The sequence below is a fragment of the Malaclemys terrapin genome, chromosome 9, assembly GCF_027887155.1.
Source record: "Malaclemys terrapin pileata isolate rMalTer1 chromosome 9, rMalTer1.hap1, whole genome shotgun sequence".
In the NCBI taxonomy this organism is placed as follows: Eukaryota; Metazoa; Chordata; order Testudines; family Emydidae; genus Malaclemys; species Malaclemys terrapin.
In genome coordinates this window covers 98623936-98852329 of record NC_071513.1, presented here as the reverse complement: position 1 = coordinate 98852329, position 228394 = coordinate 98623936, and the positions used below count along the sequence as shown (strand labels likewise).

General features: G+C 54.9%; 8 protein-coding genes across 10 annotated transcripts; 3 read left to right on the top strand and 5 right to left on the bottom strand.

Annotated features, from left to right (window-relative positions):
- Window positions 1-2057: 2057 nt before the first annotated feature.
- On the bottom strand, window positions 2058-6297 carry LOC128843269 (uncharacterized). Its single transcript, XM_054039969.1, has 3 exons — window positions 6216-6297; window positions 4459-4511; window positions 2058-3587 (listed from the first exon to the last, which is right to left on the bottom strand). Exon 3 carries the CDS (start codon window positions 3564-3566, stop codon window positions 2382-2384), a length of 1185 nt encoding a protein of 394 aa, XP_053895944.1. The 5' UTR covers window positions 3567-3587; window positions 4459-4511; window positions 6216-6297; the 3' UTR covers window positions 2058-2381.
- A 964-nt stretch (window positions 6298-7261) lies between these two features.
- Window positions 7262-62767, top strand: VWA5B2 (von Willebrand factor A domain containing 5B2). Of its 3 annotated transcripts, XM_054040746.1 has the most exons (23): window positions 7262-7296; window positions 11585-11669; window positions 23483-23659; window positions 24989-25150; window positions 35523-35754; window positions 36392-36546; window positions 42840-42971; window positions 43518-43642; window positions 43852-44028; window positions 48047-48157; window positions 48599-48801; window positions 50498-50612; window positions 52387-52569; window positions 52816-53014; window positions 53348-53637; window positions 56730-56955; window positions 57149-57490; window positions 57575-57712; window positions 58201-58320; window positions 58903-58980; window positions 59776-59845; window positions 60375-60483; window positions 62044-62767. In XM_054040746.1, exons 3-23 carry the CDS (start codon window positions 23521-23523, stop codon window positions 62710-62712), a joined length of 3975 nt encoding a protein of 1324 aa, XP_053896721.1. In that variant the 5' UTR covers window positions 7262-7296; window positions 11585-11669; window positions 23483-23520; the 3' UTR covers window positions 62713-62767. The 3 variants fall into 3 exon arrangements, with proteins under 3 accessions (XP_053896721.1, XP_053896722.1, XP_053896720.1); XM_054040747.1 differs by lacking the exons at window positions 7262-7296; window positions 11585-11669 and adding an exon at window positions 14532-14754 and having other exon boundaries at window positions 35523-35742; XM_054040745.1 differs by lacking the exons at window positions 7262-7296; window positions 11585-11669 and adding an exon at window positions 14532-14754.
- A 786-nt stretch (window positions 62768-63553) lies between these two features.
- On the bottom strand, window positions 63554-70702 carry ALG3 (ALG3 alpha-1,3- mannosyltransferase). The gene is made up of 9 exons (XM_054039510.1): window positions 70451-70702; window positions 69350-69449; window positions 68984-69131; window positions 67979-68139; window positions 66725-66845; window positions 65985-66190; window positions 65592-65667; window positions 65143-65288; window positions 63554-63977 (listed from the first exon to the last, which is right to left on the bottom strand). The coding sequence occupies exons 1-9, from the start codon at window positions 70641-70643 to the stop codon at window positions 63788-63790; spliced, it is 1341 nt and encodes a 446-aa protein (XP_053895485.1). The 5' UTR covers window positions 70644-70702; the 3' UTR covers window positions 63554-63787.
- A 1083-nt stretch (window positions 70703-71785) lies between these two features.
- On the top strand, window positions 71786-97875 carry EEF1AKMT4 (EEF1A lysine methyltransferase 4). The gene is made up of 3 exons (XM_054039923.1): window positions 71786-72009; window positions 85329-85612; window positions 97339-97875. Exons 1-3 carry the CDS (start codon window positions 71838-71840, stop codon window positions 97624-97626), a joined length of 744 nt encoding a protein of 247 aa, XP_053895898.1. The 5' UTR covers window positions 71786-71837; the 3' UTR covers window positions 97627-97875.
- A 9811-nt stretch (window positions 97876-107686) lies between these two features.
- On the bottom strand, window positions 107687-110654 carry CAMK2N2 (calcium/calmodulin dependent protein kinase II inhibitor 2). The gene is made up of 2 exons (XM_054039787.1): window positions 110320-110654; window positions 107687-109819 (listed from the first exon to the last, which is right to left on the bottom strand). Exons 1-2 carry the CDS (start codon window positions 110486-110488, stop codon window positions 109749-109751), a joined length of 240 nt encoding a protein of 79 aa, XP_053895762.1. The 5' UTR covers window positions 110489-110654; the 3' UTR covers window positions 107687-109748.
- Window positions 110655-146841: 36187 nt separating this feature from the next.
- Window positions 146842-151097, bottom strand: LOC128842963 (mitochondrial ubiquitin ligase activator of nfkb 1-A-like). The gene is made up of 5 exons (XM_054039355.1): window positions 150995-151097; window positions 150753-150892; window positions 149660-149747; window positions 149126-149246; window positions 146842-148752 (listed from the first exon to the last, which is right to left on the bottom strand). The coding sequence occupies exons 2-5, from the start codon at window positions 150867-150869 to the stop codon at window positions 148026-148028; spliced, it is 1053 nt and encodes a 350-aa protein (XP_053895330.1). The 5' UTR covers window positions 150870-150892; window positions 150995-151097; the 3' UTR covers window positions 146842-148025.
- A 5318-nt stretch (window positions 151098-156415) lies between these two features.
- ECE2 (endothelin converting enzyme 2) lies at window positions 156416-180925 on the bottom strand. The gene is made up of 19 exons (XM_054040502.1): window positions 180459-180925; window positions 175898-175984; window positions 174631-174775; window positions 173855-174070; window positions 172594-172718; window positions 171492-171638; window positions 170813-170878; window positions 169959-170147; window positions 166669-166811; window positions 166261-166375; window positions 165250-165360; window positions 164663-164761; window positions 163388-163465; window positions 162869-162972; window positions 161923-162033; window positions 160744-160811; window positions 158894-159084; window positions 158647-158742; window positions 156416-158052 (listed from the first exon to the last, which is right to left on the bottom strand). The coding sequence occupies exons 1-19, from the start codon at window positions 180501-180503 to the stop codon at window positions 157876-157878; spliced, it is 2313 nt and encodes a 770-aa protein (XP_053896477.1). The 5' UTR covers window positions 180504-180925; the 3' UTR covers window positions 156416-157875.
- A 21953-nt stretch (window positions 180926-202878) lies between these two features.
- PSMD2 (proteasome 26S subunit ubiquitin receptor, non-ATPase 2) lies at window positions 202879-222337 on the top strand. The gene is made up of 21 exons (XM_054039679.1): window positions 202879-202992; window positions 208958-209014; window positions 210036-210200; window positions 210676-210797; window positions 212509-212733; window positions 213058-213216; window positions 214521-214665; window positions 215024-215084; window positions 215462-215608; window positions 216499-216605; window positions 217154-217281; window positions 217357-217444; window positions 217950-218112; window positions 218739-218840; window positions 218917-219062; window positions 219515-219598; window positions 220090-220258; window positions 220822-220916; window positions 221139-221265; window positions 221618-221736; window positions 222029-222337. Exons 2-21 carry the CDS (start codon window positions 208994-208996, stop codon window positions 222209-222211), a joined length of 2556 nt encoding a protein of 851 aa, XP_053895654.1. The 5' UTR covers window positions 202879-202992; window positions 208958-208993; the 3' UTR covers window positions 222212-222337.
- Window positions 222338-228394: the final 6057 nt, after the last annotated feature.

Below are 228394 nucleotides of genomic sequence, written 5' to 3'. Positions count from 1 at the left end.
AGCTCAAATGGGTGTGCTGTCCTTGTGTGTGTGAGCAGACACCCACTCCTGGTACTGAGCCCCTCTGCTGCAGTACCCTATCCAGTCCCCCTGCGTTAATTATAGCTCCACAACTGGTTTCCTCTACAAATCACAAGAGAATCACCCAAAGTGATTATTTTATTTAGACACTTTAGGAGCAACTGAAATTAACCAAAACAGTGATTTCAAAGGCATAGGCTGCTCTACCTGTTGCTGGGACACACATGGCAGAGTCAGCTATTGAAGAAATAAGCTTTCATTTAAAAAAAAAAAAGTCTCTGGGGAATCTCATGGTTGTGTAGTTATACTTGGTTCACATTTGAAAGGTTAATTCAGGGGTAGGCAGCCTGCAGCACACGAGCCGATTTTCAGTGGCACTCACTCACACTGCCCGGGTCCTGGCCACCGCTCCGGGGAGGCTCTGAATTTTAATTTAATTTTAAATGAAGCTTCTTAAACATTTTAAAAACCTTATTTACTTTACATACAATAGTTTATATTTTATAGACTTCTAGAAAGAGACCTTCTAAAAACGTTAAAATGTATTACTAGCACGCAAAACCTTAAATTAGAGGGAATACATGAAGACTTGGCACATCACTTCTGAAAGGCTGCTGACCCCTGAGTTAATTGATGGATGCAGTGTTGTCTTCCTGCATCTGCAGACAGCCTGAAAGAGTAGCTCTGACATGTAAGCCTTTCCCCCAAATTCTCATGGGGTCCTATTGGGTTCGGGGGAAGTGGGTGGGCATAAGCCCACCCATGGCTGAAGACCCCTCAGAGAATGGAACAGAAATAGGCCCCACAGTCGCAGAGAACCCCCTCAGCCAACATACTCTCCCTGGAGATATAGATGGCCACTTTGGCCATCACTAGGAGGTCCCACGACTTTGTGGGGCCACAGATGGGGTGTGCGTATATGAGAAGGTGTGGGGAGAAAATGCAAAAGTGGGTCCAGGAGGAGCCAGAAAAGGGGCTGCAACCTGGTGCACACAAGCCGGGGTCTCCCTCATGCCGCAAAACGGACAGGCATCAGGGACAGGGGTGAACCACACCAGGTACATGCCTGTGCTCATGGTTCACATTATCATGGGGCGAGGGGTGGACTCCAAATCCTACTAACACTTTAAATGTAAGCAGTTAACGAGTTAATTGCTGATCATTTTAACAGACTGGGAAAGAGGTTGTGAGGGAAGATGGCAAGAGAAGAAACAGCAGTCCATCTAAAGCAGAACACATTATCCCTTTGTGTGATGCTGAATTGACAATACAGCCCATAATTATAAGTTCAGTTACCCCTTAAAGTCCATACCTTGTGTTTGATCTTTGGCAAACCTGCCCTTGACAGCAGCAAGGATTCCTTGGTGGACTAAAATTCAAGTTTAGTCCTGAACTTACACCCCAGACCATTAAATGGAATCCAGCCCTCTCCCCAGACAACCTTGAACTATGCAGTTTTGTTGTAACTGTGTTGGCCTCAGGATATGTGAGACACAAGATGGGTGAGATCACCTTTCTCTCAACAGCTGCCCTCTTTTGAGCTTCTTATTCCAGTGCCTGGCAGCTGCTGCAAAGTATGCCATCTCTGGGGAAATAAGTTGGTCTGCCTGTGAAATGGTCTAGTTCAGGGTTTAGAGAAGAAGGTGGGTGAGGTAAAGTTGTCTACACAGACAGGCAATCAGTTCAATCCCAGAGCACTAAATGCCAAGGGTTGGGACAGAAGCATTAAATCATTCCCTGTGTTTCCACTCCTGTAGAAGAGGTTTCAGAGTAGCAGCCGTGTTAGTCTGTATCCGCAAAAAGAAGAACAGGAGTACTTGTGGCACCTTAGAGACTAACAAATTTATTAGAGCATAAGCTTTCGTGGACTACAGCCGAAGAAGTGGGCTGTAGTCCACGAAAGCTTATGCTCTAATAAATTTGTTAGTCTCTAAGGTGCCACAAGTACTCCTGTTCTTCTTCCTGTAGGAGAGACAGGCAGATACAATCCTTGCCCCATGGCGCTTACAATCTAAATAGGAAAGAAGAGTCCAGGCTCAAGCAATATCTACATTACAGCCACTACCGCAGCAGTGCTGCAGCTGTACTGGAGATAGTTACTGCTCAGTGTAGGAACTAGTTCATTAGAAGACCTAGCCATGTCTACACTGGAGATTAGGTAGACATAACTAAAGCATTTAGGGAACAAATGTAACTAGTTAGCACTAATTTTTAAAACATAGACCAGGACTCAGCAGGTATCATATTCCAGATCCCATAGTTCTGCTGTGGCAGAATCAGAAATAGTCCATTAATCTATAATGGCATCTGGTGAAGACAGAAGCACCCTGGTGGGGTAGTGGCCAGATGTCCCAATTACATTATTCTTCCTTAACCCAAACTGAGTTGCCTCTCTTCTCCTCCAGGTGGGGAATCACAGCCTCAATGTAGAACTTCTCCAGCTTGGGCTCAGTTCTCTCCCAGAACCCTGCATCAAAGTCCACTGAGGCGATGACTGTATCTTTGTTGGTGTGAACCACAAAGTCAGCCCTGTCGAAGCCCGTTGTTGCCAGCTGGCACTGCACCTGAGTGTAGTAGGGATGGTTTCTCTTCAAGGAGTAGAGCTCACCATCCACTTCCAGGCAGAAGGCTGTGTCCTTACAGGCCTCTTTCACTGTCTTGTCTCTGTGCTTATAGGGACACTTGACCTCCAGTAGCCCCAGTAGCTTCCCTGTATCTGCTTCTCTGACAATTCCATCTGGGCTGGCTGCGAGCCACTCCTTCCCTGGGTGAATGAAGAGGCCACACTCCTCCACCTTCACAGGTCTACCTGTCCTCCTGGACTGGAGCTGCTCATATGCCTGCACTGCCTTTTTCTCATTTCGGATGCCCCAGGACATGGCTGGTGTCTGCATTTTGGACCCGGAGCTCACCACAGCCTTGAGATAAGACTGGGGCACCTCTGAGCTCCTGCCATTGACAAACTTGCTGTTAGCGATCCTGGGTGCAACTGAGGCCGTGATGCGGTTTTTCCGCCACTCATACCACTTGGGATTGTCCCTCTGGCCCCGGGTTTCCCTCTCCACTTTCACCACATCTTCTCTTGTCAGCAGGGAGGGAAATTTGCTTGCTTTGCCCTGGTCAGTGGTATTGGCCCGAGAGCGGCTGGATTGACTCCCTCCCAGGCAGGGGTCGGCACCGGCAGGTACTTTAGGTGTTGTGGAGCAAGGTTTCCCTCCACTAGTTACTGTGAGGTTCTTAGCTGTCACTCTGTAGCTTATCTTGGTGTCTCCTTGATCACTGCCATGTGCTGCAGTGGCCCTTGATTGGGAAGAGCTTTGCCCGGCTCTTCTGGCAGTGGTGCTGCTGGTTGGCTTGTCTGTCTGTGCCCTGCTGGTGCCTGAACTCCCAGCAGCCTGAGTGCTCGTAGGTCGGCTGGCTGTGGGTGTTGTCTTGGCCTGGGTAGAGGAGGCAGAGGAACGGGGTGCTGCTGGGGTGACTTTGGGCACAGTTGCAGCTTGACGAGGTGAGGCTGTGCTGTCAGGGTTTTTCCTGGGTCTCCCCATTGTTCAGTGTCAGGGGTCACGCTGTGTGGGCACAAGAGAAAGATGAATGTACATCCCTAGACCAGGTTGGTTTCCTGGGTCTGGCTGTGGCCTCTATGCTTGAGGCTTCAGGAGGGTTACGTCCCTTCTCTCCCCATGTAGGCAGGACTCCCTACTGCCCTCTGCAAGAATTTGTCTGTATCTCCATATTAAGCTGTTATGACACCTTTGTCTCTGTGCTGTCCCTATGCAAATCCCTTCCCCAGGCTGTGGTGTCTGCCAGGCAAGCCAGGAAAAAGGGCATGCAAATACATCAATGCCCCACCCATCCCTTTATCCCTCTTCTTTAAGGCTGTATGATGTCTAACCTCCCTGCAGCGAGCTGATTCTTGCATCCTGCAACTCCACAGTATGCATGGCTCTGACCCAATGAAGCCAGCCCAGAACTGAACTGGAGCTGACCCAGAGAGGGGTCAGAGAAGGGCTGGGTATCAAGCTAGGACTGTCTCATGAGAGCTGGAGCTGTGATGGATGGGAGGGGATGTAATGTAATAATAGCTGGTGTGAACATTTAGGGAGATGTCTGAGTCATTATGAATCCCATTTTGTTTTGTGACACCACTGGTGAATGTAACTTTGACTAGAGTTTAGAGCATCCATTTTGTAGCACAGCCTTGACACCTAGTGGACAGACTGTATCTGAAAAGCTGAGAGAGCAATTGAGGACAATCAACATTGACTGTTTTATATGGGGTGCGTCTCTAAGCAAGGGAGGCCATTCTATTGAAATTGCTGCCCAAATACTAAAGAGAGAAACGCCAACTGCTTGGTCCCACACTCAAGATTTTTGTAAAAACTCTTTAAAATCTCAATAGTAACATTTCCCTACATTTTTAAACCAACCAATCTTTACCTGTAGCTTGTGCAACTCTAACACAGCAGCACCACGGAGATTCACTGTCCGACCTGCAAGAAATGCAAAAGAGAAACAGCAGGAATTAGGGTCGAGTTAGCTCCTTTTACTAGTCCAAGCTGCCTCTGACCACATGCATCTTTCAACCAGCTTAAAGGAAGTGTCCACTGGATTGTTCATTAGGTAAAAAAGCTCCAGAGAATATATTAGAGGCTCCCGGGGTAGAGACTCCCTCTCTGCTGGCTTATGAAGGGTCATGCTGTGTACATAGAGATAAAGGGGATTAGAGTGCTTCAGAGCCCCAAGGTAACAAACAGAGCCCTGGCAAATGCCCAATCTCCTCCTGTGTGTGTCCCCCCCCCCGCCCCACGAAAGGCCCACTTGCTACATGACTCTTTTCAGAAATCAAAGCACTGAAATCATGAGTGCTCTAGGATTTCACTTCCCTTTTTGGCAGGAACAGTTATTAAAAGCCAACAGCAGAATCCCAGTCAGCAAACATGCCCCAGCTTGCTCTCTTCCATGCTGGGAAACCTTAGATTTGTAAGGACTAATAGTCAATTTCACCAGTTCTGGGGCTGAGGGTTAGCTTAAGGGGTGGCATGAACACTCTTGACATGGTGATAATGAACTTTTAAAAGATTGTAATTAAAGAACTGAAAAATTGTAACCACTATTTTGACTTTTGACATGTACCCGATCCCCCTGAGTAACCCTCCAGCCATTATCCTGTCCTCCGCCCTGATTTGAAAACCTTATATCCTGGCTCTCCAGTTTAGTGGCTCAATTGGGCTTTTGGATGCCAGTGTCATTTTGCAAACAGGCCCAGCTGTTTATTTCATGATAATCTTTAGAAGGGTGAAATTTTCTTGGGATGAAATGGTGACACCACTCTTTTTTATAGCCCTAAAACTGGCTTCCCCCTCAATGTTTCTCACTGGTTCCACCCTGTCTTTCCAGCTGCAATGCCAGGATTATGACAAGACAAAATGTTCAGATTCCAGTGACTCAAATAGTTCCTTCTGCCAACAAGTCCAGGCATATCTGTCAGGATGACTTGAACTGCTCTAGTCTGCATCCATGTGTGTGACTGTCGGGGAAGGGGATTTATTTACGCCTCACTCTGCAGTTGTAATTCACAGAGCATCCAAATATGAATTTTTCATGATTACACTCTACCATTCTCACCCCATAGACTCTTCAAAACAAGCCCCCGTTAGATTAAAAGTGAAATTTGTTCCCTTCTTGAAATACAGTCCCCAAGCAGGCTTATTCCTAATGCTGCGCAAGTTAGTTGGTTGGCAGAGGTTTGCTCAGTTATCTGTGGGTTTCGGTAAAACCACCCCTGAAGGATAGAAGGGTTGTAGTGATAAGTTAGGTTTCATTTTAGGCTGAGCACCATCCCGGTCTGTGAATTATAATTATCATTCATAAAGTGCTAGAGCCAAGGAGTGGCCATGAACAGGTCAGGGAGTGGAGCCTTTGACCTGTAGGTCATCACTGATCTCAGACCCACAGGCACCTATAGCGTACCCACAACATACCCCCCCCCCGGCAGGGGATTCAGCCCCTACTCCACTCCGCCCCGCAGCAGGGAACTCACCCCACCCCCCAATATGCCTCCCAGCAGGGAACCCAGCTCCTACCCCACTCCCCGATATGGGATTCAGCCCCTACCCCCCGCGCCCCCACCATGCCCCCCGGCAAGGAACCCAGCCCCTACCCCACTCCGCCCCCCGGCAGGGAAGGGAACTCACCCCCAGCTTGGCCCCCCGGGACTGCACCGCGACACTTCCTCACCCACTGCCCTCGGTTTCTCTTGAGATCTTGTTTGCTCCGCCCCAGGGGCGGGAAAGCCGGGCGTTGGCCGGAGGGGGCGCGGCATGGGGATGGAGGGCGGTGGAGAGAGGGAGGGGCCATGGCGTGGGGCATTGGCAGAGGAAAGAGCTGTGGCGCGTGGAGGGAAGGGGGAGGGGCAGTTGGTAGCGAGAAGGGCTATGGCAGGAGGATGGGGGGGGGCGCTGGCAGTGGGAGGAGCTGTGGCACAAGGGGATGGGGGTGGGGCGGGGGAGTTGGGGGAGGGATGGGGGGGTTGGGAGAAGGAGGGAGGAAGGAGCAGTTGAGAAGATTGTGGCACAGTGTTGGGAGAGGGGAGGGGCAGTTGGCAGTGGGAGGAGCTGTGGCACAAGGGGGTGGGGGAGTTGGGGGAGGGATGGGGGGGGGTTGGGAGGAGCATGTCACAGGGAAGGGGCAGTTGAGAAGACTGGCACAGTGTTGGCAGAGGGGAGGGGCAGTTGGCAGTGGGAGGAGCTGTGGCACAAGGGGCTGGGGGTGGGGCGGGGGAGTTGGGGGAGGGATGGGGGGTTGGGAGAAGGAGGGAGGAAGGAGCAGTTGAGAAGATTGTGGCACAGTGTTGGGAGAGGGGAGGGGCAGTTGGCAGTGAGAGGAGCTGTGGCACAAGGGGGTGGGGAAGTTGGGAGAGGGATGGGGGGGGTTGGGAGAAGGAGGGAGGAGCATGTCACAGGGAAGGGGCAGTTGAGAAGACTGCCACAGTGTTGGCAGAGGGGGGAACCCTGATGGCCCAGGGAAGGGGGAAGGGCAGTTGGGAGAGGGAAGGGCTATGGCACCACACAGGGATGGGAGCCGGGGTAGCCAGGATATCAACTGTGGGATGAAATCTCTCCAAAGCAGATGGGCCCCATTGCATACATATCCAGAGGGAGCAGAGTGATGGTGCTGAGACTGGAGCAAAGGGAGGTGGGCAATGTGATGGGGGAGCTGATGAGGAGAGAGACTGATGGAGCGGCAGGAGACAAATTCCTCACACAGCACGATAAGGTCAGCAATGCCTGGTAATACAGTAGTGCTTCAAGGGAAGGGTGCTTGTGGAGAGGAGTTCTTTGTCTCTGATGGAGCTCACCCCTACCTATGGTTAATGCTAAATCATCACCAGCTGTGAGTTATCATTTCTTAAGTTGAACAGCAAGGGATGAAACTGAAAACATTTACAGGGTGCTAGAGCCTTTTTAATGGGCATAGTTGGATTTTCCCACTAGAGGGAGTCATTCACTCAAATATACAGAAAACAGCACAGCATTTGGCAAAATAGGCAGACACAAGCCCTTTAAGGCTAGCCCTGACATGTGTTTTACAGAGACAGGTGACTGGGCCCTGTTGAATGTACAGCTGCAGCACAAAGAGGCTCATCTCTTAAATGAGCCTGCTGCTCCTAGTCACTGGCAAGCAGAAGGAAGAGTGAAATCTTTGCTGTTTGTGGAAGTCTTGCCACCAATGAGAAATCAGTCTGTCTCCTTGCTCACCAAAAATGAAAATGTTTATGTGGACAAAGTGACTTAGTGAGGACCTTCTACGTGGGGAAAATTCTAGGAACATTCGTTGTTTCCTTGGAGGGTTGGGGGTTAGAATGTGTCAAATTTTGTTGCATAAAACCAGGCTTGAAAAAGTAAAATTTCACTCTGGACAAATGTATTGACAATGTCACATTTGCACGGCCCTGCTCTCAAATTCAACAGTAGAAAATCCATCATTTCAAAACATTCCAACCCCCTCCCCCCCCTTTTTTTGAGGCTGTTTGTACCCTGCAGGGGTGGTGGTAGAAAGTTGACCAGTAAAATGAAGGATGTTCTGTATCTCAGAGTAGGGCTAGGGAAAGCCTGTTTTATAGACACCAGCTGTTGCAGGATCACCTTGATGTGCTCCACTCCTCTGGATCCCAATAGGTACAGCAGCCATATGAGCTCTGTGGAACACCTTATTCCTTTCAGGCAAGCGGCAGATTAACAGATCCTTGTCAATTGCGCTTTCTGCTGCTTAATATCAAAAGGCAAAATAACAGTTGTCATGGGAGCAGAGTAGCAGCTGTGTGGGATTTGCTTCCCTGATTAAAAATCTGTGGAGTAGAGGGATGTCCTGCCACCCTAGAGGGCATGTTCCTACTCTCGCTGCTGAGCACACGACATCTCCTTCATTCTGTCTTTGGCACAATTCAGATGGGAAAGTAAGGGGACATCCCACTTCAGCACAATCCAGATAGGAGAGGGGAAGTTCAATAATTTAGCACAATGGAGAGTGGGAGGGGAGGAGCCATCCCATTCCAACAGAAGGCTTATGACTGAAATTTGTAACCCACTAACCCCCTCTTTTTGTCCTATGACTGTGGAGGCATTAATGGGCCATTCTACCTTGGTCCCTTAGAATACGTGCTGTCTACTTGTGCTAAACAATCCACCTTGCATTGGCTGTGACTCTGGGAGTACTTTTCTCAAACTTGAAGAAGAGCTCTGTGTGGCTTGAAAGCTTGTCTCTCTCACCAACAGAAGTTGGTCTGATAAAAGATATTACCTCACCCACCATGTGTCGCTAAGATCCTGGGGCCGACATGGCTACAACTACACTGCATACAGAAATGGAGTGGCAGTTTCACAGTAGCATGATACAGATGGCGAGATATGATCATCCAACTCCATTCCTTGCATCTCTCCTCATGTTCTCCTTCCTCCCATTCCCTCTCTTCTCCTCCCAGCACCTTCATATCTCTTTCCTGCTGAATTTTCCCTCTCCTCCCATTGTCTTTTTGTCCCTCAGCCCTCTTTTCTGGTCTTTCCCCTCTTCTTTTTTGTGCTACCAGACAAACACACCTGTCAGTTGAAATCAGAATGAGAGCCACTTTTGTGGATAGATACGCCTTTTGGCCTAATACTGGACTGGTTCTGCAAACTGTATCGCAGATGGCCTAATCGAACTGTTCAAGCATCTAGCACATTTTTTGGTAATTATGTAAATAATTACACACACAAAACTACTTTAAAAGAACATTATTAAGGTGGTAAAGTCAAGCACTTAAAAATTAGGAGGTGCTAGAATTAAAGTTGCCTGTGCAACCTTAGTTCAGCCCTCTTGTGTGTACGCATTATGGTAGTCTTTCATTACATGATCACATTCTGTTTTTTTCTATAAGCAGTGTTCCCCTCACTTCCTTATGCTGCTCTACTGGTTCTTAGTACCAGTCTTCTTGCTCAGCCAGTTGCTACCTCCTGGCTCCCACTCCCCCACTCCTTGTTTCCCTTCCTGGCTCCCGGCCCCAGGTTCTTACCCAACCAGACCCAGATTCTTTGACCAGTTTGGTCCAGTCTCTGCTATAGGTCCCAGTTTCAGTCTCCTTTCCCGGCCAGTCCTTCTCTTCCTACCGTGAACTACCAGTTCCAGATTCCCTATCTCCCACACCAGCTTCCAATTCCAGTCTCACCCTCCCCAGGCTCCTTATCCCAATCTACTCCCACATCCACCTGCAGGTATGGCTCTTGTCCTCTCTGCCTTTGTCTCAGGCAGCTTCCTCTTCCATGCTGCCTGGACAAGGAGAGGAGGTACTGAGAGCACAGAAGAGACACTCTTCCTGCTCTCAGTTCAGGTGCCCAAACCCAGCACAGCTCAGAGCTGCAATTGCAGGGAAAATCCTGTTCAGCCCTAGGCTGGAGTATGCTCAGTGTGGTTGGACTCTCTGGGGACTTTAGCTGCTAAAATCTAAGAAGCCTTGACTGAGCATACGTGAACTGTGATTTATTTTAAGGCTTCTAACTTGGTAAAATTTGGGTCGAGTCAAGTGTCACAGGGATGGCAAAAGATCCATCCCTGACAAAAGGCCACTCCCATCTACCAAACTTCAAGTCCCTGCTCCAAAACATGGGGGTGCTGTTCAAAGAAAAGGTTGCCAGCATTTTTTTATATGGGCAAAACAGCGTATTTTTCCCCAACCTCGTTCTCAGAAACAGCTCAACCATTTTGAGGCAGACACGTGGCATGGAAAATTTCACTGTGAATGTTAAAGTTTAGCAAAATGATAACTATAAACAGGGTTTTATAATGGGAAGTGTCGGGCAACTTTAATAATAGGTAGTGCTACCAGCCCTGCCTATGATAAATTATATACCCCACATATCCAGACAGTGGTGTAGATGCTGTTTGTCTATGCCCTCCAGGTGTGTATTTGGTACACCTCTGCCTTTGCTGGGAGTCATTTGGTGGCATATTGCAATGTAGATACTGTAGGGTTAGCAAACATAACTATGAGTGTTAACTTGCTGCAATATATACATATGCAAACAGTGCAGGAGATTAAATACTGCAGTATATAATTGTAGGAAGTGGTATGCTGCAGTACATACACTGTGTAGGGTAGCCTACAGAAGTATGTGTACTCTCCAGGATGACATACTGCAGTATATGAACTGTAGAGAATTAGCACACAGGAGAGCCAACTCATGCTGATGACTGCTAGATTGGTCACCAACAAAACCAGCACCATCTGTGATCTGGTTTTGGATGGGACACCAGATCTTGCATGCACCAGTAACATCTGTTTAAAATGATCTGTTGTCCCATTGTAGTTCCCCTAATTCCCTCAAAATACTCAGTACAAACTGAGACGGTTCCCAGGAAAGGGTGAAAAGGAAAGAGAAGGCAGAATAGCAGTCTTGTTCCCCTTCAGCCTCAAATACAGAAGATACAGAAGATACCCCATCCTAGAAACCAAAAGCTGGTTTGGCTGACCAGGCCAATTTAATCAGGGTGGATATGGTCCACTCCAAATAATTGATGAGGAGGTGTCAATACCAAGAGAGGGAAAATTGCTTTTGTAGTGAGCCAGCCACTCCCAGTCCCTATTCAAGCCCAAGTTAATGGTGTTAAGTTTGCAAATGAACTGTAGCTCTGCAGTTTCTCTTTGAAGTCTGTTTTTGAAGTTTTGTTGTTGCAGGATGGCTACTTTTATATCTGTTGTTGAATGTCCAGGGAGATTGAAGTGTTCTCCTACTGGCTTTTGTATGTTACTATTCCTGATGTCTGATTTGTGTCCATTTGTTCTTTTACATAGAGACTGTCCGGTTTGGCCAATGTACATGGCAGAGGGGCAACGCCGGCATATGATGGCATATATCACATTAGTAGATGTGCAGGTGAATGAGCCCCTGATGGCGTGGCTGATGTGGTTGGGTCCTATGATGGTGTCACTAGAGTAGATATGGGGACAGAGTAGGCAATGGGGGTTGTTACAGGGATTGGTTCCTGTAATATACCAGTGACACTCAGCTTTACATTTCATTTTCCACAGATACTGTCAGTGCCATCACAAGGATGTTGTGATGTCTACAGGAGATTAGTAACTGGATGAAGAACAGTTGGTTCAAACTATCCAGGTGAGACCAAAGTAATGTAGTCTGAAAAGGAAAAATGCTTAGAGGAACAAGCAGGGACCCTGTCCTCCTCTTCGATAGAAGGTTTCTCTACACTATTTGCCAAGTACAACAAATCCTCAGGATCATATTCAACTCATTAACACAATGAGGCAGCTTGCTAGAAAGTTTTGTCTCTTCCTCCCTATCCTGATTAGGACGTTGTCATTTCTGGGTTGGATTAGCATAATTTCGTATCTTTGGGGCTGAAAATGAAAGCCACACTGAGAACTCCAGCTTGTGCAGAATATGGCCACTAGGCTACTTAACTTGATGGATTGCCATGAGCACATGATCCTCATCCTCTGTTTCCTCTGCATCCCAGTCTGCTTCCAATGATAGTTCAGTTAAAAGTACTGGTGAAGATCTTTTGGGCCATCAGTGGATGAGGACTCAACTACATCTATGACCACCTCCCCATCTGTGACCCACTAAGTCAGGCATGTTCCTCTGGGACAATTCAGTTCACAAAGCCCAGGACAAAAGATGTGAGAGCCAGGGATAAAGGCCCAGATCCTGACTCCCATCCATCTTGATTTGCACAGTTTAGGCCTTACAAAGCTGATGGAAAACCAGGTTAACTGGCCAATTGGGGATTCCACCAGTTTAAGGGAATCCAAAGGTTGCATTGAACTGGTGTAGTTACACCTGAGGATATTGGCAGGATTGGCTGGAAATCAGTCTGCTCTCTTGCTTCCCACCAGGAAATCCCCAAATCACCAGACCAGGGCTGAGCATAAGGTCATTGACGACAGGGTCAAACCAACCCTCACGTGTGCAACACAACACTTTGAGGAAAAACAAGGACAAGCGTGAATGTGCAGATGGCTGTGGGTGAACACACAAAATTGCCAGAGCTCCGGCTGATTTAAAGGGCCCGGGGCTCCCTGCAGCAGCTGGAGCCCTGGGCCCTTTAAATCACCCCTGGAGAAGCCGGTCCAGTCTGGCATGGCATACTGGCTCTTGCCGGTACGCCGTACCGTACCGTACCGTACCAGCTTACTTTCACCTCTGCCTTTTGTGCCCGGAGAGGAAATCTGAGCTCCGCCCATATGAGTTGCCATTCACCTATGTGTTCCGTTTCTTTCCCAGTATCTACATGTTTATATCTGTTCAGCTCTGGATAAATGATGACGACAATAGTGGATTCAGTGTTATGAAAAAGGATAGTGGTTATTATGTATAAGCAGCTCTACAAAGAGGAGGTAACCGCATAGGCAGGGCTATAACACAGTGACAGAGAAGCCCATAAAATGGGAGTTCAGTATAGAAAACTATCCAAAACTTTGCCTGTTTTAACTGATCCTGGTTGGAATGGAAATTTCCAGACCTTCCTGGCTGCTCTCTTCTAGGCTGGAATCTCAGACTGGGTCCTTTTCCACAAGATTTGTCCTTCTTCCCCTCCTGGGTGAACTTGCATCTCCTGAGATGATTAAGGGGGCAGGTGGTATGATTTAAGTCTATAAAGTCATGAATAGTGTGGAGAAAGTGAATAGGGAAGTGTTATTTTCCCCTTCACATAGCACAAGAACTAGGGATCACCCAAAGAAATTAATAGGCAGCAGGTTTAAAACAAACAAAAAAAAGTACTTCTTCATACAATACGCAGTGTGGAACTTGTTGCCATGGGATGTTGTGAAGGCCAAAAGTATAACTGGGTTAAAAAAAGAATTAGACAAATTAATGAAGGATAGGTTCATCAATGGCTATTAGCCAAGATGGTCACGGACACCACCCCATGCTCTGGGAGTCCCTAAATCTCGTACTGCCGGAAGCTGGGACTGGATGACAGGTGATGGATCACTCAAAATTGCCCTGGTCTGTTCATTCCCTCTGAAGCATCTGGCACTAGCCACTGTCAGAAGACAGGCCACTGGGCTAGATGGACCATTGGTCTGACCCAGCACAGGCATTCTTATGTTCTTATGAGATTGGGCTCTCCCTAGAGATTCTGCTATCCTGCTTCCTGCTTGCCTCTGGGCTGGCATTTCACTCTGATGAAAGCAGGAAGTGCAGAGGCTCACAATAAATGCTTTAAAATGTTGAACTGAACCTCCAAATAGCTTTTGGAGTTTGAGTTTTGGGACAGTCTATGGAGTCTGTTGTCATTCTTTGCAATCCTTTCCTAGTGCTGATGGTTAGTTGCGGTGCAGTTTTGCTATAATGAGGATCTCCGTGGGAACTGAGACCTACTTCTGGTATTGTGACACAAGGCTGTGTGTTAATACTTCAATAGGGCTTGTCTGGATTCTTGCCTCTATGAAGTTTGGGGCTAGTATAATTAAGTGAGAGAGTTCAGTCAGTTGAGGTGAGGGATTTGATCTGGGTAGTGGGTTGCAGTGTAATGCTGGGATTATGGGCAGGGAAAGTTGGTAAATGAGTCCTGGGTGGGACTGGGTACTCTGGTGTCTGAGGTAGATAAGAGCCAGGGTTGTGCACACCATGAGCAATATGTTGGGATTTCACCTCTTCCGCCTAACAGGCATTTGTCCTGACACCTCTGAGCTGGGCCTGCAGACGGGGATCAAAAGGATCAGACTTGTCTCTGCTGTAATCTGCTTGTTGTGTGTGTAAGTCTGTAACTCCCTACTGCTTTTCTGCCTGTCCCTCAAGTACCTCTGACAAGGTTCACCATCCCCCTGAGAAACAAGACAGCACATGCAGAGCAGGCTCCATCCCCTCCCAGTTGCTGCCAGACCAATGCGTATGGCCCTTTAATTAGTCTGGGCTTGGAGCTGCTCAGCTCCCTTACTTCTGGCACTGAGGAGGGAGAGATGTAGTACAGTACTGAGGAAGCCAATGCCAGAGAGAGAGGGAGTCTGCAGCAGAGAGAGAGAGAGAGAGAGAGAGCAGGCTGGGGAGGGAACACATCATTTTCCTCTTGAGAGGAGAAAGAAGAGCCTGCGGGGCAGGAAAGACCAGGCTTCTGGTGAGTGTCCCGGGCAGGGCACCATCCAGAACGGGGCTGATTTCATTCCCCCTTCTTATGTGTTTCTAATTCATCTGAAGCTGGGCGAGTTGGGACTGCAGACTCTGTGTCATCCTCCAGGTAAGTGCTTAACACTCAGTCCTGCCTGGCAACTTTGCAGGGCAGAAAATGGGAGGTTTGAACAAGGTCTAGTGGTGGGGGAACAGATATGAGACCTTCGCTTTCTCAGGCTCCCCCCCAACCCTTGGGGGTAAATTGTGGCCAGCGACCCCCTAAACGGGACACGTGTGTGAATGACTTCTGCTTGCTTATGTTTTTCATGGCTGACTGGGAGACTCATTGCAGACTGGTAATAAATTTTCTGAATTAGCAAGAAAGCAAATGAACACCATGAAATAACCCTCCAGTCAAGGCCGCAGCATCGCAGACTGCCCTGCCCTTAAGTATTTGACAAGTGTAGTTTTAATTATGTATGATAATATGTCATAGTATATTAGCACATGTTCCCTGGTCTATACTCTATAAGTCCCCGATATCTGAGGAGGGTGGAGCCTGCCCCCCAGCCCTGCTTTGGCTCATCAGGCTTTGCTGAGAAGTGGGGAGAGTGCGCTTGGGTGTCTTTGTGGGGTTTTTTTGGTAAGAGTTACTGGGCTTGGGGATCGATGGCATGAGAATTAGCAGGTTTGATGGTACGCTGAAAAGAAAGTTATCTCTGTTTCCTGGCATTGGATTATTGTTGTAAAGATTTCTATTTGATGAATGGCTTCAGGGAAGGCAGGGATTCCCCTGACCTATTATACCCACCGCCCATGCAGGGATGGAGACCTTTAGCTTGTCTGGGATCAGTACACATGAAAAAGGTGCTCAAGTGAGTTTCTTCTTGATGTCAAACTCCCCTAAGATTCAGTGGCTTGGACATGAAGGGGCATCATGAGCCAAAGAGACTTTGAGGTATTTCCTTGGTTTCTGTCTGACACTTTGTTCACGTGACACTTTTCCCTGCCCACCTGAGCAAGGTGGTTGGGAACAGATGGGGGCTCCCATCAGGAGGCCCCGTTTTTTAATGTCCGATATGTGTATTAACTTGTGGGTGGCTCTGTCTCAATGGACTCAGGGCTGCGTTTCTTATTTCACCTTTTGTGACAGCTTCCCTCTTTGCCAGTCGGAAGCGGGAACTGCTTCTCTGAGATCTGGTGACTGTTGTCCCAGTGCAGCCCATAAAGGGTCAGGATAATCCCTACTTAGCCTAATGTCCTTATCACAGAGTCTCCAGGAAAATTCTCTTCCCCCTGCTACCCCACTGTGCCTGACTCCTCCCCCTCGTTCAGCCCTCAGCAAGGTGAGCTAGGAGGCATATGCTCACTACTTGTGGGTGCCTTGTAAGTGTGGGTACATGGCAATTTTGTGTGTTCACCCACAGCTATCTGCACATTCACGCTTGTCCTTGTTTTTCCTCAAAGTATTGTGTTGCATACGTGAGGGTTGGTTTGACCCTGTCGTCAATGACTTTATGCTCAGCCCTGGTCTGGTGATTTGGGGATTTCCTGGTGGGAAGCAAGAGAGAGGACTGATTTCCAGCACTACTAGGGAAGGCAAGTCCTCCTTTATTTTCAGGTGGGTCTGTGAGACCTACAGTGCAGAGACAACTAGAGACAAGAACACAAAGGTGAGCACTTTGGTCCAAATCCTCAAAGATATTTAGGTGCCTGACTCCCATTGATACCAATGGAAATTAGGCACCTAAATACCTTTGAGGATATGGGTCGTTGTGCAAACATCTGAAATTGGGCTGGGTGGCAACTGTGTTCATTAGGGACAAGAGAATCCACTGCGCCCATGCTAGACCTGGGGGCCCCCTATTCTGAGCTTTGAAGGAAATTCACTCTCCACGTGCACCCCAATATTGGCACACATGCTCAGAACTGTAGGATCCCCTCTGGTGGGTCAGCATAGCTTTTAACCTTCTGGATCTTGAGTAAGAGACAACACCAATAAAAAGGAGACAGCAAACTAGTAGTAGAAAGTTGACAGGAGGGAACAATCTGGAGTTGTTTCTTCAGGCAAAGTTAATGGCAGTAGGTGCGGTGCTGCTGGAGGTTCTGTCTTTTGGCTGAGGAGTAAAACCAAAGTCCTAGCCACTTGTGTTCAATAAGGAGCCCGTGGCTGGTTTTACATGAGTTGGGGTTTGACTGGCTAACTTCCAGCATGGATGATTACATTCTGTCTCCCCACATTGCCCCTGCAGAGGCAGTTGGACACAACATTCTGTTCATGTCCTGCCCTAAACTACTCTGCATTGCCACAGGACACTGTTAAACAGTGGTTACATTCCACCCCAGGGTTGGGACTGTTATCACAGCTGAGTTTAGGACTTTTTATATATCCCATAGGTGCGGGAACTAGGGGTGCTGCCGCACCTCCTGGCTTGAAGTGGTTTCCATCATATTCAGGGTTTACAGTTTGGTTCAATGGCTCTCAGCACCCCCACAATACACATTGTTCCAGCACCTGATGTATCCTAAAGTGTGTTAAGGTTGCAAAGTGAAGCATTCAAAGTCTGGCTGCCTGCACAACTTTAGCCCTGCTTCTTTGTGTCTGTGCCTAATGATAATCTGTAATTATACATATAGCTTTTCTGCAGGATCCCTGCCTCACACCGTGTGCTAGATGGCTGTTGCTCAGTGAACGAGGCAGCTGTGCAATATTTATTCTTATCCTCTTCATTCAGTTTATGGCCTCTGGGCCCATACACTACTCATCCTCCAACTCCGACAATGAGTTAGGCAGTGGCCTTGAATTAATTTGTTACATGCTATAAAACTTCAGCAGCGAATGAAGTTTGGGTCCTCTTTACTCCTGCCTCATTCCATGTCCAGCCTGGTCATTAAATGTGGCTAGGTCTGTGGGGAAGTAATCATGATCATGTAATTAAAGAGTATGGTAAATTGGCATGCTGACGTAAATTGGCATGCTGCCCTGATTTTCACCAGCTTAAGATCAAACCCTTTTGTTTGAAATTTCCTACTCTTTTACAATGAACAAACCCCCTGTATTGTGTACAGTGTTAGAAAGCTCTGTCCTGTCTAATATGTGCAATCAATGAGATAGAAGCCCTGGCTTCACTCTACATGCACCATCACAGACAATATCCCCCACACACCATGGCCTTAACATTGATTTCCTGCTTTACTTTCTTACTTTCTTACACATGCATGTGCAAGTCCACTGTAATGTTATGACATCACCTTTTCAGTGGAAGTTTCCACTGGGTTTGCCTATGTACCTGTGTGTAGTGCAAATGAAGCACGGCAGATTGTTAGCTTTATCATATTAAAAAGAAACCCATTGCATATGCAAAACCATTATAACTTGGGAAAATTAGACAGAAATATACATGCTGAATTTCAGCAGAACACGCACAAGTTTGACACAGTTACAAGCTTCTGAAAATGACCCTTCAGACTCTAAGCACTTGAGCATCCTTAACTATTCCCATCACTCCAGCTAGAATACAGTCAGGCAAGTGCTTTGGGATTCATTAAGGTGAAAGGGAGCAACAGAAATCCCGCCTCACCACAGAACAAATTCTGTACAACATAAAACAGGAGTACAAACGCATGCAGAAGAGGAGACATTTAGAAAATAGCTTCCAGCAGACAGATCCATGTTGTTCTACTGATGCACAGCCACATGCATTTCTCCTTACTGGACCAGCTTTGCCAGCATCATCACCATTGAAAAAAGAACAGCCCCTGTTTACTCTCAGACAAGTTGGAATGATCTGTGAACGTTTGCTGAAAGAACGTGAAGAGAAAATCCGTGAAGAGTATGAAGAAATTTTGACCACAAAACTTGCAGAACAATACGACGCATTTGTGAAGTTCACGCATGATCAGATCATGCGACGATATGGAGAACAGCCTGCTAGTTATGTTTCATGAATCATGTTTTCTGCATATGTGGGCTGCCCTATACCCCCTAATTGTTGCAAGCTGTCCCAGTAAAAGACTTGCAGCAATGCCATATTTCCCCCCTTCCCTCACCCTCCCTACCCCCGTGAACACAGGTTATTTCAAGCTTTTGTCAGTGGCAACCACTCTTATGCAGCAACTGGTTTTGGAGTGCTCCCTGATGTCAGTACCACCTGGATGTGGACCTTTGCTACCTGTAATAATACCAGTGGCCTCATTGCTGTATCATTACAATTTGGCTTCTTATGTTAATAAGTTTGAAAAAGTAAAGGATTAAAGCTGGTGTTCTAGAACTTGCCCTTCACTGGTTGTGTAAAAAAAAAAAGGGGGGGAGGGATAGCTCAGTGGTTTAAGCATTGGCCTGCTAAACCCAGGGTTGTGAGTTCAATCCTTGAGGGGGCCACTTGGGGATCTGGGGCAAAATCAGTACTTGGTCCTGCTAAGGAAGGCAGGGGGCTGGACTCGATGACCTTTCAAGGTCCCTTCCAGTTCTAGGAGATGGGATATCTCCATTATATTATATTATTATATTATATTAAATGTCAGGTTATTATTTATTTTTTTAAAATACAGTAGGAATAAACTCTCAGGAATATTGTGAGTCTTAATCAATGTTTAAATGAAAGTTCTGAGATCCGTGGATGAAAGAAGCTAGAGTATCTTATACTTCATTATCATTGCCTGATCTCACAGACACTCTGGGCCAAATTCAGATCTGGTTTAAGTAGATTTAACTCTTATTGTCTTCAGTGGATTTCCACTTCCTTACACTAGGCCTGGATTTGACCCTTCTCTCAATATCTACTACAGATGCTGTCAACCACTCACCTTCCCTGGCTGTTTCCCAACACACAGCTTATTCCTCTGGATTCTGAATCAGTTGATCCATAGGAGGGATGCTGGCTCTTTAAATTACGATTCTCTTTCCCCAGCCAGCTGAAATAGTTATTAACAATAGCTCCCTTAGGTAGAAGTGACAAGCAGGAGTGGGGTAGGAGACAGAAAGAGCTAGCAAGTTATGCTTCCCTCTGTACCGTTTGATAGGCAATCCAGAATAAGAGAAAGGGGCTGGCACCTTGCTCAGGTGAGGGGACCTGACCTGTCTTGCAGGAGTTGCTGTGGGGAGAGCAGTAGGAACCCACAGTCTTTGCAGTCACTGCCACAGACCATTTGCTTCCCAATGGGGGAAGAGGAGGAGGAGGGGCACAGAGTGAGGACCTGTGGATCTGTTTTTATTCATTACCAACTGGCTCACTGCAACCTACATAAAACATGAGAGGGCCAGATGGGACTTGTTTACTTTGGTAGAATAAACGTAAAGACTGTGATAAAAAGCAGCCAGTACAGCCTCTGTGGTGAGTCCCTGGTAAACAGCGAAATGAAGCTCTGGCCAATCAGGGGCCTGGCAAATAGCGGGCTCACTGGTGGCGCATTAAGCACACTGTCTTGGGAACTCGTGGAGTGGCTCTGAGGTCTGAGCCCCCCACAGCTTCCTATGGTTTGCTTGATGCCTTCTTTTCCCTTTGCTTATGCTCAAGGGGTCCTAGTGAGGGCATGATCAGAACAGATGTACATGAGCTTGGCTTCCCAATGCCAGCTGGCACTTTGAGCAGTGGGAGTGTCCCTCTGGCAGTTCCCTATTAGGACGACTGTGCTCTAGAACCCCACCAGAGCTCTAATGCTAACCTGCTGTGATCATCCTCAGAGCAGTTTTAATGACACCCAGAACTACAGCACCACAATAGTGTCAGGACTCAAACTCCCAGCTCCTGAGCCCAAGAGGACCTGTACATCAGGGTGAAATCCTGGCTCTGTTCAAGTTAATAGGACTTTTGATATTGACTTGAACAGAGCCAGGATTTCACCCCAGGACTCTAGTGTTAGGAATCACACTCCAGTTCCTAAATGCAGCAGGGTCCACGCCCAGGCCTGGATTACTACCAAGATTCACACTCCCCAGCCTCCTAGGATCTGTGCACTAATCTAAGTTGTCTGGTAATTACATTTTATGGGATGTGTAGGTGGATGGCATGGTAATGGCAATCTGAGATAATCTATGTTTTCCTGGGTTGTACGTACTTTCTAATGCTCGTCTGTAAAGTTCCGGGACATCGTCCCCATCCGTTGTAGCCACTGCTCTCTTAACAGTGATTGATTTGATCACAGCTCTGTCTCCTCAGACTTGTTTTGGGTTTATCACTCCTCCACTTCAGTGTCTCCATTTTCCAAGTGGCGTAAGTTGCTCCAAACAGATGCATCCTTGACCCATAAATTGTGGGTACATGGAATCTTAAATTACAGTCTGTCTCATAAGCCTGCTATTCCTGAGATGAAGGACACTGGAGTGAGATGAAACCAGCTGCTTTGTTTCCATCTGGCCTTGCCCTTTTCTCTTAGCCTATTGCACTCAGAGCAGCTAAATCTATAGCACACGTTAGTGATGCTGGGATGTCTCTATCCATTATGCATCCGGGTGAATCAAGAGTGGGAGTTGAGGTGAGGTATGTAGTAAGCTGGCTGGGCACAGACTAAATACTGCATGTGTCTGGAGAAGAAGGATCTAAGGAATCTCTCTGCAGGGAAGATGCATTACGGGATATCCGAATGTTTTATGGAAATACGTTGAGTTGACCAGTTTGGGGATCCATTCACTTACCACTGCAAAGAAGCTCAGCTCTGGCTGGACACTGAGCCAGAGTCCTTTTCTTATTCCAGGATTATGCAGTCTCTTCCTGTGAAGGGGTGAGGGATATTGGTGGAAGAGGGGCCAAACAGCCCCTTCACATAAGCAGTGAGGCCTGTTGGTTCAGGCAGACCCTCCATGTGAGTCTTGAGGCACGTTGTGGAAATAACGTTACATTTCACTTCTCGATCAGGAATATCCTTTGAGCAATAGTTTTGGAAAAGTCTCTGAGTCGATATGGGGAACTGGAAGTAGGAATGGGGTGGGAAAGTTTGATGGCCTCAGGGATGGGCTGGTGTCCTGACCTTTTGGGATCATTCATGGACTTTTCTCAGGATAAGTGACCACAGGTAGAAGGTAGGCATAGCCTGGGAGCTACTGTGGCCAGAAGTGGACTCTGCATGATCTGCCTGAGGGCATTGCCGAGATCCCAGCTGTCGGAGGGATGCATCCTCCCACAATTCCTTCCCCGCTATGTTGTCTCAGATTTAGTGTTGACTTTGTTGTTAATTATTAATCCCCCAACAAACAGAGACTCCAGTCTCTGTTTTGTCCTAGCTACTCTGTGTTTTTTCCCTTCACTTGTTTATCAATTACCCTGGTAACCTTTGTGGGTGGCTGACAGGGATGGGAACAGCAGATACGGCCTGTGCTTTGAGGCTGAAGCAGGGTTTGGTGTCTCCTGATGTCCGGTCCCTAAAGACAGCAGAAGAGAGCATGGAGCATAGTCTGGGACAAATCTTCTTTTGCCTTCAGTGTCCATATAGGTCCCCTCTGGAGATCTTAGCAGCTAGTACTGGTTTCACTGGAAAGTGTAGGCTGAGTGCTCAGCTGCTGCTGACATGGAAAAATAAACAGAGAGCAAGCGCATGGCTGTTTGATCCCAACCATGCTTAGAATCAGTCCTTGTGTTGCTCTTTTCCTCCCAGTCAAATCCATTCCAAAGGGCCACAGAAACGGGGATTTTTCTCTTAAATTCCATTAAATACAGGGGCTGAGGAAGTCCTTGCCCTGCTTAGCTTGTGGGCTCATTTAATTCTGCTGCTGTTGTGGCCAGTGAGCACTCCCGGAGTGGCTGCCCAGCCTGGCAGCATGATGCTACCTTCCTCGGGTCCCTACCAAGGATTGGTTTTTGAGACCCAGCTGTATGCTCAGCCCTATACAAAACATAAGAAGGCCCATCTTGCAATGAAGTCTAGATGCAGAGTTCAGAGATCCCACTCTAGTGAGTGCTGGTGTGAGCTTGAGGTGCTGGAGGAATTGTGCAATACTCATTATTGGAAGGCTTGCCAGAAAAAATGTTGTGAAGAGGGATTTGAAAGCAGAGAAGGAGGTGGTTTGGTGCATCAGCAGAGCGAGCTTGTTCCAAGTATAAGAGCGTAATGGCATGGAGAAGGCATGAAGGTGGGCATGGAGGAAGGATACAGAGAGGGAAATTAGGGTAGTGCCGTAGCAGGAGCAAAGGAGAGAGCAGGAGAAATGAAGGCAGAAACATATACCTGATCCTAAACGTGAGGATGATGGATGAGACGTATGTAATACAGCAGGCTAGGGGAAGTCAGGGAGGGAGCTCAGAGGTGGAGTGGAATGGTCAGAGAAGTGTGATAGGAGAATTTGGTATTGCACTTTAGATAGATTGGAGGGGAGCAAGATGAGATTCAGGGAAGCTGGAGAGGAGAAGATTGAATAGCTGAGGTGAGAGAGGACCAAGGCCCAGGTGAGGGTTTTAGATGAAGGTTGGGATGGAGATGAAAGGACAGTAGAGAAGTTGCAGAGTACAAAGTAACAAGACCTGATTAGAACGGAGATGTGAGGAGAGAAGGGGAGAAAGGAGTTGAATGGTACCCCGAGGCTGTACACTTGAGTGATTGGGAAGATAGTGGAATTGTCAAGCGTGACGGAGAAAGGGGGCAGAGGAGAGAGTTTGAGAGGAAAGATGAGAAGATCCAGGAGAGCAAAGCATCATGGAAACCCAAGGAGCAGAGAGAGGGAGGGTGGAGGAATTGAGGAAGGAAGAATATTGTAAAATCACCAGCTTCATTGTGCAATATTCTAATCTTGCGGTTGACTTATTAATCCCACTTCTTTACAGACTTCAGAACCTCTCTTGGTAGTTAAAGACAGCATTCAGTCTGACCTCTCCTTGCCTCCAAACTTCAATGCTTGCTTGTGTTGTTTCACCTTCTTTCTATAGCCCCAGCTGGCAGGACTTGGTAGCTGTGCCTAGAGACCATGCCAGGCTTGTATTCTCTAGCTACCTGGACAGCTCTCCCTCTGAAGAGCTCATGCGTAAAGGCCTGTGCCAACGGGTACTCCCTGGGAGTCACTGCTCACCTCACTTACATCAACTCAGGGGAGGATCCTGTAGAAGGTAAGATGCATCTATCTAGAGCTAAAGAATAAGTTGCACCTACTTAACTAGCAGATTGCTGGGATATAGGAGCAGGTCTGGCCTATCTTGGTGTGGAGCCGTGCTGCACCCATCCTCCTCTACCTGTTCATCCTTGGTCTCTTGAACTCTTGCCTCTACTTAGTGACCTAAAGGAGGAGACCCACTAGGATAGTCAGTATAGGGAACTGATATAGGTAGAACCAAACCCAGCATGTTCCCGTAGGAGGCAGCGGAATACACATGCTTGAGCCAGGACATGAATGCTAGATTGGCAGAAGGATCCTTCCCAAATCCAGTACAGCCCATGAGTAAGAAGAGGTGGAAGCACTGGGCTTTCCTTCTCCCTGATCATATCATAGGTGAATCTGGGGTGGTTTGCACCAGGAGGCACTGATCCAGTCACCTTTCAGCAAGGCGACAAATAGCCAGGCTGTTGTGCATTTAAATAGCTAGGCACCCTCTGGTGCATTAAGTAGATACTAAAATGGATCTAGAGCAGTTTCCTAGTTGCCTTAGTGCATCCTGAAGGTTAAAAATCCCTTGTTGGAGGACTGGCTCGCTCAGAGGGGACTGGAACTGGGATACAAAACCTTGCATCACTAGGTCAACTGCTCTATTCTGTCCACGTTGGGAGTAGTGACCAAAAGTCGTTTCCATGTGATGGCTGTTCAGTGGTTTAGGAGGTGAAGTGAGTTAGTGAGTCTCAGTCCGATTACCACATCACAAAAGCCACCATCAGATTTGCCCCCCTTGCTGGGAGTCTCAACAGAGAAGCTATGGACCGAATAAACAAACTGAGTCTGAATTCTTCTCTCCAACATAGAGGGGTTGCCTTCAGGGCAGAGATAAGACATGTTAGGGGATGTGGAACATGGGAGAAGCTGATGTTGCAATTGCCTGTTCTGTAGTTGCACTGAGGATAAATGGGGGTGCATGCTCTCCAGGACCTTTTACCAGCACTAAAGCAGAATTTGTGGTGAAGAGCTAATACACCTCTACCCTGATATAACGCTGTCCTCGGGAGCCAAAAAATCTTACCGCGTTATAGGTGAAACTGCGTTGTATCGAACTTGCTTTGATCCGCCAGAGTGCGCAGCCTCCCCCTCCCCCCCCGAACACTGCTTTACCGCATTATATCCGAATTCGTGTTATATCGGGTCGCGTTATATCGGGGTAGAGGTGTACATCACGTAGTGCAGGCTGGGAATGTTGAGCCTAAGGTTGGAATCTATTCTGAGTCAGGCTGGTTTCCGTCTGGTAGCTCTTCAGGTCTCAGCCTCAGAATTCTTTTTCCGCTGCCCCCTATAGGTGTGTTCATCTACCCGCTGGAGGAGTCTGAGGTGGTAGCAGGTTTTGAAGCTGTGACAGGAAGCAGAAGCATCACCTTCCAGATCCAGAATCGACACCGAGCAGAGGACTGCTGTGTTGACTGCAGCCCCAGTTTGGGCCAGCCATTGCTCTGTGCCAACGGTAAGTATGCTGGGTGGTGACACATCACCTAGCTATATTAGGACAAGGGTGTGGCTAAAATTATGTCAAAGCCAAGGGTTACTCAAATAAGCACAGATAGAATCCAAGAGCCTCCTGAGGGCTGAGAAGTTACGTTTAGCATAAGTGCTGACTTTTATTTTTCCTGGTAGGTGCTCCGCTCGAAGGCCCCACCCCACTCCATCTCTTCCCTCGAGGCCCCACCCTCACTCCACCTCTTCCTGTCCCTGCTCCGCCCCCTCCCTCGAGGCCCCGCCCTCATACCACCTTTTCCTGCCCTTGCTCTGTCCTCTCCCCCCAAGCCTCATGCCAGCTCGCTGCCGAACAGCTGTGGTTGGTGGGTGCTGAACCATCCCTACTATTTTTTTCCCATGGGTGCTTGAGCCCTAGAGCACCCATGGAGTCGGTGTCTATGCCTGATTCTGTCCTCACTTGTAGTATTGTAAATCAGGAACAACCCCAATGGAATCAGTGGAGTTACACTGGTATAAAATGAATGAAGCACAGGTGGTTCACCAGCCTGGAAAGCAGTCTGAGTGGCGCTGTGGTTCTCCAGCGGATATAAACCCAATCTGACAAGCCAGAGAAGGCACGTCAGACTGGCAGTGCCAGCAAGAATCTAAAACACACTTCTTGAGTTGAAGAAGGTACTAAGCAGGGGTGAGTCTAGCTGGCATAGCTATACTGGCAAAGGCGCTTTAGTGTAAACAAGGCCTGAATTAACCATATTTTTGGGAAGTTATTTTCCTTGTTTCTTGAGGAAGAGGTGTTAGTGAGGGGGCATGATAGGAGGGCACCTGTGGGCAGGGAATGATCTGCCACTTTAGAAACACATCTACCAGCTGGAGGCAGCAAGAGGAATAGCAGGGAGCCCCAGACTTCGTATTTACTTCAGGGAGCTAGTGTAAAGGAATGGGCTCTGCACAGCCCTCTGCAGTTCCGGAGTGCTGTTGATGTGTGGAATGGCCCATTCACCTCAGTGGGGTGTGCTCAGATGAATTAGGGTGCTCCAAAGAGATGAATAGTCTAACACAGGGGTAGGCAACCTATGGCATGCGTGCCAAAGGCAGCACGTGAGCTGATTTTCAGTGGCGCTCACGCTGGCCAGGTCCTGGCCACCCATCCGGGGGGCTCTGCATTTTAATTTAATTTTAAATTAAGCTTCTTAAACATTTTAAAAACTGTATTTACTTTACATACAACAAAAGTTTAGTTATATATTATAGACTTATAGAAAGAGACCTTCTAAAAATGTTAAAATGTATTACTGGCACGCGAAACCTTAAATTAGAGTGAATAAATGAAGACTCGGCACACCACTTCTGAAAGGTTGCCGACCCCTGGTCTAACACAATAGCTCTGGGTGGTGTGAAATGACCCATTCATCTCAATGGGACTTCCCTTCTACCTCAGTTTCAGTTGTGGAATACCATTGTTCAAGGTAATCTCACTCTGCTTGTCAGTTTTAGAGCAACTGGAATATTAAAATCTTCTTCTTATTGGGGCGGACAGTATCTGCGGAATGCCTGAACCAAATCACTCCAAATTTGCGCCATTGCCCCTGTTGTGGCAAACCAATATCCTAGATAATCTCATTATGCATGTGGATTTTAGAGTACTTTGAAAATTAAAAGAAGCTCATAATGCAGGAGGAGGACATATATTGGGAACCTCTTGATCAAATAACTTAAATTTGCACCATAAATTCTACCCCAGCCCCTGAATAGCTTTTTAATTATTGCTTCCCCAAAAGGGAAGTGGGTGGTGAAATTATCCACGATTGATCCTGAGAGAATACCAGGTTTCAGAGTAGCAGCCGTGTTAGTCTGTATCCGCAAAAAGAAGAACAGGAGAACTTGTGGCACCTTAGAGACTAACAGATTTATTAGAGCATAAGGTTTCGTGGACTACAGCCCACTTCTTCGGATGCATATGCATCCGAAGTCCACGAAAGCTTATGCTCTAATAAATCTGTTAGTCTCTAAGGTGCCACAAGTACTCCTGTTCTTCTTTTTGAGAGAATACCAGCATCAGAGCCATAATTTGAGCCCCAAGTATTGTTTAAAAAAAAAAAGTTATAAGAAGTGTAAATTTGGATATTATATGATTTTTTTTAGTGGGACTGTATCTCACTTAAACGACCTCAGAAATCTTGACTACTAAACCAATCCTGTCGCTATTTTCAAGGCAAGGTTTTTTTGAGGGCTTTTTCCCCCAAATCAGCTTTCTCTTACCCTAACCCATTCTGCTCCCAGCATTGTTCTATATGTACATGCAACGGTGGAAAGGAACAAATATTCACACCCGGATCCAGTCTTTCAGCTCCACAAGGTCGGCAGTTCCCTGATTTGGGGGAATTAGGAATGTAAAGGATCATTTCATTTTTAAAGGTGATCTGTAAAGGGGCGATAACTGAGACTGTGCCTTTGTTTGATTTTCTTCTGATGTGTAAAGAAGACATGAAGATTTGTGGTGCTAGGTGTTTTTTGTTTTGTTGATACGTTTGTTTGTTTTGGGGACTACAATACATTTATATTGCCTCCTTTTATATTAAAAATCCAGGTCCTGTCTAGCCTGGGGGACTCATGCTTTGGCTTTATCTAGACTAGAGTTGGTGGTCCTGTTATAATTTGAACCAATTGATTGTAAATGTTAATTGTGTTAATAACTGAGGCTCTCCACAAATGTTTGTTCTCTAGCACAAAGTTTTGTGGTTTGCCCAGGCTGATACTCTGCAAATGTTTGCACCTAGATTAGCATTTACAGTCACTTAACAAGCAATTGGCAATCAATTACAACAGGAGGACAAATGCTAGTCCAGACAAAGCCTATGATAACAGGAGAACTAGTGAAATGATAACATCACAAGAGTCAAGTATCAGTGGGTAGCCGTGTTAGTCTGTATCCACAAAAACAACAAGGAGTCCGGTGGCACCTTAAAGACTAACAGATTTATTTGGGCATAAGGTTTTTTGGGTAAAAAAAACACTTCTTCAGATGCATGGAGTCACAAGAGTCAAGAGACAGAAAATTGAGCAATGGAGAGGGGAAAGGATTTTAAATCACACTTTGAAAAACTCTGTTTGGTCTGATTTTGTTAACACCTATTTAACTTCAGTGCCAAATGAGCCTTTTGGATAAATGATGCATGGGTAGAAGGGAGGGATGAGAGAGACAGATTTGCCCCCAGATTTTTACTATCCCGGGGGGGCCAGGATAGTCCCCCCACCCAATGGCACCCCTGAGAACAGACCCTTCCCCAAGCTTGGCACTGGCAGAAATGTGGGAAGGCAGTGGCAGTGATTCTGCATGCCCCATCACCCCCAAATTGTGCCCATGGTGGCCTCCCCTCTCCCGCCACTGCAGTGGGCCCTACCCATCCCCAGCCAGGCTCCCTCTGCCTGGACGCACCTAGTGCTGCCTGCAGTTGGAGCCGACTGGGAGCTGGAGCCTGCCCAGGAGATCTACGTAGGAGCCGGGGCCAACCCAGGTAAGCAAGATCTCACTGCTGCTGCTGAGGCTGGGCTTCTGCAGAGCAGAGGGAGCCCTATGCTTCTCCCTAACCCTGGCTGGAGCAGCTCTCTGAGGCTGCTGGAGGAGGGTCCCCACCCCCCACTGAGGGCTGAAGTTAGGACTGGGTCAGCCTCTGCTGCAGCCAGCCCAGAAGGCGCAGAACAGCTGATAGGCAGAGTGGGGCTGCATTCAGGGGAGCCCACCAAACAGCTGATTAGTGCAGTAGCCTACCAGCCGATTGGTCTAGGCGGGGCTGCTCAGGAACTGCTGATCCCTGACTGGAGCTGCAGCACCACTATTGCCGGTGGGTGCTAAGCACCCACTGATTTTTTCCCTTGGGAGTCGGTGCCTATGATGTGTAGCTTTCAAGGCTGTCTTTGTGCTTTTGGGTGTTAGCTGGGGTGGGGGATCCCAACCTCCCCTGGAAAGGTGATTCCCAAAGCAATGCTAACATAGCTGGAACCAAGAGGTGCTGGGAGTCCGGCCAGAAACCCCACTCATGAGTTCAGCCAACAAAGTTTGGAGAAGCAGCATGTGAATTTCCGGATGGTGCCAAAGGAACTGAAATACTGAATCCTTTGAGGTTTGTCCAGGACAAATTAAAACTGACTCTTCTCCCTGTCAGGGCAGGTACTGAGGTGAGAGCTGTCCTACCTGCGGGTAGGAGGAGTGATGGGGTATGGGAGTTCTCTGAAATAAACTGTTCCTCCTCCCTGAATCCACTGTCCCATAGTTGGACAGTCTGTAATTTGGGGTTGATCCCTCCAGTACCAGCATCCCAGTGCCAGCTGGTTTGTCAGTGAGTGAGGGCTGATTCTCATGAACCTGCGGTCCTGGGCCAGGCTGTCTTTGAAAAAGGGACAGTTCTCATCCCCATTAACATTTAATTGCTTTCCCTCAGCTTTTGAATATGAGCCTATAGAAACCTCTCTGTGACTCTGTCTCACTTCTATCCTTTGCCTCCAAGCAACTTGAATGTGCCACCAGTTCCAGCTGCCTTGACGTCATCTGCTCTAATTCTCTTGTATGCCATGCAAGCCAGCTTCTGGCCTGTCTCCTCCATTGAAACTGCTGATTTAGCTCTTTTAATAATCTTTAGGCTCTCCTTTCTTTTCTCCTCCTCTGTCTTCTGCTGCTTGTAACAGTCAATCACTACTGCTTCTTCCTCTGGGACATCTGCTTCTCAGTTCAGTCCTACTGCTCCTCCTATCTCTGTGCACTCCCTCAGTGTCTCCCCTAGTAGCTTCTTTTCCTCTTCTCTCCCTCTGTTTATTGACATCCCTGAAGATTCAGGCTCTGTTCTCATTCCCCTTCTCTTCTGCCTCTTTGCTTTTTCTTTGAGTGACCTCATCTGTCCCAATAGTTTCAGCTACTATCTCTTTGCCAGTGACTCCCAAGTCTAACTCTCCACTACCACCATCACCCACTCTGCCCCATCTCATATCTGCAATCTTTCCTCCTGGATATGTCACATCTCCAATATTTCATTCTGAAAGTTTAGTTCTACATCTCTGGTTGCCCAAATATCCCCTACATAGCCTATCTCAAACTCAATATGTTTGAACCTGAACTCCATGTATTCCCCTAAAACCATCCCTCTCCTTTTGCAGTGATGAAGTCATCTTTCTCCTCTGGGAACATCCTCCGTTTCCTTCTCTCTTTCTCTCGCTCCCCACCATTCAATGTTAAAAGATCCCTTCAGTTCCTGATCTATAAGATCTCAAAGATCCATCCCTGGCTCTCCATTCCCCCACCAAAACCTGCTCTTTGTCATCTCCTGCCATGATTGCAACCTTCTCCTCTCCTCTGGCCTCCCAGATTCTCCCTTCTACTCCACCGTGAACACTGAAGCTGACATCCATCCTCTTTTCCTGACCTCTCCACTCCACTGATTGAATTCCTTCATTTGGCTGCCCCTCACCTTCCACATCCAGTTCGGCATGAAGCTCTTGCAGTTAGTATATCGCTTGTGCCCGTGCATACTAGGCTCCCTGCGTTGGCGTACTCACCAGGCATGCTTTTGTCGATGCACAGTGTGGTCGCACCACTGGTAGGTATCCCAGTGTGCAATTTGCCGCCATCCAGCGCATTGGGAAATGTTAGCAATGCATGGTGGGGCAAAAAGGAGCCGCGCAGGGTCACCGGGAGTAAGGGGTCAACTTCCCAGTGTGCAACTGTCTTCATCCCATAATGTCATCTGTATCCCATAATTTTTGCACCTTTTTAAAAAATCCCATGAACCCTTCTCACAGTCTGCCATCTCTGACATAAGCATGAAACCCACATAGCTCTGCACTATTCTCATGAGCGTTGCAAGCACAGGAGGCATGATCCTCTGGTATTTGCAGAACTGTAAGAAGAATGGAATCTGTGGGGAATGTGACGATTTATTGGAGGACAAAGATTGCTGTGGGACATAGTGAGAACCAATTAAAGCGTGTAGGTGGTGTTCACGGAGCAGTTGCAGATGATGGAGAGCCACTTATGGCATGAGAAAGGAGCACTGACAGGTGGGAACACATCATAATGCAGGTTGGGACGAGGACCAGCAGCTGCAGAATTTTCAGATGCACCAGGCCACATTCCGGGATCTGTGTGCCAACCTCGCCCCAGCTCTCTGCGCAGGGACACCAAAGTGAGAGTTGCACTGAGAGTGGAGAGGCAAGTGGCAATCGCACTCTGGAGACTTACAACTCCAGATTACGACCGGTCAGTGGTAAATCATTTTGGAATTGGGAAATGCACTGTGGGGGCTGTTGTCATGCAAGTGTGCAGGGGCATTAATTGTTTCCTGCTACACAGGACTGTGACTCTTGGCAGCTTGTAGGACATAGTGGAGAAATGGGGTTCCTGAACTGGCGTGGAGCGATAGACGGCACGCATCTCACTATTTAGGCACCAGAGCACCTTGCCACAGAGCCATCAACACAAATGGCTACTTGTCTAGGATTATACAAGCATTGATGGATCACCAGGGATGCTTCATGACATCAGTGTTGGCTGGTTAGGGAAGCTGCATGACACTGGCATCTTTAAGAACATAGGACTGTTCAGAAAGCTACAAGCAGGTACTTTCTTTCCCGACCAGTGGATTGCCATTGGCAATGCTGAAATGCCAATAGTGATCCTGGGGGACCCAGCCTACCACTTGTCCTCTGGCTCATGAAGCCATACACCAGGCATCTCAACAGCACCAAGGAAAGATTTAACTACTGGCTCAGCGTGTGCAGAATGACAGTTGAATGTGCTCTTGGTAGATTGAAGGGATGCTGGTGCTGTTTATGCACAAGATTAGATCTCAGTGACAAAAATCCCAATGATTATAGTTGTCAGCTGTGTCCTGCATAATATCTGTGAAGCAAAGGGGGAAAAGTTGCAGCTGGGGTGGAGGTAGAGTGGCTTTCTCCTGAGTTTGAACAGCCACATGCAAGGGCTATTAGAAGAGCTCAGTGCAGAGCCATACGGTTCAGAGAGGCTTTGAAGGAGCACTTGAACAGTGAATCACAGTACAGTAATGCATTGTGGTGTATTGTGCTGTACCTCACCCTGCTATTTGTGGGCCTGTTAGAAATTGTGTGGTGCTTGGTGTACATCTATGAATATAACACTGTCAATGCACCTAATAATTTTGCAGTGCTTGCTGTACATTTATGGTTATCACACTTGTGTGTCATTGATCCTATGAGTTATGTCACACTGTACAGTAGTTAGCAAGTAGGTGCTTTCAGAACTGCTAGGCACTCTGCAGCATATGTTGGGAGCTAATACAGATGAACTAGTTTCCAAATAATATAATTTTATTCAGTAGCAAAACTAGTACAAAGAAAAATCTGTGCAATTTAAAAGCAAATACATTAAAAACTTAATAAATTAATGGAACAGAACTTAATAAAGGGAAAGAACATTTGTGTCCTACCTACACACATTTACCTACGCATTCAGCAACTGTGGCTTTCACAGGTCAGTGTATGTGAAGCTGTGGTTGTCCTTTATGTCCCCTGGGGTGGAGTGGTAAGGTAGGGATGTGCCCCCTGATGCCAGGTGGAATGTTAGGGGTGTGTGTAGACGGGGCGGCTCTATGTATTTTGCCAGCCCAAGCACTGCAGTCAGGCAGCTTTTGGTGGCGCACCTGTGGGCAGTCTGCTGGTAACGTGGATTCGGTGGCATGCGTGCGGGAGGTCCACCGGTTCCACGCCTTCAACGTACCTACCGCCGAATTGCCACCGAAACCGCGGGACCAGCGGACCTCCCGCAGGCATGCCGCCAAAGGCTGCCTGACTGCCACCCTCACAGTGACTGGCAGGCCACCCCCCACGGCTTGCCGCCCCAGGCACGCGCTTGGTGCGCTGGTGCCTGGAGCTGCCCCTGGTGTAGAGAGGTGTAATGGAGTTCTCCAGGGATAGCAAAGGGAGGCATGCCTGTGATTGTTGACCCTGAAGGTCCACAAGAGTCTGCGGCATCTGTATTTGCTGCCGGAGAAGCCTTATTATATCTTGATGCATCCCGAGTCGTTTTCTTTCTCCTCATCATCTGGCTCAGGCATTCTGAAGGTGTAGAGGGAGAACCTGCAGGTAAAACACACAGCGGTACCATTGTCAGTATAGTCACAACAGAAAGGGAAAGTTAAGATTCACAGCTCCCTTCTCTTTCTCCATTAAAGTTTTAAACAAGGCCTTGGAGAGCTTGTGCCCGGTGTCACTACAGCACCAGCCATGGTGAGTACGGCCCACCAGGGGCGAGGAAAAGGAGGAGGAATTGCTCAGTTGCATAAAACTCTGAGTATAGGCCAGTGGTTTTCAACCTTTTCTCATTTGCAAACCCGTAAAAAATTTCAAATGGAGGTTGGACCCCTTTGGAAATCTTAGACAAGTTGAAAACCACTGTTCTGTGGTAACAACAACCTTTCGTGGACCCTTACATGTCGTCTGCAGAGCCTGAGGGGTCTGCAGACCACAGGTTGAAAACCACTGGGATAGGCCAGTGTCACTGAATACTGGCACCATTTTCCATAGGTGGTGGTGGTTTAACTGATATTTCATTCCTGAGGGTAACAAAGGCAGAGAGAGCACAGCTGCTGCTGATGTCCTGAAGCTTCCCGAACCTGTATGCTGCTAGCCTGTGTATTGCAATGGTGCCTGCCATAGGCACCGACTTCCCCTCTTTCCTGTGGGTGCTCGACCCCACCTCTGCCCCTGGCCCCGCCCCTGCTCCACTCCTTCCATGAGGCCCCGCTCCACATCTTCCCACCCCTTCTCCGCCCCCATTACAACCCGTTTCCCAAAGTCCCCGCCCCAACTCTGCTCCCTCCCTGCCAATATTCCAACTCCTTCCCCAAATCCCCACCCCAGCCCCGCCTCCTCCCCTGAACATGCCACATTCCTGCTCCTCCTCCGCCCCCCGAGCTTGCTAACGCTGCCAAACAGCTGTTTGGCGGCAGCTGGGCAGGAAATGCTGGGAGGTAGGCAGAGGAGCAGGGACGCGGCACGCTCAGGGGATGGGGAGGAGGAGGTGGGATGGGAGGTGAGGGGAGCTTGGCTGCCAATGGGTGCAGAGCACCCACTAATTTTTCCCCGTGGGTGCTCCAGCCCCGGAGCCTACGGTGCCTGCTGAAGTTAACGCTGATTGGTGTGGGAAAGTGTCGTACCACGGAGGAAGAAATAAGGCTGCCTCCCTAGAAACCTTCAGGAGAGGATTGCAGAGTACCTCCATGAAAGTTTTATCGAGCTCTCTCAAGAGGATTCAAGCGACACCCCTATGTACATAACCCCACTGCTCCACACGGCTCCTCTTGCCTAACTCGCTTTTCACGACAGAGGCTTGTGGCTTGGGCTCCTCGGCGGTATCCATGGTGGTGTGCAGGACAGTGTTGGGATCTCCACCAAGTAAGATATGCAGCTCTTTGTAAAAGTGGCAGGTCTGTGGCTCGGCACCGGATCAACTGTTGACCTCCCTGGCCTTTGATATGTCTGCCGCAATTTCTTTGCTTTCAGATGACACTGCTGCTGGTCCCTATTGTACCCCTTCTGCATCCCCCAGGCAATCTGCTCATAGATGTCCATGTTTCTATGGCTGGTCCAGAGCTGTGCTTGTACAGTGTCTTTTCCCCACGGCCAAGGAGATCCAGTACCTCCTTTCTGTTCCAAGCTGGAGTGCATCTGGAGCATGTAGACAGCATGATCAGCTGGGGAGCTGCACACAACAAAAGAGAGCTGCTAGGTGTGCTTGCCAAGCTGGACAATCAGGAAAAGACATTTCAAAAATTCATGGAGCGTTAAAGTGGAGAGGAGCCTTCCAGTCTCTGTGACCCCTGGGCAGTGGAATTCACAATTGTGACCAGAACTGTCAGTGTCGGGTATTATGGGACAGCTGCTGGAGGACTGTTAGGGTCGACATAAGTAACACAGTATCTGCACTCGCATTGTATTGACCTCAGTACATCAACCATGGCTCAGTGCCGCTCAGGGAGATGGTGTTACTGCATCACTGTAATGGGGCACTTACACTGATGGGAGACAAGCTCAAGTGTAGACACATACGCAAATAGGTCAATGCAAGATGGCTTACGTCAGCTTCACTTTGTAGTTAGACCAGACTTTAGACTGTAAACTTCTAGGGCAAGGACTGTGTCTTTTTATATGTTTGTACATTGCTAAGCATACTGATAATACTTAATGTATAATGAATAATAATCCCCTTGGCCTCACTATTCCAGTCTGAGACTGTCCATGGCTGTGAGGCTGATCCCCCGTCCTGGTGCTGGTCTGTAACTGCGAACACCAGCTCGATGCTCGAAACGCCCGTCCTGTGGAAACTGCCTGCTGACTGTTCCTTTCCTGCCCAGGTCACCTCATCCTTGATGAAGATTTAGAGCGTTCTACCTTCATCCTCAGCACGGGCCCCATTGGGCCCTCAGAAATCCTGACGGTTGTCTTCAGCAGCAGCCAGGAGCTGTCGACCCTGCCAGACGGTGCACTCCACATCACGTTCCCCTCCGTCCTCACGCCCCTCGTGGTGGCCCTCCCGGAAAGTGCGAGTGAGCCGGGAGGCTTGTGTGACGACAGGTTGGCCCTATGGTGATTTTCATGGCTTTCTCGGAGTCTATGCCATAAGAGGGTCTGAGGAGGTTATAGAAGGGGAGGGAAAGCAGAGGGGCTATAGGGAGGGGATAAGGAGCAGAGGGATGGTTCTGTGGTCACCTCATCCCTGAGAAGATTCCCAGAATGCACCTTAACTTTACCAAATACAGAGTCTCACGCTAGAGGTGTGAGGTCCCCAGGTCTCCCCAGTTGTGGATTCCCACATTCTCCTGCTGCGTCCTCATGGGGGGGGGGGAGGGAGCTGACAGGTAAATGCGGGAGGATGTTGGGGTTCAGGAAGATGCTTCATGTTCCCTCCCTGATGAACTGTGGCTCTCCACTGGCCTGAGGTGGCAGTAAAGTCCCTGTGGCCTGCCTGAGATACCCAGGTGTGAACTAAAGTCTGGTGCACATCCCAGGGTATCATCAGAGGAGCCTGTTAATCTCCCAGCTGCTGGAATGCCCAGGAGTGCCTGGCAAGAGCTCGCTGCGCTGATAGGGAGCGAGGCTGCTCTGGATAAGGGGACACTGCAGGCTGCTCAGCATTGCAGAGGCTAACGGTCCCCAGCAGGCCAAGCCCACCCCTAGCGGGTACTTTGCGGTCAGCTCGTGATTGACTTGTCTTTTGTTTCAGTCCCACTAGCTGCTTTGGAGCTACTGGCCTGCGAAGTGAACAGTCGTTCATCGTGCCTCCCGAGAGCACAGACATCTTCAGGGGCCAGGCCTACAATCCCTTCCCCTATGAATTCTCCTTTGAGCTGCTGGTCAAGGGGCCCTGCTTGCTGGCAGGTATGAGGATGATGTTTCTCCGTCGGCTTATTTTTCTCTCTCTTTTGGTGGGTCATCAGTGCTCATGGAAGTGAAGTGTCAATAGAGCTGGACAGTGTGTGGGCAACAGCTGGCCAAGCCTCCCCCTGACAGCCCATCTAGTGTCCCTCAATCCCCATCCGCAGTCCCCCCCGCCCCCGCTATTCCAGCCCTGGCATAACAGAAACATGCAGCTCATTTCATGTCCCTTTATCCTGACCCACCACAGCCTGCTATTCCAGCCCTCAGCTCCTTAGATCCATAGCTTACTGATCCTACCCGGCAGCTACCAAGGCTCAAACAGGGGTTGCAGAGTGTGACAAAGGCCCAAAATGAAGGGCACCGAATAATTACTGTTCCACTGCAGTTATGGGATTCATTCCCTTTGTGAAAATGGCTCTCTCTGTTAACTCAGATTCATGAGTCTGTTTCTGATAGAAAGTTTCCAACAATAAAAGCTAGGGGGGAACATGCGGGTAACTTTGGGACTAAAATGAGAGATGTCCCATGAAACAAAGGATATTTGATGATGCACCTCATTCCTGAAGACATTTCCTTTTGGTATTTAAGGAAAAAAGCTACTTCCTGTCCCTCCGTCCAATCCCTTCTCCAAACCTGCTCCTTCTGCCTCCCTCCATCATTGAGCCTCATTCCTGCTCCAGCCTATGAACAATAAAACTAAAGGGTTGGGGAGCTGAACTAACTTGATGTGATCCCACCATAGCCAAGGAACCTCCTGACCTTCTCTCATGTTAACCTGGTCCGTCCGACCCTCCCCAATGTCCTTGTCTGATGTTATCTCTCCCCGGGACATGTCATCTCTGATAAAGCTCCTCAAGGCAGAGAGCAGATTTTGACTATAAATGCCAAGCTGTGAACCAGTGGCATTTTTGCCGTGCTCCAATACACTCACCACAGACTTGAGAGAGGCAAAACCCATCCACTTCTTTGCTGACTTTATTACCACAAAACTCCAACCCAAGCTGCCTCCCCAGGGCACTCACTTAAGACAAAAGCACCCATAGATACCTCTAGTCAAAGGGCTACTGCCACTTCCATTATATCCAGCAGGAATCAATTAACATTTCCTAGTGGTGTCCCAGTACCTTATAACCAGGAGGGTCCACACTGTTATATAAGTACACCATTAATAATAGAATGAGAGCTCTTGAGTGAGTCAGGGAATGCAGGAAGAATCAAAGGGCATCTGAGGCAGGTCAGTGGATGAGCCAGTCCACTTACTCCTGCCCCCAAATGCCATTGCACATCATGGATTTATGGGCTAGCTGGCTGAGACCAGTCAACTCACTTCACCTGGGGTGGAGTCTTAGCCGCTACCACTTAGACCCAGCAGTAAAAACCTAGCTCTTTATTGCTTAGCCAATATCCTCCTTCACTCAGAGAAATGAAAGTGAGGAATGGCTGTGGGGAGAAGGGACGTGATGGGGATGAATTGCACAGAGACTGGAGTGTGTGCCTGAGAGGTTAGGGGAATTGATCCCATTAACGTTGGCTCAAGGCCCATCTGCCTCTGAAGTGCTGCACTACGGCCTCACTGTGCATCAATCTGGAGAAAATGTCTGTTGGTGCTGAGTGGTTTATAGGGCCCTCTCTGGTAGGAGGGGGAGGTACGCCAGGAAGAGAAATGTCAAGGGGTCCCAGCTGCACTGTGAGCATACCCACAGTCCTTTTTAGACCTTGAAGAGGTTCTTCTCTGCCTCCCCTGAGTTACTGAGTCTGGGGGCGGGGATGTTGGCACTGAGCACTGGTGTGAATATTACACTGGGTGGTGACTAGCCTCAGTGGAGGCCACGCTCAGGTGAGTGTCTGTGTGTGGGGTAGAATAAGGGTGAGCAAGGAGGGGTGCTCAGGGAAGATTCTGGCCAAGTGGGATGGGCAGAGGGTTCTCAGCATATAGCTTGTGGCTTTCTTCTATACTGTCCCTTATGCACAGAGCCCCTTTCCTTCCACTTCCACCCTCTCCTCCTTCAATCTCTCCTCAAAACATGCTTCCTCCTTCTGCGAGGCCTCCAAACCTTAACCTTCCCTCTTAGCAAATGTGTTTAAACCCGTACCCCTGTGTGAGCGTAAGTGCTTGTGCTCATGGCTGTGTGTGTTTGCATGCACTTGTGTAAGCAGGCATGTGTGTGAGTGCACATCTGTGTGCATGCACGAGTGCTTGTCTCTGTGCGTGAGCACATGTGCATGCATGGCTCTATGTGTGCATATGCACCTGTGTTTGAATGTGCCTGTGTGTGTGTGTATGTGTTGGTATAAATACTCCTGTGTATGGAAGCATGGGTGTGTGCACATTTGTGTGTGAGTACTTGCATGTGAATGAAGTTCTGGAACAGCCGTCCATGGGGAGCAGTGGAGGCAACAAACCTAACTGGTTTCAAGACTGAGCTTGATGGGTTTATGGAGGGGATGGTATAATGAGATTGCCTACCATGGCATATGGCCCCTCCGCGACTGCTAGAAGCAAATAATCCCAGTGGCCGGAGATGGACCCTAGATGGGGAGGGCTCTGAGTTACTACAGAGAATTCTTTCCCAGGTGTCTGGCTGGTGGATCTTGCCCACATGGTCAAGTTCTAACTGATTGGCAGATTTGCGGCTGCAAAGGAATTTCCCCCCAGGTCAGACTGGCAGAGACCTTGGGGTTTTTTTGCCTTCCTTTGTAGTGTAGGGCACGGGTCCCTTGCTGATTTGAACTAGAGTAAATGGTGGATTCTCTATAACTTGAAGTCCTTAAATCATGAGTTGAGGACTTCAATAACTCAGCCAGAGGTTATGGGTCTAGTATAGACAGGGGCGTGCACAAGAGGGGGCAAGCAGGGGCACATGTGTCCCCAATAATCAGCAGGGGCACAGAACTCCTCTGGGGTTAGGGTGGGGAGAGCCAGCTCCTCTGGCTCTGGGGTGGCAGACTCGAGGAGAGAGCTAGCTCCTCCAGTTCCAGAGCCATGGGGGCAGGGAGAGACAGAACGTGGCCCTCCAAAAGTGGTCAAACTTTTATTCCTGCGCACACCCCTGAGTACAGGAGTGGGTGGGTGAGGTTCTGTGGCCAGCAATGTACAGGAGGTCAGACTAGATGATCACAATGGTCCCTTTTGGCCTTAAAGTCTATGAGCAAGCAATACCAGATTTTCAGAGCCTTGCACAATGATGTTAGCCAAACATAACCCCCAAGTTTGAATGTGCCTCAGTGTGTGTGTGTATGTGCTGGAGGCAGGTAAATGAGAAAATTCTGTCCATTTCAGTTTGACAGACCCTTCCTCCCTCTCATGGGATGGATCTGTTTTATTTTAGCAGAGCTGGTAGTGTGGCCTGCAGTTAAGGTTGCATAAACTTTCCATTATCAGACCTTGTTTTCAGTTGCTTATAACTTTGCCAAACTTTAAGTATTTGGGCTGAAATTTTCCATGCCAGATGTCTGCCTCAGCCTGAGTTGTTTTGAAACATTTCCGCTGAAATGGTTTGGCTGTTTCCAGGAGCAATATTAGGGAAAAATACATTGTTCGTCCAGACCAAAAATGCAACTTTAATTTGGCCCCTTTTGTATATGCATGGTGGTACAGTCTTTAATCACATGATCACATACTACAGCTTTGTTCACTGCCACAGAGTGGACGGTGCTTTGGGAAGGAATCAGGGTTGGCTGTAGTTTGTCGGACCCCTGCCTCATTTGTTGCTGAAGTAGGAAGTTGAGTCGTGGATGAGGCAGGGGATTCCAGGACAAGAAAGGATGATCTCATGGTTAAGACAACTGAATGTCTCCCTGGAGAACTGGATTCTATCCCGGTCTCTGTCCCCGAGTTCCTAGGTGATTCTGGGAAAGTCACTTAAATCAAAATGTTCATGGCTGGCCACTAATTATGTGTTACTCCTTTTCTGGATGCCCAGCGTGAGATACCTATGGCTAGATGAGCAGAGTGCTCAGAATGGCAGCTGCAGACTGTTGGAACTGTGCTTTGAACATATAAAGTCCTGGTACTGTGGAAAATCAGGCCCCAGGTGTCTCACATTGGGCCCCCCAAATTAGTGGACACTTGACAATTTTAGCCTTAATCGTTCCATGCTTCAATTCTCCATCTGTAAAATGGGCGTGATAATAGCACCTATTCCCACAGGAGTGCTGTGAAGATAAATTAAAGATTGTGAAGCCCTAAGTACAAAGGTGAGAGCATCATAAAAACACTCAGGAGAGAATGAACAGTTTTGAATTCAGGGCAGGGTTTCCATGGTATGGAGTAAATAAAGTCTGGGGCAATGCATTGAATGGTGGGATAAAAAATATTGACTAATTTCTCATTTACTCAATGAGGCAGGGGTCCTGTGGAAAAAATAATATGTGATCATGCAATTAAAGATTGTATCATAATGCATGTGCACAAGGGGGCTGAATTCAGATTGCAAAGGTTTCAGAGTAGCAGCCGTGTTCGTCTGTATCCGCAAAAAGAACAGGAGTACTTGTGGCACCTTAGAGACTAACAAATTTATTAGAGCATAAGCTTTCGTGGACTACAGCCCACTTCTTTGGATGCATATTTTATTTATTAGAGCATAAGCTTTCGTGGACTACAGCCCACTTCTTCGGATGCATATGCATCCGAAGAAGTGGGCTGTAGTCCACGAAAGCTTATGCTCTAATAAATTTGTTATTCAGATTGCAAAGGCAACCTGAGTTCTGACACTTCCTAACTTTTCAGTGCTTGACTTCGCAACCTTAGTGCGAAGTTTAGCATAGCTTTTTGGATGTAATTATTATCTATTTGCAGTCACTCCAAATATCTCTGTACGTCTTCTGCGGGGGAGGAACAGCAGGGTCTAGGGGAGAGAAAGAATTGTCATAACAGGCCACAAGCATTTAAAAAAGGCACCCAGCTGATGCAGCAGGAACTTAGATTATGTCTGCCCTGCAAAAAAAATCTGCAGCAGCGATTCTGAGTTGCAGCCTGCAGACTCAGGCTCACTAGTATGGTGCTAAAAACAGTAGTGTAGACGTTCCCACTTGGCTGGAACTTGGGCGCTGAAACCTAGTGAGGGAGATGCGTCTTAGAGCCTGAGCTCCAGCCCAAGTGGCAACATCTATGCTAAGCTGCTATTTTTAGCACCGTAGCTCAAGCCCGAGTCTGTATACCCAGGTTCTGAGACTCTGCAGGGTTGTCAAGGTTCCCTCCCCACTTTGAACTCTGGGGTACAGCTGTGGGGACCCACATGAAAGACACCCAAGCTTATTTCTACCAGCTTAGGTTAAAACTTCCCCAAGGCACAAATCCTTTCTTTGTCCTTGGACAGTATTGCTGCCACCACCAAGTGATTTAGACAAACATCCAGGGAAAAGGGCTACTTGGAGTCTCTGTTTCTCCAAACCCCTTCACCCCCTTTCCTGGGGAGGCTTGAGAATAACACACTAACCAATTGCCTTTAATGAAAGTACAGACCAGACCCTTTATCTTTAGGACACTAAAATCAATCAGGTTCTTTAAAAAATAACTTTATTATAAAGAAAAAGGTAAAAAGAAGCACCTCTGTAAAATCAGAATGGAAGGTAATTTTACAGGGTAATAAAAAGATTTAAAACACAGAGGATTCCCCTCTAGGCTCAACTTCAAAGTTCCAAAAACAGGAATAAAACTCCCTCTTAGCATAGGGAAAATTCACAAGCTAAAACAAAAGATAATCTAACGCATTTCCTTGCTTTACTTACAATTTTTGTAATCTTAGATGCTTATTTCAGGTAGGGTTTTAGGAGACGTTTTTTTCCTGCCTCCCCCCCCCCCCCAATTTGAAAGTATCTTCTTTTCTTATTGGTCCTTTTGGTCAGGTGCCAACCAAGTTATTTGAGCTTCTTAACCCCTTACAGGGAAAGGAGGGATTTTATGCTACCCTTAACTGTATGTTTATGACAAGGGTTGACATACCCTAAGTGCCCTGGGATGATGTCTGGATATAAAAGCTACAATGATGAACCAGAGCTGAGACTAGATGATTTAGGCCCAGATTTTTAAAGGTATTTAGGTGTTTCTGTGTATCAGTGTTGCAACATCTACCTGATTTAGGTGCCTAAGTCCCATCAACAATCAATGGGATTTTGTCTCCTAAATGCCTTTTGAAAATGAGATTTAGGCTCCTAAATTGGTTAGGCATTACAACACTGAGTGCAGCAATGCCTGAGTACCTTTAAAAACAACAAATCATGGGCCTTACCCTACCTCCCGTACCCCCTTAGTAATTGTAATTTCTGCTTCTTATTCCTCCTCTGCCCTGCAGGCATGGAGAGCCCATCGCATGCCCTACGGGCTGATGCAAACCCCTATGCCAACTCTGCCTCCACCATTTGTGTTACCTTGGCAGAGGGTCACCAATGTGACAGGAGTCTGGAGATTATCTTGTACCCCTGTGGTAAGAGGAACAAGTGAACCAACATTACACTGGGAGCCTGCTTTTAACTTGGAGTCCACAGCTAGGGTAAATTCAGGCGGCACTGGCTCTGGGAGCTCAAGGCCTCTCCTAACAGGGGTGCTGGTTGTGGGAAGCTCCTGGTTATTACAGTTCAAGACTCTTCCAGCTGGTGGTGCTGTGGAGAAGGGAGCAGGCATGCTAAGCATGGGGAAGCTCTCCGTTGCTTAATTCTCTGCCTCTCCTAGCGGGGGGTGCTGCCAGTAGAGTAAACCCCAATTCTCTTACATGGAGACATATTTAGTATTTCAGAGGCATTTTCCATCTGGATTGATTTACAGTCCTAGAAGAGCTGCCTGTGTCAGGGGCCCATTCTGTTCTGCAGCCCACTTCATAAGGGAGAGGGCCTTTCATAGACCCAGCTCCCTTCCCAGACCCTCACTTCCTAACTGCCGGGTCCTCATGATTCTAAATTCTGCGGAGCACCAGGAAGTGCAGGGCCATAGGGTGGGAGCCACTGACTTCTCTGATGTTTGTCCTTTTGCCCAGAGCCCCATTGCCCTCACCTGGTCATTGAGGCGGGTGCCATGACGTACCAGGAGTATGAGGCGCACATCAGGAGTCGTCGGGATTACGTGCGAATCGCCAAGAAGGACAGTGATGGGGAGAGACAGGTGACCAACCCTGGAGGGTCTTTAACAGGGTGGTCCTGGAGGGGGAGGTGTCACAGCCAGTTAGAGGACTGGGACGGGAGAAGTCTGAGACTTGAGGGAAACAGCTATCCTGGGCAAGGATGTGTGAGGCTCAAGGGGAAGTGCCTGTGGAAGGGGGATGTGAGGCTTGAGGATCCCACCCCACTCCTGTCTCTCTCTCATGCTCACAGGTGGCCTTCGTTCAAAAGCGATTCCACAAAGACATCTTCCACAACCCGGTCCTGATGCTGAACTTCTGTCCTGAGGTGGGCAGTGTGCCTACTGACCTCCAGACGGTCACCCGGGAAATCCTCTTCCTCATCGACCAGAGTGGCAGCATGAGTGGCCCCAACATCATCAGGATCAAGGTCAGGGGGAAAAGGGCCCAGCTTGGGGGCAGGCGGCATAAAATCCACCTAGGGGAAGAAAGCCAGGAACAAGCAGTGGCCAGGATGGCTCCAAGTCCTCAGGGTGAATCACTGACTTGTCTCAAATCATCCCATTATGGGTGAGGTGAGAGGGAGGAAACATTAGGTCGCCCAGTGCTCTCAGATTCCTTTCCTCCTTATCAGTGGGGCCTGATGGCACAGACACTTTGTTAATCCCCTTGGTTGATCAGCTACTTAACAGGCAGGCTGGCTACCTCTATTCCCCCTGCAGCTGTGCTGCATTTGAGGTCAGCTGAGGGACTTGCTAACAATCCCTGGATTTGAATGTTGTGGGGAGGGGCCAGGTCATGCCATTTTCCTTGGAGGAGACAGACTGCAATTTGCTTCCCCACTGAGGTCTGCTGACCATCTGGGCAGGGTGTAAGACCCATCTCTCTTCTCGAGCTTTTGCTTGGGGTGGCAGGGAGGGACATGATATCCTGGAGGGGCAAGACTCCTTAGTTACTTCTGAAAACACTTTGGTCAAAGCGGAGAAACTTTAGAGATTAGAATGGAAGGAAGACAGACAGACATCACAGACTGATCTGTATTAGAAACAGAGAAGGGAGGAGGTAACGGAACAATATGCAGGGTCAGTCCGTGCTGCAGGGAAAAGACAAGGCAGATTGAGGCTGTTAATAAGAATGGCTTTTAAAGAAACGGTTGGGGGAAGGGAAGGATAGAGACATTAGAAAATGAGGAGGAGATGACATCAATGCTGACTCAGCTGTTCAAGGTTCTGAGCTGCTCAAAAAAAATTGTCTTAAATGAATAAAGCAAAAAGGTATGGGACACTCAGGGCCAAATCCATCTCCCTCCTCCGAGAGCCCCTGGGCCACGGAACCAATATGATTTTGCACAGTATGAGCAGGTGTAGGGGCAGAGGACCTGCAGTAGGCGAGTGAAGTCCTCTGCACAGCAGAGGAGTGGGGGGGGAGATGTGGATGAGCCGGAGGTGGGACCAGCGGATCTGCCGCTGTGTGGATCTTCTCATCTCCTTCCTCCCTGTGGGGGTGAGGCTGTGTAAATGCCCTGCATAGGCTACTGCAGCAACTGAACTGAAAGGTCTTTGCAGAATGGCTCCACAGCTGCTCTGCAGCCTAAGGAAATACTCCTTCACACCTTCCCTACACATCTCCACAGCCCAGCTATTCAGGCTGGATTTGCTGCATAGGGAACAGTGAAGACCTGTTGATAAAACCAGATGAGGGAATACTTGGAAAATGTGACCATATAAAGATTAGCCAGTCTGGATGGCCCTGACCCCAGGGCATTAGGGGAATAAACTGACAAATCCATTTGATTGCTGAACTATTTCTATAAAGTCTTGGAGAACTGGAAAGATATGTCTAACTTCTATCCCTGCTAGAATAATGGGACAGGTACTCTGAGAACACTGTTTATAGAGTAAGAGGACCATGAGCAATAAGTGGCTGTACAGAATAAATCACGTCAAGCACATTTGATTGCTCTTTCTAACAGAACAGTAGAATTAGTGAATGAAAGGAACATGGCAGTTCGAGAGAGACTTCAGGAAAGAAAACACTTGATTGTGCCCCATGAAATCGTACTTGAAACATTGTCAAGGTTCCTTACCCATTCTGAACTCTAGGGACAGATGTGGGGACCTGCATGAAAACCTCTAAGTTTAACTACCAGCTTAGATCTGCTTTTGCTACCATCACCCAAATTATTTATGAGTTATTTGGGAAACTCTGTCTACCTCCCCCCCCCCACCCAAATATCTCCCTCCCAAGTACTATAACCCTTCCCTGGGTTGCCTTGAGAGACTTCTCCACCAATTTCCTGCTGAGTCCAGATCCAACCCCCTTGGATCTTAAATCAAGGAAAAATCAATCAGGTTCCTAAAAAGAAGGCTTTTAATTAAAGAAAGAAAGGTAAAAATAATCTCTGTAAAATCAGGATGGAAAATAACTTTACAGGGTAATCAGATTTAAAGAGCCCAGACAAACCCCCTCTAGCCTTAGGTTCAAAGTTACAGCAAACAGAGGTAAACTCTCTAGCAAAAGGAACATTTACACGTTGAGAAAAAAAAGATAAACCTAACATGCCTTGCCTGGCTGTTACTTACAAGTTTGAAATATGAGAGACTTGTTCAGGAAGATTTGGAGAGCATGGATTGATGTTCCCTCTTAGTCCCAAGAGTGAACAACCCCCAAAACAAAGAGCACAAACAAAAGCCTTCCCCCCACCAAGATTTGAAAGTATCTTATCCCCTTATTGGTCCTTTGGGTCAGGTGTCAGCCAGGTTACCTGAGCTTCTTAACCCTTTACAGGTAAAAGGATTTTGGTGTCTCTGGCCAGGAGGGATTTTATTGTATTGTACCCAGGAGGGCTGTTACCCTTCCCTTTATAGTTATGACAAACATTAATTCTAATTGGCTTGTATAGAAGCACTGGTACCTGGGTTGAAAACTGACTGAAGGCCTGAACAAAGGGTCCTGACAAATGGCAACAGGTAGAGCTGTGAGGAGGTTTCTAGTGGGGACTGTAGTGATTGTTGTCAGGACCTGTCTGAGTTCACTTGTGAATAGTGATACTTGTATGCAGCAGTGTTGTAGCCGTTGGTCCCAGGATATTCAAGAGACAAGGTGGATGAGGTAATAACTTTTATTGGACCAATTTCAATTGGTGAGAGAGAGAGAGGCTTTTGAGCTTACACAGAGCTCTCACTAACAGAAGTTGGTCCAATAAAAGATATTACCTCCCCCACCTTGTCTCTCTAATAGTGGTACTTAGCATTTACATAGTGTTTCACATATTTAAGGTGCGGTGTAAACATGAGCTAATTAATCCTCATTATAATTTTCATGTAATGATCTGAAAGCATGTTAATGAAGTTCACAGATGAGAGTAACTGAAGAGGTGATACAAGCACCAGTGAGGGCAGGAAGATGATACAAAGAAACCTAAAGAGATTAGAAAAATGGGCTGCAAATAAACTGAGATTCATCATGGGAAAATGCTGCTATCCCATCTGGGGAGAGGGACTGAAACAGGAACAGGATGTGATCGCCTTGTCCAGGACATCCTGGAATCCTTGGCCTGTATCGATTGTGTCTATAAATATATAGGGGCAGATCGACTCCCTCAGTCCATAGCTCCACAGTAACTCAGTGGCTGAAGTAGCCTGTGCAGGGCACTTAAGCAGCTGAGGATATGCCCTGTAGGCTCTAACCAGAAATACGCCCACGTCGTCCCCCTCTAGCCCATTCCAAAGACTAGGATCAGCGTCATTGCCTGACCCTCTGAGCCCAGCACACCCCCACAGCCTTCCAGTGGCTCCCCTTCTCCACGGCATCAAATCCAAGCTTCTAGTCCTCCCTTTCAAGGCCCCTCACAGCTCAGCTTCTTCCTGCTGCTCCCCCTTGTCACATTGCCTCCGGCCTCCTTCCCCGCAGTGAGTCCAGCCTCAGCTGTGCGTTTGTCTGCTTCTCCCCCAACAGTCTCCACACCTCCTTCCGCGCTGGCCCTTGTGCATGGAGCATCCGTATTCAACTGACCCAGAAAGGCCAGGGGGGCATCTGAGACTGAGAGGAGGGAAGTGACTTGGCTCAGTTGCCCAGTGAGTGCCAGTGCTGGGAAGTGACTCCACAGAGAGGTGCTCTAGCCTTGTGCCACAGAGGGAGGGGTCCCAGAGGCCATGCTTGTTGAGAGGTGTCAGAAACTGAACGGACCCACAGAGGGAATGCAGGAGTGTTCTCTCTAGCCCATGCACCAAGACTTTGTCCAGTCCAGTTCCGAACGTTCCCAGCAGTGGGGCTCTCAATCCTTCCCCTGGAAGATGGTTCTCCAGCCTGGTAGATCTCCTTGGTAGGGAGTAGTGCATATTCATGGACAGGGTGTGTCCCCCTTACAGCTGATCAGCCTCGCTCTCCGCCCTCCCCATCATCACTGGCCTCACCTGCCCTATGTGTTATATTTCATTTCTTCCCAGGAGGCCTTGCTGGTGGCAGTGAAGAGCCTCCCTTCAGGCACCTTGCTGAACATTGCTGGATTCGGCTCCCACATCAAACCCCTCTTCCCAGCAAGCAAGCCCTGCAGCAATGTGAGTGTGGTGCATGTGAGGATTCCTGGCCCTCGTGACCCAGATGCCATCACAACCAGTCTCCCTCGCTCATCCCGGTCTGAAGCCTTCACTACACTTCCCCACCTCATGTTGACCCCCCATGACCAGCCCCTCCAATAATCAAGGCCCCCTGGTCCATGTCCCTGACTCTTCATGGGCCATGGCTCAGCTGCTTGGTGCGCTCTCATCATGGGCTTGTTAAACACCTAAGTCTTTTTCTCTGGCTCCTGTGATTGAAAGTTAGCTGCTCCCATGGTGGGAGCAGCGCTGGCCAACAGATCGGTGCTCGGCATCAGGCTCCTTGCTTCAACATGACCGTAGTGTGGTGGGATTGTAGACAAGAGGGGAGAGGAGTGAGAATTTGGGGGTGATTCTGTGGGCTTGGGGTGCCCCTGTAATCCACACTGTTTGTGTCAGCAGGAGAACCTCAGGCTGGCCTGTGAGCACATACAGAAGCTCCGGGCCGATATGCATGGGACCAACCTCCTGGCTGCTCTGACCTGGATCCTGGGGCAGCCTCTTCACCGTGGTTACCCGCGCCAGCTGTTCATCTTCACGGATGCCAACGTCAGCAATGCAGGCAAGATCATTGAGCTGATTCGGAGGCAGGCCAGCACTGTCAGGTACGGAGTGAGTGTGTGTGGGGAGGGGAGGGAAACAAACCCAGGGGAGGGACGGGGCAAGAATCTTCCTGCTGCGGGGAGGATGGCTGAGGGGATGGGGAACTAGTCTGCAGCCCCTGGTGCCAGAGGGGAGCAGAGGGCCCTGCATTGGTACTGTTATACCCAGGGCCTCTCACAATCTCTCCCCCACCGAGGGCTCCCTATGAAACCCCCCAGGGTTCTGTGCTTCAGCTGTGGGGCAAGGGGGGCTCAGGGATGAAGCCCCACAGGGTGCACTATGGCTTGGAGCTTCAGCCCCATGGGTTTGAAAATATTTGCCGGAATTTAAGCCCTGGTCAGAGCCGTCCCTAGGGTACAGCAAATCGGGGTGGCCGGGACGGCTCTGTGTGCATGTCATGCGGGGGGCAGTAGGCCAGCCCGGGGAGGTGAGATTAGGGTGCGGGGGGGCCAGGCTGGCCTGTGGGGTTAGTGAGAGGCCTGGCTCCGGCAGCGGGGGTCGGGCCTGCACTCACCGGCGAGAGGGGGCAGCAGCGACCCCAGCCCTCCCCGCTGGTTCCCAGTGTTGCTCGCGGGAGGGGGCGGAAGCTGGAAAGAGGCAGCGCGGGGGCTTGGGGGAAGAGGTGGAGTGGGGGCAGGGCCTGGGGCAGAGAGGGGGGAATTGTTGCGGGCCCTGCACCCCCGTAGGGAAGGCCCTGGCCCTGGTTATACCAAAGTTCACTCCTGAGAGAATAACTCCCGCCCCTCACCACACACACCTCAGATAGAGCAGTCCAAACTCAGATTTCCCATTTCACAGGACATTTTGACATTCTGAAATTTGTTTTTGTTCTTGTGAATTTCTCATGAAACAGAATTTCGGAAAAGCTTTTGGATCTGGAAAATGTTTGTTCCAGAATTTCAAATTTTTGTTTGGGGATTTTGAAATGTTATCTTGATTTTTAATTGTAATCTTCATGTCGTTTTTATTATTTTTACATTACTTCAAATGTCAGCATGTCAGCCTGTTTAATTAAAACACAAACAGGAGACTAAGATCTAGAAAAGAAGATGCGATGTTTCAATCAGTGCTAAGTAGCAGCTGCCCTCTAATGATTTTAACATAAAATAAAACAATAATAAAATATTGTAACTATTATATTATGTCGTAGTATTGCAGATCTATAGCAGAGGTGCATATTGTGCATTATTGCTACGGACATGTCACGAAATAATATAAAGAATAATACAAATATACATATTAAAAATTAAAAAGAAAAGCCCCCAAATTTTGATTTTTCAAAATGAAAATTCAAAATGTTCTTTGTTTTGAGTTTTTGTTTTCAATTGACGTGTTTCTACAAAGGTATTACCTCACCTGCCTTATCCTCTCATCCCGGGACCAAGACAGCTATGCCAGCCCTGCAAACGCCGTATTTCTAAATGTTTTGATTTTGACAACAGTGGCATTTTTCATCAAAAAACTTTTCAATGGAACATTTCCGACCAGCTCTAACCTCAACCCCAAGAGAGGGGTCTCGGAGCCTTCTCTGCCAAATACCCCCGTGCAGACCTGGTCCCAGAAAACCTACAAATATCCCAGCCCGAGTGGGGTGGCTCAGTGCCTCCTCCTTTCAGGCTGGAGCCATCCCTGTCTAGGCCAGTGGGTCTCAGAGTAGGCCCCAGGGTTGCTTTTAAGCAGTTCGGCTTATTCCTGCAGGTGTTTCAGCTTTGGCCTGGGCTCCGGAGCCTGCCGGAGGCTCCTGAGAGGCCTGGCCAAGATGAGCAAAGGTCGGGCTGAGTTCCTGAGCCCTGAGGAGAGGCTGCAGCCCAAGGTAAGTGTCCTCCATCTGCACTGGTATTTTGGACTCAGTTGTGAGGGTGAGAGCACTGAGGTCTCTATTAACCAAGGATGCCTAAAGCTCACCCAGCACACCTAATGGGCATAAACGACACTGGCTTCAGCTGCCCTCTTTCTGTTACAGAGGGGCAGTCTACAGAGGGCACCCACCGGTGCAGCCTGCAGTCAGACCAGGGGACTTGGCATGTCACACAGCTTGTGGCGTGTGCTGTGTGGCTCATGGCAGGGACCATGGGTCTCCAACACAGAGCGCACCACTTTGATCTAGGCGGCATGGCTGCTGGGAATGCCCATCTACATGGCCCTGGCTGTGATGGGTTCCGTTGTGCTGGGCACTGCTCAGACACATAGTGATGTGCAATGGCCAGTGGCCAAGTGTGACGAACTGGGACTGTTCTTACTGTGGTCTTTGAATGCTGACAGGGGAGTGTGGCTAGGATGGTCTGTGTTGGGGGATGGGAGACTGACCAAGGGAAAATACCCGAGCATGTAATGTGAGAACCCAGGAAGGGGTTAGAGGCCAGGTGACACCTTTGCCCGGGAAACTGAACAAAGGCTGTGGGAGGGGTCGCTGAAGGGAGAGTTTCAGGAGCTGGCTGGTGATATGGCTGGGAGGCAGATGGGGCTCTGTCCTCCCAAGGGGGCTAGGGCACCCTGGGACCCCAAGATGGACCTAACTGGCGGGGGGGGGAGATCCTGTTGTCTGTGCCTGCAAGACCTGTCTTGGACTGTGTTCCTGTCGCCTAAATAAACCTTCTGCTTTACTGGCTGGCTGAGAGTCATGGTGAATCGCAGGAAGCCGGGGGTGCAGGGCCTTGTGTCCCCACCACACGCCGTGACACCAAGATGCTATGTTAATAAACTGCAAACACACACTGAGAGATGGTCCCTGCCTCAAACGGCTTACAACCTGAATAGACAAAGGAAGTAGTGGTATACTCGTGATACGGATGGGAGAGAGATTAGGGCCCAGATCCTCAAAGGTGTTTTAGGCTCCTAGCTTCCATTGAAATCAAGGCTCCGAGGATTTGAGGATCTGGGCCTGGGTGACTTGCCCAAGATCACGCAGAATGAGTGGCAGAGCCAAAAATCAAACCCAGCTCTCCTGAGTCCCACCTATCCCTTCCACCATTCCCCTGCTCTTTGTCACTTAGTCCCTGGGGGTGAAGGGCCTTGTGTCTGCTCTTGTGGCTCCTAGGACCTAGGCTGGAGCTCAGAGTGGTATCCTGGGCTCTGGAGAGAACTGCATCCATCTCCCGTCGGTGGGAGGGAACTCAGTGCAATGGGAGCTCTGAGAGGGTAAGTGTAGGGAGAGAAGAATTAAGGTTCCCCATCCCCGAATGACTTTGAAAGATGTTTTAGTGCCCAGATCAGGCTTTGCTTGTGGACTCACTCCCCTAGGACCCACCGAGCCAGCTCTGTGCCAGTGTTCAGCAAGGCATTGGCCACCAGCATTTAACAGGGCCCCTGTAGCCCCAGATCTACCCTCATCCCCTTCTCCAGCTTGGTTCCTGCTGTCAGTGTTTCTGTGCCATCTTGTGACCCAGAGCCACTCGCAGTGTCTGGGAGGCCCAGTCTGTGCTCTGGGTGGCTCAGTGTTCGGTGTCAGTCATCTGCTTCTCGGGCCAACAGCTGGTTGGTAATTCAAAGGGCTGGAGCCCCCGGAGTGCATGTGGCAGTGGAACATATAGGTGGGGAGGCTGTGAGCCTCTGAGGGCTGATGGGTCTGGTTTCTGCCCCCTCCTCAGCTGATAAAGTCTCTGAAGAAGGCAATTGAGCCTGCCGTGAGTGACATCACCATAGACTGGTATGTGCCCGACACCATGGAGGCTCTGCTGTCACCCAATGAAATTGCAGCCTTGTATCCAGGAGACCGGCTCATCAGCTATTGCACCCTCTACAACATCGCCAGCTTCCGGGACAAGAAGACAGTAAGAACCCTCTGTGTAGTGGGGGTGAGGCTTTTCCACCAGGCCGTGCTCACCATTGGGGATTGGACGATAGCTGCAAAGCGTCAGGCGCTGTGGTGAGGAAGGTTGCTGCTGGAGCCCCGGATGGCTGGGCCCTGTGGCGCGGAAACTCACATGCTGGTGTATTTCTTCCCCTCCCACGATCTGATGCCAACAGGAGGGCCTCTCTGTGGCTGTGGCAACTACCTTGTCCTCTTGTTTTGCCAGGGTAGAGAACGGGTGTGTAGAAGCCTTTCGCGGGGCTCTGTGGGGTCAGCATTCCAGTCCCAGGATGAGGCATTTAGCCTGGACGTGGCTCACCCGTACCCAGCTGGCGAGAGCCAGGACATCAGTCAAGCCCTGCAGGAGATTTCCCGTGAGATTTCCCTGGAGTTTTCCGCTGGGGGCGTCGAGGAGTCTGAGAAGAGTGAGTGGAGCAGCGAGTGAGCACTTAGTGAGGGAGTGGGGCTGGCTGTGCCTGGGGAGGTTGGCCAATGAGATGGACGTTCATCCACAGAGGAGCTGCAGAGGCAGGATGCTGACGCCTGGCCTGTCTGGTCTCTTACTGCAGGGATGTTAATGCTGGGTACATAACCCTCCAGGCTTTGCAGCACCCACCCCTCTTGTCTGGAGACAGCTGGCCAAAGGATGAGTCCCTGCCAGGCAGGGTCAGAGGGCTGTAAAGGGGGTGGTCAGGGGTGACGGGGAGAGTCTCTTTCCCCAGTAGAACAGGGTTGCTGCTTGTGTCTCTCCTTGGCAGGTGTGGATCCTGTTTCTGACATCTGGAAGAGGATTTACCAGGCCTCCTACATCCAGGAGCAGTATGTCCTCACTCACTGCTCCATCAGCACCGACCGGAGCCAGGGCCTGCTCTCCCACGGCTCCACCAGCAGCGAGTCCACTGGCTCCAGGGACATAGCTCCTGAGAGTGGCTCGCTGGCCTGCACCCTTGAATCCAACTCTCAGCAGGGACAGAAGAGCGTTTCTGTGTGCGACTCCTCCACCAAATCTGCTCCATTCCCGCAGGCCGGGCTGACTGCTGGCACCAAGGTGAGGTGTGGCCGAGCCCCTGGCTGGCCACGGCTGGGACTGCCATAAGTAGAGAAGGCTGGGGTTGGTCATCTCCTCTTGTCTCATGTACCTGCCCCCGCCCACAAATGGGTGTGAATTTCTTCTAAATCTCCTGCTCTGTCCCCACCGGAGACAAAATCCTCTATCGTGGTGACTGAGGCAGTCTCCCAGGTTCCTCCATGTTGGACCCTGTGTTCCCTGGAGTTCAGGCAGGTCTTGGAGGGATCCCCTAGAAGGGCTGGGCTGGTTAGTGCCCTGCAATGGCACTTCATTCACGGTAGGGATTGGGCAGCTTTGAATGCATTGGTCATATTAGTGCTGCCCAGCGGGTAGGCAATGGGGCTGGAGGAGCGATTTGCTGATCAGAGGCACAGGTGAGTTATAGGGTTAGCCAGAGATGGATACAGGGCAGTGGTACTCCCCAGTCGGCCCGCTTGCCAGACAGCAGAGTAACACGTAACATGAGTGTGGTGTGACGACTGTCAGGATAGGTTCTATAGACCACTGCTAGATCATGTATTGAGCTATGTCTGTTATCTGCCCCCCGGGTTCTTGCAGTTCTAGGCCCTGACATCTGGAAAAAGAACATCCGATGGGCACAACTTCCCAGTCAAATGGAATTTAAAATGTGATTAATTAATTAAAAACCCCAATACAATTAAAATCACTTAAAATTAGTCTTAATTTAACATGAAACAAACAAAATTAAAATAAAGTGGGCTAATCTCGTACCATGTATTTAATCTTCTTATCAAATTAAGGAATACCAAATACACCACCAGTTTCTCATCAGCTTGATCTAATCATTGAGGAAGTGAGCAGTCTTTGTTTAGCCTTCAGCCCCAGAATTACAGCGCATTATCTGTCTCCATCCCAAGTGAATCTCTCCTGTCCTCAACACAAATGGCTACTTCCCCAAATCAACTGTCTCCTGCCATCTGTGGGACCTAGCACTGAATGTTGATGGATGTCATTGCCTCAGTTTGGCTGATGGCTGCTGACCTCTGTATCACATTCCATGCTTTAATGTGGCAGGCGTCATCTCAAGATGATACTGCTTGAGAGCTGGGTCGGCCCAGAGCAGTGCAAAAGGTACCTGTTATCTCATACGGGGCTCTAGGGCTGGTCTTGCAAAACATTATCTTAAATGCACAAGCCATGGGAAAGCCTACCTGTGCATCACCCATAGTTTATAATTCTTTGCCTTTAACTGTCACCACTGTCATCCTCTCAGTCCCAACTTGAGCTCTGGCTTTCAGAGTCTAAGCAGATCCCCAGATCTCCTGCTTTGTCAAATTAAATCCATCTAGTTAATTTCTTCCGTGAAACACAACTACATCCTCACACCTTCCATGACATACAGGCCCATTCATGATTCAAAGACAGCTAATAAAAATAAACAAACCATTAGTGTCAAATTTAAGGCATCCATTTTGGCTCATGTGTTGGATGTGTGTGTTGTACTTTGGTTTATTTTGGAGAAAGGGTCAAAACACTGGGCTACAGTCTCCAGCATCTCAAAGTGGACTTTAAGCAATTTTTTGTTGAATCCACGGGACGATGACCTCTTCCTGATAAAGGCAAGATAGCAACATCCTCTCCTTGAGACAGACTCTCGGTGACTCTCCATGATTGCTTTTCTGAGATGAAACGAGAAATATGTACGTGACAGATTTAAATTACAACACTATTCAAATCTATTTTAATTTGAGAAGGTGACTCTGAAACAAACCAAATATATGGGCCCTTAAAATACTGATCTGCCAGTTACACGAGGGACTTGTCCACTAAATCCTCTAGATCATTCAAAAGCAGAATAGGAAAGAAAATATAATCCATCTTTCAGAGCCATCCCCCTACAGCCCAGCCAATGTGAATATTAAACACTACCTCCAGCTTACATAAACGCTCTCTGCTAACTGCACAGGGGTAGTTCCGCTCTGCTGAGCAAGCAGAGTTTCACAACAGTCCGTGGATGTCACTTCTGTTTTTCCCCAAAAACCTTGTTTCTGCTTTTCTGGCCACCAGCTCTCTGGAGCAAAGACAGAACTTTACAAACCCCAAGATTTTAAAGGGAATCAACATCTCAATCCATACAACAGATTTAATATTTCTTTCTAAAAGGGCCCATCCAGGGAAGCCCGAGTGTGAGGACTACAGGAGGCAGGTCATATGGATCACCACTAGGTGGCTTATTGAGTCATCTCTGGCTTCTGCCCCAGGGTCCTACAGTTCTGGGCTCTGACATCTGGGAGAAAAGTGTCTGGTTCTCAGAGTTTTATATTATTTAGTAACTAAACTAACAAAAAAAAAAAAACCCTCACTGGAAATATACTTGTGGTTTAATGTTAACCAAATCACACTACAATAAAAGGGGTTAGTATCAAATCATCAAATTAATCTCATCAGATTAATATCAAATAAACCAACAATTCCTCATCAGCTTTATCTAATAACTTGGGAATGCAGCAGTCTTTGCTTAGCTACCACTCCCAAAATAACAGGGAATGATCAACCTTTCTCATTGATAGATGTATTTATATTCTGGTCAAATGGCTGATAAAGAGAGGGGCAGATCACAGCCAGGTTGAAATGAATATTTGGCCTGCAGCTCTAAAACTAGTTACGGGCACCTGCCCTGAAAATCTTGTGTTACAATTGTGGGTTGAGGCTCAGTTTGCACACAGGGTCTAGCTCCAACCTGGACACTGCTGTGACACCACCATTGCCAGCAGTCAGAACATGTCCGACTCCAGGGAACCCGAGGGAGGGAGGTACCACTTCAGACTATGCCAGCTACTGGGCTGCCTCAAAGCCCTCTCTGAGCTCCATTGGTTTGGCTGGGGCTGAGACTGCAACTGCCCCAGCCTTGGGGGCAGCTTTCCCATCAGCCAGCACTTTACCTGTCAGGTCTTGAGTCCTTGCAGAGAGATGGGTGGGCTCAGCGCTCGGCCTGTGTAGAGAGATGAGCCAGCTGATCACCTGCAGTGGCCCCAGGGGGTCTCATCTGCAAGCCTGCCCAAAGCAGGGCCCCAACTCCCCAGACTGACCCCTGAATCTCTCCTGCTCAGGCGTGCGTGGCACTGAGCTCCGAGGAGCTGGCGCGGCGGAAGAAGGCGCTGGCACGAGCTGCCTTATCTGGACGCAGCTTTTCGTCCCCGCACGGAGAGCTGGATGCCCATCGGCTGCGCAGGGCCCTGGAGAAGGTGTCCCAGAAGCGGAACCAGTCCTTGGAAGGGAAGCTGGATGAGATTGGGCCAGAGCTGCAGAGGCTGCGAAGGAGCCTGGCAGATTCCAGTGAGTGGTGTTACAGCAGGAGGGAGGCGCTGTGGGGCTGGAGCCCAAATTAGCTCAGGCCTCAGGGCAGCCCCCTCAGGATGGTGCAGGGGACTCAGGGCAGTCCCGTCCCCAGGGTGGAGCAAGGGACTGTACAAGCCCTGGGGGGCTGTCTCCCACTCTGCCCCCGGACTTCACTCTTGCTGTCTCCTAGGTAACTTGCTCTCGCCATCCCATCTGGACTGGGACATGTTGGTGGAGCCCCCGTATCTTTTCAGCGCGTCGCCCGCGGCTGAGCGCGGTGAGTGTGAGGGGGGTGCCTGTCTGCCCCTGCGATGCCAGGTGGTGATCCATGCCCTCAGTGCTGGGAAGCCCGTCTCCTGGGAAGTGACAGCCACCCTGGAGCCTCTGCTCCAAGCCAGGGACGGGGAGGGCAAAGAGGAGCTGCCACAAGAGTCATGTAAGGCCTGGGACAAACTGCTGCACCATCTGACTGCCAGCTCCGTCATCCGGGACCACGAGAATGTGGCACAGAGGGAAGCTGAGGTGGAGCACAGTGAGTATGTGCTTACCTGCATGCCCCCCCCACCCCGTTGGCTCCCCCCTCCCCGCCCAGCCTCACCCTGTGACTCTCTCTCAGGTTTCTCCCGGAGGCTCCGCCTGAAGGCCATTCAGTCCAGCAAGGCTTGCAACACGCCCTCCATCTACACCTGCCTGGTGCCTGTGGACTCCTCCACCCAGGAGGCCCTGCCCAGGGCCCTTGAGGTTCGCAATGCAGGTACGGCTCCCAGGATGGCACTGAGCTCCCCCCTGGTCCCCCAGCTCACCTCTAGGGACCCATGGGACTCTGTATGCACATGTGGATCTGCATGTGTCTGGGTCTGCCCGGCTCCATCCATGGGCCTGTCCGTGTGGCTGGGTCTGTCTGGGTTTGTCTCCCTGTCGGCACATGCTCAGGCATACATCTGTGTGTTCAGGTGTGTCTGGGGTCCAGGTGCAGAGATGTTTCAGGAAGGCAGCTGGCTATGCCGAGGACGGAGCTAGATTAGACTCCAAAGAACTGCCCAGAGAGTGGGAAAGCCGAGTGTGAGAGGACACATTAAAGGAACTGAGGCCCAGATCCTCAGAAGCACTTCATAGAGGATGTGGGCCTGAGCTCCTTGGGCTCAAAGCAGCAGTGGCCGGGGGGCCTGGGGACCCTCTGCAGGCTCTGAGCCCTGCTCTGTGGTGCAGCTTCCAGCTGATGGTGAGTGTGATTCCTTCCAGGGGGCCCTTCCAGCCATCCCCGAGGGTCCCAGGCTGGGATCCGGCGCCAACGCAGTCACTCAGTGGGCCTGGGACGACGGCGTGACTCAGAGGAGCTGGACGATGCTGTCATCTCTGCAGGTACCAGCCCAGCCCTGCATTGATAACCTGCCCCCGGCACGCTGTCCCACGCCCCTGAAACCCCAACACCGCCTCTCTAGAACCAGCCCTCTCGGGAAGGAACTGCCGCAAACCAGTGAGGCTTGTCCAGGCTCCTAGGGCAATGGCAGGCTCGCATCAGAGGGCTGTCAGCTCAAGGGGGCACTGATTTCAGCCACCCAGGATGGGAAACTAGGAGAGTCTGAGTAGCCTGGATCAAAGCATCAGGGGTTCTCTGGGCCACACCCAGCACCTTGAATTGGGAGCCAGGGCAGCTTACAGGGCCCTGGGGTGAGGTGCTCTCTGGAAGCCCACAGATGGCACTCCCAAGTGCATCCCTGTGCAGGTGCTGGGATCCTGGGGGTGGGCACAGCCTGTACATCAAATGGAGATGGAGACAGGGACAGCACTTCAGGCCACTGCTGCTGCACTGGGGACCAAGCCGGAGCCCTAGAGCCTGTGTGAACTAGGGAGGTTGTGGGTTCATGTCCTCAGTGGGCTGCAGGGGGGAGTTGGAGGGTCCCAGCACCCAGCGTAGTCTCTGAATTCTTGATTCTGTTTCAGAGCGAGACGAGACACCCGCTTCTCCCATCAGCGTCTCCTCTGCTGCCGGTGTCTGGGAAAAGCAAAGCTGCCCCGATGGTAAGTCCCATGCACAGCCCAGAGCTGTTGGGGGATCTGGGAAAGCAGGCTCTTTGAGGGTTAGACACTGCGCTGCTCCGCCCTATAGGAAAATCTTAGAGAGAGAGATGGGGCCCACGGCTGCTGCCAAGCCCCCAGGAGGTTGGAGCCTTAGTGTGAATCATCTCACAGCCCATTTGGATGTGTACTGTCCAACCCTCAGTCCCTTGTTGGGGTGTAACCTCTCGTGAGGGTCCCCTAACCCGTGTGGTTACGTTATCAGACTGCCTGCTGCCCTCGTCTGTTGTCCTGGGACTGGCCGGAACGGGCTGCTCTCCAACCTTGCTGCTCCAGCCAGTGCACAGATGCTGGCTCTCTTGTGGAGATAAAGGGTCTGATGAGAGGGTGGCTCCCATTTCCAGGAACGTAGGAGAACCTTGGGCGGGAGCCATAACCTCTCCACACTCCTGACCTGCCTGCAGTACCCTGGGGGAGTGCTGGGTTTGGGAAAGCAGCCCCTGCTGGGGACAAAAACTTCCCATCCTGCCCCGTATTGCACTTGGCAGGGGATGGAGTAATGTTCAGGTGGGGCATAGGCTGGGGAGAGGCACCAGCCTGCTGAGGCCTTGTGGATGGGGGCCCTCCACCTGTCCAGTTACCTCCTAGCGTGGCTGAGCTCTTCCCCCACAGGACAGGACGCGTTGGGGTCCTCTGTGGAGCTGTGCCGTGGTAGCAGGCAATTGTGGTGGGGATGGAGAAAGTAGGGGAGCCCAGGGGAGTGCAGCCCTATGGAGTGACCTTCTCTCCCCATGCCAGGTCCTGTGGCCAGTCCCTCTGCCACCTCCATGGGATCCCAGAAATCCATGGAGAACTTTGCTGGCTCCAGGTAGGCTTTCTAGACTGACTCTCTGGGGTGGGGGGGCTAGATGAGGGCCCCTTCCATGCAGAGGGGACCCTGCATTCAGCAGGAAAGGCCCCAGTCTGTTAGGGGGAGACCCCACCACTTCTTCACTGAGGGTCCCTCCCCCAAAACCTCCAATGCTTGAGCCCTGACCCTGCAGCACAGCAGGGGTTAATCTCGCCCCGTGCTGCTGCCAGTCCACCCTGCACTGCAGCGCGCATTGGCCTGGGGCCCAGCAGCCTCCTGGAGAGAGGCCAGCGTCGCCCTGCAGCTTGGTCACCTCGTCTCTTCAGCAGGAAGGAGCTGGAGAGGAACTGCTCCTGGCTAGGGCTGCTGCACCACGGAGGGGAGTTGGGTGTGTGTTCACTCAGTGTGGGGGGCTCACAGCCCTCCCAATGGACCTCCTGGGATGTCAGGTTCCAGCCACCTCCTCCCAGCAGGAGCTGATGAGCACAGCTCTCCCAACGCCAGCAGGATCCAGGCCATGCTGCTCACTGGTCTCTTCTCCTGGCAGGTTCAGTCTCAGCAGGATCAGGGGCCACGGCCTAGCGCTGCGGCCACAGTGCCTGACCCCAGCAAGTGAGCTCTCCAAGGACAGTGCCATCCATGACTACCTCCCACTGGTAAGGACCCTGCACTGCCATCCCAGCTCCTCCCCTAGGGTACTCCACTCCCAGCCATCCCACCCCGGACCTGCAATCAAACCTGCGTCTCCTACATGATGGAGCAGACTAGTAATGACAAGGCCAGGATCCACCCCAATCCCAACCCCAGTCTCATGGGAGCCAGGGCTCCTGCAGAGCTGCCCCCACCACTGCGTGGTATTGCCAGAGGTTAGGCTCCAAAGCACGGAGTCAACACTGTGTGCACGCCCCATGGCAGGCCTCACCGCTGTACAGGGGAAACTGCTGCTGCCACAGCCTTCCCTACCTGCTCCACCCCAGCTCAGACCCAGAGCGTCCGTGTGACGGGGACAGACCTATGTTAGCTGTTACCACTCGCGAAAGAGAACTCGGAGCATTGTCAGTGCTCTGAAAACATCCGCTCAATGTGCAGCGGCAGTCCAAAAAGCTACCGGTGGTAGGAACCATTAGGCAAAGGAGAGAGAATAAAACTGAAAATATCACAATGCCACTCTATAAATCCATGGTGCGCCCACCCCTGGAATCCTGCCTGCAGCTCTGGTCTCCCCATCTCAGCAAAGTGATATTAGCATTGGAAAAGGTACAGAGAAGGGCAACAAAAATGATTAAGGGTTCAGAACAGCTTCCATAGGAGGAGAGATTAAAAAGACTGGGACTTCTCAGCTTGGAAAAGAGACGACTAAGAGGGGATATGACTGAGGTCTATAAAATCATGACTGGTGTGGAGACAGTGAATAACAAAGTGTTATTTACAGTCCCAGTTCGTCGCATCTCTCCCTCACTTTGAGACCGAACTGAGCGGGGTCACTTTAGCCAGTGACCCGGGGAAGTTCGAACCTACCCCCATTATTTACTTCTTCACATAACACAAGAACCAGGGGATACCCAATGAAATTAACAGGCAGCAGGTTTAAAACAAGCAAAGGAAGTATTTCTTCCAACGCACAGTCAGCCTGTGGAACTTGTTGCCAGGGATGTTGTGGCGGCCAAAACTATAATGGGATTAAAAAAGGAATTTGATAAGTTCACAGAGGATGGGTCCATCAATGGCTATTAGCCAGGATGGGCAGCGATGCAACCCCCTGCTCTGGGTGGCCCTAGCCTCTGTTTGCCTGAAGCTGGGAGTGAATGACTCAATGATGCCTGTTCTGTTCATTCCCTCTGAAGCACCTGTCACAGGACACTGGGCTGGACGGACCATTGGTCTGACCCAGCCTGGCCATTCTTACGTTCGTACATAAAGAGCCTGGGCCCAGCGCTGGGCTTCCCCAACACTGCTGCTTTTGACAGGATGGCTGGCACAGTGCCAGCGTCAGCAAAAGGGCTGCCTGGTTCACAAGCACTGCCTCTCAGACTGCCCTACTGCAGCCAGGAGACCCCCCCCCACACACACACACACACCCTGGGGCTCTGGAGTGAGTGCAGGACCCCTCCTCTACACCCGAGGCACCATGCAGTGTCTCAGACGCTGGCCCTGTGCAGTGAATGTGAGATGCTCCCCCCAGCCAGCGCGCTGTAACGCCCTCTCCTCCCCCCCAGGTGCGGCTGCAGCAGGCCCTGGGCACCTTCCAGCTGACGGAAAGCTTCTCCGAAGTGGTGCAGATCCCGCTGGACCGGCTGCGCCGTGCCTCGCCGTATGCCTCGCACCGCGCCAGCCTCAGCCCTGGCTCCTGCACCTCCCCCTGGGCACTCGTTGCCAAGGGCAGCCCTGACGGCGGCCCAAAGCAAGTGGCCAGCCAGCCCTCTCCAGAGGGCGTGGAGCCTGCCAGAGGCAGCCAGGAGGGGGCGCCAGAACCAGGCTCGCCCCATTCGCACAGCACCTGCTCTGAGGTCCTAAGCACCACCATCTGGCCGCAGGCAGACAGCGGGCGCGGCTCCGAGACCGACGCCTGCGACCACTCGCCTGTCACCTCCGAAGCCGTCAGCCTGCAGGAGGTGGTGCTCGAGGCCGACGAGGGGGACCTGGAGAGTGCCAGCTGGGCCACGGCGGTGGCACTGGCCTGGCTGGAGCACCGCTGCGCCGGCTTCTTTGTAGAATGGGAGCTGCTGGCCGCCAAGGCAGACGCCTGGCTCCGGGCGCAGCAGCTGCCGGAGAGCGTGGATGTGGGCTCCCTGAAAGGAGCAGCGCGTCACCTCTTCCTGCTGCTGCGCCACTGGGACGAGAATATCAAGCTGAACATGCTGTGCTACAACCCCAGCAACATGTGAGGGGAGGGGCAGGGCCAGGGCGCCACGTGGTGCCAATAAAGAGGTTTGGTTCAGACCTGCTGTGCCCACAGCTCCTTCCCCTCCTGAGCTGCCCCTGGGGGGCGCTTCCCTCTGAGATGGGCAGGCCCCATCCGCTCCGGCAGCCAGCTCCCTCCCCCCATCAGTACTGCTCCTGGGACCGGGAGCCGCACTCGGCCTCCTGCTGGGGGGCTGGGGTAGCCCAACGAGCAGCAGAAGGGTTTGGAAGCAAGTGAGGTGCAGGCAGCGCTGGGAGAAAAGGAGGCATATGATGCCCCCCCCCTCGCTCTCTGCTCACGTAGGCCCAGGCCCCTAGCACACTGCACCCCCAGCGGGTGGGGCAGTCCCCTTACCCCCATTCTGAAGGTGGGGAAACAAACAGCGGAGGCAAAAGGCCCTTGTGCTCTGTAAAAGCAACTCCAGGCTGCTAGGGGACCAGGTTCCCGAATGATTCCGTGGTGTAGGGGCAATGGGACTGAGCACGGGCCGGGGGGGCGATGCTTATCCCCACGTGTGGTCCTAGCTCCTCTAAGACTGACCGAGTTTTAAGCACATCGAGGGCCAGCCACATTGTTCCCTGAAATGGGTGTCGTTGCAGGTACCCCTCAGGGACTTGCCCCAGGAGGCCTCCCTCCCAGAGCTGCCCTCTGCCACCCAGCACTAACCATACTCCCGCCCAAGGCTGAGAATGGAACCCAGGAGTCCTGGATCCCAGGCCACTGCTCTAGCCATTACACCCCCCTCCCCCCCAAAAGCAGGGCAGCTGCTCCATCCTGTGAAATGGTGCCCCCGGCCCAGCAGCAGCAAGAGCCAGACAGATCAGTGCAGGCCGGGGGCAGGAGAGCCCACGGGGGCGTTGCCACGTTTATTGAGGAAATCCCATATAACAGGTGTCCCGGGGGGGCCTGCTCCACTCGGCCGCTGGGTAGGACAGGCAGTGCCACCAGCTGAGCGGCACCTGCGGAACAGCCTGGGGCATCGTCCCACCCAGGCTGAATCTCCAGTTCCAGCTCCTGGGGGAGGGGCTGCAGGTCCCAGCGTCCAGCTGCCCATGGTCTTACTCTGTCTTTTTCAGGGAGGGGGTCGTTTTCTGGGCAGCGGGAGGGCCCTGTGGCTCCAGGGGGGCAGTGGTGCCGTACCAGAGCTGCAGAAGGATGATCCCGTGACAGAGGTGCAGGGAGGCTGAGCTGCAAAGCGTGGAGGGGTACGTGTTCCACGAGAGCTCGATGAGGCCCAGGATGAGAACCCTACAATGGGAGAGAACTGGGTCAGCGCTGGGAGTCAGACTCCCTCCCTCCCCCACAGGAGAGAGAACACCCTTCAGCTCCTCACCCTGCTATCCCAGCCCTGAGGGGCTCCCCTGTCACACAGATCTGCCAATACCCCTCACTCCCGACCCGCAGCCCCCTGCTAGCCCAGTCCTGGGCTCCCCCGTCGCACAGAGCGGCCGATACCCCTCACTCCCAACCCGCAGCCCCTGCTAGCCCAGCCCTGAGGGGCTCCCCTGTCACACAGATCTGCCGATAACCCTCACTCCCGACCCACAGCCCGCTGCTAGCCCAGCCCTGAGGGGCTCCCCTGTCACACAGAGTGGCCGATACCCCTCACTCCTGACCCGCAGCCCTCTGCTATCCCAGCCCTGGGCTCCCCCCGTCATACGATCTGCCGATACCCCTCACTCCCGACCCGCAGCCCCCTGCTATCCCAGCCCTGAGGGGCTCCCCCGTCATACGGATCTGCCGATACCCCTCACTCCTGACCCGCAGCCCCCTGCTATCCCAGCCCTGGGGTCCCCCTTCACACGGATCTGCTGGTGCCCCTCAATCCCGACCCACAGCCCGCTGCTAGCCCAGCCCTGAGGGGCTCCCCTGTCACAGAGATCTGCCGATACCCCTCACTCTCAACCCGCAGCCCCCTGCTACACAGAGCGGCCGATACCCCTCACTCCTGACCCGCAGCCCCCTGCTATCCCAGTCCTGGGCTCCCCCTGTCATACGGATCTGCTGATACCCCTCACTCCTGACCCGCAGCCTCCTGCTAGCCCAGCCCTGGGCTCCCCCCATCACGTGGATCAGCTGGTGCCCCTCAATCCCGACCCACAGTCCCCTGCTATCCCAGCCCTGGGGTTCCCCGTCACACGGATCTGCCGATACCCCTCACTCCCAACCCACAGCCCCTGCGACCCTGGCCCTTGCCCTTTCCTCAGCAGAGATGACTAATCAAGCAGAGTTGCGATGTGGATAATTACCCGGGAGGAACCCACACAGCCCCTCGTTTGCTCCGGTTTATGGCACCAGTGAAGGCCAGGGCCTGCCCTGTGCAGCACCAGCAGCGGGCGGGATTCCCAGGAGCTGGGGGCAGGACACTGGGGCACAAAGGGAGGTCGGCCCCACTTCCCTCCCAGGCACGTACCTCAGCAGGTGGCTGAGCTTCCCAGCGGGCGTGCACCACAGCAGGTAGGGGAGCGTGTGGAAATACCACACATAGAACTGGTAGTGCAGGGACCGGCTGCAGCAAACGCCGATGAAGTTGGAGGTGAAGAGAACGAAGACGACCTGTGCACTGCCGTTAAGGAGGGAACGGAGCTGCCGGCTCCAAGGCCTGTCCTCCCACCCCAGGCTGGGGCTCCAGGCATGTGACCAAATCCCAGAGACACAAGGCTGCATCGGGAGCGGCTGCTTCCCCGCTCCTAACCCAGTGTGGGGGAAGCTCCCAAACAGCCCCCAGGACGCCTGGGTCTACCCAGCGTGGCACGGCTAAGAACCCAGAGATGCTCGCATCAAGGCCTCCTCAAGCCCATGGCCTTTGGGCGCTCCCTGCCCTGCCCTAGCCTCCATCGCCAGCTCCAGGGTAAGGATATGGTTGGCCGTCAGGGGCTGGGGCGGACTCTTCCTCTCTGCTGGATCCTTCAGCAGTGACAGGAGACTCCGCTCAGACCTGCAGGGGAGAAGGACAAGCACAGGACCCCTCAGGCCCAGCCTTGGCACAGAGGCCACAGACACCCCCTCCTCCCCGCCATGAACTGGCCACTCCGAGACAATACAGCCAGCAATGGCTTCACGGAGCCGGGGGCCCAGGTCTGAATGGGGGAGACCCCAAAAATGCACTAAAGTTCTCCTCCCCCCAGGCAGGGATCCCTGTGGGTGGGCTGCCCCAGCCTCCTCTCCAAATCACCTTGCGGCGTAGCGCCTGCAGGGAAACCTCAGGGATCCGGTGCTCTGTACCCAGCGCCCCGTTCCCTGCCGGGATCTCACCTGTGCCACCGGTGCAGGGCAAAGAGTCCCAGGGCGCCCAGGTGGGCCGCGAGCAGCGCCAGATGGAAGGCCCGATGCTGGAAAACCTCCTCCGGCAGGAACCGCCAGTTCACCGTCCACTTGAAAAGGAACTGGCGGCCCAGGTCAAAAGAGCGGGTCATGTATCCAACGGGGTTCTCCAGCAGGAAGGGCAGCCCCAGGACCACCTGCAAGTGAGATCCCCGAACCATGAGAGCAGCTCCCCAGCCAGGACCCTCCCAGGTATCTCGCCGGAAGCCCCTAAGTGCTGGGGGTCGGGATTGATGGGCAGGGGAGCAGCAGGGGGCTGTGGATCGGGGTTGAGGGGCATTGGCAGAGGTGTGGTGGGAGCAGGGGCATTGGCAGAGCTGTGGCAAGAAGCTCACACAGCTTTCTCCAGGCGTGTTCTGTGTGATTTTGGGTCTCTTGCCTGGGGAGACACTGAATGGCTGAGGATACTAAGTGCGAGTTTGTGAGGGGGCTCTGGGTGGAGATGGTCTTCCCCCGAATCTCCCTCTCTACCCCCCCATCCACCTTCCTGATTTGCCCCGTCCCCCACGCGTCTCTGGGTGCTGGGCCTCTTGGGCTCAGCCTGGCAGAGTCAGGCGCGTCCGTGCAGGAGGCATCAGAGACCCACGGACCGGTCTGGCCAAGCAGCTGGCCCCAGCTGTGCAGAGCCCCAGCGTTCGCCTGGGCTGGGCCAGTCCCACGGGGCGGGTTACCTGCAGCAGTGCGCAGATGGAGAGCTTGGGGATGGTGCCCAGGAGGCCAAAGCGCCAGAGGAGCAGGAAGAGGAGCCCTGGAGCGAAGAGCAGGACGTTCATCTTCACCGACACGGCCAGGCTGAGGGGAGGGAGAGAGTCATTGCAGCTCACCAGGGCCCTGCCTGCAGGCTGCCCCCCACACAGGTTCCACAGCTCCAGTGCCCTAACGGACCCTATTCCAGCGCTGTGACGGTGCTGAGGCTGGTGGGGGAGGGCCCTGGATGAAAGACGGGGCAGTGAGAGGAGAAAGGCAGCTGCCCATCCTGAGGGGAACGGAGCCAGGGGAACGTGGGCTGAGGGGGTACATGCTGCGTCTCCTGAAACGCAGGCCGAGCGGCTCAGGTAGGTGCTACTGGGGGCATGAGGACCCGGCCCAACTGCAGCGCGACTGGCTCAGACAGGCGCTGTCGGGGGCATGTCCTCCCTCGCCCGTGGCTTATGCATCTGGGCCGTTTCCAAATCCTGCTGCTTCTCCATGCTCAGCATCTCCAAAATCCATCCTTTCCTCTTCATCCCCACGGCCAAATGTCCTGCTCGAGCGATCGCTGCCGCCTCCTCTCTGGCCTCCCAAATGCCCCCACCACCCTCTCTCCAGCCCGCACAAAGTGCTTCTCCGAGAGGCCTCGTCCTGGCCCAGGGGTTTGATCAGGTCAGTCCCAGTAGAGGATCCCACCACTGGCTCCTCCAACATCACAGCCACCCAAGCTCTGGGGAAGTGCCCGTCCCTGCTCATCCTCCCTCATCTGCTTGGCGCTGCCCCTCCCCATCCCCTCTGCTCTGCTAAGACTCCCAATGCGGATTCCTGTGTGCAGTGACTTAAGGGACCCTGCCCTACCCATGTCTCACTCCCCCTGAGGGCACATCCACGCTGCCAGCTGACTCGGGCCAGCCGCGGGTATCTAGCTGCAGGGTAGATGGACCCTTAGAGCCCCACCTCTGTCAGGCTGCTGGAGTCAATCTTGCTGATCTGAGCAGAAGTTACCTATGCTCGTTCCCCTTCCCCAAGCTCTATCCGTGACCGGGAGCTCATGGGAGCAGTGACCGCCTCCAGTGTGGACTTGCTGCGCTCCTCAGCTCCAGAGGCCTCGTGTCCTGGAGCAGGGAGGGGTCAGTCCTGACCCAGAACAACCCACGAGAATCCGACACTCCCCAGCCAAAGGAAGGGGTCCAGAGGCTCACGCCTTGTGGTTTGGGGGAGCAGGGGGGACCCACCTGAAGAAGCAGCAGCCCCAGGACCAGCGCTCTTCCAGGAAGAGGTTGACCGCGAGGAAGAGGATGGCCATGGCGACGGGGTCGTTAAAGAGTCGCAGGATGTAGATGGAGTGGATGCGGTAAGAGGCGCAGCACATGAAGAAGAAAACATAGGGGGGAACCTACGAGCAGAGACAGAGGCGGCCATTACTGCAGCCCAGCCCCCACTGATACTCGTCAGTCCTGACCCACCACCCCCTGGTATCCCAGCCCTGCCAATGCCCCTCAACGCCGACCCGCAGCCCCCGCTATCCCAGCCCTGGGTTCCACCCACCTCTGCCAATGCCCCGCACTCCCGACCTGCAGCCCCCTGCTATCCCAGCCTTGCTCCCTCCCCCCCAGCTCTGCCAATGCCCCTGTCCCAACCTGCAGCCCCCTGCTATCCCAGCCCTGTCCCCTCCCCCCCAGCTCTGCCAATGCCCCTCAATCCTGATCTGCAGCCCCCTGCTATCCCAGCCCTGCCCCCCCCAGCTCTGCCAATGCCCCTGTCCCAACCTGCAGCCCGCTGCTATCCCAGCCCTGCCCACCCCCCACAGCCCTGCCAATGCCCCGCACTCCCGACCTGCAGCCCCCTGCTATCCCAGCCTTGCTCCCTCCCCCCCAGCTCTGCCAATGCCCCTGTCCCAACCTGCAGCCCCCTGCTATCCCAGCCCTGCCCCCTCCCCCCCAGCTCTGCCAATGCCCCTCAATCCTGATCTGCAGCCCCCTGCTATCCCAGCCCTGCCCCCCCCAGCTCTGCCAATGCCCCGTCCCAACCTGCAGCAGTCTCTCATCCCTACCACCAGCTCTGTCAATGCCCTTCTCCTCAGATACGTCGCTCCTTTGCTACTCCAGTCTTGCCCCCCACCCCTGCTGATCCTCCGCACACAGCCAGAGCTCTGCACAGTGCGGATGTGCTCAGAGGCTGCAGCTGTGATTGTTCCGTTGGGCCCCGTGTGGCTTTGGCCCTGGCAGGTGGCGTCTCACCTTCCTGGTCCGGCTGTAGATGCGGAAGACGAGCAGCAGCGTCACGAGATAGAGCGCGCCAAAGAGATACTGCGCCAGACGGATGTTGGTGCCGCGGTTGGTGATGTAGTAGAGACCCAGGAAGATGTAAACAAACCCGGCGGGGTAACTACAGAGAGAGACGGGAGTGAGGGGCCGGGGCAGCCTGGGTAGGTGGGAAGGGGACCTGGCCAATGGACAGCTCCCTCCCAAGAGCCCCCTCCCTAAAGACTCAGGCCCAATCCACCTCTTTGACACACACTTCCCTTCCTTAGCCAGCAGGAAGCCCCTGCCCCCAGGATTGGTCCCTCAAGTCCCCAGCTCCCTCCCATCCCTTCCCGTACTCACACCAGGGGCCCGGTATCTCCCTTCAGCTGGGTGTAGTCCAAGGTCCCGTTAACGACTCCCTCCACCTCATCCATGTAGGCTTTCCAGTCGATCTCTGTGTCTGTGGGGAAAGCAAGCGGCTCAGCAGCGTCTCATCACAGACAGGTGCTAGGAGGGGGCTGGGAAAACGTGATCATTCCCCAGCCCTACGGGGTGGGAGACCGACACCAAGCCAGGTCCTTGCCCCATGGGACTTCCCAACTAGGTAACACCAGAGGAGCAGCCCAGGCAGAGAGCTGGAGACAGGCACTACGGGGTTAAGTAAGGAGCGATCACAGGGAGGGCCAGTGAGAGGAGCTGGGGGGTGGGGTGGGGCAGGACACTGAGGGCCAGAAGCTTGAATTTGACATAACAATGAAAAACTAGCCCACAGCAGCCTCAAGGGTCCCCCCCACAGCTCTGCCGATGCCCCTCGGCCTCGACCCGCAGCCCCTGTTACCCCAGCCCTGAGCTCCCCGCCCACAGCTCTGCCAATGCCCCTCAATCCCGACCTGCAGCCCCCTGCTACCCCAGCCCTGGGCTCCCCCACACACAGCTCTGCCAGTGCCCCTCAAGCCCGACCCGCAGCCCCCTGCTACCCGAGCCCTGAGCTCCCCGCCCACAGCTCTGCTGATGCCCCTCAGCCCCGACCCGCAGCCCCCTGCCACCCCAGCCCTGAGCTCCCCGCCCACAGCTCTGCCAGTGCCCCTCAAGCCCGACCCACAGCCCCCTGCTGTCCCATCCCTGAGCTCCCCCCCACAGCTCTGCCAGTGCCCCTCAACCCCGACCCGCAGCCCCCTGCTACTCCAGCCCTGAGTTCCCCACACACAGCTCTGCCGGTGCCCCTCAAGCCCGACCCACAGCCCCCTGCTACCCCAGCCCTGAGTTCCCCACACACAGCTCTGCTGGTGCCCCTCAACCCCAATCCACAGCCCCTATTATCCCAGCCCTGGGCTCCCCCACACACAGCTCTGCCGGTGCCCCTCAGCTCTGACCCGCAGCCCTGGTCGCGGGTCCCGGTCCGGTCCCGGGCCGGCCCAGCTCCCCCTCGCCGCCCTGTAGGAAACGCGCCGGGCCACTCACATGCCACCCTCTGTATGACCCAGTGCGTGACCCCCACCTCCGCCAGGCAGAGCCAGGCGGCCACCAGCCCCGTGTACTGGGGCGCCAGGAGCACCCGGTGCTTCTCCTGCCAGGCTCGCCGCAGGCCCTGGCGCAGCGAGCCCGGCCCCGCCGCCCCTTTCCGCCGGAGCCCTGAGCCGGGAGCGGGAGCCATCGTCCGCCCTGCCCGGGCCAGGCTGCCAACTCCCGGCCCCGGTGTCACCGGCTAAGGGCTCCCCCACTTCGGGAGGAAACACGCAGCCGTCCCAGGGAGGCCGGTCCCCCAGGCCCTCGGGCGGGGCTGGGATGGGGCCGTGTCAGGAGTTTGCCCTGGGCCCAGCCACGTGTTGCTTGGGGCTGCCCAGAGACAGGCAAAGCCGGCAGGGTCAGGCCACCCCGCCCCTGTGCTATGGGGCCATGGCCAAGAGCCATCCCCGTCCCTGGCTGTGATTCGTTCCCGTGCCCATAGCGAACGCGGGGGCGGCACATAGGCGGGGCTGGCTCCGGGCTGTTCCAGGCTGGTGAGAGCACCGGGGCTGGCTCAGCTGTTGGCTCAGTTGCCACATTTTTAAATGTCCCGACCAAGCTGGGCCTCCTAAATCCCCAGTGGCTGGTGTTGGCAACATTGGAATCACCCTGCTCAGTGGTTTGAGCATTGGCTGCTAAACCCAGGGTTGTGAGTTCAATCCCTGAGGGGGGTATTTAATGAACTGGGGTTTAAAAAAAAAACACAACTGTGTTGGACTATATGATCTCCTGAGGTCCCTTCCAACCCTGATAGTCTATGATCTTCCCTCGCAGCCTGGCTTGGCAGGGTGTGGGGAAGCAGCTGATGCACCTCCACCCAGAGGCAGCTGCATTTCACTGCCGGGGGGGGGGGGGTGTCGCTGTATCAATAGGTGTCCTGCCCCATCCCCGACCCCGAGGGGCTGCATTCTGGGCTGGGATCCTGGTACCTGTGGCGTGAAAGGCACCATGATTCATCAGTGCCCCTGACCCCAGCGTCCAAGGGGTGGGTTAAGTAGTGCATGGGGGTGACAGAAGGGACGGGGGATGCTGACATAGGGCACGGAGGGGGGCTCTGGAGGGGGTCCCCGGGGGAAACATCGCCTCCTTCTGTCCCCTGGGAGTCGTCACACAGGGTCCACTCCCAAGGGCTCGTCCTGCCCACTGGGGCGGGGGCGGGAGGGGGTTAGTTTCCGGACGGAATGTTTTCAGCATTGCACCAAACCCGGCCCGGAAGTTCCACGTGGTTTGTGGGGAAACACGTGGCAGGCGGCAGGTTTGGTTTCAGCGACCAGTTGCGGATCGGCCACGCCCCCTTATCGATGGCCCCGCCCTCATATAGGCACCACCGCGCTCCCGGGGCATGGACCTTCCGTGGCTGCCGGACTCTAATGCCCGGTACCGGGACCGGCGCTTCTGGGACTCGCGGTACCGGGAGGTGGGGGCTGCTCCGGCTGAGTGGTTTGGGGGCTTATCCTGCTTCCGCGAGCAGCTGGAGGCGGAGCTGCGCCCGGGGGACCGAATCCTGGTGCTGGGTAAGTGAAACCCCCTGGGGAATCCCCCTCAGCCTCACCGGAGCCTGGTGCTGGGTTAGGGGCACCCCGGGCTCTTTCCCCCTACGGGGCTGGATCTTGGTGGTGGACTTGTGCTGGGGGTCCCCGCCTGGGATGACGTGTTTCCACTATCCAGCACTAGCAGTGTCTTCCCTAGGAATTGAAATGGGGGTCAGGGCCGATGGGGCTGAGACCGTGAGGGTGAAGGTGGGCTGTATGGCACCATAATAAAAACTGAAAAAATGTTTTGTGACCATTTTATTAGATTTAACTTGTGTTTTAAAACCATCACACAAATTAAAGTTGGCTACTCAAGCCTTCTATGAAGCACGACATCTGCATCCTTGGTTTCTTGTTATAATTTTGCACCACTCTATTAATGAACTTCTTGAATGCAACATGTTCATCTTTGGCTTCTCGTGTGTCTGGTACTTCTATTCCTTCAATTGATATGTGCATTAGTTCATTCACATGCTCAGGCAGAAGGTGACTTCTTTCACAACTCAAAATTTTATTAAATGATGAAAAAACGCTCAACTGTAGCTGTTGTGACTGGGAGTAGCAAGAGATGACTTCCTACTTCTTTCATCCCAGGAAACATAACATAAAGGTCCGGTCGAGCCACTAGGGATGATAAAAAGAAGTTGAAGTCAAATCTTCATTAATTTGTCGTATGATAATCCACTCTGTGTTCAAATTCTCTATTCTGACCTGAGCACATGGGAGCCCTATTGCTGGTAGTGCCTCACTCCACTCAACTGTCGGTGTTTTATAAGACAGGGCTCTGCAAAAGCTACAGAGAGGTTGAATAGAATCTTGAAGTCGCTGTTGCAGATTTTTAAGAATCAAGTCTGTGCTTTTTCAGTTGTCTTAACAAACCCTTCTTGTCTTCTTCACTTAAGGCATTTATATTGAATCCTTCATTAGTCAACTTCGGGACTGAAACTTTGCTTCTTGCAGTACTTTTTCAATGGATATCTCTCTGATTGATCCAAATGTAGCTTCTATTGCTGGACAAAGATCTACTACTGTTGTAGCAGATGCCTGGATGGCCTTGTGTAATGATCCAAGTGGTTTCAACAGTAGACTTACGAGAGAGAGAGAATGACAATAGTCTCTCTGAACATAGTAGCAAAAGTAATCCACCAGCCTCACTGCTTAGATCCATCCCATCTTGGTAGATACTTTCCAAAGCCAGTAATAACAGCTGGAGTAATTTTAAGAGAGCAGCCAAGGATCGCTCATGAGAAAGCCAGAGGGTTTTCCCAGGTTGGACTAATTTGAACTTCAGTCCCAGTGTATCTTCTATATTTTCCAATATAGAGTCTCTTTTTGGACTGTTGCTGAAAAAAGAATATAAAGAAGACATTAAATGTATAGTTTTTTTTTTTAAATGTCTTTTGAAGAGTCTGCAGCTCATACTAGTGCTAGTTGGAGTAGATGGCCTCTGCAGTGTGTATAGGAGAGATTAGGGTTACACTTTTCTCTGAGCAAAGCTTGTGCTCCACCATGTCTTCCAGAGAAGTTTGCAGCGCCATCAAATGCACAAGGAGCCGTCTGTTTGGCGTCCAGTTGACAAGCATTTAACTCTTCTAAGATGTGGGTTGTCACAGATGCAGCTGATGTGTCTTCTATAACTTGAACATCTAGAAATGCATCTGCTGGCTTACCACTGACCTCAAGATAACGTACACAATGGCTTAATACTTGATGCCCATTTGCATCAGCCGTGTATGCAAATTTTTTGAATGTGGTGAGAGAATTCTTCACTTTTTCAACTGTTGAGTCTTTCACTGTTGTACCATATGCTTCTAGCCAGTCATTTGAGTTTCTTGCAGAAAGATAGTGAGCATTTGCTGGTCTTGTTCGGAACCAATGTTCAACTTCAGGATGAACAAGTGACAATGCACTTACCACACACTACAAACTGAAGGCCAGTGTTATCTCTTGCTTAAATAGAAAGCATGATGCCACAGCCATGTTTGTTCGCACGAACTGTGTTGTGTCTCCAGCATTCTTAACAGCCTCATTAACACTCACCAGTGTTGTCCTTGGTCAGTGGAGACTCAAGAGTTCAGAGATGCTTTCACATGAGTTCACCTCCCAGGTGGGGGGCAAGAAGGCACCTTGCTTGTTCCTCCAGCTGGTCACTGTTCGCTCTGGCCACTGTTGTCCATTGTGCCACCGTTCACTCCATTGCTCTGTTGCCAATGGCCCTGTGCCGTCATTTTCTGCTGCCACCTGCCACTGTGACCTCTGAGTTGGTTTCTTGAGGTTCCACCCAGCTCTCAGTGATTTCAGCTCTAAGTGGGGAAACCTCACTGCTAGTGCAGTCTGGGCTGTCTCTTCCACAGAAACACTGTCCCACAGCAGGTCTAAGCGCTGAGACCTGATTATCAGTGATTTCAGCTGCAGTGGTCACTTCACAAAACAAAAGACTATCCATGGAGCCTAATCAGCTCTGTAACAGTGGAGAGGGGCAGGTCAAATAGTACTTGTGACTCAGGCAGACCATCAAGCAAAACACCTGTCCCCACCCTCTCTTGATGCCCTCAATCAGCACAGGTTAAGGACAGTTCTACGGCCCTTTACTCCTACAATAAGAACAACAACAACAACATTTCATTTACCCTCCCGCCCCCGCATTCAAGTGATTTGTAACCCAAGCCAAAATCTATCACTTGGGCAACACAGCTCTGTTTGCTGGATACCTAGGTAGATTAGGTGTGAATGTAAATACAATCTGGTCCTGAAGCCTTTCCCCCCAGCCCCAGCTCATCACTAGCTGTCAGAGACAGATCATTTAGACTTTGCTTACAAATCATCATTTGAAATGACTAGGTTGGCCAACATCACCAAAATGAATGCACCAACATTGCCATAAAAATTACAGCTGTAGAAGGAAGCTAGTCTATGTTCACACTTTTCAAATCTATTCTACTTTTTCAGATACACACTTTATCATACACTGTCTATGCTTTTAAAGTGTGTATGAATGTTTCAATTTCAATTCAAATTTCCAAACAATCACTAAATTGGCAACACTGCATGTAACTAGTTCACAAAACTGGGGGGGGGGTGTTGGGAAAATTCAGGGGCGGTGTAGGGAAATCCCTGGGCACTAGGATGCCTTCCCTCCCCTCCCCCTCCCCCCCCCCCCCCCCCCCGCCCTGCGCTTTTGGTTTATTGGAGGTTCTCCATAAACAAAACCCTGACCGTGCCTTCCTTCTCTGCAAAGCGTGCCTCCCTGAGTCGCAGTAACGTGGGGCTTATACTCTCGGTGAGCTGCAGGCTCCAGGGGCGCCTTGGGAGACTGGTCTGCCCTTGGAGAGGCTCCCTTAGTGGGGGACCTGGATCTAGCTCTGTAGAGTGGATGTTCCTGGAGAGTGCTGCACCCTTGGACTGTGCTGGGCCCTGGGACTCGGATGTGGCTAAAACATGGCTCAGACATGCCTGTGCCATGAGACTGAAGCATGTTTTAACCATGTCGGGCTCTGGCATGTCCCCGGGCCCCCGGCTGAGGAGCTGGATTGGTGTCGTTGGGGCAGACACAGTGCGGCCAGAGGAGGACAGTGGTGACACGCTTGCCGGTGTGATCCTGCAGCTGATGCCCAGTGACAGGGCTGGGATGGAGACACCTGTAGACTGAGGTAGTGCCTAGAGGCCCCAGCCCCACTGAGCTCGGTGCCGGGGGAAGTTAGACCTATCTTCCTGGGAAGTCGCCTTGAGAACCTGGCACTGGGGTCGCCTCATCTACCTGAGCGTGCTGGCAGTTAGGAAGGAAAGTGCTGAGACCCCTGACCTGCCCCCTCTCCTCGCCAGGATTGTTACCTCTGGAGCCTAATGATGTGCTGAGTGTTAATGTTGTTAACTGTTTCATTGCTGATCCTTGCAGTAGAGAAATCCAGTGGCTCTGGGATTGTAGGGGGAGCGTGAGCAGAGCATCCGCCCTTTACCCCATGCACATCTCCACCCTGGGCTGGGCATGTCAAGGCGCGGAGGGGGAAGGTACTGGAGAGTGAGCAGCTGCTGTTGTCAGGGATAGGCGGCAGCTGCGCCGAGGGGCTGGGGACACAGGATCAATGGCAGGTTTCATCTGGATTCCCTCCCAGCAGCTGTAGGGAAGGCCTGGGCTGTGTGCGGTGACCTCTGCCTGGGCCATGTGTGAAGGTCTCTTTGAGTCGGTGGGCCTTGAAGGTGGCCTTTCTGGGGCTGAGTGCTGCAGGATGGGCAGGGGAGAACGTGGATCGGTCTTTCCCTCTGTCTGGGGAAGTAACTGGCTGCTTCTGGGGGGGGGTTGCAGTGAACTCAGTGAGGAGGCATAGCGGGGTCTGCACTTACCCGGAGAGGAGAGTGCCCCCTACTGACTCAAATGTGCCTCCCTCTCTGGTTAGCTGCTGAGAGCTGACCCCACTGCAGCCTGTTGGAAATATCCCTGGTAAATTTATTAAGGTTTTACCACCACTCGGTTTCCACACAAGTATTCCTTTATTCGTCCAAAGGCCACTTGTCACTGGTTACATCCAAAATATCAACAGAATCAGATTCACCCTTGTATTCTACCACCGGCAACATAAGAACGGCCGTAGTGGGTCAGACCAAAGGTCCATCCAGCCCAGTATCCTGTCTTCCAACAGTAGGTGATCCCAGGTGCCCCAGCGGGAATGAATAGAACAGGTAATCAAGTGATCCATCCCTTGTTGCCCATTCCCAGCTTCTGACAAAAAGACTACGGACGCCATCCCTGCCCATCCTGGCTAATAGCCATTGATGGACCTATCCTCCATGGACTTACCTAGTTCTTTTTTGATCCCTGTGATAGTTTTCGCCTTCACAACATTCTCTGGCAAGGAGTTCTACAGTTTGACTGTGCGTGTGTGAAGAAATACTTCCTCTTTGTTTGTTTTTAAACCTGTTGCCTCTTAATTTCATTTGGTGACCCCTAGTTCTTGTGTTATGAGAAGGAGTAAATAACACTTCTATTTACTTTCTCCACGTAATCGCTCCTCCTTCACCTGGAGAAATTCCTCACAAAACTCCCGTTAGCCCCTCTGATACATATGATACAGTGATAAGCGTCCGCCCAACTACTCCAACCAGGTCAGGCCCAGGAGACATCTTCCCCCAGAGGGGCAAGGAAAAGCTCTGACTGCTCGAAAAGCTTGCTAACAAATGAGCGATGTCTTTGCTGGTGGTCGGACCTTAGCTAAGGGCAGTTGAAGCAGTTTAGGGCTGCACTCTGCTCGTCAAGGGTTTTCCCCTTCTCTCACTTTGCCATGTTTTGTTCCTGATTACTGCACTAAGCATTTCTAGCCAATTCATTCACTGTGCCTGGTGCCCAATTAGCCATGTTTTCTTTAAGGTTTGGGCTAAGCAACAGGACTAAATAGGGGAATGCTGCTATTCCAAAGGGTCCCTATGCATTTAACACAAACAGTCCTTCTTTCTCACAATTTCTTTCTTTTTGGTCACATGCTTTGGGCCTGTCACTCATGCTAAGATCCAAACTCCATTTAAAACCATAGCTCGCCTAGGGCTAATGTGGCCTATGTTCCTACATGTCCTGAGATGGTGTGGGTGTGTTCTAACCCCCCCACTCGTCCCCCATCCCTGGGTTTTCCACAGCCCCTGCTCTATCTGGCTAGTCAGTCCCTGATCTATGCTACAGGAAATGCCCCTTGCTGCCAGTGGGTGTCAGTAACGCCTGCAGGAGGGCGGTGTGGCTCCAAGTGTAGCCAAGGACATGCCGTGCCCAGCTCTGGCTCAGCCGCACCCGTTGCTGATGTCCATTGTTGGGGCCAGGCAGGTCCTGAGCCTGGCCACTGGCCCAGCAGGGTGAGTGAGTGGTTTGGGGCTAGTGCGGATCCTAGTCCCAGGGAGGAAGCAGTTTGTGGAGCAAAGGGGCTGTAAGATGCCAGCTCGGCTTTGTAGCTTATCCCTCCAAGGTGACGTCCATATGTGCCAGCCCACCCCTTATTCCCCTGTCCCCCCCGCCCCCCAGACTTGATGGGGAGAGCACCTCTGGCCTGCAGCCTAAGCACCCCATTCCACAGAGCTGCAGCCTGTGTGTGTACACCGTATCTGTCTGCGAGGCCATCGAGGGCCCCCTTATTCCAGGGTGACCTTGGCAGCAGGGGGTGCATTGGAGACCCCTGAATTTCTGCTGAAGAGGGAACCTCTAGAAAACTAGTAACTGCCGATTCCTCCTGAGCGCCACCAGGGGGCAGCATGGCCCTTTCAAGCAGCACTGAGGGTGCTGGACGCTGCCAGCCTCTCACTTCCGGGCCCTGTTGCTAGCGAGTGCCAGGCTCGGGGTGGGGGAGGCCCTGGGCTATTGGGGCTGCCCCTGTGAGCTGGCTTAGGGCCAGGGCTGCATCCCAGGGCAAAGCCCGCTGGGCTCACTGCAGCAGTGGGTCTGTTTGGGGCTCCAAGCCCTTCTGCAAATCCACCCTAGGGGGACCCACTGCTCTGCTGGGGGTGTCTGGGATTGTGATCCCTCTGCTGGTCTCCTTGTGCGGCGTGGCATGTCCTCCTCGGTCTCTGGCCCCTCTTCCCTGCCTCCCCTTGAGCATCTCTGGGGGAAAACCCGCTGCTCTTTCCCAGCATGCTTTGCTAATGAGACTCCTGTCTGTTGCACCCAAGAGCTGTGGGGATGCCTGGGAGTTTCTGCCTGAGATCCCCAGCCAGGTCCCGGTGGGTGCTGTGCGTAGCCGGGCTTCACACTCATCCCTCTGGTCCCCTCTGAGGCCTCACTGCATCAGAAGAGCTCACGCTGCCCTCCTCCGCCTGCAGCAGGCCCAGGGCCCACAGGGAGAACTGAGGCAGAGAGGAAATGGGAGCGAACCCAGGAGTTCTGACTCTGCCCACGGCATGCGGGACGGGAACCTCCATGGGAGGGAAGTTCACTGCTCTTGTGGCCCCCGGGTATTGTCACTGCGCTAGAGCTGCCACACCTGTGCCTGGTGTGAGCGGGGCCTGGCAGCGGGGATCCGAGGGCTCACTTAGCCCAAGCCAAGCTGGGATTGCTCTGCGGGGGCTGGGCTCCACCTGGGCTGCGTGGTGGGAGCTGTCTCCTGCTGCTGGCTAGGTCTGAGCTTACTGCAGGCAGGGCCGGGACTGAGCAGCGCCTCTCCCTTGTGGGCTCTCTGCTCAAGGGAGGAATGGGGTTTTGCAGAGGCCCTGAAGCCCTGCATGAGGGATGGGTCTCCCCAGCCTAGGATCACTTACCCAGGGCTGGTCCCCAATCTGTCCTGTGGCCCCTCCAACCAATGTGCTCAGGGTCTGCTGCAGTTCCCACCATCTTCCTCCTCCCCCTCCGGGAGACGTGTCCAGCACCACCCCTAGCAGCTGGGGGCTCGGACCTCCTCCAGGGTCCCTCTTCTCAGTGCGCTGGAAACGTTGGCTCCCAGCTCACCCCACTTTAATTGTCCCCCCCCCCCCCCCCCCCGTTCTCTGAGGTGACAGGATGAAGGCCAGGGCCAGGCGCTCCCTTGGGCGCTCTTCCCTGCACTTCCTAGAGCCCTGGCATTTGGAGCAGACCAGCGCCAGGCTGAGCTGCGAGGAAGTCCCTAGAGACACTCATCAGTCTGGCTTTATATGGGGCCGTCCCCTCCCCCATCACTCCAATGGGACGGACCAGGCAGAGCGTCCGAAACCTCCCCACCTTCCTGGGTGGTCAGGGTGGAAGATGGGGCTAAGGGCTTGTGACACTTCAGTGACTCTGTCCCTGTTTCCCCCCCCCCCCCCCCCCCCCAAATGATACTGGCCTCCTTTGTGAAGGGCTTGGAGCTCTGCCAAGGGCAATGGAAAAGCAAAGCCCTGGTAAGGGTGAGCTCTGGGTTCCCATCCAGAGGCTTCTGTGCAGTACCAATCAAGGCATTTTCTGGTGGCGACTGAGGAACCGTCTCCCCTGCAAGTGGGAAGAATTCCTCCTGTGGCCCCTCCGAGTACGTCTACACGGCAGCATGAGCCCAGGGTTTGAACTCCGGCTCAAGCCTAAGCCCCCTTCCGTTTACATGCAAATCGCACCAATCCAGGGTCCCAGGACCCCACGGGGGTGGAGGGTTTGTGCCTGACTCAAACTGGGACCTGGGTTTCAAGCCCTATTTTATTTATTTTACAGCGTCGATGCAGCCGCACTGAACTCATGCTCTGGGGGTCTGCTAAAAAAAATACCACAGGGTTATAAAATTGCCTCGTGGGGTCCCAGTGCCCAAGCCCCAGTGTCCACACTGCAGTTGTATAGCCCCGCAGCCCCAGCTCAAGTCAGCTGACACGGGCTGTTTTATTGCAGTGTAGACAGACCCCGAGGGAACCAGCCTGGCCCGTATCTCGCATCTAGAGGGAATGCTATGCTTCAGGGGGAGCTACGAAAGCTCGGCTGGCCTTTGGGGAGCTGAGAGGCGACTGCACCGTCTCTAATGGGGGGAGAACGTTGGTGGCCTGCAGCGCCTACGACGAGGATGCACCATCGGGACGTCCGGTTCTGTGCTGGCTCAGGCAGAGCCCTGGAAGTGTTCTGTGGTGTCGGAGCCAGTTTCCGGCAGCCCTTGGCTTTGACAGGTTGGTAGAGCTGCAGCTTCTCCTTCCAATTAAAGGGGCCGCCTCATTCATGAGGATCCAAGTGGTTTTGTTAGCATCTTTGGAGGTAGCGTAGTCGCAGGGCTTTCATCCCCTCGTTGCAGTCTGGGAATTGAGACGGGGCCAAAGGCCCACAAGACGTCTGGAAGAGCAGGGTCTAGAACCCAGGTCTCCTAGGTTCCGGGCTGGTGCTCTGACCACTGGGCCAGCCTCCCTCATCCGGCCCAAGCTGCAGGTGGCGGAATGGAGAAAAAGTGGAACAGAAGATCGGTGCTGCCGTTCATGCAGGATGGCTGAGCACTTGGGAATGACCCAGCAGTGGGGGTGACCTACTGCCTAGCTGAGCGGCGACCCACCAAGCATCGGGGCCCGGGTGCTGGGCATGCCTAGCAAGGGGGTCTTTGCTGCTTGGCTGGGCAGTGCAGGAGGTGAGACCTGAGTGGGGGCAGCCCTTGCAGGCTTGTGACTCAGGGATGTCTGGGGCACGACTGAACCCGATGCAGCAAACCGCTGACTCCTGCTGTGAACGTCGAATTCTCCCACAACTGCCGTGGGCTGGCTGGAAGAGGGACGACTGATTTCCCAGCCGCACCTGGTGGCGCTTGGGCCAGCTGTTGAGATGAGCACAAGGGCTCTGACCAGAACATGTCTCAGCCAGCAAGGCCCCTTGCAAACAAGGGGCGAGGGCTCAGGAGGGATTTGCTGGCTGATAACTGATCTGGGTGGAAACCTTGGCTTGATCCAGTTAACAACAAGGAGCTGTTGGGACACCTGGACAAAGGGCTGAGAAGCCAGGGAGTCTTGGCCAACACAACATCTGCTAATCCCGAGTACAAAGCACAGAGCCTGGAAGAGGAGGCTGGAACCCCCCAGATTTCCCTGGTGAAGGCAGTTGTGTGGAAGAGGGTGCGACCCGCATGACATGACAATGCACAGGGCGGGATGGTTGAATGTTTTTAAAGCCCGGCCCTGGCATCTGGGCATGAATTTCCAACGCATCCTTATTTTTCTAACCCCAGCACCTTGGAGCCCTGGTCACGCACCAAGCCTCTGTGGCAATAGGAACTGTACCAACGATGGCCCCTGCCCCAAAGAGCTTTCGATTGAAGTAGAAGACGAGGGATGACGAGTGGACACGGATAGATGGGGGAGCACAAGGAAAGACTGAGACACTTTGTTGCTGCCTATCACAATAGTATCAGCAGCCTGGCTTTGGTCGGCACTTCCTAAGGCTAAGTGCTAACGTTAGCTAACCGGGAGGGGCGAAGTCGGGGGGGGGGGGGAGGGAATTCTCCATCACTTGAAGCCTTCGCCCCAAGACCAAGTGTCTCTGTCTAGAAGAGATGGGTGGGTTGGGTGTGGGGAGCGCTGGGTGCACTCTGGCCCGTCTCTCTGCGGGAGGGTGGCCGGAGGTGATTCCCTTCTGGCCTCGCTGTCCAATAGCAGGAGAGCGCAGCCTCATCTAGGGTGGGGAACCTGGTCATTTTGGCCAATCCATGCCTCTGTCTGGGGAATCAATGCACTATTCACCTGTGGAACTCCTTGCCAGAGGATGTTGTGAAGGCCAACAGTAGAACTGGGTTCAAAAAACCTAGACAAGTTCATGGAGGATAAGCCCGTCAATGGCTGCTAGCCAAGGTTCAGGGTTGCCATCCAATGCCCGGGGCACCCCTAAACCTCTGACTGCCAGGAAGGGAAGACATGTTCTGTCCAGTCCCCCTGCATCTCTGATACTGGCTGTGGATGGAGATAGGAAGCAGGGCAAGATGGCCCATGGTCTGACCCAGTGTGGCAGCTCCTGTTCTTATAAGCATGCTCCCCGGGAGTGACATAGGGCATTTGTCTTGGTTTGTAAAGCCTCTGGGGGTGATGGCGGGGGCTGGACAATGCCCACTGCATCCGGCCTCTCTAGCCCGACCCCCTCGCTGTCCTGAGCATGGTTCTTCTCCGCAAATTAACCAGATCCCCCAGCAGGCCGCAAGGGAAGTCCATCTGGGGGATTTAGCAGGGAGGAGAGGAGTCAAAGCTTCATTTAATTCCACCTGGTGCTTTATCCATCTCTGATCTGGCTGCTGCTGCAGCTTTTAACCTGGTGCCTCCTTAATCCGGAGTTTTCCCCGAGTTTCCGAGCAGGTTCGGATTAACCGGGTCTAATCGCCTGATCCCCTAACAGGATCAATCTATGCGATCTGTGATTAATAGCAGCCAAATCCCCCCTGGGGCTGAGGGCTGCTCAGGAAAGGTAGGAGGGGAGCCCACAGGTGTGGGGTGGGGGCCAGGGCCAAGCCTGGGGGTGGGGTTGAGTGTGCTAGGCCAGGCCCCATCTGGATGGGGAAGGGAGTGCCTCACCCGGTCTGGAGCAGGCAGGGAGCCTTGGGGAGGGGGGTTCTACGGTGGGGAGACACCCAGGGATACACCTGCCATGGCCTAGCTGCCACCCCTGCATGAGGCTTGGCTTGGGAGCTTCCCCAGCCCCTGGTCTGAGGGCACTTGGCCAAGGCTTGGCTGTCCCAGTTGCCTTTGCTGCAGGGCGGTGCCAGGCTCTCCCCTCGCAGCCCCCCATGTACCCCTGTGGGGCTGGCTGGGGAGCTCCCGTGGGAGTGTGGACAGCCCGTTCCCTTCCCTGCTCTGCCTCGCATGCTCTAGAGATTCGCAGATGCTCCTTCCCCTCCCCCCCCCCCATCGGTTAAGCCCTGCCAGATGGTGCCAGGCTGCAGTAATCTGCTCGCTGGCCAGTGGCCCTCTGCATCCCAGCCGCATCCCTCCCTGGTGGGTGGCTCCCCACACAGCTCAAGGGGCGGGCAGGGGGGCAGGAACGGGGAGCCTGGGAGGGGTGTAGGGACCCACTGACTGGCCACACGCAGCACTGGGACTCGGCTGTCAGAGAAACCATGTAAAGACCTTGGCGGCTGGGGGGTGCCCCATCTCTGCACCCCCGCCTGGCTTTGGGGGAGTGCTGGGCCACCGGGAGAACTGCCCTGTGTCTGCACCCTAGACCGGTATGGGGCCTGGGGGGAGCTGCCCTGTGTCTGCACCCCAGCCTGGTATTGGGAGGGAGCAGTACGGTGCTGTGGGGAGAGTTGCCCTTAATACCCTGCTCATGCCCCAACTCCCTGTGAGTAGCACACTCAGAACCTGTGTTACTAGTGCTGGTGTCTGAAGCCCAGGGCGTGGCAGGGACGGGCGAGTCCCTTCCATGTCACCAGAGGATCCCGTTCTGCTGTTTGTGCTGCCCCGAGTGCCCTCCTTGCCCCAGACCACTCTGACATGGGCTGGTCCCCGTAAATCCCAAACCGGAGTCTCTCACCTGCCCAACCCGGAGTGGGGCAGGGCAGAATCTTGCTCCCTCTTCCGTGGTTCTCTGGTGCTGGGTTCCTGGCCAAACCCCTCTAGTCCAGGGTGAAACTGGCCAGGCTGCCCGTGGAGAACAGAGTTCAGCAGGGCTGGGATCTGTGTCCCCAGTTGCCATGTGGGATGGAGCACAGGGCCCCTCTGCCCGGGCACACCTGCCCACGCGTGTGGGCGCACGGGAGAGGCGGCGCCCATGACATTAAAATGGAATTTGCAAACTGCTCATTAAGTGCAGCTTTGTCTCTATAAGTTAATATGACCCCACTGCACCCGTCCCCTTCCCTCCCCGTCCCAGAACTGACTGCTCTTGGAGTCGCAAAGCAGAACTGGAGGAGACCAGCTGCTGGCCCCTTGGGTGCATTGCTGGACTCCAGGCCTTAGTCAAGATTTAAATTCTGGCCCCTCTTTCCCTGTTCCTGGCCCTCGTCTGCATGAGACTGGCCAGGCCCATCCTGATGATGGGGAGGAGTGAGAGCCCCACCTGAGGTTTGGGACACGGGAGGCTCCACGCTGGGCCTGAGGCTGTCCTTTTCATAGACCCAGCAGGCGGTCTGGATGCGTGTGGCTTGCGTGTGGCTCCAGAGAGGACAATCGTGTAATGACAGCTGCAGAGCCAGCAGGGGGCACCCAGGCCTTTTTGGTGAGCCCCACAAAAATGGAGGTTTTACTACATTTGATATCCAGCTTCCCCAGTCAGGTTGGAAGCAGGTTGTTCGGGGTTTGGGCCCACACCCCAGGCTGGGGCCCTGTCGGTCTGAGTGCTCTGTCTCTTCCGCAGCACATTGCGGGGCGAGGAGGCAGGCCCAGAGCTTGCTGCAGAGAGGACCTTGTGTGCCAACTGCAGTGAAAGGAAATCACGGGAGTTTGCCGATTAGCTGTGACAACAGACAGTCAGACCAGACTCCTCTGCTCTCCCCAGCTTACCTGGGGGGCAGGGAATATATGTTATAGCCTCATCAATCTGGAGGGGTGGGAGGCTGCTGGGCGGGGGCAGTGGGAAAGTCTCAACCTCTCATCCCCCACTGGACTTGATACTGTGTGTGACCAAGGCTTGAGCTCCTAGGTCAGCACCCCAGCAAACGGCAGCCCCTTTGCCTCCGGATCAGCCCCTGCATCCACTGACAGTGGGGAAAGTGCATTAGCTGGATCTTGCTGCTAAAATGACTGGCACTGAAACAGTTAACACTGACATTTGAATAGTCTTCTGTAGGTTCCAGAGTTAACAGCCAACTGAGCTGGCTGGGGCAGCTAGTTTTTACTCCCCAGCTGCAAAACACCCAGGGCTCTGCTTGGGGCCACAGAACCACCCCTGCGGTTCATGGACCCATCTGCATTGGCTGGCTTTCACCTGGCCATCCTCCTTTTTGCAGGCTGTGGAAACAGCGCCCTGAGCGCCGACCTGTTCCAGCTTGGCTACACAGATGTCACCAGCATTGACTACTCTCCAGTGTGCATCACGGGCATGCGAGCCCGCTACGCCCAGTGCCCGGGCCTGCAGTGGGTGGTGATGGACGCTCGGGACTTGGCCTTCCCAGACGGCACCTTCGACGTGGTTCTGGAGAAGGGCACGCTGGATTCCATGATGGTGGCGGAGACGGACCCCTGGAACGTGTCGCCCGAGACCACAGCGCTGCTGGACCAGGTGCTGAAGGAGGTGAGTGGGCAGGACTCCGAGGTCATTAGAGGCTCTGATCCCCTTGTGGCAGTCAGGGCAGGGTAGGACCAGACTTGGGCCCAGCTGGGACGTGGACTTGTGTCCCCGGTGCTGAGACCCTGACACCGGCTCGTGCAAGCATCTGGCGGTAATGGCTGGCCTCGGTGGGAATGGGCAATCAGGTGCCCTCGAAGGGCGAGGCCCTGTCTCCGGAGTGCGGCTCCGCCAGGCTTGCTGGGGAAGGCCCGGCTGTGAAGGGGCCCGTGTGTTAAAGCTTGCCAGGCGTGGTGGACGTGCCATGTGGATGTGTGACAAAGCTGGGACTGAACATCCCTTCCACCCCCAGGAGAACGGCCCCGGCTGCCTGACTGCTCCAAAGCCAGGGGCAGAGTCGGCCCAGCCCTGGGCCCGTGTCCAGGTGGGAGCCAAGCGGCATTGGGGTCAGGTCATGGCTCAAGTCTACGCCCTGATCTATGGGTCTGGGGGAGCTGCCTCTCCCCAAATGGGGGTGCTAGTGACTCCTCCCCACCCACGCTCTCCATACGGAGCTCTTCCACCACAGCGTCTCCCCAGACACCACGGGGAGGGGGGGAAAATGACTGGGATGTGCCCTGAGCTGTGAGACACTGGAGTGAATGCAGTGTCCGTGGCTTGGCCCAGAGGTCACTGGTGATCCTGCTCTGCCGCGGGGCTGTGTCCTGAGGTTGGGGAGGGGAGATGCTCTTGCGTTCCTTGCTGGTCTTTCAGAGATAGCTGGCTTTGGCAGGGCAGGGATGTTGGTCCACAAAACTGCCAGATGGGCATCTCTGAAGACAACACCAGGAAGGCAAAAGCGGGTGGGGGGAACTGTGGGTCAAGATTGAGCGGCTTCAGCAGAGCTGGGAGCCCAGGCTGGGATGGCAGAGGGGGCTGCAGATTGGCACAGAGGGGCACTGGTGGAGCTGGGAAGGGGGGAGCCCAAGGCTGGGAGGGCAGAGGGGGCTGCAGATTGGGCCTGGGGCTGGGCGTGGTCCCATGGCTGGGATTGGCTCCTTGGAAAGAGTTAACTCTGCAGTTTCAGGACTGTTAAGGGTGTGAAATTCCTCTTCCCTGTTCCTCCCCAGTACAATGACTCATCAGGGTTGCCATGGTGATGTGGCCGCAGAGCCTGTTGCCTGCAAATCCTTTCAGTGGCTCGCCCTTTGATGTTGGGTTTGGGCGAGTGCCGTCTGGGAAGCTGGCAGTGGCCATGGGGCAGCAGTCCCTGCCTGGCTGTTGGTGCAGGTGATGAGAGCTTGGCTTCACTCTGCCTTGTGGGGGAGCAAGAGCCGGGGTGGGGGAGCTCTGGTTGTGTGTCAGGGGAACTGCCTGCCAGGATGATGGAGCTGGCTGGGGAATCTCCTCCCAGGGAAGGTCTGGCATAGGGGGCATTGCACTGGGGCTCCAGAGACCTGGATTCTCTTCCCACCTCGGCCCTGCTGTCTGACCCTGGGCAAGTCACTTCCCCTCCCACCTGTTGTCCAGGGAGGCTGTAAACTCTCTGGGTCAGGAATGGCCTCTTGCTGTCTGTGCAGCACCCAGCACCATGGGTCCCTGCTCTGTTGTGAGGTCTGCGTGTCACTGATCCACAGGGCTAGCGTGGCCTTTCCGGGAAGGCAGCCCATATGGCGCTAGGCCCTCAGCCAGCACTTCTTATGAAAGTCAGCCCCACGGTCTCGCTACCCTGATCATGGAGGATAGGTCCATCAATGGCTATTAGCCCGGATGGGCAGGAATGGTGGCCCTAGCCTCTGTTTGCCAAAAGCTGGGAATGGCAACAGGGGATGGACCACTTGATGATGACCTGTTCTGTTCATTCCCTCTGAAGCACCTGGCATTGACCACGGTCAGAAGACAGGATACTGGGCTAGATGGACCTTTGCCCTGACCCAGTAGGGCCATTCTTAAGTTCTTATGATACTGGCGCACTGGCTAAAGCATTCCTGTGTCTCATTGTGCAGCAAGACTTTACTCCTTTGGCAACAATGCAAGGCGCAGATGTTCGGTCGCTTTGCAAAACGGCTTTTTCACAACACACACGCTGTATTCCAGCTGACTAATAAATATTTTGGTAAGGTCCTGAGGTTAGGATGGAAAAGACGTGCAGGTAAGCTTTACCTTGCTGCAGCGTTACCTGCCTCTGTAACCCAAAGCATCCAGCATCTCATCTTCCCCTCACCGGTAGCCAGTTCTTATACCCGGGCCGAGCACCTCCACCTTCTGGTTCCAGTTACTCAGGATGGGTCTGCATGTCCTCCTTCCCCTACCTGCCGCTCCTTAAGTTCCTGTCTGGTCCTTGGCTTTCCATTGACTCTCCCAGGCAATTCCATCCATGCCTTGATAGTCTCTGATCATTCATTGGAACCAACAACCCAGCCATGCCTCTTGCCTACCGAGATTAACGCTTTCGGCCCTACCAGGTTTCCAGACGGAGTGGGTAAAGCGAGGCGGTGTCTACACTACAGAGCCTATGTTGGCCTAGCCGCTAGTGTAGACCCAGTGTACGCTGACAGGAGTTTTTCTGCCCATCTAGGAACACCCCTTCCCTGAATGCCATTAGCTCATTCTTCTGTCGGCATGGCTGCATCTCCACGGCTTGGGTTGGCATTGCGGCAGCGGTCGGCGCTGTGGCTTTTTTCACTCCCCTGACCGACCTGCCTAGGCCATGCTTAAAGCTTTAAGTGTAGACCAAGCCTAATGTCCCCCATGCTGTTGTAATGCAGACGATTCAGTGAAGGTCTGGGAGCCCCAGTGTTCCCCAACTGCGGATGGATCCGGCCTGGCATCGTCCCCTAGGGAAGGGCTGGGCCCTTTGATTGAGACCGCTGGAGCCAGACTAGCTAAAATGCTTGGAAGGCCTCTCCCTTGGCCTGGGGGTGAGACTGAGTGGGGTTCCTCCTGTTTTAACTGTGCCACATTGCTCGGGGGATCATGGTCCTCTAGGCTGAGGGGATAGCAAGAGGGGTTGGGCCCTAAGCAACCTTGCCCCAGGCAGGGTCACTGCCATTGGGCCCCCTGGGTTCTTCCTCCTGAGTCAAGGGAACCTGGGGACTAGGCACAGAAACAGGAAGTATTAGAAGCCAGATCCCATCCCCACCCCCTTTGATTCCTGCACTTCGATCCTTAGCTGGGGACCCCCCTTGCAGAGGGAGATCTATCTGCCTGGCTTGTTCTCCTGGTTGCCCGTGGAAACCCTTGTCGGTATTGACTGGGCAGTGGTGTTACCATGGGGACGGGTGATGCCTCCAGCCTGTTATTAATTGGCGCTATGGGGAGATGTGGCTGCACCAGCAGGAAGCTGATTCAACTCACCAGGGTGGGGCACTGGGGATCACTGGCCCTGGTCATGTTGCCCACAGGGATGGGAAGTTTCTTCCACCCTCCCACTCCCCCACCTGCTCTCATCCTCTGCTTGGCCTTTTACTTTCACTGGTTTCTCTCTCCCTGGGCTGGGTTCCTCCTGGGCCGGGCTGGGTTCCTCCTGGGCCAGGCTCTCCCCCCTCCTACCTGTTCTGCTCGGGGATGTCTTGCTGCACCATGTCCAGGCCTGCTCCGTGAGGCTACCTCCATGGGGAACTTGCTCAGTGCCCAGGGCTCCCCTGGGTGACTCACCCTGGACCAGAGGGGTTGGGAAAGAGCCTGGCCTTCTGCTCCGCTTGAAACAGCCCCGTGCTCTCTCCAACCCACCCCTGCCCTGGGGCTTTCCCCTGCTCTCCCCCCTGTAATCACTGCCTGGCTGTGGCTAACCAGGCGGTGCGTGACATGGCGGGAGGCCTGTGTCCTATCCCCCCTCCCCCGCTGGCTCCTATGTGTCATTCAGAAGGAGGGGAGCCAAGGGGGTGGGAGAGATGGGGTGACCTCTGCCTCCCCCTGGAGCTCTAGGAGGGTGATGCTCCCTGTCCCGTCTGACCTAGAGGCAGCAGCAGTCACCTGCATGATGGCTGGGCGTGGGGAGGGAAGACGTGGGGCATCCCTGTTGCTAAGCAAAGGGAGGTTCCAGGGACACCCGTGGTCCCCTCATCTACCCCCAGCTAGTTCTCTGGGACGAGAGGATCCTTCAAACTCTGCCCTCCCCACTGGGAATCATGGGAAGTGGGTGTGGGCAGGGAGTTGCTGGGAACAGGGGTCTCACCTGGCCCCTTTCCCTGGGGCAGGCTCTCTTGCTCCAGCCCAGTCTGGTCTGATTATCTCAAACCGTGGGGCTCCCTGGCCAGTCGGCTGCTTCAGCTTCTCCATGGGCCCTGAATAATCCTTGCCCTCTGTGGTTTGCCCTTCACTTGCCTGCTGCCTGTTTCGCCACCAGCCCTGGGCCACTTGCCATGGGGCTGGGGCTGCCCCCTGGTGCTAGGGGCAGTGGGAGTCATGCGGGCGATGGTCCCTGCCAGCTGAGCCGTGCTCTGATCTGTACCCGTCTCTGCTCCCACTCTCATCCTGGCTGGCAGTGATGCTGGCTTCCCAGCGAGGCCTGGGTGGAGGTTGGGGCTGGTGATGCTGTCTGCAGCTGTCAGTCGACCAAGTTAAGCTCTTGTAACCTTCACTCTGACCTCAGTCCCTCCGGCCCCGTGGGGCTCTGAACTCCCTGCACCCTCTCTGGCTTAGACTTGGGCGAAGCAGCGTTCGAGGTGGGGTGGCTGGAGACGGGGGCTTTGTGCACCCTGCTCTGGGACAGGACGGCTCTGGGGTGGGGGGCAGAGCTGGGCTTAGCAGCATAGGGGGCGTCTCCCTGCAGCGGTGTAGGGAGAACCAGTCCCCTCAGCTCCTGCACGGGAGCTCTGGGCGTGCTCCACCCCCAATCCCATTGGCCCTTTTACAGCCATGGCCGACTGCAAACTCCTCCCCGATTCACGCCCCCTGCCCTAACTCTCTTGCCCTAGTGAAGGGGCTTAGGGCTGGAGGCCGCTGGAGGGCAGCAGGCAGGGGTGGCGTGTCAGTGCATGATTGCTTTCCTCCTCCCCCCACTGTTATGAGAGAGCAAATTCCTCTGCTCCTCTCCCCACCCTGTTGGATTTGTGGACACTAAAGTACTGGCCAGGGGCCACTGCCCTCCCTCTAGGCAGACCCCATGCGGTAGGGCCGCTGGACTGATGACCTGGAAACCCGTATTATGCCAGCCTCCGCTTGATTCTGAGCAGCGTCTCTCTCATGACTGTCCAACTGGCAGCTCTAATCTTCTTAGGGAGCAGCGCTGGGCTCTCGCTGTAACGAGATTACGGGCGGCCGCCCCAGCCCTTCCCAGCGAACGTGGGGGATGTGTGCATGTGCACATCCACCCGGCACCCTGGTGCTGCGTGAACACGCATGGTGACGGCTGCAGGGGGAGCGCAGACCTGCACAGGTGTGACTTGGCAGGCTGTGTATGAAACACGTCAGCGCACACACCCGTGAACATGTACAGACCCCGGTGTTCACCAGGCACGTGGAGTTTCATGCCTCCCCTGCCTGTGCACAGGGGCTCTTGTGCCCTTCACCCCATGCTCCTCTCCAAGGCAGTGCCTTCCCTCTTTGCATTCCCATTGCAGAAGCCACCTGGCCAGTGGCAGATCTGTGGACCCTGGGTCCTGCATTCGGAGCCCAGGGTGCGTGAGGGTCCCCGGGGCACAGGGTCCCCGCTATGTGGGGGGAGTGGGAGGAGGGGACAGACACCAAACGAGAGAAGAATTGGCAGAGCTGGGTGTGTGGGGAGCCCAGGGCTGGATTGGCTGTGGGTAGAGATTATGGGGCACTGGGACCCAGGGCTGGAAGAGGGGGCTCTGGGTTGGGATTGGGGAGCAGAGGCAGTGCTGGGGGAGGACGGTTCATGTAGCTGGAGCGCCTAGCGGCCTCTGTGAGTTGTGCTAGGGAGTGATCACATCCTGCTGCGCTAGTAGGGGACGGCGAGGGAGCCTGGGGGCCTCTTGGAAGCAGATGCTTCTTCTCCTGCCCATCTCCCCAGAGCCGCTCCGCAGCCGCTACTGGTGGATAAAGTTCTGTGAAGCCGTCTCTTAGCAACAGCCATTAGTCCTCTCTTAACTGGAGATTTCACAGCAGGAGACGGATCCCACCTGGTGTGTGATGGGCCCAGACCCTTCCTTCCCCAGCCAGCCTGCTCTCAGCAGGGACCCCCCCCTCTCTCTCCTGGCAGCTCTGGGTATTGAGGAAACAGCCGTAGCAACCTGATGGGGGAAGATTTTGGCCTGGTGCTGGGAGCCCACTATAATGACTTTTGCACCAGACCGCAGCTCTGTCCATGTTCATGGTGCTGCTGGATTTTAACAGGGAAAGCGCAGGGTCCCGGGTCCCCAAAGGTATTTAGGCACCAAACTCCCACGGATTTCAGTGCGAGTTTGGTGCCTAAATACATTGGGGAATCTGGGCCAGACGTTTCCTGCCCCCCTTGGAGGCAGAAGATCAGACAAGCCGGGCCCCTGGGCTGATCGAGTCTGGGGGTTGCAGTGTAACTCGCTGGACGCTGACTCGCTGTGGGGCTCGGAGGCCTGGGAAGGACCGTCTGAAGAGAGGAGGGCCCACGGGTGAGCGTGTGTTGTGTCCCCTTCTGTCCGCTCCACAGAGGAGCTAAGCTTGTTCCAGTCCCAGCTGGGCAACAGCTCTTGCTCTCCGCTCCGGAGGCGCCCGGGCAAGTGGGCCAGGCCGGCAGGTGTTGCTCTATCAGCAATGTAGCAGCTGGAGATTGGGGCTTGTAGCCCTGAATCCATGGTAGCTCCCGCTGCAGCCCTGCATGGTTCCTCCCGTATCTTTAGGCAGGCTGCCTCTAAGCACCTCTCGCCTTCCCTTGGTTGTCGCTGCTCTGTCAGCAGTGCCTGCGCCCCAGCTGGGGCCCCCCATGCTCTGTAGCCCTGTCCCGTGCTGAGCGCTCGGCTGTCCCGGCCGTAGCCTGACGTCCTTCCAGCCCTTGTCGGACGTGGGCGGACAGAAGATGTTCTGCAAATTTCCTCTTCCTTTGCTCTTCTCTCTCCCCAGCTGCCTCCACACACACCCCAGTTCATCCCTGCACTCACCCAGTTATACCCCATTTCCCCACTGGATTCCCAGCTGTGGCCCCTCTCCTCACAGAAACATCCTTTCCCCCGCTCCCCTATCCCAGCCCAGCCCCTCTGATCACGCAGGGCCGCGTGCTCGGCCTTGGGCTGACTTCCACTCCTCCCTGCTTGGCAGTTCACCTGGGCAGGGGGCTGCTTTTCCCACCCTCTGGAGGTGCTGCTTCCCGCTCAGGGGGGACCCCGGCTCCCTGCGCTGACCCCGGGTGGCTGTAAACCCTCCGGGCCAGCTCACCACCTCCTGCGATTGAGTGATTGGCACCGGGGTGCTGGCCCCAGCTGGCTGTGCTGAGGACAGACCACTGCCTGGCGGGCTGGTGCATCCTCAGTGTTTTTCAGGCTACTAACCCCCTTTCATTGCCCCGGAGCAGGAATTGGGGGACGGGGGTGGAACCAGGCTGGTGGCAGTGACCAGCAGCACCCAGACCTGCCTCATGCAGATTGGGGCTTTCATAGCTCCATTTCCACCCTCCGCTGAGCAGAATTAGGTGGGGCGTGTCTGGGAGCAGGGGTCCCAGGGGTGGCTTAAGGGGCAGATTCTCCTAGCCCCATGCCTTGGCTGGGTCGGAGCTGGTTCTGGGGACATGGTCACACTGGCTCTCAGGCAGTCCAGGTCCTGCTGGGTGAGCATGACTGTTTGCTGGCCGGGTGAGGTCAGAAGCAGCTGGCTCCTGGCACTCCAGCCCTTCTGCAAAACAGGAACCCTGCCGGGCTGTTCACGTGGTGAGGGCATAGGGACTGGCAGGCCCAGCTGCCCCTGGGCAGGGAAATGGAGGCGCAAGGGCTGTGATTAGCTCTTCCGGTGTCTGGTTATTCTCCCCAGCTCCGTGGGTGCAGGCCCAGGTGGCTTATGGGGCTTGGTCAGCTCTGGTTCCCAGCTCCTGGGCTGTGTCCTGGGTTTGCCCCAGTTGGGCCCCTCACCCTGGCCGCGTTCTGAATGGCGCAATCCCTGCTATGGGCTCCCAGTGCCTGGAGAGGGGACATTCCCTGTGGAGGCACGTGGCCTATGCAGCCACCCCAGGCTCCCGAGGAACGAGAATCCCGGCTCCAGCTCTCTTGGAGAAGGCAGTGAAGGCTACGTGGGGTCCTGCTGGGTCCCTGGAGCTGCCCCGTGCGCCGCTGAGCATGAGTCAAAGGCCACGGCCCTCCGGTCGCCAGTGCAGAGAATTGAGCTCTGGCCCCTGAACCTTCTCCAGCCTAGTTCTGAGCCATGCAGCTCTCCTGAGGGGCCTGACTTCAATGCGTGCACCATCCCTTGCCTCCTGTTACCCACCGCTGGAATCTGGGCTTTCTGCCCCCCATCTAAGGGGGATTGGGGTGGAGGGGGTGGGAGTTGGTCACTGCAGCTCATGTAGATGTGATCTTCCAGAGCCCTAGCTCTGTGCACAGACTCCTTTCCCCCACCGAGAGCCCCAGACCCTGCCCCTTGGGGTAGGCGTTTGGGCCTTTCTGCTTCGGGGGCCCATCTAGGGCAGGTAATTTAAACATCCTATTGCCCCCTCCCCAGCTGCTGGGACGAGAAGCGGGAGGGGGGCTCTTGCCTGATCACTCTGTGTGTGTGATCTGCTGCCTTGTATGGGTGGGGCTGGCCCCCAGCATCTGCCCCTCGCTGCCCAACTCTCTGAACTGGGCCTTTTCATGGCCCATCTCACCAGGGAAGGAGGAGCAGACTGCTAGGTGCAGGCTGGCCAGGGAAGCAGTGTCTCCCTGTAGCATCCTGTCTGTGTCCCGGGTGTTGGGTTATGGACTCTCTCTCCGCTGAGAGGTGATGGGGGCTCTCGCCACTTGCCCTAGTTGTGAGGCTGGTAGCCCCAGAGAGGGGCCTCCCATCCTTAGAGAGAGAACCTCATTCAGGAGTGAGGGGCTGGGTCTCTGGGCATCACCTAGGGGCAGCTGCTTACAGGAAGGGGAGGATGCAGAAATAACCTCCCTCTGCCCCAGGGGGGTAGCAAAGGGCGGGGCTTGTGTGCCCCATCAACCCCAGCCATGCAGCCTGGCCCCCTCTCTCGGCCCAGCGGAGGGGACCCTCTGGGAGGGGGGCTGATGTCTGTTTAAGCCTTTGAGGTTCAGAGCGCTGGCCAAGTGTAGAGCGGGGGCTCCAGGCTTTCCCGGGGGCAGTGCCTGGGCCCATGGGCCAGAGTGCTAGGGAAGGCCACTGTGCCTGAGCGAGCGGGACCAGAGTGTTCACTTGTGTTGCTAGAGCCAATGGCTGTGCTGGCCAGTAGCACCTGTCCCGGGTTTCAGGGTAACTGCACCAGTATTCCCCTCTGTCCCCACCCTCCTTGGTCTTCTCCAGGAATTCCCAGCCACGTCTCAGGTCCCCAGTCGTCAGCTGTTTCTGGACCTGTGTTCCCAGGCAGGGACCTGTGTTCCACTCCCTTCTGAGCGGGGGCCAGGGGTTTACGGCTGCACAGCTCCGTGCCGTACACTGCAATGTCCCCAGCAAGCCGCTCCGCCTAAAGGCCAATCCCTGGGCTTCCTTCCTCTCCCAGGGCTATGAGCAGTGTGTTGCCAGCAGTTACAAGTTACCCCTGGCTCTTCTGAACAAACACCTTTATTCTTACGGTAAAAACCTCCTAAAACCAATCAAAGTGCTTCGCCGTGGGCTGATGCTTGGGCGAGGTCACCCATCTGTCTTATGGGGCCCTGGTAAGTCAAAATCTCCCCAACCCTTCCAGAGAGGTTGGGGCTCCCCGGGGACAGAAGGTCTCTGTCCGTTTGCAGAATCAAAACGAAGCCCTTGAGTCAGTTTAAATGCAGCCTATTTATCTCCTAAGGTCTTTCCTTGTCTGTTGCTCTGTGGAGACCCAGTCTGAACCACCGCCCGGGGGGGGTGGGAACGGACCTCTCTGCAGGTGTTTATAACCTGAGTGATTCACCTTAATCATCCCCATCTGGAGGAGCTGTGGGAACCCTGCCCCTGGAATTGCCTGCGGTTCTGGCCCCCAGCGGTACATCAACTTCATAGCACGTGGTCCCCAAAGCTATTGCATGTGGTTGCAAAATCTGCCACAGCACCGACCTGGGAAGCCCAGGGCTGGCCCTTCTGCCCTACGATGCTGTGACCATCCCAGGTGGGCCCTGGTTAGCTCTATCTCCCAGGGCTCAACCTCGGCCTCCTCCCTCTCTGATCAGAGGAGGCCCAGCTGCTGCATTTTCCGGACTAATAGCTCCTGCGTTGCCTGTGGCACCAGCTCTGGATTCCTCCCTGCGTCAAACGATGGACAAATGGTGTCCGCGGGAGATACCGTCCCCTGTATTGCTTTTACCCTGCCACAGAGATCCCACCCTGCCCTGCGTGAGCGGTCCAGTCCCTGCCCGCCTGCTGCAGAGCCCCCTCCCCACCCCCAGCGTTCGGCAAGGACTGCAACAGCAGCTCCCCGGCTCTGTAGCCCTTTGGCTAAGGGTGAGTCATGGGAGATGAAGGGCGGTCGGTCCCCACCTGTCAGGGGCCCAGGCAGCCGAGTGCGGGGGAGTTCCCGGCTCTGCACCGTGCCCTCCCCATCAGGCTGCGCTAGGAGGAGCTGTGTGGCAGAGTGCAGGGAGGCCGCCAACGCTGGCTGCTCATACCAAGCAGTGCTGTTAGCATGCTGAGCACGCCGGCGCTGGCCGTAAATGCCTTTGACATTGGATAAAGCCAAGCAAGAAAATTGATGTTCTTTTCCATCCTATTAGCAAGAGCTTAGTTCCAGTGAGGAGAAAATGATGATTAAAAGGGTCAAGTCCTCTCTGCTTCAAACACCCCGTACCTTGGACACTGTGTTTTCTAGCGCAGCTCAGGAATGTTCTGGTGGGGCAAGCACAGCGGGAGGCTGGGAGGGGGGCAATCAACCGCTGGGGGGGGGGGGGGAGCACGGATCCTGGGGCTGTTGCCTTGTGGGGGGAGGAGTGGCGGCATGGGGTCCTGCTGCCCGTGGGGGGGGGGGGTAGCTCTACCCTCGTCTGTGCTGGACATGCACAAGAGTTCTGAGAAAAGACAAAGGAGATCCGCTTCCGCTGTCGGAGCAGTTGCACCTGGGGCTCCTAGGGGGCTGCAGCTGGCTTCCTCGTTTGGGGGCTCTGGGAGCTGCAGCCCCAAGCCCGGCCAAGGCTCTTGCTGCATCTTTTCTGCTGTTGGATAAAATCATCTTCCGTGCAGCGAGCCTTTCCCGTGTGAGCAGGGAGGGGGTCGGCCCCTGCAAGGGTGCAGGGCAGGTGGAGGAGGCCAAGCATGGTCTCTCGGCTGCAGGAGGAGCCAGGGCTGATGGCAACCAATGCCAGCTCCAGCAGCAGGGAGTAGGCAGCAGAAGGCGGCCAAGGACAGTGCAGGCTGGAATCTGCTAGATCCCGTAACATCCCCCCACCTCCTTTTGGGGTGCTTCACCCTTTGCTGCCCAGCTGCACTCTGCTGCCGGTGGGGTGGAGGAAATTCTTTCCTGACCCCTGTGGTGAGCAGCAGATGCCCTGAAACTGGGGATCAGCTCCCCTCTCCCTGCATCGCCTGAGATCTGTAGCAAGATGGGAGGTGACCCCTTTTCTGCACACTCCTGGAGCAGCCACTGGGTTGGAGGGATGCACTGGCGGGGAGGGGAGGGGAAGGGTTCCCTGGATTTGGAGAGGTTCCTGCCTGGGAGGGGAACCTGGCAGAGTGCAGGGGGAGCCTTGACCTTGTCCCCTTTAACCTTTTCCTCACAGGTCAGCAGAGTCTTGCGGCCAGGAGGCCGTTTCATCTCCATCACCTTTGCCCAGCCGCACTTCCGCAAGCGCCACTACGCCCAGCCCGCCTATGGCTGGTCCCTGCGCCACTCCACCTACGGCACTGACTTCCACTACTTCCTCTACATCATGTGCAAGGGCCAGGAGCTGTCCCCTGCCGACCTGGCGCTGGGGCGGAGACTCCACGAGCTGCCCTGCCCCGCCTGCCCACCCAGCTACCTCCAGGCCTCGGACAACGAGGATTATCTCAGTGCTATTGAGTTGTGAGCGGGAAGGGCCTGCCACCCTTGTAGCAGCAAGGAGTTCTCCAGCCGACATGGGGACCTAAGCCAACCAGTGCCAGCTGCAGCTGCCAATGCCAGATTCATGGGGCTGGGTGACAGCGGGCTCCTCTAATCCAGTGCCTTGCCTGTGGCTGGCAACAGGAGCCCATCCCATCCTGTCAGGCACCTGGGCGCCGAGACCAAAGGGAACAGTGTTTTGCAGTCAGCTCAATAAAGTTGGTTTCTCTCTAGACCCCCAGCCCAGCCCCTCATCCTGGTGCTGTCAGTCTCAAGGCTTCTGCACCTGGGTATGTTCCCAAGGGCCACCTTGTCCCAGGACCCCTGACAATCCCCCCTCCAAACAAAATGAAGGTCTGGTCTGTGCGGGGGAGAGAGAGCTCAGTGGTTTGAGCATTGGCCTACTAAACCCAGGGTTGTGAGTTCAATCCTTGAGGGGGCCATTTAGGGATCTGGGGCAATAACAACAACAAAATCCCTCAGGGAGGGTACTTGGTCCTGCTGTGAAGGCAGGGGACTGGACTAGATGACCTTTCAAGGTCCCTTCCAGCTCTATGAGATAGGTCTCTCTCCATATTAGACTACAGTTCCAAGCAGCCACTGGGGTCAGGCTGCTTTGGGGGGGCTGTTGTGTGTACAGCTCTGCTCCCCCCTGCCCCTCCGTAGCAGGGTGGCTGCAGCCTGTTTCTCCATCCCCAGCCATGGGGGTGTCACAGGGAGCGCCTCACGTCTGGCTGCAGAGCCCAGTGGGAGAGGGGTGGCGTGGGGGCTGGGAAAGCTTGCCGCAGCCCCGCCAGCCCATTGCGGTGTGCACGCTCCATGGGGCTGGACGTGAGCAACACCCGAAACCTGCTGCAGTTCTGCAGGGAGCCAGGGGCAGGCCAGGCGGAACCGGGGAAGAGCTGGCAATGGGCACTTGTGGGGGGGAGGCTCAGGTTGACTCAGCTCCCGGAAGAGTGCGGAGCCTTGGCGCTCTCCCTCCCCAGGTCGCTGGTCTTTGTGGCTGGTAATGAAGCTGCCAAAGAATCCCTGAATCATATTAATTCCCTCCATCCATCTTGGGGGGGGGAGGCGCCGGCCTCGCGCGCTCCCATGTAGATTTCGCAGCAGTGCAGAGGCAAAGGGAGGGATTTTAGCATCCGCCACAAGCAAATCGCTCTAATCCAGCTTCTGTCCTCGCATGATTAGGAAGCATTATGCCAGCGAGAAAGGGGCAGGGTTCCCAGCTCCCTGGTGGGCTCTCCCCTGCTCACGGGCTCTTTGTGCAGCTCCCCGGGCAAGGAAACCTGTGGCCTTGCTGGAGTTGGGGGAGGGTTTAGCCCTTGAATTGTTGGATGCAAATGTTTGCCGTGTTGTTTTCCTAGGCATGTGGCCAGGAATAGCGGGGGAGGGGGGAGAGGCTGGTTCTACCATGCACAGCCAGGGACAGATGGGACATGACAACCTACTGCCTCAGTGTCACGCGCTGGTCGCTGGAGTGAAGCCGGCGGGCACTGAAGTTACCAGGGGCTCAGGCCCTGGGATTCAGGACTCATAGTTGCTTGGTCCAACTGGCTGCGTCTTTTGGGGGAGGGGTGAATTCTGCCCTGTGTTGCTTCAGTTCTGGGCTTCGGCCCTGTGCCCCAGCGTAGGGAACCCACCCCTTTCCCTGGCATAACTGCTTGCTCCACGGTACCCTCCTTGTCCGGTCAGCCTGGGCCTTGTCTCCTGGGTTGGGAAGAAGATTCCACTTCCACCATGTCAATTGCTGGCTTCCCAAGGCTGCCTCTGCCCTGAGGCCGGTGTGGTGCTTTCCCACTGCTGCAGTAGCACAGGTGCGGCTCCTAGCGTGCCCTGGGGCTGCAGGAGTCTGAGCAGGTCGCGGTGACATGGTGGTAAAAACCTCAGCATGGGGTTTACAGTAGGACTCCCCTGCTGGGGCCTGCACCACCCACACTACCAGGGCCAGCGCAACCCATTAGGCGACCTAGGCGGTTCCCTAGGGCGCTAACATTTGTGGGGCAGCAGCCGCCCCGGTCGTCGTCGGTATTTCGGGGGCGGGACCTTCCGCCGCCTCTGTCGGGGGCGCCATTTTGGGGGCGGGACCTTCCGCCGCCTAGGGCGCCAAAACTGGCGGCGCTCCTGCACACTACAGCATCTCAAGCATGGCTGGGTAGGCAAGGCTAAGAACCACCCCCATCCTCCTGTGCATATGCCCTGGCCTCCACATTGTCCCTTCACCCATAGACTAGCATTCCGTGTCATTGTGTGGCACATGCAGCCATTCCGGTTTCCAGAGTAGTTCAGTCCTCGAGTGCATCAGCCCCTTCTGCACTGATGGGAACCTCCCACAAACAACACCCTGAGGTTAAAGTGGGTCTGACCCCTGCCTTTGCTCAGTTCCAGGTTCTCCCCAGTGAGCCCTCATGCCACCCTATCCTGCTGTGGAGTTGGCTTTCTTCACCCTTGTGTTGCTCTCCCTCGGCTGGCGCGGGCCTACTGATGAGTCCCACTGCCTTTGGGCTGTATCTGTGAAGCAGACTCACTTGCCACATGCATGTGGGAGCTTGTAAATGTCAGCACTCTCCTTGTTAGTCATCTGGCTGGCTCCCTCGTGCGCACACACCTTTTCAGCTCCTCGGAGATGCTGCAGCCGCTGAGTCGGAGCCGCGGCACCGGATTGGCTACGAGTGCCTCTCCGCCCACACGTGTCTGAGAAAAACTATTATGTTTCCCAGTGTTTATATTAGCTCTGCATAAAATTTGTGTGCATGAAATCTTTAATGTTGCTCCTGACCTAGATTTATCTGTGTGGATAGAACGGGTGGAAAATGCACTTCACTTTTCAGCTGCCACTTTGGGAGCAGTTGAAGTTAATTGGGTTGGTTCTTTCCCAGGTGGTCTGCAAGGCTTGTGTAGAATCCATATGGAATGGGCGGGGTCCCCGTGAAAGCCAGGGGCGGTTGCGGGAACGGTTTTTCCTGAAGTTCACTGATTCGCTCTCCAAAGTTTACCGGGGCGATTTGGGGATCTCAGTGCAGTTCCAAGTGAAGAGCTGTCTCCATCAAAGACTCCGTGAATTTAAATCACAGCGTCATCGGTGGGATCGTTGGCAAACCCCAGGGCTCAGTGAGTCTGGATAGCTCATTCAGAAGAGTGGGTAATCTCAGGGTGATGGGTTTGTGCCTTATGTGAGGTGCAACCGTTTATGGTTACAGGGGTAACGCTGACATTATCTGGCCTGTGTTGTGCAGAAGGTCAGACTAGATTAATTTACTGGACCCTTCCAGCCTTAGACTCTCTGAGCCCTGCATAGCCAACTCCCCTCTACCCCCGGGAGCTCCAGGTCCAAGCACAGTAACGAGGCAATTGGGATAAATTGGTACTGATGCGGCCTCTGTTGTTGTTTGTATTTTGGTCGCATCTGTGGGCCATGATCAGGGCTCAAGGTCCCTTTGTGCTTGGTGCTGTATGTACGTGATGACGAGGGTCCCTGCCCCAAGGAGCTATTGGGTGGGCAAATCCAGAGCATGTCTAAGGTGATCAAAGTGGGACTATGTCCCAGCACGAAGTGCATTTAAAAAGCAAAAAGAGCATTCAACAAAGCAATTCAAGGGGCTTTAACTGATTGGACAGAATGGGTCCCTGTTTACATTCCCAGGGGAACGAAGGTGAAAGCAGGCAGACGAGGAGCTGGCACTACACCTCTTTGGGCTCAAACATCCCTGTTCCTGCCACCACCTGGGCCTCCCGCTGTCTGGTTTGGCTGCCTCTGATTTGTGCTCTGGCTCTTGGGGAGGGATCTGTGGGTGGGAAGGAACCAGAGTCAGACCGAAGGTGTCGAGAGCATCGCCTGCAGAGAGCACGCCAGAATAACGGAACGTGTGAAATCGCAAATGGCCCCTGGTCCCCCCAAAGCGGAGACTCCTGCTGGCTGGGGCGCCTGGCTCTCTCCAGCTCACCGGTCTGCTAGAGAACGCCTGCAACTCGGAACGTGACGGGAGCCGGCAGCAGCGGAGCTGTGGGGCCTGGCTGTGCAAGTGCAGAAGCGTGATCTGGCTGCTTCCTTCAGGCCTGGGCAGGGCCCAGGGACGGCTTTGCTCCTTGGCAGCTGCCAGAGCTGCCGCCTGTGTCCCCAGAGGCGGATAGCCCCAAGAGGAGGCAAACATACAGTGAGTCAGACCCACTGTCTCGCTCTCTGCCCTGGGGCACAGAAAGCCTTGTGAGGGGCGAGGCCGCGGAGAGCTGGGCCTTGGCTGTGGTGATGGGGGGGGGCGTGATGGGCCAGCTGCCGGGCGGGAGAGCAGGGACTCTTGAAGGCCAGGCCATGGCCACTATGGCAGGAACCAAGGACGGGCACAGTCAGGGGTTAACTGGTTACAAATTGCACGCGTCAGTTTCAGCCCAAGCAAAGCCTTGATGCCATCCCAGCCAGATATCCACAGCCTCAGCCAGCATGCCTCTCGCTGTGCTCTCCGAGGATGCTCTGAGCAGCTAGCCCGCGGGGCCCCAGAAACAGCTGCCTGCTCCAAAAACAAGGGGGAGGTTTGTTCTGGAGCCCCTCCCCTTGCCACCTAGGACGATGGGATTCCTTATGCAAAACCCGTAACCCCTCTGTCTGGGGCTACAGTAGCCATTTGGGATCACCGAGCCCTTCCTGGGACTGTCACTTGTGGCTTCCTCTGGTTTATGCCACCTGTGAGATGCTCCTTCCCTGTGGGTCGTGGTATCCCTGGCCAGAATCGCGACTTCAGCATCTAGAGAGACACAACACTTCAAGTCAGCTGTCCTAATGCTTCCATCTCCTTGCTTGTGAGTGACCGAAGAGGGCCGAAAGCTCACCAGCTTCCCTGAGATTAAGCCAGGCTTTCTGCCAATGGACTTGATATTTTTTTAATAATTATTTGGCATCTCATAAGCGACAAGCCCCAGAGGGCCAACTCCTTGGCAGGTGTAAATCAGCATTACTCCATTGAGGCCAGTGGCCCAGTGCTGATATACAGTAGCTGAGGCCCTGACCCACAGAATTCAGTAGCACAGGTTGGGCTGGGCCGGACTCTCCTTGTTGACAGGGTCACAGTGCAGAGGCCTGCAAGTTACCCAGTGTGACTCCATCAAATTCCATTCCTCTGGTGGCCCATGAGCTGATCTGTCGCCAGCCTGCTGGGAAACTGGCCCCCTTTGCTAGGGGGCTGGCCTGAGGTACGAAAATGGATAAGCGCCGATGCGAGTGAACAGGTTGGGTAGCGTGTGGTGGATTCAAGGGGAAAAGCGAACTGCTCAAGACCCTGGTGTGTTAGCAAGAATTGGGGTCGGCTGGGGCTAGGTTCCTGTGTCACCTCGAACGTCCAGAAGCAAAGGGAAGGGTTCTCCAGCAGCAACTGGCTGCAACGCTGGCACCCTGAACCCGTGAGGCCTTCCCCACTAGCACAGGGGGTACCCAGCACCGCTTGGTTCCAAGCCCGTCCATCTCTGAAGCCATTAGAAAGAGAACGTTTGGCAAAGCCCAGCCTCAGAGCAGGCCCTATGCAAATAAACACGTGAACCCTGACGGTGTCACTGGCCTATTGTGAATGTTCTGTGTCTGGAGCCCGCTGGTGGGAGGTATGGCCCGGCACCTCCCAGTGGCAAATGCCTTGACGTGATGCTGGCCCCAGCATCCTGCATGTGAGGGGAGGTGACTGCTCACCATTGCCTTTCGGTAGCTCAGCAAGCCTTGGGGTGGGGGATCTGGGGGGTGCGGTACCAGCACCACTAACTGGCCGTTGAACAATACTACCCAGGGCAGGTAATGGCATTTAAATGTCACTCTGGGCTGGAAGTAAAGGGGAGACAGTTTCTGGCTCACAGGGGGACATACTTGGTTCTTGCCAGGATATGCTCTGCATAGGGACGGGTCTAGCCGGATAAGCAGCCCTGTGATGCAGTAAAACAGGGATCTGCACAGTGCCAGCATCTTCTTGTCCTATTAAATCTCCGGGCACAGTTGCCATGTTATAGGAACTTTGTTCCCAGTGTGCGTTTTGGGGGCTGGCCCTTTAAATTTAGCAGCAATGTGCAACTGCAGCCCTAAGGTAGCCATCTTGCACCTGGCAGCTGCTGGCAGTCTCTCTGGGAGGTGAGCCCTGTTGTTTCCCCCTTCTTAATGCTGAGGAGAAGGCAGGTTTCTCCAGACCCCTTACTCCTGGGGGAGAGAGTCTTGTGTGCTCAGTGGGACCCACGGGATCTGGAAAAGTGCACTGGGGAATGCTTTAGTGCACAGAGTTACGGGGGAGGACTGGGTTTACAGGTGGCCTGATCAAAGACATACCCATTCCCACAGTAAATTAACCCTGTGCTCGACCAGCTGAAGGCTGGGGCAGGATGGGCTTTGGAAGAGGCTGGGGGAGTTGGCTTCCTCCCCTTGCCCTTGTGAGGGGTGGGGGGAGGTTGGGCAGGGGGAGCCTGCTCTCAGGAAGGCAGGTAAGCGTCCCCTTTTTTTGCAGTCAGCTCCCATCTCACAGTGCTGTGCAGCCCCTGGAGGGGAATCTCTTCATCCTGCTAGCCCAGCGTTTGAGCTGACCCAAGCCTCCCCCAGTCAGCTCCGTGGGAAACCCTGGCAGGATAGTCCATGGAAACTGCCGGAGGTCTGCGCCAAGTCAATCGCATTAATCAACACCCCTCTGTGGTGTGGCAGCCCCTGACCGATCAACCTCAGCAGCTCTCGGGGCTGCAGAGTGAGGCTCTCGCCCTTTCTCACGGGTGCTGCTCTGTGAAGCTAGCGCTGGGCTGGGCTTCGTTTACACTGGTGTATGTTGGGTGACCTCTACCAGAGAGAGCGACGCCGGGCACTCAAGCAGAGGGGAGCTGCTTTCCTCCCTCCCTTTTACCCCCTTGTGGCTGGGCTTTGCTGCGGTGCCGGACCAGCTGGGCTGAATCAGAAATGCCTTGCGGCTGTCTTAGTTAAGGAACCTTCTGGCCTGACCCTGGGTGGCAGGGACAGGCCTGTTCCCTTGTCCCACAGGTTCGGATTTGGAAACAGCCACACCCCAGGGCTATGAGAAGCAGCAGCAACTCTTTGTGATTACATTGGGTGTGTGTGTGTGTTTGAACCATCTGCTTCCTGGTTCCAACCTTCCCATACTCCCACTGCTGGGGGATGGCTCCTTCCACCCCTCCTCACTGTAGTTTGCATAATAAGCCTTCATTCGGTTGGGCTGCGAGCCCTGTGGGGGAGGGGCTGTCTCCCTGTCTGGCTGGACAGGACCCAACACATTGTGGGCCTGAAGAGTTTACACCCGTGTAACTCTAAGGACGGCAGTGGAGTTACTTCAGATCTACACCCGTGTCAGTGCGAGGAGAAATGCTCTCTCTGGCTGCTACCAGAGTATAACTCACAATAGCCCATTAGTGCTGGTCACTCAACCTGCAGCTTCCAGCCTGGGGAGGCCTCTCCCCTCTAGGAACCTCACAAGCCTGTCTCTGGATGAAGGACACCAGCTCCGATCCTGGGCTCCACATGGGGAATTGAAGGGTCTTTCCCCCCACACACACAGGGTCAGCCCCCTGGTACAGGCAGGGACTTTGCCACGGGCTGTGGTCTCCACTAGAATGCTCCTTGTGGAAACAGCCCATTAGTTTGGGGGGATGCAATCGAATGGGACCCCTGTCCAAACGTGCGGCTCCAACTTCACAACTGGGGCCTTACATGGGCTCCTTGGGGCAGGGGCTGTGTCTGCTTTCCGCTGATGGTGTGAATACTTCAGTAGCAGTGATGGCAGGGAAGGCCTGTCTTGGTGCCCCCTGCTCTGTGCTACTGTGACCCCCTGAAGGCAGGTGCCAGCTGGAGTCCCAAGGAGAGGCAGGCATCTGCCAGTCTGATTCAACAGTGAGATCTAGAAGGGGATCAGGCTGTTAAAAGGTATGAATGTAAAATGTGCACCTGAGAGACTCCAACTCTCCACAAGAGAGAATCCAGAGGCCTTGGGGGCAGATTCCTCAGGGGGCACAGACTGGAGCATTCAGAGAGCTGGGGACATGGATCAGAAGGGTGAGATCGGTAGGCAGCCGTGTTCCACCATTGGCCCCGTACCCACAGGCTTCCCTTTCCAGCACAGGGAGATAGCAGCTGGCATAGCTGTAGAGACACTTAACTGCAGGGGGCTCAGACCCCCAGGTACCCCCCTTCCCCAGATCCTGAGCATTTTGGGAATGGGCGTTTATTCATGTCAGTGTTAAGCCATGTAAATACAGCTTGGGCAGACATGGGTGTGTGTGTGTGTCTCTTGGTGTGGGTGCACTGATGGTGTTTGTTGTGTGCTGTGTGCATGTGGCTCTGAATGGGAATCCGTGTGTTTGGCTTTGAATGTGGGTCTCTGAATACCTACGTGTCTCTGTGTGTTGAGCATGTATGCATGCATCTGGGAGCATGTGCACTTTGCATGTGTGTCTATGAGTCTGTCGGCCGGCCTATGTGAATGGCTGTGCATATGTGGTTCTCTGTGTGTGGGTTGAATGTATATGGATGTGTCTGTGGTTCAGTGTGTTTGTAAGGTGGCTCATTGCCTGTAGTTGTGGTGTGTGAATTTGACTCTTTACATAAGAACGGCCATACTGGGTCAGGCCAAAGGTCTATCTAGCCCAGTATCCTGTCTTCTGACAGTGGCCAATGCCAGGTGCTTCAGAAGGAATGACCAGAACAGGTAATCATCAAGTGATCCATCCCCCATTGCCCATTGCCAACTCCTGGCAAACAGAGGCTAGGGACACCATCCCTGCCCGTCCTGGCTAATAGCCATTGATGGACCTGGCCTTCATCCTTCCCTTACTCAGAAAAAACAAGGTTGCTTTAAAAAGCAACCAATGCAAAAGCTAGTTTAATAAATGTAAAAGACGAGAGCAGGAAGGATTGGCCCCAATGTGTAAGTGTGTGAGGGTGGCCCAGAAAGGTAAATAAGCACCCCTTCCTCCTCCCAAATAGCCCTTGAATGCCAAGTGCATTTCCCAGTGGCTTAAAGGAAATTCCCAAGGCCTGTGGGAGGTTCCAGCCTCCCCTCTCAAGGGGCTTTCACCAGTCTGCAGGGCTCAGGAAAGGGTGCAGAGCTTTGCCCCTTCTGTATTCCCCAGGTCAGCTTGGCAGACACCCTGGGGGGTTGTTGCCTTCCGCTACAGTGTGGGGCCTGGGTCACTTGCAAGTCTGAACTAGAGTCAATGGTGGATTCTCTGTAACTTGAAGTCTTTCAATCAAGATTTGTGGATGTCAGTAACTGAGCCAGAGGTTATGGGGCTATTCCAGGCTTGGAGGGCGGGGTTCTGTGGGCTGCAATGTGCAGGAGGTCAGACTAGATGATCATGATGGGCCCTTCTGGCCTTAAAGTCTATGAATCTATCTGGGGGTTCTTATCGGCCTGTGCCTAAGGCAGCAATAGAGAGAGCACCTGATGGCCTGGCCATTGACCCCTTAGTGCCTTGGGGCACCCCTTCCCCTCAAGCCTGATGGATGCTATGGCCAATAAGTACTTGTGATGGCCCTTGTGATGTGCTTGCCTGACTGTCGCATTGAGATGGGAAGCAACGCTGGCTCCACTTTGGTCCGGGTGCCTCTGGGACCAACCTCCTCCTCCAGCTCCCTGCTGCAGAGTTCCTTACACCCACCCACCCCAGGATAAGGGCAGCTCCTCTGAGAGGCCCCAGTAAAATATTTAACAGCCACAAGCATCTCAGCAGCCTGAATTCTATTTCTGTCTTAAGCAAAAACTAGGTCACCTGATGCCTGCCCTCCCTTCCTCCCAGTGAACCTGCAGGGACTTCTACACCCTATCTCCTGAACCCTAAACAATGCAGAGTCAACCCAGAGAGAGAGGTGGCAACTGCAACAAAAATGCCTGTGACCCAGTGCGGTTCTCTGGGGGCTGTGATTTCCTGGAGAACATGGTCGAAGCCCTTGAATAATCTCTCAACTATTCCCTCAACAGTCCAGATCCAAATCCCATTGACTGTACTGGGAGGTTTTCCATTCACTTCACTGGGGTTTGGAACAAGCCCAATTACAAAGATCTTGCTAGGGAAGACACGCAGGGTTGGTTGCCTCCATTTGGTACATGTATGTATTTATTCATTGAGTTTTGTTCACCAATACAGTGAAAAATGGCATTAAAATGTACAATGGGTCATTCTTAGAATGGCATGACATTTTTTTTGCTTTGTTGTCTTCATAAAATGACATAGTATATTATTGAAAAGATGATAGTTTCTCATGCAGATCAGACCAGAATAAGCTTTTTAAAAAATTAAATTAAATTAAAGTACAAAATTAAAAACACCAACTCGGAACATCCCCCAAGAAAGAGGCGTCAAATAACCAGCGAGTTATCCAAGCACATTCGTAACCAGTGCAATAAGATCTTCTAAAGTCATTATGTTTCTGCATGGTCCGTCAATAAAGCCATTAATCACAGTATAAGATTCTTAGATACATTTGTTTTGTTTACTGATGCTTTGAGGTGTGCAAAACCCTAACCACATTCAAGAAGTCCTGTCCAATACTGATATATAGAATTAAGAGAACCAACCATTTAAATTCCATTCTATACCCTTTTTTTTCTTTCGTATGGAAAAAATATGAACAATCTTTGATGCAATATTTCAACATTAGACATTAGCAGATCATTTTTAACAAAGATTCGGATATAAAAATACAAATATGAGGAGTTCTGTTAAAAAGAAGCGTGCCATAGTGGGATGACCAGTGGCACCAAGATGTGGCACCAGGACCAGGAAGCTCATGCAAAAAAGATGGAGCAAAAATGTCTCTCGACAGCAAAATGATCACTGTCTTTTATATTATAGTCCATCCCAGTCGGAACCTCTGCCTTCCATTCAGCACTGCTGGCTTTTGATTTGCTTCCGATCTGCTGGTATTTTGCAAACTGGATAGGGATGAGGAGTGGGGATGGATGGATGAGTTAGAGAATGGGTGTGGGTCTGAAATACAGAAGGGGGTGATTGCACACACAATGAGCTTGCTACAGCTGGAGAGGTGTGTGTCTATGCAGGGGTTAGATACACAGCCACTCGGAGAGAGACAGAGAAAGGTGTAAAGTGCATCGCTACAGGAGCCCTCTTCGAGATGAGAACGCTAGGCGATCCCAAGGGCTCCGCGCTCTCAGGGGAACAGCACCTCGGCAACGTGGCATGGGGAAAGGGGGAGCTCAGTGGGGCTGGGGAGAGAGGAATGGGAGAGGAGAGGGTGCTGGAGTGGACAGCTCCCTGGAAGTGGCGTTGGAATGAACAGCTCCCAGGGTGGGTGCTGGAGTGGACAGCTCCCCGGGAAGACACTGGAAGTGGCGCTGGAATGGACAGTTCCCCGGGAGGGCGCTGGAAGTGGCGCTGGAATGGACAGTTCCCCGGGAGCGCGCTGGAAGTGGCGCTGGAATGGACAGTTCCCCGGGAGCGCGCTGGAAGTGGCACTGGAATGGACAGTTCCCCGGGAGCGCGCTGGAAGTGGCACTGGAATGGACAGCTCCCCGGGAGCGCGCTGGAATGGACAGCTCCCCGGGAGCGCGCTGGAATGGACAGCTCCCCGGGAGCGCGCTGGAATGGACAGCTCCCCGGGAGCGCGCTGGAAGTGGCGCTGGAATGGACAGCTCCCCGGGAGCGCGCTGGAATGGACAGCTCCCCGGGAGCGCGCTGGAAGTGGCGCTGGAATGGACAGCTCCCCGGGAGCGCGCTGGAAGTGGCGCTGGAATGGACAGCTCCCCGGGAGCGCGCTGGAAGTGGCGCTGGCCCTGGATAGCGCCTCAGCAGCCGGCTCCCCCATTCTGCAGGGAGGGGGGTTGTGAGGGCAGGAGGTGGTGCTGACAAACATGGACATCTCCGGGGTGGGCATGGCGCCCTGGAAATCTGGACAGGGATGGATGGCCAAATCCCTTTGTCCCATTGCTCTCGGTTGGATGCTGAGGAGGGTGAGATGGCCCCATCCGTTACCGCCTCGGGCTGGGGTCTGGGTTGGGGGTGGAAGGTGTCGCCAGCAGCCTCATCTCCTTCCTTTGCTTTCCTCGTTGACCACAGTCCAACAAACATGCACGGCCAAAAGTGCTTAAAATCAGTGATCAGAGTCTGCAGCTCAGTGCAGGCGCCTCCTCTGCCAGCTTATACCCCAGAAGGCGACTTGTCTGTCATCCCCTTCAGCACCTCGTCTATTCTATCATCTTCGATCACCACTGCAGGGGGGGGGGGGACAAGCACACAGTCAGGACACTGGAGCAGGAGCCCCCGAGCAAGGCAGGGCTGGCAGAGATGGCCTCCCGTGGGGCTTGGACTCGCAGTATTTACCTCCTCCATGCCCCCATCCACCCACAAGCCAACATCTGCTGATGAAATCCGCCCCAGGAAAATGGAGCGGGAGACGCGGGCACAGAATGCGGCTGGGGGGGGGAGCCCCAGCAGGGACGCTGGGAGGGTGGCGCGGACAATGGGGAGCCCTGTCTGGGGAGGGGAGGAGCGCAGCGAGCCAACCCGGCGACTAGGGAGCGGGGGCACTGGGGCAAGGTCCCTCTGAGTCGGGGTGGGGCCGGCGGCAGCTGAACCTCCGGGTTTGCCACGGGGGGGGCGGCTCCGTTCCCCTTCCCCGAGCCTGGGGCGACCCTTCCCCACTGCGGATCCGGATGGAGGGGGGGTCCCAGAGCCACTCTTGCCAGCGGGGAAGGCAGGGGGCGCTTACCTCTCTTAGCCCTGCCGATCTGCCCCAGCTTGGGGGGCCGCTTGGCCTGGTTGCCCCCGAAGAAGGAGTTGGTGTCCTGGAGCCGGCAGCTGAAGGAGATCTCGCTGACTTCGGAGTCGGTGCCGAAGCGGGCCACCTTCTCCTCGCTGTAGGGGAGGATCTCGGACATACTGGCAGCTGCTTGGGTCCTGCGGGGCGGCCGGAGAGCGCGATCCAGCGGCGGTGCCGGGGGAAGGAGCCGGGCTGGCGAGGGAGTGCGGAGCGCTGCAGCCTGCCGAGGTGTCTGTGCACAGGGGCTGGGGCAGCCCTACATCATAAAGGAAACCCAGGCGGAAGAATGAAGTCATGCATCCGGGGCTGGTGCGCTGAGGGCCCTGCTCTGGAAGGTCCTCCCCCAGCCCCCCCGCGCCCCTCCCCCAGCCCCCCGCCCCCGGCTGCGCGGGGGAAGGGAGGAGGGTGACATCAAGAGGCAAGAACGGAATGACAATGAGAGTGCAGCAAAAGCAGAGGGGAGGCGGCCGGGGTCCCTGCCTCTCCCCCCGGCCCTGCTCTCGGGGCAGCGCTCTCTGTGCGCCCCCGGGGGGGGCAGCTACGCACACTCCCCAGGGACCGGGGGGTGGGGGTGGGAAGGCTGCTTCAGTCAGACACCTGATGGCTCCCGGGCTGTCCCCCCTCTGTATTCCCCCCCGTTCCTCCCCCCTCTGTATCCCTCCCCCCGTACCTTTCCCGGCCCTTTCCTCCCCCCTCTGTATCCCTCCCCCCGTACCTTTCCCGGCCCTTTCCTGCCCCTCTGTGTCTTTCCCTGGCCCATTCCTTCCCCACCGTGCCTCCCCACCCCCTCGTGCCTCCCCTCGCCCTTTCCTCCCCACTCTGTGTCTCCCCCACCCCCCATGCCTCCCACGGCCCTTTCCTCCCCCGTGTGCCTCCCCCAGCTGTTTCCTGCCCCCTCTGTGTCTTCCCCACCCCTCCCACACCTTTTCTGGCCCTTTCCTGCCCCTCTGTGTCTCCCCCCTCCCGTGCCTCCCACAGCCCTTTCCTCCCCCTCTGTGTCTCCTCCACCCTCCATGCCTCCCCTCGCCCATTCCTCCCCTACTGTGTCTTCCTGCCTCCCCTGCCTCCCCCTGCCTTTCCTGCCCCTCTGTGTTTTCCCCACCCCCCTGTGCCTCCTCAAGCCCTTTCCTGCCCCCACTGTGTCTCCCCCACCCCCCAGCCCTTTCCTCCCACCTCTGTGCCTCCCCCAGCCCTTTCCTCCCTCCCTTTGTGTCCCCCCAGTTTTTGTCTCTCTCCTCCCCCATTGTTGATCTTTCTCTCTTAACAGGGCCTGTATTTTAAAAAAATGCCCCCCATATTCCTTTTTCATACCAACTTCCTGGCCCCGCCCCCCACCCCCATGTCCTAGGCACAGCTCCTCCACCAGCCTTCATCTTCCCCAGGAACCTGTTAGTGACATCCTCAAAAGTGGCTCCCGGTGCTGCTTAAGGTTGCAGATTAGCTTCCATTACAAGCCCTGCTCTCAGATTGAGGGGATGGGGTGAAACACCTGCTTCTGGCCTGAAATTCTCTCTGCCTGGTCTCTGCTGCAAGGTGAGGTTGTGTGTGTGTGTGTCTCCCTCTCTCTGTGTGTTAATATCTGTGGTGACTGCTTCACCTGGCCAGCATTAGCATCCGTTTAGCTAGTGCCAAGGCTGTGAATGGTGATTAACCAACGGCGGCAGCGACACGAAGGCCCACGTGCTGCTCTTTAACACACACATGGCCCAATACAAGTGGAGAGGTGTATCCACCGGGGACTCAGAGGCCTGACTGGAGGCCAGCTGGGTTCTGATGGGGTCAGTCAAGGAAGGTTGCCTACAAGAGGTGCCTTGCCAAATGCTTCCAGATCATGGAATTGGCATGCTGTGTCTACAGTTGTTTTGCAAGTCCTCAGAGCCTCAAGCCCTGAAGGCTAAGGCCTTGCCTATCCTGGGGCTATTGGTTCTGGTGTAGATTGTACTGCACCAGTGGCATATGGAGCATGGACTGGTGCAGCTTATCCTGTGAGTGTGAGTCACCTCCCAGAGAGCCATGCACAGAAAGGACCCTCTGCACTAGCCACCATGCAGAGAGAGAAAGGGCTAGTTCTCTGCAATACCATCTCCCTTCTCCATCTCTTAGGGTCAATACTGGGGAGGGGAGATAGAGATTGGATGGGCTAGGGCAGCAGTTCCCAGACATGTTCCTGGCATGACACCATTTGTATCACATGTATTGCTTCCCACGACCCTGGACAGCCTGGAGGACACCACTTAAAAATGACATGCACTGTATGTGCCATGTCATACTGCATGGAGGAGGTCATTTTGCTTAGAAAATGGCCTCCTCCTCACAGCGCGACGTCACACGCGTACAGTGAATGTGAGGTCACGCTGCATGGAGGACATCCTTTTGTAGAGCAAAATATCATTCTCCAGCTGGCATGACCTCGCACAAATGGGGGTGGGGGAGGTCACGCTAAATGGCCTCTTCCACACCCTCAGGACTGCCACAACCCCACCTGCTGATGGAGTGACCCCACTTGGGGTTGTGACCCACAGTTTGGTAATCACTAGATTATGGGAAGGAGTGGGCAGGCTGGGGGAGGGGGAGATACACCCCCTCTCCCCAAGTCTTTGAGACACCATCTGTGGGCAATTGCAACAAGAAATGGCTGCTCAGAAATGTGTCTGTTCTCTGAGGACAACACAACTAGCCTGTTGTCCGTGCCGCATGCAGGGGCACTGATGGAATGATGGCGTGCCTCCGAGAGATGGGAATCTATCCTCCGCAGAAGCCGGGGGCTCTCAGTTACACCAATATCGGTCAGGAGTAGCTCCATTGAACCCAGTAGAAAACCAATGAGAGTGAGAGGAGAATCACGTCCTGGGTGGGCTGGACGTTTATAGTGCTGAAATGAGGGTCATCCAGACCCTACAGGCATGGGTTACAAAGCCCTATGTATAAGAGCATGGCAAACCAGGCCGAGATACGTACACATGAGTAGTTCTGGGAGTACAGAGCGAGTCTAGGCTATTGTGATGACTGAGGTATAACATATGGGACAGAGTCCATCAGGGGAGAGCTTTCCTCAAGGGTGAAATGCACCCCCTGGCAGAATGCCAAGGGTCGGTGCATCAGTTAAATCCCCGTGTAAGCCTTTAACATGAGGTTTAAGTGGCTCTTAAGGCCCTGGCCATGGGTGAGTCCTCTGGGTTGAATTTCACCCTTCGGGAACTCTGATACAGGCAGGTCAGAGCTGGGGGAGGGCGCTGTGGGCAGGAGGGTGGAGGTATGAGAACGCGCTAGGCATGGGGTATCAGACAAGAGAAGGGAAGAGAGCAGCAAATAATTCACCGATTCATAATCGATCACTTGGGCTGTGTGATTGGAAAGCCTCACATACATAGCGTTTCTGCTCCCTGCCGGGATGGATGAAACTGTCGTAAGCAGGAGAAAGGGAATCAAAGAGATTTCACGGTGGTGGCAGAAGTGTTTCCTGTGTGAAGAGAGTCACGTAAGGGCAGAAGGGGGCCACCAGAGCATCAAGTTTGACCACAGGCCACTAGACACCACCCAGGCGCCCCTACACCCAGCCCAACAATCAGAATTAGACCAAAGTGTTACTGCCCACAGGAGAGTAAACTGTGTGTGCCACGGGCACCTCATGTTTGATTCCAAGGGAAGAACCGCTATTGGCAGAATTCGCCCCAACTCTTTCTATTCCTAGGGCACCTCTCACCATAGCACATAGCCCGTCTGCCACAGACCAGCACACGCAGCGTAATGGCAGGCCCTTGTCTCTGCAAACGCATTAACTGTGGGTTTCATATTCAAGACGGTCCTTTGTCCATATGTCCATGCTGGGGTTTCTCCTGGACTATGGCGCATGCACGGAGCTTTCTCTTTCCCAGGGGCTCACAGCTCTTCTTTGCCATGCAAAGGACAACGGGGCCTGTCCACGCAGCACAGTTTAGAGGTAAAGCCACGGAACTATGGAAAACCGAGGGTGAAGCTGATCCCCATTCAGGAACCCTGCACAAGGGCCTATGAGAAACTCAGTGCCATGTGAACGGAGTGTACAGGTCCGTGCCTTCGCCCTAAAGGCATGATTTAATGAGAGTTACGCTCCTGGACCGGACGATAGAACTGAGACCTATGTTTATATCATCCACCTTTATATAGCAGGTAAAATGCATATAGGGCAGGCCAACATATATCGTCAGACCAGTTGGCGAGGGGGCACCGAATACAAGCTTAAAATGGCCTCCAGGGGGTTGGCTGAGGGTGCGGTCTCCAGAGCGCGTCACACACCTTGGTCGCCCATCACTGGTTCTAGTTACTGCACTGGTTGGAAGGGTTTCCAATTTCTTTCCATGGCTTCCCAAAGGCCCAGCTAAACAAACAGTACGGGCCTGTCAGACGCGATGCTAGCATGCTGACTCTGGGGCAAAACGGTGCCTGCGTTGATAAAGAAAGGTGTCAAGAGGATGGCATAAGCAGAGGGTGATAAGTACTATAGCAGAAGGGATCGTTGTGAATTATTATTGGACCGGTCATCATGAGTTCATTCGTCTGTGCTTGTTTATATGACCGTCATCCCCAGAGACTTCAGTCAGGATCGGGGCCCCATTGTGCTGAGTGCGGCACAAACCCAGGGGAAGATATGTCCTGCCATAAAGAATTTACAGCTCCTTAATAGAAGATCTTTAATAGAAGATCAGTTACAACAAGTAAGTGCGACAAACAACAGGATGGAGGTCAAGGGCACCCGTGAGAAGATCACATGGGCACAGATTATTGTTACGGCTGCTCTGAACTGGCTGAATCAACCTCATGTGAGCATTTATAATGCTGCGGGAGCACCTGAAAGTAGGCAGCAGCCATTGCCCATGCTGAGATGTGTCCTGCTTTTCAAGCCCACAAGGGCTAATGCAGCAACACATGTACGCACGCGCAGGGATGTGGCGGCACATGCAACCCCACGCAGACACCCTGCATGGGCACACACACATGCACATAGGCACATTCGTTCATACACACACGTGGGGAGGAGTGTGGGGTGGCAGCAACTGGCGGGGGTGGGAATAGATTGTGGGGATGAGGGGAGCGGGCTGGGGGAAGAGAGTGAGAGTTATAGATCTAAGGGTTGTCCGGTTGGCTAATGAGGAGTCCCATCCATATAGAAAGAGACTAGATCAGACCAATGGTCCAGCTAGTCCAATATCTGGTCGCTGACAGTACCCAGCCACAGATGCTTCAGAGGAAGGTCCGAGAAACTCCTAGTGATCAGTTATGCTCTAGCCCGCCCACAGGGGAAGTTTCTTCCTATCCCCCATCACTTAGTGGTTGGTTTATATCCCCACACAGGAGGGTTGATATCCCTTCTTTAAAAATATCCCATCAATGTTCTCATGATCTATACAAATGTCTGATCCATTTTTGACTTCTACTAAGCTCTTGGCCTCAATGATATCCAGTGGCAGTGCGTTCCACAGGTTAATGTGTAATGAAATATTTCCTTTAATCAGCTTTCAATTGGTTGCCTTTCAGCTTCACTGGCCATCCTCTTGCTCTTATATTAGCAGATGAGGTGAGCAGGAGTGCTTGACTTACCTTCCCTCTCCCGTCTCCCTGTCATGTCCCCTCTTATTAATCTCCTCCCGAAATGAAACAGTTCCAATTTTTTCAACCTCTCCTCTTATGGAAGCTTTTCCAGGCCTCTAATCATTCCATTTCCTGTCTCTGCACCCCATCTGTATGACCAGAACAGTAACTCAGAGGAGGCTGACAATAGCACTAAGATATTTTCCATACTACTTGCTATCCAATCCCCTATGCACCCTAGCATTGTGCTTGCTTTTTCTGAGTGCCCCCGAGGCTATTAAAAGGTCAGCCTCTGTTAGCTGGGGTCTCCTCTCTTTATAGGAAGATACCTGTGGGTGGGGAATTTCTATCATGTTTTCTCCCACATCTTCATCCCCCCTCCCATTTTATTCATAATTTAAGAATAAAAATAATTAAAACCAATGCTTTAAAAGCTTTTTTTGCAGTTGCATCTGGGCCCTGCTTTGTGAGATGGCTGCCTGGGAATAAAACTAACAGCAGAAAGACTTGGGACGAGGGCTGTTTTTTTCCCCTCATAAATGGATAATAACAGGTTGTCTTTGGGAAATCTTTTGTGCTGCGTCAACTACTGGAACCACAATTGCCGCACAACAGTGACTGAGGCAGCACGCATCAGGCGAGGGCTTTCTGATGATGTCAAGAAAACTCTTGAATTCAGCTTCCATGGTTATCATGACATCAGAACCTGCCAGGTGTGTAGCCTTATATGGCAGCTCCGAGGTCAGAATGAATCTGTGTGTGTGTGTGTGTGTGTGTGTGCGCATGTGCGCACATGCATGTATCAGTGTAGATACACACTCAGCCAGACACGTCACTTTCACAACACCTTCTTTCACCAAAGCTCATTACTTCTGATACATACCAATGTTTTACAAGTGAAAAAACAGGCAACATTTTCTGCTCTATTCCAATTCTGAACCGATCCAAGTGATCACCGCTACTGATTGGCATGGACTATGGAAGGCCTATGGGCTGTGTTAGACTGGAAGTCAGACTAGATGATCACAGTGGTCACTAATGGTTTTATAATCTGAGTCTAGGAATTGTGCACAGCCTCCTAGATCTGTTACCTGTCTTCCTTCCTTCTCCTACCTCAGCTGGCATTTGCATCTTATCCATCTGGCACAACGTGTCTTTTTTAGATCGTAAGCTCTCTGGGGAAGAGACTGGCTTTTTGTTCTCTTTGTACATCCCCTAGCACAACGGGCTCCTAGTCCGTGACTAGGTGTCACAATCACACAAATAATAACAATAAATATAATTAACATAAAGTGTTTGTACAGCCCCAAGAACAATAAGGCCCAACCTGACTCTGACTTTTAGGTGCTACCTGGTAAATGCTCTGGAAGGTCCTCTCCCCGCCATGCTGGGTCCACAAGCCATCTACAATGGGGTATTTCCCTGTGACAAACACGTTCATCAAGACGAAATCCAGTCTGGGTCCATCCAAGAACGAAAAGCTGTGGAGACCATTGCCAGCTCCTGAGGTCTCGGGGATTCTTTATTACAGCTGGCCGATTGGCTGCCCCCCCTCAGAAATGTGCTCCGTGAACAGACTGAGAGCTGGACGGAATTCTGGGAGTAAAAATCTTCTTTGTCCAAAACAGTGATCAGCTATCAACGGGGGCTGGTGAGAAGACTCAGACAGCGGGCTGCAAGTTATCAGCTGAACAGTATATGTGTGAGGAAGAGAAAGAGCGGCGAGGGAGGGAAATATGCAAATATCTGGTACTTTTGGGTTAAGGACCATGGATCTGTAGACCATAGTTTACCCAAAGAACAGTAAGGAAGTGGTTGGTTTCAGTGCAGTGAACAGACAGCGAGGGAAGGGAAATGGTATTTTCTGTGCTGTCTAGTTGACTTTCCATGCGGCATTGGCAGGCAAAGTGCAGTCCCTGAAGCAAGTGGCGGATGCAGGGTGCAGACCTGGCGCGTGGCGGGGAATGCTGAGCTCTGCTGAGCATGAGAATGCAGACACCCCAAGGGTTCAGCACCTCCCATTGTGCCACCGACGGCCGGAGTCTCCAAAGAGCTCGGCACCCAGCTTCTGCCCAAGTGGTTGCACAGCTGCACTTAAATATGGAGTTTGGAGGGCATGGAGGAGAGTTCACACGGAGGCCTGAGGAATTGGAGAGCTGTAACCCAGAGAGGGCTGTGAGGCTACGTTCCTTCACTGTGCTGCAGTCTTTGTTACAACATGAGCTTTAGAGTGTCACCAACTCCTGTGATTTTGTTGTGAGTTTCTCCAGCTTTGGCCTTTGTCTGAAAGCCCCAGCTCCAGGAGTCATGGGAACCTCAGCTTTTGTTACAAAAATATGTATGCCTCTAGTCCTTCTGGTTGCAGAGAAAAGCTGGAAACATGATCCTGAAAGGCTCAGCTGGATGGGAAATATACAGACCACACACTCATTATTACTTTGAAATCTCATGATTTATAAGCCAGTCTCATGACGTTGTGGCCCTGACTCCTGAGTTTCAAATGCTCGGGGTTGACAATGCTGGCTCTGGTGCAAAAGCTTCCACTACAGCTGACTTGAGCTCCTGGCAATTCAGAGAAGCTGCAGGTAGGGGGTTGGGGAAAAGGAGGTTGGGCACTTTGCCAGGAGAGGTAGCTGACTTTCCTGCCTTCCTCCCCGTGTGACCCAGCATGTATCACTCCCATTGTGATGTCGTTCCCCTATAAACATAGCCAACTTGTTCAAGTGTTTGTCTAACCCAAAGCTGGGTAAAATGGCAGCTGTCTCTTTAAATCTGGGCCTTGGGGCCAAGGTCAGCCCAGCTGTGGAGATCAGGAAGTGCTTGGCGTTTCTGACACACTGAGCCGCTGGGAATGTGCAGGTACAGTAGCGTTTTGCTGTGACAGGCTTATTGTGGCGATGTTCTGTAGCGATGTGTTAGACAGCTGATGCATCAGTCAGAGGCGAGTGACGAAGCTGGCCTGTGAGGAGCGCTGACTGTTTGTTTGTTCCTCTCGCCTGAAAGCTGCAGCCCACACTTGCAAAGTACAGCGCCTGTTTGCAAAGAAGAAACGTTGTGCGTGAGCCCCGCGCCCTCTCATTGCCCACAGAAAATCCAACCGCCGGGTAAAGAATTTGTATGCTGTTTAGGACTGAACGCGGAGTAGATTGAGCCTAACCCTTTAGAGAGGGTCTTGTGATCATTAAACCCGGATTATAGACCCTGCATCTGGTATAAACAGTATCGCTCTGGATAATGCAGTTGGGATTCAGGTGTTATTAGGGACATGATGTTTGCCCTGCTAACCTTTTTTGCTGTGGCAACAGCTCCAGAATGGGTTTGCTGGGGCAAAGAAGAGCTTTGCTGGAAGGATCCGAGCAACCTGTATCCTTTCCAGAGCCCGCTGGGCTGGCTTTGAATTTGCAGATGTGCTGATGAATCATTCCTGCTCTGTGCTCTGGGACTGCAATGGCCTTACAGCCCCGCATGGATCCCTCTGCTTCCAGGGGGAGGAAGCTCATGCTATGCCCTGCTAAAGTGAGGAGAACAGGGGGGTCTCAACCCATGTCCTGGGTCTTCAGCCGCCTGGTCCTCCCCATATTGCTCACTGGGAGGAGGGTTTCAGCTAGATTCCTTGGGAGAGGGGTCCTGGTATAGCAAAGGTTGAGAATCACTGCAGTTTAAACAGCCTTTTCTGCCCCCACGGCCAGCCCCACATGCAGGCTGTTGCTTAGAACCTTCTAGATTGCCCTTGACTAGTCTGTATCACACTGAATCTTACTAAGAGAAGTGATTTTTTACCCAGAGAGCGGCAGAACACATCCCTCCATCCTTGGTCAGGGTTATTTTTGTGAATAGAGAGATGTTGATCTCCTCTGGTCCAATCCACCCTGCGTGGGGCAGGGCCCTGTCCCCAGGAGGGGTGTATGAAACAGGCTGAGATACCACGTCATTGGGGTCCCGGGTGCAAGAAAGGAAGAGGGTTCTAGGGACAGTTCCCTTTCCACCTCACGGCCCTGGGCTCCAGTTCTGAGTCTGTGTAGGCTGCAAGGCTGAGCGAATAGCTGCATGATAGACGAGAAAGCCAGCCTCACAGCTGTGATTTTTGTTTAAAAAAACTTCCAAGTTAGTGGTGAGCCTTGGTCTTGTACATCACAGGGCCTGTTAATAAGAGAGGAAAGATGGTGCCGTGGGTTCAGCTCCTTGCTCTGTTACAGGTTTCTTGTGTGACCTTGGGCCAGTCATTTAGTCTCTGTTTGTCTTAGTTCCCCAGCTGGAAAATGGCACTTCCCTGCCCTAAACGGGAGTTGTGATGTGTCCCTAGGGAGGTGCAGGATGGAGCAGAGATTCTCGCTGGGCCTCTGAATCACCATTCATTGGTATCATGATCTTGATGCTTTGGCAGCTTCCCAGCCTCCCCGGTTGTTCTGACCTGCCCAATGACCCACCCTTCACACGAACTTGAGTCTGGGTATGTGGCTGGGAAGGAATCCGTAGCTTCCTACATTTAATTTCACACAATGGCTGTGGTTTCGTTTAGGTCATTTGTACCGGGGGGGGGGGTCACCAACCAGTGGAATATTGAGTGTATTTCAGTAGAGGCAGGTTCTGCCCCCCACTCTGGTCCCTGTGCACAGCTCCAGTGACACATGGGGACATTAATGTGCTGCCGCTGACCAGGGCAGAATTCCCCCAGCAAAGGCCAGTGGCCTCCCACTGCTCCCCTGGCAAGCTTTGGCGCAGAGGGTGTACCGGGGAGGGGCTGGCGTGGAAGATCAGGGCAGGAGGGGGCAGGCTCATCGTGTATGGCACTGCAGGGGTTCTGGGCCAGACTGCAGCCCTTGAACAACACAGGACAGGCTGCCATAAATCAGAGCATCCGAGAGTTGCTCTAACTTACAACAGGGCCTATTTCAGCTCCTGCAGCAGCCCAGAATCTGTGGCCTCAACCCACCTTCACCTCTCCTCCCTTTGCTCTGTGTGTTCTGCACCTCCTGGGGGCGTGGCCCAGGACTGGGCCTGGGGGCTTGGCTCATCAGAATGGAACAGGCTGACAGATCTCCGCTGGGAATGTATATCACAATGGAGAATGGTTCCAGGGATCACCTTGTCACACTAGAATCGTTGGTTTCTTTAACATCTAACCTTGTCAGCAGCATGTCCTTGCTCTTTGTAAGAGCCTTGGAAATGCCAGAGTGGCCCACCTAGCTCAGTATTCTGTCTCTGATAGAGGCCCATAGCGAGGGTCTCTACTCGATGCTTTTGAGAAGGGCATAAGAGTCCCCTCAAAGGACAATTGTTGAATATCCCAACCCCAAAGGGAAGTTTCTTCCTAACTTTAGATGCTGGGTTATGCCCTGAAGCAGAAGGTTTAGAAAAAAACAAACCTTCTCCTTAAAAACAGACTCCAACGAGAGACTGCTGAATTGGAATTAATTTGCAAACTGGACACCATTAAATTAGGCTTGAATAAAGACTGGGAGTGGATGGGTCATTACACAAAGTAAAACTATTTCCCCATGTTTATTCTCCTCCCCCCCCCCCCCCCCCCGGCACTGTTCCTCACACCTTCTTGTCAACTGCTGCAAATGGACCATTTTCATTACCACTACAAAAAGTTTTTTTCTCTCCTGCTAGTAATAGCTCACCTTAACTGATCACTCTTGTTAGAGTGTGTATGGTAACACCCATTGTTTCATGTTCTCCGTGTATAAATATATCTTCCTACTGTATTTTCCACTCCATGCATCCAATGAAGTGGGCTGTAGCCCACGAAAGCTTATGCTCAAATAAATTTGTTAGTCTCTAAGGTGCATAAGTATTCCTGTTCTTTTTGCGGATACAGACTAACATGGCTGCTACTCTGAAACTTCTCCCTAATGTGACGGTGGATGTGCTCTTTGTCTGTATGAATAGCTTGGCTAAGAGATGACAGCTTATGAATATGTCAGACAGGTGTAAACATCAGAAAGAGAGAGGAATAGTTTTTGGGTGGTACAAGAGGATGGAACAAAGAGTAATTAAACATAATGAGGAAAGTGAACAGCTGTTTTAATCTCAGGCCAACCTTCCTGCCAGCAAGATCGATCCAGCCAGAGAAGGGGTGGAGACCCCATCACTCAAACCATTTTTAATACATTTTTCTCCTGAGATAATCACAACCAGAAATTGACTGATGCTGAATATCCCAGTGTTCCAGTGACTCAGGAGACACACACCATCCAGCACACAGATAGATAAATATGTAACAAGGTGAAACAGACAAACCTAGTAAAGAGTATAATATTAAAAATGACTGATAAAAGACAAAGTGACAGGCAAGGTGTGACAATGTGGTTCTGGCGGAACCCAACTGAGAGTGCCAACTCAGGACAAATTGCTCAAATAGGGCAGTTACAGCCCAAGGCTGGGGGTTTTCCACCTCTAAGGCAAACCAAACCAGCCAGACTAAGAGGACTTCGGTCTCACCCCACTGGCTAACCGCAAGTCTCACAAGCAATTTCCTTAGACACTCCAGTTCCCAGTATCACCACCAGTGACACTCGTTATGGGGACAAATGGTTATGAAAACCAATACCCCAGTAAAAGAAAAAAGGTTCTCCTGATCCCAAAGGACCAAGCCCCAGACCCAGGTCAATGTACAAATCAGATCTTACCCACAAATCACGCTGTTGCCAATCCTTTAGAATCTAAAATCTAAAGGTTTATTCATAAAAGGAAAAAGATAGAGATGAGAGTTAGAATTGGTTAAATGGAATCAATTACATACAGTAATGGCAAAGTTATCGGTTCAGGCTTGCAGCAGTGATAGAATAAACTGCAGGTTCAAATCAAGTCTCTGGAATATATCCCCAGCTGGGATGGGTCCTCAGTCCTTTGTTCAGAGCTTCAGCTTGTAGCAAAGTCCCTCCAGAGGTATGAAGCAGGATTGAAGACAAAATGGAGATGAGGCATCAGCCTTATATAGTCTTTTCCAGGTGTAAGAACACCTCTTTGTTCTTACTGTGAAAAATTACAGCAAAATGGAGTCTGGAGTCACATGGGCCAGTCCCTGCATACTTTGCTGAGTCTGAAGGCATATTTGCCTTCTCTCAATGGGTCCATTGTATAGCTTATGGTCCTTAATGGGCCATCAAGCAGGCTAGGCAGAGCTAATCCCAGCTTGTCTGGGATGTCACCCAGAAGCATAGCACAAGTTTGCCATACAGACAGTATAGAGCCAATATTCATAACTTCAACTACAGAATTGATTCATACATATAGACAGCATAGTCATAACCAGTAAACCATAACCTTGTCTTAGACACCCCATTTGACCCCCTTTATACAAGATTTGGGTGCCACTACAGGACCTTGGTTGCAACAATGATCTATATGGTCCCAGTTTATGTCAATAACGTCACACAAGGGACCTAAGCTCCTAACATCCTAACGATCTATCATGTTGGCCTGCCCAGGAAAAGTTCTCAGGTGCTGGATAAGCAATTGTTAGGAAACTGATTTGTCCTAAGAGTAGCCTCAAGTGGTGGAATGGAAGAGACCATCCAGAGAGAGACATTGGAGAACTGGAATAAATCAGCCATGGAAGGTAACAAATGCAGTGATCCCAGTGGATCATTTCCCAGGCAAGAGAGGCTTGCCTGAGACACATTCTCAGGCACATGGAGGCTGAGGGGAAGATGGCACCATTGTAAGAACTAGCTGACACCATTTCATCATCCACAATAAGGGGATCTGCTGCGCTGCTCCACCATCAAAGTGGGCTCCCCCCTGATACTGGCTGGTGCAAGGATATTTGCGCCCTAGGCGAAACTTCCACCTTGCGCCCTCCTTCCCCCTGCCCTCCCCCCAGAGCATCGCTTATTATAAACTTTCAAAAACGAATACTGCATAATATGGCATTATTCATTAGAATTAATACAAGGGGGTCAGAGGAGATGATCACAACAGTCCCATCTGGCCCGGGGGAACCAATGAGCAAGGTGGAGGCTGAGAATGCCCCCAGCTCGCAGGGTCTCTAAACGTTCCCAGGTTCTGAGTACTTTGCTCTCTGGGGGGGACCCATGGGCAAGAAGGGCAGAGCCTGGCTTTCCCAGGGAGCAGGTGAGGATCTCCCTGGGGATCAGGGCCGGCTCCCTGCATTGGCACAGTGCCACCGGCGGGGGGGTGTCAGTGTTTGGAAGCGGCACCTGTGCCAGCCCTTTCCCCTTTGTTGCGCTGTGGGGTTTAGATTCACTTTCCCTCGCCCCAGGAGGTGGCTGCGCCTGGCCCCAGGTGCGACGCATTGGAGGGCGAAGCTCACCTGAGCTCAGAACTGTGTCCTACCTCCCCCAATAGCTCCTTCCCTCGGCCGCTCTGGTCATTGCACCCGGCCGTCTCTCCTCCTTGCTCCGCCGCAGGCTCCCACTGACCGTCCTGCACGGCACCTCTCGCTGTGGGGGTGGGCTTGTCATGGAGGCCTCGCTCCCCACCCTTCCCCACTCAGCTGACTCCCATGTTGCCAGACACCACTTTTTGGCACCCGCAAATCTTGGCGCCCTAGGAGGCCGCCTAGTTCACCTAGTGGTTACACTGGCCCTGGGTACCCCACAGCAACAGTGTCTCTCCATGCTTTCTTCTGTGTACGCACCCTTGCTGGAGCAGTGAAGACTGACCATGGAAATACAGGTGTTTGTCTGCTCCAAGCTCACCAATTGCAATGCAGGCCTGGATACAGACCCAGTTGGTACTGCCGGCAACAGCCCACCTTCTACATTTCACAGGCTGGTGTGAACATATCGCCCTGATGTTAGGGGCACTGGGATTCAGTTAAAGGTTCTGGTTTTAGTCTTCAAAGCCCACAATGGGCTGGCAACAGGCTACGCAGAAACCACCTTTCCCTCCATCCACAGAGCAGCTGCACCCCACCTGGCCAATGGGACAGGCTCTGAGCAGAGTGATGGTGCCAGGTGAATGGGCGCAGCTTTTCTCAGCAACTGACCCAGGGCTGGTTGCCCTCTCATGATTGACCACAGACCTTCACCCTTTCAGGATGCAATGCAACACCCACTTCTTTGCCTTGGCTTTCCCACAATAGCAACAAGGTACAAAATGGTATTAACAATAGTATTAAAACCAGACAACACTACAGTGGAAAGAAAAGCCAAGAGACAGGCTAGGGTCAGGCTACCTGTCATATTGACGTAATCTTGTTAGGTGCCCAGATACCATGGTGATGGGCTTGGTATAAGAAGCCAGATAGGCTGGAACAGACAGATGCTTTGGTGGCCAAATCGATAGATAAAATGGCCCGATAGAGAAGGCTTTCAACCTGAATCTACTAGTTAAATCGGTCTCCGTACATCTCACGGGACTGTTGGGAGGCTGAGTTTGTTAATGGTTTGGGAGTCCAGATGCTGCAGTGATGAGGCCATAGGAGCCTAGATTCAAATCCCTTCACAAGATCCCACCGTGCAGCACAGAGCCCTCTCAAAGAAGCCCTGATTCCAGTGGCATGACTCCTGCCCCCTTGTGAAGGTCACTCCGACCCCTTTACCTGTCCCCTTGGAAGTGGGCCAGAGCATGTGATGCAACTTGCAAATCAAGGGCTAGCCACTACTTACTCACGCGCCATTTTGTCTCGGCTCTGCCGCCATCGGAGAGTCACTGGTTTAGTCACTGGGACTTGAATGTCACTGGCTGTCCCCACAGGGGAAGGTCCCAGCACAGGCCAGGCAAGGAGGAGTCATTGCCATTCACCAGGGCGGATTCCTGGGAGAGTGGGGAGGCAGGGACTCATGTTTGCCTCCAACCCAGTCCCTTCTGAATGAGTCCCTTGCAAACGCCTCATTCATCTTTTCCTGCGCCTGCCACCCCTGGGGAAGGAGAATGCACATCTGCATCACCTGTGTAAGGGCGCTAAGTCATCCTGCAGAGGGATGTGCCCCAAGCCAGCAGGAAAGGGAGTGAACTAGGGGTTACTAGGACGGGTCCCTGGGTCGCGGGGGGGGGACAAGGGGTCTTGTTATGGCGCGTGTCGGGGGCAATTGACGGGCCCAGGGCAGGGGGGAGGGGGCGACGCTAAAGCGTTTTCTCAATGATCTGCGGAGCGGCTCCTCCCCTCCCCCCAGCTCCCCGCGGGGCGGCTGCAGCGTTGCTGAGAAGCCACCTTTGGCGCAAACGGGCCGCATTGATATTCAGCACCACGGGCAGCTCCTCCACGCGCCGCCGCCCCGGCTGCAGGGCGAGATCCCGCCGCGGCTCCGGGAGGCGAAGCACCTGCAGCCGGGCTGGGAGAGGGGCTGGAGCGGGGGCATTGCACCGCCAGCCCTCGGGGTCAGGAGCGCCCTGGGGACCCCGAGCTGTGAAATGGGGCTGAGCGTGTGTGTGTGTGTGTGTGTGTGTGTGTGTGTGCACAGGAGAGATAGAGAGACACTGATCCCCTCTGTGTGTGTGTGTGTGTGTGTGTGTGTGTGTGTGTGTGTGTGTGTGTGCACATGAGAGACAGAGAGACACTGTCTGATCCCCCGTGTGTGTGTGTGTGTGTGTGTGTGCACATGAGAGATAGAGAGACACTGATCCCCCGTGTGTGTGTGTGCACATGAGAGATAGAGAGACACTGTCTAATCCCCTCTCTGTGTGTGTGTGTGTACACACCAGAGATAGAGAGACACTGCCTGATCCCCCGTGTGTGTGTGCACATGAGAGAGAAAGACACTCTAATCCCCTGTGTGTGTGTGTACACATGAGAAATAGAGACACTGTCTGATTCCGTGTGTGTGTGTGTGTGCGCGCACACCATATATATAGAGAGAGACACTCTCTGTCTGATCCCCGTGTGAGGATTTGTGTGTGTGTACACACCAGAGATAGAGACACTGTTTGATCCCCTGTATGTGGGTCCCTCTCTCTGTGTGTGTACACACGAGAGACACTGTCTGTCTGATCCTCTGTGTGTAGGGGTGTGTGTGTGTATACACCATAGACAGACCATCAGAGACACTATCTGATCTCCTCTGTGTGTGTGTGTGTGCTTGCACCAGAGATAGAGACACTCTCTGTCTGATCCCCTGTGTCTGGGTCCCTATTTGTGCCCGAGTGCCTGTATCTGTTGGTATGTGACTCCCCGAGAGTATGCCTGCCTCTGGCTGAGTCCATGTGACTATAAAATAAAAGGCAGACACGTAGCCTAGTTTTATTCATAAAATCTGTTGAATGAGCCTGCAGCCCAGAGGCTGGCAGGTGCTCCTGGGGCAGGAGGATGGCGAGCTGGAAGGGGGAGCAGATACAGGGATCAGACTCTCCTGAAGGGATCCCATTTCCTGTGCAACACTTTGCTCCCACGCAGATCAGTGCAGCCCAGGAGACGCCGAGATTCCCATCGACAGCACAAACCGCAGGCCTTTCGTTCATGCTGGTGCATCCATAAATTGGCACAGAGATCAGCTCTGTACCTGGGCCATTCCCCTGCCCCAGTGTGCATTGGAAATAAGGGAGAGATGCCAGACAGATCTTTCCCCTCCTCCCCCTCGCCTCAAACACCGGACTGATATGCTAATGGCTAAAGAGCACGCTGTTTGCAATACCTTATACACAGTCCCCGAATATTGCCCCTATAGTGAGCCCGATGTGTCCCTAGAGTTCACCCAGTGGTATTTTGAAGCGCCCACCATAACCATTAAATCTTATTATCATTTGTATTACAGTACAGGCCTCAGCTGAGATCATCAACACATAGTGAGAGACGGTCCCTTCCCCAAAGAGCTCACACCCAGTTTAGTGTCATAGCCACAAGAAAAGCATTTTGAACGCTCGGGCTTGGTGGATGAACCCTGCCGATCTCTAAGAAGATCCCCGTTTTCACAGCCCCCAGCCAGCCTCCCGGGAAATGCCTCATCAGGACTTCTCAGCACGGACAGACCGAAGTGTGACTCACAGCTGCTGCCTTGGCGAATGGGCCCTGGCAAAGAAGTTGCACTGCTCTGTAGAGATGTTCCTGCCATCTTAATCTTCCTGCGAGACCTAGGTGAGCCCAGTGGCCCCAGCATGTACCCATGGAGAGGCAGCACTGGCCACCCCACTGTGCCCACTCTGCTTTGGCCCCACAGGTCCTCTGTCATGATGGAGGAGCCAGGGGGTCAAAATTGAGGGAGTGGGGTTGTGACTCTGTGTACGGGGGTGGGGAGGTGGCAGCTCTGCTCAGGTTTGGCCTCGCAACCCCGCCACCATAGGGCCAAAGCTGAATGAGTAGTGGGCCGGCTAGCGCTGTTCCTCCTTGCTGCTGCCAGGGGGTGGCTCCTGTGCCAGGAATTCCCCCTGGGGGCCTGCCTGGCCTCACCCCACTTCCAGCAGCCCATGTCCCCTCTCAGGGATGTGGAGTGATGCTGCACCTGGACTGGTTGAGCTGGAAGGCAAGGGCTGAGCATGGCGTTGGTAAGGAACTGGGACCAGCGGCTTCAGCAGGGATGGCTCCACAGGGATTGACGACGTGGGAAACATTTCTGGGGGCAGCCCTGAAGGCCCCACTTCTGTGGAATCTTGTGTGTGCACCAGTGAAAATTTAGCACCATTCCTCACAGCAGGAGGTCAGCCAGAACCTATTTCCCGGACCCTACAGCAACCTGGCATGGGCTATCTTTCTGGCTGAGGCCTTTATCCTGCTGCCCATCACTGTAGCATCTGATAAAATCAGTAGCAAGAGCAAAGTCTTTAGGGGACTTCCTGGAAGCTCTGTGTCTTTTCCCTTCATGGGATAAAACTCTGCTTTGGGGAGGGGCTGTGGTTGTTTGTGGGGGTATTTGTGGAGGGTGGGGGCACTCTGTGGAGGAGGGTGTTGCAGTGATTGCCATTCTTGCTCGGGCAAAAAGGCTTTTTCAAAGAGGAAGGTTTTGCAATGTTTGATGGTCAGAATCTGGGTTCACCTGCCCGGCTCTGGAAGATTGTTCCATAGCTGGATCTCCGTGACGGAGTACGTTGACCCCAGCTCTCAGGCACTTTGGCCTGAGCTTTGTGACCTGCATTATCCCAGAAGAGCCCAGCTGCCTCAGCAGTTCATAGATGGAAATTCAGTCTTTGGTGTAGCTGGGGCTTGAGCCGCTAATTAGGATCAAGGCCTTAAACTGCCTGACAGCCAATCAAGGGCTGATTTAACAAGATAACATGAGCATCAATCCCCTCCCCTTACTCCCAAGAGATAACTAGCTCCTTGGAGCAGTGATTTCACCCTGATATTAAGGTCAACCAGGTCCCCAGCATATGGCCTCCTCTAGTCCCCCGTCTAGTCTGGCCCGGAATAGCCTAACGGTGATCCCATCCCCCCACCCTCCTAATGTCATTTTTCATTATAATTTGTTCTTTCCAGTTTATGATCCTTCAGTTCATCACCCCTCATTGAATCCTCGCACTGCTGAGAACTCTCCCCTCTTCCTAACATTAGAGTAGACATGACGAATGGAACTCTCCCCTCCTGCCCAGTCCCCTTAACCTCTCCTGTGGGTCCTGTCCCACAAACATTTGATCATGTGGACCAGGCATGGCCAGAGCATGACCACATGACACCCATGAAGTTGCAATACGTAGGGTCTGGACAGACTATATGAGTGTGGCCCATCGGGACCAGCTGTCCCAGAATTCAGTGCTCCTCCATAGTCTCCCCAGGCCACTCCCCCAGTGTTAAAAGAGGAGGGCAATTTCCACTTCCTCCATTTGGCCAAATCACAGGCAGCCCTTAGCCTCCTAGCAGGCTACCAATGTAGCCCCCTCATCTGGGCCTCCCCTGATGTGGGCCATAAACTCAGCCAAGGGAAATAGCTCTCCTCAGACATTCCCTTCCTGGGCGGCTCTGAAGAAGCACAAGATGCAGCTGAGACTTTCCAGCTGCTCCCCATGTTCTTGCCTATTCAAACGCTCTGGTGAGAAGGACTGAAGCAACTCAGGAGAGAAGCAGCTCTGCCTATTAAACGCCACCCTCCAAGCCTGGACTCTCCACCTTCTCTCCAATCCCGCCTGAACAGACCCTGCCAATGCTCCTGGCCTCTCCCTTTCCCTCTCCTTGGCTGATTATGGTCAAGCTCTGTAAAGTGCCCCAGGTTAGAGGTTGTGGCAGAGACATTGCATGGAATTGCCAGCCTGGCACTGAGCTCCCTTGGGGTCAGTCACTTCTGCAGCTTCCTTCCCTTCCGTTCCGAGGGGGAGGTCTTCCCCTTGCTGGTGCCTGGGCAGCCTGGGATGGTGCAGGGGTCTCACAGTGGCTGGCAGAGAGGCAGAGTCCTCCCTTCCAGGCCACAGAGTGGAAGTGGAGTTGTGGCAAGACAACTTTTGGAGCATCTGGATTCCTATGACTTCCCTTGTGTCATGGGCCTGCAGAGGTCTGTTGCCTGGGCCTTTATACAGTCTCCTGAGAGTACCCCTCTTTCCTGCCAAACCCTATGCTTAGCCCTTTCAAAGGCAAGCTCTGTAGCTCCCCAACTGCAAGACGGGGCCTCTGGGCTCCAGCACCCTCTGTGTGTTACTGTGTGCTCTCAACGGTGAGTTCAGATGTTTGTTGGAGACTTCTACCCCTTCAGGGAGCAAGCAACCAGTGAGTGTTTTCAGTGACGCAGGACAACCTTTTCAAAACAAGGCAGCATTTCTTAGTCACCTGGGATCCAGCGTCTGACAGTCCTTAGGGGAGCATGGAATAGCCAAGCTTAAGACAGTGCCTGTACCAGCACAAGCAACAGCCCCATTACCCCATGCCTTCCTCGACTCCATCTTGTCTCTGTCGCTCTCTGTTTCTCCTGCTCATGACTTTTCCACTCTGCTTCCCTGCAGACAATTGGAGGACGCTCTTGGCTGCCAGTTGCTAGGAGTTAACGGTCCAGTTCTTGGGTCTTCCATTCATATGTGTTGATCCCGTTCAGATGTTGACGGTGCAATAGAATCCAACCTTGCCAGATCTAATGCCTGCAGGACAATCAGTTATCCCCACTCCTCCTCGTCCCTAGAGTAGGAATCAACCCCTTCACACTCAGATTGTTCCTAGAAATAATACAAAAATGTCGCGCACTCCCCACATCTTGTCTGGCCTGGGTCCAGCGCAAAGCCAGGTGGCTGATCTGACAGTGGATGACAATCAGGGGTCCATGCTAATATTACTAACTCTATTGGCTGCCTTTAATATCAGGACTCAGGAGGTGGTCCTGATACTTTTGTGGTCCCTGGTGGGAGAGGACAGGACTGCCCATAGGTGGTTTTATCCCTGGATCTCTGAGAGTAGTGCTAGACAATTGCTCTTCTGCCCCAAGAGCTCCCTCATGTGGGTACCACAAGGTTCTCCGCAGTCACCTGTTTATTCAATGCGCATGGGAGGCCATTCAGGGCTGGGCACTATCAGGATGCCAGACACAGCTTTGTTGCTCTCTTTCCCAGCCCGGTGTGTGGGAGAGACTGGGGCATGAATGAGAGTGAGCCAGTAGGGACTTAACACAGATATGACCACAGGGGGTTAGAGGAGACACCTGGGCAATTTGGCTAAGATTATATCAGCCACTTGGACGGCAGGCTTTGTCCAAAGCTTGCATCTCGGGGTTTTGGCTGGGTTCTAGATGACCAAGCAGCAGCAGTGATAGAGATGCTGTTTTTCCATTTGTGTCTGCCTGGGGGAATTGTGACCTTTTCCTCAGATATGCACCTTGAGGCATGAATCTTGCCTGTCTTCTCTAGCCTGGATCACTGTAATGCCCTTGTTCTATGGGCCGTAGCTTCACCTTAAATCCATTCAGATGCTGAACTTAGTGCAGATGGCAGTGGCTGGTTAAATGGAGTATCCTGCTGTGAGCACATGACATCTGTGCTCTGGACTTTGCACTTGGCTACTTATTGCCTTTAGAGTTAAAGGTGCTGGTTCTCACCTACAAAGCCCTAAGCGGCCTGGGGAGATGCTACTCTGTGCCATAGCTGCAGTCAGCCGGACTCCACCGGGTATGAACAAGAGAGGCTGCTGGCAAAGTGCTCTCAAGAGGGGCTCTCAACATTGGCATTCACTCCCCTTGGCCTGAAACAGCTGGACTCTCTTGCCCTTCTGGACTCACTGCAGAGCCCCTGTTGGAGCAGGCATTTGTGATTCTTGTGGGAGCCTGAGCCTTGGGTGGATTTGTTCCGGGATATGTTCTTGCCAATTAGGGGTGATCTGGTGTGGGCATGGGATTCACTGCTGGCTTGTGTTGAGTTTATTGGGTAAGGGTTGCATTTGTAATTGGCAGCCAGAGCCCCAGAGGCTGGGATTGGCATTTGTAATGTTTTTCTAGATCCAAACAAACAAACAGGGGCCAACAGCAATGATGGTATATGTCCCACAAGGAACTAGACTCAGAACCCACCAGCTCTGTCACTTGGCAGCCATCTAACAGCTATCAGATGGGAACACCAGTCAGTCGTTGCTGACCTGGGCTGCACTATAGACCAAAGTCTGCTGGGCCTTCCAGGGCCCTGTAATTGGTCCTATTGGGAAGATGTTTGGGTCTTTTCACACACCTTTTCTGGCTACAGCTGCAGTGATACAGAATCATAGAAACGTAGTCTGGAAGGGACCGCGAGAAGCCATCCAGTTCAACCCCCTGTGCTGAGGCAGGACCAAGAAAACCAAGACCATCCCTGACAGGTGTTTCTTCAGCCTGTTCTTAAAAACCTCCAGTGATGGATTCTCTGTAACTTAAAGTCTTTAAATCATGATCTGAGGACTTCAGTGACTCAGCGAGAGGTCAGAGTGGGTGGGTGAGCGTCTGTGGCCGGCAATGTGCAGGAGGTCAGATTAGATGATCCCAATGGTCCCTTCTGACCTTAAAGTCTATGGGGATACCACAACCTCCCTTGGAAGGGCATGACTACACTTAGAGTTAGAAAGCTTTTCCTACTATCTAACCTAAATCTCCCTTGCTGCAGACTAAGCCCCTTGCTTCTTGTCCGACCTTCAGTGGACATGCAGAACAATTGATCACAGTCCTCTTTATATCAGCCCTGAACATATTTGAAGACTGCTATCAGGTCCCCCTCAGACTTCTTTTCTCTAGACTAAACACGCCCAGTTTTTTAACCTTTCCTCATAGGTCAGATTTTCTATACCTTTCCTATCATTTTTATTGGTCTCCTCTGGACTCTCTCCAATTTGCCCACATCTTTCCAAACGTGTGGTGCCCAGACCTGGACGCAGTGCTCCAGCTGAGGTCACATCAGTGCGGAGGAGAGCAGGACAATTACCTCCTGTGTCTTACGTACAACACTCCTATTAATAAACCCCAGAATGATATTAACCTTTTGCACAAGTGCATCACATTGTTGACTCATATTCAATTTGTGATCCTCTAGAACCTTCCGATCCTTTGCAGCAGCACGGCTGCCTCGCCAGTTACTCCCCATTCTGTAGTTGTGCACCGATGACTCCAGTTACCTTTGTCCCTAGGAGCACCGAGGTCTTTTCCGAAACTCAAACCAGAAATCCCAGCCGTCCGTCATGCGTTTCAGCTCCCTGCTCCCATAGGGGTCAGAACTAATCCTGCACCGTTTGTTAATTGCGCAGATGTTTTGCCCTTGTAATTCTGGCCCATGGGCACTTCCTGCTCAAGGGGTCGGGAGGTTCCTGGGGCTGGGGATGGGAAGGGAGTTGAACGTCTGGAAAGTGAATGAAGAAAGGTGAGCAAAGGGCTGATGTTTAAAGGGAGCATGGAGGGTTGCTAAGCTGTTTGGAGTGTTGCTTGTAACCAGGGTCCCCCTACCTTGCCCCCCCTCCCCTGTCCTTTGTAGTGACCAAGCTCTGGGGGAGTAATTGGCGCAAGAGTGGGTCATTGAGGCTGCAGTCAGGGCCACCCCTGGGATGACTAGACCAGGAGACATGGTAAGGCCATGAATTGACCACTGGGCCAGCTGGTCATCAGACCTTCCTGCTTCAATCGGAAAGCAGCCAGGGCCGGTGGACACTGCAGTCATGAGTTATCTGATTTTCTGCGGGAGTGCAGGGGGGAGACTTAACTTTTTTCCTCCTTTGGTTCAGTAATAAAAATGGTGTAACACGCCCCCCCCCATCCCCCAGCCTGGAGTGTTAGGGAAAAGCCTGGCAGGGCCAAGGACTCTGGTAGGTTCCAGAGCAAGTGTGACTTCACTGGGGCTGCTCCCCGCTGCCCTTCCCAAAGCTGCTCGAGTGAGCATGCAACCTCCAGTGTCACTGCTCTGCGCCTCCGGTGCTCTTGGTGACACACATACGCTGAGCCGTCCATCTGCAGCGCTCTAAGCAAACTCTGCTGGCATCAGCCAGCTCTGCCCTCCACAGCTGGCCTGCTGGGTCGATGAGGAGGGGGCAGGGGCCTTCGTCACTCCGACAGGAGGCAGGCACAGGGAGAGGAGAAGCTGGAGCGAGGGGGACATGCTTAAATCAGGTCAGGGTGGGGATTTGCTGGGGGAATGGGACCGGGAGCCCCAGGACTGACTGGCTTTCCTCTTAGCAGAACGTGGCACCATCAGGGCAGAGCGAGGGCCCACTGGTGGAACCACGTGGGGGAACCTATACGACCAAATGGCCTCTCCCTGCCTGGAGTCTGAGCTGTCTCTCGCCCGCCGGGATGCAGAGATAGAGGAAGGGCTGGATAAGGACACATCTTATGGACTGAACCCCTGGTCATCCTAGGACGGAGCTCTGTGGACATGTGCTGATTGTTCCCCGGCAGCCCAGCCCCTTCTCTCCCTGGGGGTAGTTCACACCTGCTGTATAACATCCTCGCCCCAGGCTCCACAGAAGGGAGATGCCAGGAGCCCTTGTGCCTGGGAGCTGCGGGAGCCAAGCCGAGCACAAGTTCTGCCCAGGTTCCCTCTTTACCGTTCATTCCCAGATGGACTCTCCTGGGCTTTAAATCCGTCCCCAGGGGCAGAAACCTCCCTTTCTACCCTGGATCTGTCCCTCTCCCAGGGATGACGCCCTCTGATAAATCACCTCCACCTCTCCTGTTCTCCTGGGCAAATGAGTCCGGTCTCCTGAACTTTAGTTGCCATCACTGACACGAGCTTGCCAATATCAACTCTGCTGTCACAGACTCCGACACAGGTGACCAGTGGCTAGAACATGTCTGTGATGGGGTTTAAACTTCCTCCCACTGACTAGAGCACTGAAGGGGTTAAGAGCAGCTGGAGAGCTCAACAAGTGCATCCAATTACACCTGGAGGAGGAGCCAGGACCAATTTGAGATAAGGCCCAGTTGGAGGGGACTAGGTGGCTACTATAAGGGTAGGGTTTCAGGCTATAGAGGAGGGGGTGGCCTGTGTGGCAGGATCACCTGAGAGGAAACTATGGAAAAGGGTCAGGGAAACTGGGCTGCAGGGGAAAGGAACATCCCTGGACAAAGGGCCCTGAGGGAAGGACAAGATTGGGTGAGGGCTTTGAAAAGGGAAATAAACCCTGAAAGAGAGGACAGGCAGGGCAAATGGGGCTTTGGGGGAAGGCCCAAGCTAAAGGGGAAAGGAGCAATGGAGGGGCCTGCAGGAAGTAGCTTATATCCTGAGACTCTCCTTGAGGGGAGAGGGCAGCTGGGGAGGAGACTCCTAAGCAGGCCTAGAAGTGAAGAGGCTCCAGGGAAGAAGCCCAGAGGGTCTGTGGCTTGGGAGGAGTCCAGCCCCCAGGGAGGCAGAGCTCTGGTACGGAATGAGGAGGAACTCTGAGGGGGAGGAAGAGTTTGCAGAGGACTGATGGTGGGAAGGATAGAAGAGCTTTTGTTTCTTTGAGTTTGGACATTATTGAGAAGGGGTGGACTTAAATCATGAGCTGGCTGCGGGGGAAGTGGTGCACCACCAGTGGACCAGAACAACCATTGGCAGGGGGTGCCTGATGGGGAGAGAAGCACTATACCATGCCCAGTCCTGGTGAGGTGCTCCAGCAGTGAGTCCACCCTTTCACAGTGCCCAGGAGCTGAAAAAACCATGACCAAAGCAGCATGTAGGTATCTTGGTTTCCCTCAAGGAAAACTTGGTCTCCCAAGGCCCACTTTGAGAGCAGGGGAGTGTATGAACCAGAGAACATGGAGACAGTTTCACTTCGCCCAGAACAGGGGCTTGCTAACTTTGCCCAGCTGAGGGCCTGCTTGGCACTCCACCAGAAGCCCAAGGGCCACATGCGCTTTACCTAGAGTAGATCATAGTTGTGCTCCTCTTTAATGTGGAGGTGAAGCCGGTGGGGACCACGTGGCCCGGAGTGCAGGAGTGCTGGCCGCTCAGACTGAGATGGAGCATTGCACGGTGGCAGGACCAGGCTGGAATGCAGGTGGGTTAGGTGGTTTCTTGGAGGCAGCCCTCTGGAGCTTTGGTCATGTTTTGGGGAGGGCTTGTCTTATCTGGCCACTCTCTGCCTGGTGAGGCTTCTTGGGCCTAATTTTTAAGCTCAAACTGGACCTAAGCCCAGCCAACTTGACCCAAGCCCAAGAAGGTCAAGTTGTTTTCTGACTTTGACCTTGACCTTTCCCTGGGAACCCGAGTCCGTGCCGCCACCAGTTCTTGCGTGGAGGCGGCTGCACGGGCTGGTGGCTGCTGGCCCCTGCTGCGTTGTGTGAGTGCTGTGGAGTGACAGGTGCTGTGACTGCTTGGCACTCTTGTGCTGTAGCACGCACAGCGCAGCCAACGGGCAAGGGCGGGGCACGCAGCTGTGGCTGCACTGCGTGTCTGGGCAGGAGAAGGTCAACAGAGCCTGAGAAGGTCGGGGTGGTTTTCTGACCTGAACCTGACGTGTCCTCGGGTCCTGATGGGTTTTGGGTCGGGTTGAAGGACAGAGCACCCCCAGTGGCAGAATGGGGAGCAAGGGAGAATGCCAAGCCTAGGCGAGAGAAGGGTTAGTAGGGGATGTTTGGAGCCAGGGGCTCTTTGAGGGAGTCCCTCAGTTCTGTTTCTTGGCTGAGTCCCTTATTCAGTGTCTCCAACTAATTACGGAACAGCTGGATCTGCCAGGGCCTCCCCTTGTCTCTAACTGGTTTGTAAGCTCTATGCACCAGGGACTGTCTCTTCCCTCTGTGTGTGCGGCACTTGGCGCCACAGGGGCCCCGATCCTGCAGGGCTGGTGCCATTGGGGCCCTGATCCTCACTGGATGGCCACTGTCATACAGATAGTAACTATCACTGCAGCCTTCTACCTGCTGGGAGCTTTGCCTCTTTAGACTCCTAACATTGCCTCTAGGAGAGGCAACCAGCCCAAGTGGCCCCTTGGGGCTCACTGGGAGCTGGTGAGGAGAGTAAAGAAGACCTGGTGTGTCACAGCATCCCTCCCTGGGGCCCCGGCTGGTCTTCCCCTCCCTGGGGCTGTGGAGGTGACCTCCAGGATCCAGGCAGAGCAGCCCTTGTAGGCCCCTGATCCCATGGGATGATTTCAGTGCAAGGATTCTCACCTGCTCCCGCTCGTTCATCTGAATAGGCTGCAATCTTCTGTCTGTCGCCATAACTATCATCGCCATAGTAACAGACGGCAATGTTAGCAAGAGGAGGAGTTGCCAGACTGAAGAGGGTCTGTGCGGGGGTGGAGGGTCTGTCAGTCAGAGCGGGGGGGGGATGGGATGGAGCTGTCACAACATGGAGGGTGGATGGTGGTGGGGTTTCGGATAAGTACCTTCCTATGTGCACACAGGCGTCCTCCTCAGTTCCTGAGCCACCATAGCCACAGAATATTTAAGCCAGGAGGACACCCCACCCCTCTGCCAGGCCCCTGAAGGCTGAGGAGCTGCAGGGTCAGTGTAACGGTTCCCCTGTCGAGTGGAGGATGCGTATCCTCCTGTGCATGGGAGAAAGAAGGCTGGGAACAGCCCTCTGCAAATGCAGCCTCCCCACAAGTGAGCAGAAGCTCCACTCCAGCCAATCCTTGGGCCATGTGAGCTGGTGAGCCGACCCTCTGCCCCTGCCTGGGAAGCTTGCTCCTTCCGGCTGGGCACATCCCCAAGATGTCTCCAGAGGGACAGGGTCCTCGGGTACACATGGGGACAGCCACAGAGAGGTCCGCACGTTGCCCAGCATTGCCAAGAGGCTGTGCAACAGCAGAAGGTTGTCACCTTGCATGACCAGTAGCCAACCTCTGTAACCTCTTCTGAGAGCAGTGGTCTGAGCTTGCCCTTGCCGGCTGGGCACGTAGCACCCAACACAGGGGAGACAGAGAGGAACCACCTCTGCCTGCCCCCCTAGATGCCTTGTTCTCCAGAGGGGGCCTCCCACCCTGATTGGGATCAGAACAAGAGATGGCTCATTGACAGCCTTCCCCTGCAGGAGGAAGATGGGTGCTGCATGGACAGGCCCTTTCCATCAGGGAAGGGAAGTGAGGCAGGGACCAGATTCATCAGCCACATCCTGAATCCATATCTTCTACCCAGCCTCCCTGCATCTTCTCGAGATGGACTAGAGCGTGTAGGTCCTAAGGGTGCCCCAAGGCCAAGCCAACAGCCTGGCTCTATCAGGCCAAGCTCAGCACAACCCAACGCAGGAGCAACACTAGCCCTCACCATAAACCTGTCAGGGAGCTTCTGCATGTCTATAAAACCCCCTGGAGGCAGAGTACTGGGGTCCCTTCCCCCATCAGATCCCGGTAGAACTGCTCCTCGGGCAGGATCCCTCCGACTAGTGGGAACAGGATCTGGGCTTCATACCAAGCCCTTCACCGCGGGGGACAAAACCCCAGCAGAAATCCTACCCCTGCAGCTCTGCAGAAGAGCCAACCTGCATCCCGCGTGACAGGGAAAAGGCCGTTCCTCCTGGCCAAGGTACCCAGGGCTGCTGACACCATGTGCTGTTTGGAAATGAGAAGAGTGAGGAAGGAAAGTGGTGCATCACCTGAGATGCTGCCAGAGCGAGCACCCCCAGTCTGGCCCCGGGCTGTGCCGTCACCTGTCCCTGCAGGGTGGAGTCACAGCAGGGTTTGAACCCCACATGCCTGGTGAAACCCCACCCTCCGCAGATGTCTCTGCCTCAGCCTGTCCTGATTTACAAATGGGCAGCATGTGGTGAGCTTGTCAGGCCAAGAAAGATGATTTGATTTGCATGAGGGGAAGTGTCAACTGGATGGATGGGGGGGGAGGGTAACAGATCTCTTCCCCCCCCCCCCCCCCAGCTTCTATGCTTTAAATTGGTCTGGACCAATCCCAGCTTGTCCCAGGACTCCTTGTCCATCTCCCAGAACAGGAGCCGGTTTCAGGTTCTCGTAGCAGAGCTGGGGCTGGCTGGGACAGAGTCTTATGCTAGAGGGTTATAAATCCTTGCACAGTTGATTTCCCATCCTTTGTGCCCCTGGCCCTGCCAGCGCCAGGCCATATCCCTGCCAAATCTCACACATCCACATTCCCTCCCAATGCACAGCCCCCCTGCCAGCATCCCAACCCCCCCGCACAATCCATCCCTTCTCCCTTCCCATCACCTGCCCCATATTGTCACACCCTTCCAACTTCTCTACACATCCCCCTGTACTTCTCAACACCCCCTCCCAACATGAACACCCACCCAACCCAGTCCCCTTCCCCCTCCCCATTCCCACCCCCAGGGGCTCTGTTGCCCACCTCTTCAAACATAGGCATAGCTGCTACCAGGAACACCCCCCTCCCGTGATCAGCAATCACCTGCCTGTCTGGGTTTGGCTGTGTCAGGAGTAGGCAACTGGGACCAGTGATTCCTATTTCTGTGCTTCTGGCCATGCCAGTGTCTAGCTGGGGGCAGAACCTTCAGGCCTGAGTCCTGCCAGCAGCTGGGGGAACATCCGTGCCATCCAGCCTTTTGTGACCGTAGTGTAGTTTCTCCTAGTGAACAGGGGTGAACTTAAACTCAGCAGGGTCAGGAAAGTCTGTTAATTAAGGAGGGTGGGAGGGCGTGCTGTGACGCTGCCCTCCAACACAGGGCTCTCCCCTGGTTTTATTTTGGAGGATTCCTTCCCTTGGATGACTCAAATGTGTATCTGGAGCTTTTTCAGCCTTTATAAAATGGGGCTGTCACAGTTCAGGGCAACTGCATCTGTATCTCCCCCTCCCCGTGGTCCAGCAAGGGTATCCGCTCTAGCCTCCCAGCTCCTTAGCTGTCCCCTCTCTCAAGGGAGAGAGACATGGGTCTCTGCCCCGGACTAGGGCTTTTCCCAGGCTACACAGTTCCCTACCTACACTCTGTTATTCCTAGCAAGCCAGACTGCCTGAATGGCCAGGCTCTGTGCTCTGCTTTCTCTTCAGGGGCTAGAACAGCGTAACTGCCCAGTTCCACGTTACCAGGCAGCTCTTTCTAATCAAGCACATTTATTCTTAAGGTGAAAGGTTTTCTCTGTAATGCTATCAAAAGCAGTAAAAGAACCTACCCACGTGCTAATAAGCTTACCGGAGATCACCTGCAACCCCAACAAGGGCGCTGGCTGGTGATCCATCCTTCAGACCTCATGTGGGTTTTTTCCCTGTGGTTACAAGTTCGCAACTGCTTTTGCTCAGAACATGACTGCCCACAAATAGTTCATTCTTTCCTTTATACAGCTGGGACCTTTGATCTGGTCCACGTTACAGGTGATCAGCAGACAAAGGTCCTTTCCTCAGGGCTGGGGTTTTGCCTAACTAGAGGGAGATACATTTGCATTCACCTCCCCTTAGAGATTCCTGCTTATAGGGCCAGTGCAAGGATGTTTTGCACCCTAGGTGAAACTTCCACCTTGCGCCCTCCCCCTCCCCGAGCGCTGCGGCAGCTCTCCGCCCTGAGGTGCCCTCCCCTCTGCCCTGAGGCACTCCCCCTGCAGCATCTCCCCCCCTCCACCCTGAGGCGCCCCCGCCCCGTGGCAGCTCCCCACCCCCCCAGGCCCGGGGAGCGTGCGGCAGCTCACCTCTGCTCTGCCCCCTCCCTGAGCCCTGCGGCAGCTCCCCACCTCCCTGAGGCGTGCCCCCCCCCACGGCAGCTCCCCTGCCTCCCCCCCAAGTTGCACACAATCCAATAATCACACACAAATGTTGCATTTTTAATACAATGGACTCCAAAGACACTTCAAGGTAATTCAGTTGGGTTTTTCAAAGATATTGCAGGAATCCTCACAGGGCCTTGTGCCTCATTTTGCGGCTTTCTGCTGGAGAGAGGGTATTTACAAGGGAGGCCCTAAGCAGGGGGAGGGCAGTTTTGCTGATCTCTGACCTTGGCAACAGCAGGCGGGTTGCGTTCTCCCCCCCACACACACCATCCCTGCTTGCATCAGGCGGTCCTGCTGAACCTTCAACAAACTGAGCATTCTGGACTAGTTGTTGGGCCTCAGAGTTAAATCTGCATCAGCAAAAACCAAAGCGTTCCAAAGCCCTTTGAATTCCAGCCCCTCCCCATCTCCTTTCCTCAGACATCTCTTCCTTGGTAGCTGCAATGTCCCAGTGCAGGGAATCGTCTGGGAAATTCCAGGGCTTTCTGGGAAAATAGTCCTGTCTTGCCTACCCTTTCTAATGCACCAAACAAAGGGGCAAGACCCCCTTACAGACAAGCAGCTCTGCTTTCAGACATTGCAAAGCAGCCAAAAAGGGCCCCCCTTCCCTTCCTTTTGTAAGGCTTCTTGAGTCACAGGGCCCTTCTTGGTGGGTATGGACAAGCACGCCGGGCTGGGTGTATCTGGGGGTGAGCAAACACATGTGTGTGTGTGTGTGTGTGTAGCACGGGGGTGTCCTCCCCAGTCCGTGGGATAAGACATAAGAGGAGGAAACTGGGGCAGAGTGCCAAGGGGTGAGAGTGATGGATTCCCTGAGGTGGGAAATGGGAGGGCGCTGGTGAGACAGCAGGAAGGTGGGGGTGGGGCTATCATCTGTCAGTCACATCCATGGAGACCAGCTGCCTGGGCAGTGAATTCCCGCTCCCTCCTGGGGGCAGTGGCACAAGGTGACTGACTGGGATGCTGCCCTTGGTGTCCCTCCCCCTTGGGCACAGTGGTTTCCTTGGCTTGTCATTCCTTTTAGATGCTACTCCCTACTCTTGCCCCAAGGAATCTGCCCCAGGAGGCTGCAGCCTGTCAGGGAGAAGGCAGCCCCAAGCCCAGCTGTGAATGGGCTGAGAGTGCGGGCGGAGGGACCGGCAGCTGGAATTGGGGCTGAACTCTGTGTTGGATGATGCCCTGGACTGAATCCCCCCCACCCCCCATGCCTTAGGCTCCCCACAGGCCATGCTCAGTGAGTTCACTGCTACAGAACCTCCTGTGATGCCTCCAACAACTCTGAGCAGTCTCCTGCCCAGGTGCTGCCATAGAGTCACTGCACGCAGCATGGGCAGAAGCAGGCTGGTAGATCCCCACCAACAACCAGTTGCTTCTGCCTCCTGCTAAGGGAAGTGGCCATTGCCAGAGGCAGGAAATCAGAAGGCACCGACCAGTGCTCTGATCTGAGAGGCGGGATCCTGAACTGGAAGGACCAATGGTGGAGGATAGACTAGACCTCCTAATGGGTCTTCTCCAACCCTAGCTCCTATGAACAGTCTGATCCAGTCTCTGCTCGGAAGTGGGCTGCCCGGTTCTATGGACCAGCAATCTGATGAGGTGACGGGAGCAGCTGATGTAGAGGGAGCTGGTGCTGGAGGCCATGTGTCCTGTGGGAGGGGTGCTGGAGCACTCAAAAGGGGAATTCGCTGCCCATCCCCGCCTCATCTGCCCGGTGAACTGAACTCTGGCACTGAGAGGACACAAACAAGGTGGGCCGCCATAGGGGCTCTGCTGCCTCCCGCCCTCACTCGCTCACACCAAATGTTCTCTGCACATTGGGAGCCGTGTTCCTGGCAACCAATTCTTCCCCCATCTGGTGTTTGTCTCCTTCCTAAAATACCTCATGCTGGGAGGCTAATGCTGAGGAGAGATTTAACTCCCAAGGGAACTGGGTCTCCTCTCCTCCCCACTCCACAGCGCCTCAGTTATTAAACTGGAGGATAGAACGGACCCGGCTGGGGTCTGTCCTGTACACACTGCTGGGACTAGAAGGTGCCCTGTGATGGAGTGATAGCTCATGGTTTGGCCTGGTGTGGTGTCATGGATCCAGGGGCAAGGGCCCTTTTCACCCTCTGCTACCTCCGAAGTTCAGTCACTGACTGAACTCAACCGGCCCCTGTGGCTCTCTGGGGAATTCGCCTCTCAGAGCACTGGTCCCATGTTCTCAGCTGCATAACCCGTGTTCCGCACCCTCTGAAGTCAGAGCCACCACCTTGTTGGGGGTGGGCCTTGTAGCAACTGGTCTGAAAGGGAGTGAGGTCATCGTGGTAGGGGCAACCATGACGGAGTGAGGTTGAGAGGGCTTCTTAGTCACTGATGCTGCCCAGGTGCAGCCAGAACCAGCCCAAACCTTCCAGTAAAGAGGCCTTCACCCTGCAGGGGTATGGGCAGGGCTGAGTCTACTCTGTTCTATACAAGTTCTTATGCCGTGCTTATCACCGTACTATCTGTACCTTCTGGTCATGCACTGAGCAACATGACCAACATCAGTTGCGTGTTTGTTCCCTCATCCTCTCCCCAGGAAGAGAAGTTAGGGCAGGAGTGCTGTTATATCTCTCACACTCTCCCCCTCCCTTGTAGGTTTGTTAGAGAAGGCAGGTCAAAGAAATACACCATGCACTTAGAGCAGGAGATGGTGACTCTTGTGATGGGGCATAGTTCCTGGGAGGGGGGCGTTCATTCCAGTGTTGGGGCAATGCTGGGGAGGCCTTTGTCTGGCTGGGGGCTGGGCAGGACTGATGGGGGTGGAGGGGCCATGCTGGGGAGGGTTTCCCTCTACAAAGGGCTGGCAGGGAAGACCTGCTTATGGGGGAGTGGGAGGTTCTTTTGATCTTACTGAACATTTGTGTTGCAGTTCATGTGGCTACATGCAATTACCCATAGGCCTTTGCAGTGAGAGGAGAGAATGAAAGTAACAGTGATTGACTAATGGTCTGTCCAAGAGGCTGGATCTATCCAGGGAACCCTATAGACTCAGGTAGGTTCCACATGAGTCCTTGGGCTATTTTCAGGGGTCTGTTGCAACAGCTTTCCACAAATGACACACAGCATTCTAAAGCCAGGCCTACCAGCCCCCTGCATTTAAAGAAAATCAGGCCTGAAAAAATGACCAGATTGGCCCTAAATAAATAAATAAACCCCGAAAAACCACACAACCCCCCAAAACCATCAGACTTTAAATCAATAAGCCATGTTGGGCTCTTTTCATTGCCTTCCCAGTTTGGCATCATGTTTTCAAGATTTTCTTCTCTGCACCCGGGGGAGGGGGCCCTAGCAACTTAAAAGCTGAGATTCTCCCCTGCTCATGTGACTCTGGGAGCTGGGGCTTTAAGAAACAAATCGCTCATGGTGAGTAACCGTCCCCAGGAGCAGCCCCTCCTCTCTCAGGGCCAACACCAGGCTGTGGCTCCGGGACGGCACCTTGGTGCCTCTTCACGTGCTGTGCAGCTGGGCGCATTGCTTGAGCCTGCTGTCAGTGAGCTCGGGGCCCTGGCTAGTCCATCCCTCCTCCCTCCCCCCCAGGTGCCTCCGTGTTATGAAAATAAACGATGAGCTCCAGAGATGCCAAACACGCTGGGATGGGTTTCCAAGGCAACCAGAGTGTGTGAGCAGGAACAGCAGTGGAGAAGGCTGGTGTGGGGTTGCCATAGCGACAGGAAGAGCCAGCTTGGCTTTTCCAAACCTTGCTCCAATTCCATCACCTCCTTCGGTGGCTGCAGGGCTGGGCCCCCCTGCCGGCCCATGTGGCTTTTGTCCCATCCCTGCTCGCCAGCAGCAGGGAGAGTTACCTGCGCAGGGAGTTGGGGGTAAGTGGCCAGCAGGCTGGCCATGCTGAATGGCAGAGGGGTCATGCCCCCCAGTCAGGACAGGGGCGGGAGCTGCTACTTCCCCACCTGCCTAAGCAATGGGACGCCCCACCCCATGCACCCATTGCCCTGCTCTCCCTTGCTATAGGAGCTCTCAGCAGGCAGGACGTAGGCCGTAAGGCTGGGGATCAGTGGGGTTCCCCTGCTCTAGGGGCCCACAACAGGATGGGACCTAGCTGCTCACAATGAAGGATCAGTCGAGTGGCCGGCACCTTTAGAGAGGGGCTCACGGCCGCAGCCGTGCTCTAGGTGAGTAGTTCTGTCTCCGCGTGGCTCACCCTACACTCAGGGGGCCCATCCTCAGATTCCCTGTCTACCCCCCCCCCCCCCCCCCCGCCTCTGCAGTGGCTGAAGACCAGGTCCCTATGAATCCAACCCTAGGCCCACTGCACCTCGCCTCCTGACATCCCTCTGCAAACGCTGTCCCCTCACACCCCCTGCTGGAGGCAGTCAGGAGTGCTTCCGCAATCGAGACTGCCATTAGTGCATTGCAGAGCAAAAATGTTCATTCATTCCTGCAGGCCCTCAGCCTGATCCCACGCACGGGGCGGGAGAAGGCACGGAAGTGCCCATGCCGGGAGCAGCAGTTGAGATCTATGTTCGCTTCACCAGCCCCCCACCGATCGCTCAGTCCCAGAACACCCCAGTGCTTGGGCCAGGTCCAATTTCCAATCGCTCCTGTGCTAAGCCTCCCTCAGGAAAGGGTGGGAGTCCATACTCTGCTGCCCCCACACTGCGCCAGGAACGTGGGGTTTGTGGCCGCAGGAGTCACCCTCTCCCTCCGTACTGCTCCAGGGAGGCAGCTACGTTCCAGCCTCAGGTGCGCAGACGATGTTTGCAGTCGCAGGCGCTGTGGGGTTTTGAGACTCACCACTGTGAAGAGGTGACTGAGTCGGCGGCTAGTAACGAGCAGGGCCCAGCAGCACCGGCACAGACTCAGGACATAAGACCCAAAACCCATTGGGGAACTTGCTGGCCTCTTGCACCTGACTCATCGCTCCACCTGCGCAGCCACTGAGTGGGGAGCTCTTGGGACCCCCCAGCCCCTGGGGGACAGAGCATCAGGGGAAGGGGAGCTTCTATAGAGGGAGGGGGCCCAAGGAAATAATATCACTATGCAAAGGGGGGGTTGGGGAAGGAGTGTGTTGGAACAGCAACGAGCTTCCCCAGCAGCACCATCTTCAGTGACTACCTGCTCTCTGCTCAGGGTAAGTCAACACCAGTGATCCCAGGCTCTGACTTGTTTTCGCCCAACACCACCTCCCACAAAAAAACCCAAACAGCTGACCCAGGGTGGGTGGGGCTCTGAGCCCAGGCGTTTACACAGCTGGGGAGCAGGGGGGTTAGAGCCCAGGGCCCTGGTTTAACGTGGGCTGGAACCTGCCCACTTTGCAAAATGACTCGTATTGACATCCTCCAGTGCCTGCCGACAAACACCCCGCAAGGACAGCCAAGGTCTCCTGCTGTTGGCTGGACTAGAATCCTGGAGCATCTTAGCACAAACCCCCGCGGGCTCTGCCCCCAGCCACACACAGGTGAGTGGGGAAACACTGAGGCCGCAGTACCATGGGGAAGGGCTTTGCTGTGGGGATACCCACAGCTGGGCTAGGCTAACCCAGGCACTAAGCACTCAGGGTAACTAGGCTGTAAAGACATGTCCTAAGTTTCCTCCGTGCAGGGTCCCCTTTTAGTGGAGGTGTTTTAGTGGAGGCATGCCTTTCTGGGGCTGGCCCTTTAAATATGGGTGAGCCAAACTACTGCATCCCTAAAGCAGCCATTTTGTAACAGGCTGCACCTCCCTCCCTGCCTGCTGGTAAGTACCTGTGGGGGGGTCTCCCCTCCCACTGGGGTTTCATCTGCACTCCTATGTTGCCTGGGGCTGTTGAATTGTTTTGTGCCTGTGGGGCTGGAGTGTTGAAAACCAGCTAGTAAGTGGGCCAGGGTGAGTACAAGGCTCTGTAATGAGTAACTCGCCTCCTGAGAGAGCGATCCTGTGAAAGTCCTGCGCTGTGGTAGAGCATTTCTCCCCCTTGGGCCTGTCTAGGTGATCCACGCAGCAGCTATGTCCCCCCACACCGCTCTTAAAAGTTAGCCCATTCTTTTACTAGGGTGTGGCTTAAAGAAAGACACAAGCCCAGCCTCTGATCCTTCTCTTTATAAATAATGACCAACATTGATTCAGGGAGTCCTCCTCCTGGGATCCAACAGCTGGGGGCGGTCAGAAGCCAGGGCTGCTGAAATCCACCCTCCCATGCTTCAGCTGTGGCACTGCCTCAAACTCCCACATGCGGGTGTAAAGGGGGCTCAAGAGTTGGATGGTGAGGGCGGCACAGGGCCCCGGCTGCTGGCCTCACTCACAGGGGAAGCCTCTTCAATTCAATACCCTCACGCAGGAGACCATGAGGGAAAGAAACACCCTACCCCCCCCCACCCTACACACAAACACCAGACACTGCTGCTGCATGGGGCCTAGCCAGAGGAGGCACCAACCCTGGCTGTTCAGTTGTGCGATGCATGCTGCCCCCTCAGCCGGGCCCCCTCTACCCTCAAAGCCACAGCCCCAAACTACCCTGAGCCTCCCGTCTCCCCCGCAGCTTCTGCCGGCCTCTCCCCAGCACGTTAGCTGCACAGCAGTGACAAAGACGTGCTAGAAAAATAAACTCTAGTGTAAAATCTGGCCTCTTCGCGGGAGCAAAAACACCGTGTCCAAACTGCATCCCCAGCCACCGACGGAGCATTGCACCGCAGGCCTGCTGGGCTCCAGTCAGCCTCTTCCTGGGGTCAGCACTGAGAAGGCCGGGCCCAGGAAGAGACTTGGAGGAAATTAGTTCCCATCAGACTCTCCTAGCAGAGCTGGGACTGCTGGGAACAGACCCACTATGAGGCTTGGGTGAGGGGGGGAAACTCAGCAACAGCTTCGTGCTGAGTGATGCTAATTCAGGCCACATACTCCAACCACCATGTGACCAGCACTGAAGAGGGGGATCATGAGCACCCCCCCAAACCCAGCCTAGGAGGCGGTGCTTGCAGCACCCCCCCCCCCCAACACTATGGTTGTGAGCTCACATCCCAAGTCACTTGTGGCTTGCACACTGCTCCCCAAGCTGCTGGGGTTAACCCCTTGTGGATCACACACTGCTCCCTAAGCTGCTGGGGTTAACCCCTTGTGGATCACACACTGCTCCCTAAGCTGCTGGGGTTAACCCCTTGTGGATCACACACTGCCCCCCAAGCTGCTGGGGTTTTATGGGCACAGTGGTGCTGCCTAGTGCCAGGGACTTCACTGCTCTTGCCCTGGTACCGTTTGAAGCCCCTTCTCCCCCTCAGGCCTGGTAGAGGGGCACTACCCTGTCTATGGGGCTCCTGCAGATGGGGCAGGTGTGGCTAGGCAGAGCCTCATAGCAGCGGAAGCAGCAACAGACATGGCCGCAGCATAGCAGGACGCACTCGCGGGGCCGTGTCAGGCAGATGATGCAGGCGTCCTCCGACGCATCCTCCCCAGACTCAGTCGCCGTGTCCCCGCTGCCCCACAGGGCCTCGAACTCCCGCCGCTGCTCCTCCTGCTCCTGCTTGTGCCGGCGCTGCTGATAGGCCTGGCAGAGGGCGTACAGGATCACCGCCACGCCTGTCAAGCCGCACAGCACCGCCGCCCCCTTCCAGAAGCTGCTCACTGACTCCATCTCCGCCAGCAGCGTCTGCCAGTCCCCCAAGTGCAGGAAGTAGTTGGACCCATCAGCTGGGGGCTGCAGGTGGAGGGTCCCATCTGGGTGCATGGCCAGCTCCCCGATGCCAGTCAGGCTTGCCCCCACTCGCAGCATCTCCTCTGTCTCCAGCAGGCCCTTGGGCTTCTCCCCGCTCAGGTAGTGACTGATCAGGTCTTTGAAGCCGTGGGTTGGGTGCTGGAAGCGCTCATACACAGTCTCCAGGGGCAGCCGGACAGCCCGTAGAGGGCTCTCTACACTCACCCGTGTCACTGCCTCAGCACTGGGGGATGCCAGGGCAAAGGGCACCGTGTACACCTGCTCCGAAACCACCCGCTCACTTTCATTCCTGCAACCAATCAAGAGCGCAGCAGCTGAGCCGGTGGCTCAGAAACGGGCCTCCAAAGGCCCTAGATCCCTGGTCTGCCCTCACCCCACAGGCTAACCTTGTTCTCCTACCTTACCCCACTAGCGAGTGGCCCTGGGGCACAGTCTGTGGGCCTCTGATGTAGCTGAGTCCCCAGCCCAGGCAGAACGAATCCAAACCAACCCAGGCCTGCAGAGGACACTGCAAGAAGGGAATCTGCCATAGGTGCAGCTCTGCCATGCACCGCAGATCTGCTGGCCCCATGTGCTCCCCCACACGGCCTGCTGCTGGTGCCCCTCTCTTCCCAACTGTCAGCCCACCCCTCCCTCCCGGGTCTGCCCCAATGCCCACTCACCAACTCCGGGCGAGGCTGTTCCAGATCAGTCGATGCTCCTTCAGAACTAGTTTCTGGATCACTCCCTGCAGCTCCTCGTGGTGCTGGCTGGACAGAGCCGCTTTTGCTGGCAGGACAATCCCTATGGATAATGTGGAGGGGGTGTGATCTCTACGAGGCAAACCCTGGTTCATGGAGCATCTCCAGCGCCCAGAGCTGTCTAGAATTCCCCCAGGGTCCCTGGGGCTATAATTCAGCACAGTCCTGTAGGAGACTAGGTTTGACTAGTGGGTTGGGAGAGCTATAGCTGCTTAACTAGGAGTCCCCCTCCCCCTCCAAAAATTCAGCAAGGGGCGGTCTCCCCTCTGGGACCCAGGGAGGACATCCCAGGAGGTGTTTCTGAATGGCTACCCACATGTTGCTCTGCAGACTGTAATTCCCCAGTTCCTAGAATTGAGATTCCAAACACACCAGGAGACAGCATGCTGCTGCTGTGAAAGTCGCTGAGAGATGAGCCCCAGTGCACCAAGCTGGAGAAGTGTGCAGGGATCTTACCTTCTAAGGCAACATAATGCAGGCACTGGCCACTGGTGGCAGATAGCAGGTCAGGCAGACCATCATCTACCTGAAGCTTCGGGGCCTCCTGCAGAAGGAGAAACCAGAAATGAGAGTGAGCCTCAGCCACTTTCAATCTCAATGAGCTGCTACTCAGCTCCTGCTGGGGGGGAAAACACCCACTCTGCCTGTGCCTGGTTGTGCCCCACCTCCAGAGGCCAGTGGGTACCTCCCTCTTCCCTGGAATGTCTTTGGCCCGCAGGCTTTGCACTGTGGCATCGGTTCACTTAATCCACGTTACTCTGCAGGCTGTGGAAAGGTGGCACTAGATTAGCCCCTGGGTGATTAGGGCATGTTGCAAGGGAATAGGGCCCCTTACTGGAGTCTCATCTTTCCGTGAAGCTGACAGCCACCATCCAGCTCTAGCGCTTGCGTGGCTCTGCTGCGTTTAGCCACTGGCAGCATCTCTGCCCGTACGATTCCCACATCAGACCCATCCCTGTGCAGCGGGCCCTGTGCCAGGCATAGCTGGTGAAGCATAGCGTGGCACAGACTCCTTTCCCAGCTGTGCAGGTGGGTAGTGAGGAATCCTGTGAGCAGAACTACAGAAGGGTCTAGATTGAGCGATCGGGGCAGACGTGACCTACCAAATCCCACCGTACGGTCTGTCCCGCCTTCTCTTTTAACCAGGAGATCCGGCCCACGGGAACTATCACGCCCAGCAGGCCGTATGCACTTCGGAGACTACAGGTCCCAGCATGCAGTGGCCAGCCAAGTTCTAGAAGGATACAAGTGCGCCAAGCCAGGTGAAGGCCACCGAGGTGTGCCAGAGGCAGCGACGCAGAGCACCTGGTGGGATTCCCGGCACGGGGGTGCAAACAAGACGGCCAGAGCCAGGGCTGTGCTGGCTGGTATCCCTGGCGGTGGAGCGCTGCAGGCTGGGATCTGTAGGCCCCGTGGCTGAGCCCTGCGGGGCGGGGAGCAGGGTCCCCCCCTTGCACTGTTTGGGCACCTGGACACCTGTTAAGGCGGCCCTGGGCTGGGCAGCGTTTGGGGCCCGGGCAGGAGGGGAGGGCCAGGGAGCCCCAGGTACCTGGATCCGAGCCAGCGCTTTGGCCTTCTTCCTGTACAGGTAATAGAAGAGGCCGGAGAAGGCCAGGCTGGAGGCCAGGCACAGCAGCTCCCCGGAGGTGACGGGCAGGGCGTCCATGGTGCCGGGCAGGGGCGCCGCGACTGCAAGGAGAGCACACGGGGGGCTGCCCGTTAGCCCGGGGCTCCCACGTGGGGCTGGGCCGGGCGGGCGGGCGCCCCGGGACCCCTTGCTGGGAGACTCACCCGGGCCTGGGAGGAACCGCCCCTCTTCCGACGCCTAATAGGGCTCCAAGTTCCAAGAGTCCAGGACCGGCTGGGAGCCACAGCCCCGCCGCGCTGCCCCCTGGGAGATGGAGTCCGGCCGCGCTCGGCTCCTGGGGGCCGCCGCGGTGCCGAGAGCTCGTGGAACTACAGCTCCCAGCGTGCACCGCGCCGCGCCCTAGGGGTGCTCGGAACTACTACTCCCGTCGAGCCTTGCGCCGGGCAGACCTCAAAGGGGCGTTGGGGGAGAAGAAACGTCGGGCCAAGGGCCTGCGGCGCCGCTCCGGGGACACAAAGGGCCGGTCCTGGGCCCCAGGGGGCGGGGCCAGGGGGAGGTTCAGAGGTGCAGGAGGGATAGCTCAGTGGGTTAACCACTGGCCTGCTAAACCCAGGGTTGTGAGTTCAATCCTTGAGGGGGGACTGGGGTAAAAATCTGTCTGGGGATTGGTCCTGGGGTTTGGACTAGATGACCTCATGAGGTCCCCTCTAACCCTGATATTATATGCATGCTTTTCATAGCCAAATAACCGTCTGTTTGTAATGATCCCTGACATCCAAACTTCTCCCCTGCTGCCAGGGGCGGCTCCAGCACCAGCGGAGCAAGCACGTGCCTGGGGCGGTAAGCCACAGAGGGTGGCAGTTGGGCGGCTTGGCTGCAGAAGGTCTGTTGGTCCTGCGGTTTCGGCGGCAATTCGGCAGCACGTATGCCGAAGCTATGGGACTGGCAGATTACCTGCAGAAATGCTGCCAAATCTGTGTGACTGTGGACCGCCCACAGGCACAGCCAGCAAAGGCTGCCTGACTGCTGTGCTTGGGGGGCAGCAAAAAACATAGAGCTGCCCCTGCATGCTAATCCCCCTCTGCGCTCACATGCTGGTTTGTTATTGCTGGCTTGCTCCACAGACTGGTTTGTTGTGGTATGTTGGCTGAGAAGTATTGATATTGTATTAGTGATACTGCAGGGGATGCTCAGAGCTGTGCAGTTTATACAGGCTTGGTTACTGCTGGGTTGTACCTGGCTGCCTGTGGTGGTGTGTTATTGTAGGGTTGCTCAGGGCATATTGGTTTGTCAGAAGGGCAGCTTGTGTGCACTGGTCTTGAGTCGCTTATACAGACGACAGGATGTTTTTATTCCAATGCCCACTGGAGAACTGGTTCAAGGGGGAAGGAGTGGGGAGGTCTGAGAGGAGGAATGCCATTTATTAGAGCAGTGCCTGGCTGGCATTGAATGGCAGCACAGTCGGGGCTCTTCCTGAGTGGGCCACGAGCATACCTTCTATCACTGTTACCTTGTGGTAGCACCAAAAGGTACCAGCATGAACACACAGCCAAAGCATTTACAGTCTAAAATGAGCAACATGGGAAGGGGGAGAGAGATGGTTGGAGATCCTGTATTTAAACAGACAGACCTGCATTAGCTCAACATAGATACATTTGGTTCCTAATTACATACATTAGGCCAGTGTTTTGAGAAGTGGCCTCTGTGTCTGATGCACCTGAGGCCCAGATTCTACAATGGAGTCAGTGGGAATGTGGATGCTCGCCATCTTTGAAATTCAGGCCCAGGGGATGTCACGCTGCAGCATAGCCCGGCCAAGTTGTTCAAAAATCAAGATTCAGGGCCCCAAAATCATGAGATTTTAATATATAAATGGGGGGGGGGGTTGTTTTTGGAGCTTTTGGGGTCACATTTTCCAGTTTTTCTCTGCAACCAGGAAGGGCTAGAAATTATCTTTGACATTCAAATTGAGATCCTAACATCATCCCGTGACTCCAGGAGCTGGGGTTTTAAGGAAATCACCAAATGTTACAAATCTTGTATCATTGCAAGAGATGGGAACTCGGTTTGGCAGCCAAAGATCAGAGATGAAGGTCCCTGTTGAAAGGGGGCTAGGGCAGGCTCTAGGCTTCAGTAGGCAGCACATCACACCTTTGCATGATATTGTGTCTGATCTTGTCCAAAAGGCCAAGGAGAAACTGAGTTGGTGGCTAACATGGCAAATCTAGGGATTGTATGTGAAGGAACCGAGCTGCTCACTGGAGACTGGCATTTCTCAGCAGGCTTTGGTGTGGGTGAAACCTGTCCATGACCCCCGGCCCTGGAGCGAGTGACTCATGGCTGGGAGCAGCAGGGGAATAACAGAAGCACAGGGCTTGTCTCCACTGCAGAGTGAACTCAGGCTCTTCCTAAGGTGTTGCCCCAACCTCGGTCCTGTCCACACGCACAACCCTCTCACCTAGCTGGCCTATTCTGGGGTATTGGCTGAAGCCCAGCATGGGTGCAGGCTACCCCACTGGAGTCCTGATAGTCCTCCAGTGCCTTCCCACAGTTCTCCCAGTCTGCCCAGGACAGACAAGTTCTCCTCCAATTCCCTGGGAAGGAATCACGGAGCAGCTCAGCTCACTGCAGGGCTGAGAGCCATGGGATGTGCCCCTAGCAACACATGGAGGAGTGCAGCAGGACCGGTAGCTTGGGTAGGGCTTTGCAGTGGGGAGGTGTGACGGGGTCTGCTTATCCCGCACTAGCCGAGACAGGGTTAAGACCGTGGTATTGACAGCGGAAGTCCCGCCTCCTTGGCAAGACTGGGCATGCTCCAAGTGCTCTAGTAGTATAAAGGGAGGGAGACCAGCTCATTCTGGGCTGGAGGTTGCAGGGGAAGGACCTGTCTGGGAAGTGCCGGCGGAGAGCTAGCCACAGCCTCTGATTGCACTGGGAATCAAAGCTGTCCACGGCCCACCAGCACCCCGGTGAGTGGAGGAAACCCTGGAGACGACTGGCCCTGCCGAACACAGAGGACCCGACATCTCATGGGGAAACCCCACCACAGACTCTGGTAGGAAGTGACCCAGGGAGGGTGACGGAGTGGTACTTCCCACCCGGGGAAACTCAGCGTTTCGGTAGGATACCCTCCCCCACCCCCCAGCTAAGTCAGTGGCAAGCTGCTATGCCATTGTTAGGGCCCTGGGTCGGGGCCTGGTGGAGTTGGGTGGGCCTGGGCCCTTCTACCGGGGCTGCCACACCCCATAAGGGGTGCCCCAACACTATAGACTCTGGCCGCTAGGTCCCGCGCCAAAGGGTGGCACTATAGACTGTGACAGGCCACTCTGCCCTGACCCTAGGGGCGTGAACCATCACACGAGGCTAACACCTGATTAGGCTAGCCTAGGTGTGTATGCCCAGGTGCCAATCAGTCAAGTTAACTGCAGCGAATACCCACAGAATGGAGACACAGTGAGGTTGTTCCTATACAAGTGGCTCCTGGGGAGAGGAAGGTGGGGGTTGGGTTACAGGCCCGGGTGTGTTCATAGCCAAAGAAGCTGGCATATGGGGAGGCCTCTGTCCCTCCCTTCTGCAGGAAGCCCAGCCCCCAGCGCTTCTGAGCCTGTTGGGGAGGCCGTGAGGCGGAGGAGAGGATGAAAGCCTGAGGGGGGGGATGGAGTTTTCAGAGCTTTCCTTTCATTTCCTTCTAGCATCTGAGAAATTCACCAGCCACTCACTAGCTTATTTACATGTAAAAATAACCTCTCCAACCCGCACTCCCAAGCCAGGTCACTTGGGTTCCATGGGTTGCAACGCTGGCAGGGGAAGCCGGCGTTTCTGGCAGCTTAGGGATGACTGACCTCCTGCCTCGGCGTCAGAGTCCGCTGAGGTTGGCCAAAGATAGGATTGAGTCCTTCCCCTCTGGCTCTTTGCTGCCTGGGCCTCCAGATCCTGGTGCTGCTGCTTCTCAGTTCAGGGCCCAGCTGGCACTCTGGTGCCATGCTGCAGTGGACCCACGTGAAACAGCCCCGCCTGGGGAATTGCTCCGGAGCACACGTCTTGGGGAGGTCTGGCAGCTGGGCCTGGGGATGCAGAGCTGGTGGAGCTGTTGCTCCCACAGTGGCTATGTGGCCTGCCCAACTCCAGCTGGTGATGCCACAGTATCCGCCTTCTTTCCAGCATGCCTGCAAGGCGTGGAACGGGGCAGGGGAGGGGCTTCTATTTGCTGCAGCTCCTGGGATCCTACTTCCTTCCCCATCCTGCAGCCCTTGCACTGTGGGATGGCCTGGGTGGGGCAGGGAGCCCTTTACCTTGAGGTCAGGGCTCCAGTCTGTCCTGGCTCAGTAGTGCCAGAGGTGTTACCATCCAGCAGCCCCATGTGAAATGAGTAGAGGGTCCAGTCACATTGGCTCCTTGTTGGCCAGTGAGCGAGTGGGCAGTGGAGACTGCTCTCCCCTTGGGGGCGCAGGGGGAGCTGCGTGGGCAGTGAGAGGCCCAGGACCGGCTCCAGGCACCAGCGCACCAAGCAGGTGCCTGGGGCGGCCAATGAAGAGGGGGGTGGCACGGCCGGCCGTTCGGCGGTGGGGCTGTCACTCCCTCTGGGAGTGAAGGACCTGCTACCGAATTGCCGCAGTAGAATGAAGCGGCGGTAGCGCTGCCGCGCCGATTGCGGCTTGTGTGTGCTTGGGGTGGCAAAAACGCTAGAGCCGGCCCTGGTGAGGCCTACCCTGCTGCTGCCCCGGCAGGACCTGTTCTGTGGATACACGCTGCCTGGTTCTTTACACCACTGCTAAAGGCCCTTGAAAATTGTAAATAAAACAGTATGAGATGGACCCCAGCTCTTGGTGGCTGTGGTGGGAGACCTGCTGGTTAGGGGGGTGCATGTCCCCATGCTACCATGTGCTCAGGTGCATGTGGGCTCAGTGCTGGGGATGGGGTGGGCCCTGCTTTATGGGGGTGCCTGGCTCTTACTTGAATGGGGGTGCTTGGGGGAGAACTGACTCCATCAACAGAGGGTGAGGGGCTCCCATTGCTTTATTATGAGGGAGGGAGGGGTATAGATCTGCTAGGGAAATGGGGCCCATCTCCCTAGCAAATCAGCGTGACTCCACCCCATCTCCCTTAGGGAGCAGCTTCCCCTCATGGGGGATAGGAATTGCCTTGTCACTCTGAGATTCAGCCCTACCTATGTCATTCCCCTAGTTAAATGGGGGGTGAATATAGGAAGCCGGGGGGCTGATGGTGCCCCATACTAGGGCGGGGTTAGGATTGGTTGAATGACCTCACTTGTACATTTGCGGACTTGTTCATTTCTTTTTTTAACGTGTAACCTAATTTCCAGACTGTTCAAGATTGGTGTTTTTGGAGACCGTTCATAAAAGTCACCACTGGATTTTCCAGTCTTAACTCCAGTTTAACAAAGTCCCCCCAGGAATTTCCTTAAATTTTTTAAAATGTAAGACGTGTTCAGTGTCAGGATCTCCCAAGGACCTCGCATGCTGCGGTCCCCAGACTCCGCCCCACCGCCAGTCTGTGTGTTCCCACTCCCCACAGAATCCACCCCTTCCCCTGGGGTAGTACCCTGCCCGGGGCTTATCCCTATCTATCCTGGGACCATGTAGAGTTAAGAACAGAGCCCAGTGTGAAAGTGGAAACTGCTTTTAATCGTTAAATAAATCCATCAAGAACGACCCAAAGCTAGTCCAAGGCACCAGTCCCCACCATGACCAACCAATTAAAGCAAATGGGGAGTTTCTAAGCCAAGCTGGTTTTGGATTACAATGAGCCTAAGAAGGTTAAGAAAATGCCCCAGAAGCGAGAGCAGCTCACGGTCTGAAGCTCCCAGCATTCAGACGCCTTGTCTGATCCCCCTCAAACGATCCAGGAAAAGCCTGCCCTGGCACATAGTTGGGTTAGTGGGAGGGAAGCTGGCAGGGGATCGGAGTTGGTTTAGAACAGGCAGCTTGTTTCAGGGCTAATCCCGGGGAAGATCCCGTAGTCAGAAGGGATCCTCACGGGGTTAACTGCTGCTGTTCCAGTTGGTTTAAAAAGATTAAAAATGCCTGTGGACGTTCTCCCCCTGCCAACCTGGCACTAGAGGGTGCTGGGCTGCTGCCCTTCAGACCCAAATTATACCTCCCCTCCCTGTGCCCAGAGTGGTGGTAGGTGAGCTGCACTGCTGCCCTTTGTGCCCTGAAGGGGTCCCATCTCCCTGCATCCCAGCCTGGCAACTGGGGCACTGTGCTGCTGTGGGTGCTGTTATGCCCATCCCTGGGATGGCACCAGGCTCTGGAGGCTCTCTGCCCCATCCCACCCAGTGTTCCCATAACTGGCCTTGTCTACTCTAGCCAGTCCTTGCTGCAGGGCCAGTGCTGCCCCCTGGTGGGGTCACTGCTGGGAGCACTGGTACTGAGGGCGTCGTTGGGCATCTCAACCTGCTCTAGCAGCGTTAGATCACGCGGCGGTTATATCCCCCAGGCCCTGCCGACACCGGCACTCCCAGCATTGCTCTCGTTGGAGGAGCTGTACCCAGACTAGACCCACGGGGCGGGGCTGTAAGGAAAAGGCTGGCGTTGGCCATTGAAGGCTCTCTCAACCCATGCCCGGCTTGGGTGGGCAGGTCCCGATGACCCTCTGTTGGGGAGCTGCGGGAGGCGGGGCGGGCTGACTGGCTGGAGTGGGGCTCGGGCAGGAGACCCTGGGCTGACACTCCTTGCAATGTGCAGTGGTGGCAGGTGCTGATAGGGGGGATAGGGTCAATGGTACAAGGGTGGAGCATGACCAAGTCGGGTGGGCTGGGTTCCAGGCTCCACCCAGCAGGTGGTGCAGGAAAACGTGGCTCCTACACTCTCTCCTGGAGCTCTGTCTGAGATGGGAGGAGCCTGCACAGGACAAGCCAGAGCAGAGAAGCTGAGGCCACTAGATCTTCCTGGAGATGTTCCCCACGTGTCCCCATCCAAGAGGCTGGGAGGGAGAGGGCATGGCTCTGGGACTCTGTGGGTGCTCCTGCCTGCCTATGTCCTGGGTAAGTTGCTTGGTTGTGTATGTACAGATTCTCTGGCCCCCTCCCTGGCTGCACGCCTCCTTGCCCTGCGGCCCCCCTCTACCACACCTCACAGTGCTTGCCGGGGTTCATGGGCGAGCCCACCGGGCACTTAAAGTGCTCGACGAAATCCCTGGAGTTGCTGAGGGTGCCGATGACCCGGAACTTGTCTGGACTGTGTGGATCGGTGACCAGCCCCTCGTGCGAGCTTTCCGGCGTGCGCACAGAGCACCACACCTGTGCGAGGGACACAACAAGGACCAGGATTAGGGAGGCACAGCCCAACGCCCAGCCTCGCTCCCGCACCCTCTTCTCAGCTAGTTTCCTGCATTGGGCACCAGGGTTCAAGGCTGCCCTGCACTAAGACAGGGAGTGAACCTCCCAGGGCAGCAGCAACCCCAAGGCTGCCCTGTTGGGGAGGTGGTGAATGGAGCTAGGGGAAGATGGAGTGCTAGCTGGGAGTGGGCCTGACCCTTGGTATGGCTCTGCTGGGCCAGGATGTTCCCATCTGGCTTCACTGAGGAGCTCATTTGGTTCTCGTCTCTTGGGTCTCACTACTACAGGCTTGGGCCTTTAAAAACCATGGCCCATTGTTCCCAAAATGGAATATCAGGGAGCTGTAGGTTAGCACTGAGGGGCACTGGCAAAGCTGTTGGGGGGGCACGGAGGGGAGAGTCCACAACTGGAATAGCAGGGGACTTCAGGTCAACAGCCGTGAGGGACATCAGCAGAGCTGTGTGTGGGGAAGCCCAGGACTGGAGTAGCAGGGGGCTGCAGGCTGAGATGGAGGGGCATCAGCAGAGAAGCTGTTTTCCCATCCCAGAGCCGTACCTGTGCAAATCCTACGAAGAAGAGCTGGTTGTTGGTGAGCCCCACGGCAGGCAGGTGCTTCTCCTCTCCATTCTTCTGCAGCCAGGCTTTGTAGGCCTGCAGGGAACCAAGAAAGCATGCCGTGAAACAGCAGCAAACATAAAGTGATGCTCCCCTCAGAATCAGGGGGGGCGGTGGGAATTGAGCCCTGGCCTTAGGATCTGCTGCCCGTCCTCCGCCTGAGGGGTAGGCTCGTTGGGTTACTCACGTTATATGCTGTCTTCAGGCCCCCGTTGTCTGCAATGTTCTCGCCCAGGGTCTGCTTGCCGTTGACGTGCTCGCCGTTCACCATGTACTTGCTGTACTGTTCCATCATGCACTCGGTCCGGTTCTTAAAGGCCTCCAGGGAGGAGTTCTGCCACCAGGGACGCAGATTCCCCTCCTTGTCGTATTCTCGACCTGGAAGACAACCCGGTGCATGATAAATGGCCGGAGGAGGCGCTACCGGCAGCGACAGTTCTATCACCGGCACCTGGCTCTGGTGCCTTTTCCTCAAGCGGCCCGCTAGGGAGCTGAGCCACGCCCCCCAGCACAGTCTCAGTTCCATCCCGAGTGGCCCCCAGCATGAAGGATGTTGCAAGCAGCCCAAAGGCTAAGGTAACTTACAAGAGTCCATGTGATGGCTCAACAGGGGATCTTAAGCCTGCTGCCCGTGAGTGGGGGTGTCTGGCAGGGGAGGGGCTGCTGAAATGGAGAGGGACATGAAAAGGGAAAAATCAGAGGCACAGACCAGTCAAGCTCGGGGTGGGGATGGAGCACCTGCTCTATGGGCATCAGGAATCCTCCCTACCCATGGTGCCTCTGGGAGTGAGCAACAGGGAAAGGACAGGATCATCTCCCAGGATCTTCTGTGGCCAGGATGGTGGCTGTGCAGCCTTGGAGACTGACGGCCTCATCTCTCCAGCAGGTGCTGCCTGGGGACCAACCGTATGAACTTTCCTTGACCTGCGGGGACCCCTCTAGAAGAGCAGCTCATACTTCATGGCCTGCTCGGTCCTCGGCTTCTTCAGTTGCTAACAATGGGGTCAGTTGGCGCTGGTTGTGCTGGTGGCTTTTCTGTCTGGCAGGAACTGGCCAGGATCCCAGCTCGCTTCACCTCGGCCACCAAAGAGTCCCGGATGACTTGCTCTTTCCCTGCCACCCAGGGCTGGTTATGACCCAGCAGCCTTCAGGTGAAAGTCTCCATGCCCGTTCTCAATGTTCTGAGCCCGCAGGCCCCCTACCCTGATGGTGGTGCTCTGTACCCCTGTAGGTATGGGAACTCCACCTGCTTCTCCACCAGACCCCCAGGGAGCGTGTCTTGGCATGGAGACTCCAATCACCCCAAAGCTGCCTTTTGGGTTCCACCATTGGCCGTGGCCTAGCAACACTACACAGCATGCAGAGAGAGGATGCAAACAAAACAAACACGAGTCCAGCTGGAGAAGGGGGAAGATCCCCCCCCAATAGCCACAAGGAGCAGTGTGGAGGGGAGGGAACAGGGAATCGCCAGCCACTAGCCATGGCTCGAGATGCAGAGACATGGGTCCTCACCAAGCAGATGGAGCAGAAGCGAAAGCTGCACAGAGAAGCCTGGGGAGATGCCTGCAGGTGTCACCTGGGGAGACAGGAGGACAAACAAAATGGGGAAGAGAGCCAGCCAAAGGGAAAGGACATCTTGGGGGCTGTGAAGAAGCTAACATGGGCAAGAGGTGTTGGCCATGCTGCAAGAAAATGACATGGCGAAGCACAGGATGGAATGGCTGGCAAGGCCACTAGTGGCCCAGAGGAGAGCGATGTCGGGAGCCTTTGCAGGACATGTACAGGACAGAGGTGCTGGGCAGCTCCATGGTGCAGAGGACAGGATGAGGCTGCGATGAAGAGGAGCTGGGAGTACTGTGCCGGGGGGAGGAGGGGGATAGCGTCACCTCTCTATCCAGTGTAAGGACTGTTTGGTTATGGTGTCCCTGAACGAAGTGTCCTTTCCAATAGTGGCCCTGGTGAATTCTTGGAATGGCAGGGTGTGCGCGTGAGACCAGGGAGCCGAGAGGGGAGCCTGACAGGCCAGTTGGGTCCTACCTTGGTCATCGAATGCGTGCGTGAGCTCGTGCCCCATCACTACGCCGATGCCGCCAAAGTTGAGGGCCCTGGATGAAGCCAAGAAGAAACCCTAGTTTATTGTCTCAGTCCTTACCATGGTCTGTATCCCGGTGGTATTGGAGCCTCCCTGAGCGCTGCTCATGCAGCACAGTGAGTCCGCCCCATGCTGCGTTCCCAGTACTCCCTGGTGCCCTTTCGATGAGCAGTCGATGCAGAGTGCTGGGGGCCTGGATGCCCAATGGAGGTGAGACTCCACTGACCGAAGCACATGTCTAGCTAGGAAACCTGCGCAGGATGACTGCCCGTAACAATGCATTGCACTAGCAGGGCAGGCTTGGAGTAGATCCTTACCTAGAGTCCATTAGCATCACTGTTGGGCAAAGCATAAACTCTGCCAAGCCAAGGACTGCAGTGCCAGCTTGCTGGGAGCCAAAGGTTGGCACCCAATGGGCATAAAATGGATCTGCCTTCAGCTGCCCTCATTGTTAACATGAAAGGCTGGCCTGTGGGGAAGGCTGCCAGTCCTAGCAATGGGCCGGGCCCTGTGGCTAGAGCAGTGGAGCACCATGGGTCAACCAGTGGCCACCCTGCTGGGATGGTGACCCTTGCCCGGCCTCTTCCACAGCACTGGTGCTAAGGCCGCCCCCTTCTCTGACTCCCCGGGGGAAGGGCTGATGCAGGTCCTGCCCTCTCTTGAGGGTGAGAAGGGCAGTGAGCAGGCAGAGACGCTCATTACGCTGGACCAAGTGTCTTCCTGTGACTGCTCGCTCCACCCCGAGCCCACAGCTGCCATGGGCCAGGCTGCTTCCTAAGGGCCTGAGGGAATTGCTGAGGGCAGCAATGAGTGCCAACCCCACTGGGATCCCAGGGCAGGAAGCTCCTCTCTATTCAGGGGAGGGTTTGGGACGGCAGGGATTGGGGAATCCTCCATTAGTGCTTGGATGGCAGCAGCTCAGCCCCAGAGTGTCTCTGCCTTGAAAGCTCCACTCCTTGCTCCCAGGACCAAGTGCTGCCCCTGTGTGAGAGAGGGGGTTGCCCAGATCTGAGTATACCCAGGGATCTACACCTGCCAGTGGGTCTCCTGCCCTATCTTTCCCCAGTCGCTTCCTGCCACCCACACAGGCATGACCCAGCGAGAGCCCAGAGCATCGGACGCACTTGGGGTGGTTGCGGGCGTAGAAAGGAGCCTGCAGGATCCCAGCTGGAAAGACGATCCCGTTCTTGGTGGGCAGGTAATACGCGTTGACGGTCTGCGGGGTCATGCTCCACCTAGGGCGGGTCCGACGTGTTAGGCAGCATCTCCCCCTGCACCTGCCACCCTGCTAGCAAAAGCCCAGGGCAGGCCCCAGCAGGAGGAGCAGCCCCCCATACAGGGGGAAGCTCCTCTCCAAACCCAGTATTAAGAGCCTGGCCAGAAACACTCGGCTGAAGTGCTGGGAGCTGGCTGAGCCTCGCACCTTTGTAGCAGTCTCTCAGCCACATGAAAGCTGAAGTCTGTCCCAGGGACAGACTTTGGGGTCTGTCCCCCTTCTTTGGGGTCTTGGCTGGTCTTTTTTTATTACAGAGGGGGCAGGCGGCTGCCGGTGTGTATCTGATACAGCCAGAGCCAGGTGGGCCCTGGTGTGTGCCCGTGTTGTGGGCGTGTGTGCTTGTGAAAGGATGCACGGCTGCGTCGGTGCCAAGAGTGGGGTTGCCTGGGGGAGAGTCTTCCACTGGGACTGTTCAGGTCAAATGCTTCTCAAGTGAGCTGGGAGTCCCCACCTTGGATGGAAGGAGCAACCTGCAGCTGCCTTCTTCCTTTTCCTAAAGGTGCAGCCTGTGGAGACTACATCTCCCAGCATGCAGTGCAGCCAGCCAGTAGGTTCCAGCTAAAGCATTGCATGCTGGGACTGGTAGTGTCCACAGGCTGCACCGCCACCGGGAAGTGAGGGAGGCAGCAGAATGAGGCAGGATCTAGCAGGAGAGTGACAGCACCAGCCATGCCCCAAAACTCGCCCCCAGGCCTCCCGGTCATGCACTCTTCATATGGGGCCCTGACTTGACCCTCCACCCCGCTCCCTGCCGCCATGGGTGGGAAGGTGCCCGTGCTGCAGCGGCTCCTTACTGGTCCCGGTTCGGGGGTTTCCGCAGCTGGTCGGCCATGACCTTGGCAGAGAAATTGTAGAAGTTCAGCATGTTCTGGAAAAAGGAGTCTTCGGAGACTTCATACTGCGAAAGAAACAAGGGGCTGAGATGGGCTAGGGCCGCACCCCTCCACCCTGCAGGCTGAGTACGGCGTGGGGGGGTCTGAGATGGGCTAGGGCGTGCCTTCCTCCCCCCCCCCCCCCCCCCCAACCCCACAGGCAGTGAAGGGGTGAGATGTGGGTAGATAGATCACTCTTGGCACTCAATTATTATAGCAATGAGAGCCTGGATCCCATCCCCACTGCACAGCCGCACCAGTGGGCCCAGATACCTTGGGTGGGACATGCAGGCTGGGCGCCGGGCAAAATCTCACCCACCCCAATCGGACCCTTGGTTCACTGGATCCCTGCCATGTGCCTGGCACAAGCAACTGGGAGCTACTGGCCTTGCAATCCCAGGGCCACTCTTGGCCCAGGCCCTAAGCTCAAGGGCGACCTACCCCATCATAGACGTCGTCCAGCTCCTTATTATCGAGGATGAAGTCCGGGAAGCCGATCATGTCGTAAATGGCATCTGCCTGTGGAAAGAAGGGCGAGGCCAGCGGCTGAGGTCATAGCGGGGTGAGCAGAGGGAGAGACCTGGGAGCTCCCAGTGTACAGCCCCGGCAGCTCCAGGGGAAGTGTGCGCGGGTCACACAGGAGCAAGCGTTGCTACTGCGGGGCGCACGGGGCTGGGGTTCCCTGCCAGGGAGCCAGCGGGCCTTCATAGAATCAGGGTTGGAAGGGACCTCAGGAGGTTCTAGTCCAACCCCCTGCTCAAAGGGGGACCAATCCCCAACTAAATCATCCCAGGCAGGGCTTTGTCAAGCCTGACCTTAAAAACCTCTAAGGAAGGAGATTCCACCACCTCCCTAGGTAACCCATTCCAGTGCTTCACCACCCTCCTAGTGAAAAAGTTTTTCCTAATATCCAACCTAAACCTCCCCCACTGCAACTTGAGACCATTACTCCTTGTTCTGTCATCAGGTACCACTGAGAACAGTCTAGATCCATCCTCTTTGGAACCCCCTTTCAGGTAGTTGAAGGCTGCTATCAAATCCCCCCTCATTCTTCTCTTCTGGAGACTAAGCAATCCCAGTTCCCTCAGCCTCTCCTCATAAGTCCATGTGCTCCAGCCCCCTAATCATTTTTGTTGCCCTCCGTTGGACTCTTTCCAATTTTTCCACATCCTCCTTGTAGTGTGGGGCCCAAAACTGGACACAGTACTCCAGATGAGGCCTCACCAATGTCGAATAGAGGGGAATGCTCATGTCCCTCGATCTGCTGGCAATGCCCCTACTTATACAGCCCAAAATGCCGTTAGCCTTCTTGGCAACAAGGGCACACTGTTGACTCATATCCAGCTTCTCGTCCACTGTAACCCCTAGGTCCTTTTCTGCAGAACTGTTGCCTACCCATTCGGTCCCCATTCTGTAACAGTGAATGGGATTCTTCCGTCCTAAGTGCAGGACTCTGCACTTGTCCTTATTGAACCTCATCAGGTTTCTTTTGGCCCAATCCTCTAAAGTCTACATGGCTGAGATTCCCACCCCCAGGACGCCCATGTCCCAGAGACCGGGGATGCCCCTGCCTCGTGGCTCATGTGAGGGGAGTGCGCAGTGCCAACAGTTGCAGGGGGCATTGCCTGGGGAGGGGCTATTTGGAGTCAGCTCTGACATCGTCTCCCCTCTAACTCAGGGCAGGAGTTGGGCTGGCCCCACTCCCACTGGGGTCACCTTCTCCTTAGCGGCCTGTCTCGTCGTCTGGTCCATCCAGTCAAGCTGGTCCAGGGATTCCTCAAAGGCCGTCCGGATCTCGCTGATCATCTCCTCTGCCTATGGGGGAGCGGGAGAGTCAGTTCCTCCGACACGGCCAGCCTGCACCACCCCCTTCCCCTGGAGACTCACGCAGCACTAGCCCTGCCTCCCAACCCGACCCCCTCTGTGGGGACTGTCCTGCTCCTCGCACGATCCCCAGAGCGGAGTGGTTAGAACAGGAGGGCACGTGCAGCCAGGCTGCACTCCCCTTGCCTGGGTGACTGGTGGGGCAGGGAATTCCCTTCTCTCTGGTCTGCGGACCCCTGCCCTTTGCTGCCCAGAGGCACCTCGAGCTGGGGCGCTCACTGCTGGTGAATTGAAGGGCTGCAAAAGAATTGGGGAGGAGTAGGAAATAGGGGAAGATTAGAGAAATTGGGATCTGCAGAGGAATCGGAGGGCGGGCTGCAAGAGAACTGGTGTATGGAAGTTTGGGGGCAGTGGGGAGATAAGGGGGGCTGCTGGCATGAGGGAGGCCAGAGGGCTCGGGGCAGGGCAGGGCAACTCACAATCTCCTTGCTGTCTCTGTCAAAGGTGGCTTTCACGAACAAGGAGCCCAGGGCGAAGCCCAGCGTGTCGTCGGTGTTGGAGATGCAGGTTTGCCAGCGAGGGGTGCAGGACTCCAGAGAGAGAGCAAGACAGACAGGGTGAGACCTGAGGAGTCCCCGTGTCCTTGCTGGCCATGCTGTGGGGTAGGGGCCTGGGCCAAGCTCACACCCTGACGCAGGAGGACACAATTTCTGGCCTCCCAAGGCCCCAAGTGCTGCTGCAGAGGGAGAGGGCTCCCTCCTCTCTGCTCTGTATGGCCTGCCCATCACTTCGTCGAGGGGCCCTGGGGCTCAGACCTAAACCCAGGTACGCCCCTTCGCCTTGTCTCCTTCCAAGGCAGACGGGCCTTCATCTGGATGGGGAACCCCTCCCGATCTCTGCCTGCCCCCTCTCAGGCTCTGCCAGGCCATCCTGGGGTGTTGGGGACACACACACATTCAGGGGCTCAGTCCTGGCCCTTTCCCTGCCTGCAGCCCCCTGTTTGCTGGTCCCCGCGCAGGCTGCTGGGCCAAAGGGCTGAGCTGCTCCCCGCCACGAGGATCCCCTAAGCTGAGGCCTGTCGGCATCTCTACGGGATACCGATTGCGCTGCCCCGAGTTCCACACCCTCCTGCTGTGCTGCACTTCTCTCCCCAGAGCCCCCATGCGTTTCACTAACCCCGCCATCACCGCCCGGCTGTCCCAGCTCAGCCCCGTTACCCAGCATCCCCGGCTCGCAGCCAGCAGGGCGCTCTCTGACTCGAGCCAGGGCTGGAGGCGGTGTGGTGCACAGGCATCTTCCCCTTAGCAGCCTCCACTCACATCAGTGCCTCCTTATCCCATGCCCCAGACAGGCCAGGTTGTGGCTGCCTGGCTGAGGATCCTCTGGGATTTCCCCGGGGCATATAAGGCACCCCCAAGTGCATAGAGAAAGGGGCCTCGGGGCTGATGCCAGTGGCTTGGCCCGGGGTGCCCTATGCAGCAGCCCCTCACCTTCTTGGTGCCATAGAGGGTCTCCAGCAGCTTCTCCTGGGCCGTCTCGAATCGCTGGTCCAGGCTTGAGGCAGTTTTCTGAACCAGGTTCCAGATCATGTAGTTGTTCAAAATGCTGCAAACAGAGCCACGCTGACTCCCCGAGACCCCAACCTTGAGGGGCCCCCACCATGAGACATGCCCCCCATCCCCACCCACTCACCCCACCCCCAATTGGCATGGCCCTGAGACCCACCCCCATGTCCCAACAGGCACTGCCCTGAACAGATACTCCCTCACCCCCACTGGACATGGCCCCTGCTTCCCAATGGGTGCTGCAAGGTGACCCCCGATGTCACTTCGCTGGTGCCCGCCAGCCCCTCAGACACAGAGGGCCCCAAAGCCCCTCCCTCCAGCCGGGGCTCTTACCTTCTGTCCGTGCTGTTGATGAGCTCGGAGACCTGCTGCAGGTACTCACGGCCGAACACCACCACGGGCTCCACCTCGTTCAGCTCCAGCGGGGCCAGGGCATAGGTCATGTAATCCAGCCAGTCGATGGCGGGGGCCAGAGCCTGCCGAGACACGGGACTGTGAGGGGGAGTGCTGCTCCTCCCCGGCTCCGAGGGTGGGTTCCCCGGCTCTGGGTAACTGGGGCTCCAGGCAAGGCCACCTCCCTGAGAGGGAACCCCATCTCACAAGGTAGCCAGGGCAGGTGGCTGGGTTTCACTGGGGCGGGGGGAGAGTGCTTGTCCCTGGAGAAACACCTCAGGTTCACTCCAGCCCCCAGTCACTTAGACTTGCTGCCTGAATCTCTGCCTCACTCCCAGCCCCCCGATCCTCTCCCATCCCTGCCCTGCACCTCCGCCTCACTCCGATCCCCCATCCCTGGCCCCTGCCTGAGCCTCCTGAGAGACCTCCCTTCCCACTAGCCAGGACTGCATCTCTCCTGTTGCTATGGTGACTGGTTGCTTGGTGACCATCGCATGATGACTAAGGCTGGCTGTTCTGTATTGCCAGGAACTTCAAAACTGGGGTTCAGGGCTGAGATAGCAAGGGGCTGCAGGTCGGGGTTGAGGGGCATTGGTGGAGCTGTGTGGGGGGGAGCCCAGGGCTGAGATAGCAGGGGCTGCGGGTTGGGGTTGAGGGGCACTGTGTGTGTGGAGCCCAGAGGTGGGACAGCAGGGCACTGCAGATCAGGACTGGGTGTGTGGGGACCCCAGAGCTGGGATAGCTGCTGCTGCCCCTCAGTATCAAGGGCACCCTGAGCTGGGAGTTCAGAGCTGGGATAGCAGGGCACAGTGAAGCGGGACTGAGGGGCAGTGGCAGGGGCAGACCCCAGTGGGGTAACAGAGCAGGTGCAGTGGGACTGAGGGGCAGAGCTGGGGTGGGGACCCCAGTGGGGTAATGGGGCATGGTGCTGCGGGATGCAGAGCGGGGGGGTGACCCCAGTGGGTAACAAGGCACGGTGCAGCGGGACTGAGGGGCGGGGCAGAGCTGGGGGGGGATCCCAGAGGTGGGTAACAGGGCACAGTGCAGCGGGACTGAGGGGCAGGGGCAGTGGCAGAGCTGGGGGGGGACCCCAGAGGTGGGTAGCAGGGCACGGTGCAGCAGGACTGAGGGGCAGTGGCAGAGCTCGTGGGGGACGGACTCCAGAGGTGGGGAGCAGGGCACGGTGCAGAGGGACTGAGGGGCAGTGGCAGAGCTGGGGGGGGGGACCCCAGAGGTGGGTAACAGGGCACTGTGCAGCGGGACTGAGGGGCAGAGCGGGGGGGACGGACCCCAGAGGTGGGTAGCAGGGCACGGTGTAGCGGGACTGAGGGGCAGGGGCAGAGCTGGGGGTGGGACCCCAGAGGTGGGTAGCAGGGCACGGTGTAGCGGGACTGAGGGGCAGGGGCAGAGCTGGGGGGGGGACCCCAGAGGTGGGTAGCAGGGCACGGTGTAGCGGGACTGAGGGGCAGGGGCAGAGCTGGGGGGGGGACCCCAGAGGTGGGTAGCAGGGCACGGTGTAGCGGGACTGAGGGGCAGGGGCAGAGCTGGGGGGGGGACCCCAGAGGTGGGTAGCAGGGCACGGTGTAGCGGGACTGAGGGGCAGGGGCAGAGCTGGGGGGGGGACCCCAGAGGTGGGTAACAGGGCATGGTGCAGCGGGACTGAGGGGCAGGGGCAGAGTGGGGGGGGACCCCAGAGGTGGGTAACAGGGCATGGTGCAGTGGGACTGAGGGTCAGGGACAGGGGCAGAGCTGGGGGGGGGGACCCCAGAGGTGGGTAACAGGGCACGGTGCAGCGGGACTGAGGGGCAGGGGCAGAGCTGGGGGTGGGACCCCAGAGGTGGGTAACAGGGCACGGTGCAGCGGGACTGAGGGGCAGGGGCAGAGCTGGGGGTGGGACGGACCCCAGAGGTGGGTAGCAGGGCACGGTGCAGCGGGACTGAGGGGCAGGGGCAGAGCTGGGGGTGGGACGGACCCCAGAGGTGGGTAGCAGGGCACGGTGTAGCGGGACTGAGGGGCAGGGGCAGAGCTGGGGGTGGGACCCCAGAGGTGGGTAACAGGGCACGGTGCAGCGGGACTGAGGGGCAGGGGCAGAGCTGGGGGTGGGACCCCAGAGGTGGGTAACAGGGCACGGTGCAGCGGGACTGAGGGGCAGGGGCAGAGCTGGGGGTGGGACCCCAGAGGTGGGTAACAGGGCACAGTGCAGCGGGACTGAGGGGCAGGGGCAGAGCTGGGGGTGGGACCCCAGAGGTGGGTAGCAGGGCATGGTGCAGCAGGACTGAGGGGCAGGGGCAGAGCGGGGTGGGGGGACCCCAGAGGTGGGTAGCAGGGCATGGTGCAGCAGGACTGAGGGGCAGGGGCAGAGCGGGGTGGGGGGACCCCAGAGGTGGGTAACAGGGCACGGTGCAGCAGGACTGAGGGGCAGTGGCAGAGCGGGGGGGACGGGGACCCCAGAGGTGGGTAACAGGCCATGGTGCAGCGGGACTGAGGGGCAGGGGCAGAGCGGGGGGGGACCCCAGAGGTGGGTAACAGGGCACGCTGCAGCGGGACTGAGGGGCCGGGGCAGAGCGGGGGGGGGGGGGGGACTCTCCCCCAGAAGCTCTTGTTCTGCCTGCCTTCGGGGATTGCGCCGCTGGCCCAGGCAGTGAGTGCCGCCCGGCAGGGGGCCCCCAGTTTCTGCGCCTGGGGGATGGTGGAGGCAGCTCCGCAGTGGCTCCTGGCTGCTTAGGATGCTGGTCAGCCAGGCCTCCGGCCTCAATGACACTCAGGCAGCTGAGCAGCGACCCGGCTGGAATCCTAATGAAACCCGGGTGGGGGGATGGACAGGGAAGAGGCCTGGAGTGTGTGTGGGGAAAGCAGCCAGCCAGGGGCTCCCGCGGAAGCAGAAGGGGCACAGAAAGGGGCTACCGTCTCCCCATGTGCCCTGGGCTGGGCCCTCACACTCTGCCCAGGCAGCTCGGAAATGTAACAAAGGACTCGGATCAATTGAATTCCTCTCTCTGTTTTCATTCTGAATTTTTCTCCCCAGCTGCTCCAGGCCACGGTGGGACCCGCCCAGCAAATGGGAGCCTCCCGCTACCGATCCCCCCCACCCCCGTCACCTGCCAGAGGATAGAGCCCAGCCCTGCCCCTGCACGCAGCAGCACCATGCTGGTTCCTTCCCCCGCCCCCAGCAGCACCATGCTAATCCTCTCCCCGAGCAGCACCGGGCTGGCCCCTTCCCCAGGACCCACCTGCAGCTCTGCAATGCTCATCTTGTGATAGATCTTCTCATCATCCCGCCTCTCGTCCTGGGGGACGGTGATATTGGCCAGCAGGGTCTCGAACTCCAGTACCTGCTCCATCTGCTCCTGGGTGGAGACCTTCTCCCCACCCAGCAGCATCCCCAGCTCCACCATATAGTCCAGGTAAGCAGCCAGCACCTGTCACTCAAGCGAGAGGCAGTGGGGTTAGTCACCTAGGAAGGGGCAACCCTACACAATTGGTCATGGGCCGTGGGGGTGTTCAGCTCCCTCAGATCCTGTGCTCTTAAATCCCCAAACCTCCCCCCACCAGGATGTCCTGCCAACTGGGTCCCAGCACAGGCTCCAATCCAGGGTCCTAGCACTCGGTGGGGGGGCCCTTTCCTTCAGCCCCTTGTGATTTGGGGTCAGGCACATTCCACCCGCTGGGCTGGATCTGCGTCAGGAGCACAGGAAGGTGTGGGGCCTACCCAGGTGTTGGGGTGGGAATGTGCATTTCAGAGCACAAAGGCCTCTTGGGTTATCTCCGAGATGGGGCACACATTGGGGGGGGGGGGGGGTTCTGAAAAGAGCCAGGAGACTGATTAGAAGATGAGAGAACCTGCCTGATAGGGTGGAGCTCCTTGAGTCTCGCACTATTTAGCTTAACAAAGAGAAGGCTACAATCAGGCTGAAAGTACCTATGTGAGGACCAAATATTTGACGCTGGGCTCGTCGGGCTGGAGGAGAAAGGGCAGTGGCTGGGAGCTGAAGCTAGACCAAGGCAGACCGGCAGTCAGGCGTGAACTGGGGCCTGCTCTGTGGAAGGGATGGTGTGCACGGGCTGCCCCCACCCAGCCCCCTACCTTCTCATTGGCTGTCTTGTTCAGGTAGTAATCCCGGGAGGGGAGGAAAAGGCCTGACTGATCCACCTGGAGACGGAGAACAAATGAGCCTGGATCGCATAGCCACTGCTCCGTAGCACAAAGCCCCCTGCCCTGCCTCCACACCCAGTCACAGCTATTCCCAGGAACCAATGGGGGTGGAGGAACTGGGGCGACCCCAGCCCTCAAAAGTAGACCAGCGCCATCAAATCTGACCTGTGGAGAATCCCCAAGCGGCATTCAATCCCCAGCAGCGAGAGGCTGAGGTGCCTTCCTGCGGTCGTTGGCACCGTTTTAAGCCCAGGTATGTGATGTGGCCCCAAAACAGTTCCTGTCCCCACTGAGCCCCTCCCAGTGTGCCCCCAGGGGGGAGGGGGTAGGCAGAGGGCTGTCTGTCTGAACTGGGTCATTTAAGGCCAAAGTCAGAAATGCCCACCCATGATAGCCTGGTGCTCGCTCTGGCCTTGGCTAGGTTTCTTTATTGGCCCTTCTCCCCCACGCCTGGCTGGCTCTTCCACCCCCGTTTTGTGGTGACGATGTTTCCGAGCTAGGGGCAATGGGAGGGGTTTGCTTTAGGCCCATTGCATGCTGGGAGCTCGGTGTGAGGTTCTGGCACAGGGCCCCCTCCCCGGTCGTCACAGGCGCAGGGGCGCCGGGCTACCTGAATGACATTGCTGTTGGAACTCTTGGAGTCAGCGCCCACGTAGACCGTGAAAAAGGGGGCAGCCCGGTAGGTCCCCGACACCATCTTCAGAACCTCCATGAAGTTGCTCTGGTTCCAGGGCCCAGTAATATTCCACCCGCCAATCTGCAGGAACGCAGGGATTTGAACTTGTGCCTCTCTGGGTCACCAAATTCCCCTGGCTTTAATCTTCCACCTTCACACCCAGCACAGGAGAGACCCTCTACACCCTGCCTGTAATCCAGGCACTATACCCCAGCTCTAGGGGGCTGTGCTGCTGCGGGGTGCTGCTGGTGTGCTCCCATGTGCTGCTGGTGTGCTCCCATGTGTCCCCAGCCAGCACTAGGAGGTGCTGCTGGGGGTGCTTCCCTCCAAGCTCTGCCTGTGCCCCGCCCCCATGCACACCAGCCATTACTGTGCCTGGGGGAGCTGCTCTGTACACCCTGCCTGTGCTCCCAGCCCAGCACTAGGGGGCACTGTGCTTCCCACTATGCCTGGCATGTGCTCCGTGCGCACCGCCCCTGCCTAGCAGAAGGGGGCGCTGTGCTTCGAATGTGAAGCTGCCGCATTACCCCAGGCACAGAAGCGCCCTGGTGGCCTGTCCCCTTCAGAGAGGGGCGATTCTCACATCACTTACACGATGGGCAATATAACAAATGGGGTGTGGGGGAGGCAGGAATCACAGCCCTGGAAATAGGGCTCAGCCCGGCCAGTGCAAACTCCCACCCCTACTAGTGAGCCGCACCCCTGCCTGGAGGGACCCCTGCCAGGAAAGAGAGCAGCTTGGCGCATGGCTCCTCTGCTGGCGCTGTTCAGTCGTAACAGGGATGTGAACGCTCTGTGTCTGGCAGCCTGGGCTGAGACCCGGCAACTCGTCTCCCCTGGGCCCACGTGGGAATGGCATTCGGCCAGGCAAAGGCTCCCAGGGCTCGGTCCTTCTCCAGGATGGTCTCCCCGTGGAGAGACTTTTCCCCTGCAGAGAGGCGAGTACGCTGAGCAGCCTCCCTCCCCGAGCTGGGCTACCGCCCAGACCTCACCTTGGTCCGGTTCTTCCCACCCCCACCCCTCCCCTGGCACCCACCTTCTCAATCAGGTCCATCAGTGGCTGGGAGCCCAGCTCCCCGATTTTCTGCTCCTTCAGGCAGGACAGGTAGTAGCGCTGGGTCTTCCTCTCCGCCTCGCTGCTGGAGTTGAAGGAGGCGTTCTCTGTGGAGTGGATAACAAGATGGATTCAGTCATTTTCTCCCTTACAGGGGGGCTCTGGCACATGGAGGGACCTTGGAGACTGGCCCTGGTTTCCTAGAACTTTGTGCCTGTGACCACGCCCTGTGACCATGCCTTAGGCCTGGGTCCCATCTCACCCTCCTGCTGGAGCCCCCTGTATCGCCATGTAGTCTCATGTGGGTTAGGTTCCCCCAGGTTATATGGCATGATCCCCACCGGTGATGGCACCAGGGAACTGTCCCGGGAACTGTCCCCTGCACTGCCCAAGGGTCTGCCCAGGTGCATCTGGCATGCCACCGTGTGCCCCTGGCCAGTGTCAGTGCAGGACAAACTGCCGGCTGGTTTGCCACCGTGTGCCCCTGGCCAGTGCTGGCACGGGACAGACTGACGGCTGGTGTGCCACTGTGTGCACCCCGGCCAGTGCTGGCACGGGACAGACTGACGGCTGGTGTGCCACTGTGTGCACCCCGGCCAGTGCTGGCACGGGACAGACTGACGGCTGGCGTGCCACCGTTTGCACCCCGGCCAGTGCCGGCATGGGACAGACTGCCAACTGGCATGCCACTGTCTGCCCTGGCCAGTGCTGGCGCAGGACAGACTGCCGGCTGGTTTGCCATTGGGTGCCCCTGGCCAGTGCCGATGTGGGACACTGCTGGCCAGTGTGCCCTCTCTGAGGCAGAGAGACCATGGAAGCTGATGCAGGATACAGAGCTCAGTCTGCCCTGTGCTGTTTCCAAGAAGCTGTAACCTAGCCATATATGCCAGCAGCTGAATGCCCACATAGGTTATCGCCCCCCCACCCCCGTCACCAGCACCAGCCAGGCTGGGCCTACTGGCCAATGGAGCCAATCCAGGAGACTCGTCAGCCTCTGCTGAGGGGCCTGTCTGGCTGTGTCTGGAATGTCTCCTAACCCCACCCAGCGTGTGTGTGGGGAGCCCCTGCATCCCTGACCGTATGGGCATTCTTCCCTTCCAGGGCAGGCCCTGGGAAGCCGATCCCTGACCACCTAGGTCTCTCCCTGGTCCATACAGCCCACCAGGCGCCCTCCTCCAATGCCGCCCTCCCCGATTCTCTGTGCCCGTGTGCAAGGAGGCACCCAGCACAGGGCTACACCCACCTAAGAGGTGTTTCATGATGGCCTGGTTCTGGTCCCAGATGCTGTTGAAGGTGCTCCACTTGGAGCGCCCATCGGGCAGCGGGTTCCGCTTTATCCACCCCCCGCAGGAGTACTGGTAAAAGTTCTCACAAGGATTAGTCTCCCGGTCCAGGGCCTCCAAGATCTTACTGGCCACGGTGATGCAGGCTTCTGTGAGGCACGTGCTGTGGGAAGGGTCTGAGTGGCAGAGATGCAGTCATTAGGGCCCAGGGCCAACAAGTGGGGAAACTGAGGCACAGAGCGGCAGGGCCTTGCAGCAAGTCGGTGGTAGAGCTGGGAACAGAACCCAGGAGCCCTGCCTCCCAACCCTGTAGTTGACCACTCCTGCATTGGTGCCCGTGAGAGGGGGCACGGGGAGTGTGATTGCTGGCACAGGAGGTGGCCCCCACGGTCCTCAGGGGATGGGTGACCAAGTCCTGCAGCCGCACCCTTCTTCAGCTGGGGCCACGTGGTCCCTTAGAATATTTAATATTTACTTCCTGCCGGACAGTCCCAGGAGAATCTCCTCCCCGTATTTCCCCCGCTCTCCGGCAGCGCCTCCTGTTCCCCAGGGTAATTCCAGCCCAGGGGAGCCTCCCCGCACACCACAGAGCCTTTTGCAGCTCCCTGGGGCAGGCCTTTCCTCTAGTGAGTAGCGCCAGCATTTCAGCCTGTTCCGGATGAGGAGCTGGAGCTGCAGGGAGATGGGCTGGGGGGGGGGCCGTAGTGAAGGTGTGAGCGCCCCACCCTCTCCCTACCTTTGCTGTACTGGACGCCCAGCGCAATCAGAGAGCCCAGCAGCAGCAGAGCCGTGACGAGGCAGATGGCACAGAGCGCCAGCTCCAGCTGGGTCCGTGAACCCAGGCGGCTCAGCAAGGGAGGGGGACCTTTCCTGAACCCCACCTGGGAGGGAAAAAGAGAGGGAGATTGGGGGGGGGAGAGGGAACAGACGGGGACAGCGTATTAAGGGGCACCTGATGGATTAAACCCAAACACACAATCAGAACTAGCCACAAATCCGCCTTGCAGGGGGACCTTGAGGGCCTCCCCCTTGGCAGTACCACTCCAATCTTCCCTCATGGTAGCCCTGCCTGAGACCCTCCCCCCATGGCAGTGCCACCCTGGGCTGCCCTATTGCCTGTGGGAGTGAAGAGATGCTGTGACCCCTCCCCAGCACTGAGCGCCAGTGTACAGTAATTCTGTTGGGAGCAGGCCCCATCCAGCACTGCCAACGGATCCTGCCCGTGGCTGGACTTGGATGGCACCTGCTGGAGGGTGGGAGGGAAGAGCAGGGGGCAGGCACTGTCAGAGTTCCCCCTTCTGGCCACAATCCATATGACCTGGCTGCGAGAGGAAGAACCAGTGGGAAAAACTGGATCTGGCCCCCTGGGAGATCCCACAAGGACTGCCCACCCTTACAGCTACGTTCCTGGGAGCCAGGGCCTGGCACCAGGGCCCATCCATGTGGAAAGAGAAGCCTCCAAAGGGCTTGCAGGGAGGTTAATCACCTCTAAAAACTGCCACCCAGGTCCATGCAAGTCAATGTGAGAGGCAGTCCCGGCCCAGGAGAGACCGGGGCGCTGTAGGGCAGGACTAAGGGGCAGCGGCAGAGCTGTGTGTGGAGAGCCCAGGACTGGAACAGTGTGGGGAAGAGAGGACACAGAGCAGGGCAGAGAGGCATTGGCAGAGCCACGGGTGTATGGCTTTTGGGAAAAGGTGGCAAAATCAGCTTTAGTTCCCATTGGAAACGGCCCCTTTCCCTCCTTTTTCCCTCTCCCGTCCAGTGCTCGGTAACTCGCCTGGGCAATGAAATTATCTTGCCCCAGAGATTCCAGAGACAGCTTTTATTAATAGCTCTGCTGCTGAACACGAGCTGGCGGGGCTCCCATGGGAACCCAGAAAGGCCCAGAAGCCGGGCCGTGTCCTCCCTCGCAGTGCATTGGCCCTGGCCGCTAAGAAGCCGCGCCCTGTCCTGGTCTAAAAGAGGCCCCCAGGTCCGCGCACGTTCCAGGAGCGTAATCCTACCTCCACGCTATCAGGAGAGGCGCTTCCATCCCCAGCCGCATCCACCCCCTCGTCATCCTGCAAAGTAGCTCGTTTGTAATCAGACATCTGCACAGAGAGAGAAAGCAGGCTAGGAATGACATCGCAGAGGGCTGTGCCAGGATCTGCAGGGGGCGCTGGGCCCAGCTGACCCACAGCCAGGATCCGCAGGGGGCACAGGGCCCATTGACACCGAGGCAGAGCTGAGGGGCCATGGAGCTGTCAACAGCAGGACAATTTCGTCTCCCTCAGGTTGGAGTGCTCCATTTCTATGGCCTCTCCTGGCTGGTGTACCACAGTGGGACTTGCCTGCCTTCCCTTTACGTAAAACCCTGATCCTGCGCTCTGAGAATCAGGGAGCCTGCATCATTGCCAGGGAGGACCAAGGGGCTCCTTGCAGGCAGGGCGCAGGTCCTGGTGATGCCAACCAAGAGTGGGCAAATGCATCTCCCTCCGCCCGCAACTTTACACGGTCACGTTCCTTCCCTGCCTGGCCCCCGAACGACTCCAGTGCAGGACCAAGTGGCGCTGCCAGGCTTGTGCTGCGGAGAAGGGGAAGCTCTTGCCCCCTCCTGGCACCAGCAGTTGCCCCCGAGCAACGTACGTCCCTTCGCCCTCTGTGGGTTGCCATGGCTGCCTCTGCAGAAGCCGCTCTGACATCAGCATTCCTGACAGGTGTCAGATTGCCTCATGGAGACAGTCCTTGGTTCCCAGGCAACCTGCAGCTTCATTTCCTAGCAATGCCACTGCTCTCTGCACAGCGCTGGGACTTGCTACGCAGATGTGGTCAGTCTATGCAACATCTGGAACGGGCTGCCTTGGCAGGCTGGCGCCAGCAGCCTGGATGGAGCTCAGAAGGGGAACTCACCTCAGTGTAGCAGCCATATCTGCCCAGCCCAATGGGCTTCCACTGACCTCAGAGAGACATTCTCTTGGGTGAGAGGAGCCTCCCCCAGTCCAGCCCCTTCCCCTTCGCATCCAGCCCAGCCCCCTCACATCCAGCTCCCTCCGCCCGCCCTGCTCCCTCCCGCTCCTCAGCGCAGCTCTCCCATTTATCTTGGTGCCCCATAACTCAGGCATCATCCTCGATCCTGAGCTTTCCTTTCTGATGGGGCCATGCAGCTCCCCCTAACGCCAGGCTGAGGTGGGAGATGAGGGATAGCCAAGGAAGGCAGCACCGTGCCCCCTAAAGCCAAGCGAGGGTAGTGAGAGATGGGCCACAGCCAAATCGTGGAGGGCAGTAGCCCTGCAGCCCCTAACGCAGTGGTTTTCAAACCTTGTGTATGGGTCACTCCTTTCACACCGCAAGTCTCTGAGCGTGACCCTCCCTTAGAAATTAAAAACGGTGGTGGGGGGGTAATTTAATTTAATCAGGGCTCAGGGCTGTCGGCCCCACAGAGCTGACAGCTTGTGACCCCCATGTAACCACCTTGTGGCCCCCCGCAGGGTCACAACCCCAATTTGAGAACCCCTGCCCTAAAGCTACTCTGTGCTGCAGAGAGATGGGGGCCGGGGTAAAGCCAGTGCAATATGCTAGTAGGAAGCAAGGCTTGTGTCTAGACTGGGTTACAAAGCTGCGATGACAGCAGTGTTAGCTAACCCGTTTTAGTGTAGACAGGACGCCCTGCCTTCCAGGTGTCCCTGCCCCTCCAGTTGCCTAGCATGCTTGCAAAGGCTGGTGTGGACCCTCGCCACACTTTTGTTCCAGCCTACGAACATTCAGTCTTTCTACCAGGTCGATCCCTCAAGTGACTGGTAATCAAAGTAAAAAAAAGACTAGACTAGGGAGCCTGCCTTTTCAATCACCCCTGCCTTGTCTACACTAGACTTTCAATGGTGTTAGGGTTTGTCTACACTGCGGGGAGCTATAGGGGCATAGCTACAGTGCATCCTACTGCGGCAGAAGGAGTTTTCCATCACTGTCCGAACACCACTTCCCTAAGCAATGGTAGCTAGGTCGAGCTAGCCACGTCTACACTGGGGCAGAGGGCGGCAAGCCAAATTCCAAGTGTAGATCAGGCCTTACTCAGAAAGTGCTAATGCAGCTTTGAGCCTAGTCCAGACAAGGCCTCACGCGTGAAGCTTCATTTACATTAGAAATGAAGGCTGTGAACGAGATGACTTCGCTGGGCAGGGGCATGGGCCCCTCAGCTGGTTAGCTGGACATTTCATTGGGACTTCTTTGGCATTGCCCATGCTAGAGGGCCTCGTAGGTGAGGGTTTGAGCAGCTGGGGATATGGCCCTTGGGAAGGGGGTTTGGGATTGTGTGCTAAGCACATAAGCCAGCTGATTTTGCTAATTGACCAACAGTGAAATAGTTAATGACAGTTACATTGAAATTGTCATTAGGTTTCAGGGTTAACGCCGTTGAGCTGAATGGGGACAGTTCACCCCTCTCAGCTCCTGTTTGAGGCTGTCTGCAGACTCGGGCCAACACTGCCATGTCGCTTATACTTGGCTCCCGTTTTCTAGGTTTCCTTCACAGCAGCGAGGGCTAGAAAGGGAGTTTTGGAAACATCAAAGCTAAGACTGGGAAGCCCAGTTTCACAGTGAGGGGTGGCTCGGGCAGCGGCCGGAGCATGAGCACCGGGCCCGGGTCACAAAGGCTCAAGAGGCAGCGCGCTCCGCTAGCCACCGAGTGCTGGGGTTTGCACAAAAAAAGCTGCCAGCTCAGGAAACAGGCATGAGTCTGTTCGGAAAAAAAACCTTTGGCAGAAACTCCCCGGCTGGGGAAGGATTCCTGGGAGCCGCTGGCATCTGTGAAAATGTCTCAGCTTCCTGCTGGCAGCCTCGTCTGAGCCAGGGAATCCCCCCACCCACCCCTCCAGCTCAGGGAGACCCTGCGCCTGGGAAAGCACAGCTCCCTACGACGGAGACCTGCCCCTCTCTGCCAAACAACGACCCAACAACCTGCCCAGCAGGAAGACGGGCAGCTCAGCTCTGCCTGGAACACTGGCTCCTCCTGCCCACAACGTGGTGCAACTGGCTCTGGTAACCGCCTGGCCACGCAGGCCTCTGCGGGGCAGCCCAGGCCCCACACACCCCATCACAGGCCTTCTCCTTTTCAAGGCCCTCTCCTGATGCAGTGAGACCCTCCGGGTGTGCGCTGTCATGGCAATAGAGACCCCAGGAATCCTCCCAGCCTCCAGTTGCATTGCCCTTGGCCCTGGCATTCCCTACACTGGCCGCCAGGGACATCTCCCCATGCCTCTGGAGACCCAAGCGATGTACGAGGAGAGGAGGGAGGTCATCCGTGAGTAGAGGTGCCCGTTCTGGGCTACAGGTGACCATGCTGCAGCTGGGTCTCTGGTGCTCAGAGTCCAAGAGAGGTTCCCTGGTAAGTGGCCTTTGGAGCAAGAAACACCAACCCCCTCCCTGCAGCCGGATTGTATCCAACCAGGTCACTGGGCCTGACTGTGAACTGCCCCCCATGGGACTGGGTGCTAGGATGTGCCAAACCCCAGCTCTGCTGCCCAGAGATCCTGGCTTCTGACATCTCCGAGCATCACCATGGAGAAGCTTGAGCCCTCAGCAGTGATGAGCAAGTGACGGTTCCAAAGACCAGAGCACGGCAGGATGAGGCCAGGACAGCAGGCAAGGCAGAGCCCCAGGGTGCTCAGGGAGTGGGGTTGGGCTGGGTCACCAGATCAGGGTGAGTGGGGTGGGGCCGAGCTGCAGGATCCAGGCATTTGGAGAGGGGGCAGCAGAGCCCCCAGCTCCTCGGGCGAGTGGGTGGGGACCAGCCCCAGTTCTGGGCACTCAGAAGTGGGGTGGCTGAGGTGCAGGACTCTCAGCTCTCAGGGTGTCGGGCAGGGCTGAGCCATAGGATCTAGGCAGCAGGGCGGGGCCAAGCAGCACTGCAGGCCCTAGGTTCAGCCCTGACTTCTCTGCCACCCCTGCGGCCCTGCAAAGGGGTTGGCTGGCCCCGGACCTAACATCCTGCTAGGGGATGGGGGCAGCCCTGACCTCTGTGGTCACGAGGTGCCCTTTCCCCCCGGTACCCCCAGCCATTGGAGGGCACCTCCAGGGCTTTACTCTAACCCCTCATTGAACAGGAGACATGAACTCCCAGCCTCCTCCCTAGGGCCCTGGGTGGGCTGAGTTCCTTCTCTAGGGAGCCCACATTGTGCTGGGACTCTGGGGGAGGCTGCAGAGGGGGGCCGAGACCACATGGCTGGCTCCCATTCATCCCCTCTGGCCCCATGAGCTCAGGCTCAGGGAAGGGTTATACCCCCCAATGGACTACCCCCCCCCCCCAAGTATCGCAGAGCTCCAGAGACACCGGGCACCCCTGCACAGGACACCCAGTGCTCCCCAGGGCCCCGGCACCCCCCTCTCCCGTGCTCTGGGGCAGGGGAGCAGCAGACAGCGAGTTTCAAGGGTCCCTGTGGAGCCCCTCAGCTGCCATAGTCTGGCCTGGCGTGGGGGTCGCCGGGGTGTGGAGGGAGCCAGGGCCTTGGCCTGGCTCCCACTCCGGGGTTGTCCAGCGCCAGGCGCCCCGGGCTGCAGCCCCCGGCCGCGCCCCCCAGCCCGGCTACTCACGTTGTTGCTGAGATCCTGGAGAGCTACGTTCATCCTGGACATCATGGGGCTCCCGGCACGGCCCCCGCCGCCTAGCTCCGCTCCCAGCCAGGGGCGAGCGGGGCTGCAGCCGCCGCGCCGGCCCCGGGGCTGGCCATGGTGCTCGGGGGCTCGGACCCGGCGGCCCCCTCCCCTGCCAGGAGCCGCGCGGCTCAGGGCAGCTCCCGGAGCCGCAAGGGCGCAGCGGAGGCCCCGGCTGCGGGGGCCGGCGGGGCGAGGGGCAGGCGGCTCCCCGCGCTCCGAGCGGGGACCGTCACTGGAGCGAAACAGCGGGTGTGTCCATCAGGGCGGGCGGGCGGCATGGGCTGCGACCGGGGGGCGGCGGCGGCGGGACGACCGGGGCCCCGGAGCCCGATGGCGAAGGTCAGCGGGGATGGAGGCGCCGCCGGCTCCGCGGGACTCGCAAACAGCCTGGCCACGGGCGCACGGGCACAGCGCGCAGGGGCGCGGCCGCGCTGCGCGACACTGGCACAGGCGCGGCCACCGTGACTCGGGCGCGCACAGAGACAAGGCGCACACCCGGCAATCTGGCACACATCCCGCAATCTGGCACACACACACACACCCCGCAATCTGTCACACACCCAGTCACACACACCCGCAATCTGTTACACACCGACACACACCCCGCAATCTGTCACACACACACACACACACACACACACACACACACACACACACACACCGCAATCTGTCTCACACACTCAAGCACACACCACAATCTGTCACACACCCAGTCACACCCCCCGCAATCTGTTACACACCGACACACAAACCCCGCAATCTGTCACACACACACACACCGCAATCTGTCACACACACACACCCCGCAATCTGTCACACACACACGCCGCAATCTGTCTCACACACTCACACACACACCGCACTGTCACACACACACACCACAATCTGTCACACACCCAGTCACCCCCCCCGCAATCTGTTACACACCGACACACACACCCCGCAATCTGTCACACACACACACACACACACACCGCAATCTGTCACACACACACACATACCGTCACACACACACACCCCACAATCTGCCACACACCCAGTCACACACCCCACAATCTGTCACACACACATGTACTGTCACACACACACCCCGCAATCTGCCTTGCACACTCACACACACCACAATCTGTCACACACACACACACACACACACACTGCAGTCTGTCACACACACAGTCTCTCTGTCACACACACAAAGAAACACACCCCACAATCGGTCACACACAGTCACACATACACACACCCCGCAAGCTGTCTCACACACAGTCATACAGACACACACACATCACAATCTGTCACACACACACACACCCTGCAATCTGTCACACACACACAGAGAATCACACACACACCCTGCAATCTGTCACACACACAGAGTCATACACACACCCTGCAATCTGTCATACATACAGAATCACACACACACACACAAACCCAATCACACAGACCGCAATCTGTCACACACACAGAGTCACACACCCACAATCTGTCACACATACAGAATCACACACACACACAATCACACAGACCACAATCTGTCACACACACACAGTCACACATGCGCACACACACACAGAGTGACACACACACACACAATAAATCCCCTCCCCGTGTTTTAAACTAACATGGATTATTTTTTAGTAAGAACAATTTGACACAGCATGCTTTTTCAGCAAAAACAGTGTCTGTGAGTTTGTGGATCAGAGATAAGAAGGCTGCTTCTTCCCCAGATTTTTTAACAAATGCAAGTAAAAGTTATATTAAGTCTTGTAAAGGGATAAACACTTTAAAAGACAAACCTATATGAAGACACATCCCTTTATTTACAGGTGTGTTTCAATAAAATAGAGCAGGCAGAAACACCCCAGGTTTAAAACCCCAGGTCTTTAGTAACAGCCAGTTTATATTCCCCTTATTCTGTAAACCAGTGGATTAGAGAGAAGTTTGTTTCTTCCCCGACTTTTTAAAAAAGAGAGAGGTGAAAGTCTTGTAAAGGTATAAACACTTGAAAAGACAAGTCTATATGAAGACACCTTTTTTCATTTAGCCCCTTAGGGACAAGTGTTTTAATAAAATGTAAGTACAGGGGAACCCCGCTATAACACGCCCCGCGATAACGCGAATTTGGTTATAACGCAGGGCGAGTCTGGCGCCAGCGGCTGCAGCGGGCACAGGGTGTTTGGGATCCATGCTCCGGTGGCGGCAGCAGGAGCGACTCTCCCTGCAGCCCCAGCGGGCCCCTGGGGTTCTCACCTCTGTCCCCGTCAGGGCTGGCTCCAGCCCGCCCCGGCGGCTGAGGCGGGCGGTCCGGCCGGGAGAGCGGGGCTGCCACGCTCCAGCTGGCGTTGCGGGGCTGCGGGGCTGCTGCAGTCCGGCCAGGAGAGCGGGGCTGCCATGCTCCAGCTGGCGTTGCGGGGCTGCGGGGCTGCCGCGGTCCGGCCGGGAGAGCGGGGCTGCTGCGCTCCGGCCGGCGTCGTGGGGCTGCGGGGCTGCCGCGGTCCGGCCGGGAGAGCGGGGCTGCCATGGTCCGGCTGGAGGTCTGGCCAGGGTTGCAGGGCAGTGCTGCGGGGCTGCCATGCTCTGGCCAGCGGTCCGGCTGGCATCGCAGGGTTGCGGGGCTGCAGCGGTCCGGCCAGGAGAGCGGGGCTGCTGTGCTCCGGCCGGCATCGCGGGGCTGCGGGGCTGCCGCAGTCCGGCCGGGAGAGCGGGGCTGCTGCGCTCCGGCCGGTGTTGCGGGGCTGCAGGGCTGCCGGCCAGGAGAGCGGGGCTGCCGTGGTCCAGCCGGGAGAGCGGGGCTGCCGCGGCCCGGCCGGAGGTCTGGCTGGGGTTGCGGGGCGGGGCTGCCACCCCTTTTCTCTCTCTCCCCCCGCTCCCTCCCTCCCGCTAGCCCAGGGCGCACACTCTGCTGCAAACTGAACACAAGTACAGTGGAATCCCGCTATAACGCGACCCCGCATTTACTGCGATTGAATTTTTTGGACCCCAATGATCACGTTATAGTGGGGTTCCACTGTCTGCAGAAACAGTTCCGGGGTTAAAAACACAGAAAACCTGTTTATAAAAGTAATGTATAGTGATAAAAAAGTTTTCCCCTAGGTTTTAGACTAACATGGGTTATTTTTTAGTAAAAACTGTGACGCTGCAGGAAAGCCCTTGTTAGCAAAAACAGCCTCTGTGATTAGAGAGAAGAAAGCCAGAACATAACAAAAGAAAGTCCTAGGCCTGCTTTTAAAACAAAATTATACCAAAAACTTGTATTAAAAAGAATAGTAACTTTAACTGTAAATAAGCTTACTATATAAAATAAAAACTGTTTACAAAAAAAGTTTAAAAAAGCTAAAGTATGTAGCCAGAGGCCCTCCCGCGTTTTTCCCCAGAAAAAAAACAAGTAAGGGGCCCCCTGCTCTGCTCTTATCTAAACAACCAGGACCCTGTAACAAAAGTTGACCAACACATAATATAAACCATTTAAAAATGTGTTTTTTAAAGTAATGCCTTAAACCCCCTCTTTTTAACTTATTAAATAAACACATGAAAAAACAAACCTCCCGGAAGACACATTCCTTTATTTATAGGGGTGTTTCAATAAAAAAGAACATGCAGAAGCACCTCAGACCTAAACCCACAAAGCCCTTACTAAGAAAAAGTTTTTCCCCAAGGTTTGTAGTGAGAACCACTTGAAACAGCCTTTTGAAGGTAGTGGATTAGAAAAGAAGAAGACCTCTGAAAAAACAGGCTACCCGAAGACAATTTTTTTATTTAGCCCCATTGGCATAAGTGTTTCAATAAAATGTAAGTCTGCAGAAACAACCCAGGGTTAAAAACACAGAAAACCTGTTTATAAAAGCAATGTATAGTGATCAAAAAGTTTTCCCCTGGGTTTTAGGCTCGCACTGGTCATTTTTGTTAGTAAGGACAGTTTGAAACAGCAGGCTTTAGCAGCAACGCAGCTGTCAGCAAAAACAGCCTCTGTGAGCCAGCAGATCAGAGCTAAGAAGGCTGCTTCTTCGCCTGCTTTTTAACAAATACAAGTGAAAGTGATATTAAGTTTTGTAAAGGAATAAACACTTGAAAAGACAAGTCTGTATGAAGACAGAGCCCTTTATTTCACATGTCTACACGCGTGTTTCAATTTTAAAAAAAAAGGGCACGCAGAGAACACGCCAGAGGGAAAACCACCGAACCTTAGAAACAGCTAGTTTATATTCCCCTTATTTTGTAATCCAGTGGATCCGAGAGAAGTTTATTTTCCTCCCCACTTTTGAACAAATCCATGTGAAAGTTATAGAAAGCTTTTATTTTCATAGGGCTTTTAGACTGAAGTATGAATTTTTCTGTTGCATGATTAGAACGTCTTTGTTTTTAAATGTTTGCCACCCGTGTGCTGAGACACAGGTACAAGCTCCTGTGTTTGTTTTGGGGCCATAGATTTTATTCAGATAATACATCACAGGCTGGCGCTGGAGCTTTCTTTACATTTTAAAAACAGATACGGCTAATTAGGCTAGCCAGTGCTCCGTGCACTATAGTCCGCCCTCGCCAGGCTCTAGGGTCACTCCTTCAGTTTGCTTGTTTTCTTACCCAGACTCCTTTCCTCACTTGTTAAACGCTGTTAAAGTTTAAAAAAATGGTGAGATTGCATTGAAAGATACTTTTTGAAAGTTATAACAAGTATTTTACTCCATTTACTGATTGTAAAAGACAAAAACCACCGCTTTGTGACTGCATGACGCTCAGAGATAGCCTAGCTGAAGAATACCCTCGCCCCTTGACGTTTCCCCCATACTTTTAACACTTGCTAAACATGCAGTGTTTCATGATATAAAGGTTTTGAACATTTAACACGAAAATACAGAATTGACTGAGATGTAACGTAACATGACCTTTTGAAAGGCTATTCTGTAGGCAGTGAGGTCTATTTGAAGCATTATGGTTTTTTTAAAGTTTATTATGAAAAAGCAACATTGACTGAGCTGTAACAAAACAAGGCCCCTCTTAAGGATGTTTTATAGAAGTTTAGTGAACTAAAAAGGCTTAAGATACCAGGCTGTCCCTTTAAAAATAGTGTTTTTAAAGTACCAAAACAACAACTGGGTAAGAATATGAAAACTGGCAATTGAGGGGAGTTTACATATGTGTTTTAATTAAAAAAAAAACAAGATTGCTTTTTAAAGTTTGGATTTATACCAAAAACACAAGAAAAAATAGCTTATGTAAAAACGTTAACTGTTTTTTAGCAGAGATATGGAGCCTTCCTCGCCTCCGTTCCACACACACACATACACTTTTCTCCCACCTCCCCCTTTTTTCTTCTGCCTTTTAATGTTTTTTTAAATCTAAACCAAGAACAAACAAATTTTTAAAAAAAAGCCAGAGCCACAGAGATCAGGCCATGGGGGTAAGAAAGCTGTCCTGTTTTAGGGGGCATGTTGATAACCCCTTTAGTGAAACGGTTTTGTAGGCCGCCTGTCTGTGTTAGTTGTTATGCTTTAGCATGGGCAAGCGTTTATCATTCAGAAGCACTTTTCCACTTTAGGAGGTATTACCTCCCGCATCTTATGGCCTATCAGAAATAGTAACAAAAACAAGCTTAACGATACTTTGTAGAAAGGCCTACAAAGCAATAATTACAATTTTGTTGATCCAGTACCTGTGCCTCGTCTCCGTACAGATTTGATTCATTTGGGTTCTCCTGGCCGGGGTCCGTATCTTACAACGACAGCCCTAAACTATTTGCTAAGTGTATCATGCACCCTCCCTCCCTAAATAAGGAGGAGCTTCTATTTAAACAGGTCTGATGATTAAAGATGGCTGCACCTCGAAGGCCCTGGCCAACACCGGCAGTCAAGCTTCTTATGAAGAGAGGTTATACGGTCGCTGCTATGGAACCTGAAGAAACAAACATGCCGTTGTGGCCAACAGTGTTTGAGAACAAAAAGTGTTTTGGGAACAAAACAGGCCGTGTTGTAAAATAAAATGTCAGTTGAAAATAACTGGGTGAAGCCTGTTTTTATGGAGTTCAAGAGGTGTGGGGTTTGTCAAAAGGGCGGTAGGTTGCGCCCGTAGTATATGTGCATTTAGGTTACAGTTTGGCAACAACAACAAAAGGTATATGAACGGCCTGTTCCTCTAACAAAGGCCCAACCACCTCACCCAGCCCTGGTGTTTGTGCATGAGGGTTATAGGCTCCCTGTGCACTGTTGCAAAGCAGCCCCAGAACCTCTCTTAAATCATACCATCTTCCGCTTCGGCTGGACCTTTTCATTTTCCACCCCAAGGCCCTCTGCATTAGGACTTAATCATAGCCCCTCTGATTTTAACAATGTCTCAGGTCTCTTGTCTACTGTTTCATATTATTTAATGCTGTACATCATCTAGGGTTACAGTTTGCATAAAAGTGTTTTGTAAAAACAAAACAAAATATATTCTCTAGGGGCTCAGACAAGATAACGATCAACAAAATTGTAATGATCGCTTTGTAGGCCTTGCTACAAAGTATCTTTCAGCTTGTTTTTGTTAATATTTCTGATGGGCCGTAAGATGGGCGAGATAATACCTCATAAAGTGGAATGATAAACGCTTGCCCATGCTAAAGCATAACAACTAACACAGACAGGCGGCCTACAAAACCGTTTTACTAAAGGGGTTATCAACATGCCCCCTAAAACAGGACAGCTTTCTTACTCCCATGGCCTGATCTCTGTGGCTCTGGCTTTTTTTTTAAAATTTGTTTGTTCTTGGTTTAGATTTAAAAAAACATTAAAAAAGCAGAAGAAAAAAGGGGGAGGTGGGAGAAAAGCGTATGTGTGTGTGTAGAGCAGGGGTGAGGAAGGCTCCATACCTCTGGTAAAAAACAGTTAACGTTTTTACATAAGCTATTTTTTCTTGTGTTTTTGGTATAAATCCAAACTTTAAAAAGCAATCTTGTTTTTTTTTTTATTAAAACACAAAGTAAACTCCCCTCAATTGCCAGTTTTCATATTCTTACCCAGTTGTTGTTTTGGTACTTTAAAAACACTATTTTTAAAGGGACAGCCTGGTATCTTAAGCCTTTTTAGTTCACTAAACTTCTATAAAACATCCTTAAGAGGGGCCTTGTTTTGTTACAGCTCAGTCAATGTTGCTTTTTCATAATAAACTTTAAAAAAAAACATAATGCTTCAAATAGACCTCACTGCCTACAGAATAGCCTTTCAAAAGGTCATGTTACGTTACATCTCAGTCAATTCTGTATTTTCGTGTTAAATGTTCAAAACCTTTATATCATGAAACACTGCATGTTTAGCAAGTGTTAAAAGTATGGGGGTGTGACGAAGTGGGTTTTTTTCTTGTTTTCTGTGGCGTTTTCAATGGTTTGCATGCGGAGGGGGTGGGACTCAGTTTCCCTCGGTGTTACTGGTTTAACGAGGTGAGGGGAGAGGGAGTTTGTTTTGCAGAGGACCGGAGAGAGGACTTGGGGACCCAGCCGATGGCCTGGAGGATGGATACCCCAGCGACCGGTGACTGGTGATCCGGAGGCCCAGCTGAGGAGACGCAGCCGGTTCTGGCCAGTGGGCGGACAATGGGCTGCAAAGTGAGGACCCAGTGACCTAACCAGACGGTTCCAGCCAGAGGACAGAAGTGAGGAGAGGAGGCCCCGGTTTACAACCCTGTTTACCTGGAGAGAAGACAATGGACAGAGGCGGGGCTTGGGACCGGGGACCTCAGATGCCCAGCTGGGAGCAGGGGGGCTCTGGGCTGGAGAGGGGGAGCAGGCAGAGCCTACCTGGATGCAGAGAGACTGGGATGTGCTGGGCTGAGGGAGGCCAGGCCTGAGGCCCTGAGAGTTTCCTGTGCTGTGTTCAACTCTCAATAAACCCTCCTGTTTTATGCTGGCTGAGAGTCACTCTGGTCTAGAGAACAGGGTTGTATTGTCCCCTTCGGGGGGTGGAGGCCGCGGGGGCCCAGAGCGAGTGGACTCCCCGAGGGGGCCCATGGCGAGAAACAGGCGTGCTAAGGCTCCGAGAGGTGGAGGGGCCTGACCCCGAGAGAGAGTGGACCCCCGAGAAGGGCTGTCTCACTGAAAGGGGCACCCCCCACGGACCATACGGGGCCAAGAGTGGGCACGATCTGTGAATCTGTGACAGGGGGGAAAGTCAAGGGGTGAGGGTGTTCTTCAGCTAGGCTATCTCTGAGCTGCATGCAGTCACAAAGCAGTGGTTTTTGTCTTTTACAATCAGTAAATGGAGTAAAATACTTGTTATAACTTTCATAAAGTATCTTTCAATGCAATCTCACCATTTTTTAAAACTTTAACAGCGTTTAACAAGTGAGGAAAGGAGTCTGTGTAAAAAACCAAGCAAACTGAAGGAGTGACCCTAGAGCCTGGCGAGGGCGGACTATAGTGCACGGAGCACTGGTTGGCCTAATTAGCCGTATCTGTTTTTAAAATGTAAAGAAAGATCCAGTTCGGTGGTTTTCCCTGTGGCGTGTTCTCTGTGTGCTCTTGTTTTTTTAATTGAAACACGCGTGTAGACGTGAAATAAAGGGCTCTGTCTTCATACAGCCTTGTCTTTTCAAGTGTTTATTCCTTTACAAAACTTAATATCACTTTCACTTGTATTTGTTAAAAAGCAGGCGAAGAAGCAGCCTTCTTAGCTCTGATCTGCTGGCTCACAGAGGCTGTTTTTGCTGACAGCTGTGTTGCTGCTAAAGCCTGCTGTTTCAAACTGTCCTTCCTAACAAAAATGACCAGTGCGAGCCTAAAACCCAGGGGGAAACTTTTTGATCACTATACATTGCTTTTATAAACAGGTTTTCTGTGTTTTTAACCCTGGGTTGTTTCTGCAGACTTACATTTTATTGAAACACTTATGCCAATGGGGCTAAATAAAAAAAGTGTCTTCAGGTAGCCTGTTTTTTCAGAGGTCTTCTTCTTTTCTAATCCTCAGGGGTGGCTCCAGGCACCAGCGCCCAAAGCACGTGCCTGGGGTGGCAAGCCGCGGGGGGTGGCCTGCCGGTCACTGTGAGGGCGGCAGTCAGGCAGCTTTCGGTGGCATGCCTGCGGGAGGTCCACCGGTCCCGCGGCTTCGGCGGTAATTTGGCGGCGGGTACGCCGAAAGCGCGGGACCGGCGGACCTCCCGCAGGCCTGCCGCCGAATCCGCGTTACCAGCGGACCTCCCTCAGGCATGCCGCTGAAGGCTGCCTGACTGCCGTGCTTGGGGTGGCAAAAAACATAGAGCCACCCTGCTAATCCATTACCTTCAAAAGGCTGTTTCAAGTGGTTCTCACTAAAAACCTTGGGGGAAAACTTTTTCTTAGCAAGGGTTTTGTGGGTTTAGGTCTGAGGTGCTTCTGCATGCTCTTTGTTATTGAAACACCCCTATAAATAAAGGAATGTGTCTTCAGGAAGGTTTGTTTTTTCATATGTTTATTTAATAAGTTAAAAAGAGGGGGTTTTAAGGCATTACTTTAAAAAACACATTTTTAAATGGTTTATATTATGTGTTGGTCAACTTTTGTTATAGGGTCCTGGTTGTTTAGATAAGAGCAGAGCAGGAGGCCCCTTACTTGTTTTTTTCTGGGGAAAAACGTGGGAGGGCCTCTGGCTACATACTTTAGCTTTTTTAAACTTTTTTTGTAAACAGTTTTTATTTTATATAGTAAGCTTATTTACAGTTAAAGTTACTATTCTTTTTAGTACAAGTTTTTGGTATAATTTTGTTTTAAAAGCAGGCCTAGGACTTCCTTTTGTTATGTTCTGGCTTTCTTCTCTCTAATCACAGAGGCTGTTTTTGCTAACAAGGGCTTTGCTGCAGCGTCACATTTTTTACTAAAAAATAACCCATGTTAGTCTAAAACCTAGGGGAAAACTTTTTGATCACTATACATTACTTTTATAAACAGGTTTTCTGTGTTTTTAAACCCTGAACTGTTTCTGCAGACTTAAATTTTATTAAAACACTTGTCCCTAAGGGGCTAAATCAAAAAATGTGTCTTCATATAGGCTTGTCTTTTCAAGCGTTTATACCTTTACAAGACTTTCACCTCTCTCTTTTTTAAAAAGTTGGGGAAGAAACAAACTTCTTCTCTCTAATCCACTGGTTTACAGAATAAGGGGAATAGAAACTGGCTGTTACTAAGGACTGGGGTTTTAAACCTGGTGTGTTTCTGCCTGCTCTATTTTATTGAAACACACCTGTAAATAAAGGGATGTGTCTTCATATAGGTTTGTCTTTTGAAGTGTTTATCCCTTTACAAGACTTAATATAACTTTTACTTGCATTTGCTAAAAACTTTGGGGAAGAAGCAGCCTTCTTAGCTCTGATCCACTAACTCACAGACACTGTTTTTGCTGAAAAAGCATGCTGTGTCAAATTGTTCTTACTAAAAAATAATCCATGTAAGTTTAAAACACAGGGAGAAAACTTTTTTATCACTATGATTTACTTTTATAAACAGGTCTCTGTGTTTTTAACCCTGGTATGTTTTTGTATGTTCACTTTTTATTGAAACATATGCAAAAGTGCTAAATGAAGGTATGGGTCTTCATAAAGGCTTGTCTTTTAAAGTGTTTATTCCTTTAGAAGACTTAATATAACTTTCACCTCAATTTGTTAAAAAGTGGGGGAAGAAGCAATCTTCTTCTTCTCTCTAATCCAGGGGCCAGCAACCTTTCAGCAATGGGGTGCCGAGTCTTCATTTATTCACTCTGATTTAAGGTTTCGCGTGCCAGTCATACATTTTAATGTTTTTAGAAGGTCTCTTTCTATAAGTCTATAATATAGAACTAAACTATTGTTGTATGTAAAGTAAATAAGGTTTTTAAAATGTTTAAGAAGCTTCATTTAAAATTAAATTAAAATGCAGAGCCCCCCGGACCGGTGGCCAGGACCTGGGCAGGGTGAGTGCCACTGAAAATCAGCTCGCGTGCTGCCTTCGGCACGCATGCCACAGGTTGCCTACCCCTGCTCTAATCCAATGGTTTACAAAATAAGGGGTTTATAAACTGTCTGTTACTAAAAACCTGGGGTTTTAAACCTAGGGTGCTTCGGCCTGCTCTTTTTTTATTACAACACATACAAAAGGGATGTGTCTTAGGTTTGTCTTTTCAAGTCATTATCCCTTTGCAAAACGTAATGTAACTTTTCCTTGTGTTTGTTAAAAAGCAGGTAAAGAAGCAAACTCCTCTCTGATCCACTGACTCACAAAGGCTGCTTTGCAAACAGGAGCTTGGCTGCAGCTTCACATTGTTGTTACTAAAAAAAAAAATAAAAAAAAAATAACCCGTTAGTTTAAAACCTAGGGGAAAACTTTTAAAAATTGTTTGTTATTAAAAGCTTATGGTTTTAACTTTTATAAAACCCCCTATGTAAAAGGACTACATGGCGGGAAAAATGCTGGGGGTCTGTTTCTTTAGATAAGAATAAGACAGTTAAAAGGGGAGGGGAAAGAGGAGGGAGATGGCTCTTGTTTAAAATCTTGGGACTCTAGAATTGGTTCAGGAAAATGAATTCTATGACACTATTGTAGAACAAACTCTGATTGGTCCGATCCAAAGGCGGTGATAACAAGTCTGAGAGGGTCTGAACCCGGGAAGTTGCCTCCTTCTACAGAAAGACTTGAAAGGTGAGATTTCTCTCTCTCTCTTTCATTCTCTCTCTCTCTGATTCAACCATGTGCTGCAGGGCTGGCTCCAGGCACCAGCTCTCCAAGCATGTGCTTGGGGCGGCACCTGGACGGGGGCGGCACTCACCCGGGGAGAGCGGAGCCGTGGCGGGCTCACCGCCCTCCCCTGGCGGTCCGGCCGGCCGAGAAGAGTGGGGCCGCCCTCGCCCGGCGCTACGGCCGGCCAGGGAGAGCGGGGCCGCGGCCGGGCTCTCCGCCCTCCTCCCGGCGCTCCGGCCAGTCGCGGAGAGCGAGGCCCCGGCCAGGCTCGGCGCCCTCCCCTGCCGCGTTCCCCGCTGGGGGGACACGGGGGGGGGAGCGGCAGGAGGCTTTTTTGCCTGGGGCGGCAAAAAAGCCAGAGCCGGCCCTGATGTGCTGTCTATCTTTGCCCTTTGCAAAGGGGGCTCTCTTTTCCCTTTTCTTGCCCTGTTCTTTCTTTTAACCTCTCTTTTTTCTTAACCTACACTGGTATTGAATAGTTTAAATGCATTTTTATTCACCTTTTTACCATGTGCTTACCTAACAGGCTCTGCCTTAGTAAATTCCCCTTTTAAACCTAGTTTTTAATGTTTTTAAAAGCTTTTTTCTTAACCTACACAGGAATTGAATAGTTTAAATGCATTTTTATTCACTTTTTTACCATGTGCTCTGCCTTCATAAATTCTCTTTTTAAACCTAGTTTTCAATATTATTTAACTTTTTTCTTAACCCACCCTGATATTTAATACACCTTTTACATTTATCTCAAATTTTTCTATTCTTTAATAGCCTACCAAACTAGGCCTTTACCATCATCTCTCCTTTTTTTAATAACTTACCTCTATTCTTTCAAACTAAATCTTTAAAAACAAAAATCTCTTTCTATTCTTTCATAACTAGCCCTTTACAAACATCTCTCCTGACTCAACTACATCCAATAACCTTTCTTTCCCTTTTTCTCTAAATCTTACCCAAATTTTATTTTTTCATCTTTAAACTCTCTCACTCTATTTTTTCAACCTTTTTCTCTCAATGTTTCCAAGCACAAAACCACATAACACTTCCCCTAGTCAAACACACACACAAATTTTCAAAATGGCCACCGGCACCAAACTTTGGCGCCAACGGAAACGGGGTGGGAAGGCGGGACATAAGCCCTAAATGGGGCGTGGAAACCTGTCAACAAATGCATGGTGATGAATGCTATCGAGGGATATACTACTGACACTGTGTTACTTATGTCAACACTAACCATCCTCTAGCAGCAGTCCCACAATGCCCAACACTGACTGCTCTGGTCACAATTGTGAATTCCACTGTCCATAGGTCATGGAGACTGGAAAACCCACACACACTTTAAAACCTCACATATTTTTGAAATGCCTTTTCCTGATTGTCCAGCTTGGCAAGCACCTGTGAACACAGTGAACACAGATGCTGCAGACTCTTGGGGACCTACAGGTTTAACCATCATGGGCTTCTCTCTCTTTGCAGTCCCTGGAGAACTCCATGATAGTACCTCACTGCACTCCACCCCAACATTCCACATGGCATCAGTGGACCCGCATCCCTACCCCTATTGCTCCACAATAGGGGACAACCACAGCTTCCCAGATACTGAACTGTGAGAACCACAGTTAATGTATGTGTCGGTAAAACTGGGAAAAGTTCTCTCCCCTTCTGTGCTCCATAAAGTTATTAATTTTTAATGTATTTGCATTTAGATGGCACCACATTTTCTGAAGTGCTTTGGTTGCTTAATAAAACTCTGTTGTTTGGAAAATCATTCATCTGTATTAGTTCCCAACATGTGGTGCAGAACGCATAATGATAGTGAAAGCATCCACTTACTTGTTATTCTACAGTGTGACACAACTCATAGGATCAGTGACAAACACAGTGTAATAATCATGATGTACAGCAATGGTTCTCAACCACGGGTACATGTATCCCTGGAGGTACACAGATGTCTTCCAGGGTGTATATCAGGGGTTGGCAACCTTTCAGAAGTGGTGTGCCAAGTCTTCATTTATTCACTCTAATTTAACGTTTCGCGTGCCAGTAATACATTTTAACATTTTTAGAAAGTCTCTTTCTATAAGTCTATAATATATAACTAAACTATTGTTGTATGTAAAGTAAATAAGGTTTTAAAATGCTTAAGAAGCTTCATTTAAAATTAAATTAAAATACAGAGCCCCCCGACTGGTGGCCAGGATCTCGGCAGTGTGAGTGCCACTGAAAATCAGCTCGCGTGCTGCCTTCGGCACGTGTGCCGCAGGTTGCCTACCCCTGGTGTATATCAACTCATCTAGATATTTGACTAGTTTTACAACAGGCTACATAAAAAGCACTAGTGAAGTCAGTACAGACTAAAATTTTCTACAGACTCCGACTTGTTTATACTGCTCTGTATACTCTATACTGAAATGGAAGTACAATATTTATATTCCAATTGATTTATTTTATAGTTAGTTATATGGTAAAAATGAGAAAGTCAGCATTTTTTCAGTAGTAGCATGCTGACACTTGTATTTTTATGTCTGATTTTGTAAGCAAGTAGTTTTTAAGTGAGGTGAAACTTGGGGTACACAAGATAAATCAGCCTCCTGAAAGGGGTACAGTCGTCTGGAAAGGTTGAGAGCCACTGGAGTACAGCACATATCACAAAACGAATAGGTGCATTGTCAGTGTTATGCTCATAGATGTGCACCAAGCCCCTCGCAATTCCCAACAGGCCTCCAAACTCCTGGGCCACCACAATGCATTACTGTGGCTGACCATTAAAGTGCTCTTTCAAAGCCTCCCTGAGCCGTATAGCTCCACATAGAACTCTTCTAATAGCATGTGATTAGGTGTTCACCCCACATTTGCCTTGAAAGGGTTAATGAAGACTGAGAAGGGGGCTAATTAACCGCATTGGCCACAGTGGAGAAGAATCAGGTGGCTAAGCAATCCCCTGATTGAGTGAGGGAGCCCAGTTGAGGATGAACCAGCTGGGTTGGGGCTGTTAAGGTGGGATATTGGCAGCAGAAAGGGGGCTGCAGGGAGGCAGTCTGCAGTCACTCCCTGGGAGAAGGGAGGTGTGTTTGGGCTGGCAAACCCAGAGAGCGGGGCTCATGGAAAGGCAGTAGGGTCTAGAAGTGAACAGACCATGATTACTGGTCAGAGGGTCCCTGAGCTGGCCCCGGAATAGAGGATGGGCCCAGGTGCCCCTGCCAGCCTCTGAAGGAGTGGCACCACAAAGCAGTGAATAAGAAGGCTATCCAGTGCTGTTGAAAGAAGGCTTTGGTACCCTGGAAGAGGGAAACGCGTAGAGTGACCTGGTCTGAGGGCTGAGACCCGAAGAGGCAGCAGAAGCTTGTGGAGCGAGAAAGGTGCTGCAGACCCAGAGAGAGCTGGAGAGAGCGTGCAATCGTGGGAAGGGTTGCTACTCCCCAAAACAACCAGCAGAAGGCACCATCCTAGCGGTGAGTGGAGCAGCCCGTCATATAGCCCTTGTGTCTAGCTGTTCAAACTCAGCAGACAGCCACTCCACCTCCACCCCGGTGGCAACTCTTCCCCCTTTGCTTCACAGATATTATGCAGGACCCCGCAGGCCGTTATAACCAGTGAGCTGTTTTTTTTCACTGAGATCCAATCTTCTGAGAAGACAGCACCATCATCTCTTCAGTCTACCAAAAGCACATTCAAGCCATTGTTCTGCACCCGCTAAGCCAGTAGCTGGATCTCCCCTGGGTGCTGCCAAGGTGTCCGGTGTGCGGCTTCATGAGCCAGAGAACCAACGGTAGGCTGCGTCCCCCAGAATCACGACTGGCATTTCAGCATTGTCAATGGTAATCTGCTGGTCGGGAAAGAAAGTCCCTGCTTGTAGCTTTCTGAACAGTTCTAAGTTCTTAAAGATGCCAGCGTCATTCACCTTCTCTGAGCTGCCAACACTGATGTCGGGGAAGCATCCCCAGAGATCCACCAACTCTTATGCAACCAGAGAAAAGTAGCCCTTTCTGTTGATGTACTCTGTGGCAAGGTGCTCTGGGGCCCAAATCGAGACATTGTGCCGTCTATTGCTCCACCGCAGTTTGGAAACTCTGTTGCTGCAAATCCATCCATTACATCCTGCACATTGCCAAGAATCACAGTCCTGCGTAGCAGGAGACGATTAATGGCCCTGCATGCTTGCATGACTGTGGGCCCCACTGTGGATTTTCCAACTCCAAAATGATTTCCCACTGACCGGTAGCAATCCAGCATTGCAGGTTTCCACAGTGTGATCACCACTCGTTGCTCCACTGTCAGTGTAGCTCTCATTCTGGCGTCCCTGCACGGGGGTGATCTCCGTACACAGTCCCAGGAATGTGCCCTTGTGTATCCTGGGACTCCTATATTGGTGCTGGTCCGATATCCTGAGCCCTCCTGGAGCACACACACGGACACACAGGCTACTTCCAGGCAACTTCCCCCAACGCACACGTGTGCACACAGCCTCCCTCAGCAACACGTACACATGCTTCCAGGCGCACTATCCCCACAAACATACACGCTCACAATTCAACATCATTACTTCACTGGCACAGCGAGTATCGCAGGTGGTGCCAAGCAAGGGGTTTCCTCCCTGGGATAGCGCTCACTGTGTGTCAGGGGCTCTCTGCGAGGGGGGAGGGTCCCACTGCCAAATATCTACACTGCAATGAAACAGCCCCGTAGCGCTAGCCCTATGAGCTTGAGCTAGCTGGCATGGGCCAGGCGTGGGCTTTTAATTGCAGCGAAGACCTGCCCTGAGAGTTCCCAGTGGCCTGGGGAAATCGGTCTCGTGTGATGGGGATAGCGGTGACCTTTGATCTCTCCTCTGTCACAGGGGCTGCATACATTATGCTCCTCAACACACTCACTTGCCCTGGTGCACTCACTGGCCCACACTCACCCCCCACCCCCATTAGGCACACTGACATCCTAACACACCCTCAGGCACTCTCCCCCCCAAGTCACCCCGCAATACACACACACACACACACACAAACACATTCAGACACAGCCTAGGGGCTGGGAGAGGCTCGGTCCGTGTCCATTAGGACCAACATGGAACAGGGAGCCAGCTGCCGTGCCCTGAGAGGCTGGTGGGACCTGCTCCCTTTGGTTCTGCTTTCGGGCCAGACATGTTCTGCATGCTGGTGTCTGAACTGAAGAGTTGCTCATACCTCTGGGGGCTACAAACGCCTGCTGGATTTCTCCCGCAGGGACAGGGTGAGCAGTGAGGATGCATGTGCAGGCGTGGGTGTGCAAATGCAGGAGTGAGTGTACACGTGAAAGCATCAAGTGTAGCCGTGCAAGTGCACCCGTGTCAGGGGTGTGAGTTAGTATTTGCTAGGAGTGTAAATGCACATGGGGGGCTGCAGTTCAAGGGCCCCCCTGCAGTGCCCTCTTGAAAAAACTCCTGAGATGCTGATGTGGGAGGAGGGTCTGTGTGCATGCGGAAAAGTGTGTGCAAAGCCAAGGAGCCAGTGGGAGAGTGCGTGGATGGCACGTGATGGTGAGCGTGTTAAAGGTGCATATGCGTGTGCAGGAGCATGTATGTGTAAGATGAGGCCACCGAAAAGTGTGTAAAAGTGATTGTGAGGCCTTGGGCTTTACTGAGCAGGGAGCCCAAGGCTGTTGCACTGGAGCGCTAGTGTAAAAATTAGTGCAAGTGCTAGGGGATCATCCTTCGCACTGAGCAGCAGGGATTCCCCTCGGGAGCCTGCTCCCTGACTCCTGAGAGCAGCACCGGGTGCAAATGGGCGGGGTGTGGGTAGAGAATGGTGATATCTGAGGAGACCTGGGTGTTTGCTGGCAGAATCTTTCCTTTGCTAACGAGGGACAGCACCATGCGCCCCCATCCCCTTGAGGTCTCACTCCTGCTACTGGCTGGGAATTGCTTGGGAGCCATGATCAGTGCCAGCGCGGGGTCCCCCGCGAGTGCACCCCATCCTGCTCAGCACTTCTTACCTTGCACGGCTACACCCGGCAGTTACACTGGGCTGGATCACATCCTCCATGTGCATGGAAGAGAGAGTGTGTGTATGGCGGGAGGGCGGTTGTTCACGAGCAAGGAATGCGAGCGTGCAAAGGGAAGGCGTGACTGGGAGTGTGCACGGTGTGAGTGACAATGCAAGGGAGAATGTGAACGTACGTTGTGACGAAGTGGGGGATTTTCTTGTTGTTTCCTTGTTTTTCCAATGGTTTGCATGCAGAGGGAGTGGGCCTCATTGTCCCCGGGTGTTACTGGTTTAACGAGATGAGGGGAGAGGGAGTTTGTTGTTACAGAGGACCGGAGAGGGAACTTGGGACCCCAGCCGATGGCCTGGAGGATGGACACCCTAGCGACTGGTGACCTGACGACCCGGAGACCAGCTCAGGAGTCACAGCCAGTTCTGGCTGGGGGAGGATAATGGGCTGTAAAGAGAGGACCCCGGTGACCTGACCAGCCAGTTCCAGCCAGAGGGGACCAGAGGACAGAAGAGAGGAGAGGAGGCCTAGGGGACGACCCAGTTTACCTGGATAGAAGACAATGGACAGAGGCGGGGCTTGGGGCCAGTGACATCAGAGGCCCAGCTGGGAAGCAGAGGGGGCTCTGGGCTGGAGAGAGGGAGCAGGCAGAGCCCACCTGGATGCAGGGGAGACTGGGATGTGCTGTGCTGAGGGAGGCCAGGCCTGAGGCCCTGAGAGTTTCCTGTGCTGTGTTCAACGCTCAATAAAACCTCCTGTTTTACGCTGGCTCAGAGTCGCTCTGGTCTAGAGAACAGGGTTGCATCAACCCTTCGGAGGGGTGGAGGCCCCGGGGATCCAGAGCTAGTAGACTCCCTGAGGGGGCCCACGGCGAGAGACAGGCGTGCTAAGGCTCCGAGAGGTGTGGCTCCAGGAGGTGGAGGGGCCTGACCCCGAGAGAGAGTGGACCCCCGAGAAGAGCTGTCTCACTGAAAGGGGCACCCACCACGGACCACACGGGGCCAAGAGTGGGCACGACCTGTGAGTCCGTGGCATACATGTCTGAGGCGCGTGTGTGTACAGCTGTAAAGGAGATGAGAAGATACGAGCATGGGGACATGTATAAAGACCAGGTGCCAGGCTCTCCACTGACTCGCCCCTTGCGCAGTGATTTATACTAGTCAATGGGCATCAAGCATCACCATTCTGAGTTAGGAGCATTTTGCACCCATCTTGCGCTGATGTAACTGTCTGCACCAGCTGCACGGCAATAGAGAGCTGGCCCCAAGTGAATGCACGTAAGAGTGAGGGTGAGTGTGCATGTGCAAACTGAGTGTATGCATGTCAGGAACGAGTGTGATTGTACCCATTGAAGAGTGAGCGTGTGCAGACCAGTGTGAATTGCGGGGAGTGGCTGCGAGTGGCCGTGTAAGAGTGGCTGCATGTGGGGAGTGTGCATGGGCATATTAGTGTAACTGTGCACGTGTCCACACACGGGGCCAGCGTGCCTCTGCTACGGAGGTGTCTCTGACATCTCTTTTGATGTGGGTAGGGACAGAGGCTGGGAGATGAGGCTGCATTGGGACCTCTTGGCTAGGAAGTTAGATGGGCGCCATCTGGTGGAGCTTCAGGGAATGGAAAGCCAGTGTAAGGGTGCCGTTTACTTGGGAGCAGGGTGCAGCTTTTCGGGGGGGTTAGTTCTCTTGGTCACATTAGTTAATAGACGTGTAGATTTATATAACGAGCCCCTGTGGGATGTGAACAAGTCCTGTTAGCAGTTACCCAGTACCCCACTATCTAAGGACTAGTAACTGCAGCCAGCAAAAAGCCCTACCCCATATGACTCACCCCTTTAGGGAAAGGCTGAGCAAAGACAGGGGCCTGTGGGGTGCCCCAAAGGTCACCGAGATCAGCCTGTGGGGTCTCCTGGCAATGAGGATTCAACCATAAGCACACTAGGGACTATCCCGCGGGCCTCTCGAAGGGATCTGCTGCCCATTGCAGCCACATAAAGAGCAGGATTTGCTGCCTCCTCCCACAGCAGACTCTGAGGTCTCTTTGTGTCCTGATGCCCGCTCCTTCCTGCCAGGGACTGTGTCGCCCCCTTTTAGATTTGATGGAGATTAAGATTCAGGTTAGGGTTAAGTGAGTCCTTCAGGTGGCCTTTGGTGACAGGCCTGGGAAAGGCACCTGGGGTCACCCTGTCCCACCCAATGCTGCTGCACAAATCACACTGGCAGAATGGGGGGGGGACTAAGCTAATTTATAGGGGTGCTGACTATTTCCAAGGCAGATTGCTCCATTTCTTTAGTCACTGGTAGACAGGTGGATGGACAGACAGGGGGATGGATGGATGGAACTACTGTAGTGTATTGTCCAGGAGGATGGATGGACAGAAAGAAGGATGGTTGGACAGATGGATGGGTGGAGCAATTGTAGTTTGCTGGACTGGAGATGGATGGACAGATGGGTGGATGGTTGGATGGCTGGAGCTGTTGCAGTGGGTTGGACAGGAGGATGGACGGATGGTTGGACAGGCAGACAGGGGATGGGTGGAGCTGTTTGTGACATTCCCCTGATGTTATCGGGACCGGTGGTCTATTAGGTCACTCCAATCCTTGACTCTGGGAGCCAGCCTTACCCTGCTCTGCAGTGAGAACCCCCACTGCTGGGCTGTTCACGCACAGCCTCTGGCATGTAAGCTGCTCCTTGGATTGTGCAACCGAATGACACTAGCTAATAGCTCCGGTCCCAGACACATCCCTCGGAGCCTCCGTCTTGCAGTGTCCAGTTGTGCCCGCTGGACGCTGCAAGCTGATATGAGTTCGTCAATTTAACTAAGAAATTGATATGCACCAGGTTTGTTATCCCAAGGGGAGTCTCTGACATGCTTCAAACGAAAGGCACTGCTTCAGGTCGAACAAACAAACAGATTTATTAACTACAAAGATAGATTTTAAGTGATTATTAGTCAAAGCATAACAAGTCAGATTTGGTCAAATGAAATAAAAGCAAAACGCATTCTAAGCGGATCTTAACACTTTCAATGCCCTTGCAAACTAGATGCGCCTCACCACAGGCTGGCTGGTTGCTCTTCAGCCAGGCTCTCCCCTTTGATCAGTGCTTCAGTCACGTGGTTTGGTGTCTGTAGATGTAGGTGGAAGAGAGGGGAAGAGCATGGCAAACGTCTCTCCCTTTTTTCATGTTCTTTCTTCCCTCTTGGCTTTGCCCCCCTCCCCGTCAGAGTCAGGTGAGCATTACCTCATCGCAGTCCCAAACTGACTAAAGGAAGGGGGGTGACTCACTCGAGAGTCCCACAGATCCTTTTGTTGCTGCCTAGGCCAGCGTCCTTTGTTCCTGTGAGGCTGGGCTGGGTTTGTCCCACACATACCCTGATGAGGTGTGAACTGTCTCTCTGCTCGTGGAGAGTTTTTGCCTGGGCTTATTTTAAGCCACGAGGATATATTTTCAGACTCATAACTATATACATGAAATTATAACTATAACATTACTGTAACAACAATTACTATAACATCACTATAACAACAATGTTCAGTGCATCATGAGCCTTCCGAAGACACCCAACATGACAAACTTTGCATTGGATACCACGCAATCATTTTACAAGGATGAACGTGGGGGTGCTGCGTGTTCCTCCGAGGTACAGAGCATCCTACTGTTGCAGTGGGTTGGGCAGGAGGATGGACGGATGGTCGGACAGACGGACGGGCGGAGTGGTTGCAGTGGGTTGGGCAGAATGGACGGATGGTCGGACAGACGGACGGGTGGAGTGGTTGCAGTGGGTTGGGCAGGAGGATGGACGGATGGTCGGACAGACGGACGGGCGGAGCTGTTGCAGTGGGTTTGGCAGGAGGACGGATGGATGGGTGGACAGAGGGACGGGCGGAGCTGTTGCAGTGCATTGGGCAGGAGGATGGACGGATGGTTGGACAGATGGATGGGCGGAGCTGGTGCAGTGGGTTGGGCAGGAGGACGGACGGATGGTTGGACAGAGGGACGGGCGGAGCTGGTGCAGTGGGTTGGGCAGGAGGATGGACGGATGGTTGGACAGACGGACTGGTGGAGCGGTTGCAGTGGGTTGGGCAGGAGGATGGACAGATGGTAGGACAGACGGACAGGCGGAGTGGTTGCAGTGGGTTGGGCAGGAGGATGGACGGATGGTTGGACAGATGGACGGGCGGAGCTGGTGCAGTGGGTTGGGCAGGAGGATGGACGGATGGTCGGACAGACGGACGGGCGGAGCGGTTGCAGTGGGTTGGGTGCTCCTGCCCCAGGGTTCTTGGTACTTTCCCAACAATTCCCAGGTGGGTCAGCAGGGTAAGAGCCCCGGGGGAGCAGAACGGCCAGCAGCCCCTGCCCTCCAGCTCCCCACAGCCAAGGGAAAGGCAGGACCGGGCCCCCAGTCCATGCCCGCTCTATGGCCAGGCAGGAGGACTCGCTGCCCTGTGGCCGGGGCGACCCAGGACCCCGCTGCCGGGCACGACCGCACGTGCCCCCAGCGCCACGTGCGGCGAGTCAGCTCCGGTCCCCCTTCGCGTTCGACCCCGTAAAGCCCCGCCTTCCCCACTGGCCCCGCCCCCGATCATAGCCCCGCCCACTACCACTATCCCCGCCCTTCAGCACCACGGGGGCACGTGGTATGGATTGTCTCCCCGCGATTGGTCCGTTTCGGCCCCGCCCCGCGAGCGACCCCGGCGCCGGCGCAGTGCAGTGCGGAGCAGCGCGATGGAGGACGGCGGCGGCGGGGGCCAGAGCCGGCCGCAGGCGGGGACCTCGGCGGGGGGCGGCGACGAGAAGTCGGGGGGGCCGTGGACCAAGGACCGGAAGGACCCGGCGGCGCCGGCGGACAAGGAGCAGGAGCTGGTGAGAGCGGGACGCGCCTCCGCCCGGGCCCGGGCGCGGAGCTGAGTCACGCCGGGCCCGGCCGGCGCCGCTACGCCCCTGTCCCGCGGTACCCGCCTCCCCCCCCCGGCGGTATCCCCCTCCCCCCCCGGCGATACCTGTCCCCGCGGTACCCGCCTCCCCCCCCCGGCGATATCCCCCTCCCCCCCCGGCGATACCTGTCCCCGCGGTACCCGCCTCCCCCCCCGGCGATATCCCCCTCCCCCCCCGGCGATACCTGTCCCCGCCGCTACGCCCCTGTCCCGCGGTACCCGCCTCCCCCCCCCCGGCGATATCCCCCTCCCCCCCCGGCGATACCTGTCCCCGCGGTACCCGCCTCCCCCCCCCGGCGGTATCCCCCTCCCCCCCCGGCGGTACCTGTCCCCGCCGCTACGCCCCTGTCCCGCGGTACCCGCCTCCCCCCCCCCGGCGATATCCCCCTCCCCCCCCGGCGATACCTGTCCCCGCGGTACCCGCCTCCCCCCCCCCGGCGGTATCCCCCGTCCCCGGGCCGCTGATACCCCCCCCCCCGGCGATACCTGTCCCCGCCGCTACGCCCCTGTCCCGCGGTACCCGCCTCCCCCCCCCCCGGCGATATCCCCCGTCCCCGGGCCGCTGATACCCCCCCCCCCGGCGATACCTGTCCCCGCCGCTACGCCCCTGTCCCGCGGTACCCGCCTCCCCCCCCCCCCCCCCGGCGGTATCCCCCGTCCCCGGGCCGCTGATACCCCCCCCCCCGGCGATACCTGTCCCCGCCGCTACGCCCCTGTCCCGCGGTACCCGCCTCCCCCCCCCCGGCGGTATCCCCCTCCCCCCCCGGCGATACCTGTCCCCGCCGCTACGCCCCTGTCCCGCGGTACCCGCCTCGCCCCCCCCCCCGGCGATACCCCCTCCCCCCCCGGCGATACCTGTCCCCGCGGTACCCCCCTCCCCCCCCGGCGATACCTGTCCCCACCGATACCCCCCGCCCCTGTCCCGCGGTACCCGCCTCCCCCCCCGGCGGTACCTGTCCCCGCCGCTACGCCCCTGTCCCGCGGTACCCGCCTCCCCCCCCCGGCGATATCCCCCTCCCCCCCCGGCGATACCTGTCCCCGCGGTACCCGCCTCCCCCCCCCCGGCGGTATCCCCCGTCCCCGGGCCGCTGATACCCCCCCCCCCGGCGATACCTGTCCCCGCCGCTACGCCCCTGTCCCGCGGTACCCGCCTCCCCCCCCCCCGGCGATATCCCCCGTCCCCGGGCCGCTGATACCCCCCCCCCCGGCGATACCTGTCCCCGCCGCTACGCCCCTGTCCCGCGGTACCCGCCTCCCCCCCCCCCCCCCGGCGGTATCCCCCGTCCCCGGGCCGCTGATACCCCCCCCCCCCCCGGCGATACCTGTCCCCGCCGCTACGCCCCTGTCCCGCGGTACCCGCCTCCCCCCCCCCCCCGGCGGTATCCCCCGTCCCCGGGCCGCTGATACCCCTCCCCCCCCCGGCGATACCTGTCCCCGCCGCTACGCCCCTGTCCCGCGGTACCCGCCTCCCCCCCCCGGCGGTACCTGTCCCCGCCGCTACGCCCCTGTCCCGCGGTACCCGCCTCCCCCCCCCCGGCGGTATCCCCCTCCCCCCCCGGCGATACCTGTCCCCGCCGCTACGCCCCTGTCCCGCGGTACCCGCCTCCCCCCCCGGCGGTACCTGTCCCCGCCGCTACGCCCCTGTCCCGCGGTACCCGCCTCCCCCCCCCCGGCGGTATCCCCCTCCCCCCCCGGCGATACCTGTCCCCGCCGCTACGCCCCTGTCCCGCGGTACCCGCCTCCCCCCCCCCGGCGGTATCCCCCGTCCCCGGGCCGCTGATACCCCCCCCCCCGGCGATACCTGTCCCCGCCGCTACGCCCCTGTCCCGCGGTACCCGCCTCCCCCCCCCCGGCGGTATCCCCCTCCCCCCCCGGCGATACCTGTCCCCGCCGCTACGCCCCTGTCCCGCGGTACCCGCCTCCCCCCCCCCGGCGGTATCCCCCGTCCCCGGGCCGCTGATACCCCCCCCCCCCGGCGATACCTGTCCCCGCCGCTACGCCCCTGTCCCGCGGTACCCGCCTCCTCCCCCCCGGCGGTATCCCCCGTCCCCGGGCCGCTGATACCCCCCCCCCCCCGGCGATACCTGTCCCCGCCGCTACGCCCCTGTCCCGCGGTACCCGCCTCGCCCCCCCCCCCCCGGCGATACCCCCTCCCCCCCCGGCGATACCTGTCCCCACCGATACCCCCCGCCCCTGTCCCGCGGTACCCGCCTCGCCCCCCCCCCGGCGGTATCCCCCATCCCCGGGCCGCTGATACCCCTCCCCCCCCCCCCGGCGATACCTGTCCCCGCCGCTACGCCCCTGTCCCGCGGTACCCGCCTCCCCCCCCCCCGGCGGTATCCCCCGTCCCCGGGCCGCTGATACCCCTCCCCCCCCCGGCGATACCTGTCCCCGGGCCGCTGATACCCCCTCCCCCCCCCGGCGATACCTGTCCCCGGGCCGCTGATACCCCTCCCCCCCCCGGCGATACCTGTCCCCGCCGCTACGCCCCTGTCCCGCGGTACCCGCCTCGCCCCCCCCCCCCGGCGATACCCCCTCCCCCCCCGGCGATACCTGTCCCCGCGGTACCCCCCTCCCCCCCCGGCGATACCTGTCCCCACCGATACCCCCCGCCCCTGTCCCGCGGTACCCGCCTCCCCCCCCGGCGGTATCCCCCTCCCTCGGGCCGCTGATACCCCCTCCCCCCCCGGCGATACCTGTCCCCGCCGCTACGCCCCTGTCCCGCGGTACCCGCCTCGCCCCCCCCCCGGCGGTATCCCCCATCCCCGGGCCGCTAATACCCCTCCCCCCCCGGCGATACCTGTCCCCGGGCCGCTGATACCCCCTCCCCCCCCGGCGATACCTGTCCCCGCCGCTACCCCCCGCCCCTGTCCCGCGGTACCCGCCTCGCCCTCTCCCCGGCGATACCCCTCCCTCGGGCCGCTGATACCCCCTCCCCCCCCGGCGATACCTGTCCCCACCGATACCCCCCGCCCCTGTCCCGCGGTACCCGCCTCCCCCCCCGGTGATACCCCCCGTCCCTGGGCCGCTGATACCCCTCCCCCCCCCGGCGATACCTGTCCCGCGGTACCCGCCCCCCGGCGGTATCCCCCTCCCTCGGGCCGCTGATACCCCCTCCCCCCCCCGGCGATACCTGTCCCCGCCGATACCCCCCGCCCCTGTCCCGCGGTACCCGCCTCTCCCCCGCCCCCGGGCCGCTGATACCCCCCCCCCCCCGCGATACCTGTCCCCGCGGTACCCGCCTCGCCCTCCCCCCCGGCGATACCCCTCCCTCGGGCCGCTGATACCCCCTCCCCCCCCGGCGATACCTGTCCCCGCCGCTACGCCCCTGTCCCGCGGTACCCGCCTCCTCCCCCCCCCCCCGGCGATACCTGTCCCCGCCGCTACGCCCCTGTCCCCGCGGTACCCGCCTCGCCCTCCCCCCGGCGATACCCCTCCCTCGGGCCGCTGATACCCCCTCCCCCCCCCGGCGATACCTGTCCCCGCCGATACCCCCCGCCCCTGTCCCGCGATACCCGCCTCGCCCCCCCCCGCCGGTATCCCCCGCCCCTGGGCCGCTGATACCCCCTCCCCCCCGGCGATACCTGTCCCCGCCGCTACGCCCCTGCCCCGCGATAACCTCCTTCCTCCCCCTGGCGAACCCCCCCCAGCGATACCTGTCCCCGCCGATACCCCCTCCCCTCGGCGATACGCCCTTTTCCTGTAATACCTCCCGGCGAAACCCCCCTGCCCCCGGGCCGCCGATACCCCCTCCGGCGCCGATATCCCCCCTGCGATACCTGTCCCCGCCAATACCCCGGGGCCGCTGATACCCCCTCTCCCCCGCCGATACCTCTCCTGCCTCCGCTGATACTCTTCCCCCAGTGATACCTTCCCCCACCGATACCCCTGGGCCGCCGATACCCCCCTGACCCCAGGCTGCTGATACCTGCCCCTAGTGGTACCCCGCCCTGGTGATTATACCCCCAGGCTAGGGACGGGCCCCATGCATCTGGCTAGGGGTCCGTATCCCTCTCATTGGGGTCAGGGACCCGATGCCAAAACCCCCTATCTGGTCACAGAACTGAGTTGCCAGGCCCAGTCCAAAGCCAATTTTCCCTCTTCTCTAGGAGAGCGGAGCCACTACAGAGGCCCCCATACACCCGCCTGGGAGCTGAATTAAAATTTTTATTAAAGTTAATGTTTAAAATTAAATAGACACAAGTTAAGAGGAAAGATACTGTACATCTGGGGTCAGGCTTGAGTTATGAGGGATTACAGGTATCGGCTGCAAGGGTGAAGAGATACATACATATCACATAACCGGCATAGACCCAAATTGGGGTGCGGGAGTTTTTAAAGTGTCAGTGGATAAGTGGGCTCGGGTTTGCCACCCATGGAATGTATAAGGAGTCCAAGGCAGTATCGGTGTAGCGAATGAGTACATGGGTGGGGTGCGTCCCTTGGTTCATCAGGGAAGGAAGTGGGTTATTTCCCTGGTTGGCGGTCTCAATTACTACTAATACTCTGCTCAGCCAGGGGGCCAGGGCCTCCTGTTCTAAAGGCACAGACCCCTCCCATCCCCCCATGCCCATCTGTGGATAGAGGGAGAGAGGGCTCTAGGCATAGAGCTGGTTATTTATAACTACGGCCCTATCAAATTCATGGTCCATTCTGGTCAATTTCACTGTCATAGGATTTTAAAAATAGTACATTTTGTGATTTCAGCGATTTCAATCTGAAATTTCTCAGTGTTGTAATTGTAAGGGTCCTGACCCTAAAAGGAGTTGTGGGGGGAGAGGGGGGGTTGCAAGGTTATTGTAGGGGGGTTGTGGTACTGCTATCCTTACTCCCGCACTGCTGCCTTCAGAGCGGGACAGCTGGAGAGCGGTGGCTGCTGGCCGGGAGCTCAGCTCTGAAGGCAGAGCCGCTGCCAGCAGCAGCGCAGAGGTAAGGATGCCATGGTCTGGTATTGCCACCCTTACTTCTGAACTGCTGCCTACAGAGCTGGGCCTCAGTCAGCGGCTGCCACTCTCCGGCCGCCCAGCTCCGAAGACAGCAACACAGAAGTAAGGGTGGCACGGGGTATGGTATTGCCACCCTTACTTCTGTGCTGCCGCTGGGGGGGAAGTGCTGCCTTCAGAGCTGGGTGCCCGGCCAACAGCCGCTGCTCTCTGACCACTCAGCTCTGAAGGCAGCGCAGAAGTAAGGGTGACGGCAATACCGCCCCCCCACCCCAAAAATAACGTTGTGACCCCCCTGCAACTCCCTTTTGGGTCAGGACCCCTAATTTGAGAAATGCTGGTCTCCCTCGTGAAATCTGAGTAGTATAGGGTAAAAGCACACAAAAGATCAGATTTCACAGTGGGGAGACCAGATTTCATGGTCCATGATGCATTTTTCATGGCCATGAATTTGGTAGGGCCCTATTTCTAAGGTTCCCTGAAGGCCACTGGGTGTTGCTCTGAACTGGTGAAAGCCATGGTCCCTGCCCACAAGGAGCACAGAGGAAGAGGAGGGATAAGGAAGGATGAGAGCTGCAGTGCTAGGCTCCCTTTGTGCACAGCTGGGTGGTTGTAATGGGCTGACTAATAGTTAGACGGGGCAGGAACTCTCTAAGCCGGTGCCCAGGAGCAGAGTGGCGGCTCCTGTTTCGCTGTGATGGCTGGGGGTGCCTGTGAGCCCGGCGTCTTGCTGCAGTCAGAAGCACAAAGTGGGGGTGCAAGTGAGGTAAAGGCGTGTGCTCCTGTGCTCATTGGCTCTGCCAGCTGAGGAGCCTGTTGGACGTGCAGTGTGTAACCTGAAGCGTGTGCGTCGGTCCCTCCCCGGGGCCTCCACTGGCTGCTGGTATTTTGTGGGGCTGCGGGAAGCTTTCCTCTAGGGCTGATGCCCATTTCTCTTCTCCTTTGTTGCAGTCTGAGGAAGACAAACAGCTGCAGGATGAATTGGAGATGCTTGTGGAGCGCTTGGGGGTAAGTTCCCTTTTCCCCTCATGGGCCTGTCCCCTTTTCCCCTCAAGTCACGTCTGTGTGTCAGGCAGCGCCCCCAGCCTTTGGGTCCATTCCGGAGGGGCCGTGTCAAGATCCCTTCAGTATTGGAGCTCCCCTTCAGTATTGGAGCCCCTTTGAATGGGGGAAGTGGGTGCTGGATGTGCAGCTGTCGGTGGGAGTACAGTCTCCCCCTCTCACTCTCTGATGTCCGGGGAGCAGCGTAAGCCAGTGGCTGGTCTCTGGGTTTTGTCCCCTGGGATTGGAAATGACAAATCCCACGCTTCACAGCTTGCTGCTTATCGAAGAGATTTTTCTCCCCTGCGTACAACATTCACTCAGTAGTGACTTCACCTCCAATGCAAACTGCTGGCCTGTTACAGTCCCCAGCCCTCCCAGACCCCAGGAGCAGCACACGTTCAGTGCAAGACAGCTACATCTTTTATTAAATGTCTCTTTTCTGGTAGTTAGCAAGTTAGTACTTTAGGGACCCAGGCTTTCCCTTCGCACCATTATAGCAATTGAGTTTGGTTAAGTTGCCCCTGCTGGGGGGAGAAGGGGGTTCACTATCAAATCCCTGACTGTAGAACTAGCTTTCTATGCCATAGTTTGCCAGCCTTAGGTGTATGGGCAAAGCTCACGTATTTCCCCAGATCTTTGTGTGGGATTAGCAGGTGCAGAGACTTTCAAGCTGCTCTGTGGAGCTGGTCTTTGTTGCCGTTTGTTACAGTGTTTGATGTGTTGTTTGACCCAATACGATACCAGTCTGTCCACCAAGCATGTGGCCAAGGAGCCCCCCTGGTGATTCGCATCTGGCTGAGTCCCGCAGCAAGGTGCCAAAGTTGATAGACGCCGGAGTCCTGTACGTTTCCAAATGAGCTGGCTGGCTGGGCAGGTGTCTGGCGGCTCAGCACTGTGGCTGGCTGCCTGCGCTTGGAAGGAACAGGCGGGTCCGGGATGCTACAGGCAGCTGCCACTTCCTGACAGATGCAGTTGATCCTTGCAGGAGAAGGACACGTCTCTGTATCGCCCTGCCCTGGAGGAGTTGCGTAGGCAGATCCGTTCTTCCACAACCTCCATGACCTCTGTTCCGAAGCCCCTGAAGTTCTTACGGCCTCACTATGGCAAGCTGAAGGAGATCTATGAGAACATGGCTCCTGGAGAGAACAAGGTGAGGGGTTCCCAGCTGCTGCGTGTGGGGCTGGAATCACTGGGCAGGTGGGGATGGCAGTGCAGCAACCTGGTTGTGTAGAGTACAAGTTAACTGTTGCTATCTGTGTGCAACCGGAGGAAAGATCTTAAGATAGCATCAGACTACACAGCACCTGCCACTGAAACGAGCACTGGACTAACAGGGTGATCAGGGGATCAAGCTCTGTGCATCGAACCCTGCATATACTGGGTGAATTGCTGGGTGTAACGATTTGCAGTGATTGCAGCACATGTGCAGCTTGTCATGCCGCTAAAGTGTTTTGACTCAAACTGCATGCTGGGAGCTGTAGTTTCTGAGGGTCTCCCTGCCTGCCTGCTGAGTGCTGCAGTGTCCGTGTGCTACTCTTCCACACTGAGGGTGCAGGAAGGGGCGTGGTGCTACTTAGCTCGCTGTGCTGGCATGGGGGTGACTGTCTCGGCACTTTCTCCCGCAGCGTTTTGCAGCTGACATCATTTCCGTTCTGGCGATGACCATGAGTGGGGAGCGAGAGTGTCTGAAATACCGGCTAGTGGGGTCCCAGGAGGAGCTGGCATCATGGGGACATGAATATGTCAGGTGAGAAATACTGTCTATGTAATGTGTGATCCAGTTCTGATTAAATGTCCCCCATGATGGGGCTTGTCCCCCATTTCCCTTGGGAAACTGTTCCACAGGCTGTTTGGTCTGAGTCCAGGGTGATGCGGAGGGTGGATAGATTTCTCTGACCAGAAGACCTTGATAGTCATCCGTGCCCATCCTTGTCTCGTTCCTTCTATCTGCAGCCCTGTGAATAATATCCCTCCTTTCTGCCTACACCCAGATATGCCCATGCTGGGATCATTGCTTTCCCAGTTGCCTTGCCAAGCTAGGTAGATCCATCACTTTTAATGATCCCGCATAACCTCCAGCCCCTGAACTGTTTCTATGGCTTTTCTCTGTACTCCCGCCAACCTGTCAGTATCAGTGTGGTAGTCTGAGGCACAGTGCCCCAGACAGTCTCCCCCCAGCTGTGTAGAATGGGGCTGCCCCCTTCCTACTCCAGGACTTGAGTCTTCTGGGATGGAGGTTCCCAGGGAAGGGCCTGTGCCCTTCTGGCCTATGAATAAGCATCTCAAAATCAGTCATGTTTTTTTTTAATTTTATTTTTTTTAAGATGAACATCTTATTCTTTGTCCATTTCACCAGACTCTCTTGGTCTGTTTGTATCGTTTCTCTGTCCTCACTGGTATTTGCCGCTCCTTTCGATTATCTGTTTAATTAATGTACTTTTTACTCCCTTCTCTTTAATAAAGAAGGCTGGACCTAACACTGACCCTGTGTGTGGCGCCCCCCCCCATGCATCTCCCCCCGCACAACATCTCTACTTCACGAAATATTAGTATATCATCCTTTCAGCCAGTTTTTAAGAATGTCTGGTTCTGCAGATCAGATTCCCCAAACAGGGGCAGAGTGAAATTGACCTGATTCTTGTCAGTTTGGTGAGGGGGGACGGAAACAGCTGTGAAACAAAGCTTGTAAATTTCACTCTTTTCTTTATAAAGCGCTGAGCAGCTGCTGAGACCCTAAAGCCGTCTGTCAGCAAGCTCAGGTAGACAGCATTGCATTGGCTCACATTTATAAAGTTATTTCCAACCACTAAGATCGGAAACTTTTTTTGAGCTAAAGCCTGTTTGGCCAGGTCCCTCCCTGAAGAAGTCGAGTGGTTCTTTTGAGCCCTGCCTTAGGATACTTATTATGTGCACTGGCCTGTGTGTATTGAAGTTCCCCAAGTTGAATGAAAATCTCTGGAACAGGCTGGGGGCTAATGAACCAGAATTAGAGTGTGGCACTTGTGCTTCCACACATCCCAGAGAAGATGGAAAATCTGCCCGGTTGGATGCCTGCCCCAAAGAGCGTTTCTGTTTCTGTTTTCGTTGGTGTTAACAAAGTCAGTGGGATTGTGTGGGTGCTGCCCCGGGAAGCTCAGGGCTGGATGTTCAGACATGGGTATTTGTGAGAGGGCTGCTGGACTTCACTGACATGTCCGATCTGATTGGGAACCATCTCCTTGGAGGACTGTGAACTATCCAGCAACAGGCATAACTCAGCCATGATCTCCCCCACCTCCCCCCCTTCCCAGGATTTAGCCCCTTGTGGGCTGTTACCCTGTTCAGACGAGGGCATGCAGCTTCCGTTGAGCACTGCAGGGATCGCAGCCCTGTAGGAGAAGTGGTGCTGTAGCCGTCTTGCCCTGGGCGCCAGGTTGTTGCCTTGTGTTATGATGGTCTCTTTCCCTTTGCCCCCACAGACACCTGGCGGGCGAGGTTGCTAAGGAATGGCAGGAGGTTGATGAGGCTGACAAGGCCCAGAGGGAAACGCTGCTGACCCTGGTGAAGGAGATTGTGCCCTACAACATGGCCCACAATGCGGAGCACGAAGCCTGTGACCTGCTGATGGAGATTGAGCAGATGGACATGCTAGAGAAATATATTGACGACAACGCCTACTCCAAGGTCTGCCTGTACCTGACCAGGTGAGGGAGCCAGGCTGCTCTGTGATGGGGATTGGCCCTTTGCTGTTTGAGCTCTGCCTGTCCTATTGAAAGCTGGAAACTACCCCTATGTGGTGCAGAAGTCCCCGGGTAGATGGCAGGGTGCCATGATTGCTGGAACACTTCCCGCTCTAGGTGACTGGGAGCGTTTGATACAGCTACATAAGAGCAGCTGTCAGAGTGAGCTGTTGAGGGGCTGGTTGGAGCTCTGTACGCTGACCCAGATCTCCCCTCTGAGCAGTAAGACCTGTCTGTTCCTGATCTCAGTAGCAGCTGGACTTACCTTCTTCTGTCTCCTTCCCGAAGCTGTGTGAGCTACGTCCCTGAACCCGAGAACTCAGCCCTCCTCCGCTGTTCCCTGGGAATCTTCCGCAAGTTCAGCCGCTACCCGGAAGCCCTGCGCCTGGCCCTCATGCTGAACGACATGGAGCTGGTGGAGGACATCTTCACCTCCTGCAAAGACGTGTAGGTGGAGATCGGCTTTTCAGAGCCGGGGCCCTGCTCGGGGAGGGAGCTGCGGTAGACCAGCCTCTGCCTTGTCGTCATGGGGTACAGATTCTACCGCCTTCAGGTCCCCTCTCCTACCCCAGGCCAGGAGTGATTGGGCGTTAGCGCCACCTGAGGGGACTTGAGAGCTGTGGAATGAGTCTGGGGTCTCAGTTCACCTTGTAGCATGACAGGTGGCTTCATGGTTAAAACAACCATCACAATTGGCACTAACTGGTCCCTTGCTGGCAGCCTCAGCAGAGAGGTCAAGGACCAGGTGGGCCAGGGGCACTGGCCCCCTGCTGCTTGCCCAAGAGGGCCCCTCTGTTGGCAGTGCAATGGTGGGCAGGGTTGCCCTTCTGCTGCCCAGGCGTCCCTTGTTCAGGCATTGACCTTTAAGGCTGCTGATCTGGTGAAACCCCCTTGTCCTGCCCCTGTTGGGGTTGGACTGAAACTTGAGCCTTCTCGCTCCCCTCTGACTGCTGAGGATGGGGCATGAAATGAGCTCGACTAGCATAACCTACACTAGACCAGTGAGACTCATGAGCCCCCTCTAGTGGTTGCTCCACATACGATAAGAATCTACTACAGCTGCTGACTAAGGGAGGTACTCCTGTAGCTCAGGCAGTAGAGACTTACGCTCTTTGTCTTGACGTTCCCATGCTCCAGCTCCGTTGACAGAACGTTGACGTTCCGGGGATGGAGAGGGGATGGTGGGACGCCCCAGCAGTGCTGCCGTCCTCTCTCTGGTACTCTGCCCTGGCCCTGCTTGCTGCCTCTACTGGGCCGGTTCTGAAGGGCTAAGCTTCAGTGGCTTTGCTGGGAGGGGGCAAGAGCAGCTGCTCCCTGCATGCCCCTGGAATGGGAACCTCCTTCCAGGCCGGCGTGGCAGCCAGGGCTCTGCCACGCAGGCGAGTGGGCAGGAAGCAGACAGGAGTTCCTGATGCAGGCGCTGTCTCTGGGCCTGACCCGAAGCTGACTGGAAAGTTCCCTTTGACCTGTAGAGCAAGGTCCTACCACAGTGCAGGGTCGCAGCTTGGCCCAGCCCCTGATGCCATCACATCTCCCTCTGCCTTGTGATGATGGAGCTGCTCTTGCGAATTCGGGGGGATGGGAGAGCCAGGGGAAGCCTGACTGGCTGGGTTTCCTCAGGCTGGGTCGGGTCTGTTTGAGGAGAGAAAGGAGCTGTACTGAGAGTATTCCAGCAGGTTTGTGCCAAGGGGAGGGGAGCCCAGGCCCTCACTGCCTGGCATTGACTCCCCCTCTCTCCCTCGCCGGCACAGGGTCATCCAGAAGCAGATGGCCTTCATGCTGGGCCGCCACGGCGTCTTCCTGGAGCTAAACGAGGACGTGGAGGAGTATGAGGACCTCACCGAGATCATGTCCAACGTCCAGCTCAACAGTAACTTCCTGGCCTTGGCCAGAGAGGTGAGGTGCCTGGCCCGGCCTCCCAGCAAGCTGGGGTGGGGTGGGGAGAAGGCTCAGGGCTGCACCCAAGGTCCCCAACTGCTGGGTGCTGGCACAGAGGCCAGGCTGCCCGCAAACTGGGACTCCTGGGGGGGAACAGACACTCTGACTTGTATGGGGGGTTATCAATGCGTCTGGTCTCCCGCCACCCCCAATACGTGCTTGGTCGCACCAGGAAGAGCCCCTGTGTGTGCACGGCAAGGAGCAGGCTGCAGGGGACGCCGTCGCTGCTGCCATTCGCACTGTCCCTTTGGAGGGGCTGAGAGTGTGGCTGGTTTGGCTGGGGGGGTGACTTCCTCCTCTCTCCTCCTCTTTGCAGCTGGACATAATGGAGCCCAAAGTGCCAGATGACATTTACAAAACACACCTGGAAAATAACCGTAAGCGAAAGCTGCATCTCCTTCTTCGCTTCCTCCTGCACGGGGGTGGGACGTCACTGAGCGCAAGGCGTAACCAAGTGGGCCGCCTCATCCTAGAGCACGCGGGCATCTGGCCGGTCCATCTGCAGTTGCAGCCCCGGAGTCGCACTGTCTATGCAGCGCCCCCCTGTGTTGCGCTGAATTGGCTTGGGCTCCTTGGCCATTCCTGGGGGCTTAGCAGGGTGAGGAGGGTAAAAGAACCTCCGGGATCAGGCACTCGAATGTTCGGGGCCCTACCAAGGAGGGCCGGGCACGGGGAGACGCTCCCGAGCTCTGTGGGCCTCGTGAAGCTGCGTTGTGACGCTCTGCCCGGCTCACTCTGGTTTCTGCTCCCTCAGGGTTCGGCGGCAGCGGCTCCCAGGTGGACTCTGCGCGGATGAACTTGGCCTCGTCCTTTGTGAACGGTTTTGTGAACGCGGCCTTCGGGCAGGACAAGCTGCTGACGGATGACGGCAATAAATGGCTGTATAAAAACAAGGATCACGGTGAGCAGGGCAGGACAGGGCGGTTGGACTCTCACTGCAGCTGGGACTGGGCCCTGCAGGAGGTTTCCCAAGTGACCCCTTGTATCTGGCAGTGTCCGGCAGCTTTTCCAAGGGATGCTTCTTATGTTCCCTGAGCCCCATGCCTGGAACTCCTGAGCCAGCCTCTCGGCCCCTAAGCCCTCGCTTCTGTGGGTTAAATAACCAATCCTGCTGGCTCGTGCCCGCAACTCCCAGGCCCACCTGATCCTAATGGGGAGAGCGCCCCGTAGGGGTCACGCTGTCAGCCACGCGTGAACTTGAATGTAGAATGGTGGAGCTGTAATTCATGGGGACTACATATCCCAGCATGCAACATTCCAGTTGGCCCTGATTTGCCAGGCTGCACTGCATGCTGGGGCCTGGAGTCTTCACAGGTCACTTCTCTGGGTTTTAGATGAAGGCAGCTTGTTTTACAGGCCTGCCTGCCTGCCTGCCTCCCCCGTACATCTCTTCCCAGGCCCTGCGTGGAGGTCTCAAATGCCACCTTTGCATGGAGTCAAGGCCAAACTACTCCAGCAGCGTGTGACAGAGGAATTGACCTTTGTGGAGTATCCAGACCGGCTGTCTGGGAGAACGGAGCTGCCAGCGAATGTGCTGCAGAGCTCTGTGCCCCTCTGTCCCTGGGGCTGCTCCCTGATTGGGCCCCCAAAGGCAGCAGAGGGAAACCAAGGCTACAGAAAGAGCTGGATGCCCCAGTGGAATTGTTCTGAGGAGCTCCCCCATGCCCAGCATGTTAGGAATACGGGGTGTGCAAGGGAAAGGAGCCACTGGGGAACCCCAGCTCCCGTCTGGGGGCGTAGGGCCCGGTCGTGATTCCAGGTCTGATGTGGGGGCTTCTCCTTGTGCTGCAGGTATGCTGAGCGCCGCAGCCTCGCTGGGGATGATCCTGCTGTGGGACGTGGATGGGGGGCTCACGCAGATCGACAAGTACCTGTACTCCTCCGAGGACTACATTAAGGTGGGTGGTGCTGCTCTGGGCTCGGGCTAAGGTGCAGCCCCACTGGACATGGAGCCATGGCTCACATGCTGGCACGCCTGGTGGCATAGCTGCAGGGCCAGTCCTGCCAGGGACATAAGTACCAACCTCAGTCTGCCCAGCTGAATGCTTCACCCTGCCTGAGAACTGCCACACTGTTCTCCTCCTCTCTGGGTCCCGACTGGTGATTGGCAGCACAGTGCTCCCTGGCTGAAGCTTGGCTCATTGAGATTCACTAGGGGGTCCTTAATGCAGAGACATGACCTTTGAAGACTACAAGTCCCAGCAGGCAATGCACCTGATCTGATCCCAATGGAGCATTGCATGATGGGGCTTGTAGTTCCCACAGGCTGCACCTCTGTGTGGGTTATGACCAATGCAATCTGCCTACTTTTGTGTGAGTTGGGTGTAGCCCTGTGGGTAGACCTTGGGCGCCCCCCCCCCGTTGCGTGTGGTGCAATAACTGCATGTGCCAGCTGTCCCCAAGGCAGCCCCATGATGGTCTGGCTGATGGTGCCTTTATCCTGCAGTCGGGAGCCCTGCTGGCTTGTGGCATTGTGAACTCGGGGGTGAGGAATGAATGTGACCCTGCCCTCGCTTTGCTGTCCGACTACGTCCTCCACAACAGCAACACCATGAGGATCGGCGCCATCTTTGGGTAAGGGCCTGCCCAGCCCCTGCTCCCACCACGGGCGGTTCCTGTGGCTAACGCTCCTTTGGGATTCTGTTGCAGGCTGGGACTGGCCTACGCTGGGTCCAACCGGGAAGACGTTTTGACTCTGCTGCTACCCGTGATGGGAGACTCCAAGTCCAGCATGGAGGTGAGGGCTCAGGCCGGGCCAGTGCGCTGATCTCAGGGGTGGAAGAGGGTCGACAGCATCATGGCTGGAGTATTGACATTGGCTCCAACCCGAGCTCTGGCCCCGCCTCTCAGCAGCTTCCCAGCATGGTTGGAGGGTAGCGGTGATAAAGGACAGGTGGGGGCAGTGGGTCTCTGAACTGCAGCTCCTCGGGATACTCCGTGAAATGGGACCCGACAGCATCCCCAGGGTCTCCCCCCACAGTCTGTGGGAGCCAACAGGAGCAGCCCAGTCTCCAGAGACCTCTGGGTGTGAACGCGAGTCCTCAGACCCTCCACTGCCCAAGCAGTGAGGTTGCTTCACATGCTCAACTCCAATTGTTTCAGCTGTTCCTGCCCCCTTCCCCTCTCCCCACAACCCAGAGGCTGCTCCCAGTGCGAGCCCCTCTGAGCAGTCCCCCAAAGGCCGTGGGGTGCAGGCAGGGCTGTTACTCAGTGAGCTCAGCTCTCCCTCCTTCCCGCCCCAGGTGGCCGGCGTGACGGCCCTGGCCTGCGGCATGATAGCGGTGGGCTCGTGCAACGGGGATGTCACCTCCACCATCCTCCAGACAGTCATGGAGAAATCGGAGACTGAGCTGAAGGACACCTACGCCAGGTGGCTGCCGCTCGGCCTGGGCCTTAACCACCTGGGTAAGGAAGGGCTTGGGGCTCAGCAGGTCTGCGCATGGTGGCAGGGGTGGAGCGGGCTTTGGTGGAGCCGGGGGTGACTTGGGGGCTGTGGCAAGGAGGGCGTGGCCTTTCCCACCTCACCAGGGCACCGTCACTGTCTGAGCCTGTTCTTGAGGCTCAGAGTGCTGATGGGCAGGGGCTCCTGGCTAACCTGAGGGGGTAGTGCCATAGATCAGGGACTCGACCTTTTGCCCACAGGGTGGTTCATGAAAACCTTGCTCTGTGGCCCATTCTATCCCATAGTCCTTTGCAGCTGCCAAGGACTACCATTGGGTTCTGAGAGGCAGCAGTGGGAGGGGCTATGGGTGGTGGGGCTGGTGTACCAGTTAGAGCTGGGTGCTGGGGTGTGTGTGTGGAAGTCCCATTTGTTGCAGGCTCTGGAATGTTCTGAGCAGGTCCAGCCATGCCCCAGGCGTGCACTGCTCCCCCGGGGGGAGAAACACGGGTGCTGCGCAGGACCCTGCTGGCTAGGGACGCTCATTGAGGAGCTTGGGACTTGCTGGTTTGAGCCCCCCAGCCAGGCGTGTGTCAGCAGAGGGCCTGGGGCCGTGCTGCTCTAATGGGCTGCCCTGTACTCTCCTCGGCAGGGAAGGGGGAGGCCATCGAGGCTATCCTGGCGGCGCTGGAGGTGGTGTCGGAGCCCTTCCGCAGCTTCGCCAACACGTTGGTAGACATCTGCGCCTACGCGGGTGAGTCTCTGGCCAGCTTCGGGGGGGAGTGGGCTGGGCCAGAGCCTAGAGTCACCATAGTCCCTCCTTCCCCCAGGCTCGGGGAACGTGCTGAAGGTGCAGCAGCTGCTCCACATCTGCAGCGAGCACTTCGACACCAAGGAGAAGGAGGAGGACAAGGAGAAGAAGGACAAGAAGGAAAAGGACAAGAAGGAGAGCTCGGCTGACATGGGCGCCCACCAGGTGGGACAGGCGGGAGGGAGCAGACAAATCCCCATTGCTTGGACCCTTTCCTGTGGGGAGACCACTGGGGATCTCTCTTGGCCCTAGTGGATTTGTGGGAGGGGGAGAGGCCTGCAGCAGAACTGCCCATTGTGTGAACCTGCCAGTGCTGGCGATGGGCAAGGGCAGCTCCCTGGACCGGAGATGAGAGCTTGCCAGAGGGGTCGAGTGGGCTGGTCCAGGGTGGGGTCTCTGCACAGCTGAGCCACGGACACCTGCTCCCCAAAGGGAGCTGTACTAGAAGGGGTGAACGGGCCCAATGTGGAGCCATTCATATTGGGAGAGAACCATCTTCCTGACTTCTGGGGGAAGGGGGATATAGCCCCGCTCTAGGTTGGTCCCACGTAGCCTGGGGAGCCTGTGGTGGGCAGGTGATGGAGCTCCCTGGCCAGTTCTCCATCTCCTCTCTGCAGGGCGTGGCAGTGCTGGGGATCGCGCTCATCGCCATGGGGGAGGAGATCGGCGCCGAGATGGCTCTGCGCACGTTCGGCCACCTGGTGAGTGACGCTGCGGGACAGGGTGCTCTGCCTCGGGGGCTGCGGGGCAGAGCGAGGGAGGTGCCTGGAGCTGAGCCGAACGCCAGCGAAGGGCTCGGTGTTGTGGAGCTGGATCCAGGCTGGGAAGGGGGGGACGCAAACGAGAGCAGGCACAGGAGTGTGTGGGGAGTGCCAAGCTGGGGCGCTGCCCTCAAACCGACTGCGTAACCCTCCGCCCCACTCCCAGCAGGCCAGGGCCATGTCCGCTCTGGGTGAGGCCATTGCTTCTCCTCTGGTCCCCTGGATCCGGTCCTGACGCTGCAGCAGCAGAGGGCCCCTGTAGGATTTTCGTTTGCTGCAGCCCTGGGGCAGTTCCAGGAACTCTGGGAGTGGCTGCAAGTCCCTGCCTCGTGAGTGGATTCAGGGACGAGGAGAATGGCCTGGGCCAGGCGACCTGGGAGTGATAGTCCCTCGCCCTGGTGGCTAATGTCTCCCTCCTCCTTTCTGTGCAGCTGAGGTATGGGGAGCCCACCCTGCGCCGAGCCGTCCCCCTTGCCCTGGCGCTCATCTCCGTCTCCAACCCGCGCCTCAACATCCTCGACACCCTCAGCAAGTTCTCCCATGATGCTGACCCCGAGGTCTCCTACAATTCCATCTTTGCCATGGGCATGGTGGGCAGCGGTAAGGGCTGCGTGAGCCCGGGGCAGCCGAGCGGGAGGTGGGCCGGTGACGGAGTTTGCTTCTTGGGACACCCCCCGTCGTCCAGGCTGTGTTCAGGGGGTTCCTGGTCCGAGCGCAGCAGCTGGTAACTTGGGTCAGTGCGCCAGCGGGTCGGGGGAGGAGGGGCTGAATAGCTTCGGTGCCCTCTTCCAGGGGCTGCATGAAACTGACTGCCCTCGCCTGGTCACCTGTTGCTGGCGGGCAGGAGCCTTACTGTCAGCTGGGCTGCTGGTCAAATACTGCAGCCTCTGATGGGTGCTGGGTGAGGTTGGGAAGGGCCCATGGGCACAGGGGAGCTGGGCCTGCTGGAAGCGGCAGGGCCGGGGGGAGCAGGATCTCTGGGGCGGGAGGTGGGTGACGGGCCCTTGTGCCCCAAGGCTGTTGAATGCAGTGTGTGGGTTATGCCAGCAGGGGGGGCTGCATGTGGCCCAGCAACCTGGGAGAGACTGTCCTGCGCTGGCTGGGAGGGGGTTGGATGCCTGTTCCCAGGGCTTTCCCGCTCACCCCGTTTCTTCTGTTTGCAGGCACCAACAACGCCCGGCTGGCCGCGATGCTGAGACAGCTGGCCCAGTACCATGCCAAAGACCCAAACAACCTCTTCATGGTGCGGCTGGCCCAGGTGACTGCCGGAGCTGCCGGTCTTGGTTCCCTCGGGTGGGTGGGGGTTCTGGTGCTCTGAGCGCTTCCCAGCTGCGTCTTGCCCCAGAGGTCAGCTGGACTGATCAGCCGCTGGGGGATAGCGCCTGCTCAGTGAGCGGTGGGCCTGGGGCGTCACTGTCTGGTCTTACGCCGTCCTGGCCAGGAGCCCTCTGTGCTCACGTGCTCTTTGCTTGCTGTGCAGGGTCTGACCCACCTTGGGAAGGGGACACTCACCCTGTGTCCCTACCACAGCGACCGCCAGCTGATGAGCCAGGTGGCTGTCGCGGGGCTGCTGACTGTCCTGGTGTCCTTCCTGGACGTGCGCAACAGTGAGTACCTGTGTGTCTGATCCTCCTGGAGAGGAGGGAGCCAGCAGCCGGCCCCTCAGGCAGGCTCCTGGGACCAAAGGGATGTTATTCCCGTGTGGGGGCGGGGCAGATGGCTGCTCCCAGCCCCAGGGAATCCCCTGCTGTGTTGGTTGCCCGCAGGCTCTCCTAGCAGGCAGGCTGCCTTGCCTTTCGCCCGTGGAGCGGATGGGTGGGGCCATGCCTGCGATCCTGGTACTGAGGCGGCGGTGGCCTGTTGGGATGCCTTGCCATGGCAGGTGGCAGCAGCCAGGCGACCGAGACCTCGCTTTGGGGTGAGTATTGGGGGCCTAACGCTTCTTCTCTCTCCCCCTAGTCATCCTGGGCAAATCCCACTATGTTCTGTATGGGCTGGTGGCCGCCATGCAGCCGCGCATGCTGGTGACCTTTGATGAGGAGCTGCGGCCTCTGCCAGTGTCGGTCAGGGTGGGGCAGGTAAGGAGGCATGGTCCCTCAGGGCTCCGGTTAGAGGGGCACATGGGAGGTGAGCTTATTGAACAGACTAAGTGAAGCTGTTCTGAGGTCCCTGGGCTGGATGGGGACGTGGGTCTGTTTCCTCCCAGGAGCTGCTGGGTCAGTGCAGAGGCCATGATGGCTCATGCCAGGGATGAAGCCTCGCCAGCGCCTGTCCTGGCATCTGGGTCCCAGAGTTCGGTGGCCGGCGGGTGATACGTGGTGGCCGGGATGCCTCTGTGCCCTCGGCTCTAACCTCTTGCCTCCCGTCCAGGCTGTAGACGTGGTGGGCCAGGCGGGCAAACCGAAGACCATCACTGGCTTCCAGACGCACACGACGCCGGTGCTGCTGGCACACGGCGAGCGGGCAGAGCTGGCCACAGAGGAACATCTGCCAGTCACCCCCATCCTGGAGGGTTTCGTCATCCTGCGCAAGAACCCCAACTACGATGTCTGAGCTGACATGGGGGATTGTGGGAGAGACAGCACTGGGCAGCGCCTGATGGGGGCAGGCGCTGGGCATCACACTGGGTGGTTTTGTTACTGAAAGAGCGGATTTAAAAAATAAACTCGAGAGAGACTGGCGCTGCTCATTGTTTGCTGTGGGAGCAGCATGTGTGGGCGGGGGGCTGGTCCCAGGCCTGGTCCCCTCTGTCCTGGACTACAGACAGGGAGCTGAGTCATGGCTGGTGCCTTGCCAGGGACCTGTAGCATCTCTCTCTAGCTATGTCCCATGTGAGCGGCAATGAGCAGCGGATGTGATGGCTCAAGCCCCAGTGGCTCCCCCCCTTTCCCAGCTAGACAGACTCAAAGGGGGGTGGGAGGGGCTGGACCAGCTCACTGAGGGGTGGGTGGATTCGCCTTTGCAGGGAGACCTGGTACGGCCTTACTCTGGTGCAGGGGTGTCAGACTCGGACAGAGGAGAGTGCTAGGGCTGCTCGTTAATTCTAGGCCATGATACATACTCGACTCTGAACTCCCCCCGTGCACACAGAACCCCCCCCCACACACACACACAGTCGCTTTGAGCCGCGATGGGTAGGTGAGTGCAGGGCGCTGACACTGGGGAGGAGCGGGAGAGGTTTCCTCGTTTGTCCCCTTTCTGGATATGCACATCCCAGGCACTGCTGGTCACGAGCAGGCTATGACCCTCCTGGCTTTCTCCCCCACCACTTGCTGGCCCTGCAGGATGGGCAGGAATGACGAGGGGCAGTGGGTGCCCCTGGAGCTGGTGCTGCTTGGCAGTGCTGGGGGGGGGGGGGCTCTGCACAGGGCCAGTTTACCCTTTTCCCTCCACCTTTCCTTTGGAGCACACAGTGGGGCTGCGCTCTCAGCTGATCCCACCCCGAAAAATATCTCCTCAATCTAAAGATGGCCTGAGGTGAATGAGTGTGGGCCAGGGTTCAAGGTGGCAGAAATGGAGGCTGGGCTGCAACTGGCCGGAGCCCCTGCGCAGAGGGAAGTGCAATGTGGGGGTCTGGGAAAGACTTTCCCCTGGCTGGGCTCACAGTGCTTCCCCCACGCAGGAACAGTGAGTGGAGATGCAGGGGCTCCCTCGTCGGCTTCCCTCAGCTGCAGTGGAAGTCAAGGCTCTTCAAACTGCCTCCAGTCGCCCATTTCCAGGGGTGCAGCCACGCCAACCGGCCCGTGCCTGGGACCTTCCGAAAGCTGGGCAGGGACAGGCGCTCGGCTCCTTTGATAAATGCAAAATAATGCACACAGGAAACCATAATCCCAACTGTACATATAAAGTGAGTGGGTCTAAATTAGCTGTTACCGCTCAAGAAAGAGATCTTGACGTCATTGTGGATAGTTCTCTGAAAACATCCACGCAACGTGCAGCGGTAGGCAAAAAAGTGAACAACGTTGGGAATCATTAAGAAAGGGATAGATAATGATATTTTCTGTCTTGCCTCTATAAATCCATGGTACGCCCATACCTTGAATGCTGCGTGCAGATGGGGTCACCCCATCTCAAAAAAGATATAGTGGACTTGGAAAAGGTTCAGAAAAGGGCAACAAAAATGATTAGGGGTATAGAACGGCTTCCGTAGGAGGAGAGATTAATAAGGCTGGGACTTTTTCAGCTTGGAAAAGAGACGACGGGGGGATATGATAGAGGTCTATAAAATCATGACTGGTATGGAGAAAGTAAATAAGGAAGTGTTATTTACTCCTCATAACACAAGAACTAGGGATCACCCAATGAAATTAATAGGCAGTAGATTTAAAACAAATAGAAGTATTTTTTCACACAGCATAGTCAGTCTGTGGAACTCTTTGCCAGAGAATGTTGTGAAGGCCAAGACTATAACAGGGTTCAAAAAATAACTAGATAAATTCATGGAGGATAGGTCCATCAATGGTGTCCCTAGTCTCTGTTTGCCAGAAGCTGGGAATGGGCGTGAGGGGATGGATCACTTGATGATGACCTGTTCTGTTCATTCCCTCTGAGGCACCTGGCATTGGCCATTGTTGGAAGACAGGATCCTGGGTTAGATGAACCTTTGGTTTGACCCAGTATGGCCATTCTTATGTTACATTCTCACAGGGAAGCAGCCAAAGCCCCTGAGCTCACATCCCGCTCACCTTGTGTCCCTTCTGGCCTGGGACACAGCGTCCCCCCAGTCCTGTTACTTGGGCAGGCAGCAGCATCACCCCTACTCAGGCGTGGTGGGGTAGCTCCATGTCCTGGCATGTGGCCCAGGCTTTGCTGGGTGCAGTCCTGGCTCTGCGGTGCAGCTGCCGTGGCCTTGGTTCAGTCATCCACCTCCACGCCCAGCCTCGCTGCCCCAGCTGCGACAGCAGAAGAATGCCCCTTATTTTCACAGGAAGCCTGGGCAAGGGTGACACTCTGCTGGCATCGGCAGGGCCCCAGCTGCTCCTTGCATGGGCAGTGTGAGAGTTCAGCCAAAGGCTGTTCTCTTGCTGGCGAGTGCCACCCCCAGGGAGTTCTTCTGGCACAGTACAGGGCCAGGGCTCTGGTATGGGGTGAAATGCAAACGACGTGCAGCCCTTGGGCTCCCAGCAACTTGCCACTGTGACTTGGGCTGAGCTAGGGTTACCATATTCTGTACCTCCAAATGGAGGACACTCCACGGCCCCCGCCCCCAGCCCCGCCCATACCCCCTCCCCAACCCCGCCCCCTCCCCAAAGTCTCCGCCCCCTCCCCTGCTTCCCGCGAACATTTGATTCGCGGGAAGCCTGAAGCAGGTAAGGAGGGTGTGGGGGGGAGGAGGCGCAGCCCAGGCTAGCCCCCCCGGCGGCTCCAGCCTGGGTCGGCTCGGGCCCTGGGGTGCCGGCCCCGGCCCACCACCCCCGGTCCGCCCAGCACTGACGGACCCCGGTTCCCCGCCGGCCCGGCTCCCCGCGGGCCCGGCCGACCCGGCTCCCCGCCGGCCCGGCTCCCCGCCGGCCCCCCGCCGGCCCGGCTCCCAGCCCGGACCCCGGCCCGGCACCATGCCCCCGGCCCCGCACCGCCGGCCCCGGCCGAGCACCACCCAGCCCTCCCGATTTTCCCGGACATGCCTGGCTTTTGGGGATTTCCCCCCGGACGGGGATTTGAGCCCCCAAAAGCCGGACATGTCCGGGAAAATCCGGACGTATGGTAACCCTAGCTGAGCCAATGGCCAGGCCTCCCAGACTGATAGCGTCCCCCCAGCACGGTACTAACCTGGGGGCAGGGCACTGCAGGGTGAGCCAGGCCATAGCAACTCGCCCCACCCTGAGCTCTGGCTGCGTTTCCTTACTGGTGCAGGTTCTACTCAAGAGCAGCATGGTCCTAAGGTTACTCTGGAACCCTTGCCTGCCCTCCCACCCACATCAGACACCCCCGCCCTTGGGCCTCTAAGTCTGGGAGCCTACCTCTGGCATTCCCCGGTTGGTATCACTATAGTCCTGTTCCCTACTTCCTTCCTCTGCAGGACTCCCCTCTGGTCCCAGGCCCAGCTAATGGGCTGATCCTTGTAAAGCGTTCTCACCTTAGCCCCTTCTACAAACTCGGAAATCTACCGCCCTCTCTGGACTGCTCAGCTCCCTTCACTAGCAATGCGTGTGCCAGATCACGTGCTGATTGCTTCACCCTCTCTCCCCACAGGCTGGGCAGCTACCAAGCCAGCAAGAGCTGTGCCAAAGTATGTGTTTATCACTTGCTTTAGGAGCAGCAGCTTCCAATCCAGCTCCGGGCACCCCCGGCCCCTCTGCTTCACCCCGGCACGTGGGTTAGTTCCCTGCTACCGGACCCTGGTTGGCATTTGCTAACTCACCCGGCTCGTGCCATGGGATTGGCTGCTTTGGTACAGTTTTGCTCAGTCATACTGATCAGTGCAGCCAGCCAATCTCCTTGCTCTCGGTGCCAGCTGCCCTGGGCATGGCCACTTGAACTCAGCCACTGCTCTGCCTATGGAATCACTGCTTAATTTAACTCTGGCAAGTCATGCTCATCTCAGCCCTGTCCCCACCCTGCTTGCTACCCCAGCTCCTCGGCTCCTGTACGCCTCCCCTCTCTCCGCTCCTTTGTTCCCCAAACCAGCTAATCCTTCTGTTAAAGAAATGTGAAAATCCAGCTGATGGCAGGAGTGCTGGGCATCAACAGCCTGCACCCTGAAGCCACGGAACAAGCAATTCCGTAGTCTGTCAGAACCTTTTCCCTCTACTCTCAGATTGTGAGCCCCCTGGGGCTGGGGGTTGGGGGTCTTTTCTCTGTTCTGCAAAGCAGCCATCGGTTGCTATATAGCTAAGAGACTGGTAGAGATGGCCAAATCACCTGGGAGCTGTACCCCCTCCCCCACCAAGGTACACCAAGAAGGCTCATTCACATAAGGAAGAACAGGGGAGATTATTCTGGACTGGATTGGTTTCAATTCACAAATCACCGTCCCTCCACCAGTGGGGACTCTTGACTCAAAGAGCCCCCCCAAGATAGGCACATACGGATTGTTAAACTCCTCTGTTCTCTATTTGTACAGCACCGAGCACAGAACAGTCCTGGTGCCTGACTGGTGGTTTTAGGCAGTAACAATCCCAGGCCAAACAAACCTATGGAGTTTGCCCACATTATCAAAGACTCCAGGTCTTAGAATGCAATACTCCAATGTGACCTGAAGGGGGCCTTTGTATGCTGGGACAAGTTGGTTCTGCATTGCATGCTGGGACTGGTAGTTTCTGTGTCTACTCCTCCATGTTACAGAGGCATGGTGGCTGCCATCTGCTTTATTTTAGGCAGATTAGGCATTAACCAATTGCCAATGTAGGTGTCCCCCCCGCCTGGCCCCCCCAAATGAGAAAAGTTTGGACATGAGCTGAGCGGACCTGTGAGGTGATGTATCTAGAGCAGAAGATTGGGTGTCAGGACTCCTGGGTTCTATTCACAAATGACTATGAGGAATGTCTTCATTGCTTTCTGTGTTCCCTCCTCTGTTAAATGGGCTGATAATAGTGTCTTCAGAAGGGATGTGAGAGGCTCTGGCCACCTTCTTAGGGCTAGAATCTGGGTGCATCTTTGACCTGTCCTCCTTTTCCATCCTCTCCCTTACTCTGTGCCCCCCCCCCCCCCAGCTTTATGCTGTCCCAAAGCCTATTTTCCAAGCCACCACGTTTGCTAAGCAGTGTGCATGAAGTGAGTCACTGCCCAATATTATGGATGCAAACGGGTCAGGCCTCACTGGCTACCCATCATGGCTGTTCTCTCCCTCCTTGTTGCATCATGTCTGTGGGATCAGTGGTGGGCCAGGTGGGTCCTCGCTCCTCACTTCCACGTGCTGAATCCCCTTAGAAGCTAAAGCTACATAAGTAGTTTCCTGGTACTTTTCCATGTGAGCAACTGTAAAGACCATCATGACATTATGGGTTCATGAATGGGACGGGACTGGGACGGGGGTAGCATAGCATGATTGTGAGAGGAGAGAAGTGTCCACGACAATGTTTGGCAGCCCCCGATCTAATACACGTAACAATCTGTTCCGCCTTGTATTTAGCTGTGATGCTCTGATTACCTTTCCCAGACCTGCAGAAGAGCTCTGTGAAGCTCAAAAGCGTGGCTCTTCCACCAACAGAAGTGCATACAGAGTGTCATGCCTGAGGAGATGTATGTGGGAAGATGGAGGTGCTGGGTGCCAGCCTTTACGTGGGATGAGATGTATGAGTGGTAAAAGGGCAGGATGCCAGACATGGATGGATGGGTGTGTGTGTTGTGGGGGTTGGTGGTAGGCAGCATCATGCTGGGGAATGTGTGTGTCGTTGTGTCTAGGGTGCCAGGGTAGGGGGGAGGCACAGAGTGCCAGGCCTAGGATGTGCATATGTGGGGGAGAGGGCGTCAAACTCAAGAGTGTGGGCAGGGTACAAAGCTTTGGGGTGTATCAGGGGCAGAGAGCCAGGTCTGGGTGGGGAGTGCTAAGCCTAGGGGGAAGTGTGTGTGTGTGTGTGGGGGGGAATAGGTGCAAGGCCTGGGGGAGTGAGAAATCTAGGAGGAGGTGGAGGGGGGAAGATACTAAGCATAGGGGGAAGTGTGTGTGTAGCCTTGGGGGAGTGATAAACCTAGGGGAAAGTGTGGGGGGTGGGTGCTAAGCCTAGGCGGAGGTGGGGGGCAGGTGCTAAACCTAGGGGGAGATGTGTGTGGAATAGGTGCAAGGCCTGGGGACAG

Coding starts and splice junctions, on each gene's coding strand:
- LOC128842963 (XM_054039355.1), bottom strand. CDS start 150,869: ATGGACGCCCTGCCCGTCACCTCCGGGGAGCTGCTGTGCCTGGCCTCC. Junction 149,247..149,659: donor GCATTATGTTGCCTTAGAAG/GTAAGATCCCTG, acceptor CATTATCCATAG/GGATTGTCCTGCCAGCAAAA. Junction 148,753..149,125: donor AACAGCCTCGCCCGGAGTTG/GTGAGTGGGCAT, acceptor GATTGGTTGCAG/GAATGAAAGTGAGCGGGTGG.
- ECE2 (XM_054040502.1), bottom strand. CDS start 180,503: ATGATGTCCAGGATGAACGTAGCTCTCCAGGATCTCAGCAACAAC. Junction 172,719..173,854: donor CATCATGAAACACCTCTTAG/GTGGGTGTAGCC, acceptor TCCACTCCACAG/AGAACGCCTCCTTCAACTCC. Junction 159,085..160,743: donor GCACGCATTCGATGACCAAG/GTAGGACCCAAC, acceptor GTTGTCTTCCAG/GTCGAGAATACGACAAGGAG.
- LOC128843269 (XM_054039969.1), bottom strand. CDS start 3,566: ATGGGGAGACCCAGGAAAAACCCTGACAGCACAGCCTCACCTCGTCAA.
- VWA5B2 (XM_054040746.1), top strand. CDS start 23,521: ATGCCAGGCTTGTATTCTCTAGCTACCTGGACAGCTCTCCCTCTGAAG. Junction 56,956..57,148: donor AAGGAGCCTGGCAGATTCCA/GTGAGTGGTGTT, acceptor GCTGTCTCCTAG/GTAACTTGCTCTCGCCATCC. Junction 58,981..59,775: donor AAAGCAAAGCTGCCCCGATG/GTAAGTCCCATG, acceptor TCCCCATGCCAG/GTCCTGTGGCCAGTCCCTCT.
- EEF1AKMT4 (XM_054039923.1), top strand. CDS start 71,838: ATGGACCTTCCGTGGCTGCCGGACTCTAATGCCCGGTACCGGGACCGG. Junction 72,010..85,328: donor GGACCGAATCCTGGTGCTGG/GTAAGTGAAACC, acceptor TCCTTTTTGCAG/GCTGTGGAAACAGCGCCCTG. Junction 85,613..97,338: donor TGGACCAGGTGCTGAAGGAG/GTGAGTGGGCAG, acceptor TTTTCCTCACAG/GTCAGCAGAGTCTTGCGGCC.
- ALG3 (XM_054039510.1), bottom strand. CDS start 70,643: ATGGCTCCCGCTCCCGGCTCAGGGCTCCGGCGGAAAGGGGCGGCGGGG. Junction 65,289..65,591: donor CCCAGCCCCTGACGGCCAAC/CATATCCTTACC, acceptor AACGGCAGTGCA/CAGGTCGTCTTCGTTCTCTT. Junction 63,978..65,142: donor AAGCTCAGCCACCTGCTGAG/GTACGTGCCTGG, acceptor CTCCCATTGTAG/GGTTCTCATCCTGGGCCTCA.
- CAMK2N2 (XM_054039787.1), bottom strand. CDS start 110,488: ATGTCCGAGATCCTCCCCTACAGCGAGGAGAAGGTGGCCCGCTTCGGC. Junction 109,820..110,319: donor GATCGGCAGGGCTAAGAGAG/GTAAGCGCCCCC, acceptor CCCCCCCTGCAG/TGGTGATCGAAGATGATAGA.
- PSMD2 (XM_054039679.1), top strand. CDS start 208,994: ATGCTTGTGGAGCGCTTGGGG. Junction 217,282..217,356: donor AGGATCGGCGCCATCTTTGG/GTAAGGGCCTGC, acceptor ATTCTGTTGCAG/GCTGGGACTGGCCTACGCTG. Junction 217,445..217,949: donor ACTCCAAGTCCAGCATGGAG/GTGAGGGCTCAG, acceptor TTCCCGCCCCAG/GTGGCCGGCGTGACGGCCCT.